This window comes from Delphinus delphis, chromosome 6, assembly GCF_949987515.2.
Source record: "Delphinus delphis chromosome 6, mDelDel1.2, whole genome shotgun sequence".
In the NCBI taxonomy this organism is placed as follows: Eukaryota; Metazoa; Chordata; class Mammalia; order Artiodactyla; family Delphinidae; genus Delphinus; species Delphinus delphis.
In genome coordinates, this window is record NC_082688.1 from 574794 (window position 1) to 826266 (window position 251473).

Genomic DNA, 251473 nt, shown 5'->3' on the forward strand with positions numbered 1-251473 from the left:
ATCGAGTCATTCAAACTTTTTGCTGCTCTGTTCATGTCCACAGATGACCACGGAAGCGCTACAAGTATTGATTTGGGAATTACAAAACAATTTTGAGGTTAGTAAGCAAAACTGCAAATACAAAATCCACAAATAATGAGACCTGACTGTGTTAACAAACAAAATCCAGTGAGATATAAAGAAAACGATGCACCACAGCCAAGTGAAACTTATCCTGAGAATGCACGGCTGGTGCAGTATTTAGGAAAGTCAGTCAGTGTGTATCACCACACTGAGTGTCCAAAGAAGAAACGTCACCTGAACACATTAAAGGATGAAGACACAGCACGTGACAAAATACAGCGCTCATTCGTGACGAAAACTCTAGCGAACCAGGGGGAACTTCCGCACCCTGACAAAGGGCATCGCATGACACCTACAACTAACACCGTGCTTCGTGGTGGACGACGATTCAGCCTGGGAACAAGGCTGAGGTGTGCAGTCATCACCGTACTTCATGCACCCGGGGGTCTTTGCCAGGGCAGTAGGCGAGAAGGAAGAAGAGCCACACACGAGCGGAGGAGATGCCGCTGTCCTGTTTACAGACCACGCGACTGTCTGCGTCAGAAACTCCAGGGAATCTACAGACTCCTGGGGCTAATAGGTGGGCTTAGCACGGTGGTGGGTACAAGGTCAACCACAGAGACCAATTGCATCTACTCACCACCAATGAACAATTGAAAACTGAGTTTTTAAAAGTACCATAGCTCCCCACAAAAATGAAATACCTAGGTATAAATCTAACAAAACATGTACTGGGTCATGGTTCTGAACACTAGAAAAATGCTGACGAAAAGAATTTTAAGACCTAAACACTAACTAGAGAGAAGAGAAATTGTGTTCAGGGATTGGAAGCCTCAAAACTGTAAAGATATCAATTCTCCACAAACTGATTATATAACGCCAATAAAAGTTTCAGGAGAATTTTTTTGTACATAAAGAGGGGCTGACTATAAAATCTATATGGAAGGGCACAGGAACTAGAATAGCTAAAACAATTTTGAAAAAGAAGATTGAAGTTGGAGGACTCGTACTGCACAATATTAAGGGCTACTCTGTGGGGACTTCCTTGGCGGTGCAGTGGTTAGGAATCCGCCTGCCAATGTAGGAGACACGGGTTTGAGCCCTGGTCCGGGAAGATCCCACATGCCGCGGAGCAACTAAGCCCGTGCACCACAACTACTGAGCCTGCGCTCTAGAGCCCGTGCTCGGCAACAAGAGAAGCCACTGCAAAGAGAAGCCGGCGCACCACAATGAAGAGTGGCCCCCGCTCGCCGCAACTAGAGAAAGTCCGTGCGCAGCAATGAAGACCCAACACAGCCAAAAATGAATAAGTAAATAAATAAATTTATTAAAAAAACCCCACATCTTTAAAAAAAAAAAGACTTACTATGTGGCTGCATAATCAAGACAGAATTGGGGACAGAATTCCAATAGAATGTCCAGAAATGAGCCCTCACAAACATGGCGCATCGTACAGAGGTGCAGAGGGTTCCACAGAGGAAGGATGGTCCTTTCTCTTTTTAAAATTTAATTATTTTTTTGACTGCATTGGGTCTTCATTGCTGCGTACAGGCTTTTCTCTAGTTGTGGTGAGCAGGGGCTACTCTTTGTTGCAGTGTGTGGGCTTCTCATTGCGGTGGCTTCTCTTGCTGTGGAGCATAGGCTCTAGGCGCGTGGGCTTCAGTAGCTGTGGCACGTGGGCTCAGTAGCTGTGGCTCGCGGACTTAGTTGCTCCGAGGCATGTGGGATCCTCCCGGACCAGGGCTCGAACCCGTGTCCCCTGCGTTGGCAGGCAGATTCTTAACCACTGGGCCACCAGGGAAGCCCCCATCCTTTTTTTTTTTTAATTTTGTTGAAGTATAGTTGATTTACAATGTTGTGTTAATTTCTCCTGCACAGCAAAGTGACTCAGTTATTTATACACACACACACACACACACATATATATTCTCTTTCATATTCTTTTCCATTATGGTTTATCACAGGATACTGAATATAGTTCCTTGTGTTATGCAGTAGGACCTTGTTGTTTATCCATCTTGTATATAATAGTTTGCATCTGCTAACCCCAAACTCCCATTCCTTCCCTTCCCTACTCCCCCTTCCCCTTGGCAACCGCAAGTCTGTTCTCTATGTCTGTGAGTCAGTTTCTGTTTCATAGATAGGTTGGTTTGTGTCATATTTTAGATTCCACATGTAAGTGAGATCATACGGTATTTGTCTTTCTCTTTCTGACTTACTTCGCTCAGTATGATAATCTCTGGGTCCATCCATGTTGCTGCCAAGGGCATTGTTTCCTTCTTTCTTGATAGCTGAGTCATAGTCCATTGTATATATGTACCACATCTTCTTTAGAAAGGATGGTCTTTTCAACACCCAGTGCCGGTGCCTTGGCCGTCCACATGCAGAGGAGGTGGACTTGACCAAGACACACATCTTACAAAGAATAATTCAAAATGGTTCATAGATCAAGTTACATCATGAAACTAAGAGACTTGAGGAGAAAGAATTCTTCATGACCAGGGGTTAGGCAAAAAGTTCTTAGTAACAACACAAAAAGACCATCCACAGAAAACCACACGGATAAATTTGGCTTCATCAAGAATTTTAAAATTTGCTCTGTGAAATACACTGTTCAGATAAGATACGGACTGAGAGAAAATACTTGCAAACCTCATCCAGGAGGAGGGGCTGCACCTAGAATATATAAAGAATTCTCCAAACTCAGCAGGAATAAGTCAAACAATCCAACCAAAAGATGTGCCACGTGACCAGAGAGGACACACGAGTGCAAAAAGCGCGTGGGGAGGCTCTCGGCATCCTCAGCCCTTAGTGCAAACTGAAGCCACAGTGAGGCTGGACCGGCATCGGCCAGACCGGCTGAAATGGAAAGTTGTGACGCGGACGCTGGAAGGACGCAGAGAGACCGGCTGTCTCACGCTAGAGAACGCCTGCGCAGTTTTGCATCGAGTTAAACCCAGCAGTCTGTCTCCGGGGTGGGAGCGAAAGCACAGGTCCGGCGAAGCCTCGTGCATGAATGTCCACGGCAGCTTTTCACAGTCGGAGAGCGGGAACCCCGATGCCTCCAGCACCGGGGGTTCAGCAAACGGTTCATCAGAGCAGCTGGTCTCCACGTGGGCATGGGGGAGATGCTGGGCCTCAGGTCTCAAGCTGAGGCGAAGAAGCCAGGCTCAATTCATCTCTGAGACCCCCTCCCGAGGACAAAACCTCAGCGAGGAGAGCCAGTGGGGTGGGGGGGCCGGGGCTGGGCTGGGCGGATCTGGTTGCGGTGGCCGGGGTCACACAAATAGACCTGTGTGCGCAAAAAGGGGCAATTTCACCGCACGCCTGCAAACCACCAAACCACTCGACTGGGGCTGACTCTCGCCCTCCTCATGGGACCACAGCTGGTCCTGACTCCGGGCCTTTGCTCTGGCCGAGCCCTCGGCCTTGGGCCCTTTCCAGTCACCTGACTCCGCTGACCTGCCCCTCGCCTGAGCACTGGCACCGTCCTCCCACTGGGGAAGGGCGGGGTCGGAGGGCAAAGTCTGAGCAGCCTCGGAGGGGACCACCCTGGCCGGGGGTGGTGACCCCAGGTGGGGGCAGGCAGCAGCGGCTCGTCACCTGCCTGACAGCGGACCCGGGCTCAGGGGAGCGGTGACCAGCGTCGGGTGGCGGGCAGAGGCGGGACGGCACCTGGCAGGTGCCTGAGAGGCGACAGACGGGCCAGCTTCCACGCTGCTGCCACTGCTTACCCACCAGCCCAGGTGAGGGGCCGTCTTGGACTGGGGGTGCTGACCGGTCCTGAGGGCGTGCTCTGTGTGGAGTCTACCCAGCCTCTCTGCCCACCCACTGGGGGCTCAGGCTGGGGGCTCAGGGTGCTACACGCCCTGGAGGGGGGTGTGAGGGGGGTACCGGTGTCCCTGGCCCTGCCTGTAACTGGTCTGTCTCTGTGAGTGGCCTGTGGCCAGCGTGCTTTTGGGGACACAGGCTGGGTCCCGTCCGGCCTGGCCTGGCGGCGGCTCGAGCAGATCACCCGTCCTCTCTGAGCCTCGCTCTTCCCTTCTTAAAATGGGATCATGACGCAGACGGGCCGCCTGGAGCCCAGGGCCCTGCATTCGCCCTGAGAGGCGGACGCCCCCTGGGAACAGCCGCATTCCTGCGGGGATACTGATGCCGCACAAAGTCCATGAGCCTCAAAGCTCTGCAGACCTCAGACCATTTCCTTTGGACAGTGGTGGCAACTGGCCCGAGGCCCCTGGTGACCTCGTGTGCGTGGGTCTCCGCTCAGGGACGTTTGGGGGCTGGAGAGGGCCCTGCAGAGGCCTCAGCCACTGAGCTGGTGCCGTGGCCCCGTGCAAACCACATTCCTGGGTCAGCCTGGGCCGGCTGCGAGGGATCGTCATGGGGCCAAGTGAAAAGGTTCAGATCCGAGAAGCCCGAGGTTGGGTTTTTAAACAGAAACCAGATGAATCTGTTCAGAACCCCTCAGCCTTCAGGTCCTTCAGTAGAGAAACCGTGCTTCCCGGGACCCGCTGACCTGCTTGGCAACAATTAGACATCCAGGCAGTCGGTCAGCTGTCCCCACCGAGTTCAGGCCTGACCCCAGGACTCTTGGAAAACTGTCCTGGGAGAGGCCTGGGGTGAGGGCTGCAGGGAGGAGCCAGGTAGGTGGGAGAGGTGGGGCCCTGGGTTCCCGGAGTTCACTGTGGATCTGGGGCTCCTTATCCTGTGGGGGACGGGAGGGGAGCTGGGGTCCTGGGAGGGTGCGGGCAGTGGGGCTGGCAGATCACACGGGGGTGGCTCCGCTGGGCCCCGGCGTGGCACTAGAAAGGGGGTCTCCGGGACCTCCTCATTGCTGTGTGTTGCAGCCTAGCCTGTCGCCAGACAGGGCGTCCCGGTGCCCGGCCCCTGCCGGCCCCTGTGACGCTGTGACACCATGCGCAGCCTGGCTCTCCGGCGTGGTCTTTAGTCCTGCCCATCGACCCAGCCGGGGTGGGCTGTCTGAGCCCCGGGGAGGACCGAGGGGCTCTCCAGGGCAGCGGCATCTGCAGGCAGCAGAGTCTGGGTGCTCACTGCTGCCAACCCCACAGGTGCCAGTCCCACCCCCATGGGGCTGACATGGAAGGAACGGGCCTTCACAGCCCTGCTGGGGGCTGCAGCGGTCTCAGGCCTCACCACGCTCATTCTCTTCCTGGTGGAGGCCACCAACGTCCTCCTGCCTGCAGACACCAAGGTGTGCCCCCAGACCCCACCCAGGGGAGGCTGGGCTGGGCCGTGACGGCCCCTACGCCCTCCTGACCCTGGTGTCACTCCCAGTTCGGGATCGTGTTCGACGCTGGGTCCTCCCACACATCACTCTTTGTGTATCAGTGGCTGGCAAACAAGGAGAATGACACAGGTGTGGTCAGCCAGGCCCTGGCCTGCCGGGCGAAAGGTCAGTGGGCAGTTCCGTCGGCGGTGGACAGGTGCTGGGAGCTGCCAGCCGCTGCCCGGCTGGGGTTCCCAGCTGGGTGGAGGTTTGGGAAGTGCCACAGGCTGGAGCTGGGCAGTAGCAAATCAGCCTAAAGAAAAGGGGCTCAGAGAGGTTCAGTGAGTTGCCCCAGGGTGCCCAGCCGGTCAGTGGGAGCCGGGCCAGGGCTCTGGATCTGTCCTGCCTGAGCCCGCAGAGACCCGAAACAAACCCTTCCAGCTCCTGGGGCTCCAGACGTGGCATCCCTCCAACCTCTCCCTCGGACTTCACGTGGCCTCTCCCGTGTGTCTCAAATCTCCCTCTTCTGTCTCTTGTGAGGAGGCCAGTCGGTTTCAGGGCCCACCTGGGGAATCCAGGGTGATCTCATCTTAAGATCCCTAACTTAAGGACATCTGCAAAGACCCTTTTTCCAGATACGGTCCCGTCCGCAGGCTCCGAGGGGCATGATGCATCTTCGGGGGCTGCTTTTCAGCTCAGCTTCCTTCGGGGCCTGGAGCCTTGTCCTGTGGTGGTGTGTTTCAGGGCCTGGCATCTCTTCCTACGCCTCTGACCCTGCACAGGCTGGCGAGAGCCTGCAGGGCTGCCTGGAGGAGGCGCTGGCACTGATCCCAAAGGCCAAGCGTCAGCAAACGCCCATGTTCCTGGGGGCCACAGGCGGCATGAGGCTGCTCAGGTGTGGGGGCTGGCGCGGGCCCGCACGCGTCCCTGGGGTGCAGCGTGAGAGCTGTGGTCCTGCTCAGGCGGGATGGGGGAGGGGTGGCTTCTGCCAGCTCCAGCGGCCTGTCCTCTCCGCGCAGCCAGAAGAACAGCTCTCAGGTGGAGGACGTCTTCGCAGCGGTCAGCCAGGCCCTGAGCCGGTCTCCCGTGGCCTTCTGGGGCGCTGAGCTCCTGGCTGGGCAGGACGAAGGGGCCTTAGGTTGGGTCACCATCAACTACGTCCTGGGCCTGCTGGTGCAGGTGCCACAGACGGCCCCCGGGTGGGAGGGGCGCCCGGGGGGGTCATCGTGGCCGGCCCCAGGGTGGGAGGGGCACTCGGGGGGGTCATCGCGGCCCCAGGACTCAGTGCCCCCTGTCTGTGGTCAGTACTCCTTCTCCGGAGAATGGATCCAGCCTCTGGAGGGGACGTTGGTGGGCGCCCTGGACATGGGTGGGGCCTCCGCCCAGATCACCTTTGTGCCTGGGGGCCCCATCCTGGACACCACCACCCAGGCCACCCTCCGCCTCTATGGCACAGAACACAGCGTCTACACCCACAGCTACCTCTGCTTCGGGCGCGACCAGATGCTGAACCGGCTCCTGGCCGGGCTGGTGCAGGTGGGCTGCTCTGCGGGAGGGGGCGGGGCACCCTGCCAGGCGGGTGCTCAGAGGTGCCCCCACCCTCCCCGCAGAGCAGCCCGAGCCTCCTGGTGCGTCACCCCTGCTACCACAGCGGCTACCGGGGCACGCTGGCCCTGGCCCCCCTGTACGGGTCGCCCTGCGTCCAGGCCGCAGCCCCCCGAGACCTCGGCCAGAACCTCACTGTGGAGGGGACGGGGAACCCCGGGGCCTGTGTCGCCGCCATCCGGGGTCTCTTCAACTTCTCCAGCTGCGACGGCCGAGGAGACTGCGCCTTCGACAGCGTCTACCAGCCCCCCGTGCGGGGACAGTTCTACGTGAGCCCCTGCGGCCTGCCCTCGGGGCCAAGCTTCCCCTCGGGGCCCCAGGGCCCGACCCCAGGGGGCCCTTGGGGAGCCTGGGACCCCAGGTGGGGTGGGGCGGGGTGGGGCGGGGCGGAACCTGGCTCATCCTGGGCCCCCGCCTTGCGCCCTGCCGGGCACTTCACCCCCTCCCCCAGGCCTTCTCCAACTTCTACCACACCTTCCACTTCCTGAACCTCACCTCCAGGCCGCCGCTGGCCACGGCCAATGCCACCATCTGGGAGTTCTGCCAGAGGCCCTGGAAGCTGGTGGGTGGATGCGGGCCGCCCGCCCCCCACCTGGGCCCCAGCTCCCTGGGCTGCAGACCCCACCGAGCGGGGACCCCGTCCCAGGCAGTGTGGCCGGGGGGCTGGGGGGCTCCAGGCAGGAGACTCAGGGGCACGCCTCCGAGGGGCGCCAGCCTTGGGGGCCCAGGAGGTGAGGCCTCATGGGGCTCCTGGCCTCCCGGGCCCCCAGGTGGAGGCGAGCTCGCCCGGGCAGGACGGCCAGCTGCGCGACTACTGTGCCTCGGGCCTGTACATCCTCACACTCCTGCTCGAGGGCTACGGGTTCAGCCAGGAGACCTGGGGCGGCATCGAGTTCCGCGAGCAGGTGACGGCTCAGGGCGAGAGGGGGTTGGGGCTTCGGGCCGCTGCCTGCAGCCTGACCGGCCGTGTGGCCCGCAGGCCGGTGGCACCGACATCGGCTGGACGCTGGGCTACATGCTGAACCTGACCAGCCTGATCCCAGCCGAGGCACCCGCCCAGTGGCGGGCACAGAGCTATGGCGTCTGGGTGGCCGGAGTCGTCTTTTTGGTGCTGACCCTCACGGCCATTCTCGGGGCCACTGTGGTGCAGCTCTGGCTCCGGGACTAGGCTGGCTGCCACCTGGTGCTGGAAGGCAGAGGCCTGAGCTGGCCGGAGCCTTCCTGAGCCCCGACCCCCAAGGCTCGCCCTGTGGGCTCTGGCCCCGTGGTCACATGGCCCCCTTTTGCCATTGGGGTCATTCTGGCCACAGAGGCTGTACCGTGGCCCCGACCATGGCCTTCAGGTGCCGGCGCCCCAGCAGGTTTCCCATGTTGCACGAGGGCTGGGCCATCGCGACCCCTGCAGCCCTCAGGGCTGTGTGACTGCAGACCTACGGGTTCAGGGCCAGGCCAAGCCTGGGGGTAGGGGTGACTGCTGGAGGTAGAGGGGGCCGGCTCTTTGGGAGGGGCCGGCAGCGGGCCCTGGCCTCTCCAGGAGCTGACAGAGCCAGTGTTCAGGCTCTGTGGGCTTTTCCCGGAGTGGCCACCCCACACCCTCGGAAGCCTCAGTCAGGTCCCCTCAGTGGCCAAGCCCAGAAGACGGACCACACCTTGGGGGGAAGATCGCCTTTATTAAACCCTCCTTGCCACAGACTCCTTAGCGCCAAGCTCCTCATGTGCGCCGGCCGGCCGGGACCACGAAGCACTTGGGGAAAATCCCGACGCGGCCGTCACAGTGGCCCTCCAGCCACGCCTGGTCCACTGCAGGGGGCGTCAGGGCATCACCACATCTGCTCGCAGACACCGCGTCTGCCCCGGGGCCCCGGCAGGGCGATGGGGGGCGGGGGCAGTGCCAGCTCTACCTTCGCACAAGACGTCCACCGTGTCTCCGGGCTGCAGGGCCAGGTCCTCGGGCCCCTGGGCAGAGTAGCCGTGCCGGGCCACCACCTGGTAGAGGACAGGCCGGCCGCCCACTCCCTGTGGCAGCGGGGAGGGCTGTAGGGTAAGCTCGGCACGGAGAGAAGGGCTGGACATCCCCGCCCCAGGCCGCCTCCCGCCCCGGCTCACCTGGCACCGTAGCCGCAGCTCCCCAGAGCCGGCAGCCGCGCCCCGCCAGGCCCTCTGCAGTGCCTCCTCCCCGGTGAGGGGCACCCAGCCCCTGCTGTCACTAGGGTCTCGGTAACTGCAAAGAGATGCCTCAGAGTGGGCAGCGCGGGCAGGGGCTTTAGGGAGGGTGCTGACCTCTGACCTCAAAAGCCTCTCCCAGGGCCGGGACTAATAGGTGCCCAGCTTGGAGCCCTCCCACCCGGCTTTCCAGCTCACCTGAGCTGCCCACTCTGGGCCTGGAGAGGGAGGGCCTGGCTCATCAGGGCCCGCAGGCTGGACAGGTCAGCTCCTCTCGGGGCCCTCAGGGCCAGGGTGAAGGTGCACTGCACTGTGAAGGTCACCAAGGACTCGGGGCCCCCTGCAGCCACACCCTGGGTCCAAGGCCCCAGATCTGTGTGCCCAGGACTGCCAGGGTGGGCTTCAGGCCAGGGGGCAGGGCAGGGACCGGGAGGGTGGGAGGGGCTGGGGCTCTGGACTCGTGAGGCTTCTTTAGCTGGGGTCCCTAGAGGCATTCGGAGGATGGGGTCTGGCCTTGGAGCCCCTCATCCCTTATGAGAGCCAGTGCCTCTTACCCCAGCGCCTGCAGGATCCTCAGAGGAGCCAGGGCCCAGCCCCCCAGCCACCAGCAGCCCTGCGGAGCGGGGAGGAGTCAGGGACTCCGGTGGCTACCGACCCCCAGAGTAGAACGTGTCGGAGTAGAGGAGATGCTGACACCACCGGGAGCCCCAAGCCCACCAGCTTCCTCCCTGGAGGACAAAGAGGCTGCTCCCAGCCCCGCCCAGATACCTGCCTGGGGCTCCCTCCACAAAGTGCCCTCCCACTACCAGCTGCTCAGGGCGCCTCACCTGGAGGGACCCACTGGCCAACTTGCTCCACGTGAGGCTTCTGCAAGGGAAGCCGCAGGCTGGGGCTCTGCCGGGCCGGGGTGGGGTTGAGGCCGGGGTGGGGCCCTGAGGGTGGAGGTAGCTTTCCCTGGGCCTGGAGCTCGTCAGGGGCGGTGCCCAGACACTGTCCAAGCAGAGCCAGTGGTGAGGGGCATGGCCTGCAAGACAGCCTGGCCAGGCAGGAGGCCACAAATCTAACGGCGTTGGAGGTGAATCCGGGGCATGAACCAGGTCCCTATAGGCCTGGAGACTACAGACAGGCCACCGTGCACTGTGGGCACCAATCCGTCTTCCCCTGGCCCACCAGGAGGCGGCAGCTCCAGCTGGGTTCCCGGTGACCCTGGGGGCTGGGGACCGAAGCCAGGGACCCGCTGGACTTCACCCTTGTTGGGACCCTAAGCAGTGGGTGTGCTGAGGGGCGGCAGAAACCCCAGAGGGCCCCAGTCCTGGCCACACCGACCAGCTGACTCAGATGCTGATTTCAGGTGGGATCTGAAAGTTGGACTAAGTTTGTAAACGGAGTGTTTAGATTCTTATCAGACTTGTCAGCTGTTTAAATAATTAGGAAGCTGTTGCCCACCGTCAGGAGGGTCAAGTGCTCGAACGCCCAGTATGTGAACTCAGGGCCACGGGGTTTCGTCAAGCCCAGCTGTGATGGATGGCTTTCAAGGGCACCAACTGTCCACCGAGTTAGCTGGACATCAGTGAAAGAGGAAGTGAAGTGACCGTCTCGTTTTAAACTGAGTCCTTTGATAAACTGAATGTGAAATGTAACCACCTTCTCCGTGCTCCCGGCACACCTGCCCAGGAGAACCCTGTGCCCCTCCCTTCCTCGGCCTCTCCCAGTGCCTGGGGCATCTCGGGGAGTCCCATGTCCAAGAAGGAAGGCCGGGGGCCCCAGCTGAGGGGTGGGAGCCTCATGGCTATGACGCACGGGCTGCAGGCCTCTGCCGGGCCCAGGGTGGGGAGCAGACACCCAGGCTCCTGTCTGTGCACACGTGAGCAGCAGTGTGTCCCTGACCTATGGCGTCCGGTCACTGTGGCTGGCTCCCGCCAAGGCCCTGGACTGCCTGAGGAAGCCAAATCTCTATCCCCCAGCCGGTGATGAGGCCACCTGCCCTGCCCTGAGACCCTTGCAGGGCCCAGCTGTGGCTGGTCCCGAAGCTCAGCCTGGGGCGGGGGTCCTCCAAATACTACGGCCCCTGCCTGCCCTGCCCGGGCTCACCCACCTGCTCATCATTGGTGACCAGTGTGCCGTGGTCAGCCCGCCCAGCCTGGCCAGAGCTGACCTCCGTCTCCGCATCAAGGGGCGTCCTGGGGCCACAGCGGGTACCAGGTCTGGAGGGGCCTGTGTCACGGGCCCTGGAGGGAAGGGGGAGGGGTCCTCGTTCTCAGGCCTCACCCAGCCAGCACAGAGGTCGAGGTCCTCCATGAAAGGTGGGCCTAGGAGAGCCCTGAGCTGGAAACAAACAGCACCCCAGTCGGACCACCACCTGTGAGGCTGCATCTGGCGGGGCCGGCAGGGCTGCTCCCGTCGGCCTGCAGCCCAGCCTGCACCCCACCCCGGTGCCTCTGGTGCCCACCGCCAGGCCTGAGCAGAGCTTCAGTGAGGGGCAGGCAGGCTCTTTCCCCAGGAGCAGAACAGGCTCAGGACAAACGGGGGCACAGGGAGGGCTGAGCAAGGCGGGACCCCTCGCCCTGCACCGGGGCTCCAGCCGGTCCAGAAAGGGGACACAGCCACCTGGCCCCTGGCCCGGAGTGGCCACACTGGGCCTGCAAAGGGGCTCTGCCGACAGGGGAAGAAGAGTGGGGGGCCACGGCCCCTTCCTACCGTTCGGCAGCCCCAGGCCTGGCTTCACCACGTGCGTAGAGACCCTGTGGGCACACAGTGACCCCCCTCCTCAGGATGCAGACCCCACGGAGCGTCAGGGGCTGGGGGGCAAGGCTGCACAGTTTTCACTGGCTCTCTCCCGGGATGGGACGCCCCCCACGTTTAGATCAGAAAGACGTTGAGAAGCCCGCGGGGAGGGTTTAAGGCATCCTTAAGTGTAATGGTCTGGAAGGCCCCACCTGCAAAACGTCAGAGGAGAAGTCAGGTGGCCGGAAGGCTGCCCACCCACCTGTGGCTGCTGAGGCCGGGCGTCCTCGTGCGGGCCGTCAGGGATGGCGGAGGCCACCACCTGCGGAGGGACAGCAAGGGGCCGGCCGAGTCAGGGGTGCCCAGCCCTCGCTGCCCATTCTGAACCCCGAAGTCTCCCATCTGCCCAGGGGATGCTGCCCAAGCCTGGCCCAAAGACGTTGGACCACGTGGTGGGGGCAGGGAGGTGGGAAAAATATGTTTGAAGAAGGAAAACATCTGTGCTGATCATTTTAACTTATTTTTCGTACAACCTTTAAAATATTCTTGTTTCTTAGAAGCAGTCATCTCCTGTGATAACAGGACTCCAAGTTGATGGATTAATGCAGCTCAGAGCCCCCTCGTCCACGCAGCCCTCCGGCAAAGACGCACGACACCTAGCCCTCGGGTGACCGGGGGCGTGTCAGGCCTGGCTGAGGGCCACCAGCTGGAAAGCAGAGTGCATCTTCCTTTGTGCACAGGGAACCTCCTTTCCCGCCTTTGGGGCGAGCTGCTCCCCATCATCCTGTGACTTTGCTGCCCTGCCCTGACCCAGGGTGGGCAGAGGTGGCCCAGGCCAGCCTGCCTCGGGCCTCCCCAGGGTCTTGCTCTCTGAGGCAGAGATGCAGGGAGGACACAGAAACACAAAACCCAGGAGATGCTGAGGCCAGAAGAGCGAGTCGAAGGCGGAGGTAGGCAGGTTCGGCACCACCTTGGGGGTCCTCAGCAGCTTCTGGTGGGCTTCACCGCCAGGTTCCAAGACCCAGATCTGTGAGCCCCATTTGGAAACACTGCTGCCCGCCCCAGGAGCCTTGTGTCCTCTGTCCACCCACCAAGGCCTTGATGACCCTGTGAACTCAGCCTGCGGGTGTCCCTGTGAACTCAGCCTGGAAGCTCGGGACACGGTGTGAGCTCAGCAGGGGCCTGGCTGCCCGCCGCTCTGCGGCCTGCTGGGTGCTGCTGGCCCCTGAGCCCCTGGGGCCTGAGAAGCGAGAAGCTACCCCTCCCTTACCTTGGCCTTGCCCAAGAAATCCACGGGCTCCAGGTGCTCCAGGTGCCGCCTGTGCGGCCGGAAGACCTCACCCCTGGGGACCTGCCGAGGCTGCAGGGGGGCCTGTTTCTGGAGGGGGGTCCAGACAATGCAGACCTGAGCACTGGGCCAGGCCTGAGGCTGCAGGAGCCTCAAAGCAGAAGGGACGGCTTGGCCCTGTCACCTACTTCCCATAGCCCATGGGAAGTCCAGCCCACACCTGGGCACATAGGCTGCCTCCCTCCAGAAGTTTCTTCAGCTCATATAGTCAGTCTTGGGGGCCGGACAGATGTGAGCCCCAAACTGCAGGCTATGGGCTGGGCAAGCTACCTGAGTCAGCTTAGGAGTCTGGCTCTGCTCACCTGCCCCCCACCTTCCCCCTCACCTGCCCTCACCTTCCCCCCACTTGCCACTCACCTGCCCCTTCACCTCCCCTCACCTGCCCCCACCTTCCCCCTTACCTCCCCTCACCTGCCCCCTCACCTCCCCTCACCTGCCTACCTGCCCCCCACCTGCCCCTCACCTGCCCCCTCACCTGCCCCCCGCCTGCCCCCTCACCTCCCCTCATCTGCCCCCCACCTGCCCCTTCACCTCCCCTCACCTGCCCCTCCCCTGCCCCCCACCTGCCCCTCACCTGCCCCCTCACCTCCCCTCACCTGCCCCCTCACCTCTCACCTGCCCCCACCTGCTCCCTCACCTCTCACCTGCCCCCCACCTGCCCCCTCACCTCTCACCTGCCCCCCACCTGCCCCCTCACCTCTCCTCACCTCCCCTCACCTGCCCCCTCACCTGCCCCTCACCTGCCCCCTCACCTCCCCCCACCTGCCCCTCACCTGCCTCCCACCTGCCCCTCACCTGCCCCCTCACCTCCCCTCACCAGCCCTCACCTGCCCCCACCTTCCCCCTCACCTTCCCCCTCACCTGCCCTCACCTGCCCCCTCACCTGCCCCTCACCTGCCCCCTCACCTACCTCCCACCTGCCCCTCACCTGCCCCCTCACCTGCCCCTCACCTGCACTTGGCCCAGGGCGATGTCCAGGTCATCGCGGGCCCCTTCCGGCCCCTTGGAGATGGCTTCCTCTAGGCTGTGGGTGGCCTCCGCCCAGAGCCCCAGCTGGCTCTGCACTGCAGCCACGCTGAAGAGCACCTGAGAGTGAGGTGGGGGTGACGGCAGGCCCAGGACGCCCCCCAGCCCCACCCCCACCAGCTCTGCCCCCAGCCCCACCGCCTGGTCCCACACCTGGCTCTGCCCCGGGGCCGGCTCTGCCCCGCAGGCCTCACTCCCCAGACCCCCAGGCGGAGCGGATCAGCCCTCCCTGCTTCTCTGCTCTGAATGTCAGGCGGACCTCCCATCTCTGGACGCAGCCTCTCGGCCTTCGCAGCCCCATCCTGCATTTGGCCTGACCCCCTCCTCCCCGTGCTGCCCTGCTTACTGAGCCCCCAGGAGTCTGGGGTGCTGTCTGAGGAAGGCCTCTCTCCGCCCGCCCCTCCCCCCGTGTGGAAGGACGTTTTGGGCTGGATGTGCGAAGCAGCAGCAAGTGGCCACGCTCCCGGGAGCCGAGGGCGGAGGGTGCGGACCGCTCACCCGCGGCAGTCTCTGTCCCGCTCCCAGAGCTGCTGTCACATGGCCTGCTGGGGTCACGGCCGGCCGACTCCCACAGCCCGCCTTGCACACAGTGCCCTGGGCCGGGGCCACCCCGGCGGGACGTCCCCCGCGGCTGGCTTACTGGGACACAGCTGGTTCCCAGGGGCTCCGAGGCAGCACGTTTCTGGGAGTGCATGGGCGCTCCTCCTAAGCCACTCCATCAGTGCCCACCCCGCCCCAGGAGGCCAGGAACGGCGCCAAGCGAGAACCCCAGGGCGGGGATGCCAGGGGCCCACAGTCAGGCCTGCTTCGGCCCAGCCCCCGCCCAGCCTGTCACCTCTCGTTGACCTCTGACTCTCCCCTGCACCCCCCGGTGGGATTTGGGGGCCCCTCTGGCCAGAGGGAGCACCTGAGTCAACACGGCCCCAGCTGTGACAGTGACAAGACAGCGGGACCCGGAGGATGGGGTCTTCAGGACGAGCGGCCTGGAAGGAACACCTGGGCCGCCTGCCCACAGACAGCACCCCCAGTGCCCAGCCGCGTCTCGCTCCCCGCACGCCCACCTCCCAGGCCTGCAGCTTGAACCGCAGGCCCAGCTGGGTGTAGTCGATGGCGGCGTTGCCCCTCAGCTGTACCAGGGTCCGCTGGAAGTCGGACAGGGCCTCCCGGAACCTGTGGGCGGCAGGGGAGCCTGGCGTGGAGGCCCTCAGCTGCCAGAGGGCAGGGGGCGGAGCTTCGCCCAGCCCCACGCTGCCCCAGCTCCTGCTGCAGTGGTGGAGGCCCTGGTGGTCACCCAGGTCTCAACACAGGGGGTCCACACACAGACGGGCTGAGCAGCACGTGGGGCTCCAGCTCTGTCCTCTGGGCGCCTCGCTCCCCTGCCCGTACCCCAGACCCTCTCCCAAACCTCGGTATGCAGAGTGCCCTGGGCGTGTCCTGCCTGCTTCTCGGGCCCCACCCCACGGGCCTCCCCATGCAGAGCCCCGCTGGAAGCTCCCCAGCCCCCACCAGAATCCCCATCGCCCCCAGGAAGGCTCCTTGGTCGATGAGAAGAAGAGGTCTCCCCCAGAGCCCACCTGCCCCCAAGGGGACCTTCTGTGGGGGCTGGGCCTGTCCTGCAGCCCGGATCTCTTCTCTGGGAAGGGCCGGGCGCCGAGGGCCGGGTGGCTAGGGAGGACCCCCATCACTTCCATGTCCTGGGACGCACCACTCCTCCAGCCCTGCCCTCGGTTTCCACGTGGGCAGAACGGGTATAATCGCGCTGTCCCGGCTACAGCAGGGATGTAGGAGCAAAGGAGGGGAAGCCGGCGCAAGCACTCTGTGGTCCCTTGAACCCCGTGAAGAGCCATGGGTCAAGGTGTGGCCCTACGCTGCTTCTGCCACCACACGACCACAGCATCCTGTTCCTGGCCTCCCCTGGGGCCGCCCAGGAGGGGTGAGTAAGAGGAGATGACCCGTGGGCAGAGAGGAACACAGGAAAGGGCTCTGCAGAGCCAAAGGGCCATCAGAGAAATAACAGGGCACTTCTGTGCTCACCTCCCCAGCTGGAAGTTGGCCACTCCTCGCTGGAAGAAGCCGACAGCCATGCAGGCATCCTTGGTCACTGCCTGGTCAAATGCCTGGGGACAAAAATGCCCATGGAACACCCAGGTCTGTAACCCCGTCACTCCTGTGTCACAGATGCGGTCCAGGCGGATGCCCAGCAATGGATCAAGGAATCGTGTTGGCCCCCATCATGGCCACCTGCAGGAGAAGGTCTCCCGCGCCCACCCAGGGGGCCTCTGGGTCTGAGGCTGGGCGCATGCATCACGGCCACAACCCAAAGCCGCCTGGGCTCCCAAGGTGCCCTGCGATGCACTCAGGGGCAGTTCGGTGGCAGCACAAACCAACCTGTTTACCATGAGGACAAGGAAACACTCCATCGCGTTAATAATAGTTACCTTTGGGGGGGGGGAGTTATGCAAGGTTTTTGTCTTTTTTAAATCCTAGTTTTGGTAGTTTGTACAAATTGACGCACTTCTCATCTATTAGAATCAGAAAGAGCAAAAACGCTAAAGTCTTAACGTGTGTAAAACACAGCTCTTCCTGAAACTAGACTCAGAGATGACATCATCTGTTCCTAAGGAGGACAGCAGCCACCAGTTAAACACAAGCAAGAGGGGGGCATACAGCAGCTATCAAGTTAAATCCAGGCAACTGGATCGGTGTCATGGCCAAGTGGGGGGCTTGTTGAAGTGAGTTTGACCCGAGGTTGAGGGTCCGCACACAGTACTGACGTGGCCACTCAGCTCTAGGGAAACCCGTCTGTTGTCCTGCCACACAGAGCAGCGAAATCGAAGCTTCCGTAGGGCAACAGATTGCATTCCCAGCTACACCCTTCTCACCCTGTCCAGGTCCTCGGAGACAACCAGTTTTATTAATTGTAGCCGTTCCATCTGCTTTTTAAAAAATTTCCAAAAAACATGCCTCTGCTACTCCGTCTGCGGTTAGGGTGCAGGCGAATTTAACACTCACACCCCTCTGCGCAGAACTTCTGTCCCCTCCCTCTGGTTAAATCACGGTTTAGAGGAAGTGGTGACTGGATTGGCCTCACACTGCTGATTCCATGGTGTCCAGTGATCGCACCCCCCTTGTTGGATAACATTTTAACACTGACATTGCTGCTGAGATAACTGTAGATTCATACACAGATGTGAAGAATGACAGGGTAGGTCCCTTGAACACGTTTTCGGCAGCTGTCACTGATGGCCTGAACAACGCGGGAGCCCGGCTCTTTCCGAGGGGGATTCGGTGTGCTGCTGGCTTTCTGTTGTCACCCGTGAAGCGCGCACCACCGTAATAAACCTGGGGGCTTGAAGGGCGGAGAGTGGCCTTGCCGGCCCCTCGGCGGAGGCACGTGTGTGTGCGCCCATGTGTACCCCAGCTCTTGGTTCTGCTTTGGGGAGTGGGTGGGAGACAGGTGAGCGCTCAGATCTGGGGTTTGGGCAGCAACCAGAAGCCTTACCTCCTGGCCATCACCACAGGTGTCTGCAGAAGGCCCAGCCCAAACCCTACACCCTGGGTGCCCCTTCCCAGCCCCATCCAGCTTCGAGCCCGTTTGCGGGTATGTTAGCACCTCGGCCAAGAGCACCTGAGCCAGTGTTCATCCCGGCCATTCCCCAAAACTGCAGAGCCTGGCACATGGTCACCACACAGTGGAGGCAGTGCCAGAGCCCTGCACCCCCATCCCGGCCCAGACTCAGCTCCGCTGGGGTCCCCTGCCCACACAGGCCTCCCCTGCTTAGGTGTTCACGGAGGCGGACCTGGGGAGACATCCTCAGGTGGCCATCAGGGAGGAAGGGCAGGGGTCCTGGGCTCACCCCTGCAGCTGGGACTCTATCCCACCCCTCATCGATCCTCCCAGGGCCAGAGGGCAGCGTCCCCCAGGGGTGGGGTCTCTGCGACCAACCCCGGGGGCGCAGGCTGTCGGGCCCCTGGCTCACCCGCAGCGCGGCTTCCGGGTCCCCGGCTAGCAGGTGCACGCAGCCCACGTTGAAGCTCATCCTGGCGGGCGGCTCCGGGACGCTCGAGAAGAGGCGCAGGGCGTAGTCCCAGTCCCCACGCGCCACGGCCTGCGCGCCCCGGTGCCAGTCGCGCACCAGGTCCCCGAGCGAGGGCATGGCGACGTGAACACCAGCCCGGCCCCACGGCGGAAGTCGGAGATTCCTGGCCGGAGCGCGGCGGGCGCGGCCGGCGGCGTTGGGGGTCCCGTCACGGGTCCGGTGGGGTGGCTGGGGGCCGAGGACCGCGGAGCAGGGGCCCCGGGATCCGGAGACCGGCGTGGGGCTGCGGGGGCCCGCTGAGGAGGACGGGAGGGTCGGGGACCGACACGGGCGCCAGGTACTCGGTGAGGGGCGGGGCGGGCCGGGGAGCGCCAGGTGGGCCAGGCCTCCTGAGGCCCACGGCGCCCCCTGGCGGCAGAGCGGCCCCACCCCCGTCAGCCCCGCCCCCGGACTGACCACGCCCCCAAACGGCGGCCTGGAGGCTCTCCCAAGCCGGCCCCGCCCCACCGGCCTGACCAAGACCCTAGCCTGCCTCCCGGCTCCTCCCCGGACCCAGCCCCGCCCCTCCGGACTAACCGCGCCCCCAAACAGAGGCCCGGCTCCTCCCCCCGAGTCAACCCCGCCCCTCTGGACTTCCGCCTGGAGGTCCTCCTGCTCGCGCTTCCCGGCCCGCCGCGCACAGCTCGCCAGGCCTCGTCGGCCTTGGTGCGCTGGGGAAAGCCGTCCGGGCCCGCTGCTGACGCCGTGGCCGCGGCCGGGCCAAGGTTCCGGGAGGACCCCGCTGACTCAGGTAAGCGACCCCGGGGCGCGGGCCGAGCGTGCGAGGGGCGGGGGCTGTGGAGCACGTCCTGGGCCGTGCACTGGCCACAATTGGTGCCCCTGGGGCCTCCCGCGCCCGCGGCCGGTGCTGGGCGTGGGCACAGCTGGGAGGGCTCCGGGGGTGGGTCACCCTGGCTGGGCATAGCCAGTCTAGGACCCTGGGTCGGAGCCGGAGGGTAGGCCCGAGGCTCACGTGAGGAAGCAAGTCGTGGTCCTCCCCAGCGACCCTCTGGGGACGTCCGTCAGGGCGTCCTTCCGCCCAGGGAGACCCTTCCACTCTCCGTCGTTCCCTCAGCCGGCAGGACTGGTCCAGCCCCCACCTCCCGTGGCTGGCGCTGCCCCTGTGTGGGCAGGTGGGCCCCACGTGGTGCGGCCCGGGAGACCCTGGACGCCAAGCATAGAGCCCCTGTGTACCCCGCCCCCCCAAGTCTCTGGTTGACATTAAAGATAAAACAGCCAGTTATTTTATCAGCAAAATGGGTTTATTCAGGAACAGCAGAGAATTGCAACTCAGGACAAGAGGGCTACAGCGAAAACTATAGGCAAGACCAGCTAATAAAGGAGAGGAATGTTACTTGACAGAGAAAAAGGAGGAAGTTGGGAGGGGCCGCTTGCAAGGAGAGCCCATTGGAGGAAACGGGGTTCAGGGTGGCGACGCTTCCCATTGGCTGGGCTGCTGCCGGCGGGGAGAAAACCTCCTCTTTCCTCTGGGTCCATGTGAGGTACATGTCTGCCTGTTTGGGGTCTGCAGACACGATGAGTGGTGGTGTGTGAGAGCTCCCCCTTCCAGCCTTCCCGACTCCATTTTAATGAGGAGTCCCTTCATTCAGTTTCACACCGTGAACACCAGAAGGTCCCCCTTCCTCCTTCACGGAGAAAGAAGAAGCCTCTAGAGACGGTGCCCCTGCAGGTGGAGCGAGGTGGTGCCTGCCCACAGGGTCCTGGGGCTCCATCCCCAGGAGAGGCCGGGAGCCGCTCCTTAAAGTCGGGGGACCCCTACAGGTGCCTGGACCTCTCCCTTCTCAGCACACGCCCCACGGACACCCCTATTTATGTCTTATTTGCTGCCATGATCTTAGCACCTTGTGTTAGGTTTTTTCAGAGAGAGTGATTGTTTTTTAAGGAATTAGGTCACGCACTTGTGGGAGCTGGCAAGTCCAGAATTCTCAGCCCGGGGGTGGGCGCGGGCGGTGACAGGCTGGAGACCCAGGGAGGAGTCTAGAGGCAGACATCCCTGTTCCTCAGGGGACCTCAGTCTTTTCTCTTAAGGCCGTCAACTGATTGGACAAGGCCCACCCACATCATGGAGAGTCTCTGCTTTACCAGTGTTGTTTTGTCTACTGACTTCAAGGTTAATTTCATCTGAAAAATACTTTCACAGCAACATGTGACTGTACTTGACCAAATATCTGGGCACCATGGCCTTGTCGCGTTGACACATAAAATTAACCGTCACAGCACCCAACCCTAGAAACACTCCCGTAGATGGGCTCTGCCCTTTTCCGTACTCAGGAGAGCACCCTCCAGGGTTCAGGGGAGGCTTGTGTCTCGGGAGATGTCAGAGCCCGGAGCCCAGCAGTAACACAGAGACCCAACTGCCTCTGACGCTGGACTCCTCCTTCCTCAGTTGGGCCTGTGACTCTGCTCAGTTATGGCTGTGTGAGTCTCCTCCCTGTGTGGCCCTGGGCCAGCTCCCTGTGCCTTACCTGTGCAGGCTTCCTTACCTGAGGACCAGGGACGATGAGGACGACCCAGCAGGGCTGCTGTGAGAAGGGCCTGCCATGATGCTTGAGAAGTGCTCAAAAGGTGTCCTGGGCCGCTGTGCCCCCGAGGACCCTGCTTCCTCACCAGTGTGGGCTCTGAGGTTCCCAAACTGCTGGCCTGGAGGTGGGCGGGGCCCGCACCACACACATGCTCCCTCCTCCCCGAATTCCCGTGTGGACGCTCCCTTCCTCTGACCAGACCTCCCACCCCCCAGCCTCCCCGCAGCCCTGCCCGGTCCAGCCTCAGGATTCCCGCCTCCCTCGCAGCCCCAGAGGGTCCCTGAGCTCAGCTGCCCCCTCCCACCGGCCCACCTGGGGCTCGCCGTCGCTGCAGCCCTCACCCCCACCCGGTCCGTCCTTGCAGCTCACGCCCTCCCCCTGACGAGCCCCACCCACCGGGGGCCTCTGGGCCCCGGTCCCTTTGTCGGGGCTGGAGGAGCTTGGCCTCCGACTGGTCTCTGTCCCCCTTGACCGTGAGCCTCAGGGGGGGTCACGCGGGCCCCGTGCGGGCACTTGCTCCTCCCCCGGCCCAGCTCCTTCCTCATCCTCTCCTCACCTCTGCCCCATCCTGCCTCCCAGCCCAGGACCCCCCTGGCTCCTGGAGGAAAAGCGGCAGCTGGAAGTGGGTCCCCGCCTCCTCCCTGGGAACGCGCCCGCTCCCGCGGGGCCCACCTGGGCCTGGCGCTGCCCCCTCCTCATCCCCACGTATCTTCCTGGGGTGCTCCCTCTAGGTATCATTTCCCCCCTCGAAACAGATGTTTGTCTTTGCATCTCGAACAAAACACTCCCCTCCTGCGCCCACACCATTTCTTTGTTCCCCTTTGCAGCAAGACTCCTTGAAAGGATTGCCAGTACTCAGCGTCTCTGTTACCTTTGCTGGGTGCTTTTTAGAAACTTCGGTATGATTCACATATCATAAAGTTCATTTTTAAAGTGTACGGTTCAGTGTTTTTGTCACACTGACAGAGTTGTGCGGCCATCACCACTAGCTCGTCCCCACTGCAGTCACTCCCTGTCACGCCTCCCCCAGCCCCGGGCAACCGGTGGTCCAGTCTGTGGATTTGCCCCTTTTGGACAGTTCATATCAGTGGAGTCATAAAGCGTTTGATCCGTGTCTGGCTTCTCTCCCTCGGCAGCACGGTTTGGAGGATCGTTCACGTTGTAGCGTGTGGCAGTCCTTCAGTCCTTTTAAGGCAGAATCACATGCTGTTGTGTGGATGGACCGATTCTGTTGGTCCACTGGTGGGCATTAGGGTTTTGCTTCCAGTGTTTGGCTCTTGTGAATCACACTTGTGTGCACGTGTTTGTGTGGCCGTGTGTTTTCCATTCTCTTGGGAGCCGGGTCGGGTGGTCACCGTGTGTAGCTTTTTGACTGTTTTCCCATCGTGCTTTTTACTCTGAATCCTGCTCCAGGCGCCTTCCCACCAGGGTTCCACCCAAGCACTTGTCAGGGTTTCTGGTGGCTTCCTTGTGGCTCGTCCGCCTGTCGGTGCCTGGCTGGCCCTGCCTCTGTGCACTCACCACCCGGGGTCCCGTTGTTTGAATTACTCTCTGGGTGTTCTGTGTGCCCACTACTCTTCAGCTTTTCTATTTCCATAATAAAAAGATGAAAAAAGTACCATCCCTGTGCCCACCAGTGTACACGGATTACTATTGCGGCTCTGCTCCTAATAGCCCAAAACTGGAAACAGCCTAGATGCCCTTCAGGGGGCGCTGGTCAAACAGACTGCGTCCACACCGAGGGAGCCCCCTCAGCAACAAGGGTGAGCCCTGGGCACACACAGCAACTTGTGTGCATCTCAGGGAGTGTGCCGAGTGAACACAGACCTGGGAAGGCCAGACTGTGTGGCTCCATCTCTGCAACTTTCTTGAAATGACAAATGATGTGAATGGAGATCAGATCAGCGACTTGGGGCAGCTGTGAAAGGGCAACAGGAGGGCTCCATGGGGCTGGAGCGTTCTGGTTTTCCACTGAAGCAACACAAGGTCCTGGTTGTGATTTGGGGTATATGTGTATGGGTATATGGGACATCTATTATTATTTCTTACAAGTATATGTATATCTACAGTTATCTCAAAATAAAATGTTTAGTTTTTAAAAATCCTTAAGAAGATTTCAATTACAAGTTTTTCTATTTTACAGATAGCCTGAAAATTGGAGTGATTAAATGGCCTCTAAGATTCTTCCAGGTCTAAAATTCAATACTTTAGAGGTTGTTTAGAAAAACTTCCTTGTATCTGAGCTAAAATCTATTCCCCAGGGGACTTCCCCGGTGGTCCAGTGGTAAAGAATCCGCCTTCCAATACAGGGGACACAGGTTCGAGCCCTGGTGGGGGAACTAAGAGCCCACGTTCTGTGGAGCAACTAAGCCCGTGCGCCACAACTACTGAGCCCGTGCACCACAACTACTGAGCTTGTACGGCCACAACTACAGAGTCCACAGACCACAACCAGAGAGAGAAAACCCACACGCCACAACTAGAGAGAAGCCTGCGTGCCACAAGGAAGACCCCACGTGGCCAAAAATATAAATAAATAAACTCTATTCCCCAGTAGCTGTGGAGGTGCCTGGGGCGGCTGTGGCCCAGAGAGCCCCAAGCCAGCCTTGGTCAGGACACTGGCCGCTGCCGCAGGTGAGAACTTCCCAGGATCCTCCTCCGTGGGGGTGGGGCTGCTGAGATTGGTAGGATCCCGTCATTCGTAAATCAGTAGAGGCCGGCACAGGGGCGTGTCCTGAGTGAGGACAAGCCTCAGTGGCCAGAAGAGTTCAGTAACTGGTTGGTTCTGGGGCACAGATGTCAATCAGATGGGCGGGAGCTGGGTACTTGGGAACTGGTTTCCGCCCAGTACAGAGTTTTTGCCTTCTTTTTAAACAACGGGCACTTCCAAGAAAAAACAAAGCGCCACGTGAGATTTTCCCTCAGGAAATAGAGACAGGCTCAGATGCGACAGGGGCGCCTGGTGTCGAGGCCAGCCGTGTGGGTCTGGGTCCCCCCGGGCTGTGTCCATCGCACAAGGCCGCGGAGAGCCTCCCAGCTCAGAGCTCGGTGATCACGCTTCTCCCCGGGGCTCAGCCGGGGCACTGGGTGGGTCATCAGACCCGCCGCTTCAGGTGTTTACAGGCTGCCAACGTGAACACATTTGCCGAGGACCCTGCCCCCGCCCCCGCCAAGAGGGCTTAAAGAAGAAAAGTGCGAATGACAAGGAAGGGCGGCCCCTCCAGCCAGGGCAGCCCACACTCCAGGGAAGCCACGCACACAGCAACTGGCTCCAGGTGAATCTCCCTGGAGGGTCAGAGTTGAAAGGAGAATGTAAATAAAACAGGAGACTTTCAGTTCTGTCTGTAGGGGCCCGTGGGGAAGGGCTGCATCCTACGGGGGGCTGGCTGTCTGGGTGCATCGGACCTGGAAGCACCTGGGCACCCGTCTCTGCTTTCGCGGACGGGGACCCCCTGCGCTTTCAGACCAGAGACTGTGCTGCTGGTCCCTGAGCTAATGTCCACTCGCAGCCCCCCGCACGGCCCACGGCGTCCTGCCCCGGGCCGGCTACCCTGCAGGCCGGGGCCTGTCCCTGAGCAAGGGGAAGCCAGACGCTAGAAACTTCGAGCAGACCGGCAGCAACAAGCCGGTAATACAGAACCAGAGCTTGTGAAGGAGAGCTCATCGCGTGGAGTAATCGCCGGAGCCAGCGAGCGCTGCGGCTCCCAAACCCCAGGGGTGAGGGCCAGTCCGGGGGCTTCCACCTCCCAAGGAAGGAGGGCCGGCCGGAGGGAAGAGGGACGTCTGGGCTATCACGACAAAAGGCAGGTCCAAGAAGCCTGCGTTTAACCAGAAGGCATTCGTCTGCAGTGGGGAAGGAAACCGTGCCCCCGAAGTCAAAACCAAGAAACAAAAGGCAGTAGAGGGAGTTAATAAAGAGAAAAGCTTGGAAGGAAATCATGCCATTTGCAGCAACATGGATGGACCTAGAGATGATCACGCAAAGTGAAGTAAGTCAGGCAGAAAGGCAAGTATCATGTGGTCTCACTTATATGTGGAATCTGAAGGATGCAAATGAACTTACAAAACAGAAACAGACTCACAGACACAGAAAACAAGCTTGTGTTTACCAAAGGGGGAAGGTGGGGGGAGGGATAAATTAGGGGTTTCGGATTAACATACACACGCTACTGTATTTAAGATAGATAACCAACAAGGCCCTACTGTATAGCACAGGGAACTATAGTCAATCTCTTACGATAACCTGTAATAGAAAAGAATCTGAAAAAATATGTATATAACTCAAAAAAAAGGAGAAAGCTTAATTAAATAATTAAATCAGGAGGCACAAAACCAAAAACCAGTTGTTTGTGTTTTTGTTTTCGTTTTGTTTTGTTCTGGCCACACCGAGCGGCTTGTGGGATCTTAGTTCCCTGACCAAGGATCCATCCCAGGCCCTCGGCAGTGAAAGCAACGAGTCCTAACCACTGGACCGCCAGGGAATTCCCCAAAATCTAGTTCTTTGAAAAGACCAATGAACTAAACTTTTGATAAAACTAATTAAGGGAAAACAAAAGAGAAGTAAAAACTTGCTGAACGTTCACGAAAGGTGAGAAGCACACACGTAAACAAGATTTACACCGAACGCCCTGATGTTATGGTAATAAATGTGAAAACCTCCTCAAGAAATCAAGGCCTCCTATCAGAACGGGCCTGGGGGAAGCAGGAGACTGGAGCAGGCGATGAGCAGAGAGCAGATGGGCTCAGAAGTTCCCGCCGTCTGGGACGTGGGCCCCCGGGCTTCCCACCAGTCCTGGCTGCAGCCCCAGGACCCTGAGTCAGGACCACTGGCCGCCGCCTGAGACAGCACGTGTGTCTGGTGGTCACGGACAGCCAGCGACACAGCGGCCGGCTCTGCAGCTCAGACCCCCGGGCATCCGGGTGGGCGGGTGGCTGGCATCCCCTGTAACTTAAGATTCCATATAGTTTATTTTAACTTTTAAGAATAACATCTGTGGTTTGATTTCTTTTTTCATGAATACAAAGCGGAGTGTGTTCATTGTATAATACTTAGAAAACGCAAAAAGTCAAAGAGAAAACCCAGAGGACTGGCAGGTGCCCCCCGGGGCCGAGTGGGTTGAGGCCCACGGGCCTTTGTCCCGACGTGGCCGCTTTGGTGACACACAGCTTCGTGACACACTGGAAGGATTTGTCCCCGTGACATTGAATATTTAATGTAAAATGTGGTTTTTAAGTAGCCATTCGTCATTCCTCCGATTTCTGCCTCGTTTTTGGTCGTCAGGAGGCCCTCAGTCAGAGCAGGCAGGGAGCAGGAAAGCCCACCCGAATGGCGGTGACCCCTGACCTCTACCCCCGGCCCCCACTGCAGTCTGGCACCCGGTGAGAACGGGGCCCGAAGAGCCTTCTGGCCAAGACTCCCAGGGCTGGTTCCTTTGTGCTGCAGGAGTGACTCGACTCAGTTTGACACCATCGCAGTGACCCTTGGTGTTTAAAGTTGGCAACCTTAATTTTTAAAGAAAGGAACAATCGTTAAGCCAAATCAGGAAGTTAAAAATCACACCTCTGGCATGGAGGGACTAAGAGATCGACCAGTGTTGGCAAGAACTCGGGGGGGTGGGGGGTAGCGTCCTGAGGCAGCTACCCTGGAAGAGTCCGCGGGTTCCGCGAGAGTTATACACCAGCCACGTCTGGCCCGGCGCTCCCTGCCCACAGGCGTGCCCGCGGCCGGGTCCACACCGTGGCACGTTACCCAGCTGAGATGCCGCAGTGTGGATGAACCTTGAAAATGTCGTGCTTAGTGGAAGGAGCCAGACAGGAAAGGACGTGCATTACGGCTCCGTGTGCACGAAGCGTCCTGAACAGGCAAAGCCACAGGGACAGGAGCAGGGTCATGGGTGCAGGAGGGCGGGGGGCCAGGGTGGGTGGCTGCTGGCGGGGATAGGCGATCTTTCGGGGTGATGACAGGCTCTGGATTAGGGGTGATGGTTACACATGCCTGAATATACTAGAAACACTGAATTGTATACTTTAAAAGGTTCAATTCCATGGTATGTGAATTACACCTCAATAAAGCTTTAAAAAAATCACTGAGATGATCGCACAAAAGTTTAATTCAGTTTGAATGGCTTTCAAGTTAGCGCTGTCATTTAACTGAAGCGGCCTGAGTGGCCACATCTGCAGGGCCCAGGCTTTGCACCCCCATGTCTCTGGGGATCCTGGGTGTCTCTGCATTTGGGACCGGGGGCAGCAGGGTACGTCTCCCCGTAGCTGTTGTGGGGAGTGGCAGCTGGGGGTCCGGTGTCCCCTCGTCCTGCCCCGAGGGCCCGGGATTGCAGTGGAGAGGCGTCCGGCCGCCTGCAGGGCCGCTCTCCTATGTGGTCAGCTGCTTTTCTCAGTCAAGACCAGTGTGTCCAGCAGAAATACGTGAGCCACACGTGTGGTTTTAAATTTTCTATAAAAAGAAAGGCGAAATTAACTTTAGTGGTATATTTTATTTAACCCTGGCATACGCAACATGTTACTATTGCGACACGTACTGGATACACGGAAGTCAGTACTGAGGCCCTTTCTGCTGTCACCCCGTGTGCGTTCTGCGCTTACAGCACGTGGGGAAATGGGCCCGGGAGGCCGCCCTTATCACCCTCCACCACCCCATCTGCCCCACGATGGAGGGCAGAGGGCATACCTGGGGGGACACGCAGCCAGCGCTCCCATAGTTGTGGAAAACGACACAGAAAAATGACACAGGAAGCATGATCTGGCGCCCAAACCAGAATGCTGTGCTGACCTCTCTAAAGGCCGCGCCGTCACTCCCCGTGGTGCTGAGAGAATGCATCGTGTTCTGTGCTCTCCTGGGCCAGGTGGGCAGATGGACAGATGGACGGGAGGCACGGGCCTGGGCCAGCAATGTGATTCTTTGTGGGGTCCTTCAGCTCTCCTTTCTGGGCCGTTTGAAGGGCAGCTTCGGGTCAGGAACAGTGAATCGTCCACTCCTCGCTGCCCTTCCCACGTCCTCTGGGCTCCCGCGGGGTCTCAGGCTTTGCCGCCCCCGCCCCGCCCGCTCACAACGCTGCTTTGAGAAGGGGCGACCGGCCTGAAGAACGTGCCCCCAGCCCAGCTCATGACCAAGCTGGGCTCCTGCCCGGCTTGGCCTCCTTTGGACCTGAGGGGTCTCTGGGCACAGTCGGGCCGGGTGGGGGGACGTGCCCACGAGCACCCACTCTGTACTCCCCTTCTGCTTCTCGGTGGGGCTGGGCTGTGGTGGACGTGGGGGCACTCTGTCTGGAGGCGGCAGCATCCCTGGGAGGGTGGCCCTGCTGAGGTGTCCTCTTTCCCCTACTGGGCCTGCTGGATCCCCTTGGGCCTGGCTGAGGGGTGGCATCCAGGAGGCATCTGCGTTGGGCCAGGTTGGTCAGTGTGCCAAGCAGGAGGCAGGTGGACATGGGGCAGGCACGTCTGGGGACGCTGATCACCCCAGAACCTGTAGCAGGCCAGGCCATCTCCCAGGTGGCTCTTAGGTAGGTTGCTAAGTAGCTCTCAGGTAGGGTCCCAGGTAGCTCTCAGGTAGGTTCCCAGGTAGCTCTCAGGTAGACGCCCAGGTAGGTTTACAGGTAGGCTTCTGGTAGACGCCCGGGAGGCTCCCAGGTAGGTCCCAGCTCTCAGGAGGAGGCAGTCCGACCTGCAAGGTGTGTCTCTCTGGGAACTCCCCTGCGCGCTTCCTTGGGTTTGAGTCTGTTTCTAGGTGGGTTTGCTGCTGGGCTGGGGGCTTCCTGCTCAGGTAGGGAGTGGAGCTGGGGAAGCAGGAGCCTCTGGGGTGAGTGGAGATCTGGTCGTGTGCCGGGGCTCCTTGCAGGGATTTGGCTCCGCTTAGCCCCTTTCAGCAAAAGTCACAACGCTAAACAAGTTGTATTTGGTGACTCTGATTTAAGGAAAGTTTGAAAACTGCCAGGTGGCGCTCACCGCGGGGCCTCCGGGAGCTCCTGTCCCTGGGAAGGCCCGTTCTCCTCGGCACGCACCGCAGACCCAGCACCACGATTCCGGCTAAAGACCATTTGGGCTCCAGGCAGACTTTTTCATTTTAAAGTGAGGTCAACTTTTAAAGTCTGCAGTGGGGTGAACTTGAACTTGGTCGTTGTCAGCAGTTTTCAATCTCAGAAGCACATTGGGCTTAGTTGCTGTGGCTGGTTGTAGATTGATTTCAGATTCCAGGGCTCAGGGACAGACCAGAGCCGAGTTTCGATGGCCTCAGTCCTTTCCCAAGGAGGGTCTGGCTCTGTCCACCTGACCTGGGGCCGGCCTGAGGCCCCAGCCAATCAGCTGCCTCCGAGTGGCCAGGCGCTGGCCACTGTGCCCCTGAGAGAAAGGGGGAGAGTGGTGCCAACAGGGAGGTGGAAGCCCGCCTGCAGCAGGGACTCCCCTAACGGAGAGGGTTAGGGAAAAGCACCCTCCCGTGAAAGAGCCACTGGCCATTTGCCCCCTTCCTGGGCTGACCAGCAAAGTGGACGGCTGCAGCGGGAAGGAGGCCATCAGGGCGGTGAGCTCAGGGACAGCAACCCGAGCGGCTCGGGTGGAAAGAGCGTGACCGCCAGGGAGTGGGCGCACTGCTGGGCTGGGGCTCCTCCTGCGGGGGCCTGACGCAGCGGGGTGGGCAGGACGTTCACCCCGCAGAAATAAAGCCTCCGCCTTCTCAAGGAGGAATGTCCCTCGGGCCGCCCCGTGCTGGGAGGAACGAGGAGGGCAGGAGACCCTTTCAGAAGCCCCCGGCGCCCTTTGGGGTTTATTTAAACAACCCAATTGCTCTTAACCCCTCGCGTGGGAGGTGGGTGCTTGGCCCCGTGTTCTCGGGTGGGAGACGGGAAAGGGTGCCGAGCCAGAACGCTGCACCCGGGAGAGCCCCGGCCCCTACCCTGGCCTCGCGTAGGGATGCAGGCCCCAGCCCCGCCGGGAGCTCGCTGGCCCGGGGTTTGCCGCTTGCTTGGCGGGCTGGCTGGTGGTTGGATGGATCTGGACACAGCTGTGTGCCGCGAATGGCCAGGGGCTCCAGAGGCGGCCAGCAACGGTGTTGACCCCGTGGAGCCAGCCCAGCTGGACGAGCGCTCAGCCTTGCTGAGGCCTCAGTGATGCTGTGAGCTGACCCCACGGGGACTGGGCCTGGGTGAGGCCTGACTGTTGGGCTGAAGCACAGGAAGACAGGGGAAGAAACAGGCCGGGCTCCCGGCACCTCCCCGGGGAGGGGCCCACGGGGCCTGGGCCATTTGCAGCTCCCCCTGTTGGGAACCCTCCGCCGGCCCAAGGGTCACCCCCTGCCCCGGCCAGATGGGCCCCGGAGAGGCGGGGTGTGGTCACGGAGGCCCGTCAGCGGGCCGTGGAGTTGGACCACCCCTCAGCGCCCACTGCTGCTCTGGGACCCCCAGCAAAGGGCCTGCAGAAGAGGGACAGACATTGGACCCGTCAGAGACTGTGACCGGGCGGGCTTCGCGGGACAGCGGCCGTGAGGGGCGTGAGTGGCACCTCTGCTTCGTGCGGGACAAGCACGCAGGGACAGTGCTCCTCCCTGCGGAGTGCCCTGGCTGGGGCCTCGGTGTGGACGGGACAGCTGCGGTCACGCGCCCTGGGACAGCACCGCCAGCAGAAGGGCCCAGAGACCAGCTCGGGGTGCTGCACTCCCTTCCCTGGCGGGAACTCGGCAGCTGGGAGGGTGGTGCGCCCCCCCCCGGCCACCCAAAGAGGGTGTGCGGTGGGGATGGGTCTCTGTTTAGAGACACAGCCTCCTGGAGTGGCAGGCCCCCCGGGGTTGGGTCAGATTTGGGGTGGGAGGTGGGAAGGACCATCTGGGGTTAGGTCCCGGCAAGGGGCGGGGTGCCTGTGCACAGGGGCCGGATTACCTGCCCCACTCGAGGTCCATTAAAATGACAGTAAAGACATTAGGAAAACCAAAAGTGCTTGAAGGCAGAGAGGAGGGAAGAGGGGTCTTGCAGGCTGGGAAAGCAGAGCCCACGGCTGAGGGCTGGCAGAGCCTGGCTGCAGAGCCGGGGAGGCTCCAGGCTGGAAACAGGGCCTTGGGGAGGTCTGCGTGGGTGGGGACTGAGACCCTAGGTGGGGAAGGGAGGATTCCTTCCCTACAGACAGACAGACTGGTCTTCCAGGCCCGTTACCCACAGTGACGTCCAGGAGGACGTTTCCCAGGACTGAAGGACATGAGCACGCCTAGGGGGTCCTGCCCCATCCGTCTGTCCTGCTGACACCTGGATGCTGTCAGGGGAAGGTCCCCCAGGAGGAGAAGAGCAGTGTCCTACCTACGGTCGGGCGTCAGGTGGTTCAGAGCTCTCAGCACCAACGTCAGCAGCTGGAAGGACCGTCACCATCACATACCTGGGGACGGCCTCTCACCTGCCGCCCGTGCACAGCCAGCCTTCCAGCCGAGGCTTAGTGCCCAGCGAAGACATTTCCAGACAAACAAAGACCGGTCAAATGCCCCTCCCTTGAGTTCTTCTCACGAAACTCGTGGAGAATGTGTTCCTCTAGCACCAGGAGGAAAACTGAGAAACATGAAGGCTTACAAATCAGGAAATGCCGGATGCACCAGGAGAGAAGATGGGGAGGGAGTCCTAGCGCAGCAGCTGTGCCGCCGGGCTAGAGAGCAGCCATCCGGATTGAGGCGGGCGGGCAGAGGCTCGAGAAGGGGTGTCTCTGGGAGCAAGGGCAGACTTCCAGGCTTGTCTGAACATCCTGGGGAGGTGTTAGGGTGCTGTCAGAGTCCTGTTAACGATGGCCTTGCAGGAAATCCAGCAGGGAAGAGGTCGCGTTACTTTTTCTTTAATCTTTCCCCCCGTTCTGTAGATAGGATAATTTCCGTTGATCTGTCTTCAGACTCACTGACTCTGTAATCTGCCGTCTCCAGTCTGCGGCCAAGCCCAATCAGTGGGTTTTGCGTTTCAGTGATTATACTTTTTATTGGAGAACTGCCATTTAGTTCTTTTATGTAGTTTCATGTAATTTCCGTTTGTACCTCTCTGTTTACTCATTTAAGACCATATTTCCCTTTAACTTTTTGAACATGTTTTTCACTCATTCTTTGCACAGTTACAATAGTTGTGTTAAAGTCTTTGCTAAATTCAACCTGTGAGCTGCCTTGGAGTTGCTTTCCGTCATGTGCTGTCCTGGATTTCTCTCCCCTTGAGCGTGGGTCATATTTTCCTCCTATTTGCAGGTCTTGTGACTTTTATATTATGTGCTGAGCATTGTAAACGTTACACTGTGGAGACTGGATTGTTACCTTCCGCTGAAGCATGTTGGCCTTTGTTCTAGCGAACAGTTCATTTCTAGCCGATTACCTTGAACTGGGGGGCACGGCTTGACATTTCGTTAGGGTGGATCTTTATCTTGGTGGGACTCAACATGCAGAGTGTTCCGTGGATTTTTTTATTTCTTTTTTTTTACTGGCTGCATTGGGTCTTCGTTGCTGCGCGGGAGCTTTCTCTAGTTGCGGCGAGCGGGGGCTACCCTTCCTTGCAGTGCGCGGGCTTCTCATCGCGGTGGCTTCTCTTGTTGCGGAGCACGGGCTTTAGGCGCGCAGGTTTCAGTAGTTATGGCACGTGGGCTCAGTAGTTGTGGCGCGCAGGCTCAGTAGTTGTGGCACACGAGCTTAGTTGGCTCCGTGGCATGTGGGATCTTCCCGGAGCAGGGCTCGAACCCGTGCTCCCTGCATCGGCAGGCAGATTCTTAACCACTGTGCCACCAGGGAAGCCCTGTTCCACGGATTTTATTGGGGCTTGGTTTTAGATTTTGGCAGAGTTGGTCTGGGGCAGGGCTAACTCGCCACCGTCGCTGGGCTGGAGCCCAGAGTGTGCAGCATTGCTTGACTGTTAGTGCCCCTGTCGAGCTCTCGGCCTGGGGGCAGCTGCCTCTGGGAGCCCTGGGGATCCTGCATTGCTCACCTGCACTTCTGGCCCTGAATGACCCCTCCAGCTGGTGCCCTGGCTCGCGGGTGCGCGGCCTCCTCCTCCACCGGAGGGATGCTCTGCTCACCAGGTTCCGGGTCATGATCTTGGCTGGGAGGTCGCCCCCAGCTGGGAGCCGGCCCATCCCTGGGCCCCCCAGCCTGGGCATCACCCGTCGTGCACAGCCTATTGTCCAGAAGTCGGCCGCCTAAAACGTGTCTGGTGGACGTTGTCTGCAGTGGGAGGGCCGGCCCGACACCAGTCAGTCTGCATGGCCAGAGCACAAGTTTGGAGCAAACTGAACAAGGCAGGAAAGTATCCGGAGTTCACCCAGCTCAGCCCTGCTCTGCTCCTGTCTCCTGCAGATAGCGTGTCAGCAGAAGACGCTCGGAGAGCTGTTTCAGGGGCTGTCGGGGTTTGGGGGGCTGGGGCGTGACAGTGAATTCTCACCTTGAGCTTGGTCAGTCAGGTGTAAGACGGGACGCTCAGGAAGCAACCGTATCGGCGTGCTAGCGAGAAGCGTGGCTCTAAATGTCCTCAAGCATAGCCAAAAGCGTGTGGAGCTGGGGGGGGAGCCCCGAGGGCCCTGCCCTCCAGGCCCGTGCCGGGACTCGCGTTTACACAGGCGGCGCCGTGTGCCGCCGTGACAGAAGTCCCACCGCAAATGAGGAAAAACGAGACCAGCTCCGTAAATGGAAAAGCGTCTTGTATAAGATACACGTTGGCAGGACCCTGTTGGCCGCCTGGGAGTGGCACCACTTTGTGGCCAGCCTGGAGGATTTGGAGCTGGGCGTGCCCGTGTGGGCTGGCTCAGGGGTCCTCATGGTGGGTCCCCCCCTGAGGTTAGTGCTGAGTGTCCTGGCTCCAGCCGGGGAAGCCGAGGCCACCTGAGCCCCCACGCCCACCCCAAGCACAGAAGTGGGCCCTGCGTGGCTGCCTGTCAGGGCCCGTTCCCTTCTGTGTGGAACCTGCAGCCTAACTGTCCCTCTCCACTGGTCCCTTGAGCAGCTCCCTGCCTTCCCCTGAGGATGGACGCCGGAGACCCTGCCGGAGATGCCGCCGGAGAGCCTGCTGCTGGTGACACTGCTGGTGACCCAGCTGGTGGTGAGTGTGTCCCCATGGGTGAGTCTGCACCCCGCACGGCCCAGGTCCAGCCTGGCTGCACTTGTCAGGGCTGGGCGTGGGGTGGGTGTGGGGGGGGTCTGTGTACAGGTGCATGCGTGTGCACCGGGCGGGGACCCCAGGTGGGAGGCGTCCAGGCGATGTGGCTTTCTAAGGGCCTGGGACGTGTGGAGCGGCCTCAGGTGTGGACGGGAGCAGGCAGGTGGCTGCTGCCACGTCCTTCCTGTCCTGAGGGCCGCGGGCGGGCACCTCCCTTTGCCCTGGGAAATGTGGCCTCGTGGTCCTGCAGTGGACCGCCTCCTGGCCACTTGCTTCATGTCTGACACCGAGGGTTGGCCATGACTGGACGGACACTTCAGGGAGCCCACACTGAAGTGTGGGTGAAGCTGGGTGCAGGGGGCTGGTGGGCACGGCGGGGTTCTCTCTGGAGCCTGGCTCTGTGCCCCACACCAAGTGCGGACACAAGGCATCTTATCAGTCCTGCCAAGAGGGAGAGAGGACGGGGGGGCTGGGAGGTGTCTGAAGAGTGAGGGCCCCAGACTGGCGCTTCCAGCTTGGGAGCCCCGGGATCCCACATGGTCCCTGGCCCCAAGAGAGCGGAGGCTCTGCCTTCCGTTTCTCCTCCGGGAGCCCCGAACTCCTCGCGGTGGTGTCTGTGGGCTCCGGGAGGCTTTCTTTCTGAGTGTCTCCTGCGTTTGGTGAGTGTTGTGGGCAGGGCAGACGCGGGGCCACGTGAAGCCTGATCTCACCCCACCAAGGACAGGTGGTGACGTGGAAGAGGAGACCAAGGCTGGAGAAGGAGGGGCTCCTCCCAGGCTGGGATCGGGTGTCCGGTTGGAGAGTGGGGCGCCCCTCCCTGATGGCCCCTGGCGTCCTGGGGGGCCGTCCCTGTACCGGGCTGGGGACCTCTGGTGGGCACAGGGGTGGGAGGGAGAGCCCCCAGTAAGTAAGCAAAGTGCTGCCCCTTCTTGCAGGTGGTGGGGAACCTGGGGCCTCTTCCCAGCCTCTGCTCACCCACCCCAGGGTCCTGAGAGGCTGTGGAGTCGGCCCCCCGTCTCCTGTGGGGTCCTCCGCAGGTGCACACAGCCTGCTCCAAGCAGAGTCTCCGGGGGGCTGCCCAGGCACCCTCAGCCGCCCACAATGGGCTCGTTTTCTGCTCAAGATTCCCCAGACCTTCAGACCGTGCTTTTCCCCACCTGTCCCCGGTGTGCAGAGTCTTCAGGACCTGACACCACCCTGTTGGGACTGGGGATCAGACACAGCCCCTGGCCTGCTGTGAGTGACCGCAGGCCAGGGAAGCCCTCTTCAGTGGGCATCTCTCCACCAGGATCTGGGTACCTCCCCCAGGATGCTTCTGGCGCCTCTGCTGGTTTTGCCAAGAGCAGGACCCTCCTCACCTGTGGCCCCCGGACTCTGACACCCGAGGCCCCAGGGCCTCGACTTGTCCTGGACCATCTGGATGCCACCCTCCCCCGCCTGTCCTGATGCTGGGGGCAAGAGGGGAAGGGACAGGCCGGGGAAGACCTGTGGCCCTTCCCTCCCGTCCTCCCCTCTCCTGGGAACAAGAAAACATTCCCCAACTGAGAAGTCAGCTGGGCTCAAAAATTGGTTTTCTCCTGAAATCGTGGCCTTTGGATGAGCAAGTGTACCTGAATCAGAAAAGCTGCGGGCTGAAGTCCAGCAGGCCCCAGGGTCTCGGGCAGCAGTGGATCCCCCTTCCTTGGGAAATTCGAAAGTCAGGCAGACAGAGCTGAATCACTTCTCAGCATGGAGGGAGGGGCAGGCGCGACCCTCCAGGAAGCCCCGTCCCCGCCCCGCCACCCCTCACAGGCTCGTGCAGTACCCGGAACCTCCAGGCCTGGCCCTCCCTGTGTCAGGGCTGGGGTGGGGGGCCCCCCAGCCCCTGGGGCTGTGGAACCACCCTTGGGCTGTGACCTGAGGGAGGCTGTGAAAACAGGCGACACAGCACCCACCTTCCTGACTGTGTGACCTTTCTGTTTCCTTACCTGAGAAAAATAGTTGTTGCCCTATGCTTAGCTCCATCTGTGAATGAAAGACTGCCTGCGTGTGGGCTGTGGAGGCGTTAGCTGTGATCCTCGTTAGTCTTTGACCCGGTGGAATTTATTTTGCTGGGAGAGGTGAGGAATGGGTCCAGTCCGTCCTGGAGGACCACTGGGACACGCAGCAACACTGAGCTCCCCACGGGTGGAGTCTCCCCGGCTTTCTGCTCTGTTCACCTGCTGCATCACGCTATCTGGTGGCGGTGGTTTTATGACCTGCTGCATCCGGCAGGACTAAACCTCTCGTTGCTTCTCTCTCGTTTCTTGTTTATTTTCCATGTAGACGTCAGGATATCTTGCTTGCTTCTGCAGAAATCCGTTGCTGTTTTTACTGGATTTCATGACATTTATGGTTGGCCAAAGAGGCATCTGACGCCATCTCATCCCAGTGTCAGGCAGGACTGGGGGCTCACAACGCCTTCCCACAAGGTGGGGTCTGCTTCTGCCCTTGAGTGGTGCTTCCCGAGGCCTTGCCCTGGGAGCCGGGCTCGGGTGTGTGCCTGAGGCCCTGGGGAGGAGCCCGTCTAAATTCCTGACCCACAGAATCTGGGATCCTGAGAGATGAACCACTTGTTTGGGGCCCGTTGCCTTTCTCTCTATTCTTCTGTCTTCAGCAGTGCTTTTTTTTTTTTTTTTAATTTATTTGTGTATCTTTGGCTGCGCTGGGTCTTCATTGCTGCGTGCGGGCTTTCTCTAGTTGCGGCGAGCGGGGGTTGCTCTTCTCTGTGGTGCACAGGCTTCTCATTGTGGTGGCTTCTCTTGTTGCGGAGCACGGGCTCCAGGCGCACAGGCTTCAGTAGGAGCAGCACGCGGGCTCCGTAGTTGTGGCTCGCGGGCTCTAGAGCGCAGGCTCAGTCGTTGTGGCGCCCGGGCTCAGCTGCTCCGCGGCATGTGGGATCTTCCCGGACCGGGGCTCGAACCCGCGTCCCCGGCACTGGGATTGGATTCTTAACCCCTGCGCCACCGGGGAGGCCCCGAAGTTTGATTCTTGAGCTTGAGCTTCAGTGTCCTCTGGACACACTGCTGCCCGCCCGCCCTCACCCACGTGCTCCTGGGGCGGTGTCAGGGGGCAGGTACCAGGCCAGAGGCCACCTGCCCTGCCGCCCCTGACCTGCCGTCTGGCCACCCCTGGCCAGCGGGTCCAGGATATCAGGGTGGCCCAGTCCCGGGCCCAGGCTGGGGAGGTGGCAGCGGTGGCCAGGCTGCAGCCACGGCTGATGTCCACGCTGTGTACGGAAGGCCCCCGTGCCCGCCCTCCTAGCTCAGCCCGGCCTCCTGTGGTGCATCCCTGTGTCGAGGGAGCGGGACTGGCCCACTCTCGGCTGGCAGGGTGGCCCCGGGCCGGGCACCCCGTGCTCGATGAGTCCTCCTTGTGCCGGCCTTTGGTGCCTGCTGCACTCAGGCCCGGGCCCACGTTCACACCGGCCCCGGGGCCCCTCCAGCTCCAACTTGGGCTTCCCGGGTGTCTGCCCATGGCCACGGAAGCTGGTGACCTTGTCTGCGTGTGCAAGTCTGGCCTTGGCACGTCCAGCAGTCACTATAGAGTGTCCCTCAAGGCCTGGGCCACGGCCTTGAACAGGGCCAACATGGTCACCGCCGGGAGCTGGCAGCATCGGGAGGGGACAGACAGCAAACCCACATCCCACGTGCAGTGTCAGGTGAGGGGGCCAGGCCGGCGGGTCAGCGGCGCTTGGGCAGCGGCTTGAAGGCCGAGGGTGTGAGTGACCGAGGGTGCAGCCTGGCCTGTGGCTTGGACCCAAAAGGGCACTGGGCCTGGGGGAGCCGTGAACAGAGAGCAGCCTGGCCCAGCCTGACCGTGTCAGACTTTCCTTGCACTGGGCGTGGTCTGCAGAGCCCAGTGGGGAAGAGGGAGACCTCTGGCTGGCGCCTGCTAGGCCCTTTCTTTTGGTAGGAATTCTTGACTTAACCGTGTCCCGAGGTCATCGAGGTATTGTGCAGGTGCCCTGCGGAGGCTCTGTTGATCTGTCTTCACGGTGAGACCTACAGCCCCTGGTGGGTTTTCTGTAGGTGTGAGATGGGGGTGACATCCCAGTGTTTTCAATAAGGTTATGCCGTTTCCCACCCTGGCCGCACACCCTGGCCCATGCAGGCCCAGTTCCGGCTCCAAGTCCCCCCTCCCTGGGCCACACGCTCAGCCTTAACCCCTGTGGCTCTGGCCTGGGTGGGGCGGTCCTGTGGTTTCCCTGTGGTTGTTAAGATAGTCCCCCCGCACCCACTCACACTGCTACTGTTTGGGTTAGAGTGTGGGTTCTGCTGATTAATTTGGGGAGAATTGACAACTTTGCATATTACTGATTATACGGTATAGCCCGTCCTGAATCAGGCCTTTTAATTTTGTTCTCAGTGACGTTTTTTTTAAAATTTATTTATTTTTGGCTGTGTTGGGTCTTCGTCGCTGCACACGGGCTTTCTCTAGTTGCGGCGAGCAGGGGCTCCTCTTCGTTGCGGTGTGCGGGCTTCTCATTGCGGTGGCTTCTCTTGTTACGGAGCACGGGCTCTAGGCGCGCGGGCTTCAGTAGTTGTGGCTTGTGGGCTCAGTACTTGTGGCTTGTGGGCTCAGTAGTTGTGGCATACGAGCTCAGCAGTTGTGGCTCGCAGGTTCTAGAGCACAGGCTCAGTAGTTTAGGCGCACGGGCTTAGTTGCTCCGCAGCATGTGGGATCTTCCCAGACCAGGGCTCGAACCCGTGTCCCCTGCACTGGCAGGCAGGTTCTTAACCACTGAGCCACCAGGGAAGCCCCTCTCAGTGACATTTTATATTTTTTGCATGAACTTCTTTTGTTACATTTATCCCAAGGAATTTGAAATTTCTTATGTTACTGTACCTGATATTTTTTAAATGTTCATTTCTGTCTGTCGCTAGTATGGAGGGAACAGTGGACTTCTTTTTTTTTTTTTTTTGGCCGCACCAAAGTGGCTTGAGGGATCCTAGTTCCCCAACCAGGGATTGAACCCGGGCCCCCTGCAATGGAAGTGCAGAGCCCTAACCAGTGGACCACCAGGGAAGCCCCAACAATGGATTTCTTAATACTGTCCTTGTGTTCACCATCCATGCTGAAATAAGTCCATTGAGTAATTCTAATACTTGTCTTTAGATTCTTCATTGCTTTCTAAAAAATGAATCATTTGTTCAGTGCGTAACGACGTTTTGGGGTATTGTTTTTATTTTTAAAGACTATTTTTTAGAGCAGTTTTCGGTTCACAGCAAAATGGAGAAGAACGTGGAGATGTCCCATCTACCCCTGCCCCTCCCACATGCACCACCTCCCCCGTTATCACCATCCCTACCAGATGGGACACTTGTGACGAGTGAGGGACCTGCCTGGACACGCCATCATCACCCAAAGTCCGTAGTCTACCTTGGGGCTCACTCTTGGCGTTGTACGTTCTGTGGGTTTGGACGATGCAGAGTGACATGTTACCTACTACTGAAGGTTCACGGAGTAGTTTCACTGCCCTGAACCCCCCATGCTCTCCTGTTCATCCTCCCTCCCCCAAGCCCCCGGCAACTCCTCATCTTCATACTGACCCCATAGTTCTGCCTTTTCCAGAGCGTCATAGAGTTGGAATCATACTACGAACGTAGTCTGCAGCCTTTTCCGATTGGCTTCTCTCACTTAGTAGTTGGCATTTAAGTTTCCTCCCTGTCTTTTCATGGCTTGATGGCTCATGTCTTTTTAGTGCTGAATAATATTCCATCGTCTGGAGGGACCAGAGTTTATTGGTCAGAGTGCTGATGCTTTTATTTTTTCCTTTCTAAGTTCTGTGGCCTTAATGTTTCCTTCTTGCCGCTCTGCACTGGCGTCGAATGCAGTGGGCGTCCTGGTGTTTGCGTCTTAGGGGAAAGCTCTCAGCATTGAGTTCTGTGTTCGCTGAGGGTTTTTTATAAGCGCCTTTTGTCTGGCTAAGGAAGTCCCTTCTCTTCTAGTTTGCTGAGTTATTTCTTAAATTATAACTAGAACTCTCCCTTAAGAGGTGCTTGTTCTGCATCTATTGAGAGCATCATGTGACTTCCGTCCTTTATTTCACTAGCGAACCAGGCTGATGGACCTTCAGTTGTCCAGCCAGCCTTGCTTTCTGGGACGGACCCTCCTGTGGTGTACACGGGCGTCTCTCCCGGGTCCCTGAGCCCGTGTGCTCGGGGGCTGTCCCCCAGGGTGTGGCTCAGGTCCCCAGCCTTTCCCTCCGTCCCGCCTCCTGCATGGAGCCAGCAGGTTGCCGTCGTCCCCCTGATTCTTGGGTAGGTTCGCAGGTGAAGCCACCTGGGCTCCTGATCCCCCAGATTTGGCCGGGAGAGTCTGTTAGTGGCCTCCCCTGCCCCAGTGTGTGCACTGATGATCAGGTCCTGACTCTGACGCCTGACCCCGACCCACACCATGTGAGGGCATGGCTGGGGTCCTGACCCCTGACCCTGACCCCCACCATGTGCGAGGTGTGGCCGAGGTCCTGGCTAAGTGCCAGGGGCTTCTCCCACTCCCTGGGCTGGGGTCGGGGACACGCTGGGAGCCCAGACCCCCCGTGGCTGCTTTCCTTCCGGTCCTCCCTGGGCTCTGGGCCTTGGCGCCTGCCGGTTCTGAACAAAAGGACCAGAAGGCTAAGACTCCGCGCTCCCAATGCAGGGGGCCCGGGTTCGATCCCTGGTCAGGGAGCTAGATCCCGCATGCATGCCGCAACCAAGACCCGGCGCAGCCAGATAGATAAATACATACAGTGCGGTCATTCAGCTTAAAAAAAAAAGAACCGGAAGGTTTGTCTGTGATTTCTCAGCGGGGCTGGAAAGGTTACAGCGCCTGGGCCTTTGAAGCAGAACTCGCAAGGCAAGGAGGGGCTGGGCCTCAAGGCTCGGGCTGCCAGGGAGTGGGGGTGGGGGAGTGGGTTAGGCCGGGGAGGTGCTGCTGAGGCTGGCAGGGCTGCGGTGAGGCGCTGGGGAGGAGGGAGCCCCGCCTGGAGTGCAGGGAGCCGGAGGCCCAGGGGCGGGCCCGCAGCCAGGGGGCGCTGGTGGCCATGGGCACCTCGGAGCTGGGTCCCTGGTCCCCTGGCCTCGGAAACAGCTTTCTTTCGCAAGCCAAGAGCTGGCAGCAGCGACCTTTCCAGGCCAGCGAGCTCTCCTTGGCACTGGCCTTGGATCTCGCCTGAGGGCGCCGACCCTTTTCCAGCAGGAGGGTGACCCCGACCTCCCCTGTCCCGGCCAGCACCGGGCTGAGTGGCACCTGTGTCATGACTCCACGCCCCGTTCTGCAGCAGGGACAGCGGCTTCAGGGAGCAGCGGCCATGGGGGTGGGGAAGCTTTGGGGAGTGGCCAGCCTGCATGGGGCTTACCCGGGGCCGGGACAGGGCAGAGGGGAGACGGGGGAGACAGAGGCTGGAACCACCTCGGGGCCTCGGCAGGGGCCAGAGGCCAGACATGGTGGGTGGTGGATGGGTTTGTGGGCGGCGTACCCCGCTGGGCGGGCCTTGCCCGTGGGGGGCCAGGTCAGTGCTGCTGACTTAGCCCCGGCGGCCGACGCCCCTTCCCCACTCACACGGCCACTCGGAACCCACCGCGGCTTAAATCTGAGGCCAGGCTCCCTGAGCTGTCAGGGGAAGCCCACCCCGGTGGGCACTGCGGGAAGCAGCCCTGCTGGGTGGCGGGGCCACGGTCCTGGGGAAGGGGCAGAGAGGGCACAAGGGGCCGTGAGCGCTGGGCAGCGTCTGCGGGAGCCCCCAGGCCTCGGCCCCCGCCTGCCCCTCAGCCCCTCCTCGGCCCTGTCTTGTCCCCTCAGGCCGGGACCCGCTGCTGCTCCTGCAGACCCTGCAGACGCTGTGGTCCACTCGGGAGCTGGGCCAGGTGAGCCCTCGGGGTGTGGGCACCTGGCCGCCAGCCTCGGCAGGCTGCCGTGTCGGAATGTTCTGGGGGGTGCATGGGATTGGAGCCGTGGGACGAGGCCTGCTGGACGCTCAGAGCAGGCAGGGAGGGCCTGTGCCCACCACCAGCTCTCCCAGAGGGGCAGCAGGACAGCCCGCCTGGACAGCGGGGGGGATGCGTGTGGTCCGGCGGGAGGAGCTCTGGCGGGGAGGCTGCCAGGGTCTTCCACGGCCACTTGGGGGTCCTGCAGTGGCAGCTGCCACTGCCCAGACCGTGTCCCGCCGTGACCTGTGCCAGGAGGACAGCTCTGCCTCGCGGCCCCCGGGGTGGTGCAGTTACTGGCCCTCGGCCGCTCCTTCCCTGCACTTTGCTCCCTTGAGGCATGGAAAGGGCGAGGGAGGCTGCCCTGGCTCTGGGGAGGACGGGCCCACGCGTGGCTGGAGGGAGAGGGCCACATCCTCTCGTGCCAGCCTGGCCTCCAGCTGCCCGCCGAGGGTGGGCAGGGCACCCAGACCTGGGGCAGGCTGGTCGGGCAGGCGTCCGGAGCAGGTAAACTCCAGGCTTCCACAGCGCTGCGTGGTGGAGGAGGGCCGGCAGCCGGCCTCCTCTCTGGACAGGCCTGGGCTCCCCGCCCGGCTGAGCTGCGGGGCCTTGGGCAGATAGCGGCCCATCCACTGCCTGCGCTCAGGCCTGAGAGCAGCCGTCTCTAGCCATCAGCTGGAGAATCCAGAGTTTTTGCAAAAGCCAAACGTTTTTTGATTTTCCAGTTTCGTGCCGTGTGGCTTGAGGGTGAGACTCAGGCAACGGGGCTGTGGCGCTCTTCAGCCCTCCAGTTGGGAGCGGGCTCGTTGCGAGGTGGCATCCTCTGCCCTGGTGTCACGGTGAGCCGGCTTGGGAGCTCGGCTCGACCCTCCATCCCTGTTCACTGAAGGCAGGAGCCAGAGGCCCGCAGAGCCTGAGGACGAGCCGGGCGCTGCCCCGGGGGCGGCGGGGCACGGGTGGGGGGCCTGCAAATGAAGCCTGGGGGCGGTCTCCCTAATGGTTGTTCCTGGGCAGAGTGTCTGTCTCTGGATTTATTTCTCTGGGAAGCGTCCGCTTCCTCCACGTCACCACGGTTTCGGCCGGAGGTCCCTCCCGGTTCCTGACCCCCGCGTCTCCCGGCAGCGCTGCCCCTCCCCCGGCCTTGTGCCTCTTTCCCGGGGCTGATCTCAGCCTTCAGGTAGCCGGACGCCCAAGGCATCGGTTTCCAGGAGTCTTGGTTTCCGATGCTGCATTTAACGCCGCACCTTCCCCCCGAGTTCTGTTCGTCACCGGTTTGATGTGTAGGGGTCCATCGTCCTTCCTGTTTTCTGATTTTCGCCGTGTCTCCTTCAACATTTCCAGAGAAACACAGGGCTGTGTCTTGATGTCGCTTAGCTGTTTGTTTCTGGCTGTGAAGGAGCCCGGTCCATCTGTTTTGGTTTTTGCACAGGACAGGCTTGTTTTGTGGTTAGTTATATAAACACTCCGAGTTCCCTACTTGGCGAAAGCTCCCGCCTGGAGGGGACACACGTTTGCTCACCAGGGCTCGTCCTGGGTTCCTGTGAGCAGCCGGCACCACGCTGTGCAGTCCAAGCTCAGACGTGTGTGATAACCGAGGGGCCAGCAGCTGGAGATGCGGTGGCTCGAGCCCTGAGGACGAGGGTGCAGGTGAGCCAGAGTGTCCTGGGGGCCACGGGAGCAGCAGAGGGACCCAGGGGGCGGCCGCATGAGAGCAGCTGGAGCCCAGCAGAGCACGTGGAGTTTTCAGGGACCGGACAGGACGGGGAATCTGGAGACGAAGGGGAGGCCAGAGGGCAGGAGGGAAGGAGAGAGGAGGTCAGCCAGGGTCTCAGAGCCAGGGGTCCGGAGGATCGTCGACATGGACGCTGAGCCCACCACGCCAAGGGCAGGGGTAGCACGGGAGGGCGACACGGGGCCAGACGTAAACCCCTGGGGCCCAAACCTGGTGCGTGAGTTCCACCCCAGGGCTGCAGCTACCGCTCAGGGCCACTTGCGTCTTATTCTTTACTTAGTTTTGATTTATTTTCTTGTATAATTCTAGACATATTTATATTCTATTTTCATCCCCAAACCGGTACCTTACTGTTCTTTACTCTTAGAGCTTTGATCACCCTGCTTGCGGTCACCATCATGGTGAATTGCTCCTTGTGTGTCCTGTTGTTTTTCATTGTGAGCTCCCCTTAGTGCAGCTTTTTCCCTCTGGTGGCTGAGGGCCAGGTCCCCAGGGCCGTCCCCAGGACCACCCTCCTGAGCACACGTGGAAATCCAAATCCAAAGGCCAGAGCTGGGTCCTTCTAGACCTTTCCTTTTCCCAAGCAAGGGGTGTGGTGCTGATGGAGACCCCGCCCCCTCCTCGGGCAATGCTGGACGGTGGCCCCCAGGCTCTGTGGGAACCGCAGCCCCCTGCTGGTGCCCTTCAGACCCCTGAGAGGTGTGTGTGGCCTTGCCTATCCATCCTGGAGGGTGACAGCTGTCCTCAGGGTCTGTTTGAGGCCATCTCAGGTGAGTTCCAACAGCCACAGCGAGGGCAGCCCCTTCCAGAGAGCCCTTGGGTGCGAGGGCTTCGGCCCCCTGAGCTCACACTTGACGCCTGCAGGTCCACCCTGGGCCGGACCCCAGCAGGTCCTCGGTCAAGGGAGCCACAGTGACCTGAACCACTGGAGCGGGCAGGGCGTGGCGGGCTGGCCGTGCACAGGGCCCTGCTGGTCACGCAGAGGACGCCCGGCTGCTCTAGAGACGGTGGTGAGATGCATGTTGTCCCCCTGGACGTGGGTGTTGGGGACACACCTGTTCTTGTCTCTGTCTTGCAGCTCTTACGTGTCCCCCAGAGCTTCCCAGCACAGGAGGTAGAAAAGTAAACAAAAGGCATTTTTCAGTTGGGGTTTTTTCCTTTTTTCCGTCTCCTGTTGCTTGCTGGACCCTGCTGACCTGTCACCGTCTCTGAAGGGCCAGCGCCATGTCCCATGCGTGCCACGCGGGTGGTCAGGGCACAGAGGAGCTCCGCCCAGGGTCTGGCCTGGGGAGCAAGCCCCAGCCTTTGCAGGACCATTGGCCTGGACGGTCCCTGTGCCCGGCCTGGGTGCAGCGGACCAGGAAGGTGTGGGCGGCTCCGTGCGGGTGGGGGAGGCCGGCAGGAGGACTCAACACAGCGAGGCCTTGTGTCTCCACAGCTCCGGGAGGAAGCCCAGAGGGGATTCGCCGCCCTGGAGGACCCGCTCGCCGCCCTCCTGGACATGCTGGACAGCAGCCGGGGCTGGCGGGGGAAGGGCCCCTCCCTGGAGGCCTGGGTCACCCGTGAGCTGAAGCGCTGCTTGCAGGCACAGCTGTGCCCGGGGCCGGCCCGGGTGAGCCCTGCCCGCGGCCCACAGCCTGCCCCTTCCCAGCCCGTCCCGGCCTCGGCACGGGCTTCCCACGCGCACCTGGCCGGGCCCCTGAGGCCTGTGGAGGTCGCCCACGGTGGTCGGGGGCTCTCGGCCTCCCGAGAGCCACACGCCGGGCCGACCTCGGCTCCCTTGCCTGTGCCCCTGCCAGCCAGCCCCTGCTCACCCACAGCGTCCACCCACTGGCTCTGGGCTGCCGGGTGCTGGCCGCACTGGGCCTGCCCAAGCACCAACCCCCCACCCGCATCAGGCCCCGCGACTCCGGTTGCCGCCTCCACTGAAGCTGGGTCTGGGGCCTCCAGGGCAGCCCAGGGCTGAAGCAGCTGCAGGCCCGTGCGGTCAAGCTTCTCGCCGAGAGCCCCCCCGGCCTCATAGAGCCACTGGTCAGCATCTTCCAGCTGCAGGACGCAGACCGGAGCCCCCTGCTGGCTCAAGTCCACCGGCTGCACCAGGAGGGCAAGTTCAAAGAAGTGAGTGAGACCCTCCCTGTGGCTCTGGGCCTCTCGTCCACGGGCTGGGCCTCCACGTGGGTCAGCGGGGTGGGCAGGAGCCAGGCTGGGGCTCGAGGCGCCGAGCCCAGAAGTGTCCCCTCTGCCCTCCAGCGTGGGGGGCCTTGCAGGGGGCCTCATGTCTGGTGTGCAGGCTTTTGGGGACCAGCTGCTCTGGGGACCATGTCAGGTTCGTGCCTGGTGTGGCGGCCCTGGGAGCCCCTCGCGCTGACCGACTGAGAAAGAGGCTGGGTACAGCCCCCCACACCCTGCCTGGTCTGCACCACGCTCAGGGCCCTTCCTCCCCAGGTGCCCGCCGGCCTCTCCCCCTTGGTCAGCAGCGTGGGGACGCCCAGCTCTGGCCCAGAAGCCCGCGTGGCTGCGGCCCAGCTCCCTTTGTTAACTCCCAGAATTGCTCTCCGGGGGGCTGAGAAGTGCGGGTGTGGGAGAAGCTAGCCGCAGTCTCTGTGCCCCGGGCCCAGATCAGACCCGGGGCCCGCTTCTGTCTTCTCCTGCCCCTGCCCAGACTCACCCAAAGGTCACTTGGTCCTGTGCTGGCCTGGGGGCAGGGGAGCCGAGGCCCCTTGGGGCCCAGCTGCTGCTCCATGAGGACAGACCCTCCCTGCGTGGGGGGCCCTGAAGCCACGACCACGCCAGGCCGGGGGACTGGCCACTGTGCTCTAGTCCTGGTCGGTAACAGAGCACGTGGCCGGGCATCTGTAGGCTGCGCTCGGCCTCCCGGACCTGTCGTGCGGCCCTGCCCCAGAGCCGGGGGCCACGCTCTGGGTGGTGCCCACCCCTGCCTGTTTGCTGGGTCCCTCGGACTGGGTCGGGCCAGTGGTGGTGACCCTGTGAGGGTCTGCGTCCCGAGGGCCCTGCTGGCTCCCACCCCAGGGACCGGCCCCGGCACACCTGTGGTTTTCAGAAGATCGGTTGTGGGGCATCGTGCCGGCTTGGGGCGCAGATTCTCAGCCACGTCAGTCAGGGTCCCCAGCGTGTGCGACGCATGTGGGTTGGGGGCCGCCCGAGGGGGAGGGCGTTTTGCTCCCTTGTCGTGGGCAGGGCTGGGCCAGGAGCGCAAACGTGGGGCTTAGTGGCTGCAGGTCTCTGGGTGGGAACTGGGGGCTTTTGGAAGCTCGGTGGGTTTGCTGAGTGTCCTTCGTGAGCAGCAGCGGTCCTCGTTGAAGCCCGGAAGGTTCTGAGATGCAGCGGGAGCTCTGGGGTCCTGGCCCAGTGTTCACCGCGGATGACCCGTCTGCGGCTGAGGTCGGGAGCGGCGGGGCCCACGGGTGAGCAGCAAGGGGGCGCTGTCAGCGAAGCTCTGAGCTGTGCTGCAGGCGCAGGGGGCCCTGGGCTCCGCGCACCCCGAGATGCGAGACACGCGATGCCCTTGCAGGGCAGGGGAGGTGGGGCAGCCCCGGGCGCCCGGCTCAAAGGTGCCCTCTCCCTGGGTGGTGAGTCCAGCACCCAGGGCCCAGAGGCTCCCTCCGGGCTCACCTCCCCCGCTGCCTCGTGGGGCCCAAAGTTTCTGGCGCCAGGGTGCCAACAGGCGTGGGGTGCGGCCGGCACCCAGGCGGGTCCCAGGCCCACCCCACACGGGGCCCTCTTCCCGGTGAGGAGGCCCGTCGGAACGGAGGTGTGCGGCCCAGGCCCAGGTGGAGGATGTGCTGCGCGGCCACGATGGCGGCGCAGGGGCCGGGCGCCCGGCTGCTCGGGGCTCGGCCGGGGCTGAACGGGCGCCGAGGCAGAAGGCGGGCTGGTGTGTTGCGTCTCCTGTTACGCTCAGGCCTTTCAAAGAGCGTCTGGGCGGCCGAATGCGCCTCCCTTGCGCTCTGAGGCAAGACTTGCACACAAAGGGGGCTCTTGTCCCGCACAGGCCCCTCGTGCGAAGAAAGGCCATTGTCCCCGAGCGGGGCGGCCCGGCAGGCAGTGCACGCTCCAGTGCCCACCGCCGCGCCGCCGAGGGGCCGCCTTCAGGCCTGTCCGCTCGGATTAGCGGGGACTCACGACTTAATGCGCTGCGATATTTCATGTCGAGGGCGGCGGCCGGCCCCAGCCGCGTGAATGCCTGCTTTTGTCTGCTGCATTATTTTATTTACATTTTTTAAACAGCTTATCAAGGTAAAAAGATAGCTTTGCTTTAAAAAAAAAAAAAGCCCCTTGGCTCCAGGCCCGCGCTGAGCCGCCGAGGACGGAAGGCCCGTCCCGGGGCCCGGCCGCCGGGTCTGGGCACCTGCCCAGCCCCCCTGTTGGCCGAGCGGGCAGTCGGGCGTCCGTGCAGGGCTCTTCCCGCTGTCACCGCCCCAGCCCCTCTGGTCTTCTTGGTTACTTTCCCCCAAAGCGGCAGCTCTGGGGTCCGTCTGGTCAGAGGTCCCTGCAGCCCCACCCTGACCCGGCTGCAGGGCAGCCCGCTTCTCGGTGGCTGGCTCTCAGCCTCCTGGGCGGAGGTCAGGGAGGCCCGCAAGGTGCCAGGTGGGCCCAGCCCTGGGCAGTGTCCATCTGCAGGTCCCGGCCACTGCCCTCCTCCCATTGGGCCTGCTCCCCGGCCTGGGTCTGGAGCCAGTTGCAGGCACCTGGGCCAGCAGGCGATCTTCCTGCATCCGCGGGGCCCCCCACGTGGCCACGTGACTGGGGGTAAGCCGTGGGCAGCCTGGCCTGCTGGCCCCTCAGCAGAAGCTCAGACTGAGAAGTGACCAGAATCCAGTTCTCAGCCAGGCCCAATAGATCCAAGGTGGAGTCCAGGCCGGGGGCTTCCTAGAGGAGGTTCTGCTGCCAGGTAACCGTGGCCGCCCCCGATGGAGTTAGGGCGCCCTCCCGTGGCCGGGTGAGGCCAAACGGTCCCCCTCCTCGTCTTGTGCCCCCCAGCCTCCAGGCTACGGAGCTCCCCAGGGCTGCGGGGGCAGGACAAGGGCACTTCCCAGACTGTCCCTGGGGGTGTCCATGGCCTTCCAGCCCTGGATGCTCTGGCCACACCCCTCAGTGTCCACGCAGGCTGCCTGGCCAAAAGAGGGCAGCCTGGGTGCACAGAGGCTCCAGCCTGGCCTGGATAGAGGCTGGCTGCCCTGGAGGAAGCAGGCAGAGAGAAGGGGACCCAAACCCTCTGACAGTGTCGTCCTGTGGCCAGGGCTGTGCACCCCTCACGGGGAGGGGGACGGGGGGGGCCTGTTGAGGAGCTGGATCCTCAGACGATGGAGGCCGACAGCCCAGCAGAGTGGTGAGAAGCAAGGGGCTCACCTCGCTGCCCCCTCCCCTCCCCACTCCCAGGTCACTGCCCAGGGCCTGATCTGGGGGGTAGGAGGGTCCCAGGCCCCCAGTCGTCCCTCCCACGGCCCCTTCTGCAACCGTGGCATGGCCCGACCAAGCCCAGGTCCAGATGTTGGCCCTTCAGTAGCCTGGAAGCCAGGCAAGGGTCCAGCAGATGCAGGACACTGGGGACGGGGTTCTGACCACCCCAGGTTCTGAATAAAGTGTGTGAGGCCGCCAGTGTGGGCACTCTGGCCTTCTTGGATGAGGGTCCGGATCTCCCTCAACTTCTCGGGGGTTTCCCGTCCAGAAGAGGTCGGTGCCATCCTGTGAGGCTGGAGTGGTGCCCAGGAAGGCCCCCACGTGGTGGCACCTGCGCCCTGCCCGCAGCCCTGGGCCCCTCCCCCAAGCCCTGCACCCTCTCCTCAACCCTGGCTCCTTCCCTGGCCCCGCCCCAGCCCCTCCCCCATTTCTGCTTTATCCCCCTCGCCCAAGCCCTGCACCCCCCTTCCCCTGGCCCTGGGCCCCCTGGGGCCTGGCCGAGGCTGAGCTCCTGGACACCGGCCAGGCCGCGGGGCGCCGGGTCAGTGCCGCGCAGGGAGAGGCCCCCCAGCCCCGCGCCCCCGCCGCGCGGTCCAGGCCTCCACCGGAGCAGCCTTTCCCAGGCCGCTATTTTGGGCCTTCTGTGAGCTGCAGGGGGCGGGGCCGGGCTGCCCGGCTAGTTATTTTTGCTCATAATGGGAGCACGACGTATGGAAATTATTAATAGCAGAGCGGCCTGTGCTACGTGCGGGCGCCCAGGGCCGCGCCGTTTCCTCTGCTGAGTCGGGGGAGGGTCATGCGCCCCGTGTAGGGCAGGCCGCCCAGCGTGCTCACTGCCCCATATGAGGGGCTGCCTGGGGGTGGGGGGATTCAGAGCCTCTTGCTCTGTGGCTCCTGGGGCAGCTCTCTGCATGCCCCCAATGCACGACCGCGCCGGTCCCGCTGCCATGGACCTGGAGCGAGCCTGCCCCATCCAACGACTCCTAGTCACTGGGGCACGTGGTGTGGCTTGTGGAAAGGGTTCAGAGGCCTGAAGGAGCCCCGCGTGTCAGGGCCGCCGCAGTCCCTCGGGCCTCCCGGGCGCACAGAGTGCCCTCGCTGTGGGCACTGTGAATGGTGGGAGGGGATGCTCCCGGGAGGAGTGGGGCAGCAAGAGCAGACGTGGGGAGAGCGGTGTGCACCGTGTCCAGGCCCCATGGCTAGGTGATGGGGGCTTCTGTCCCTCCCTCTGCGTCCTCCACCCTCTCGTCAGCAAGCCAGGACCCAGGCCACCTGGCTCAGCTCGCACTTTGCGGCCCCGACCAGGCCGCACCCCAGTCTGGAGGGCACAGGGGTCGTTCCACCCACCCCACCGCGTGCGGGGCCTGGCTCAGCACAGGGGGGCTTGTAGGCTGGAGCACTGCCTGGTTTCCGGCCCCGTGGCTGTGCCTGCAGCGACTGGGCGGTGACGGGGTGGGAGTGGGGGCTGCAGAAGGGCGGGAGCCCCCACCTGTGGCACCGCCTGTCCCCCAGGCCCAGTGTCATCCGGTCCCTCTGTTTCCCAGGCCATCGTGCTGGGCGCAAAGCTGCGGCTGCAGGCAGATCTTGATGTTGAGAAGGTAAGGGTCATTCTCATGCAAACCGCGTAGCTTCCAGCTCCAGGGCTCCAGAAATGTGGTGTAGGGAGGGTCCCTCCCACTGAGCCCTGAGCCTTGCTCCCCACACGGCTGGGGCCAGGGCGCTGGAGGGCAGGGGTCACATGTGACTACCTGCTCATGTGAGGAGGGTCCAGGACTAGGGGAAGGGAGGGGCCAGCAAGGGCCTGTGTGTGGTCAGCAGGCGTTGGTGTAACGTGCTCAGAAGGTGGCCGATCGCCAGGAGTTCACCAGGCATCCCTTCTCTGCTCTGGGGTGGCTGGAAGGGTTCTCAAGAATGGGGGCTCCCACAAGGACCGCCCACCTGGAGCCCTGGTTTGGCAGATGGGCCTCTGTCCAATCTGGGCTCCAGACAGCCTGCCCTATGTGACCACCTGGGGGAGGGGAAGGCAGGTGAGGAGGGGTCTTCCACAGGGGCCACTGGGAGGGGGCTTTGTCGAGAGCTGGTTCTTTCAAGGGGAGTGGCCCGTATGTCCCAGTGCCCAACACCACGGCCAGGGGCTCCCTCGGGGCCTCCCTGAGGGCTCAGGCAGCTTGGGGGTCTTGTGAGCTTGCGCCAGGCCACGTGCTGGTGCCGTCTTGCCCGTGATGGGCATTTCTGGGCCAGCAGGGCCATGGCCGGTAGTTGATCTCCATCCTGCCCACCCCACCCTGCTCGGTGAAGACAAGGGGACAATGGGGCCCCTCCAGGAGCCCCCTTGTGTCTTGGAGCCTCTCATCCTTCCCGATGGAGATGGGGTGACCACAGAGCCCCCCAGGGACGGGGCCCAGGGAGCGGCGGGGCTTGTGTGTGTGTGCAGGGGCAGAGCATGGGGCGCAGGCCGTGAGCCGGGCGTGGGGCTTCGCGAGGTCCTCAGACACTCGGTTGGGCCCCCAGGCTCCCCGGGGAGGCAGGTTGCATGGACCAGCCTCCAGGCCGCTTGGTTCTGACGCTCTGGCCACTCCCTGCACTGGGCTGGAAGTGAGTCCGCGGTCTCGGGTGCAGTGGGGCTGCGGCCTGAAGGTGTGTCTCCCCGTAGATGTGCCTCCCCCTGCTCCTCCAGGACAAGGCAGACCTCGTGGAACGCTACGTGGATGGCTTTCCCGACCTCCAGCGGAGGCTGCTGGCCCTCATGGACTCCTGGTGCCAGCCCGGCTTTGACATCAGAGTCGTCGCCAGGTGAGCCCCACGGGGGCCCGGGGTGGGGTGGGGGCAGGGACTTGGCAGGGGCAGTAGGCACGTGGGAAAGTCACCCCATACCCCACACCACCTCTCCAGGTGAGCCCCGGCCAGGTGGGCAAGGGACCGGCTTCGGGAGCCAAGAGGTCGGGCTGGCAGCCGCCGGGTGAGAGAGTTTAATGCTCTGAGATGAGCACAAATAATTCTCCACAGGGACTCCTTCCTTACGCAGTCCTGCAAGTCATATCTCCTATCCATTCACTGGTTCCTTCGTTTCTTCCTTCACGTAATAAATGTTTGTGGAGCGCCTGCCGTGAACCCTGTCCCAGCAGTTACAGAGAAGAGGCAGCATGCCAACAGGGAGCCCACGTGTGTGCGTGTGCGTGTGACCCCAGGGCGTCCCCTGAGCATGGGCATCTGGAAGGAGAAGGGCTTCCTCCCACCTCCCTGGGGTGGCTGAGGGGAAGTGCACTGGGACTGCCAAGGCTCCTTGGCCACCTGTCCCTCAGCAGGCAGCGGGGCTGGGCGCCCTGTCCGTGTGCCCTGCAGCCCGGACCCTCTCACTTGAGAGTCAGGCCTTGGGCTCTGGCGGCAGGCCTCTCTGGACCCTCCCTCCCCTGGAGCTGGGTGTTTTCCTCGTCCCTAAAATGGGACTAATTCTGTCTCAAAGGGCTGTCGTGACTTCACACCCTACGAAGTGAACAAAGCAGCAGGCCAGGCACATGTGTTGCTGCCATTGCTTTTATTATGCATTAAAAAGGAGAGAGAAATATAGGTGGAGCAGTACGGACGGGGAAGAGGGGAGACACACGGGTGGAGAGTGGGGGGGGGGCCCGTGAGTTAGATTTAACGTGGATATTTCATGATTCTTTTAAATGTCCTCGTGCTATGCTCTGAAAGGGCTCAGAAGCGATGACATCCCCTAGCAGTGAGCACACCTAGCAACCAGATCTTGGTTTCTAGATACCATTCTCCACTAAAAGGAACAAAGGCTCCTTGGGGAGTAGGCTGAGAATGAAAACAATAACAGAACATAAAAGCATGGTAATAGAGCATAATACCTTGGATTTTTAAAAATGCATGAGTTGGGGCTTCCCTGGTGGCGCAGTGGTTGAGAATCCGCCTGCTAATGCAGGGGACACGGGTTCAAGCCCTGGTCTGGGGGAATCCCACATGCCGCGGAGCAACTGGGCCCGTGAGCCACAACTACTGAGCCTGCGCGTCTGGAGCCTGCGCTCCGCAATGGGAGGCCGCGACAGTGAGAGGCCCGCGCACCACGATGAAGAGCGGCCCCCGCTCGCCGCAACTGGAGAAAGCCCTCGCACAGAAACGAAGACCCAACACAGTCAAAAATAAATAAATTTATAAAAATGCATGAGTCTGTGGGACTTCCCTGGTGGCGCAGTGGTTAAGAATCCACCTGCCAATGCAGGGGACACGGGTTTGAGCCCTGGTCAGAGAAGATCCCACATGCCGCGGAGCAACTCAGCCCGTGCGCCACAACTACTGAGCCTGTGCTCCAGAGCCTGCGAGCCACAACTACTGAGCCCGTGTGCCACAACTACTGAAGCCCACATGCCTAGAGCTCCGTGCTGTGCAACAAGAGAAGCCCGTGCACCATAACGAAGAGTAGCCCCTGCTCACTGCAACTAAAGAAAGCCTGTGTGCAGCAACGAAGACCCAACGCAGCCATAAATAAATAAATAAATATTTTTAAAAATGCATGAGTCTGGAGTGATGCTCAAAGGCAGGGAGGAAAACTCTTTTACGGGGTATGTCAGCTAATAAATAGAAAGGAATGATAAAGTTAGAAATCACCATTTTGTAACTTCCAATAAAATAATTGATTTAGGCACAGATCATAAAGAGATGCTAAGAAAGAAAGAGATACATACAAATTACCCATATCAGGAATGAAAAGTAGAACGTCACTACAGACCTTACAGACTTTAAAATGGTAATAAATGTTGTTTACAACTTCATGCAAATACATATAACAGTTTAGATGTAACAGACCAAATTCTTGCAAAACACAACTTACAAAACTGAAAAAAATAGAAAATTTGGATAGTCCTATATCTATTAAATAAATTGCATCTGTAGTTTAAAACTTTACCACAAAGAAAACTATGGATTTAGATGGCTTCACTAGTGAATTCCTTCAAGTGTTTAAGGAAGAGATTGTACCAATCTTACACAAATTCTTCCAGAGAATGTAAAAAGAAAGAGCACATCCCAACTTTTTTTTCTTTTTTTTGGCTGCGTTGGGTCTTCGTTGCTGCGCGGGGGCTTTCTCTAGTTGCAGTGAGTGGGGGGGCTACTCTTCATTGCAGTGTGCAGGCTTCTCATTGCGGTGGCTTCTCTTATTGCAGAGCACAGGCTCTAGGCATGCGGGCTTCAGTAGTTGAGGCGCGTGGGCTCAGTGGTTGTGGCACATGGGCTCTAGGTGCGCAGGCTTCAGTGGTTGCGGCACGTGGGCTCAGTAGTTGCGGCTTGCGGGCTCTAGGGCGCAGGCTCAGTAGTTGTGGCACGCGGGCTTAGTTGCCCCGAGGCCTGTGGGATCTTCCCGGACCAGGGATGGAACACATGTCCCCTTCACTGGCAGGTGGATTCGTAACCGCTGGACCACCAGGGAAGTCCCCAACTTGTTTTATTCAGCTAGTTTAAGGCTTGATACCAAAACTCGAAAAAGACATTAGGAGAAAGGAAAATTAAAGTGCAGTGTATCTCATGAACATAGATGCAAAAATACTAAACAAAATATTAGCAATCAAATCAACTAATATATTAAAGAGTTAAGGAAATGAGAAGACAAGCTCCAAGTGCGAGAAAATATTAGCAAAGACACATCTGATAAAGGACTGTTATCCAAAACATAGAAAGTTACCTTAAAACTCAGCAGTAGGAAAACAAACAACCATGGGCTGCCCTGGTGGCGCAGTGGTTAAGAATCCGCCTGCCAATGCAAGGGACACAGGTTTGAGCCCTGGTCCGGGAAGATCCCACGTGCTGCGGAGCAACTAAGCCCATGCACCACAACCACTGAGCCTGCGCTCTAGAGCCCGCGAGCCACAACTACTGAGCCCGTGAGCCACAACTACTGAAGTTGCACACGTAGAGCTTGCGCTCCACAACAAGAGAAACCACCCCAGTGAGCAGCCCGCGCACCGCAACAAAGAGTAGCCCCCATTCCCGGCAACTGGAGAAAGCCCGTGCGCAGTAACGAAGACCCAACGCAGACAAAAATAAATAAATTAAATAAATAAATTTTTTTAGAAAAGAAAGAAAACCAACAACCTGATTTTAAAAACGGACCAAAGATCCAGATACCTCAGCAGAGAAGATACACGAATGACAGATAAGCACATGAAAGGATGCTCTGCATCGTATGTCCTCGGGGAAATGCAAACTAAAACAACGAGCTATCATGACACCCCTATTAGAATGGAGAGAATCCAGAACACTGACATCGCCAAATACTGGCGAGGATGTGAAGCAACAAGAACTCTCATCACTGCTGGTGGGAATACAAAGTGCTGCAGCCACTTTGAAGGACAGTCTAGTGCTTTCTTACAAAACTAAACACGTTCTTGCCATATGACCAAGCCATCGCGCCACTTGGTATTTACCCAAAGACATTGAAAACCTCTGTCCACACAAAAACCTGCACTTGAGTGTTTATAGCAGCTCTATTTATAGTTGCCGAAACTTGGAAGGAACCAAGATGTCCTCCAGTAGTTGGATGGATAAGTAAACTGTGGTCCATCCAGACAATGGAATATTATTCAGAGCTAGAAAGACATGAGCCATCAAGCCGTGAAAAGACAGGGAGGAAACTTAGATGCAAATTACAAAGTGAGAGAAGCCAATCTGAAAAGGCTGCTGCTGTGAGATTCCAGCTATATGACATTCTGGAAAAGGCCAAGCTATAGAGACAATAAAAGGATCAGGGATTATGGGGAGGGAGGAACGAATAGGAGAGCACCGAGGATTCTTAGGGCAATGAAACTACTCTGTATGTCACTGTAATCGTGGGTACCTAGGCATTTGTCAAAGCGCATAGAATGTGCGACACCAAGAGTGACCCCAAGGTAAACCATGGACTGTGTGTGGGTGAGGATGACGTGTCCAGGTGGGTTGATCACCGTGACAAGTGGACCATCTGGTGGGGATGCTGACAGTGTGTGTCACGGTCTGCTCAGCTTTGCTGTGAACCTAAAACTGCCCTAAAAAAAGTAAAATCGATGTTTTCAAAAGTTTATACACCATGATCTAGTGGGATTTATTTAAGGAACGTGAGGTTGGTAAAACATTTAAAAATCCATCGGCATTCACCCTGTCAACAGATTAGATAACAAAACTATGTAAGCATCTCAACGTATATAAAAATTATAAAATTCAAACCTTATTTATGATAAAAACTCTCAGCAAACTACAGATATAAGGAAACTTCCTTTATCGGATAAAGGATAGTACTGAAAATAAAAAGAAAACTACAGCAAGCATCATTTTTCTGAGTTTTCTTCAAGTATGATTACTATATAATGAACTCTGTTCGGAGTGTGTAAGTTTGCAACTTTTGATGTATGTACGTGTCCACGAAACCATCACCACAGTCCAGGTGCTGAGCACACCCCCCCACCCCCCGCCACCCCCTGAGGACCGCTGATCTGCTCTGTGTTACTGTAGATTCCTTTTCATTTTCTAGTACCTTGTGCAAGCGGAGTTGCGTCGTCTGGCTTCTGTCCCCAGCGCCATCATTCTGAGATTCCTCCGCGTTATTTCATTTCTTGGCGCCGAGTGGTGTTGCCGCGTGTAGCTGCGCCGCTTTGCTTGTCCATTCACTCATCGATGCGTGTCTGGGTGTTCCCAGGTTTGGTCTGTTACACACACCGCTGCTGCGAACGTTCGTGCCCAAGGCTTTGCGTGGACGTGTGTCTTCATTTCTCTTGGGTGAACACCCTGGAGTGTGATGCCTGGGCCATGTGATGCGTGTGGATTAATTTTTTGAGAAACCGTCAAACTGTTTTCCAGGGCGGCTGCACGTTTCCCATTCCCTCCAGCAGCAGGCGAGAATCGCCAGCCCCACATCCTCGCTGGCCCACGGCCTGGTCAGCCTGTAACGTCCGCGGTTCTAATGGGCGTGGAGTGGTATCTTTTTGTGCTTTTGATCTGCAGTCCCTAATGACTAAGGATGTAAAGTGTATTTTCATTTGCTTATTTGCCATCTGTGTGTCTTCTTTGGTGAATTAGCTGCTCTGTCTTTTACACTTTATTAAAAAAAAAATTTTTATTTATTTAATTTGGTTGCACCGGTCTTATTTGTGGCAGGCGGGCTCCTTAGTTGTGGCATGCAAACTCTTAGTTGCGGCATGCATGTGGGATCTAGTTCCCTGACCAGGAATCGAACCCAGGCCCCCTGCATTGGGAGCTCGCAGTTTAACCACTGCACCACCAGGGAAGTCCCTACACACTTTTTAATTAGGTTGACTGTTTTCATTACTGAGTTTTGAGAGATTTAGAAATATAATCTGGGCTAAAGGCCCTTAACAGACATATTATTTGCAGACGTTTCACCCTGTGGTGCATCTTCTCATTCTTTTAATGATCTTTCAAAGAACAAAAGTTCTTAGTTTGTTGAAGTCCAGTTTATAAATTAAAAACATTTTTGCATCATGCTTTTGGTATCATGGCTAAGAAATCTTTGCCTAACTCTAGGGCACAAACATTTTCTCCTGTTTACTTCTAGAAGTTTTATAATTTTAGGTTTTACGTTTCAGTCTATGGCCCATTTTTGGAGAATTTTCATATGGGGTGCTAGGTGTGGATTGAAGTTCTTTTTTTTTTTTAACAGCTGATGTCTAATTGTTCCAGCAGCATTTGTTGGAAAAGACTGTCCTTTCCCACAGAGTTGACTTTGTGCCTCTGTCAGGTGTCCATATATGTGTGGGTCTCTCTGTCCTCTTCTGCTCTGTCTGTGGCACGTGTTCTGACCGCCGTAGCCTCACAGCAAGTCCTGAGTCAGACAGGGTTAGCCCTCCAATGCTGTTCTTCTATGTCAAAGTTGTTTTTAATTATTCTGGGCCCTTTGCACTTGTATACGAATTTTAGAATCAGTTTGACGATTTCTATCCCCCAGAAAAGCCCCCTGAGCAGGGGAACACAGCCAGGGCTCTGAGACCTCTGGCCAGCCTCTCTGGAGCTTAGAGGAAGCAGAAAATCACTTAAAAACAAACACGAAAGCTGTAGGCCTTTAGAGAGTTTCTGTGTCTGAAATAAACACCAGAGCTATACAGAGGGCGCCTTTGGAATACAGAACAGACTTGTCAGTTAAAAACGTGATGGCAGAATGAAAGTCTCAATAAAAGGTTTGGAAGATAAACTTGAAGATATCTTCCCAACGTCATAAAAAATAAATGAACAAAGGAGGAAAAGCAGAGGAAAGGTTTTTTTTTTTTTTAAATGGCAGATTCTGTCAAGAAGACCCGACATCCAAATAATGGGAATTCCAGAAAGAAAGAAGGGAAAACATGGAGGAGTTCACTCCAGACCCAGTCCTGGGTGGATGGAGAGAGGCCCACACTGAGGACCAGGACCCTAAACCCTCAGAAAGAGCAGGAGTCAGACCGGTTCCAGGAGCAGTGCCGGCGCAGGCTTCAGCCCAGCCAGACGCAGTCCAGTGTGAGGCCTAGGGCACCGTCTCCAGGTCCACGCCTCGCCCCTGGGAGGCGCCTGCAGAGCCGCTTTGCCCTGGCCTAGGGACAGGAGAGGTGCAGGGCCACCAGGACGGTGATGGACGGGGCCTGGGAGCAGCCAGTGGCGGGGAGAGGGGCGCAGGGTGATGTGGGCTCTGTCCACAGGACAGGAGGCTAAGGAAGCAATCAGACCAGCAAGGATTAACCCGCAGAGAAGAGGAGGCTGTGGCTTAGCCGCCAGTCATATTTGCACCATCGTGATATGGTAGAAGCTGCTTGTGCCCAATTAACTGGAACCGTGGGTGCTGTTGTTTGGGGAGAGGAGCCTTCTGTGGTGAGACATCGTACAAAACACCTAAAACTGAATCATCGAGAGGCCACAATACAAAGTGGTTCTTGGAAACATGGGGCGAATGTAGACCACCTCAAAACTGTCGTGCGGGTGACTGGCGGCAGGAGGGCCGTGCTGACGTGCTGCCTTTCTCTGAGCCTTGGAAGAAGACTTGGCTTTTGAACTGTGCACGTGTATGACATTGATGAAAGGTAGAATCTTGAGATGCGTTAATCGAGAGAAAGCGTTGCTGGGCACGAGCCGTGTCTCTCTCCTGCAGAAGGTACCCGCAGACGACCTTGAGGCTGGAGAGGCTGAGCCCCAGAGCGCTGGGTCGGCAGGTCCTGCGGCTGCTGGAGCAGCATGGCCTGGACCCTGGTGAGTGGGGCCCCCACGGCCTGCGCTGGGGCGGGTGCCAGGCTGGTGCCGCCAGGGGTTCAGGCGGACCGGGGTCTACCGACCCCCAGCTCCCTTCCCGTCTCCTCCCTGCTTCCCCTCAGCATCTGCCCACCTGGGGTGCCCCTGGGAGTCTGGGCCCCGTGGGTGAGGACCACCGAGGCCGCACCTACACCGTGCCCCCTGCCCCCTCCCCCTTGGTGCTCACGGGCACCCTCTCAGAGGAGCAGTCTTACTGACAGCGTTTTATAGCTTCACTGTGTGAGACTGTGGAAATCCTTCTCACTTCCTGGCCCGTGAGAGTGTTGATCGGGAACGGATGTGGAATTCTAACACATACTCTTCGTGCACCTGTTGGGCTGATGCTATGCTTTTCCCCTTTGGTCTGTCTGTGGGGTGGATTAGGTTGACTGACTATATAACGTTAAATGAATCTTGGATCCCTGCCATGGCCCCGTCTCTGCCGGGTTGTGTTGCCACTTACGTAGACTGCTAGGTCTCGTTTGCCAACTGAAGCTGGATTCAGACTTCGCCTTCCTGAAATGTCTGTTTCTGGCTTTGTGTACGAGGTTAAGCTGGCCTCTGAACACGCAGTGGATGATGGCCTGTCCTTTCTTTTCACTGAGGGTGTTTGTCTAAGATTGGAATTCTTTCTCCCTGAGAAGTTGAGGGGAAATGGCCTGTGAACCTGGATTGCTTTTCATTGTGGAAACATGACTATTGATTCGTCACTGTGGGTTTTTTTTTCAGGGAGTTTGTCGATTTCACTTACGGTTCCAAAGGTACTGCCATAAGGTATTCCTAAGACTCCTTCTTTTTTATGGCTGAGTAATGTTCCATTTTATATTTACACCTCAGCTTCTCTGTCCACTCATCTGTCGATGACACTCATGTGGTTTCTGTGTCCAGGCTGTTGTGGATAATGCTGCAGTGAATGTAGGGGTGCAGGTATCTCTTTGAGAGCGTGATTTCATAGACTCTGAATACCTACACAGAAGTGGAATTGCTGGATCGTACGGTAGTTCCAGTTTTAATTTTTTGAGGAACCTCTACAGTGTTTTCCAGAGTGGCTGCAATGATTTACGTTCCCACCAACAATGTCCTAAGGTTCCCTTTTCTCCACATCCTCGCCAGCATTTGTTATTTGTTGGTTTTTGGATGACGGCCATTCTGACAGGTGTGAGGTGATGTCTCATTGTGGTTTTGATTTGCATTTCCCTGATTAGTGATGTTGAGCATCTTTTCATGTGCCTGTTGGCCATCTGTGTGTCTTCTTTGGGAAAACATCTCTTCAGTTCCCCTGCCTATTTTTTTTTTTTTTTTGCGGTACGCGGGCCTCTTACTGTTGTGACCTCTCCCGTTGCGGAGCACAGGCTCCGGACGCGCAGGCTCAGCGGCCATGGCTCACGGGCCCAGCCGCTCCGCGGCATGTGGGATCCTCCCAGACCGGGGCACGAACCTGTGTCCCCTGCATCGGCAGGCGGACTCTCAACCACTGCCACCAGGGAAGCCCTCCCCTGCCTACTTTTTAATTCAGATTATTTGGGGGTGTTTGCTACTAAGTTTTATGAGTTATTTATATATTTTGGATATTAACCCCTTATCTGTGCGTGGTTTGGAAACATCTTCTCCCACTCCGAAGGTTGCCCTTTCATTTTGTTGATTGTTCCCTTGCTGTGCAGGTTTTGTTTGATGTCGCACATATGTTGATTTTTGCTTTCATTGCCCTGCTTTTGGTTTTTTGATCCTGTCTGTTGTATGCCCTGCTCATCCCACTAAACTGAATCTTTCCCTTCTTTCTTCTTGAATATATTCCCCAAGTTTCAATATGTATTATTTTTATTATTGTCCAGCTCAAGACACTTTAAATTTCTATTATAATTTTTTTTTTTTTTTTACCCATGAACTAACTAGAAGTATGTTTCATTGCTTCTTTTGTTTGTTTTCTTGGTTGTGCTGGCTCCTTAGTTGCTGCATATGGGCTCCTTAGTTGAGGCTCGAGAGCTCCTTAGTTGCGGCATGGCAGACTCCTTAGTTGTGGCATGCAAACTCTTAGTTGTGGCGGGCATGTGGGATCTAGTTCCCTGACCAGAGATCGAACCCAGGCCCCCTGCATTGGGGGTGAGGAGTCTTAACCACTGCACCACCGGGGAAGTCCCTAGAAGTGTGTTTTTAATTTCCAAGCTATGACATTTTTGGTTATCTTTCTGGTATGGTCTGTTAATCTCATTGTGATCAGGGACCATGCTTGGTATGATGTCAGTCCTTTGACTGGGTTGAAATGTGTTGTTGGGAAGAGATCTAACTTCTCCCCTCTGAAAGTAATGTCTCTTTTTCTCTGGATACCTTTAGACCCTTCTCTTTGTCTTTGGTGTTCTGCAGTTTCACTGTGAGGAGCCTAGTTACAGATTTCTTTTTATTTGTCTTGCTTGGGATTTATTGGGCTTTTGAATCTGTGGATCGGTGTCTTCAATCTGCTCTGGAATCTTTTCGGTCATTACCTCTTTCGGATATTGTCTCCTTCCCCTGTCTTCCCTCTGTTCTCTTCCTGGGACTCTGAATGTATATTGAGTCCCCATATCTTCCATGTATTTTACCTTTCTTACATACTTTTCATCCCTTTTCTTCCGTGTTGTCTAATCCTGGTAACTGCTTCTGCTGTCTTTTTCACTTTGCTAGTTCTCTCGTCATCTGTATCCAACGTACTATGAAATCCATCCACTATTTCTATTTCGATTGTTATGTTTTCAGCCCTAGAATTTATAGTTTGGTTCTTTTTCAGATCTGCTGTTTCCCTTTGTATGCCTTCCCATTGCCTGAAGACATTTCTGATTTTGTTTCTTCTGTCTCTGAGTACCGTGCTCCTGGCTGTGTTATGGTCTGTATCTAAACTTCAGCACTGTCTCTGGTCCTGGTCTGGTTTGTCTGCCTTGCTTACTTGCAGGCTAACTTTGCCCCTGCCAACCATGAGAAATCATCTGATGAAGCTGCCTGCCTCCAGAAAGGAATTTATATATTTATTTATTTTTGGCTGCGTTGGGTCTTCGTTGTTGCGCGCAGACTTTCTCTAGTTGCAGCGAGCCGGGGCTACTCTTCATTGCAGTGCGTGGGCTTCTTGTGGTGGCTTCTCTTGTTGCAGAGCACGGGGCTCTAGGTGCACGGGCTTCAGTAGTTGTGGTGCGCGGGCTGCGGTAGTTGTGGCACACAGGCTCTAGAGCGCAGGCTCAGTAGTTGTGGCACATGGGCTCAGTAGTTGTGGTGCGCAGACTCAGTAGTTGTGGCACACGGGCTTAGTTGCTCTGCAGCATGTGGGATCTTCCCGGATCAGGGCTTGAACCCGCGTCCCCTGCATCGGCAGGCGGATTCTTAACCACTGCGCCACCAGGGACATCCCCACTGACAGGTTTTGATTCAGCCCCTCTGGAGGCACCACGTGCACAGAAGGGAGAAGCAGGAGGGGTGGGACCACCCAGGCCAGCGGTGCAGGTGCATCAGGGCCCTGGGAGCCAGGGCCACGGGCTGCACTGGCGGTGGGGGCGGGGGGTTGGCACTGCACCCGAGACACAGGAGCCCACCTCAGAGGCCTGGCTGGGCAGGAAGGAGCCAGCCCCCCTCAGGCTGCTGATTAAAACCCAGAGGGTGAGTTCTAGACTCAGGAGCTCTGAGGAAGGTCCCAGCGACGCAGACCGCTGGGGGGTGCTGGGCTCTGAGGGGCCTGGAAGACTGGACTGCGTCCACCACCCTGCAGTTGGGGACCTGGCCCTGAGCTGAAGCCAAGCGAGTGGGCTGGAGGGACCCCTGACCCAGGCACAGGGGCCTCCAGGCTCACCTGCACACCTGCCCTGGGCACCAGTCAGGGAGCTCTGGGAGCGTTGCCCCGTGGGAACACGAGGTGGGGACATCCAGGCCCCGGCTGCCAGGGCCTCCCGCAAGGCTGGTGGTGGTTGGTTGAGGCAGGGCCCCGCCCACCCAGGACCAGGACCAGTACCAGTACCAGAGCCTCGAGGGCCGGGGAGGGAGGTGGGCAGGAGGCCCACAGAGCCAGGCATGATGGGAGGGCTGTGGCGGGGGCAACTCACCATCCGGCAGCCCTGGCACACCTTCCTTTGACTTCAGGGGCCACGTCATGGCCGTGGTGGGCCAGGCCTGGCGCCAGAGCCGCCTTTGGCGGCCTCAGGCTGGCCTTAGCTGCGTGCTTCCCAGGACAGGGCGTGCCCGCCTGGGGAGGGTCCATCCCACCCGACAGGTCTCAGCCGGCCCGAGGCTGGAGCAGTTGAGTGCCCGGAGCCCGCGGGACAGGTGGGGCCTTCCCTGCTGATCGTGCGGAGGGCCAGGAGTGCGGACAGGAGGGCAGCGGCAGGTTCTTTCCGTGGGGCCTCGGCCGGCAGCCCTGCTGGGGAGATAGGTTCCACCAGGCCCCCTCCCGGGTATATGCGTTGCAAGGCCCCTTCTGTAGCCCCCCAGCTGGCTCCGGGGTCTGTCCCAGCCAGGAGGCCTCACGGTGGCAGGGCTGCCTCTTCTCAGTAGACCTGGCAGTTTCTAATTTCAGACAACACAGGCCAGAGTTTCCAACGTCCTAAAAACTGCCCCCCCAGAGGGAGGGGCACCAACGCCCCCCATGGTCCTCGCTGGGCATCCGCCATTGCAGCGTGGGCCTCCACGTGGACTGACCCCATGCCCTCCTTGGGAGGACAGAGTCAGACACGATGCAGGGTAGGGCCCGCTCACCCCTCAGCCCTGAGCTCCCCCAGCCCGCCCTCCCCAGGCCTGGGTCCCGGTGGAGGCCCCGGTGTCTGGGCAGAGTCAGCAGGGCACGTTTGGGTTGCGTTTCCAGTTGGCAGCGTCTGGCAGGTGGCTGGGCCTGACCCATCTGCACCACCTTTTCCTTTATGTTTGGGTTTGGATGAACCATCAGCGCAGACTGCGGCCTGAGTGCCTTCTGTCGATGCGATACTGTACCCATAGGATTTTGACAAAGTATCTCATTGGCAAAATGATGCACAGCATTGTAGAAATGTCAGGAAAGCTGGTGTCTGTCTGTCTCCATCCGAGCGAGACTTGCTTCTGCAGCAGCTTCGACACCTTTGTCTCTGTCCTGAGCGTCGCCTCCTGCCCTGAGTAACTTGTTCATCCGTCCCTCCCTCCCTGCTGCAGTCTCGTCCAGGCTCCCGAGCGGCCTGTGGGGCACGTCCGTGGATCTGGAGCCCTCTGGTCTTGCGTCCCTGCCTCGGCAGGAAGCGGGAGGGAAGGCTGAGGGGCAGCTGGCAGGACCCGGCCTCTGGGCAGCCCCGACCTCTGTGTGCTCGGACAGCGTCCTTGTAGCCAGGGTGCTCCCTGTGCTGGCTGTGCGGTCCTGGCTGGGGCGGCCGCGCCCCTCGAGAGCATGGGGTCCTGGCCAGGGTCCGGGGAAGGCCGGGCCCCCACTGGGAGGTGCGGGTGGGCAGGCTCTGTGGTCAGCATCCCCCCCGGACCACCAGGCTGCAAGGACAGCTGGCCCCAGGAGGGAGGAACAGCAGCGGGTGGTGGACAGAGGGTGGTGGACAGCGGGTGAGTGGACAGTGGATGGTGGACAGCGGGTGAGTGGACAGTGGATGGTGGACAGCGGGTGAGTGGACAGCGGGTGCCCTTCCCAGGCCCCCCTGGGCTCTGAACAGAATATGAAGGTGAGGCCAACAGGTGAGCATAGTTTGTGAACACATGAGCAAGACCACCCCTTCCTTGAGAAACTCACGTTCTGGGGGGGCCAGGAAGCAAAGGCACCAGCTGCCTGGAGACAAGGCAGGAAGACCCTGAGAGGTGGGCGTCCAGGAGACCCAAAGGGAGGATGGGCCCGGCAGGTGCGGGCGGAGGGCGCAAGGAGGGCTCTGGGGTGCTGCATGGGGGCGGGGCACCCTCCTTCAGGGCTGGGAGGGCCGCTCTGATGCAGGTGGAATGGAGGCTGCCCGTGGGGTGGGGCGGGGGGGTGGGCAGAGGGGAGGGGGAAGACAGGCAGAGCCGCACAAGCCCCGACCCCTGCCCCATCCCGTACTCACTCCGTCCCAGCCCTGCCCAGAGCCCGCCCTCTCTTTCAGACCTGTGTCCCAACGTCATCACCCAGCAGCGCCTGGCCGCCCTGCGGTATCTGTGCTACAAGAGGCTGGTAGAGGTGTGTGGACTGGGGCCCGGGGTGGAGAGGGGCTCCAAGCGAGGCCCGCTGCTGTGCTCCTGGGGCTGCCGCTAGAAAGGCTTGCGCTGGTGTCCACTTTTGCAGAGAAGCGTATCTCGGGAGAGCTGGGCCGAGCATGTGCAGGTGAGTTCAGAGGGTCCCAGTGTGCAAGGACCGCCCCCCCACCGTGGGGCAGGGTCGGAGCGGCCGGGGGTCCAGGATCCTCCTTCACCACCTGTGAACAGAGCTCTCAGGCGCTGGATGAGGAGAGGTTCACCGAGAGGAAATTCTAGGCCATCCTCAGGCGCCCTGCTTGCCATGGCGCTGGGCCCCGAGGCCTGGTGAGACTGAAGACCCCGAGAAAGAGGCAGGCGCCCCTTGGGGTGATGTGGGGACACGGAGGGCCGGACTGCGACCCCATGACAGTGTCGTCCTGCAGCCTCTGTCCTCAGGCCAGAGCTGGAGTGGGGGTCATCGCAGGTATAGAGCTATCCCCAGCCCCAGGTGAATCGGCCTGGGAGAAGGGTGGGCTCTTGGGGGTCCCGGGTGCCGTGTGCACAGGAGCTCTGCAGTGGTCAGTGGAATGGGGGGGCCCTCCCTCCTGAGCGCACGTGCAGGGCCTGGTGCCTGCGTGGCATCCGGTGGAGGGCAGTGCGGAGCCGCCCCCGGAGTGACCGGGCAGGGGTGGTGAGTCACCGGAGAGGAACGCGGACCCCCAGGCAAGGCCCGGAAGGCCGGTCCCTCCTGGGTGCCAAGGCCGAGCCGTCCGGAAGGGCAGCGGACATCCTGAAGAATGTGAGGGGCTTCCACGTATTGTCCACGTGGGAACCCGCGGCCTGCGGGAAACGGACGGCCTGAGGCTGCTGGGGACAGAGCCGTGTGGGGAGGTGGCCCCGCCTGCCGGCCAGCAGGGACTCCTCAGGAGGGTGGGGCCCACAGCGACCTGTGGCCTCGCAGACACGGACACCCCACCCCCGTCGGGACCCTGTGGGCCACGTGGGCCTCTTGCGCCCACACCGGGCCTTGCCTCCCTGAGGGCACAGTGGGTGCAGGGTTGTTCCGTGGCCTCACCCTCCCCGGCACCGCGGCCGCCCAGGGGCAGGGGTGAGGAGGTGCAGAGGGGAGATGCTGGTGGTGAGGGCCGGGGCAGACCGTGCTCAGGGAGGCGGTGCGGGTCCCAGGCCCGGGAGCAGGCCGTTGAGCAGAGCCGCGGTGTTGGGCGGGGGCTCGTGCGTGCAGAGAAAGGCCGAGGCGGAGTGGGTAGCAAGACGGGCCGTGGGCTCAGGATGGCGACCCTTCCCTCTGACACGTCCAGGCCCCTCAGCACCTTGGCTCAAGCCAGCTCGGTCACCGTGGAGCCTCGGTCATGGGAACTGCTGGTCTTCAGAGGACAGCCACCTGCTTATGAAGGGCTCAGGGCGGGTCTGAGGAGGGGAGGTCAGGACGAGGTCTGAGTCGGGGTCAGGGCCGGGTCCGAGGGGTGGAGAGATCAGGGCTGGGTCTGGCGGGGCGGAGGGGTGTCCGAGGGGGGGATGCAGGGCCAGTCTGATGGGGGAGGTCAGGACGAAGGTCTGAGTCGGGGTCAGGGCCAGGTCTTAGGGGGAAGTTCAGGGCCGGGTCTGGCGGGGGTTGGGGTCTGAGGGGGGGATGCAGGGCCAGTCTGAGGGGCAGACCTGGGTCTGGGGGCTGCCTGGATGGGCCCGACCCCTTGGGGCAGACCAGGCGAGCAGCCCAAATCCCGTCCCCCAGGGCCTGGTCGGGCAGGACCAGTGGCTACAGGAGCAGCTGCTGCAGCTGCTGACATCTCACGACAACACGGCCCTGGTCGCCCAGTGTGCCCTGGACCTCTTGCTGCCCGAGGAGCGACTCCCGGCCTCGGTGGCCGCAGAGCTCCGCCAACTCAGGATCCAGGAGAGGTGAGCGTCCCCAGGCTCAGAGGCCCACAAGGAGGACGCCCTTGGGCCCCCGCCCTCGAAAGTGGCCATAAGTCATACGTGCTGGTGGTTTGGGAATTAGAAGCGCGGGAGAGCCGAGCAGGGGCGCAGGCAGAATGCAGACACACAGCAGGAGGCAGGCGGATCAGCCCCTTGGGTGCTAGCGAGACCCCATGGCCAGATCCCTCAGCCGGCCAGATACTCCCAGGGGCCTGAGGACCCGGCCGCCTGCAGTCTGCGAGGGCAGAGGCGTGGGGGGCAGACCGCGTAGACCCCAGCCCACGCGCGGGCCCTGAGCACTCCGCTGCCCCAGGGTCCAGGCCGGGCTGTGCTGTGGGGTGCCCTGGTGGGGGCGGTGCTGCAGCTCTGCTCCTCCCCAGGACGGCTGAGGCCCCTCTGGAGGACGGGAAGGACGATCACTACCAGCTGCCCATCCCCAGGGAGCACCTCCACTTCCTGGCCTCGTGGGAGGACCTGGCCAGGCACCAGGAGGAGCTCCTGCAGGTGGGTGCCTGACTCCCGCAGGCAGCGGCTTGGGGGGCTGCTCACCAAGGCCCCCTGGGGCTCTGTCCACACCGGGCGCTCTGGCTTAAGGACTCCGGGCCTGAGTCCTGAGCCCGGTGTGGACCTGAGCATCGGTGTGGCGCTCGACTCCTTGTGTGGGCACTCGCAGGGCCGGTCCAGCTCTCCCCACAGAGGCCGCCTCCCCTGGACATCAGCCCTCAGGCGGCCAGGCAGGTGGGCGTGTCCTCCTCCCGGTCTTCGGCTGTGCCGTTCACGCCAGCCCCTCTGTCTGCAGCCCGGCCAGGTGGTCGGCATGGACCTGGAGTGGAGGCCCTCGTTCGGAGCCGGGGGCCGGCCCCGGGCGTCGCTCATGCAGGTGGCCGTGGAGGGCCGCGTGTTCCTGCTGGACCTGCCCCGGCTCTCAAGTCCAGCAGGAGGGCAGGCGCCCCAGGCCTTCTTCCGGCTGGTGTCCCGGCTGCTCGCGGACCCCTCCATCACCAAGCTGGGTGAGCGCAGCCCCCGGCCCCGCGCCGCAGCCCTGCCTGCCCAGGGGAGGGTGTCAGGGTGAGGCCAGGGCCCCTTCCTTGGGTGCCCATCACAGCGACGGCCCCCGCCCACAGGTTATGGGTTGGCGGGGGACCTGCGGAGCTTGGGTGCCTCCTGCCCGGCCCTGGCCCAGGCCGAGAAGCAGCTGCGGGGCAGCGTGGACCTGCTGCAGGTGCACAGGCAGGTCAGCGCTGGGGGGATGCTGGGGGTGGGGGGCTCCCTGCTGTGCTGAGCCGCCTGCACAGCGATACCGGGGCAGGGGTCTCACCTCAGGCTGGCGGGGTGTCTGCGGGCCGGGACTCGGCCTCGGGCTCTCTATGCCTTCTGGGCTGGCCCCGGCCCTGCTCCCTGGCCAAGGTCACCAGGGACCCGGGACACAGGGTCCCCCAGGGAGGCCGTGTCACCACACGTCCCCACGCTTCCCCAGAACCAGCCCGGCTCTGCCTACCACCCCCCACCCCAGGAGCTCTCAGCACACACCCTTGGGGCTTAAGGCGTTGGCCCCAGAGCTGACCAGTGGGCGGGTAACCACGGCCCCGAGACCTTGACACAGCCTGCCTTGGCCACCAGCGCTCTTCTCCTGCGGCCCTGTCCTCCATGGAGGACACAGGGCCTGCCCCAGGGCTCCTCGTGGGGCAGCCAAGGCACGTGCGGTGGCCGTCCTCCCTCTGCGGCGGGCCCCTCACCCACAAGGGGTGCTGTCTTGCAGATGCGGGCAGCAGACAGGCCAGCCCCAGGTGTGGATGGGGCCGCAGGGCCACGGGGCCTCAGCCTCCTGGTGCAGCAGGTGCTGGGCAAGCCCCTGGACAAAGTGCAGCAGCTTTCCAACTGGGACCGGCGGCCGCTGTGCGAGGGGCAGCTGGTCTACGCAGGTGGGCGCCCCCCGCACCCCTGCCCCGCACCCCCGATTGTCCCCACGCTGGAGGCTGAGGCTGACCTTGCCTGTCCCAGCCGCTGATGCCTACTGCCTGCTGGAGGTGTACTGGGCTCTGTGCAGAGAGCCTGCGCGCTTCCACCTGTCGGGGGACCTGGCCAGGAGCCTGAGGCGCGGTGAGAGAGCAGGGCCTGGGGAGCTGCCGCCCCTTCAGAAGGCCTCGACCTCACCCCAGCAGGTAGGCGAAGCCCGCCAGGACTCCTTTATCACAGTTCCTACGGGGAGATCCCTGTCCTTAGAACTGGGACCTTACAGGGTTGGAGACCGGTGTGGGTGTGGGGGGTCGGGGAGAGCCGTCCAGAGGGCTTGTGTCCCGCACGCTGGACCCTCTGCCGGGAAGGAAGGAGAGCAAAGCCGCGGGTTAGCTTCCTAAAGGAGGAGGGGTCTCAACGGTCTCCTGACACCAGGTCTGGCGTGCCCCCTGCCAAGGTCTAGGGCAGCCTCTGGCCGTGTCCCCGTGTGCCCCAGGGACCCAGGCCCTGCTCCAGCGTGCACACGACCACCCCCCCAGGAGAGGTGTGCCGGCTCCCCTCGGGGCCCAGCTTCTCTGCTGTTTTCTGCACTGAGTACATGTTGCTCAGGACGAGCTGACCTCACGGCCCTTGGGACCCTCGCTCCCCACCGGGTCCAGGGTGGGCCAGACGGGCCACGGCTGCTGAGCGGGGGCTGTGTTGCAGGTGCCCGCGGGTGAGGACGCGGCCCCCGAGGTCCCGGCCAGGGCCTTCCGCGTGGTGTGTGACAGCATGCTGCAGGGGCTGGCGCGGAGACTCCGCTGTCTGGGCATCGACGTGCTGGTGCTGGCCACGGGCGAGGACCACCGCAGGGCCGCCGAGGTGAGCAGGCCTCCCGCGTCCGCTGGCAGAGGGGGCGGTGTCTGGGGTGGCCGCAGGGCCCCAGCTGCATGGACCCCCGCGCCACTAGGGCAGAGGGCGGGGCCCCCTGGATGCCGGGGTGGAGACATTTATGGCTCCGGCACCTGTGGTCTGCAGGCCTGGAGCCCTTGAGGATCCTTTGGGGGGTGGCCTGACACAGGCAGACTCAGGGTAGTCCTGGCCCCCTCGCTGTCTTTTGGCCCCTGGAAACGCTGTGTGCCCGTGAGGCCCTCCCCTCCTCCGAGAAGCAGGTGCTCACAGCACCGCTGGAGGCACGAACCCCCCAGGGCCCTGCAGAAACCCCAGCAGGGCTGTCAGAATGCAGGGGTTAGAACATGGCTGGTAAGCGTTTTCTACCAGGTTTCCTGAGATGTGACTTGCGCAGCGCACGTTTACAGCGTGCACTTGTACGTTCCCAGAGTTGTGCAGCCATCGCCACAGTCGATCTTAAACCACTTTCTTCACCCGTGAAGTTGTCCCCCGCGCCCCCTCCCCGGCGCCTGGCAGCCTGGCTTCGGTCTCCGGGGAGCCGCCTGTTGCGGACACTGCATGTCAGTGGACTCGCGCACGCGGCCTTTCAGGCCTGGCTTCTTTCACAAGCGTGCTGTTTTCCGGGCTCAGCTATGTTGTAGCGTCTGTCAGCGCTTCACTCCTTTTTACCACCAAATAACGTTCCATCGGGTGGACCGCAGCGGATCCACCCACCCGGCCGCTGACAGACGCTCGGGCTGTTTCCACTCTCGTCTGCTGTGACTCGTGCAGCCGTGAAAGAGCGTAGAGGAGGCCGGGTCACAACGTGGGCTTTTAATATGTGGTTTCTTTTATGAATTTGAACACATTCTTCTGGAAGGGGTCCCCAGGCTCACCAGGTGGGTGGCCGGAGCACAGAGCTGGCCAAGGACCCTGGGACTGCAGAGCTGTGGGGCGTCGTCAGCAGTGGCCCTTCCCTCCACACTCCGCACCGCCAGCCGGGTCCTCCCAGCAGCCCCCACCCCCAGTAATGAGGAAGCTGGGGCCGGAAGAGCAGAGGGGATCTGCCCGGGGCTGCAGGGGGAAGCCGGGAGCCTCCCGTGCCAGCCCCACGTCTGTGCGAGGATGTCCACTCTCCCCAGCCCTGGCCCCTCACAGCCGTCTCTTCCGGTCGCTTGGTCCTGGTGCCCAGGGGAGGAGGATGTGGTCGTGCCTAGGGTGGCTCTGGATGCCGTCCTTGTCGGAAACCCCTCTGTCCCCAACCAGGGTTGTTTCTAGCTTATGGGGGCAAGACTAGGACGGCCAGCCTGGCATCTCGAGGACCGCAGACCAGGCGTCAGCGGTCACGGGACCCAGGGAGGAGGGGCCTTCCCAACTGGCCCCGAGAGTACCCCGGTCTCAGCAGACGGAAGGCAGGGTTTGGCCCCTAGTCTGCACCCGCACTCCCACGTTACCCTCTGAAGTTTTACATGATGCGGCCCAAGGGAGTTGCAGGTGTGATTTACTTGTCAGCTGACCTCAAAGGGGCCGCCCCGGAGGGAGGACCTTGGATTATATGGGTGGAGCTAGTGTCATCACGTGAGCCCTTGACAGCAGAAACGGAAGGCAATCATCAGACTCAAAGCACAGGAAGGATTCAGTGTGGGCCGCAGGGCGAGGAGACGGACCTCCATCCAGCAGCCCCCGGGACTGGATCCTGTGGCACCGAAGGAGCCTGGAAGTGGGTTCGTCACCAGAGCCGGGCCGCCGGCACCGGAGCACCGGAGCACCGGGGGTCCTGTGCGTGAGCCCCTGGGGCCCGCCCGCTCCCACCCCACAGAGCTGAGTGTGAGTTCATGCTCCAGTGGCTGTGGCCACGTTAGAAAATCAGTATATCTGGGAGCCAGGGGTGCAGCGCTGCTGTGATGATGCCTCAGACGCGGGAGATGGAGCAGCCGGAGAGGCTGGGGAAGTGCTGGGGTCGCGACGGCCCAGACGGAGCAGAGGGGGCAGCAGAGCAGGGGGTGGACTGGAGCCGGGGGTTCAGACCTCGGCACCTGGAACATCGCAGCCCGTGGGGCCACGGGCCCAGGGCCCTCCCAAGGGGTGTGAGAGGGGGACCGAGGTGCTTATTCCTGGGGTTGGAGCTGCAGCTCGAGCCCCTGCGTTACAGACGGACTTTACCCACGTCTCCCGTGAGGCTTTTAACTTGTCCCCTCAGCCTTGTGGTCGGAGGTCCCAGGGCCTCGTCCTCAGTGCCCACCCTGCGGGGGTGGGACGGTTTACTGCCACCCGCGAGCGGTGCCGGGGGCAGCATTCTGGGCCGGGGGGCGACTGCGCACTTCTCACACCTGTGATGGTCTTGGGTGCGGCCAGAGCCCTGAGGGCATCTTCCGGAGAGGACGCCTCTAGCCGTGGGAGCTGCTGTGTCCCTTTGGCCGTTTACATTTTCTCTTCCATGGATCTTTCCCAATCACGCGTTTCCCGTCCAGACCCCCTGAGTGGATGAACTGGCTGTTCGGTATAGAAGGGCTGTACTGTGGGTTTTGACTCCTATGATGAGCGCTGGTAACACTCAAACATTTTTTAAAGAAAGGCAGCACTGCTGGTGAGGGAAGGGAGGAGGGTCCTGCCACGCGGGGCAGAGGCCCGGGCGCTGTATCCACGCTTGCGGGCAGTAGACCTTTCAAGGATGAGCCGGGGCGCCAGCCAAGCCGCACTGAGGTGCACCCTGGGCCTCCTGCTGCTTGGGCTCAAGTGTGAGAGGACGGAGTCTGCTGAGCGAAGAGCCGTCGGCAAAGAAGAGCTGGGGCGTGATGTCTGGGGAGGTTCTCAGCCCGTCTGGATGGAGGAAGATGCCAGCATTCAGTGGTGGCTTCCCCGGGCGTGGCCTGAGCAAAGCTGGGGGGCACATGGCCAGGCCGGGCAGCCACCCTGGCAGGAGCCAGACTGAGGAGCAAGTGCACGCACGGACAGTGGCGCAGAGTCTGCCCCGACGGAGCCCCCGCCGCCACCTGCGTCCTCGGCTGGCTCCTTGCAGCAGGTCTCTGTGTGCCTCCAGGCGGTCCTGCTGCTCTGGGGACCCCGACGGATAGACGTGGGGAGATAAGCGCGTCCAGAAGAGTCTCCAGGAAGTGATTTCTGAGCGGTTCTGGGGTCTCTGGGTCTGATCTGCTAATCTGGTAGACTTAGGGCACTGAGGACCGGTCTGCAGGGGTAAAGAGGCCACTGGTGGGCCATGCTGTGATGTGGCCAAGCTCCTCGGAACATGGCTGGGGTTCCCCGTGGAGGCCCTGCAGAAGGAGAGCCCAAGGGGCTGGCCAGTGGCCGGGAGGGCCCAGGAGGAAGCCCCTCAGTCCTGGGGCGGCGGTGCTGAGGCAGCTCAGAACCACACTCGGGGCTCCATCCCGTGAGCCGCTGGGTGACAACACACAGGTCACACTCGCGGTCGCTGCTTCACCGTCCATTCTGCCAGTCTCGTCGGCAGGAAGTCACATCTCGCTGCACTTTCGCTCGCCTTCCTCCGAATATCAGTGAAGCTGAGCATCCTTCCACACGCTCGTTCGCTGCTTGTGCCCCTGTCCTGTGGGGTGCCCCGGGCAGAAAGTAGCAGGCCTGACCCTGGGCTGGGAAGGCCCGCTGGCACAGATGGTCGGGCCGGTAAACAGCTGATGGAAAACTTGCCCCGAATGGTGGGAGGGGCTCATTGTGCCCCAGCTGTCCAGACAGTGTGGTCTGCCTAGACGCCTGCTTCCCTTCCGGGTTGCAGAGGGTGCCTGGGTGACTGAACCGCGGCGCACACCACGGGTGCTGAGTCACTAATGCATCTGCCCGGTGACGCGTGTTGCGGTGGCCGGCGCAGGGGGGACTCAGCACAGGCCGACTCCACCAGGCAGGCTCCGGGGCTTGAGTGGTTTCCTCTGTGCTTTGCCCAGGTGCTTTCCGTAAGCTGGTTCTGCTTTCTGTCCTTCCCTGATGGTGTGCTGAGTCCTTCCAGCGAATCCCCGGACCTGGGGATGGTGTGGGGACCCTGCTGCCGCTCCGTCCTCCTCCCTGTGGCCTCAGTTCATCTTGGCATCTGCAGGGGGAGCCCCACCTCGCTCTCCCTCCGCCTCCACCTTCCCGTGGTGGTCTGGAAACAGCCCCTCCGTGGGCCTTGCTTGGATCTCGTTGACACTGTGAGCCAGGGTGGGGACAGTGACGTGTCATCACGTCGAGTCCTCTGTGCGTGAGTGTTGGTCTCGCTCTTCTGCGAGGGTCCCACGCACGTTTTGTAAGCTCTCCACGAAGCCCTGCCACGTCTGTGAGGCTGCACCCCAGGAACCTTCTGCTTTGTTGCCACGACGCGCGGTGCTGCTCGCTTTCCTGCGGATACACAGAACTGCGGTGGACCTTTAGTTCTTAGCTGGCCGAGCGTTGATCTTACATCTGGACACCTTGCAAAAGTCTCCTAAATTCTACTGAATCGACTCAGTTCTTGGGGTTCTCTTTGTGGACATATCTTCTGCAAACAGGTTGGTTTCATTCCTTCCTCTCCAGTCTGTATGGGTCTTCTTTCTTTCCCTTATCCTGTCCCAGTGGTCGAGGCCTCCAAGGTGGGGTTGACTAGGTGGTGACCGTGGCCGTCTGTCTCAGTTCTGACTTGACAGGGAATGTTTCTCCGTGAACCACGGTGGTTGCCAGGCCCCCACACCAGGCTGGGGAGGCTCCCCGGGTGCCATATCCGCTGCACCTTTCATCATGAAAGAAGCTGAATCCTACCTGATGCTTCCTCTGCAGCCGTTGAGAGCATCCCTGTGACCTGTGCACGTGACGAACCTTTTCAGTCTGGACCCAGCCTAGCCAGCATGTCACGTGGCTGGGTCTGCCTCCAGGACCGTGTCTGACACAGAACTTGTCTTCCTCACCATCTTCTCTTCCACCTCATAAACAAGCTGGGAGTTTTTCCTCCTCTCTGCTTTCTGCTGCTTTGAGTAACATTTAGATTATCCTCTCAAACATTGGCCGACTTCCCGCAAGGCCTCCTCAGCCTGGTGTTTCGGGGGGAGGCGTTTCCAGGAGTCTCTGATTCTTTCTTATTTAATAGTTTTAGGGCTGCTTAGCTGTCTGCATCTTCTTGAGTCACTTGGTAGCCGTACCTCTTTCTGGATGTGCCCATTTCGCAGAGTGTTTCACGTACGTGCTGGTGTCCGGCTCCGCTGTGAAAGCTCCGCGGTACCTGCAGGTGGTCAGCTTCATTCTGATTGCTGCTCACTCGTGCTCCCCCTCTTTCCTGATCGCACAGAGGTTTGTCAATTTACTAAGTCTTTTCAAATAACTAGCATTTGGCTTTGTTGATCCTTTCTATTTCATTCTTGTGTTTTTTGTCTCATTAATTTCTCTTCTTATCTTTACAGTTTCCTTCCTTTTGCTTGCTTGGGGTTATTTCCAAGTGGAGTGTTTAGCTCTTTAATTTTCAGCCTTTAAAATTTTATGATGTAAACATTCAAGGCAATAAATTTTTCTTGAAGTCCGTTTTCGCTGCATTCCATCCGTTTTGATATGTAGTATTTTCATTACTTTTTCGTTCTAATAATTTTTGAGCGTCTGTTATAATTGCTTATTTGACTTGAGTTCTTTGAAAGGCTGTTTTTCACTTTCAGAAAGCTTGGGGTTTGGGAGCTTTTTAGTTATCTTTTAAAAATCCATTTCTCACCTATCTGAATTGTAGCCTGTATACTGCTGATTTAGATATCTGTGAAGACTTGCTTCGTAGTCAAGCAGATGATCCTTTTTACAAATGTTCCACGTGGACTTTAAAAGGCCACAGTCTCCTCCAGCCATGTTCATTTCCCTCTCTTGCTCTCACACGCTCAGTAGGTCAAGCTTACTTAATGTTTGCTCAAGTCTTGCGTATCTTGTTTGGTTGTTTTTCTGCCTGCTTCTATCGAAGACCTCGACAGTGGGTTCACCAAGTTCTCCTTGTAGTCATGTCAGTATCTGCTTAATATGTTTTAAAGTTGTTATTAGGTGCACGTGCATACAACTTTTAGAATTCTTATATCTTCCTGTTGAGTGAAATCTTTTACAATTATGAGGTGAACCTCTTTGGCTCTAGTACTGCTCTTTGCAGTAAAGTCTATTTGAACTAATGTTAATACCATTTCTCCAGCATTCTTTGGTTAGTATTTGTATATCCTTTTCTCACCCTTTTGCTTTCAACCTTTCTTTGCTCTTATTAGGTGTATTACTGTACTTACAAACTGCTTCTAGATGGACTTTTAAAAATCTAGTCTGACAGTCTTTGCTTTTCAACCAATTTAATCCAAACCAAGTTTAATCCATTTACATTTATTGTAATTACTGATATAATTTGTGTTTAGTTGTACTATATAACTTGTGCTTTCTATTTCTCCTACTTCTTCTGATCTTTTTTCCCTTTATTTCTTATATTTTTTTGTCTTTTTCATCCTTGTTTCTATTTTTTTCCTCTATTAGTTTGAAAGTTATAAATTCTATTTCTGTTCTTTTAGTGATTGGCCTAGAAATTTTAACATTTATTTGTGAGTTGACAATGTCTAAAGTTAAAGTTAATTCAGGGATTTTAGGTCAATTTAGCTTTCTTGCCTGCTTTCCGTTTTACCTGCTATTATTTTCCAGTATTTTTAACACATTGTGGTTTTTCTTAGTTCTAAAAATTAGATATCATTAAATCTGTTTTATGTATTCTGTCCCTTTTCGAGTTTATGATGTATGGACATGCACATGCACTCCAAGAAAAAGCAGGCTCTTTTTCACTAAAAGAACTTCCTTTGCTATGACCTTTCATTGGGGCCATTTTTCCCTGAAAACTCTGTTTCCTCTGTCTTCTGAAAAAGAATGTTGCAGGGTTTATAGCTATAGCTTGACAGAACTCCGATAAGAGTCCACTGTCTCTTGCACCTGTCATTGCTGTTGGGACGTCTGCCTTCCGTTCTTGTCGCTCCTGGTTTTACTCTCGGCTGCCCTTTTGTTTGGGTCTTTCCTCATATTTACTTCAGTTGTGTGTGTGTGTTTTTAATTTTGCTTTTTTATTAATCACATAGATATATATTTGTTACCACTACGAAGTAACCACTTGCTTATTGCTTTTTTTTAATTGTGGTAAAACATACATAACATAAAATTGATCATTTTAACCGTATTTAAGTGCACAATTCAGTGGCGTGAAGTGCATTCACAATGTGTGCAGCCGTCACCACTGTCTATATCCAGAGCTTTTTCATCGTCTCAAACAAAAACTCTATATGCATTAAGCAATCATTCTCCTCTTCCCCCTCCCACAGCCCCTGGTAACTACTGTTTCACTTTCTGTCTCTGTGAATTTGACTCCTCTAGGGACCTCATGTAAGTGGAATCACATAATGTTTGTCCTTTTGTGTCTGGCTTATTTCAGTGAGCATAATGTCCTCAAAGTCCATCCATGCTGTAGCACATGTCAGCATGTGCTTCCTTTTTGACGCTGAATAAATTCCATTGTACATTGTGTGTGTGCGTGTGTGTGTGTGTGTATTTGTTTTTGTCATCTGATGGTGGACACTTGGGTTGTTTCCACCTTTTTGGCTATTGTGAATAGTGCTACTACTATGTACCTTGATGTACAAGCATCTGTTCAGGTTTCTGCTTTCAGTGCTTTTGGATCTATACCCAGAAGTGGAATTGCTGGATCATATGGTAATTCTGTGTTTAAGTTTTTGAGAAACTGCAACACTGTTTCACACAGCAGCCACGCCATTTTGCATTCCCACTGGCATCTCATGAGGGCTCCCAATCGCTGTACATCCTCATCAACACTTATTTTCCTTTATAAAAATAAAATAAAAGCGATCCTGATGGGTGTGAAGTGGTGTCTCCTTGTGGTTTGACTCGCGTTTCCCGGATGACATGATGTTGAGCATCTTTACATGTGCATATTGGCCATTTGTGTGTCTTTGGAGAAACGTCTTTTCAGGTCCCTTCCTTGCCCTTTTTTTTTTTTTTTTTTTTTTTGCGGTACGCGGGCCTCTCACTGTCGTGGCCTCTCCCGTTGCGGAGCACAGACTCCGGACGCGCAGGCTCAGCGGCCGTGGCTCACGGGCCCAGCCGCTCCGCGGCATGTGGGATCCTCCCGGACCGGGGCACGAACCCGCGTCCCCTGCATCGGCAGGCGGACTCTCTACCACTGCGCCACCAGGGAAGCCCACCCATCTGTTTTATGTTACAATTCACACACAGATATTTCAGAATAACAATGTTGATATTATCATCACCAACAATAGTATTACTGCCAGGTATTTTTCATTTTGGGTCTGTAGCCCTAGAGATACATGGTCGATTCACTGTGGCTTCGTGTCATCTGGAATGTTTCTGTCTTTGTAGTTCACTTGTTTCATCTTTGGGTTTTTAGAAATTGCTTTTTAAATTTAATTTTGTTTGCAATTCTGTGAAGCGTCTGCACGATTCTGAGACCAAATCTATAACAGGAGGGGATGCCCCGCCTCAGCCTGCGGGAATCTGGTGGCCACTCAGGTGCCAGGCGGAGACAGCTCTGGGGCATGGGGTGGGGGGCGGGGGCTGGCGAAAGGGGGGCAAAAGAAGCCCCAGCCCCAGGAGCTGGCCTGACACCCTCACCTGCCAGTTTTTCCTCCCGCCCAGGTTGCCAGGCAGGAGGGGAGGGTCATCCTGACCTCAGGGCTGCCGTACCACAAGGTGAGGACCCCACAGATGACTCACATCTGAGCCTCGACTTCCTGAGCCGCCCACACCTCAGGGTCTGCTTGTCGTGGGGCCAAGGGGAGGGGGGCTGAGCGGAGGCTCTCGGCCTGGAGCTGGGAAGGCGGGGCCTGGGTGGGCTCTGGGCTCTGGCCCACCGCTCGACGGCTGCATGTGTCCACAGCTCCGGGCCCAGGTTGGGGCTGGGCGCTGCCTCTCGGTGGACTGCTCCCTCAAGGCCCGGCAGCAAGCCACAGCCGTGATCAGGCATTTCAACGTGCGTGTCACCCACTCGGACATCTTCAGCCGCTGCCAGGTGGGTGCTGCGTGCCCCTTGCTGGCCCTGGGCCGGTGTGGAAGCCCCAGGCTCTGACAGGTGAGGCCCGCGAGGCCCTGGCGGTGGCGGGATGGCCTTGGTGTTTCTGCCCATGTGAGCAGTCGCCACTGCCTGGTCTGTGCGTTTTCTCCTCTCCGCCACCCCCAGACGCCCATGCCCAAGGCACGGGGGAGCTTGGCGGGGGTGGGGTGGGGGAGGGGCGGTCACTGTAGTCTGTGGCCAAGAGGTGGCAGAGCGTCGGGGCCCGCATGGCCAAGGTGGGCAGCTGAGAGTGAAAGGGCAGCTCAGGGTGAGTGTCCAAGCTCAGGGTTGGGAATGTCCTCCTGGCCCAGGGCTGGCCTCCCACTGGGCTTCTGGAGGGAATACAGGGAACCCACCAAAGTGCATCTGTCTGGGGCGGATCCCATTTTCCGAGGGCAAGGTCCAGAGCCATGGATTGCTGCTGGGTCCACCCTGACGGCTAGAAAGGTCTGGCTGAGGAAATCCCCAGGTCGGGGCAGCCGTACCCAAGGTTAAGATCCGTGAGGAGTCTGGGGACTGGGCGCCAGGGAGGGGGCACCCCTCCCCTCCCCTGCTGGCCTGGGTGCCCTGTCGTGAGCTGTGCAGCTGAGGGGAGGCAATGCGGCCTTTGGGCCCGGCCCTGCCGGGCTGGGGTATGGCTGCCCTCGGCGTTGGGGTCTGCACGGGTGTGGCAGGCAGGGAGGGCCGGGGCCGGTCCCCGTGCAGGGTGCTGGCTCTTCCCAGAATGTTCTGGAGTTCAGGCCATGACGATGTTGCATTGGGAGCGGCTCCCGAAGCCCAGCTGTTTGGTGGCAGCTCAGCCTGGCTTCCCCCATCCGGGTACACGTGGAGGCCGGCGGGGCCCCGCACTTCTGCACGGTCCCCCAGGCCGGCGCCCAGCAGGTGGGAGGGAGGGAGGAGGGAGGGAAGCCCCTGTTTTCAGGTCCTTGGACCCCCACCGCCTGGCCTGGGGTGCAGTCTGTGCAGAAGCTGGGCCCCTGCCCTGCCAGGACGGACGGTGGCCAAGCCGGGCGGCGGGAAGTGCCTTCCCTTGGGCTGGAGCTCGGGAGGACGGGACCGGGTCCCTGCTCAAGGCTGCAAGTGTTGTAAAGACCCCAGGACGTCAGGCGAGGCCTGCGGGGGGGCATTTTCCTGAGCTTTTCAGAGCCTCTGCTGGTGTCTTCTTGAGAAAACGGAAATTGGGTAGCCAGGAGGAAAACGCCACTCGCGCCGCAGGCCACTGGCTGGGGGGTGCCTGAGCCTTCGGACCTGCGAGGGCCAGGCGCAGAGGGTGGCCGCTGCCCTTCGCGGGAAGAGCACCCAGGGCCCCGCTGCCCTCACCCCACGTGTGCCCTGCCTCTTGGCCCCGCCGCTGCCCTGCCCCGGCGTGGGCCCCGTAGGGGGGCGTGGAGCTGGTGCAAAGGCAAGAGACAGAGCCGCACTCTGGCGGGGCCAGCCAGTGCCCCCGGGAGACAGGAGACAGTCCCGAGGGGGCAGCGGGGCCCAGGGAGGCCGCAGCAGGTGGGACAGATTTGCAGCATTCTAACCGCAGGGCGGGGAGGCAGGAGACCTGGAGCAGGTGGTGCACCTGCCCATGTAAGGTGGGGGGGGGGGCGGGGGGCGCGCAAAGGCGAGGCACAGAAGATCCAGGATACGATTCACGGGCGCGGCTGGATCCTAGGTTTTAGGCTGAGCCCCTGGCCGGCGGCCCGGCAGGTGCTGGGTCTGGGCTCTCGGGAATCTGGTCTGGAGGGCGCGCCGGGGTACACCAAGCTCTTGGGGCGGGGGGAAGGGGCTTACTGCCCAGCTGGGGCCCTGCCCAGCGCTGTCCTTCTGTGGTAGATGTGCACACATTACACACGTGCCCAGCTGGTGAGGAGGACAGAGACAGGGTCCACGGCTCAGGGCCCAGAAGCAGAAGGTGGCCACACCAGTGGCCACACGGGGCTGCCGGGAGTGGGGCGGGGCGCCAGGCAGAGACCTGTGTGTGCGGCCACACGGGTGGCAGGTGGGAGCCCGGGTGTGAGACTGGGCAGCAGCGCCCAGTGGGCCTTAGTCGGGAAGGGGGTCCCAGGGCCGGGGAGCCTCTGAGGCCCGTGGCTGTCCGGCAGCCTCCAGCGGGGCTCAGCTCCAGAGCGAGGCAGGTTGGGTGTGCCCCAGGGCAGGACCCTCCCTGGGTGGCAGACAGCTGTTTGGGGACATCTACATCTGTGCACAAGGACCCCAAAAGGCCGGCATGGCAGGGCCAGGCGGGCAGAGAAGGGGGTCCCTGAGAAGCTCGGATTTCTGCATTTGAGCCCAGCCTCGCTCACCACAGAAGCATCCGGGGCAGGGTGGGAGGACCCAGCTGGCTCTGGGTTAGTGGACTGGTTCCCACCGTGGTCTTCAGGCCGTGGAGCTGGTCACGATGAGCAGAGGAGTCTCACTGCCGACTTGCAGCAGTGTCTGCACCCGGGCTGGGCACCTCGGGCCATGCTCCCCCCCGCCTGCCCCCAGAGCCCCTCGGCCACGGTACTCGCGGCCTCCCCTCAGGAGCTCAGCCTGAGCAGCGGCCGGGAACGGCTGCCCGCCCAGCGCCAGAGCGATGCTGTCCTCGGGGCCGGCCCAGGGGAACCAGTGGCCCTCTCGCAGGTGGACCCCAAGAAGCCCAGAAAAGGGGCTGCACAGATGCCCCGAGGTGATGGCCTGAGGCCCAGTGACCAGGAGCTCCTTGCGGCTGCAGACCCTGCTCTGCACTGAGAGGCCACGGTCAGGGCCAGGGTGGCTCCTAAGCTCATCTGGACATCAAAGGGCACTGGCCGCCGGCCAGCAGGGAGCAGCACGCTTAGGACTGACCCAGAGAGCGCCTCCGTGCTGTGCTCAGCCGGCAGGGTCCCGTCCTGCGCCCCCGAGGGCCCGAGCACCCTGGACGCTGGCTCAGAGCCTCTGCTGCCCCTGCCCAGGCCAGAGCTGGTCGCCTCCCTGGAGAGCTCCCGCCGCCAGGCTGAGTTTCCATTTTCTTTTCCTTCCTTCTGCTATTTTGGTGCTGTTCCCAGAGGGAAAACCCACTTGACACACGAAGCGTTCCCAGAGCCTGCCCGGCCACTCTCGGGGCTGCTCGTCGGGGTGCGAGGCCAGGGCAAGTGAGGCTGGAGGGACTGTGTGCCCGGCCACGTGGGGGAGGCCCCTGTCACAGGGAGGTGGCCCGCCCGCCCACCCCGGGGCCCAGTGGGCTAGGGGCAGTGGGTCTCTCGTAGAGGGCAGGGTCCTGGCCCACGAAGTTGGCGACTTGGGCCTGGGACTGTCCATCGGGAACGTCCGCCAAGAGGACATTCCCAGTGCTGTCCACCATGGGAAAGGATCTTATCAAAGAAATTTGAGTTTAAAAAAACCCTAAGCAGGAGCCCAGGCGTGGCCGGGCATAACGTCTATTTTTCTGTTCCTCCGGCCCCCTCTGCTGTGGTGCGGATTGGGCCGTGGCCCCAGTGACGTCAGCCCTTAGAAGTGGGCCCCAGGAGGGGAGAGGCCACTGCAGGATGACAGTCACCCCACCTCAGGGAGCTCTCAGCAGAGCCAGCTCAGGGGTCTCCAGGAAGGGGAGGGTGATGGGCGGGGAGCCTGCAGTTACGGGAGGCTGGGCCTCGGGGACAGGCTCACAGACCCCCCCCGGGAGACCCCAGGTCTGGGCAGGGGCCCTGAGAGGGTGGAGGAGGCCGCCCAGGCTGATCTCTGGCACGGGAACGGGTGTGGGCAGAGGGCTCTTGGGGCCTGGGCATGCGAGGGGAACCCCGGGCCAGTGGCCCCCCCAGCGCACACACCCACAACTTGGGGGCCTGCAGTGGTGGGGGCCCCGGAGCCCTCCCAGACCCAGGGGCCAGCCGGGGCGCCCATGCCCAGCCTGTCCCCGAGCACGGAGACCCTCCCTATACCCTGATGGCCAACTGCAGATGCAGGAACAGACAGGAAGAGGCGCAGCGGCCACTGACCCCGCCCCTCCCCGGCCTTTGTGCTACGTGGCCCCCAGCCCCGTTCCCACACTCGGTGCCCCCAGGGTCACACAGGCACAGAGGCTGCAGAAGGAGCGGCCCCTACCCTGCACAGGCAGAGACCCCGGGCGGCTGGCTCCTGTCACAGGCCTCGGGGGTGGCGGGAGCTACCAGACAGGTTTCATCAGGGGTTGGGGCCCAGCACGCCCCAAGACGCAGGATGCCAGCCGGGTGTTGGCCCCGTCGGCAAGCTCAGCGTAGCCCCCCGGAGGTGACAGCAGGGTGGGCCCAGCTGATGGCCCCAGGAGGCCCTCCCCCCAGCCTGCAGGGCCTTCCTCTCGGTCCCACCCCTCCCCTCTGGGTCTCGTCCAGAGCCCAGCCTTGGTTCCCACCAGATGGCTCTTGGGGGAACTGAGGACCTGGATCGCACGGGCCTGGGGACCCCTGCTCCCGGTGGCCCACTTCTTTAGGAAGGATCCTGGGCTGGCGTGAACTGAGGACCTGGATCGCACGGACGCAGGGCTGCCTGGTCAGCAGCCGTCTGGTAGTCTGCCACCATGCCTGCCCCACGTGGGACTCTCATCCCCCCGCAGGGCTACCAGGGGCCCCCATGCGGTCCGAGATGTGTGCTGAGGCCCTGGGAACAGCCTGGGCCAGGGGACCTGCTGGTCAGCGCCCGGGGAGGTCGGGTATGCGAGTCCCCAGCCCAGCTCCCGCCAGGCGCCCATCCAGGCACCCGGCTCCTTGCTCCTTTTGTGTCTGTCTGCGGGGAAGGTGCCCCGGGGCCCGGCGGTCAGGGCCACTCCCCTCTGGACCCTGGTCCTCACCGTGTGCTTCTAAGAGGTGCTCCCACGTGCAGTCTGGGGCCCCCCCCAGGATGTACCTCCTGGATGTTGACGGATGTTCACTTTTTAAAAGGGCCGAGATGCTTCAAGTCAGAACGCAGAGGACGCAGACTCGCCTGACAGAGGACAGGCGTGTAGCCCAGACAGGTCACCGTGCAGGGTGGGACGGCGGGCACACTGGTGCACAGACACACAGGATGGAGGGACGAGTCCACAGCCACGGCCAAGACGCTGGCCCCAAGACAGGCTGGTGTGACATGGCCTCAGGGGGAGCTAGTGCAGGCCAGAGAGGACAGGCCTCTTGGAGCTGGAGGGAGGGGCAGAGACCATGTGGGCACCCTCGGCTCTGTGCTCTCAGGCCCAAGGTCAGTAAGACACCTTGGGCCGCAAGAGGACACCCAAAACACAAAGTCTGGGGTCTCCCATCCTGCTGCTCTGTGCCCTCGTGGCCCACGTCAGTGCCACTCTCTGAGCCCCAGCCACGGAGCCAGCAGGAGCCACTGGCCAGAGGTGTCAGTCCAGCTCTAAACCCGCCGCTCAGTGGGCTCGAAAGAAAGGGGAGGGAGGGCGGGGCGCAGATGACCTGCCTTCTGAGCGAGGGGCAGGCGATGCCAGCCAGGCCCGTGGGGTGGGTGGGGGAGGGCACCCATCTCAGTCCGAGGGTCCTGCGGCCGGGGCTGGGGCTGGCGGAAGGGCAGAAGGCGCACCCTCCCCAGATGTCTGACATCACAGCCCACGAGCTAAATCACATGAAATGCGGACTTCAGGGTCCGTAGATAAGGTTTTGTTGGCAGCAGCCCCGCCTGTGTGTTCGTTCACACACTGCCCACAGCTGCTTTCGCAGAAACCAAGCAGCCCTTCCAGGAAAGCCCCCGCCCCCCACCCCGCTGCTGGGGTCGGTGGCAGGGATGACCGGGCCCAGGGGCCAGGCTGGCATCCAGCAGGGAAGGTGGTCTCTTCTTCCTTTTGAGTACTGCCAGCTCCAAAGACAGGGGGCCTGGCCCAGGACAGCGGGCCTAGCTTCTGCAGACCCTCTGTCCCCTGAGCCCCGGATGCAGCAGGCAAGACAGGCTCACCAGCCTTGGGGTCAGGGGCCAGAGGCAGCCAGCCCCTCAGGGCTGCAGATGGAGGAGGCCCCAGGGAGCTGTGGATTGGGTCTGGGGAGGGTCCTCAGGGTGACAGAGTAGGGCCTGCCAGGCAGTGACTACTCCATCTGTGTCCGAACAGAGCAGGGGCCTTTGGGTCGATGGGCAGTGCAGTGGGTGCCCTGTGGGTGGGCAAGCAGCAGGAGCAGGCATGTGTCACCCCCACTCCCACCCGGCCACCTGCCCCTCCCCATCCACACGGGTCAGACCGGCTGGGGTGTGGGGGCACCCCCTTCCCAGCCCCTCCCAGGCAGCCCCACTCTCCGCCCACCCACCACCCTGAGCGGGGCCACTGTGGGTGGAGCTTTGCTGAGAGCCCATCATCGGGTACATCTGGGACCAGCACAGACCCTGAAGGTCTCCACAGGGATACGGGGTCTCCACAGGGGAGCAGCGTGGCAGGTGGATACCTGGGCAGGTGGGGGTCTAGGTGTGCCCCCAGCCAGCCAGGGGTAGGGCAGGGCCTCGGGAGAAGGAACGGTGCTCTCCTCCTTGGAGCTGGGGGAGTGGCGGGGGAGAGTGCAGTGAGGGGGGGCCCCCGGGAAGTGGGGGTCTGAGCTGGGTAGGGACTGCTTCTTCCTCCCCCCATCTCGTCAGACGCACTGCACCAGGCGCAGGTGGCAGTAGAAGAGGGGGCCCTCTCCTGCTTGGCCTGACTCAGTGGCCCTGGAAGGTGCAGGAAGGGGGAAGGGCCGGGGGACGCCTGCCCTTGGGCTCAGCCCCACGCCCACCCCTCCACACTGCCAGCGCCCTGACTCGTTCCAGCCTGCTGTCCACACCGGTCCCTCCTGACCGCACTGGACCCCACATCACACCCCAGCTCCTGCAGCACCTGAGCACCCACTCTCTCCACCAGGCCTGCCAAGCCCCAGTTTATATGTCACCTCCTCCAGGAAGCTCTCCAGGCCCCCAGCCCAATCCTGGGAATACCACCACCCTTTGGAGCCCCCCTCTCCTTGGGCTGAGAGCACGGGGGCCGGACTGTCCCCTGGCCCCCTGTGCAGGCCTGATGTGAGTGGGTGACAGACTCCAGGCTGCAGGGCTGCCACCTGCTGTCTGAGGGCCCAGCTCCACTTGTCGGTGGGAGGAGGACAACCAGGGCTGCCCCCAACCCGTACCGCATCGGCCCCTCCCCGACTTCCCCAGCCTGCCACCCCTCTCTCCGCCGGCTGGCGCCCGCCCCCTCCCACACGGCCCTGGGCAGCCGAGGTCCTCCGCCCCCGCCCCCGCCGGCGCGGGAAGGCTGGCGGGCGGGCGGCCGTTTGCTTTTGAATCTGGGCCGGGCGCCCTGAGTGGCCCTTTCAAAGGCCGGCGGGGGCGGGGGCCGTTCCCAGGCGCGCCCCGCCCTCCGCGCCGCCCCTCCTCCCGCTTTCCCACGCGCCCGCCGCCGGCGGTTCTCACGGCCCGCGCCCCTCCCCCGTCTGGGAACGGCTCGCGCCTGCCGCGCTGGGGGTGCCCGGGAGCCCCGGGAAGGGGGCGCCTCCCGGGCTCATCGGGGACGGTGGAGGGGTATGGCCACCTGGGGGGGGCTTCGGGACCACTGGGAGGGGGCTGTGTGCCGCCTGGGGGTGTGCTCGAGGGAGGGGTGCTATGTGCTCGCAGTGGGGTGCTCAGGGGCCACAGGGGAGGTGTACGTGCCGCCTAGGAGGGTGCTGGGGCTGTGGCGGTGTGGACGGTGGGGGGAGGGGGAAAACCAGCTAGTGGGGATAACTGGGGGCCACGGAGTGGGGGTGTGTGCTGCCCAGCGTCTTGCCAGGGATGGGCGTCAAGGGGGATGTGCTGCCTAGGGGGAGGTGCTGAGGGGCCAAAGGGGATGGGGAGCCACCCCAGGGCCTGGGTCCAGAGGGCATCCTCTGGCCCAGATTCTGTTTGATGTAACCCAGGGCACGTGGCTACCCACCCACCCTCACCTCACAGAGAGAGCTAGGGGGTCCTGGCCATGCCTGCCTGGGGACAGTGTGCACTGCTCCTCGTTGGGGTCTCCCTGCCGTGGGAGCACGTCCGGGGCCTCCCGTGCAGCTCTCTCACTTTCTCTGTTCCTTCTATGAGCCTGGGAGAGCTGGGTGCCGGACTTGGGAAATGCAAGGACAGACCCTGATAAGCGCGAACTTCAGAGCAGAATCCCATGTTTCATCTGAAATTCACATAGTGGTCCGCGTTCTCCCTGGCCCCCCTGGAGGGGGGGGGGGCTGTGACTGTCTTGTGTCAGAGTCCAGGATGCAACGAGAAGGGGGGGACTTGGCCACCTGTCCAGGCCCAGTGGCTCACACCCCTCTGTCTGCCTCCGTGGACACTGGCCCGACCCATCCAAGTGAGCTGGACGTGGGGTCTCATTCTGACTGGCTTTAGATGGCCTAAGCTGGGCTGTCAGTCCGGCTGTCGCCATGCAGCGGGGTCTGCACGTCCAGGTCCTAAGTGGGCCCTGGGCCGGGGCTGGCACAGTTGGAAGGAGAAGGGGGTGAAGGCTTGAGAGGACCAAGGTACACAGGGCGGGGGTGACCAATTCCCGGGCCATAGGCCTGCCGGCCCCAGAGAGCCTGAGGGAGGAGCTCAGACCCTCCTGTGTGTCCCTAACCGGGGTGGCCCTAACCGGGCAGTGCCCCTCAGTCAGGCCTTGTGTCGTCCAGACTGTGTCCTGGACACCATGCTTATCTTTCTGCCCGGGGCACGTGGCTTTCCTCCCATTGTCCCAGATGCCACTGTCCCCTCCCCATCTGCTGGGAAAGGCGGACTCTCCCGGTCAGGACTCCTCCCACCCCAGGAACACACCTCCGGACCTCCACCCCCACCCCCACCGCCGTGCGGGGCACTGCAGGCTGCTGGGCGAGCACTCAAAGGCACATCCACTCACGCAGGCCCCTTGTCCTCACGTGACATGCCGGGTCACACAGGCTCCGTGTTCACATGCCTGACTCACGCCCACACGTGGACACACTCAGCTGCTCCAAAGCTGGTGCCCTTGCACCCCGAGGACCTGGGTGCTTCTGAGACACACGCCTGCGGAGTGCCAGTGCACACGCGTGTGCCCAGACCTGGCGCTGTCAGGGTCTGTCACAGACCGCAGGCCCCGGCACCTGTGGCCCCTGACCCCCCAGGGTGCCGACAGCGCCAGAGGCCCATCCCCCGCTCTGTCTGCGGAGACATTGTCCCGGCCCCACAAAGGGGATGGACCGTGGCCTGGTGGGGGAGGGGCCGGGCCTGTGGGAACTGACCTTCCTGGGCCTGGGGGCAGGGCGGGTACACAGCGGGGCCCCTGCAGGGCTGCCATCCTAGGTCTCCAGCAGTGGGGATAGAGGGCCGCAAGCCTGCTTCACAGGTCAGAAAAGCACTGGCTGGGATTTTAAACCTTCCCAGGCAGGCCCCATCTCAACCACACACCTGCCCGGGGGCCTGGGGCCTGGTCCTGCTGCCCCAGCTTGTGCCCCTGGCTGGCAGGTGGGGGGTTGAACCCTGCAAGTGCCTGGGGTCTCGGCTGTGGCGGGAGGGGCCCCAGTTCTCCCAGACCCCGACCCAGTGCCAGGGCCAGCAGGGCCCTCCTGGGCCAGGCCAGCCTGTCTTGAAGGGGGCTCGGGGGGCAGCTGACCCAGGACCCCTCGAAGTGCTGCCGGACAGCGTGGGAGAGTGAGGTGCGGAGCAGACCCAGGGCGGCGCCTAAGTGCCCGTCCACGAGGTGTCAGGCCCGCCCCCAGGCCGGGGGTCTTTCATACCAGCCCTTTGTCCCTGGCCCTGCACCATTTGTTGGGGGCAGCTCTGGGGGGTCATGGTGCACAAGGCAGCCCTGGGAGGCCTCTGGACCCACCGCTCTCAGGACCTCAGGCAAGGTGGGGCAGGGGGTGGCGCTTGGCAGGGACCAAATGGGCCATAGGGCCCTGGGAACTGACACCGGTGCCCTGCAGCCCCTCTGGCACGAGTAGGAGACACTTGCCGAGTGTAGGTGTGTACGGGGAGGTGCCAGAGACCCCGCCACCCCACGCTGACTTTTCTCGCCCAGTGCCCGCGCGGGGATGATGTTTATTTTCTTCTGCTCTTCTGTGCTTTGCTGTAAATTTGCTCTAAGTGAGCGAGAAATGGGCCACTACTCTAGAGCGTGTCACAGCTCCTCAGCCCAAGCCCCCTTCCGCCCTGCCCGTGGGGCCTCCTGGGGCCTGGGTACCAGACTGACCGTACCTCACATCCCACTGGGTGGTGGGCCTGGCCTGCCAGGGAGCATGGTCAGGCCGGCTGCTGGCTGGGCGGGGAGCCTTGCCCAGGTCCTGCTCAGAACTGGGTCCCTCCACTAGGCTCCCAGCCTGGAAAGGCCACTTCCTGCCGCCCTGTCCCCTAGGGACCGCTGGTCCTCTCTCACGCCCTGTGCCCTGGCAGCCCCTGGTGAGGCCCATCTCCCACCGCGCCCCCCTCAGCACCCCACTCGGGGAGGCCCGGGGCTGATGGGGCTTCAAGGGTGTTTATAAGCAGTTCGCACGGCGCTGCTCTCAGCCCTGGCAGGGGCTGGTGGGCTCTGGGCAGGAGTGTGTGCGAGGCCCCTCCCACCGCACTCTGTGGCCCAGTCCGGCCTGCCAGGGACAGCCCTCTCCCCACTCCCGGCACCGGTGCACCAGCCGTCCACTACCTGGTGGCACAGCAGACACCACGGACCACGGCAAGTGTGCGTCCACGGCTGGTGGGAGCAGACGTGCCTGGGGACACACAGTTCAGGACAGACCCCGTGACCTCGCCCCTGCTCAGCTCTGGCTGCGCTGGTGGCAGTCGCTCCCCGGGGAGAGTGATGGGTGGGGGTGGGATTCCTGGGCTCAGAGCTGAGAGCTGGCCTGCTCATGGGCATGGCTCCCAGCACCTGGGAACCGACCCCTCAGCCCTCCAGCTTCCCCCTCCCCAAGTCCCAGTCTTAGAGGAACGGAGGGCGCCAGCTCGCACACCCGCCAAGCCCAGCGAAGGACTGGGGGCGCCTCCCAGGAAAGTGGCCTTTCCTGCCCTCCTTGGGCCTGGGGGGAGGGAACAGGCCGTAGAGGGTGGACCACCAGACCTGGCCTGCCTGGCTTTGGGTCCCGGACCACCACCAGTTCCCTGGGCCAGTCCCGGCTGGCAGCCCACCCCGGAGAGGCAGCCTCATGCCCTGGGGTTGGGCGTCACGGTGGACGTTGGCCCCAAGCACCCTCGGAAGCTGTGGCAAGCAGGCATGCAGGTGGACCCCTGGGACAGGGGAGCCAGGAACCTTCCCAGCCCCTCCTGCCCGACTCACCTGGCCCCTCCCACCCAGCCAGGCTCTGGGGGTGGAGGCCCGCCCTGCCCCCAGGCTCCCAGGCTGGATGGGGGCAAGGAGACGGGGCGGGACCAACAAGACCACACTGTCCACCCGTCCAGGGCGCCCATGGCCCCCCACTGGCGTCTGCCCAGACCTGCTGGCAGCCGAGGCTGGGGTCTGCACACGCCCTGCAGGAAGTGGACCTGGCTCAGACACCACCTGCACGCACTCCCTTGTCTGGGGGCTGGCGGGGTAAGGACCCTGCCAGGTCAGCCAAAGTGTGACCGTGAGCAAGCTACTCAGCCCCTCGGAGGCCCCTTCTCCACAACGGGAGGTCAGGGGCTCCGTCCCCCTTTGCGTGGGGAGGGTGATGGCTGTGCGCTCAGCTCCGAGCCCCACAAGGGTAGGGCCGCGGCCACCCACAGCAGGTGGTGAGGCAAGCGTTGCTGGCCGTGAGGTGGACAGGATATGGACAGGGAAGCCCTGGGTGCCAGGCCCTCCTACAGATGGGGACCACAGGACTGGGGGTGGGCAGGTGGCCCAGAACCGGCTTTTCCAGCCGGGAGTGGGGGTGGGGGCCAGGGTGGCAGCAAGACCCGACAGTGGGCAGCGGCCGTGGGAAAACTAGCACCGGTGCTTCCCGAGGGTGGGGCCGGCCCTCACGGACAACAGCACCGGGCGTTTGTCTGCGCAGTGACTCAGCGTGAGCTGGCGGCCCCGCCCAGGCATACACACCACCAGGCCTGGGAAGGCTGGCGGACCCCTTGCGGAGGACCCCACCCCACCCTCCTCCCGCTAGCCGTCCCTCCCACACCTGCTGGTGCTGTCCCCTCGGGTGGCCTGGACAGGGAGAGCCTGGGCCTCTGTGGCAGGCAGCCCAGGGCAGCGGCCGGAGGCTAGACGGCCCGCCTTTTCTCAGCTTCTTCCCCAGCTGGGCCTGGAGTGACCACGGGCCTGACCTGCAGCCTGGGCTCTGCCCTCACTCCTGCCCCAAGAGCCCCTGGACCTGCAACCAGGAGGGCAAAGCCCACAGCGGTCTCCCTGTGCTGGAGGCCAGCCCAGAGTCTGGCCGCGGTCGGTGGGGGGAGGCCCCCAGAGAGGCCCAGGGGAGGGTCCTGCGTGAGGATCAGCCCCGCCCCCCCAGCCCCCCAGCAGAGGCGGCCCCGCCCTCTGGCGCCTGCCCACCCCCCGCCACCCCGGGCTGTGATGCTGGAGGCCAAGCAGTGAGGCCACAGGTAAAGCAGGCTCCGTGATGAAAGGCCGTGGGAAGAGGGTGGGGGGGTGGCAGGGCAGGAGCCCTCTCCCCGCCCCAAGCCCGTGGCTCCAGGAGCCCGTGGCCACCGCCTACCACCCACCCCAGGCGCTCTGTCGTCCAGGGCACTGACAGGGCTCACCAAGTGAGGAGGGGGCCCGGAACCGTCACTTGAGCACCCATCGCGGCCCCTCCTCCCCGTGGACAGGCTCACCCCCCCTCCCGTGACAGGATACCTGCATGTACCCGCCTGGGAGCTGGGTTTCAGCGGGCGCCCGGGCCCCCCACCCCATCTTCTTGCCTCGCTCTGGGAATCCTATGTCCAGACCTGACACCCCGCCAGGCAGCGGTTGTCATGGAGCAGCCCCAGGGTGGCCAATTGCGAGGGCAGGATGGGCCCCACAAGCCCCACCCCACCCTCGGGGACAGTAAGGTCGGTGCGGCTGAGCCCGCTACGTGTCCTCGACCCGGACTCTGCGTGGAAGCGAAAATGGCTTTGCTCCTCTGCCCCTCACACACTCGGTGCCCAGGAGCCGCCAGACCATGCCAGCCCCTGGCACAGGGCAGGCAGCAGGAGTCATCAAGAAGCGTGGACGGGCTTCCTTGGTGGCGCAGTGATTGAGAGTCCGCCTGCCGATGCAGGGGGACACGGGTTTGTGCCCCGGTCCGGGAAGATCCCACATGCTGCGGAGCGGCTGGGCCCGTGAGCCATGGCCGCTGAGCCTGCGCGTCCAGAGCCTGTGCTCCGCAACAGGAGAGGCCACAACAGTGAGAGGCCTGCATACCACAAAAAAAAAAAAAAAAAGGCATGGACACTGACATGGCCCCAGCATGCCCCAAAATGGGCTGAGGGGGTCAGAGCAACTCTAGGGCCGCCCACCCTGACCCTTTGATGCTGGGCCTGCGTCCCCCACCAATGTTGAACCATCCCAGGGGGCCCAGGTTTGGCTCTGGATTTAGGGAGGACAGCTGGGTGACGGCAGAGGCCTCTAGCATCTTAGGACTTAGAAGAGCCTGCCCAGGGCCCACTTGGAGCCCACGTAGTCAGGGAGGGCTCCCAGGAGGTGGTGCGCCCCATGGTCTTGCAAGAAGAGGAAGGGAGGTGTCGTGCGTCTCTGTGAAACCCCCTGGGCAGACCCAGAGCTGCAAGGAACACAGGGCTGGGGCTGGAGGGACGGAGAGCATCTCCACAGACTCAGCACCTCCTCCGTCCCTAGGCTTGCAACTGTCACCAGTACCTGAAGGTCTCCAAGGATGTAATGAAGCAGCTTGTGTGGCTCAGCGGCCACCCAGAAGGCCCTAGCGGTACAGGTGAGTGTGCCTCGCTCAGGAGAGGGCTCCGTGGAGTCTGTGGGCAGTGGCCCAGCTGCTGCATGCTCCCAGGGCTAACCTCCGGGGACGGCCAGGGAGGTGCCGGTGCCAGGGTGGGGGTGTGGGGGTGGACAGTGCCCAGGGCTGGGACGAGGGCCACGGCCTCTGCTCCCCTCTGTGTGGTGTGCAGGCCACTGGTCCAGGAGACCGGGAAGCTCCAGCACTCAGGGCCCCCAGGATAGTGTCCCCCACTTTCTCTGCCGTGGGCCCTGCTCAGTCACCCTGCCCCACACGTGGAGCGCACCTGCACACGGACGCATATGTGTATCTTGCACATGAAGACACACGCTCACTGGCACATGCGCTCTCACACGTGTGCCCGTGCACACTCGGTCACGTGCGCACAGATGAACGCACGCGGGCAGAGCGCACACGTTCACCTGTGTACACTTGCATCGCTGGCCTTGCCCAGTAGCGGTCTGAACGCAGGTGAGCCTGGGTGCACAGGAAGGAGGGCGAGCCCCGCTGTCCGCCCCCACCAGGGCAGGTCCTATTCAGGGGCCCGGCCTCAGTTTCCTTCCGTGGAGGGCGGGATGGGGTGGCTACAGAGGGCATCTTGGGGCAGCCGAAGGGGTGAGCTTGAGACCGGGGTGCCTCCGGGCCCCTCTGCACAGCTGGTGTTCCTCCAGCTGTTCTCACTGTCCTTCCCGCCTCCCTCGGAGATCTGGGGCCACCCACGTAGTGGTTGCGCTGTCACGACGGCCTGTGTCCGGCCCTGTGCAGCTCTCAGCTCTCCACAGCATGGCCAGGGCGTGCTGGAGGCTGGGGGGAGGGGCAGGGCACAAGCAGCGCCCCCCACAGGGCCCCCCCCGGCTCCAGCCCCGCCGAGCCCCCGACACCCCACCCAGAGGCTCACACTTGTCCTGGGCAGCACCCTCACGAGCTGGCAGGTAAGGGCTGGGGCCAGACAGGCTGTGGCGGAGCAAGGAGGCCAGACGGAGGTCATGACCTCGCTGGGCTCCACGGGGGCGACAGGGCTGGTTTGGGCGCCTCGTCCATTCAGATCTGGCTGCAGTTAATCTGGAACCATCTGCAAAGAAATGTTTGCCAAGCAAATTACGAGGGTCAACGGGCCTGGGGGACGCTTCTCCCACCTGCTGGCCAGGGCTCCTCGGCCGTCGCCGCCTCCATCCCGCACTGGCCCCTGGCTGCTGCCGGCCTGGCCGTCACACCGTGCCCTGGGTGCGGGTGGGGCCCTCCCGCAGGGTCAGGAGGAGGCCGCCTCCCAGGGTCTCTCCCACACCCTGAGCTCCAGCGGTCCCTTGGGCCCCTGCCCGCCCACCGACCTGGTGCTGGCTGGTTGCGAAACTCCCTCCTTGGCAGTGGGCTTATCTGCTCATCGCCACCGACGGGCCGCCCCCACCCCCCCTGCCCGCCGGTTCTCAGGCCCCCAAGTTCCCTAATCGGCCGATCTTACGCCCAGAACATGGTTCCCAGGGACCTTTGAGCCCCAAGAACCTCCCAAGGTGTGAGTTCCCATGGGCTGGCGCCAAAGCTTCTTGGTCCCCTGCCCTTTGCCCTCTCTGCTGGGGGTGGGGGAAAGGCTGGGCACTTCAAGGTGCCCTGTGGGCGCTGGGGCTGCCAGTCTATCCTTAGAACAGACCCTGACATCCTTGATTGACAGGTGACGAGGCCGCCCAAATCGAGGATGAACGGGAGACAGGTGAGCCCTGGGAGCACCCACCAAGGACACAAGGGGCCCCGGCATCTGGACCCCCCCCAGGATGGGGCAGAGGGGACCACTCTGAGGGGCTGGTCCCTGTGCCCTGGGGGATTGGGGGGCAGTGTCAGGGAGGGCTGGGAAGAGAGAGGGGTCAGTCACCTGTGATCCAGAGGTCCCTGGGTAGGGGAGGCAGGGTGGGGGGGTGGCTAGGGAAATGGAAGGAGGGGCCCCTGGAGAGAGTGGGGTGGGAGCCGCATGCCTAAGGGCGGGGGCTCAGGGTGGCTGCTCCGCCTGTCCAGGCTCAGCCCCAGAGGAGGCCCCTGGGGGCTGCACCTACGAGCCCTCTTGCCGCTGGCTGGAGGAGGAGGACCTGCAGAGCCGCGTGCCGGCCACACTGGGCAACGGCACCCGACTGCAGCTGTCGGGGGTCCCGGCAGGCGTGCTGCGGAGGCCGGGGCTGCGGCATTTCTACTGCTGCACGGGCTGCGGCAAAGTCTTCTGGGAGGGCTCCCACCTGGGCCGAGTCGCCGAGAACTTCCGAGAGGTTCTGGAAGGTGTCCCCGGCTCCCGCGAGCCGAGCAGAGCCCCCAGCCCAGCCAGCAGCCCCTCCTGAGGACTGGGCCCACGGCCCTGTGGCCTGCCTCACCCCTGGGGGCCCAGGCAGCCGGCAATAAAGTGGAAAAGCTGCACGGGTGGTGGCCGTGGACTCCCGCTGCTGGGTACCGTCTCACCCCATAGCCCCGAGCGCGCTCAGTCCCTCGCAGCCGTCCCGGGAAGACGGAGCTTTCCTCGCGGGCAGGAGGCTTGGACCCTGAGCCAAGAACTGCCCGGCGCTCAGCAAGGAGGCATTCGGGAGGCATGCCTGCAGGAGGAAACGGCCTGGGCAGAGGCGGGAGGGCCGCACCGGGGGGGGGCTCCCCAAGTCTGCTGGTGCTCAGCGGGGCTGGAGGGGTGCAGGACGGGTGGCTGGGCCCCATGTACTGCGTGGTCCACCCACCTTGCTGTGGCGGTACGTGCCGGCCCCTGCACCACTCACTCCCCGCAGTGGGCCCGGGGCCCAGCCGGGCTGCCCTCGAGACCCTCCTGGCGCTTCAGACTCCAGTGAGCGCGGATGGGGGTCCTTCCTAGGCAACAGGCCCTGGCTGGGCCATGTTCCTACAGGGCCTCTTTCCTTCACGCAGGCTCAGGGCTGGGTGGCCTCCTCGCATGAGCGAGACCAGCAGTCAGCACCGTGTTGGAGGGCCCTGAGCACATGTGCGTTTGAGCCTCCATCCTCCCAACAGCAGGAAGTAGCTGCTGCCGCCCCCACTCCCAAGGGAAACTAAGGCTCAGAGCCAGTGCCAACACCCAGAGGGCCCACAGGGCCGGGCGGTGGAGCCGGGTCGGGGCTCCTGCGAGCAGAGGGCCTGGGCACAGACCCGTCTTGCCCTCGCCTGCCTCCTCCTGGCTCACCCCCAGGAATGCACACCCACCCCGGCTCACATCCCTTTCCTGTCCTTCCTGCCCCGGGGCGGAAACCAGCTCAGATTTGCTGAGGAGCCAGGCGGAAGCCTCCGAGTGGCGGGGCCTGGGGGCGGGGGAGGGTGCCGCCTCTCCCCAGGGCGGGGCACACCTGCAGGCCCGCGGGGCACGGACGGTGCCATGCCGGCCTCTGCCCCGTCCCTCTGTTCCTGACCACACAAGGGTGGCCAATGCCTCTGAGCCCCCCAGGGTGTAGCCCCCTGCTGGGTGCCCGGCACTGACCCACTCAGCTCCCCAGCAACCCAGGGGCCTGCTGGGCCAGGGCGTCGCCCCACAGATGGAGAGAGGAAGGCCATCCCAGGGACGTGGGCTGCGTGCGAGGGCCAGCTCTGCCACCGAGCCAAAGGGGTGGGCAGGGGTGCCAGGGTGAGTGGGCGCCCACCAGGGCGGGGACCCTCTGCGCTGGGGTGCTGCTTCCAAGAGCAGGACCTCCAGCCGCACGTCCTGTCCTGGGACGGCAGCCCCGTCCACACTCCTCCCCCCTGTAGGGTTAAGAGGAAGCAGCCGGGGGTGCCGGCCCCGCTCCCCAGCCCAGCTGCATCCTGGAGACTCTTCTGTGACCCGAGGCCCTGGTGTCGCAGCCGGCCCTGGACAGACAGAGGCCGGAGCCAGGGAGAGGCCAGGACCACAGGCTCAGGGAGACGAGGCCCGTGTCCTTCCAGGCCCGCCAGGCAGGTCAGGCCCCAGCTCCGCTCTGCCCTTCCCCCTGCGCAGCCCTCTAGGGAGAGGAGAGGACAGCTGACTGGGACCTGGTCCTCACGCCACGCCCGCCCCATCCAGCTGGGCTTCCCGCCTCCCCACCCCTCTGCTGCCCAGACTGGCTGCGTCTGTCCGGGGACCCTCCGGGCTCACTCGCTCCCTGCCAGCCCATCCTAGGCCCCAGCCCCCACCCTGGTCCTCGCCCATCGGGAAGTGCCTTCCGTGCCCCGTGACCGCTTCAGGCCCCTTTCTGGGCTAGGGGTCAGACGCCAGGCCGACAGGGTGGGCTGTGGCCCCGGTGCCAGGCCTGCCGCTGCAGCGATTGTCTGCTGCAGTTCCTGCCCCGGGCGTCCTTCCTCCGCTCAGGCCGCCGCTGGCCCGGGGCTGAGTGTTTGTTATTTGATCTCTATCCTCTCGGCCCTTCTACCAGGTGTCTGGGCTGCTGGGAAGAAACACTCTCCTCTTTCCCACGCTCCCCGACACATTTTAATGAATTAGCTGGAAGCCCCGCCCCCACTGCCCGCCTGTGCGCTCACCCTCCCACCCCTGCCGAGCGCTTTAAGGTGGCCACGGGCCTTGGCCCAGCTCTGGCCATCGCCCCTTCCACACTGTCCTATCCCGGCCGCCCCTCCCAGACCTTCCCAGCCTTGGGGAAGGTCCCCAGAAGGAGGTGCGAGCCCTCTCCAGCCCTGGACTCCATCCCACCATGGCCTTCCAGGGTGTCACCCCTGGGCCAGCTCCCAGGAGGACAGGGGTCCAGGCTTGCAGTCAGGGTTGGGTCTGTCCCCCCAGATCCAGGTTGAGGGCTTCTCCCTCAGAGCCAGTGAGCCCCCTGCCTGTTTGTGGAAGTGACCACACCACCAAGGAATGCCACGCACATGGGAGGGGCTTCTCTGAGCCCCAGGACTGGGTCTGCAGGGATGAGCCTCCTCCCCCCGCAAGGCATTTGGAACAAACATCCTCCTTTCGGACATGTCCTTCAGCAAACATGGGCAAGTGCTTCCTGGAGCCCGTGCCCCACATGTCCCTCTCCCTGTCCTGTCCTTGAACAGGGCAGCTCCTGGCACATGGGGCGTGGACCCGAGCGACCCCGAGAAAAATTACCCTCAGCCGCGGTGGAGCAGAAGCCACGGGCCTTCCATCGGCTCCCCGTGGACAGGTGGACAGGGTGGCCATCACCCCAGCCCCACAAACGAGCAGCACGTTGAGGGGGAGGCCCAGGTGGTAGCCGGAGCTACACCTGTCTGACCCATGCTGCGAAGCAAGGGTGGGGCGGGCAGCGACCTCAGGCTACGCTCCTGTGGCCACTCCAGCCGCACCGTCCCTGCCAGGGGCACCGAGCTGACGATTTCATGGCTCGAGGTGGCGGCCGCGCGTTCCCACACTGAGCTCACAGGGGCCCTTTGTCTGACGCCCGCCAGGGGTGTCAATGGGACTTTTCTCCCAGGCTCTGCTCTCGGACCCAGCGGGGTCTCCAGATGCTCTTCTCCAGGCCAGGGGGCCTCAGCCCACCTGGGCTGGGGCTTCTCTGTGAACCTACCACCTTCTGGGGACGGCCCTGGGCACAGCCAGGCCCTGGCGGATACACAAAAACCACAGATGTGACTGGAAGGAGGTCCTGCCCTAGACATGTCCTCAGAGATCCCTCCCCTCCATGCTTTTCCAGGGAGCGGCAGGCAGGGGCGGGTTGCCCAACAGGTCATGGCCTTGCACAGGGTCACACCTCCCCACTCCAAGGGTCCCTGCCCAGAGGTGAACGTGGGTCTGGGTGCACAGAGCCCAGGACAGCCTCAGCTGGGCCTCCCTCCGAGCCATGCCTTGACTCTGGTGCTGGGGAGGTGGTCAGTTCAGCAGCCACTAATCCAGGCCCCCTTACTGCGCCCATGGACACGTCCCCACAGGATGAGTGGGGCAAAGGAGGGGCTCCCAATAGGGGCACCCACGGCCAGGCCAAGCACAGCCCCGGGCTTACCCACCTGCATAGTGGAGAGCTCCTGGGGGTAGGGGGGTGGTTAGGTCTGAACAGAGCAGCTGGACCACCAGCCTCAGGAAGAGAAGAGCTAAGCAAGGGGCTCTGGCGGCCCTCCCCAGCCACTGGAAGGACCCCGAGGGAGTCAGCCAGGGTCAGGCCTGAGGTCTTGCCCAGTGTTTCCTTCGGTTTGGCTGCAACTCTTCCCAGGTCACGGAGCAAGGTGAGGGCTCACCCTGAGTCTCGAGGCCTGGGGGGCATGGGGCAGACACCCACCGAGCTCATCCCCAGACAAGGCCTAACAGGGTGGTCTTCCCTGCCGAGGCCCTGAGCTGCCTCCCCGGGAATTCCCAGCAGCCTCTGAAACAATCCCAGTCCCTGCCCCAGGCCTACTGCTCCGAGATTCATTCCTCCTTAATTTCCAACGACCACGGCAGAGCTCTGGACTGTTCAATCCTATCGAGGAAATGGGGCTGCAGTGTTCGAGTGTCAATAGAAGATGCGTTTACTGTTTGGAAATGAGTCATTTCAGAGTTCTCTTTCAGAGCAGCATTGGCACCTTCCCTGGGGCTGCTCACCTGGCCAGGCCTTACCGGTCCCGTTCGTGCTGATGGGGGTGGCCCAGGAGAGCGCGGCAGGCCCCCACTGAGGAGCCCCACTGCCAAACCGCCCCCAGCCCTGGGCCTCCGCACCTACAGACCTGCTGCTTCTCCGGGCAGGGCGGAAGCCTCAGGGCCTGGCCCCTCGTGCCCCTCAAGTTAGGGAGCAAACTCGGGGTGACCCGGGCCGCCAGGGGAGCCGTCCTCGAGCGGGAGGGCCCCGCGTGGCTGAGGTCACACGCCCGCGCTCTTCATGGGGGTGTCAGCCTCGTGGAAATGCGTCCCGCGGGCCGGGCTTGGCGGGTCTCGTCACCGCGAGCGCCCGGGGTGCTGGGAACGCTGAGGGTCCGTGGCCAGCGCTCCAGGAGAGCAGAGTGAGACCCGGGATCTCCACCCAGGCCCCCCGAGTCTGAAATGCCCGCGAAGACCCACCCAGGGGAGGTCGCCCTCGGGTCCCCTCGGGGTCGCGCTCGGCCCTGGCCTGATCTGTCCTCACAGGGAGCTTGGAATTCCCCGGGTGGCCGGAGGGAGAGTGGGCGGGACGACGGTAGAGACGCGGACTCCCCCCCCCAACACACACACACACACACACACACACACACACACACACACACACACACACACACACACACACACACACACACACACACACACACACACACACACACACACACACACACACACACACACACACACACACACACACACACACACACACACACACACACACACACACACACACACACACACACACACACACACGGCCACCTGGCTCCCGGCCCCGTGCGGCCGGCGACCAGCGCCCCCTGCCGCGCTGCACAACCCCCCGACACGCCCCCGACACGCCCCGCCCCGGCACCGCCCCCACGCGGGCGCCGCCCAATCGGCGGGCCGCCGGCGCGCGCGTCACGGGCGCCCTATTGTTATGCAAATATAAAGGAGGTAAAAGTCGCCCAGGCGCGGCGGGCGGGTGGGCGAGTGCAGCGGCGCGTGGGGAGGCGCGTGGGGGCCGCGTGGGAGCCGCAGCCGGAGCGAGCAAGGACCGGGAGCGCGCGGCGCCGCCGCCCCGGCCCGGCCGGCCCCGCGAGCGCAGCGCCCGCCCCGGTCGCCCGCCCGCCGGGCGCGGCTGGATGTGGCGGGGGTCCCGCGGCGGCGGCCCCTGGCCCCCATTGCCCGGAGCGCCTAGCGGCGGCGTGCGGGGCCCAGGGGCGCCGCGCCCTCCATGCGCCGCGGCGCGCCCCGAGGCAGCCGGGGGCCCGCGCCGAAGCCGCCGCCCGCGCTGAGCCCCGGCCCGGCCTGCGGCCAGCGCCCGGCGGCAGCATGAGCCAGGCCGAGCTGTCCACCTGCTCGGCGCCGCAGACGCAGCGCATCTTCCAGGAGGCCGTGCGCAAGGGCAACACGCAGGAACTGCAGTCGCTGCTGCAGAACATGACCAACTGCGAGTTCAACGTGAACTCGTTCGGGCCCGAGGGCCAGACGGCGCTGCACCAGTCGGTCATCGACGGCAACCTGGAGCTCGTGAAGCTGCTGGTCAAGTTCGGCGCCGACATCCGCCTGGCCAACCGCGACGGCTGGAGCGCGCTGCACATCGCCGCGTTCGGCGGCCACCAGGACATCGTGCTCTATCTCATCACCAAGGCCAAGTACGCGGGCAGCGGCCGGTGATGCCGGCCCGGACCCCGACCCGCGCGCGGACCCCGCGCGTGTCCTCCCTGCTGTACCTTCCCTCCAACTACCTCGGTGTGCGCCCGGCCCTCGGCGCCCGCGGCCACCACAAGTCCGGCGCGCAAGTCGGTGCCCACAGGAGCCGCGCCCGCCCACCCGCGGCCCGGGGTCGGCGCCCCCCGCGGCCGCCGGGGACCGGCCGGAGCGCTTCCCACGGCCCCGCCCGCCGCCGCGCGGGTGGGGGCAGGGCGCGGGCTCCAGCCCCTTTGAAATTTGAGTCTCGCTACCAGCAAGTTCGGAATCCCGAGACACCGGATCCTCCGCTCAAAATGTTCTCCTGAAGGTGGAAGGACCCGTGGCCGACGCGCGACGGAGACGACGCTCTGCTCTTCCCGGGCTTCTAAACTATTTATCACGTGTGTGCATATTTGTGGGTTTTGTTTGTGCGCCTGAGTTTTCTGTTTGGAAAATATTTCGCGTGGTCAATGTGGTTATGGGGGGGAAGATGCATTTTTTTTTTCTAGTCTTAAAACTAAAAACTTGAGTCTGTCATTTCTTGGTTGCACTGAAATACCGCCCAGCCTGCTGGTTTCCCCGTGCTGCTCCGTCTCCCTCCGGCTTCTCTCCCTCACCTCTCTCCCCTCCTCCCCGCCCTCCCTTTCCTCCTCTCTCTCACACTCACACACACAATTCCGCGTGAGTTTTGGAAGCCCCCGGCCTCCCTCCGCCTTGTCCGGTGAGAGGCCACCATCCCCCAAGCCTGCCGGTTTGCAAAGCTTCCGCGGGAGCCTGGGTGCTCGGGTGTGGCGGTGATGGGGGGGTGGGGGTGGGGATCAAGCCTTTTCTAGTGAGTTCTATTATAGTTAACAGTCGATTGCACACTTTTTTTAAAAAAGTAAATGGATTTGCCACGATTAAATGTCATAACATTTATGACAGAATATAAAATATTAACATATTTTAAGCCAAGTTTTAGGTGTATTTTTTGAATCTTGGTTATAGACCCAATTTTAAAGGGCGTTGTATCCAGCGTTGTGAGGGCAACTGTACCCATATTTATATTTTTATAAAATGCCTATAAGACTGTGAATCTCTTGTGCTAATTGCTGAGTGAGCTGAAGGGCCGCTTTGCCCCTCTTCAGCCTCCCGGAGCTTCAAGGACCCGATTCGAATCCGAAAATCCTGCCACGGGGGAGGGGCCGCCGGGAGGGGCCGCGCGAGGACCTAGGACGAAGGCGGTGCTTCTGCGTCACTTTCTGTCCCGAAAGGCGCCCTTCCTGGTTTCAGAGGTTCCAATTTTCTATGCAACCCCACACCCCTTGTTGTTTTGATCCTGAGAAATAAAAGGGAGGCTGAATTATTCAAATTTAAATGAGGCTTCCCCTGGGTAGAAGTGCTGCTGACCCTTCGTGCAAAAATGGGGAGCACTTGAGGACACAGGTGGGTGGAGGCCCTTTGTGCGTGGCTGGTCAGATTTGGGCAGTCATCTGTGGCTTTTTATAAAACTTTGTGTGAGAAGAATATATTGATAATGTCAGTGAAACAAGCAGACATTGAAACTGAGGCACAGATTACTCCAAAAGGAGTTTTTCTGTATATTTTTTCTAGATGCAAATACCTTTTTTAATTATGTTAATTAATGTTAAGACTTTCTAGGCTTACATGGAAGCTGTGTATGGGTCCCGGTGTGATCACTTTTAACTGGATGAAGTCTGCAGCACATTCCTGAGTGTACGATATAGACTTGTAGCCCAGCGTGAAAAATTTATAAATAAATTTTTCATTGATCTTTTTATATTAAAAAAAAGTTTGTTGGTTCTTCTTGGGCTTGGCACCGGGACGAGGGTCAGGCGGCAACATGCTGTTTGCGGGTGACGGCTGTGCAGCGCTTGGCTTGTTTCCACCTGAAGACAGAGCCTGGTAAGCTGCCTCTTGGCTCAGCTCAAAGGCACCGCAGTGGCCACGCACAGGACTTGTGAGGGCCCGCCTGCCTGCTTCCAGCCATGGGAGTGGGGCACCTGAGGGCGCCCACAACCACTTCCTCTGCTCCCTGGCAAAGGCCTCCACGTGGAAAGTTCTACTTGAAGCTCTTCCCGCCCTTCCCCTTCCCAAAGCCAGCCTGAGATGCCAAGGGTCTTAGGAGGGATCAGGCCCCCCTTAGCAGGGATCAGGCCCCTCTAGCTCCCTGCTACTGTGGGTTTCTGCTGGACCACCTGCTGCACAGAAAGGGTATCTTTTAAATTTTGGGGAACTTCTGATGAGTAAGAGACCCCTTCCTCTGCTCCGGTCCCTGGTGGTGCCTGGGAGATGAGGCAGCCACTCCCCCAGGGCACAGACCCCGAGTTCAACTCTGGGTCCACCCTGGAAGCTTGCATGGGAGAGGGTGCAGGGGAGGACATCCCCCAGGGGCAAGAGTAGCCCGCCCAGAGGAGACGGAAGGAAGAAAGACGGGGGTCTTAGGAGGGATCAGGCCCCCCTTAGGAGACGGAAGGAAGTTCTAACTTTACTGGGACTCGAGAGTTACAAGATAACTTTCTCCTGTAAAGCTCCCAGAGCCCCTGTGAGAAGCCTGAGGGTGGCAGCTTCCCCTCAGGGGGGCGCAGCTACATTTTGTCCCAAGACAGACGCATTGCCCTTACCCTGTTCCTACTTTGCATCTCCAACTCTGTTCTGCCCTGAGGATTTTCCGAGTGAATTTTCAGTTGGTTACACAAGCATTTACTGACCCCCAGCTGGCCCACTAGGTGGACCAGCTCCCTCGTTAGACGGCACAGAGGTGAGTGGAATATTTGATGCAAATGAGGCCCCAGGGCAAGGCCTGACCTGAGCCTTCAGGGGGAGTGGTTGAGGGTGCTGGGGGTGCCTGGCCCCAAAGGAGGAGGTGTTAGAACTTGGACGCTGTTGGGGTATAAGGCCTGGGCACTACCTGGACCCCAGGTGGGCCGGACCTCGTCTCCACTTCCCACCCCAGGCACTCGCGCAGGAGAGGGGGTCAAAGCTATAAACAGATGAGCAGAGGGTGCAGGCTCCCACTCTGGGACCCCTGTCACCTGGGAGTCCCCCCCACCCCGCCTCAGGCAGGTCTTCAGGGGTGGGAACAGCTCTTCGAGCCTTTTTGTGGCCAGGGAGAGAAAGAAGGCGCAGCTGACCCTCCCCGGGGCTGGGCCTCTGGGACCCCTGGAGTGGCTGCCATGGAGAAAGCAGACAGACCAAATGGGCAAGGGCAGGGCCCGCCCCACTCCCCCCCACCTCCCACCACCCCCCCCACCCCCCCGGCCAGGAGTGTTGGCAGCTCCTGTCCAACTGTCCATCTCTCTGACCTGACCCTGGCCGGACGCAGGAAGTGTTTACTGTTGGAAGGGATGCCAGAGGGAGACCAGGAAATGCAGGAAAATGGTCAGCCAGAAAGAGTGATGTCCAAAGCCAGCAGGCGTGGGAGCCAGGACACAGCCGGCCAGAGCGAAGGGCCAAAGCGACGGGTTCGGAGGAGGAGAGGGAAGGGGCTGCCTTCCGGGCTCTGTCCCTCAAAGGCCCTGGCTCAGCGCAGGGAGGCACAGCCCCGGTCGCACACAGGCACAGGGACGCGGCCCTGCAGTTCTGACCTTCGGAAGGCCAAGTACCTCCTGACGTCGCAGTGGAGCCTGCGGAGAGGAGGCCGGCGTCCACCCGGGCCTTGAGGACAGGAAAGGAGGCGCTGCGTGCAACTGGGAAACAAAGCCTGAGGCCGCGGAGCCTGCGGGTGCAGGCCCTGGGAAGTCTGGGAATCACCGACGGCTCCTCTCCTCCCGAGGCCTCCAGCGCAGCCCCTCCCGGGGCTCCGGGGTCTCGGGGAGGCCGCCCTCCCCCACCACTCCGCCTCGGCAGGCCTGGGCTCCCCGCTCGCCGCCAACACGCCCCTCCCTCTGCCCGGCGCATTCTTCTGCTTGGCTGTACGTCGGACTGTCCCTCGGCGCGTCCGTCTGTCGGTCTTTCTTCTCTCGCCCCCTCCAAAGCCGCGGGCCCCATTCATCCTCGAGGCCTCTGCCCTTTCCTGCGAGCGGGTTCCGCTCGGCGAGCAGCTGCTATGCTAATGAGAAGGGGGTGGGGGGCGGCGGGGGATCGGCGGGGGAGGGGGGACGAGGTGGGGGCACCCGCAGGGGGAAACCAGCGTCGGGAGGCCGGGGGCTCGGCAGTGGGGGCCCGACCGAGAGAGGGGAGGGACGGGCGCTCACAGAGGCCCGATCTCTGCATTCAGAACCGGCGGGGGCCACTCGCGGGCTCTGGGAAAGGGCGCCGCCCCCGCCACCCCCGCCCCGCGCACCCACTCGCCGAGCCAGGGGTGCGAGGAGTAGAGACCAGCTGTCATCTCTGTTCTGGGGTCGCGGCCTGGAGGGCGGCTCGTTCCGGAGGCCGCCCACCCCCTCCCCGCCCACCAGACGCCGCTGCGCGTGGGGCTTGGGTGCGCCCCGCGCGGGCTGGGGGTCTGAGCCGGAGACGGAGGGCCGGATACCCCCGCAGCCCCCCGGCCTGGGTGATTGGACGCTGGGGCGGGCGCGTGCTGCCCCCCTCCCGGGGGCGGCGCCCGAGGACCCCGGGCCTCGGCGAGACGGGGGAGGGGCGGAGGCGGCCCGAGCTGAACACGGGGACCCTGACCGCCGCCCACCCGGCGTCCTAGGGGCGACGAGGGATGAGGACGAGGGCCCCCGAAACATGGCTCTCGGAGCCCGGGACGCCCCCCGCCTTGGGCGGGACTCCCACGAACGAGCACGGCGAGCAGCGCCCGATGGCAGGGTTCGGACCCGGCCGAGGACGCCAGCCCAGCACCGCGCGGTGCGGGCTGTGCTGCCACCCTGCGGATGCAGCGAGCACTGCGCCCTGGGGCCCGGGGGCCCGGGCGGCGAGACCCCCGCCCGCCCTTCGCTGAGCGCAGGCGCCCGCACCCCCCACCCCCGCCGCCGCCGCCGCCTGCTGCGGACCCGGGCCTACTGGTGGCGCCGCCCCGCACCAGCCTCGCGTGCCTGGAGCCCGCGACCTCGTCTCCTGAAAGGTGGCCGGGGCCCTTGGGGGGTCGGCCGCGGGGCGCCGGGGCCGCGGCGCGAGGGGTTGGGGGTAGGGAGCCGAAGGCCTTTCGGCTGGGGGCGCTCGGGCCCAGCTCGGGCCGAGAAACTGGGTCCGCTTCACGCGGTGGCCGTCCCGTGCGAGGCGGGGCGAAGGTGCGCGCTGCGCAGAGGAAAGCGCCGGAAAGGCTGAGAGCAAGTCAGGTGGGCCCAGGTCTCGCTCGGGCGACCACGGGAGAGAACGTCCAGCAGAGCCTGGTCGGTCTAGGCTACAGTGACAACACCGGCAATCTGTGGGGCTTGGGGGAGGGGGCAGGGCCAGAACTGGGGTCACCTTGCAGAAGGGCGGCCACAGAGGCCCGCTGCCCAGCAGGAGGGCCCTGGAGAGGGTGGGCGTGTCCCTGGAAGGGGCAGCTGTGTTGAACCTGTTGACTGGCATTAAACATGCACAACGTAGGAGCCGTGAGCTGAGTTTTCTTCCGGATCTTACCGAGGACTGTAGCCTGGGAGACAGCTTCTCAGTAGCTCTGCGGGGCTGCTCTGAAGAGGTGGGGGAGCGGCCAGGATCTGTGTGGTCTGGGCCAGGGGGTGTGTGCAGCCAAGCACGCATCTCGGTAGAAGGTAACTGCTAGTCACGGGGAAGGGGTATTTCCATTAATGATTTTAGCCTTTTTTTCTGTGTATGGAAAGAGGCAGGAATCCGGTTCACTAAACTTTTTCCTGAAATCTATCTAACTCTCTAAGGGGCCTGTTTTCCCAAATCACAGAGTGCCTCGTCCCGTCTTCCCCCCGAACCCCTTTCAGGGTGCACTGTAGGTCGGCGACGGCAGTGGCCGATGACTTAAGATCTTTGTAGAGCTGGCCAGTGGGCCACATTCTTGGTTTTACAACCCATAGTGGCTCCTGGCTTCTGCAGGCCCCGGAAGTAGAACCAAACCAGGGCCTGGGGAAGTGACCCCGTCACGGTCCTCGTGGAGCGATTGGCCGTGGTGCAGTATTCTCCCATTTGGTCAAAAGGGGAAGGGAGGACATTTCAGGGCCCCGGAGTCACAAAGAGTGGATGGTCAGCAGGACACAGGATGTGTCACAGCCCTGTGGACATGGCCACCATGTGAGTCACTTCAAGACACAGACCACGTCCGTCAGAACCATCAGGGCCAGCAGTGGGGTGCTTCCAGAGCACCCCACAGAGCCTGGAGCCTCAGCAGAGGGTGGCGGGCAAGGCTTTGATGGTCAGGTGAGGCTGGCATTGGAATTGCAGAGTCTGCCAGCGGTCTCCCCACCCCATCCCCCATTCCACAGGAAGTGTCTGTGTTGGGCATAAGCAAGGAAAGGACTTCTCTCTCTGTCTGAACCCTTGGCCGGCTCAGAGGTGGGGCCTGGAGACCAGGTTTACCCCCAGTACGTGTCCCGCCGGTGGATAAAATCCACCTCTGCCTCCTCGTTGGTACCCTATGGACAAGAACCCCCAAGGGAGCCCAACCCAAATTGTCCCATAAACTTTCCAGAGACATATGACAATATACAGAACAGTAGCCTGTAAGCAAGATGGAATGTATTTCTCATCACTGAAGTTAGAACAGGTGGTCCGGGGCTGGTGTGTGGCATTAGGATACAGGCTGTTATTCTGCTGGGTGGACCTTTCATTCACATGGCTCAAAATGGCAGCCCATGTCCAGCCATCAAGTCTACATTCCAGCCAACAGTGAGGAGGAAGAGGTGAACTAGGGCCTGGGCCCCCTCCCTCCAGGACACTTCCTAGAAGTCTGTTTTTGCCAAATCTACTCACATCCCATTGGCTAAAGCATAGCCACATGCCCAACCTCATTGCAAGGGAGGCTGGGAAATGTAGTCTTTATTCAGTGATATGCCCAGCTTAAAATGGGGCCATAGACGAAGAAGAGCTGCAGATTTGGGAGTGGTCTGTCCCTGCCCAGGTGACAGCAGCATCCAGGCCGCGTGGTCAGGCAGAGTTGTCTGTGTCTTACGCTCTGCCTTGTTTTCCCTGACGGGAATACACTCTACACTCTAACGTTAGAGGTTTGTGCTGAAGAACTTTCTAAGGATTAAAACTGTCCAGCAATGGACTGAAAAGAATGAAAAGCGGAAGCACACCTGGGTGCTTGTTTGCGCTGAGATTTACACCTCCCAGGCCTGACCGATTATACGTGCACAGCCCCACGAGAAACACGACGGGGGGAGCACAGCCCGTCTGTGTAGTGATGGGTCCAGCAGACATGCTGCTGTGCCCTAGGAGCCCCAGAGCCATTCTCCACGGGAAACGATGCTGCAGGTTAGGTGAACAAGGCCCTGCCGTGTGGCCGTCAGGAAACGGAGGGCCCAGGAAGACCTTGGGACACCCCTGCTCCCTGCACGAGGCGAGAGCAGGACTCGGTACAGAGGAGAGCCAGCCTTTGCCCCTCTGCTCCCCGTTCCCTGTTCTCCAACCTCCCTCTCCCTTATCTCGGAGCAAAGTAATAAGTAACCCAGGACTTGGAATTCTCAAGGTTATTTTGTCAATAAAGTTCTCCTTCTCGAGTGTCCCAAGATGTCTTTTGGGGCATGGCTTCTTTTCGTTTTAATCAAGGTCGAAAGAAAATGATTAGGTTTATCATTCATATTCCTAAAAATCAAACTTTACTGCAGTATAATTTATATACAATAAAATGCAGCCACTTAGAGTGTGATGAGTATGGACTGGTGTGTATGCCCACAGAACCCACACCATAACCAAAGCATACAACATTTCCATCAGCCCCCAAAGTTCTTCCACACCGCGACTCAGCTGGCTCCTCTCGCCCCCCAGTCCCGGGGCACCGCCGACCGCTCTATCACCACAGGTCATAGGATTATCTATAAAAGGACTGGTGTGGTTTGCACTTCCTGGCTTCTGGCCCTCAGTGCCAGACTCACCCATGTGGTTGCAGTAACTTTGTGGGGGAGGGGGAGGTCTTTTTTTTTCTGGTTTTTTTTTTTCCCCACTAGAAAAATCTGGCTGGTACCACACAAAACACAGGATAGTTTCCACTGGTAGTTTTTCAGTCGACAGAATTATCCTCAGTAAGTGTGCTGGCAGCGCACGGTACCTCAGAGAGCCCAGGGGAAGGGGAGCACAGGCCCGCCCCTTACCTTTCCAAAACACGCCATTCCCTTCTCCTGGGCACTGATCCTTAAGGACTGGGACTCTGACCCCAGAGTGTCTTTAGAAAATCATCTTATCAAATTAACGTTTAGAAAATGAAACTTTAGGGACTTCCCTGGTGGTGCAGTGGTTAAGAATCTGCCTGCCAATGCACGGGACACGGGTTCGAGCCCTGGTCCGGGAAGATCCCACATGCCGCGGAGCAACTAAGCCCATGCGCCACAACTACTGAGCCTGCGCTCTAGAGCCCGCAAGCCACAACTACTGATCCTGCGTGCCACAACTACTGAAGCCCGTGCACCACAACTACTGAAGCCCGTGTGCCTAGAGCCTGTGCTCCGCAACAAGAGAAGCCACTGCAGTGAGAAGCCCGCACACCACAACGAAGACTAGCCCCTGCTCGCCGCAACTAGAGGAAGCCCATGTGCAGCAATGAAGACCCAACGCAGCCAAAAATAAATAAATAAATAAATAAATTTATAGGAAAAGAAAAAATAGAGTTTCCACATAACGTAGCATATGTATTACTCTTTTCCAAGCTTAGGTGTACACCCAAGAGATATTAAAACATACATCCAGGGACTTCCCTGGTGGTCCAGTGCAAGGGGCCTGGGTTCTATCCCTGGTCAGGGAACTAGATCCCACATGCAGGCCGCTACTAAGAGCCTGCATACCGCAACTAAAGATTCCTCATGCCACAACTTAACATGCTGCAACGAAGATCCCACGTGCTGCAACTAAGACCCAGCACAGCCAAACTAAATAGATATTTAAAAAAAAATACATCCACACAAAAAAATGCATGCAGGGACTTCCCTGGCAGTCCAGCGGTTAAGACTTCACCTTCCACTGGAGGGGGCATGGGGTCCATCCCTGGTCAGGGAACTAAGATCCTGCATGCTGCACAGTGCGGCCAAAAAACAAAAAAGTTGCTTCCAAATTTCATAGCAACATTATTCATAATAGCCAGAAAGTAGTAACAACTCGAATGTCCATCAGCTGATGGAGATACAAACAAAATATGGGATATATATGCAATGGAATATTATTCAGCCATAAAAAGGAATGAAATACTGATATTACTTGAAAATTAACCTTGAAAACATTATGTTAAGTAAAAGCTGCCAGACACAAAGGGACAAATATTGTACATGACCCAGTTATGAGCTGCCTAGGGCGGGGGGCGGGGTTGGTAAGAATAATGGGGAAGCACAGGGTTTCTTTCTGATGTGACAAAAGTGTTCTAAAATTAGATTATAGAGATGGTTGCACAACTTTGTGAATGTACTAAAAACCACTGAATTGTGCGCACTGTATGGTATGTGAATTATATCTCAATTTTTGAAAGCTCTTTAAAATAAAAATAGCTTTTTATAACTGTGTAGTTATAATCTGCAATTTGTAATGCAGATTTTAACAAGTACAGAGAAGAGCTAAAAAGGGCACTTGAGGCTTCCCTGGTGGCGCAGTGGTTGAGAGTCCGCCTGCCGATGCAGGGGACACGGGTTCGTGCCCCGGTCCGGGAAGATCCCACATGCCGTGGAGCGGCTGGGCCCGTGAGCCATGGCCGCTGAGCCTGCGCGTCCGGAGCCTGTGCTCTGCAACGGGAGAGGCCACAACAGTGAGAGGCCCGCGTACCGCAAAAAAAAGAAAAAAAAAAAAAAAGGCACTTGGTCCCTTCCTGCCATGGGTCTGGGACTCAGAATGTCAACTTGGAACTAAAAGCTACAGCACACAGTGGACATCAGGACACGGAGCATATGGCGTTTCCACAGTCTGGACATCGTGTGGAGTGATGCATGTACCCCAGTGATGCAAAACTCTTCCACCTGGAACCACCTTTGAGACACACTGGAACGGTAGTCCCATAACTTTACAACTTGAAATGCCCGAATGTGTCATCAGACTCGTCCTGAGTGACTTTGGATTGTTTCAAAACCTGCAAAACTTCTTCACAGGATGATGACTTCTGACCATGAAGGATATTCAAAAGAATGGGCCACTGGTTCTGAGGTTAATTCCGAAAAAAGTTCCAAGCATTTTGTACATTCCTGGGAAAAGTGTTCCTACAACGTTCTGTCAGCTACAAATTGGCACTCGCCATTGTCACTTGCCAGCTGCCTCTACAAGGCGTAAATCATGTGCTGCTGCGGCTGCTGCCTTGCAACAGCCCCTGAAACGCTGAACGGAGGCGCTCTGGGCTCTGGGTGACACTGGCAGAACAGGTCTTCCGATAGATGGATATTTTCAGGAGACAATTTTATGAGCCCAGTTCTTGTATCTCCTCGTATCTAGACAAGCACTCAAATCCTTCACGGCGACGTCTGCTCCTCATGACTGGCAGTGACATGCACGAGACGAGCAGAAACCTTCTACAAAAAATATGTGCTCGACTGCATGCACTCCCCCTTCACCCAGACCACATCTATACTGGCCTTCCTCCCTGCCTCTGTGGAGCCGTTTCTCAGAGCGATCTGGGATGCTGTCTCCCGGGTTGCAGCCCTCATTTTGCCCCAAATAAAACTCAAATCGCAACTCTCACGTTGTGCATTTTTTTAAGTCGACAGTTCCCATCACTTCTAGAAAAAACTTAAGGAACCCTATAGCCACCCGGTCACCTCCAAAGGCGAGAGGGTGGAGAATACCAGCTCAGACGCCAGGCAGTCCCCAGGCGCTGGGAAGTCTGCCATTCCTCTCCTCTTGAGCATCTTGTGGCAGGAAAGCTGCAGAAGGTGACTGACAAGACCCAGAGCAACATGTGGTGGGCGGGGCTTGCAGCTGAAGCTCCGGAAGTTTGAAGCCGGCGAGGGATCTGGCTGTTGGTGGCGTCTCTTCCCAAACTGTACTGACCCCTACTGGAAGCACTGAGAACTTTTGCCCATGAAGGCCTGAAGCTGCCCCACTGATAATTGCAGTTCTTCTATAACCATTGCCATACAATCTAAGACCTTCCTCTGGTTCTCTAATCTTTTATGGTAGTCAGGATTTGTGTGAAGAGCTTCACACTGGGAAGATCGAGATATGTCATAGGTTCCACTTCAATCTCCGTCATTTTGGCTTCGATTGATTCTTGTATCGTGTGATAAGATGCATCCGTTCTCACAGTGCAGCAAGAGCTGGCCCGAGGTCTGGCATTCTACGGAAAACTTTGCTGTGCAGTCCTTCATCTCAGCCGCTGGTGTTTCCAGAGGCAAGTCTGAGGCTTCTCCTTTGGCTCTTCAGAATATTTTTGTAGACTTCCATCACTTTCTACTGGCTGCAAACATTTCAACTCTTCAGAAAGAGAAGGTGCTTAGGTTCTAAAACTTTCAAGACTGAAAATAATGGGGTTTTGTAATAAAGAATTGCAAGACAAAAAATAACCAAATGGAAAAACCTGGAGTTAAAAAGCACAACAGGGCTTCCCTGGTGGTGCAGGTGTTAAGAATCCGCCCACCAATTCAGGGGACACAGGTTCAATCCCTGGTCCGGGAAGATCCCACATGCCACGGAGCAACTAAGCCTGCGCGCCTCAACTATTGAGCCTGCGCTCAGAGCCTGCGAGCCACAACTACTGAAGCCTGCGCACCTAGAGCCTGTGCTCCGCAACAAGAGAAGCCACCGTGATGAGATGCCCGTGCACCGCAATGTAGTCGCCCCTGCTGGCCGCAACTAGAGAAAGCCCGCGCGCAGCAACGAAGACCCAACGCAGCCAAAAATAAAATAAATAAATAAATTTATATTTTAAAAAAGCTCAACAAATGAAATAAAAAATCCACAAGGTTCTGGTCGTAGAGCAACTGGACATCCACATGCAAAAAAATTAATCTGGGGGAGTGGGATGAATTGGGAGATTGTGACTGACATATATACGCTACTATGTATAAAATAGAGAACTAATGAGAACCTGCTGTATAGCACAGGGAAGTCTACTCAATGCTCTGTGGTGACCTAAATGGGAAGGAAATCCAAAAATCTAAAAAAGAGGGGATACATTCATACGTATGACTGATTCGCTTTGTTGTACAGCAAGAAACTAACACAGCATTATAAAGCAACTATACACCGTGCCCCGGTCTGGGAAGATCCCACATGCCGCGGAGCCTAGTTAGCCCCTACAGTCTTGTAAACTGATTCTAGAAACAATTTCCTTATACTATATCTCCCACTGATTTTTTTCCTCTGGTCGAACCCTAACTGACACAGGGATCAAAGCAAAAGTCAATGAGGAAACGATAGTCTTTTCAAAACATGCTGCTGGGACACTTGGATATTGGCGTGTAAAAAGATTAATTTAGACCCTCATGTCACAGCATGTACAAAAATTAGTACAAAAATGGTTCATAGACCTGAATGTAAGAGCTAAAAACATAAAACCATTTAGAATAACACATAGACTAGGACTTCCCTGGTGGTGCAGTGCTTAAGAATCTGCCTGCCAATGCCACGGATACAGGTTCGAGCCCTGGTCTGGGAAGGTCCCACATGCCGCGGAGCAATTAAGCCCGTGTGCCACAACTACTGAGCTCGTGCTCTGGAGCCTGCAAGCCACAACTACTGAGCCTGGGCACCACAACTACTGAGATCTCGCTCTAGAGCCTGCGAGCCACACTACTGAGCCGGGCACCTAGAGCCCATGCTCCACAACAAGAGAAGCCACCGCAATGAGAAGCCTGTGCACCGCAACGAAGAGTAGCCCCCGCTCACCGCAACTAGAGAAAGCCCACGCGCAGCAACGAAGACCCAATGCAGCCAAAAATAAATAAATAAATAAATTTATTTTTAAAAAAACTTAGAAAAACCTTTACGACCCTGGATTAAGCAGAGTTCTTAGATACAACATCAAAGGCATGATCCATTCCAGAAAAAAGAAATTTGACTTCATAAAAATTAAAAACTAAAACAAAAAAACCAACATTTTGCACTTCAAAAGACTTTTTTTTTTTTTCCGGTACGCGGGCCTCTCACTGTTGTGGCCTCTCCCGTTGCGGAGCACAGGCTCCGGACGCGCAGGCTCAGCGGCCATGGCTCACGGACCCAGCCACTCCGCGGTACGTGGGATCCTCCCGGACCGGGGCACGAACCCGTGTCCCCTGCATCGGCAGGCGGACTCTCTACTACTGCACCACCAGGGAAGCCCCAAAAGACATTTTTAAGGGAACTATACTCACTATCTTATAATCACCCATAATGGAAGAGAATGTAAAAAAAGAATATATACACACACACACACACACACACATATATATAATTGAATCACTTTTTTGTACATCTGAAACTAATGTAACAGTGTAAATCAACTATATTTCAATAAAAATATTTGAAAAAATACATTTTTAAATTATGAACATTAAAAACAACCTACAGACTGGGAGAAATACATATTTGCATATCATATATCTGATAAAACACTTACAGCCCAAATATATAAAGATCAACTCAATAATAAGACAAGCAACCCGAATAATAGAAATGGCTGATAAGCACATGGAAAAATGCCCAGCACCGTTAGTTATTAGGGAAATGCAAAGTAAAACCGCACATCAGTATCGCTGTAATAAAACGACTGTTAGTAACAGGTTTGGGCAGGGATGTGCAGAAGCTGCGACCCTCATACACTGCTGGTGGAATGAAGAATGGTGCTGCCACTTTGGAAAGCAGTTCGGCAGATTCTTTAAAAATTAAACAAAAAAAAATCTTTTTATATGACTCAACAATTCCACTCCTTGTTATTGATTCAGGATAAATAAAAACACATGTCCATACAAAGAAATTTTTGGCAAATGTTCCTTGCACCATTTATGCATAAGAGCAAAAAAAAAAGGAAACAATCCAAATGTCCATTAACTGGTGAATGAGTAAACGAAATGTCTTTGATCCATTTAATGGAATACTATTTAGCAATAGAAAGAAGGGCACCAACTGCCGATATGTCCTCGGGCAAGGCACGGGTGCGCCTCAAAAACGTGCTGAGTGAAAGAAGTCAGAGGCGAAAAGCTGCAAAAGATTCCATTTGTATGAAATGCTTTTTTTTTTTAAGTTATTTTTTTTGATGTGGACCATTTTTAAAGTCTTTATTGAATTTGTTACAATATTGCTTCTGTTTTATGGGTTTTTTTGGATTTTTGGCTGCGAGGCATGTGGGTTCTTAGCTCCCCAACCAGGGATCAAACCCTCAATCCTTGCACTGGAAGGCGAAGTCTTGATCTCTGGACCTCCAGGGAAGTCCCCTGAAATGCTTTTTTAAAAAGGCAAACCTATAGAGGCAGGAAGAGGATTAGTGGTTGTCTGAGAAACGGGTAGGAACAGGGATTCATGGAAAACGAGCAGGATGGATCTTTCTGGATGATGGAAATATTCTAAACCTGAATTGTGGTGATATTTGCACCGTTCTGCAAATTTACTAAAAATCAATAAATTAGCGGGACTTCCCTGGTGGTACAGTGGTTAAGAATCAGCCTGCCAATGCAGGGGACACGGGTTTGAGCCCTGGTCCAGGAAGATCCCACATGCCGCGGAGCAACTAAGCCCGTGCACCACAACTACTGAAGCCCTCCGGCCTAGAGCCCGTGCTCTGCAACAAGAGAAAGCCACTGCAACGAGAAGCCTGCGCACCGCAAGGACGAGTAGTCCCCGTTCAAGGCAAATAGAGAAAGCCCGTGCACAGCAATGAAGACCCAACCCAGCCAAAAATAAATAAATAAATAAAAATTAAAAAAAAATAAAAAATAGAAATAAATTGTCCACTTAAAACGAGTATATTTTGTGGTATGGAAGTGATACCTCAATCAAGCTGTTTTTTTAAAAAATAAACAAGAAAGCTCCAACATAAAAAACAAACTAAACCAGACTGGTTAGGGTTATAAATTTAGGTGGTTGAAGTATGAAGAATACAAGGTGGTAGGGACTTCCCTGGTGGTCCACTGGTTAAGACTCCGTGCTCCCAATGCAGGGGGACTGGGTTCGATCCCCGCTCAGGGAACTAGATCCCACATGTCGCAACTAAAGATCCCGCATGCCACAACTAAGACCCAGTGCAACCAAACAAATAAATACTAAAAACAAAAAACACCAAGGTGGTAATTACCTTAAAATTGGGGTGGTTATCGCGTGGGGCAGGGGAGAGGCACCAGGGAGGGTTGGGGTGGGAGCCAGTGAGTAGAGGGGAGGCTAGGGGGCTCCTAGGAGACTGACCACGTCCTGTTTCTTGACCTGGATGGTGAGCACATGAGTGCTTGCTTTACAGTAAAACGTTTTTATTTCTGTATTTATTTATATATTATATATATATATAATATATATATAATATATATAATATATATATTATATATATATTTTTTTTATTTATATATATTTTTGCCACACCACATGGCTTGCAGGATCTTAGTTCCCCTACCAGGGATTGAACCTGGGCCACAGCAGTGAAAACACCAAGTCCACTGGACTGCCAGGGAATTCCCATAAAACTTTAAATATATATTTTGTTTTATAGATGTTTCTTGACATATGTTATATTACACAATAGTAACCCTTTACAATACCAACCAAAAAATGTATTGTTTCTGGGAACAAATCTAACAAAAACGAGGAAGACGTGTCTACAGCAAATTACAAACTTCACTGCAAAGCAGTAAATCAGCCCTGAATAAGTGTACGGCAGGGCAAAGGGATCATTATTCCCCAAATTGACTTGTAGAGTCAATGCAACTCTGATCAAATCCTCAAAGGTTTTTCAAAGAATTTAACAAAATCAAATTAAAAACAAGCCCAAGAAGAGCCACGTGACTCTTCAAGAATAATGATATCCCGCTAGCTGTTATGGCTTCTGCAGACTTATAAAGCCGTAACTATCAGGACAGCATGATCTCGGCCCAGGGAAAACAAACTGATCCACAAAAGGCAATAGAGAGCCCAGAACAGTCCACAGGCACATACACAACCTGGAACACTGATTATAGAGCATCTGAAGGAACTAGTTCATAAATAAATCAATAAAATAAAATAGCAAAATCAATATAAATGAAATACAATAATAATATCTCATATGCAGGGTTGAAACAAAGGGACAGAGTTAAAATACTTGGACAAGAATCGTCCTTAGGTTGGAGAGGGCTAAATGGGAGCCCATGTGATGGAAAGTCCCTTCACTGCTCCAGTGAGGATATAAGACGTGTTAGATTAGGTGTTCCTGGTATAACCGCCAACCAATTAAGGAGAAAAATGGAACACTGGGCATTGGAGGGTACCAGTACAAAAAGAAGTGAGAAATAAGAAAAAAGAAGCATAGAAAAAACTGGACAACTAAAAGGCACAAAATAAAGTCAAAAGAAGAAGTTTAAGTTGTGGAATTAATTATAGAACCCTCAGTTAAAGTTGGAGTCAGGACGGGTCTGTAGGGAGCTCTCTCCACGAATATGCACGTCAATTACCCCAAACAGGAAGAGATTTCCGCCTACATCTTGGACAGGAAGGTGCCTCTACTTACCATCAGTCAGGAGGAAGGAAACTTCCCTCCACCCCCGACAGCCCAGCCAATCAGAGACTGCAGGGGCCCAGTCAATGGGAAGACTCCATTGAACCCCAGCTCCTCCAATGGAATCTTTGGTTATCACAGCCCCTCCCTACTCCTCCTTTTCCCTATAAAAGCAAGTTCCCCCTCCTTGTTCTCTGGATTTGGCTTTTTTGTTTGCCATAGTTTCCACATCCCAAATTGCAATTCCTCTGCTATTCCTGAATAAGCTTGCTTTCGCTGGTAAAATAACTGGCTACCATTTACTGAAGTTGATATATTTATATGGTGTCAGAAGTGGGATCTGAAGGCGGCGAACCCCAAGAGATGACAGGCCCTGGAATGGAGCGAGGTACCCACACTGTGAGCCCTTCATGCTCATCACTTCCCTGAGTCTCTTCTTGTATTCCAAACTGCTTCTTTGCGTTTTGAGTTCTCTAGCTTTTTTCGGGATCTGGAAAGGCTTTGTCCTTTCAGGGGAGAGGTTTCATCCTTTCTGGTTCAAGGTTTCGCCCTTGGTGAATACTCAGTTGTCTTCTGGAGTGTGCAAGAGTGGGGGGATCGAGCTAACTGGAATCGAATAATTTGCTTTATTCCTTCTGGAATCTGGGCTAGGACTCCAGCAACTTTCTTGGGTTTCCAGGAGAACTTAAGGAAAAGGGATCCTGGTCATCTATGCGCTCTGAGGGCAGCCCTCCCTCAGGGACTCTGGAAGGTTCATGTTTGAAAGCTATGGACCCTGACATGCTCGTTTCTTTTTCCCCTGACATGCTCATTTTTAACTAAGTGGGCTGAACCAACTAAAAGTAATCCAGAATTATCACGGCCATTACAGGGAACTTTCAATCTTCCCAAACTTGTTTTTCTTAAGATTAAATTGGAGAACTGTGGTTCTAAAATTTTGTTTTATTTAATTTATTATTTTTTAAATTAATTTATTTACTTTTGGCTGTGTTGGGTCTTCGTTGCTGCACGCGGGCTTTCTCTAGTTACGGCGAGGGGGGCTACTCTTCCTTGCGGTGCACGGGCTTCTCATTGCAGTGGCTTCTCTTGTTGCAGAGCATGGGCTCTAGGCGCACGGGCTTCAGCAGTTGTGGCACGCAGGCTCAGTAGTTGTGGCGCGCTGGCTTAGTTGCTCCACGGCATGTGCGATCTTCCCGGACCAGGGATCAAACCCGTGTCCCCTGCATTGGCAGGCGGATTTTTAACCACTGCGCCACCAGGGAAGTCCCATGTGGTTCTAAAATTAAATAAGAAGAATGGGATATTTATTTTCATTGGTACCTGGAAGCTTGCAACTGTGCACCAAAGTCTAAAATTGCCTCTTTGCAAGATGCGATTTCTAAAGTGGCCAAAACAACTAAAAAACTTGAAAAGAGCAGAACAGTTTCTGAAGCCTTGTGCTCCTTGAGTTCCCCTCCCCTAACTTCTTTGTCTCTGGCACCATCTTGTGTGTCTTCTCCGTCCCCTTTGTCTCAGACTCCGCCCCCTTTGTTTCTTCCTTTCCCCTCCCCTGTGAAAACCTGCCCCTTTAAAATCAGACCCTCAGGGGGACTTCTCTGGCGGTCCAGTGGTTGAGGCTTCACCTTCCAATGCAGGGGGTGCAGGTTCAATATGTGGGCAGGTAGCTAAGATCCCACATGCCTCGAGACCAAAAAACCAAAACATAAAACAGAAGCAGTATTGTAACAAATTCAATAAAGACTTCAGAAGTGGTTCACATCAAAAAAAAACTTTAATAAAAATTAAATAAAAATAAAATAAAATTGAACCCTCTTAGGGTCCAAATGCTTAACCTCTAATTATAGTTTTTAAGTTAACTGGAGCAGGACTCCCCTGGTGGCACAGTGGCTAAGAATCCGCCTGTCAATGCAGGGGACACAGGTTTGAGCCCTGGTCCACGAAGATCCCACATGCCACGGAGCAACTAAGCCCGTGCGCCACAACTACTGAAGCCCGTGTGCCTAGAGCCCGTGCTCCGCAACGAGAAGCCACCACAATGAGAAGCCTGTGCACTGCAACGAAGACCCAGTGCATCCAAAAATAAATAAACTGAAATAAATAAATTTATAAAAAAATACTTAGGTAAAACTAAAACAATTTTCTTTCATTTACTAAGAGGACAAGGTTTTCTTGGAATATTGGTTTGCTTCTCGTGGGAGATTATGAATTTTTCTTTACCATTTTTTAAAGTAAACTGCTTAGAAAGCAAAGATTTGTGTTTTAACAAAATTATTTCCTGTGCTTACGTTGTCTTATTCAGGACTTTCATTACTAAAGAAAACTGAGTCTTCTCAATATTTTTTATTTATTTATTTTTGGCTGCATTGGGTCTTTGTTGCTGCACGCGGGCTTTCTCTAGTTGCGGCAAGTGGGGGCTACTCTTCGTTGTGGTGCGCGGGCTTCTCATTGCAGTGGCTTCTCTTGTCGTCGCGGAGCATGGGCTCTAGTAGTTGTGGCTCGCAGGGTCTAGAGCGCAGGCTCAGTGGTTGTGGCTCACGGGCTCTAGAGTGCAGGCTCAGTAGTTATGGTGCACGGGCTTAGTTGCTCTGCGGCATGTGGGATCTTCCTGGACCAGAGCTCAAAGCCGTGTCCCCTGGATTGGCAGGCGTATTCTTAACCACTGCGCCACCAGGGAAGTCCTCTTCTCAATATTAAAAGAGCTAAAAAAATTAAAAATAAATAAAAGAGCTAAGTTTTGCTTACAACTATGTAACCTCTTGTATTTGCCTTTGAAATCTTTTATTGTTACTTTGGTCAGACAGATAATTAAGTATCATTTCATAATGATCTGTGGTCCTGTTTGGTCAAATGTCCAACACCTTTTGTTGCTTTTGACAAACTTACCCCAAATCATGTTATAAATGAAGTCTTGCTGACCTTACACTAACTGGGCTCTTCCAGAGGGCCCCTGGAGAATCTCAAAGGATTTGTCTCTCACCTGGTAAAATGCTGAACTAATCAGGCTTATTTGATGAGCTAGATTACATGGGAAGCTTGTAATAGGCTTCTAAATAAGAAGGAATACAGAACCTTTTAACCTTATAGTTGTATAGGTACATATTAACATGCGCTCAAAATCATATGAAATTGCTAAATTCTGAGATGTCCTGATATAATGTTATTGGTCATGATTTTTGTTTTGTTTCTGTTTTTTGGGTTTTTTTGGTCGTGCTGCATGGCTTGCAGGGTCTTAGTTACCCGGGCCCCAGCAGTGAAAGCGCCAAGCCCTAACCACCGGACCACCAGGGAATTTCCAACCGCTCACCATTTTAAACATATGTCAAAAAGATAAGCTGATCCCCTTGCCACTCCCATTATAATGAATTCTCATCAGATTTTTAATAATGGGCATTTTCAAGTCTTTCTGTCATTATAGTTACTGCGTTACTCTGATGCTTCTCGTAATGTGTTCCTCTTTAAAGAGATTCACGGAAAGGACTCTGACGGGTACTCTGAAACAGTTTTCTTTCTTATAACTCTAAGATCATACGACTGAACTGTGTAAGAATTTCTAAAACTCTAATGGAAAACCAATTGCTTTAATGTTTTGCTTTCCAGACATAACGGATCCCCTTTTCTCCTCTCCTTTAAGCTGTCTATAACTTAAAACAATTTGGTAAAGTGTACATTGGCATCAAAGGTTGAAGCATTTACATTTTCTCCCTACCTGGTCCCTCAAGAGTTCTGAAACTCTTCTTAAGTATTTTTGTTTTTCATGACAGTGGACGTATGTGCACACGTTCAATGGAGTCTGTTGTCCCTGAACAGGACACCCAAAGCACGTGGTTCTTTGATCCGAGCTGAGAAAGGGAGAAATACTTCTGCATTGTAAAGGCCTCATTGCTTCTACTGAAAATAACCAGTTGGGCAATGCCCTGGCGGTCCAGTGGTTAGGACTCCGTGCTCTCACTGCCGAGAGCCCAGGTTCGATCCCTGGTGGGGGAACTAAGATCGTGCAAGCCACATGGTGTGGTCAAAAAAAAAAAAAAGTTTAAGAAAATAGTTAGGATTAACATATACACACTACTATACATAAAACAGATAACCAACTCAATATTTTATAATAACCTATAAGGGAAAAGAATCTGAAAAAGAACATATATGTGTGTGTGTGTAACGAATCACTTTGCTGTCCACCTGAAACTAACGTAACATTGTAAATCAACTATACTTCAATTAAATTTTGAAAAACTAAAAAAGAAAGAAAATCACCAAGCTCTGGCAGAGCACTCCTTTTGCAGCACACTCCTGGAAGACCAAGACCCCGAATGTCACAGCCCACAGCCTGGAGATTCTGGGTGCTGGAAAAGGCACCTCCAAAAGGATCCTCTCCAGGCTCGCCAGCAGGGCCCCATCAAATCCTGTTGACTAACGCTTGTGCCACCAAACTCCAGAGAGGGGACTCCTGGGTTCAGTGTCCCATCTAAAGGAGGCACCAAATCCCAACTGGACCTGTACACTCTCTGGCGACCTGAAGATAATGCCCATTAGGACCCGAAGCAGAGGACATCTGAGGCCAACAGCTTTCCCAAAACGTCTGGACCAGGCCTGTATACCTTTACTTCAATACAGTCCCTCACCCTGTTCCTCCCTCCCTTCTATGGAAGGACAACACCCTCATTCGTATCTCCCAGTCCCTGAAGAAAGGGGGAAACCTCTCCGATTGCTCGATTTGCCATTGGAATCCTCAGCTGGCCCAGCATAGCAACGGCCTCTTGGTTCAGCCTATAAGTAATTTCACTGGGGTTCCAGATGCTGCTGTCTGTCCAAATTGTCCTGCAGGCCCATTTTATAGAGTTAGGGAGCTAAGCCCACCTAAATGTATTTCTTGCTTCAATTTGACCCACCCCTGGCATAGGAAAACAAGATCCTTTGAATATCTGCATGAAAGTTCAACGGAGCTGGCAATGCAAGTTGAGTCATCTGTAAACTCGCTGACATATCCGTACATCCAGGTAACTTCCTGTCGTGGAACAACAAAATTTCCGAGCCTTGGCTAAGCAATGCCAGTGCCTCTGCACCAATGAAGGAACCCAGAGATTCCATCACTCGTGTGGAGGCTTCATGAGCGCCCCCTGGTTTCACCTCCATATGTGGAAGTTTGGGGGATGGCCTTTATGCTTGGGCAGCCCATTGTCTTGATGGCTGGAGAACACAGGACGGTGTGCCCTGCTGTATTCACTGTCCTGTTCTCCTGACATAACTGAACAGAAGCCTCACGTTGATCCGTCCCATTAAACCTCTATAACTGCCTTAAGCAAGAAATTCCAGCAGGCGTAAGAGATTCTGCCTTTACCTCTGTAGGGAGAGCTTTCCTCCCACGGATGGACATATGATGAGGAATCTCTCCCTGACACTAGGAGAGTTAGCCACTCCGGAGCCAAAGCAGTTTCAGCTCAGTGATGGTCACTTAACTCACCAGCCAAGGTGGTTTCAGGTAACCACGAGCCTGCAATTACCTACCTGCTGAGCAAGGAGGTGTCTGCAGCAGCAAACCCCTCTTGCTGCAAGTGGTTAAATGCCCCTGGGGAAGCACAGACCCAATGACATAAGGCTAAAGAGCAAGGACGTTGGCTAGAGCGACGTCACCGGACAACCCGCTGTCTCTCAGGTGTATTCAGCTGGATACCTGCAGGTCTGGCTCCTGCTTTAGAAGCGTCGTGCAAACTGGCCATCCCTCGCAGCCCCCAGGGAGCCCGGGAGCTGGGAGGAATCCAGCCTTTCCCGGCAGGACGTGCCCCCTCCCCACCCTTCCCGTCGGGGCCCAGGGGCTGCGTGCCAGCTTGGCAGGTCAGCCGCTTCCCTGTGCCGGAACAGGCTCCTCTCCCTGACAAACCTCAGCGCATCCAGGTCTGCAGCCGACCACCATGACCACCACGAAGAGGATGGATGGCGGCGAGGCGGCTGTGACCATGCGGGACCCCCAGGGATGGGGCGTCTGACAGGGTCTCTAGAGACCAGCCCCCGTGGTCCTTGAGGTTCTGGGAGGGCAGGGGTCGGGCTGAGCTCGGCGGTGCGGGACTGGAGCTCCTGGCACGGTCCACGCTGGCGGCGCCTCCACCCTGACCAGCCCTCCCCTCGGCCCCTAGCTGTGCTCCCGTCCCGCCCACCTCCCAGGCCGCGCCCTCCTCCCGGGTGGGTGGGGCCGTGCTGACCCGCGTGCCCACCACGAGACAGCACTGAAACTGCCTCGCCCCCCTTGGGAGCCCAGCCCAGGAGGGGCCTCAAGGCTCACCCACCCCAGCCAGCCGGCGCGGTTCCTGCAGTCCCGCTCGGGGAGACACGAGCCTGCGGAGCCAGGGCTGTGGAGAAGCCAGGATGGCAAGCGTGAGGCCCCAGTCCAGGCCTGGGAAGCAGTGGACCTCTGAGGTCTGAGGGATCCCTACTCGAGGCCTCCCCCGAGTTCAGCACCCTGGAGCAGGTTGGTGGGCAGCGCAGGGGGATCCAGGAAGTCAGGGCCCCCGACTTGGACCCACCTCCTGCTGCTGTCACCCTGAGAGAGCCCCCCTTCTGGACCACTTAGGGAATATTCCACTGGACCAGTTCATTGGGTGGAGCCCCCACCCATCCCTTTGCCTGCCGGGGAGCTCCTGGGCCCAAGAGGCCATGAGAAGTCCAGGCAGACCCACGGGATTCTTGCAGTGGTGAAGCATCCGGAATTTTAGGCCCCCGGGGTGAGCAGGTGTGTGTGGGGGAGTGTGTGTTCGGCTGCTGCGGGCACCCGAAAGACTCGTGGTCACATGCGACTCTGCAGGGGACCAGCTGTGTGTCCCTGGGGTCTGCTCACGCTGTCTGCCGTCATCTATCCTGTCCCACAGAGACAGACCTACCCACTCCCGGGGAGCCAGCCCTGTGGGACATACTGGCGCTGAAGAATGCAGGCTGGATTAAGGACCCAGCAGGTGGCAGGCTGGGGCTCTGAGGGAGGTTGGAATTGGCAGAGGAGCTCAGAGCTGCCCCAGCCCCACCGGTCCCCCCAGGTCCCAGTGTGAACCAGCGGAGGGCCATGGACAGATTTATTCGAGGCGTAGAGGCCTGGGGCAAATCCACAGGGTCCCCTCCCTCCAAATGCCCCTGTCAAACCAACGTCCCGTCGTGCCAGTGGGCGTCCACTGCGTCCGGTGGCACCTGCGCTACAAGAGGTTCACCGTGGCCACCACCTGCTTGCAGCCAGTGACGGCGAACTCCCGGCCAGCCACGCGGTAGTAACTGAGCTGCGCGGCCAGGAGCTCGGCGCGGGCCTGCTCTGGGAAGAAGCCCTCCCCGGCCATCTCGTCCCGGAAGCAGTTGACCACGTCCCCCTTGTCCAGCAGCAGGAAGGGCACGATAGTCGCGACCTCCCACAGCGGGTGCTCGCGGACCAGGAGCGCCCTCAGGCTGGCGCGCAGCTCCTCCTCAGCCTGTGCCGCCACCGCCGCGGCCCCGGCCCCGTGGGCGCCGTCTGCGCGCAGGGCCAGCGCGCGGGACGCGTTCTGCAGCACGAAGCGCGTGACCTCCGCGCCGCCATTGCCGCTGAGGAGCACGTAGATGGCATTGTGGAAGTGGTGCGAGCGCTGCGGCTGCAGGAAGCCGTGCAGCTCGTCCAGCAGCGCCGGCGGCAGGAGCTCCACGTCGTCCAGAAGCAGGAGCGGGGTCTTCTCCTCCGCCTCGGCCCGCGCCACGACGTCGGCCACGCGCCGCGCCAGCTCCTGGCGACAGTCCTCCGCGGCGCGCGGCTCGGGGCAGTGGTGCCGCGCGTGGTACTGCAGCACGAGCGCGCCGTCCTCGAGCACCGCGCGGAAGTGGCGCGCCAGCAGGCGGCCCACATGGCTCTTGCCCACGCCGCTGGGCCCGTGCAGCGCCAGGAGCAGCGGGCGGCTGTGCACGTGCGTGGCCAGGTAGTCCCGCAGCAGCGCCACGATGCGCTCCACGGCCGCCGGCTGGCCGAACACGGCACGCTGCAGCGCCTTCTCCAGCCCGTCAAGGTCATAGCGCTGCGCGTTATCGTCCAGGTTCTCGATGGCGTTGAGCACCTGGAAGCCCACGATGGCCACGAGCAACAACAGGCAACGCTGCGCGCGGCTCCGGCGCTCCACGCGCGGCCGGTACTTGCGCGACGTCTCGGGGTAGAGCACCAAGCGGCTGCGCCGGCGCTTCTTTCGCGGCGGCCTCGAGGACAGCTCCGCCGGGCCGTCGAAGGTGAAGAACTGAGGCTGGTCCGGGTCCGCGCGCGGCGCCCGGGGCTCGGAGTCCGGCCTCACGGCCGTAGGCGAGAAGCACCGCTTGCGCAGGAGGCGCACGCGACGGCGCAGGCGGACCACGGCGCGCACGGGCGCGATCACGCTCGGGCCGGGGGCGACGTGGTCCGCTGCCGCGGGCTCCGGACTGGGCTGGCCGCGGTCCATGGCGCAGGGGCGGCGCTTGGCATGCAGGTCACCCTCCCTGCAACAGGAAGACGGAGAGGGTCTCCAGACTTCCGCCCGGCCGACTGGGACCCTCCCCCGAGATCTCAGCCCCACCCACCCCCGCGAGGCCCCCCGGAGTGCGGCCCGCTGCCCCGAGGGCAGGGCCTGGCACGGGCCTCGCCCCTCTGACCAGGAAGCGGCTCCCGGCCGGGCCCCAATGCAAATCTCTCGGATCCTCGCATAAACAGCCTCCGGCCTTGAGGAAGTGGCTGCGGGGGGGGTGGGGGGCGGGGGCGCATTTTATCAGGCGGCCGCCGCCCGGGCTTCCTGGAGGAGGAGTCGGAGTCGGTGCCAACCTGCCGCCAATTAGGGGTGGAGCAGGGTCAAGGCCGGACCCCGCCCCTGACGCAGCTCGACTGCCGGGCGCCGGGGGCCCTCCGGTCCCTAGAGGGGGGCGTGGGAAGCAGACGCCCAAGCATCCCCAGAGTTCAGAGATGCCCCTCCCCCACGAACACTTGGTGGTGGTGGTGGTGGGGCGGTCTGGCCGTTACTTCTGCTTTCCAGAATGGGCCCCTGTCCCCAAGCTGAGCCCAGGCCTCCCAGCATTGCTCTAGTGGGCACACTAATGGAGTTGGGGGCAGGGAGCCCCCTAGAGGCGGGTGGGGGTGGGGTGAAAAGAAGAACAGAAAGACAAGACCCGGAGAAGGAGAGATGAAGCCACTGAGACAGCTGGAGAAAGGTGGGGTGGATGCCCCCGGCCCTCCCCAGTACCTGCAGCTGCGTCAGCTCAGGCTCTCGCTGGCCCGCCCTCAGCCCCCCAGGGCGGGCCCCCAGCCCACGCCAGAGGCTGGGGCCTGCGACGCAGGAAGCTGAATGTGCTGGCTTCCTGGCGGGGGTCGGGGTGGGGTCAGGGGCCTCACTGGGTCAGCTCAGGCTCAGAGGGGCAGCGACACCTCCTCCGGAGCGGAGGAAGCTCTGGGGAGGTTTCCGCTTCTTTGCAAAGGAAGTGAGTCAGGGGTGTGGCGCGGGCGGGACTCAGGCTGGACGGAGGCACCAGAGGGGGAGGCCTGGCTGACTCGCCCAGGTACCCCGGCCGGTTGGTCACCTACCTTAAAGCCCTCCCAGCCCTCCTGACTCAGCCCAGGCCCAGGACACCCGGTGAGGCCGAGGGCAATGCCTCCCCTGGGGTCCCACGTGCCTTTGCTCCTCAGCCTGCCCTCCACAGGACCCCCACCTCCCCAGGGACATCTGCGCCTGACCACCCCCCGCCCCCCGCAGGACCCACAGCGAGGGGGATAGGCATGTCCAGGCTGCCGATTAGCAGAGGCGGAGCGGGCGGGCAGGGTCGTCCCCCAGCTGGGGTCCTCCAACCCTCTCCCCTCTTCACCCTGCCCAAGCCCAATCCGGGTGCTCACAGAGTAGGGCTCGTTTCCTTTTCCTCCCCCTCTTCTACCAGGTCCCGGGCTCCACGGCGCTCCCCCCCCCCCGGCCTCCCCCTTTGTCTTCCCCTGTACCTCGGCCTAGAGCACCCCCCCAGGACAGGGCAGGAAGTTCTAGAATGGGGGGAAAAAACCCACACATGACTCAGGGCCCTGGTCGGAAGGCAAATTTAGAAAGAACTTGGGCCCGGAGTTGGCAGATGGAGGCTCTGGGCCCCTCCCCGCCACCAGCTTCAAGTGGCCCTGCCCCCACCCCCGTTCCCATCTCTGTGGAGACTGGCCTATCTGGATGACCCTCCCCTCTGGAGCGGGTCTACTAACCAGTAATGCCCCCAAACCAGTCCTGGCCCCGAGCTCAACTGTGTCCCGCGGGCGCTGGCAGTCCTGAGCCCCCCATCCTCCAGCCTCCCTGTCCCTCATCCTCCACACTTCTGCCCACACGGGGTCCCTCTGCCGAGCGTGCCATCCCTCCCCACTTCCTAGCTTCCCTCCACCTCCCTGTCCAACCTGCATCAGGGAGAAGCCACTCATGGGCTTGGGGGTTCCCGTCCTCCCCAGAATATGGGGCTCCTGCCTGTCCACGTGTGTCCGATGCCCTCTGGCAGGATCACTGAGAAACCACTGCTTCTCCGCTTCCTCCTCTCCAGCTGCGGGCCTGGCTCCCCGAGACCCGCTGCCCCTCTCTGTGCTGGGCCAGGTGCTTAGGGACCCCTCGGGCCTCACGCACCATGTGGCCCCTGCCCAGGCCTTCCTGGAACCAGGACGGAAGGACATCTGTCCAGGCCTCTGCTGGTGCCCCACGGCCCTGGGATGAGGGTGGGGTCCTTCGGCGTCTTCAGGCTTTCTACAGTCTCCCAGCTGCTTCTGACACAGAGAACCCCAGGGGGCCCTGACAGGCAGACGCAGGAAAAGGTGCCCAGGGGTGGGGGCGGGGCGCTGGCTGGCGGCTGCTTCCGCCAGATGCTGGTCCCAAACCTGCTGGGGTCCAGAGCCCCAGCACTGGGTGAGGTGGGGGCCTGGACGTGGGGTGTGGCAGGAGTCAAGAAAGTCATGCCTCAGAGGGCCTGCCCCCAGCGGGGTCAAGGGTGAGCCTGAGCCCTGCACTGAGGCCCGCCTCCTCTGTACTTTCTCCCCCATCTCCAGGGGTGAAGGGGGCCCCACCTGTCCCTACCCTTCAGGACCGAGCCCACCACACCCGTAGGATGCCCTCCCACCCCTCCCTCCAGCCCGCGCCCTGTCCAGCCCTGTCCCCAGCCCCGAATTCAGGTCCACAACTTCAGCCTGGTCTCTGCAGACCCCTCACCTCGCTGCCCACCCACGACCCCTCCACCAGCCCAGTGTGGGCTCAGGTTCCCAAACTGCTGGCCTGGAGGTGGGCAGGGCCCGCACCACACACATGCTCCCTCCTCCCCGAATTCCCGTGTGGACGCTCCCTTCCTCTGACCAGACCTCCCACCCCCCAGCCTCCCCGCAGCCCTGCCCGGTCCAGCCTCAGGATTCCCGCCTCCCTCGCAGCCCCAGAGGGTCCCTGAGCTCAGCTGCCCCCTCCCACCGGCCCACCTGGGGCTCGCCGTCGCTGCAGCCCTCACCCCCACCCCGTCCGTCCTTGCAGCTCACGCCCTCCCCCTGACGAGCCCCGCTCACTGGGGGGCCTCTGGGCCCCGGTCCCTTTGTCGGGGCTGGAGGAGCTTGGCCTCCGACCGGTCTCTGTCCCCCTTGACCGTGAGCCTCACGGGGGGTCATGCGGCCCCGTGCGGGCACTTGCTCCTCCCCCGGCCCAGCTCCTTCCTCATCCTCTCCTCACCTCTGCCCCATCCTGCCTCCCAGCCCAGGACCCCCTGGCTCCCGGAGGAAAAGCGGCAGCTGGAAGTGGGTCCCCGCCTCCTCCCTGGGAACGTGCCTGCTCCCGCGGGGCCCACCTGGGCCTGGCGCTGCCCCCTCCCCCACTCAGTGACACCCCAGCCGTCCCCCAAAGCCCCATCCACTTTTCATTCCTTGTCACTCCCATCAGCGCACGAACACCGGGCTCCTCCCGACTGCTGACGCCCACACCCCCGGGTCTTTGCTTTCCTCAGTCACCATCTCTACCAGTGCCTCCCGACACCTGCAGAGCCGCACCTGTCAAGGTCACAGTGACCTCCACACAGCCTGCCCCTCGGCAACATGTCAGCACTGGTGATGGGCACTGAGGCCCACCCAGGGCTGACCGTGTCGAGTCTTTTGGCCCCGAGCGCAGCCAGGCCCAGGCCTCACATCCACAGCTGCTGTCTCGGACGGGGCTGGGCATCCAGGCTGTGCCCACGGGGAAAGGCGCCAGGAAAGTGCTCGCCAGCCTGCACTGCAACCAGCCCTGGGCGCGCACAGAACAGCTCCTCTGCTGGATCTACCAAAACGCCTTTTATTTACAAAAGTGAAAGTCTCACTATGAGCAGCAGCAGACCCTCCCCTGGCCGAGGACGCTGCTCGGAGGGTAAATCGAGGCAGCAGGGGACCCTGGGCTTTCCTCCCCCATGTGCTACTCGGGACTGTCAACAGGGGAGGAGCTCCTTGGAGAGCTGGGCTCCACCTGCAGACCCCCGCCCCCAGCAAACTCCGCGGTTCTGCCAATCGGGCGCCAACCCTGCCGGCCCGCCCTCTTCCCCTCAGGCCTCGGACCCTGCCCCACCCCCCACCCCCCACCCCTTGGAAAACGGGTGTCCTTTTCCTAATGCCAACTACTGCCTGTCTGCCTGACAGCAGTGGAAACCCACACGCGAGGAGGAACAAGCAAGCAGCTTTCCACGGCGTGGGAGTGCGAGGGGCCAGGCGGGGGGCAGCAGGCCTGTGCTCCAGGGAGCCGGCCGGGTCCCGTTCACGCAGGAGGCACACACCTCCCAGGACCAAGTTCCAGGGGAGGCTGAGGTGCAGAGCACCGGTGCCCTGCCCACAGGACGGTCCCCGGGGTCTCCGCTCAGCCCACCCCCAGTCCCAGAACAGTCACTCCACCTTCAGGAGAGACGCCTCTTCCCCTGGCTGACCAGGGCCACGACCCCACCGGGGGCCCTGCCCACCCCTGAGCAGCCCCAGGCGGAGCCTCAGAGTACAGCTGGGGCGGGCACGCTGGGGAGGGGCAGCTCCAGGGCTGGGGTCTCTGTGGCCTGGGCCGGGCTGGGCTTCCTCCGGTCCAGCTGCTCCAGCTTCTCACCAAGCTGGGAATACAGCTCCTTCACCGCCTCTCCACTCTGTGGGGGGAAGCGCGTGGCTTCGGGGCAGGCCCAGAGCGTGTGCACACAGATCTCTCTCCTCTCTCCCTCTCCCTCTCCCTTTCTGTCTCTCTCTCTCTCACACACGCACGCACATGCACGCCAGCCAGCCTGGGGCGGGGCGGGGCAGGGGAGGGCACCCACCTGGCCCGTGGGCTCCAGCGCCTTCTGCAGGGCCTCCAGCTTGGATGGGGCCACCCGGTGGTGCAGGTGGAGGAGGAGCCGCAGCACGTGCCGCTGCACATTCTCCTTCCTGGAAGAGGCCGCGCTGGGCTGCAGGCGGCTGCAGAGCCGCCCTCCCACCCCCTCCCCAGCTGTGCCCGGCGCCCCCGACCGAGATGTGGACCGAGAGGACGGGCACCTCGGGGAGGCGGTGAGGAGAAAGCCGTCGAAGAGGCTGCTGCAGAAGTCCTCCAGGGCAAACTCGTCCGCCAACAGCGCCAGGTTGCCCGTGAGCAGGTGCAGGAAGATGTCCCCGAACGCCAGATCGCTGAAGGTCTCCACTGCAAGCACAGCAGGCGTCGCACAGCTCGCCCAACACCCACCTCCCCGACCCGGGCCTGAGGGCCAGAACCTGGGCCTGGACAGGGGAAGCAGACGGTGGGGGTGGGGCTCCAGAGCAGGGGTGGGGAGGGACGAGAGCCCGTCACGGGTGGCTCTGCCCAGCGGCCAAGGGGCTTAGGATGAAGGGGACTCCAGCAGAGGGAAAGCTGAATGGGCCGGTAGCGAGAGAACACACAGAAGTGCCGAGGGCTGGCCCGGCAGGCCTGCCGGACCACGGGCTCTAGAGGAGAGAGAACGGAGCAAACGAGCCTTCTTTTTTTGAAGCCACGGCCATCAAACCTCAGAAGAGAGAGATGGCAAGAGTAACTATCAACCGATCGCAGCGATCACCGGCAACACCACCGAGTGCACGCGGGCAGGCACAGCAGCTGAGACAGAAACGCCGACGCAACCCCAGCCACCGAGCCCCTAACGCGGCGGGAGACACGACCCCACCAGACGCGCCCGGGGTGCACTCCTGCTGCACAGCTGACCGAGGACTCGGCTGGCCTCGTGGCCGGTTACAGGACACTCGAGTGAGCACACGGTCACTGCACCAAGGGACGCTGCCAGCAGAGTCCCGACCGGGGAACAAACGCCCTGGTTCCCCCAGCAAACCCCACGTAGCCCTACAGACCACAAGACCTGAGAGTCAGCCGGAGAAGCCAGGTGAAGGGAAGCCCTTGTTTGACTCCTGACTTGCACAGACCATCCGCACAAAAGTGTTATATGACAACTGGGGCAACGCGGCCACCGTCAGGACCTGGACCCCAGCCAACCACGTGCCAAGGTCGTGGTTTTTAAGAGTCTGTCTTCTGTAGAGACACCTGCTGCACCGTGCCAAGCCAGTCTGCCGGGTTTACGTACAGACCGCTGAGCGGACGGGACGGCAGCCACACGCGGACCCCAGTGCAGGTGGGCGACGGGCACTGGCCTGCACAATCCTGTGCTCTTTACTTGGGTTTCATCAAAAACTCCCACCAAAAAAAAGTTTAAAAATAAAGAATTTTAAAAACCAACATTCTTTCTTACCAGAACCTATCAGTTACAGCAAAGAACGAGATCGCTCTCCCTGAACGTGATTGAAGACCTGCACCCCAGCCCCCCAGGCGGCAGCTCGTGGCTGGGAGACACTGATGCTCCCACCTCACAGGACATCCTGTGTCTACAGACACGATTAAACAAGAAAGATACAGAAGTTCAAAAGTGAGTAGAAAGAATGAGGCAAATCCAAGTTCCTTATGACTGTGCTCCTGGAAGCCCCCGAAACAGACAAGCTGTCGCCCCTGAGATCGCCACATGCTGACCCAGAAGCCTGTGAACGCGCCACCTGAGGGGCACCGGGCCCCGAGACGGAAGATGGTCCTGCACGCCCCGGGTGGGCCCACGGTGATCGCAGGTCCTTGGAAGAGGAAGGCGGGAGTCAAAGCCAGAGACAGGAGGACGGGAGAAGCTGGACAGATGAACTGAAGGGGCCAGGAGCCAAGGACGCGGCTCCCGGAAGCTGGAGGAGACAAGAAGGGGCTTCTCCCTGGAGCCCCAGGAGAAGCCAGCCCTGCCCACACCTGACTCCAGCCCTGGGAGACTCACTGCAGACTTCTGACCCCCAGAACCGTAAGAATAAGTTCCTGTTGATCAGCTGGGTGGTGGCTGGGTAGAAACTAATACCCACGATGGGCCGCTTCCCCCACGTGGAAAAGTCGGGAAACAGCACGCACCACTGTCAGACAGTGAAGCGTGAGATCCTCCCCGGGAAGCCGCAACGCCTCAGACGGGACCAGGACCGGGCCAGCAGAGGCCCCGGGCCTGTCGTGCGCGGCGGGCCGGCTGGGCGCTCCCTTACCCTTGAAGGGGTCCACTCAGATCCCTCCCTCGTCTTCCTGCCTTGCACCCCGCACCCCAGGCAGAGCAAGGCTCCCGGGGGAAGCGGCCTCTTCACCACCGCGGAGCGGGGGCTCTCTCAATGGTCTGAGGACTTGAGGGGCTCCACGCCTCTCGCCCCTCAGGAAAAGATTAAGGTGGCTCTTCGCAAACGCGGGCTGCGGCGAGAGCCGAGGGCGTCTGTGAGAGGACACGGCTGGGCCCCGCGGCCCACGTGACTCACCGAGACCCGGGAGCAGGCGCAGGAGCGCGTTCTTGTTCCTCTGCTTGGTGATGTGCAGCACGTAGTACAGCCCCACCTCGCAGGCCACGCGCTGCTCCTGCAGGAACCTGCGCCCGAGCACCGTCAGCCCCGAGGGAGCCCAAGGGGAAGGCCCTCCCGCCCAGTGCCCGCAGCCCGTACTTGGTGAAAGTCTCTGGCAGCGCGCTCGGGTACGAGACCGGGGCCTTCTCCTCGGCCGGGAGCTTCTGATCCACGTTGAAGGCGTGGTCGTCCACCACAAAGGACATGAGCGTGGGCAGGAACCTGGTGACCAGCTCCACCTCCTGGGGCAGAGGCCCGAGAGCTGTCCTGCATCGTCCCTGCCCCTCGGCCCCCTTCCTCTGTTCATCCTCCCGGACGTGGGCCTGGGGCCCGTCCTCCTCCCCAAACCCCACCCCACAGTCCCTTGAGAAGGCAGTGGGAAGGAGCCCGCCTGACCCTGTTACCATCTTGGGTTCCTTGAAGACCTGGCTGTCGATCATGTCCCATGCCCCCTGGCCCAGCGCCAGCAGCCGGAGCAGCAGGAGGAGATCCGGGCTGTCCTGCAGGGAGACGCAGGCCTTGGCCGTGCTCACCTGAGCTCCCCGCCCGGACCGCACTCAGCCAGGGGCTCTGGCTGCACATGCCCTCCACCTGGCTGGTGTGTGTGCTCTCCCCACACCCACATGTCCCCCAGAAAGCAGCATATGGCCAGCCGGGTGCGCTCACCCTGGGCAGCAGCTCCTGGCCCACCAGCTCCTGCAGGTGCCTGACCGTGCTCAGCGACAAGGTGTTGATGGCGAAGGGATCACACAGGATCATGGACAGGTCCCTGTGAGGACGTGCCCGCGGCATCAGTGAGGGGCGCTCCCGGCCCACCAAGCCACTGACCCGAGGAGACGGCCCTTCGGCATGGACAACGGCCACGCCGCCCAGGACCGCCTTCCACAAGCTTGTGGTTCGTGACTTGCCCTTAACTTACTTAACAACCTGAAGCATCAAGTGGTTTTTAAAGAATTAAGGTCCAGTCCTGGTCTAGAACCCGACCCGGGCTCCATAAATTCAATCAGGTTCCCACAGAGACAATTCCAGGAGCGAGGAGCTGAGACAGGAGACCAGGCGGAGCCCACCCAGAGAGGGCCCTGCCGGGAGCCAGACCCCCCCACCTCCGGGTGCGGCGGGCCTCTCAGCTCACAGGCAGGCCCCACGTGGCTGCAGACACCAGAGCCCCAGCCCGGGCGCCCAGCTCGCCTGGGACAGCAACGGCCTCACCCCAGCAGCCGAGCCTCTCAGCCGTGGGCACGGGCGCCAACCAGTCCTCCTAAAATGTACTGGAAAAAACAGCCGCTCCCGACTGCGGCCACAGCACGCTCGTCCGGACGCCCGTGGACAGGACCCGGCACAAGGCCGACCCTCACCCCAGGACCTGCTCCTGCCCCTTCTTCACTCCGTCAAGGAAGCCCTGCAGCTCCCGGGCCCTCTTGCTGTCCACGAAGCGCTCTCGGATGCAAGCGTCCAGGCACCATGTGAACTGCGGGGAGGAGGCGTGGTCAGGACTCAGCCAGAGACCGCAGCCTCCAGGCAGCACTCACCGCTGCCTGAGCTTTCTTGAGCCTTTGGCGAACATCGGGACCCCCACCTCGAGTCGCCGAGGCATGGCTTGCCCCCAGGAATGGGACAGCACAAAGGAAGCAGGCCCAAGTGCCCACACCCCCACAGGCCAGGTGCTGCAAGAAACAGCAAAATGGGCGTTTTGTTCTGAAATGGGCCCCTCCAGGGCCCCCACTGTGCGGGGGTGGGTGCAGTGCCGGCTCAGAGCGTGACGCTGCGAAGCCCGTGGGAAGGGATGCCGTCTGGGGCCGCACAGGCCCCTCCAGGGCCCCCACTGTGCAGGGGGCAGTGCCGGCTCAGAGCGTGACGCTGCGAAGCCCCTGGGAAGGGACGCCGTCTGGGGCCGCACGGCACCTATGCCAGGACAAGGGCAGTGCAGAAAGCCCTGTTCCTAAACACAGAGCTCGCCAGTGAGCAGCCCCCGAGGGCTCTGGGGCAGGGGAGGGCCAGAGGCCCCGGAAAGACCGGAGGGGGCGGGGCGCAGCTGGCTCTGGCTCAGACGTCCAGGGGACATCACGGTCCCCCAGCCGGGTGGGCAGAGGTGGCACAGGGGCTAGGGCGGAGCCCACGTGCCTGGACCGCCACATCCAAGGGGAGGGGAAAGAGAAGCCGAGGGGGAGAGCAGCAACGGCGGGGCGGGTGCCCACCTTGTGGCAGGGGTCCACGGAGCAGATGTCGCCGACGTCCAGGTCATGCAGGGACATGAGCAGCTCGGCGCGCAGCGTGCAGTAGTGCACATTGCGGGTGCGCAAGAAGAGCGTGCGCAGGAACTGCAGGACCATGTCGTACAGCTTCACGTTGCGGCCCACCATCCGGGTCAGCCTCTGCACCACCTGCCGGGACACCGGGCAGGCCTCGCACACGCCACGGCCCTGTGGCGCTAAGCTTCCTCTCTCACAAAACATCAACTTGTGCTGGGTGGCGACGTTTCTTGTCTTTAAGGAAGCGAACCCATCACGCCCTGCGGCTCCTCTGAGAGGCCGTCAGCCCGGGTCCCAGACTCCACCAGAGTCGGTGGGCGGGGCAGCCGGTGGTGGCGTGGGGGACTCGGGCCCAGATGAGGATGGGCGGCACCGCCACGCTCAGCGTCTGCTTAAGGCCCTGCCGCAGCCACCCCACTCCCGCCTTCTCCCGGCGGCCGCCGCCGCCCCCCTCCGCCCCCTGCCCCTATTTGGGAGGCTCCTGCCAAGGCGGCAGCCAACAGGAGGGGGCCCCACTTGGGGCCTTAAGGATGCACAGGGCCACCTGGTGTGAGACACCAAGGCAGCCGAACAGGCTGCATGCAGCGAGTGGGGAGGTCAGCAGGGACGGCAGCCCACCGTAGGGCCCCTGCCGAGGACCACCAGCAGGCCTTGGCACCCCGACAAGCGGGGCAGGCATAGAGCATCACCCGCGTCTCAGCGCCGACGTACCGGCACCTCTAACGCGGAGACAGGCGCGCACTCCAGCCTGACCACGGCCTGGCCTGCTGGGCACAGAACCACAGCCCCAAGGCCTAACCCACCCGAGGACGGTGGGGCAACGTGTCACCTGCCACCGCGCTCTCCCTTTACCCTGGCAGGACTCCAAGGCGGACCCTTGGCCTGGAGGGGAGAGTGAAGAAGGGGCAGGAGCACGGCCCAAGGCCAGGCTCCCCCAAACGAAAGGGGACCCAATGCAGGCAGGGCTCTGACACACTCAGCGGCCTGTCCAGGAAGTGGTGCTGCGAGCACCGGCCCAACATCTGAGAGAAAACATTAGGTGAGGCCCTACCTCAGGCCACACACACAAAACCCCAGGTGAGAAGGCTGGCGGTGAACGAACACGGCGAAACATCGAACGCTCCTTGGCCAACGTTTGGCCTCGTACCATCACCTCCCTCCCAGGTTGAGGGGTCCTCCTGGAACCGGGCCAGGGACCCCAACCTCACCAGGAAAGGTCAAAGTGTCCACAGTGGCCTCCAGACAACAACCCCCCCCCCCACCCCCGTCTCCACAGCCTTCCTCTACCCCTGGAGCTCTCAGGGACCGAAATATGACACCTACTGCATAGGGTCCGCCCCACACGAGCCTGCAGTACCCCCAGGCAGGTGCCCCAGTACCCCAGGGGTCACTGAAGGGCCCAGGGGCCAGGGCAGTGAGTCAGCACCCTAAAAGCATTTGTTGGGCTTCCCTGGTGGCGCAGCAGTTAATAATCCGCCTGCCAACGCAGGAGACCCGGGTTTGAGCCCTGGTCCAGGAAGATCCCACATGCCGCAGAGCAACTAAGCCCGTGCGCCACAACTACTGAGCTTACGCTCCTAGAGCCCACGAGCCACAACTACGGAGCCCGTGTACCACAAATACTGAAGCCTGTGCGCCTATAGCCCGTGCTCCGCAACAATAGAAGCCACGACAATGAGAAGCCTGCGCACAGCGACGAAAAGTAGCCCCCGCACATCACAACTAGAGAAAGCCTGCGCACAGCAACGAAAACCTAACGGAGCCATAAATAAATAAATACATTTATTTAAAGAAAAAAAAAAAAGCATTTGTTGAAACAAGGAATGAATCAAACACAGAAACAGAGAAAAGCTCCCAAAGCTGAAAGAAGACACAGAGAGTTTAGCTGAAGAGGCCGGCTAAGCTGCCGAGCTCCAAGTACGCAGGAAAGACCAGAGACCCACACCCAGGTGCAGTGCTGCAACGCCCCTTGCCAGCCCCACATCTGAGCCCAGCCTTCTGGAAGCAGACAAGCCGGGCTTCACGGGGGAGGCCCTGCACACATCCCTGCCCCGCCTCACCTCGCCCTGGCGTCTGGTCTTGGGGGAAGGGCTGAAGAAGTTGTGCAGGACGGAGAGCTCCGTGCTGAAGAGCGCGCTCTCCTTTTCCACGATGTACTGTTTCAGCAGCGGGGAGACCTCGTCGCCAAAGAGCGCCTGGTTGTCCTGCCAGATCTGCCGCTTCACCTCCACGGCGCAGGCCCGGTACAGCTCCTTGTCGGCCATCACCAGCTTCAGTTTCTTCTCAGGAACCTACGTGACCCCGGAGCCCACCTGTGAGCAGCACCTGTGCCCCAGGGGTCTCCCTCAAGACAAGCCGGCAGGCCTCAGCCCCCCACAGCGGAGGCCACAGCCAGCCCAGCCCCAACTGACAGCGGCACCCGTGACTGGCCCCCCAGGCTCTGACGGGGCAGGAGCTGTGCTGCCCACAAACAGCTTTTTCCCAGAAAGGGCGCCACGCTCCAGAGCTTGTGCCAAGGTTCAGTCGATGCGCGGCTCGGCTCAGGGAGAAGCCAGCGAGGGGAACGTGCTCCGGAGCTGCTATTCCTGAGGCAGGCAGCTCGGGAAACCTCCCCAGGGCAAGCTGGTCCTGCGGCTGTTACCTTGGGCAAGTGTTTCATGACGCACATCACCACTGGCTGCAGAGATGGCATCTTCACCAGAGAAAAGCTCTTCTCCAGAAGGTCCTCGAGTTTCTTGTACCTGGAAGGACTCTCAGCACTGAGGGAGCAGCCCAGGACCAAGTCGGAAGCAGCTCCCTGCCTGTCCCCAGACCGGTGGGTGATGTGCACAGGCGGCCCCTTTTTCAGTAGGGATGTGTAGCCACCGGGGCACATTCAGTGCCCGAGCTGGGGAGGGGGCTGCCCATCTCACCGCCCACTTACCTCTCCTCGGCCTTCCCCTCTGTGGCAATGGCTGACACGCGCTCCAGCAGCTTGTCCCGAAGCTCATCAAACACTGACTGGTGGAATTCCAGTCGGGGCGTCCCATGCAGGTCCAAGAAGGGCAAGGCCGACTGCAGGGAAGGCAGCAGCACGCCATTTTCTGTCTAAAGAAGCGGAGCTCGATTTGACTCTTCGGGCGACAAGAGAAACCTCAGCCACAGCCCCGTCTGGCCAGGCACTCCGGATGCCCTGAGTACACACGGAGGCAGGGACAAGGATGTTCCCAGCCGCGCTGGCTGTAACTGCAAAAATTGGAAACCACTCAGATGTCCGTCGACGTAGTCTCAACTCAGGACACTTGGTTCCTCCAGCCCGGGGAAAAGACGCAGCGATCGGGAGGGAGAGAAATCTGCCCGCTTTCCCACGCGACCTCGCCCCACGCCGGACTCACACCCAGACGCTCGGCCTCTCCACCCGGCCCCTCCACCCGGCTCCACCTGGAACTGCTCGATGGCTTTGAGCGGCTCGGTGCAGTTGGTCAGCGTCTCCTTCAGGTCCTCGCCGTTGGCCACGCCCAGGTCCTGCAGCCCCGCGAACATGGCCGACGCCCCGGCCCCAATCCGGCTCGGCGCCCCATCTCCTCCGCGCTCCCCGGGCACCGCCGCGCTCGCCGCAGGCCCCGCAGCTGTCCGCTCGCCCGGGCCTCGGGGGCCGCCCGAGCTCCGCTCCCCGGCGCCCTCCAGCTCGGCCAGATTCCGCCCGCAGCGCGGATCCCCTCGGACCGCAGCCGCCCACTTCCGCCCCGCACAGGAGCCGGGTCCGCCCGCCAACCGGCTCCCCGGAAACGCCGCCGCCGCCCCGGAGAGGTTCCCGGCAACTGCGCCGCGGCCCTCGCCTGGCGGAGACGGAGCGCGAAGGCGGTGCCAGGACGACGCACAGGGCGTCGAGAAAACCCCGCCCCGCCCACCCGGGCCCCGCCCCGCCCACCCGGGCCCCGCCCTCCTGCGCGACCCCGCCCAGCCTCGCGGCGCTTGCAGCCGTTTACCGGCAAAGGAGAACAGGGTTGGCGCGGAGGGAGGGCGGAGTGCTGCGGGGCGCCTGGGGGAGGGGGCACCGGAGGAGGGGGATGGAGCACAGGGGGCGGGGTGCCGCGGCCTGCTTCAGGAGATTCATAGCTGCTATTTTAGCCAAGAGCGTTTTAGTAATCATGAAAAATATTGTTGCTGACCTCACAGCGCCCACCAGGTGCACGACCCTCTCTCATCCTGGAACTTGGTTTCTTCCTTGTCCAACCCGGCGAAGCTCACACGGCGAAGCTCACACCGTAGTGTTATCACAAAGACCAAAATCTAAGTGTGGGAACTTCCTTGGTGGCGCAGCGGTTAAGAATCCGCCTACCAATGCAGGGGACACGGGTTCAAGCCCTGGTCCGGGTAGATCCCACATGCTTGCGGAGCAACGAAGCCCATGCGCCATAACTACTGAGCCCTCGGTGCCACAACTACTGAAGCCCGCACGCCTAGAGCCCGTGCTCTGCAACAAGAGAAGCCACGGCAATGAGAAGCCTGCGCACCGCAACAAAGAGAAGCCGCCCCCCTCCGACCCGCTCACCGCAACTAGAGAAAGCCCGTGCGCAGCAACGAAGACCCAATGCAACCAAAAGTAAATAAATAAATTTATTTAAAACAAAAACAGTTTGCCTCAAATAGGGAGTGCCTAGCAGAGACCTGGACACGCAGTGACAGGGTGACAAAGGATGGCTGTCCTCTTGTCACCTTGAGCATCTATCCCCCTTGCTAACCAAAAGTGTTAGGCCCTCAGGCTGAGGTCCAGCCCAACTCGCTGCACATGTGAGCCCTGGATTCCATGGGGTCCCTCATCTCTTGCAGTGCAAGATGCCCATACAGTGCCTGCAGCAGTCACTGCCTGCCCTGCACCCTCCGTGGGCTCCCCATTGCCAAGCATGCAAGCCCCCGGACCCAGCATGCAGCCCTCTGCAGCTTTTCCATCCCTCCAGCTCACCTCCTTCTGTCCCACCAGCTCGGGGTCTTCCCAAGCTTGGCCACACCAAACATCACACCCTCTCCCTTTTCATGTGCCTTGGCTCCTGAGGTTTGCTCTGCCATGAATTCCCTTCCTGCTGCCCAGCAAACTCATCCTTGAAAGCCCCCTCCGGAAAACCCTCCCTCCTCAGCCCAGCTCGAGGGATTGCTGCAACCTTCCTGCTGGTCCCACTCCTGGCTTTGAGACCTAGGGATTGCTTGTGGTGCAGCTGAGAGGAGGGCTCCTGGTCCTCCCACGCTGGGCCAGACTCCCAAGGCCAGAGTGCCCCAGGTCTATCTCTGCTGCCCGCTGCCTGAGCTGGTCAGCCCAGGGCTCAGTGCCAACAGTCTGCAGTCCCACTGCTCTGATTCCCGAGGGTGCTGGGGCTTGACCCCCAGCTGGTTCAGCCCTGGAGGAGGTCACAGGTGCGCGACGCTCAGACTCACTTGTCCTTGGCTTCCCTGCGGAAAGGGATGATGCCAACACCATGGGAGCAGCTCTTGTGCAGTGACTGTTTGAAGGGGTTGAGCTTAGAGGAGACAGAGAAGGGGGCCTGGCCCAGGGCTTGGGTGACACAGGGAGGACCCCTGGGGAAATTGGTGCAGAGACAGGAGCCACCACAAGCTGCAGGTGAGGCCCCTGCAGGGAGGCAGCCTTGGGGCCGACCCCTGGGTAGGAGGGCGGGTCCATGGTGACGAGGAGTCCAGTGGCCTGGCTGCTGCTGTGGGCAGGGGCCGGGCCGCACAGTGAAGCCTGGGGAGTCTATCGGCTACAGCTTGACCTGCACGGCCCCGTGTGAGTTCACAGGGTCTTTGGGCAGGTGCGGGAAGAAGGGGGGCCGGGCCCTAACGACCTGGTCCTCTGGGCCCTACCTGGTGGCCGGGCAGTCTGACCTTACCTCAAGACTGCCCCCCGCCTCCACTGCAACGGTCAGTTCCTCGGCTCGGCAAGCAGCCTGATCCTTGGGTAGACTGGCAGCCGGACCCTCTCCGGGATGGCACGGCTAGATGGGGGTGTCCCACACTGCCCACAGGGCTCCCTCCCACCCTGTCCCAGGCCACCCCACCCTAGAGGAGAAACACTGAAGGGGAAGTGAAGGGGGATCCCTGGCCAGAGAAAGCCGGACATGACAGGTTAGCTGCAGGCCACATCTGCAGCACAGCTCACCAGGCAAGACCACCAAGCACAGCACAGAATTCGGGAGAACCAACAGCATCTCTATATAACAAGGGGGGTGGGCAGGTGGGGCTCCGGGCTAGGGCTCCAGGCTGGGCTCCAGGCTGGGTCCACCGGTCAGAGGGGTCGGCCGCCCCGGAGGGTGGATCACGGGTGCCCAGAGGGTCAGAAGGCCAGGCTGGGGGCACTGAGTTCCAGAGGGAGGCCCGGGAAGGCCCCCAGGCCTGGAAGGCCAGGGTTTCATGTGCTAACTGGGTGGGCCAGCTGTACCCACTGGGCTCGAGAGCGCGCAGAAGGGGCCAGTGTCGTGGCACTTGGGTCTCTGCAAGCCTTGGATGACCACCCCCATGTGCGGAGGGGAAGTGCGAGTTGTAGCAGTCCTCCACGCCATAGGCAGCCGGGCCCAGGGTGCAGGCTGCAGAGGGAAGGTGGGTGCAGTTACCGTGCCCGCCCCCTCTGCCCGGTGCCCACCTCCCCCCCGCCCCCGCCCACCTCCTTACAGGAGCCCACCCAGGAGGCCAGCAGGGGCGAGCAGCTCATGCAGAAAGCGGGCGGGCAGGGGCCCGGCAGGCGGCACCCGGGAAGGATGTTGTAGGCGATGGAGCTAACCCCGTCGGCAGAGGCACCTGCAGGAGGGGCTGGGCCCGCGGCCCTGCACCCCAGGCCTGCAGCATCCCCAAGTGGGCTCGGGCCTCGGTGGGGGAGGCTGGAGTAAGGCGACCCCCGAAGCTGAAGGCCGGGGAGGCGGGCGGGCTGGGCGGCTGGTAGTCGGCGGGCGAGGGCCACTGCAGGTCAAAGTCGCCGCAGGCTCCTCCCTCGGGGGACACGCCCCTGCCCCCACCCCAGGACCCGCCGGGCAAACCTGCTCCCAGTTGAAGTCGTTCTGGGTGACAGGGCTTTCCCTCGGGAACCACACGGTCTGCCACGCTCTGCAGCCGCCACCCTCTGCGGTGGGGGCAACGTCATGGGGGCGCTGGTGGCCGGGGTCCCACTCCGGGGGTGAGGGCGGACAGTGGGGGCTTTCGGGGAGGGCGCACGTCACGGGTGGGGTGCATGCGAGCCGATGGTGAAGAGTGGGGCAGTGGGGAGCACTCTCGCACCGAAGCATCTGGCACCCGGTACCTGGTGGGGCCCGGGACGCCCAGATTGGTAACGACGGGAGGGCGTCGCTCCAGCCCTGGCGGGAAGCAAGCTCTGGGCCTGGGTCCTCCAGGCGGGCCTCCACCAACCGGCCTGCCTCCCCAGACCGGCCCAGGGCTGGGGGTCCAGAGCCCTCACTCACACAGTTTCCTCAGGTTGTGGGCGCAGGTGGGCGGGCTTCCTGGAGGGGCCCGTTAGCATCCTGAGGCCCGCCTGGAGCTCTTGCACCCCTGGGGGCCACCATGCCCCCAGCCAATAGCCACCCTACGCCAGCTGCCCGCCCCCCAGCCCGCCCAGTGCCCTGGGAAGTTACTGGGAAGTCACAAGTGGCTTCTGTTTCAGGGGGCCATGGGTCCAGTGTTCGCCTCCATCGATGTGAAAATTTGCCAGGAATTTCACCGCCTTTTGGTCAAAATTCATTGTCAGGGTCTCTGGCTCCCTCCCCCAGGGACATCTCAGGGCTCTGTGACCTCGCTGGCTGGTCATGCCCCCCACCCCCACCCCGTTGCCGGGAACTCCCTGGGGAAGCAGCCCTGGAGGTGCCCTTCCCCTGACCTGCCAGGTGGGTTGCCCTGGGATCAGCCATGGCCAGGAGGCCCTCAGCCGCCCCACGCCCGTGACTCCTGGCTCGGCCACCTTTCCTCCCTCCCCCACTTTCTTGCCCCAACCCTTCCGCTCTCCTGGACTTTGGGGTCTCTTGGGGGGCTGGGGTCCACTCTAGTAGGGCTTTGGGGAGGACTGAGGCCCTGGCAGAGGGTGGAGAAGGGGGCAGGGGCCAGGGGGCACCTAGCTGTGCAGGGCCAGCCGAAGGAGGCGTGGGGGTAGGGTGTACGGTCCAGGGAGACTCCCTAGCGCAGGAGGAGCCCCTGCGGAAAACCCGGCCCTCGGAAAAGTGGAGCAACAGTGGTTGGCTCTGCGTGGACCGTGCCCACCCCAGAGGCAGGCCTGGCGGCCCAGGTGGGGCTGAGGTGGGGAGGCCTGTCTTGGGGCACAGAGGCTGGAGGGTATCACAAACAGCTGGGGCTGCTGAGGCTGAAACGCAAAAATGACGATGACGAGGCCGACTGAGCGAGAGTCCATCTGCACCCCGGGCCCTGCGGCGCGCTCCAGAGCTGACCGGCCAACCAGCTCAGCCCTGGCCTTGGCCTCATCCAGGCGGGGCCCGGCCAAGAATGTCTCCTCCTCCGCACCCCCGTCTCTTCCTCTCCAGAGCCCTCCCATCTGACGCGGACCCTGCCTGGCCTCGGGAGGTGCTCCAGATGGACAGGCAGACAGATGAAGACTTCCTTGAGGAAACACACCTTTGATCAGGGCGGGGGGCTCCCAGTCTGTGCTCCAGGGCCCTTCCCGTGGTGCATGGTGTTCTCTGAGGGCATAATCACCCACAGATGCAGGTATAGCTTGTCAGAGCCCTTGTCACTGGGCGTGAGCAGCTGGGAGTTCTCCCTGTGACAAATACTGCCATCGCCTTGGTGGATGACGTGCACGCCTGTCTTCAGCTAAACATGGATCATTTCCTCAGGGTAGACGCACCGAGTGGAAGCGGTGGGGCAAAGCCTGTGCAGCCTTTGTGCTCCCAAATTAGAGGCGGTCCTCATGCTGGCAAAGGAGCGTCAGAAAGTGCAGCATCAGCGTTTCATCAGCATTCGTTTGACAGAGGCGCTGCCCTCGTTGACTATAGGCACATTTCACGTGTATTTTTCTGGTGGGGTGTTCATTTTTCATAGGTTTGTTTTGTGAGGTTGCTTCCACTGATATCACGTCTGCACATAACACTTGCTGCAAACTTTTTCCCCAGTTGCTCATCTGCCTTTTAGTATTGTTTATACTGTTTTTTGACACGTATTTGAACCCGCTAATCGTTGCCTTTATGATATTTTTCTTCGTTTTTACGGTTAGAAAGTCCTCCCTACACACACACACACACACACACACACACACACATCAGGATTTCTTTAAAATGGAAAATAGTGCCCAGCTCCAGGGGAAAGACCCTCCAGGACAGAGTCCCAGCAGCTCCCCGGCTCGGGAACCTTGTGGCAGTGCCTCCAAAGCGTCCAGGGCCTTGCACCTGAGGAGGGGCTTGGGGTGGGGCTCCCTTAGCCTCACCCTGGGAGGCTGCCCTTCAGTTGGGTACTGGCCCCCTGCGGGTAGCAAGCGTTCAAACCCAACTCTGCCTCTCACTACCTAGCAGGACCGACTGGGCTGCAATTACAGTCCCCGTTTCCCAAGCTCTAGGTCTGTCCTCAGTGAGACGCCTCCCCGGGCCTCCCGTAAAACGGGAGTGCTCACAGGGTATGGGAAGGGGCCCGGCCCAGGTGCTGCCCAACAATGCCGGGCCTCTTCACAATGGTTGCCAGGCAACAAGGACTCCTCTCTGGAAGGAGCCAGGTGCAGGCACGAGAGGGGCTGAAGGCAGCCCAGGCAGAGCTGAGGCGCGATGACAGCTACTCAGAAGCACAACCTCTTCCCGCCGGAACCTCACTACATCCCTGGGTAAGCGCCGGAGCCCTGCGGGGAGGCTGGGGTCCCCGAGGATGGGGGAGCAAGGCCGGGGCCTAAGGGCTGAAGGTTGCTCAGCTGTGAGGGGGGCCCCAGAGCTGGGTCTCCAGGAAGCTGAGGCCAGAGGGTGAGGCCCTTGAGCAGGAACCTGGGGACCCGGAAGGCCAGGGAAATGGGGGTGAGGCCGAGGGCTGGAGGGGCCAGGAGGGAGGGCTGGGGCGGGCTCGAGAGGGCCCGGCCGACCTGCCCTGCTGGAGCAGCCGTCTCAGGTGGCCAGCACGTCTGTCGAGAGCAGAAACTGGGGACAGCGCGACAGCTGGGGAGGCTGGCTTCTCCTTCCATAGAGCACTCCGCGCTTTAAAGAGGAGATGAACTGGGGATTCCCTGGCGGTCCAGTGGTTAGGACTCTGCACTTCCACCGCAGGGGGCACGGGTTCGATTCCTGGTTGGGGAACTAAGTTCCTGCATGCCGCGCGGCCAAAAAAAATAAATAAAAACATAAAGAGAAGAGGAGCATGTGGAGTAAAGTGATGGACACCGATGCCAGGCCACCTTGCTAGGTGTCCCGCATGCCAACAACAGAAACGAGGGACTTCCCTGGCCGTCCAGCGTTTAAGACTCTGAGCTTCCACTGCAAGGGCCACGGGTGGGATCCTGGTCAGGGAACTAAGATCCAGTGTGCTGTGCGGCACAACCTAATAAATAAGAATAGAAACAGGCCTCCAGAGTGTGTGTACACACCAACACACACTCAGACCACATACAAGGAAAAGGCTGGGAAGAACCCGACCCAACTCTGGTGACACTGCAGAGGCTCTCACCTTCAGCCCCAGCCGCGCGCAGCTGACTGACAAACTTGCATTCTCTTGAGCAGATCTTAAGAGGAAAGCGACGCACCCCCCTTGGACGTTACACAGGCCCCGGGCAGCAGTGGACGCCCTCAGGGCTTAGCCATGGCGCCCACACCACTTCCCCACGGGCCTCAATGACGCTCAGCTCCAGTGCCACCTCCCGCCAGCCTCCCGGGTGGCCGCCATCTGGGCCCAATGCCCACCATACCTTCCTGGCGGGACCGACTCGTGTACAATGGGCTGCCCTGTGTCTCAGGCCACCCCTGCAATGCTTTCGGGGGGGCAGAGCTCCCCGTTGCCTCATCTTTAAGACCCTTGTTGTTGGAAGATGGCTGGGTGGATGGGACCCCGATGGTGGTGATGACAGAGCTCCCCTCCCGTGGGCCAGCCCCGTTCTCAGTGCTTGGCCTGTGTGCCCATTCAAGCCCCAAGAGCCCCGGACGGCAGGTGCTGCCGTGACCCCATTCTGTAGGCGGGTCGCGGATCTTGCCTGTGGCCAGTAGGCTGGGCCCACACCGGCTCCTCTCTCCTCCACAGCTATGCCGGCTTCTACCCGCAGCTGCGCTACCAGGTGGGGAACACCTATGGGCGCACCACGGCGCAGCTGCTCGCGGACGCCAGCGTGCCGAAGAGCCCGTGCTCCGTGCTGTCCCCCATAGCCAAGCCCAAGTCCATCGAGGACTTCAGCAAGTCCCAGCCACCTTTTACGCCCTGCCGTGAACTGACAGAGCCCTACGTCTGCCAGTACACCAGTTAAGCCGCTGCCCGCCCACCGGCCCTGCAGCCCCGGGGACGCCCCCATGCCCGCTGTGGCTCAAGGCTGCCCTGTCCATACAGGTCTGAAGCCCTACAAGAACTGTGAGATCCTGGGCCGGTTCCCACCCCAGGAGGTGGATGCCCAGGGGCCGCCGGGAGGAGAGAATGTATCCAGGGAAGTCCCACTGCCTGCAGGCTTCGTGCCCTACCCCCTCTACCCTCCCTGCCCACCGAGCAGGAAGGGGGACTCCAGGGACCTTGGACACCCGGGCCTGCGGTTGGCATTAGGGGAAGAGGCCTGGATGAGCGCCACCTCTGCCCGTGAGGCCCCCACGCAGTACCAGGTAACTGAGAGACACACTGGGAGCACTGGGATCAAGCCTCGCCACAGCCAGAGCCCGGTGGGGGCTGGGGCGCTGACTTGCCCCTCCCCATTCCAGCTGTGCCCCTGCATGAGGGAAGACTGCCTGGCCCCAGCCCACCAGCGGGAGACACTACGTGTGGGCTGCTTCCACAGGCCGCCCCAGATGGACCACCCCGACCTGATCCAGCGCAAGGCCATCTCAGGTGGGTGCCTGGGGCCTGGGCACGACACGCACCCGCAAGGCTCCAAGGGCCCAGGCAAGACCTGGGGAGAGCAAGTGAGGCTGCCCAAGGGCCCTCCCCGAGACTGGGAGCTCCTGCTGACCCATTCCTGTCTGTTTAGGGGGAGAGAGGAGCCCAGACAGACTTCCCTAACCCCCCGGGAGCAGGTGCGAATGCCCGGGCGGGGGAAGATGGGCATGATTGGGAACGGGGCCCTGGCTCCTCCTTCCCCAGGTTATGCTGGCTTTGTCCCTCGCTTTGCCTGGGTGATAGGGATGAATTTTCGCGATGGGGTCGCACAGGCCACAGATGAGTTTGACAAGAGCCAGGTATGTGGACACCATTCCTGGGCGAGCACAGAGGTCTCCACGCTCTGGCTTCCCTGGAGGGAGGGGGCTCTGCCTGGCCCAAAGAGGCTGCTCCCCTCCGCCCGCCCCTGCCCCCCAAACGTCTTTCTGACTAGGTCTTGGCTCTCTGCCTTGGAGTGTTGAAGACAGATGGGAAAAGACCCTGAGCCACTCATTCCCAGGAGAATGTCAGCCTTGCACCCACCGGGACATTCTGCTCACTGGTTACCAGTTGGGGGCGGCAGCACATGCCAACGCCTGCCTGTTTCCGCAGTTCCTGCTCAGAAATCCCTTCCGTGCCCCGGGCAAGAGGCTGCCCAGAACGCAGTGGCCTAACACCACCATCTACAGAAGCCAAGGTCTGATACCTTTCTACATGGGGTTCATACCAGGTGAGTGCAGTAGGCTCCCCGCCCCCATCCCAGACAAGGTCACGGTGACAGGTCACTGTGGGGAGGCGTCCGGGGCTGGGCTCCCTTACCCGTGCTGAACCTCAGGCAGAAGGCCAGCTGTGTGACCACACGATTTCCTTGGGGCAGGACTACCCAACGTCCCCTCTTCCCCAGTGTAGAAGGGTTTCACAGCCCTGACACTAGAAGTCAGACAGAGGCCAGCTGCCTGCAGACCATGCTGGCCTTCTAGAGGTTTCCTGTGCACAGGCCAGACCTGCCTTCAGGAGGCAGGGGCCCAGGGCAGCCCCAAGCTCCCAGGAGTCGGCGTGTGCGCAGGCCGAGCCGACCCCTCCAGCAGCCACTCGCGTGCTCGCCCTGCGCACGCGGCGAGCGCGCTCAGCTGCAGTGGTGCCCCTCGCAGCCATGCAGGACAACTACGCACTGACGTTTGGCAACAGCACCCGCAAGGCCTGCCAGAAGGAACTGGAGAGGCGCAGCCAGACACTATGAAAACGCTTTAATGGTGGTACCTGTACAGCATGTGATGTCGAGACAAGAAGAACAAATACACACACAGAAAGACAGGGCTATCAGAGAACAGGCTGAGTGAATAAAGAGTTCCCACGGCTCCCATGCCTCACCCGGTACCGCAGCCCTAGGCCACCTCCTCCTCGGCCTCCTCCTCAAACTCCCCCTCCTCCTCGGCCGTGGCGTCCTGGTACTGCTGGTACTCGGACACCAGGTCGTTCATGTTGCTCTCGGCCTCGGTGAACTCCATCTCGTCCATGCCCTCGCCCGTGTACCAGTGCAGGAAGGCCTTGCGGCGGAACATGGCCGTGAACTGCTCTGAGATGCGCTTGAACAGCTCCTGGATGGCTGTGCTGTTGCCGATGAAGGTGGCAGACATTTTCAGCCCGCGGGGCGGGATGTCACAAACAGCTGTTTTCACGTTGTTGGGGATCCACTCGACGAAGTAGCTGCTGTTCTTGTTTTGGACGTTAAGCATCTGCTCGTCCACCTCCTTCATGGACATGCGGCCCCGGAACACGGCGGCCACGGTCAGGTAGCGGCCATGGCGGGGGTCACAGGCCGCCATCATGTTCTTGGCATCAAACATCTGCTGGGTGAGCTCGGGCACCGTCAGCGCGCGGTACTGCTGGCTGCCCCGGCTGGTCAGTGGGGCGAAGCCGGGCATGAAGAAGTGCAGACGGGGGAAGGGGACCATATTGACAGCCAGCTTTCGCAGGTCAGCATTGAGCTGGCCCGGGAAGCGCAGGCAGGTGGTGACCCCACTCATGGTGGCCGACACCAGGTGGTTGAGGTCACCGTAGGTGGGCGTGGTCAGCTTCAGGGTGCGGAAGCAGATGTCGTACAGCGCCTCGTTGTCGATGCAGTAGGTCTCATCCGTGTTCTCCACCAGCTGGTGCACGGACAGCGTGGCGTTGTAGGGCTCCACCACCGTGTCCGACACCTTGGGCGAGGGCACCACGCTGAAGGTGTTCATGATGCGGTCGGGGTACTCCTCGCGGATCTTGCTGATGAGAAGGGTGCCCATCCCGGACCCGGTGCCGCCCCCCAGCGAGTGGGTCAGCTGGAAGCCCTGCAGGCAGTCGCAGCTCTCCGCCTCCTTCCTCACAACATCCAGCACCGAGTCCACCAGCTCCGCACCTTCTGTGTAGTGCCCCTTGGCCCAGTTGTTCCCAGCACCACTCTGACCTGCAAAGGAGAGCAGCCAGTCGCTCTTCGGCCAGGCACGTGGTCACCACTGGTCACCCGTGCCAAAAGGCCAGATGACACGGCGTGAGGCCACACACAACCCCCCCACCGCAGGTACAGCAGGTGGACCCCCAGACGGATAACGTAATGACGTACCCGATTAGAAATAAAGAGTTCAAGCTAAAGTAGTTGAACGACAAGCCAGCTGCTCCCACGGGCAGCCTCCGCCAATTCCCAAGGGCAGAGGAACCGCCACCGCCTCTGACTCAGCCTGCACGGCTGGCAGATTACATCTGCCTGCTCCTTCCGTGCGTGCGGACAGCTGGGCCTTCCCCCCAAAGCCGCTTTAGGAGCGGGGATTGAGTGACTCGAGAAAGAAGGAGAGTGTCCTTGAACCCCGCTTCTACGGGGAGTGCAGAGTGAATCAGGACCTCGGCTCTGCGGTCCTAAAACTGACGACCTTGGGCACCCCTTGACCTATAAGGCGCCCTGGCTATCAAGCCACCCCCCAGCCCGACCTGCAGCTCACCGAAGACGAAGTTGTCCGGCCTGAATATCTGCCCGAAGGGCCCCGAGCGCACGGAGTCCATGGTGCCCGGCTCCAGATCCACGAGCACGGCGCGGGGCACGTACTTGCCACCTGGGGGGCGGGAGGGCGTCAGCGACGGGAGGGCCGCGGGGCGGCAGGGGGGTGGGGAAAGGGCGCGGGGGTCTCACCCGTGGCCTCGTTGTAGTACACGTTGATCCGCTCCAGCTGCAGGTCGCTGTCCCCGTGGTAGGTGCCGGTAGGGTCGATGCCATGCTCATCGCTGATCACCTCCCAAAACTGCGGGAGACGCGAGCGGGCCGGGCTGGGGCTGAGTCACGCCTGAGGTGCCCGGAGCCGGCCCCGCCCCGGACGGCGCGGCCCTCCCCTCCCCCGCCGCCGCCGCCGGGCCGTCCCCAAGGGCCCTCGCTGCCGCCCCCGCCCCGACTCCGGTTCGGGCGCCGCGCGGGGCCGCAATGCGGAGCCGCCGCCGCCCGCCCGCTGCCGCCATTTTTCCCGCCGCCCGCTCGCCCCGCCCGGAAGACCTGCGCCGGCCCCGACGCCCCCGCTCACCTTTGCGCCGATTTGGTTGCCGCACTGGCCGGCCTGCAGGTGCACTATCTCCCTCATGGCGTCGGCGGCGGCGGCGGCGGCGGCGGCGGCGGCGGCAGCAGTGATAGATGAGCAGCGAGAGCCGAAGAGCTGGCGCGCAGAGTGCTACAACTGACTCGCCGCCGGTGCTTATATAGCCGCCGCGCCCGCCCCCGCCAGCCTCGTATTGAGTTTCCAGAGCGAGGCTAGCAAGCGTCCTCATTTGATTGGCTGCAGCTCCGTCAATCTTTCCGCCTAACGCCCGCCTTCCCAACGCCTTTGGCCCTTTATTGGTCCGCCGCGGCCTCTGCTCTCCCTATCAAAATACCCCCCTTCGCTCTGCGGTGCTCTGTCCATTGGGTGTTTCAAATGATTGATTTGTTCTTTCATTGGTTGGCTCCGGAGAGCACGCCGACAGGCCGGCGCTATTGGCTACGCTGGGCCAGCGTCCTGGTAACCGCCGCAGTGCCGCGGGGACCCACGCGGGCGGGGGCGCGGGCTCGGGAGGGGCCAAGCGGGGAGGGCGGGGGAGGGCCGGCCCGAGGCCCGGGGAAGGTAGGCGGGGCGCGCCCCGTGGGCGAGCGCTTAAGCCCCGGCCCGCCTTGCGCCCTGTGGAGGGCGGCCGAGCGCGGGTTGCTGGGTCTCCGAGCCGAGGAGGGGCGCGGAGCCGTTCATAGCAGAGACATACGGGGCTCAGGAGCCAAGGGGCGGCGGGGCGGGTGTGTCGGTGGAGTCGGGCCCTCCCCCCAGAGCGGCGGAGACCTTGTGGCTCCCTGCTCCCCTCCTTGGTCCGCACCCGTCGCGGGCAGGTGGGGGAGCACGTGGGCCCGCTGTGCCGGGCCCGTGGAGAGGGGGCAGAGGAGGGGAGAAGTGGGCCCGGTGGGGCGGGGAGGGGAGAGGAGGGCAGGGCAGGGCGGCAAGGGGCCCTGCCTAGCAGCGGCTTGTTGTGGAGACCGCGCTGGCCCTGCGCCCGTTGCCTTGAGACTTTGGCCCCAGGAGAGAACAGAACTGCGTGGAGACGAGGGCAGCGCCCAGGCCTCTGGGCAACCACGGACCAGTACACCTGGGTGGACAAATGTTTTTACTCGTCCTTGATTTTTGTTTGGGGGGAAAAAAAATTTATGAAGGAAAAACAGTTAAATTACACGTGGTCACACCTTTAATCACTCCTTTTACAAACAGTACACTTGCAGTATATTTGCATAACATTTAAGAAACCAGGAATTACGACCTTGGGTCTGCCCTGGACAGCCTCCATTGCCGTGGCCACTGGGTCCTCTGTAGATTCTGGTTTTCTCAGTGCGGTTCTTACCCTCCTTTGCTCCCCAACCCAAGGGTGTTGGGGGCAATACCTGTTTATTTCTACCTAAAGAGAATGCGCTTTTCTCTTCACCGTGTAATACATGACACTACGGTATCATGGTATACTGCAGCGTTAGGACATGTTATTCTATACTTAATTTGTGGATGGAATTGTTGGGGCAAGCAGCATGCCGGCATAGAGATTAGCCTTTGCATCCCCTGAGAGTGGTCTGCAGCTGCAGTCCTGACCTGGAGGGTGAGTCAGCATGTCAAAGTGCTGGTCAGTCCCCCCTCCATGCCAGTCCAGGAAGGTGGGCCCGGCTTCTGCTGGCCACAGGCAGTGGCATGTGGGGTGTGCAGGGTCACTGCCTGGCATCCGGGGTTCTCACGGTGCCCTGCAAAGTGGTTTAGCTGCCCAAGCAGCAGTCTGCATGGCCCTGGCCCTGCAGCAGGGAGGCTCTGGGGCCTGGTAGCATTGAGTTGTCCCAAACCCACAAACTGGTGAGCAAGAGAGCAGCTCAGATTTTCCTCCAAGCGAGAAAGTGAGCAGTGCTCTTTGAGATGTTTGTCAAAGCCTTCTCTCCTTGCCCCCCACACTTGCCTGAGATCCCCACTGGCAAAGATCCCTGTTTCCTGTGACCAGTGCACACAGGGCTGGGAGTTCGGCATGGCCCCCCTACTTTACAGGTAACAAAATAGAGATTGTGTCTCCCACCCAGGTGTGAGCCCCAGAGCCCCCCGTGGCACCAGGTTGTCCACCTTGCCCTCCCAAAGTGAACACTGGGAACAAGACAGCAGGAAGCTCCCCGTGTCCCTCGGCCAAGGACCACAGTTGCCACTGCTGCCCAGGGCCGGCGGGGGTAAGCCCTGCAGGTCCCCACCCTTAGCCAAGGGTGTTCCTGCTGCAGGGTGGAGAGGTTGGGCTGGGGGGCCGGTCTGGGCCCAGTGCGGCTCTGTGGCCCAGCGGGACGCAGGGCAGAGTGGGCAGGGGCTGTGGGAGTGCTAGGCGCCTGGCCCTCCTGCCCCAGCCTGCAGCTGTCGGAGGCATCCACAACGACGGCTCTGTTTACCGGTGGCCATGGTCCCAGCGGGAGGGTGCGTTACCGCCAGGCAGGAGCAGCAGGCAGACAGTCGTTCACGGCCTCAAAGGACCCAGCAGTCAGCCTTTGTGGGCGGCCTCACCCGCCCCCGGAAGGAGAGGTGCATGGGGTACTTTCTTCCCCTCTCACTGCCTTCCCACCATGGGGAGGGGGACCTGCCCCCTCCATGTCCCCAGGGAAGCAGCCAGGCCCAGTCCCTCCTCAGGGGACTTCCATGGGAGTGAGGTTGATGTCAGAACCACAAGTGTGTCCTGAGGTTACAAAAGTGGGGGGAAGCCAAAAGGGGGTAATGAGCCTGCCCCAGGGGTCTTGTTCCCATGAGGCCCCTGTGGCTCTCAGAACGTGTGACTAGCTCCTTCCGAGGCCAGGGTGAGCCCCAGGCTCAGGAGACCCAGGAGCGTGTTGGGGGGGACAGGAGACCTGGAGGGGCTGAGAGGGACTAGGGGACACGGAGTGGGGCGGAGAGACCTGAGAAGTGAAAGGACATGATCCTGGACAATAATTGGTTCTGGGGTCCCCTGGTCTCATCTTCCTGACGATTCACACCTGTCCCCCCGGGTTTGGTTAGGCAAACGTGGGGGCCAGGGAAGGAAGGTGCTCCCATCAGGGTAGCATCCACGGACCGGGAGGCGGTGACTGGCCGCAGCAGCTAACGGGGCAAACCAGACCCCGAGCGGCCCGCAGGTCTGCGCGTGCGCGCCCCTCTCCGTGCGCGACTTGTGCCGGGACACGTGATCCGCCAATGCCCTCCTCTCAGGGCGGAGGCGTGAGGTCGGGCTGGGGTTGTGGGCAGCCCCGGGCTGGAGGGGTGTCCGGTTACCGCCCGGCCGCCAGACAAAAGCGGTCCTGTGTGGAAACCCGCTGCGCTGCGGGGAGGAGCAGGGGGCGGGCGGGGGCGGCCCCCTCCCGCACGCTCCACCCCCAGGTGGGCACCTGGCCCGGAGGCCTTCGACCGCCTCGCGGCCGAGGTGTTTCGCGTAGGTGGGGGCCTCCAGATGCGAGCGGCGCCGGGCGTCGCGGGCAGGACCCACTTCCTGGGGTGGGGGGCACTGAGCACCCCCTTTGCCCAGGCCGGCAGGGTGGCGCCCCTGGCGGCCGGCCAACTGTAGGCTGGCGGACCCGGGAAACTGCGCACTGGCTCGCCTGCCCCCGCGCTCCGCCCCCCCCCCAGCCGCAGCCCGCAGCCCCGCGCCCGCCCACTCCCCTCCCCGCAGGGCCTCCCCCCCGCCCCTCCCCGCTCCGGCCACGCGCCACCCCGCAGCGCCGTGCTCTGCAGCGCCTGCGCCACGCTCTGCGGAAAAAGAGATAGAGGCAGAACGGGGACGGAAAGGAGTAGGGCGCCTTGGGGCCACCCGGTTCTGCTTGTGCCCTCCCCACTCCCCGACGCACCTGCGGAACTCGGGGCCCTGACGCGGCCACGTGACGTCCTCCAGCCCGACCGCCGACAGGGGGCTGGACGGCGCAGGAGCTGCCCGCGCGCGTCCTCCGCGGCGGCGGTGCGTGGGAGCCGGTCGCCCTTTCCCTCCTGTACCCACAGGGAAGGCCCCGGCCGCTTCCAGGCTCCCTGGACCCTGAGCTTCTTGCTGCGGGAAGTCTCTACGCTCTGGATTGGCCACTACTTAGGGCCTTCTGTCCCCAGTGGCCGCGGAGAGAAACAGAGTCACAGCTTGGGCCTCGGGGATCAGCTGTGTAGCCGCACCTCCGGGGAAGGCCAGCTCCCACGAGGGCTCAGTGCGGGCCCCGGGTGTCCGCTGGGGGCAGCAACGGCGCTGCCCCACTCCCAGCTCCCTATGGAGGCAGGTGGGGCCCTGCCCACGCAGCCTGGGGTTGGGGAGAGAAGACCACCCACACCTGGGTACAGGCTTGTTTATTTGCAAAGAAGGTGATGCAGGTGATGCAGATGTCCGCAGCCACTAGGATCCCTCAGGGCACCCAGAGGTCAACGGGGGTGGGGGCGCCCGCTCTTCACAACTGCTGGGAGGCCAGGACCTCGGGGTTCTCATAGCAGTGGGCCTCCTTGGCCGCAGCCTGAGGGGGGCTGCAGGCCTTGCAGGGGCAGCAGCGGCTCACCAGGCGGTCCCAGGGCTCCAGAGAACGGAGCCACAGGGGCAGCCAGGCCCAGGAGCGCAGGCGGCGGGGCAGCCAGGCTGGCCGGTGCCGCTGCAGGATGGCGACCAGGATGATGAGGAGTACCAGCACAAGCAGGGGCCCCCCAACTGCAGCCAGCACTGTACTCCCCGCCAGGGAGAGCCCGCAGGCGGCCAGCGGCAGCAGCAAGAAGCTGAGCAGCAGGTAGGCGACGGCCACCCAGCGGTAGCGGGCAGTCAGGTCCCCAAAGCGCTTGGCCAGTGGGATGGGCAGCCGGAGGACGGGCACCACGTACCACAACAGGATGCCAGCCAGGTTGAAGAAGAAGTGGATGAGGGCGACCTGGAGGGAGGGAGGGCAGGCAGGGTTCAGGAGCCTGGGCTCTGTGGTACGGGGTCCCCTGGGCTCCCCGGGACGCCTGCCCCTCCTTTTCTTGGCAGAAAGGGCACTAAGCCCAAAGGCAGTTTGCGGTCCCGCTCGTTAGCCGAGACGGCAGCCTGGGAGGGCAAATTCTGGCCAGCTGTGTTGGGCCCGCTCTTCCTGCACCCCCCAACACTTTGAGGGTCGGGGCCCTAGTACGGCATCCCCGTGTGGTAACTGCATCTGTGATGACCCCGTGGATTCGACCTTCCCCTGAGCTGGCTTAGCTTGCCAAAGCGTCGTTCATGGTGACCCCGCTCATGCCATCCCTGAGCGGGTTTGGCCACCCAGCCCTGGGCTCTGGCCTGGCTCCTGTGAGGAGGAGTTGCAGGGCCACACGTGGAGAGAACACAACTCCCTCCAGGGGTTGCTGAAGAAGTCGAGGAGTCGGTGTGGTGGGTGCAGTCCGGAGGGCTTCCTGGAGGGGGTGGATCAGGGCCCTGCACTGGGAGGTTCCAAATGGACAAAGAGCCAAGGCAAGAGAGCAGGTGGGAGTCGGGGGGGGCTGGGGTTCATCTCTTCTTGTGGGCAGCAGCCCAGCAAGATCCAGGCTTTCAGGAGCTGCACCTGTTAGGGTGCTGGGACAGAAGCAGTGGAGCACGGGATGATCTGGAGAGAATCCGCAGGATTGAATGGGACTGGGCGTGGGGTGCGCAGCTGGGGGAGGCATCCCGGAGGCAGAATTGTGACCGGCCAAGGGTGCACGGAGGAGGACGGTGAGTCGTCCACGTAGGGGCCTGTGGGGTTTAGGTGCCTGGGGGTGGGGGACATCCTAGAGGTGTTGGCATAGAGGGGCTTGAGGCCCCCGAGGGCCGGGAGGCCTCAAAGGGACACAGCCAGCAGTATGCAGTGGTCCCTCAGGAGAGGTTGGGGGGAGCTGCCAGCTGGAAAGGAGGAGAAGGTACCCTGGGACTACAGGATCCTAGAAATGATAAGGTTGCAGGGGAAGAGAAGAAGGCCTGGGATCCTGAGAAATGCCCACAGGGCCCCTGGGGTCCCGGAAGATGAGGAGGCCGCAGGTTTGAGCAGGCAGCCAGAGGTGGGGCCCAGGAGAGCTCGAGCCTGAGGCCCCAGGGCAGGCCTGCCGCCTCCAGCCCAGAGGGCTGGACAGGAGGGGGCTGAGCCTGAGCGCAAGCCCCAGGCCTGTGTTGGGAGTGGGAGGGGCTTGGGGGCAGGGGAGGGGTGCGGGAGGGTGGTACCTGGACGGCGCTGATCAGCATATCCGAAGGGCTGGCCAGGGCAGCCAGCAGGGCCGTGGTGGTGGTGCCGATGTTGGAGCCCAGGAAGAGGGGGTACGCCCGCTCCAGGCTGATCACCCGGACCCCTGGGGGAGCCAGGGGTCGTCACGGGCCCCTCACCCCCTGCCCCCTCGGCCAGGTACCACCTGTCGTGCTCACCCATGAGCGGCACGACGGCTGCAGTGAAGACGCTGCTGCTCTGGAGCGCGAAGGTCAGGCCGGCCCCCACGAGGATGGCCAGATAGCCGCTGAGCCAGCCGAATGGGGAGGGGAAGTCTGCGGAGGGGGAGCCGGTCACCCGCAGTCGGGCCTCCTCGCCGCCACCCTCACCGCCTCCCCAAGGCCCACCAGCGTTGACGACGGTGCTCACGGCCTGGCCCACGCGGCCCCGCAGAGTGGAGCTGAGCAGCTTGACGATGAGGGCGAGGCAGGCACAGAGCACGAGCAGGGAGGCAGCCAGCAGGATGAAGCCCACGGCCAGGTCCGCGAGCGCTGTGCCCTCGAACAGGTGGCGGCCTGGTGGCGGGGCAGGGGTGGGTGAGCTGCGGCCAGCGCGCGGGGTGGGCGGGGCAGGGGTGGGTGAGCTGCGGCCAGCGCGCGGGGTGGGCGGGGCAGGGGTGGGTGAGCTGCGGCCCGCGCGCGGGGTGGGCGGGGCAGGGGTGGGTGAGCTGCGGCCCGCGCGCGGGGTGGGCGGGGCTGGGGCGGGTGAGCTGCGGCCCGCGCGCGGGGTGGGCGGGGCTGGGGCGGGCGCCGGGCCTCACAGGGAAGCTGCGCAGGGCAGGGGCCCCCAGTGGCCGCCGCACAGGTGCTGCTGTTCCCTGCAGTCTGGGGAGGCAAGGCGGGTTGGGCTCAGGACAGGCTCAGAGTAGCCAGCACCGGCTAATTCAGTGGGTCGGAGTTCAGGGGTCCAAGGCACCTCACCGTCTGCACCTCGGTGCCACACCATCGCTTAATGAGGCTACTGTTGGTAGCGTTGCCTGTGCCGCGGCCCGTAATGACATCAGCGTCCAGCTGGGGGACAGAGGAGTCTGGGTCTGGTGTTGGACTCCCCGGGGGCTCAGAGGACCACAGCCCGGCCCAGTGTGCTCTCTCTTCCCCAGCCGATGACGCCCTGCCCACATCTGCCTCGACTGTCTGTCGCCACCTCCCCAAGAAACCCCTCCCCGCCACGCCTGGCGTGTGGGTCCTGCCGGAAGCAGCGGCTGGCCTCACCTGCACGATGAGGCGTGTGAGCGGCCGTGTCAGCACCTTGAGGATGTCAGGCGCGCGCCCCCCGGGCTGCAGGCTGGCAGCGCCCAGGGCCAGTGCGCTGAGCCTCTCCAGGGGGGCCGCAGCGCTCTCCAGCGGCAGCAGGGTCAGCGCCGTGAGCCAGTTGAAGACGCCGTGCACGGCTGAGCCGCCAAAGGCCCTGAGGCCACACGGAGTTGGGTGGTCGGAAGCCCCAGCCGCAGCCCCTGCCCTCCCCCGCACCTCACTCACCTCCGAAACGCGTCCCGGTCCCCCGACTGTGCCATCGAGACCAGGGTGCTGGTGACGGATGTGCCCACGTTGACGCCCATGATGACGGGCACAGATGCCCGCACGGTCAGCACTGTAGGGGCACTGCATCAGCCTCTCGGCCCTCACCCCGCCACCACCATCCTGGGGGAGGGGAGGGGGGCACTCACGCTTGGAGGCCACCATGCTGACCACGATGGAGGAGGACGTGCTGGAGCTCTGCACGAGGACCGTGCCCAGCACGCCGATGACCAGTCCAGCCACAGGGTTGGACAGCACCACGTTGTCCTTGAAGATGTCTCCAGCTACCTTGCCTACGCCCGGGAGATGGTGCCCTGAGGCTGGGGACGGTTGGCTGGCTGCCCCACCCCCAGCCACCTAGCCAGTCACTCACTGCCTAGCAGCTGGAAGGCAGAGCTGAGGATGTCCAGGGAGCAGATGAAGAGGTAGAGGCTGCCCAGGAGCCCACAGGCCTTGAGGAAGCCAGCAGCCCCCTGGAGCACCCTGCCGGCCATGCTGAGCTCTGAGGACAGAGGGCAGGGCTGTCCTCAGCCAGTCCCCACCCTGCCCCCGCCCCGGCTCCCCTTCCAGGCCCCTTCCTCTTCTCCCCTCTCCCAGCACAGGGCCAGGGTCCCTCTCCTCTGTTCCTTTGCAGAGTGGCCAAGCAGACAGCCCCTTAGGGCCTCCGGGGAGCCTCACTGCCCACAGGAGGGAGGAGGGAGGGCAGGTGGGCAGGCAGGCCGTTGAGCTGAGGGACCAGGGTGCCCTGGTGGTGGTCTGCGTGGCGGGTTTCCATGGGGCCCGTTGAGGCAAACCCCCTCCTTGCTCTCTCTCCCCAAGAACCCTCTCACGCTCACACCCTGACAAGTCCGAGCCTCGTTTGTCCGGTTACCCAGCATCTCCAGACCTACCTTTCCAGGACTGGCCAGTGTCCTTTAGCTGAGGGAGGGCCCAGGGGTCCACATCCCCGTCTTCCAAGATGGGGGCAGAACCGGAGGTCCCTGCAGGGATCAGGGTCAGGTAGGGCCAGGAACCTAGCTGTTTCCTGGACACCTTTAGGTGGCGCCCAAAGGGGTTGGGGGGACTGTGGCACAGGGGCTTGGGGTGAGGGACAAGAGTGGGAAGGAGGGGGGCCCCTAACTGTTCCGGCCCCTGGGCTCTCCTGGGGACGGATGGGCTGGAGCCCCTTTCCCAGCTTCCCCAGAGCAATGGGTCAGGGGCCAGGTGGGTGGGCAGGGAGGCAGGCCGAGGCTCCGGGACCCTGGGGCTGCTGGTACCTGCATTTCCCAGCCTCTGGTCCACCAGGCCAACTGTGTCCAGAGTGGCAGGAGGGTCCTGGGCGCAGGTGAGGGAACTCGGCATGGATTTTGGGCAGGGACAGGCCCAGGCCCAAATCTAGATCTGCTGGGGCGAAGGGCAGTTCAGACACAGCTCCTACCCCTGCCCGCCAGGTCTTGGGGTCCCCTGGCCTGAGACCTCACCGCTGTCCTCCCTTCCCACCCGCCGTTGGCCTTGGTGACTGTCCCCTTCCCTGTCTGCAGGGAGATGGCTATAGTGACCTCAAGTGGCTGTCAGGTGAGCCCAGTCCAGTTTGGGGGGACCGAGTTGAGAGAACCCTGGCTCCATTGCTGGTCCTGGCTGGAAGAAGGCCTGGTGGGTGGCCTAGGGTGCTGGGGTGTGGCCGGAAGTGGTCGGGAGCCGGGGACTCGGGGACCTCTCCTATCAGGTGTCACAGAGACCACTGCAGCCGGTCGCGGCTTAGACTCTGGTATTTGGTACCAAACGGCAACATCTCCGCTTGATAAGGGCCCCACCTCCAGTGATGGGGGGCAGGACAGGGGGCTTGGTCGCCCCCACCCCACCTCAAGGCTCCCTCCTCAGCCTGCTGGGTCTGGAGCTCCCATCGAGCCGCCTACCTCAGCTCCCAGTGCCCAAGGCCCGGGAGCTGGGGAGCCTGCTGCCCCCAAGCTGCTCTCTCTCCCTCAGCTCCTAGAGAGTGGGGGGGGCGCCTAAGCCCTGGAGGTCACCCAGCCCTGACCCCAGTGTCCTGGGTCCCCACCTGGTCCTAGAAGCTCCTACCTGTGTGGGTAGTGAGGGGCACCTTCGGGGAGGAGACACAGGCCAGGAGCAGCTGCAGGTCAAAGATCTGCTGGGCGCGCACATGACCTGCCGTGCGCTGAGCCCCATTAATGTTTACCCAGGAGCCGAGGCCCCTGAGGGGTGCCGCTGCAGCCCCGGTGCCCGCCTCGTCCAGGCCCCACTGTCACTCAGGGCTGTTGCGGGGCTGGGCAGGGGGTCCTGAGTGCTGGACTTCCACGAATGGATGACTCGGTGACACGCCAGGTGTGCCTGCTGCCTGCCCAAGGCAGGGCAGGGTGCTGGGGCTCTGACTGGCCAGCCTGGGGACCCCTCGGGAAGCTCTACGGACCTCACTGTGGTTTTCCTGCCCAGGTCCGATAGCCAGAGGGAAGCCCTTTGCACCAGGTAGGCGGGGAGGGCAACAGCCCCTGAGGTCATCCAGTTCAGGTCTGGGCTTGGGGCAGGGCTGGGCCTGGCAGAGCTCCCTGCGGGCTCAGCCCCAGTGCTGGGCAGCAATGGTCACGGTCACGGGTGTCATGCCGTCATCTGCAAGGGGGAGGGCGGGCCAGGCCCCTCCCCCAGGCCACGTTGCTGCCCAGCCCACTGCCCAAGCTCACCTGGACCAGGAGACTCGGCCCATCCTGTTCTCTCTCCAGCTGAGCCCTGAGCGGCCCCCTTGCTCGTGGAGTGCCTCTTGTTGGGGTCAGTCCCCTTCCTGCTCCTGGGATGTGGGGAGGAAGAGCTGTCCGGCTGGGGCCGGCCCCTCCCTGTCAGGCCTGGTCTTCCTGCCCCCTGCTTGCTGCCCACCGGTCACTGGTGCAGGGGGACTTTGTCCCCAGGAGGGCGGAGGTTTCTGAGTGTCCTCTCAGCACATTCTCTTGTCCGTCCCTGCCACCCGCTGCCCGGCGCGGGCCCCGTGGGCCCTCCCAGGGCCTCCTTCCTGTGCGGGGGTGGGGATGCTGCAGCCCAATTGGTGGGGTCTGCGTCCACTGTCTCCAGCACATGCTCTGGTCCCTCTGAAGGGCCTGTCTGGTGGCCACGGGGAGGCAGAAGGAAGCTGAGGGCCTGGCATGGGAGCGGCTGTCCTGAGCAGCCCTTCAGGCAGGTCCCCCCACCCTGGGCCTGGACCTCCTTGGACACCTGTGGCAGCAGTGACTGGGCCTGCGGGGGACCCTCCCCAAACAGCTCCCGACACAGCGGGAGCTCAGTGAGCAGACAAACATCGCAGGGCTGCCTCACGGGCCAGGGGTGAAGGGAGAGGCCCTCCCTCCTTCCGGGCTCACGCCTCTGGGCCGTTCTGTAGAGGAGGGGAGACCTGCTCCAGCAGGACCGGGAACAGCCTCTGCCGGGCCCTGCCGCTCCGGCCTGCAGCCCAGACCCTTTCAGGAGCCACCCTGTGAGCTGGGTCTGGACCCGGGCTGGCCTTGCAGGCGACTCTGACAGCAGCACCGCTCCCCTGCACACAGACCAGCGCGGGGCCTGGGAATCCTGGCTGGGATTCCAGCTCCTGCAGGGGCTTACGGTACTGTGGGCACAGCTCCCGACCTTAGGTTGTGGCCCCGGGGTGAACACGCAGAGTGGCACCCGGGACACTCTGCCGCCAGGCTGTTCTGGGCAGACGTGCCAGAGGTTCTGGGCAGGCGTGCTGCAGACCGGCCGGAGCTCAGGCCTCGGGGCTGCCTGGGGGGTCCCAGCAGAGGCCGCTGCAGCCCCAGAAGCAGCATCTGGGCTGGGGGAAGTGGGGCTGGGGGCCCAAGGCAGGCCAAAGCCTGGCCGGCTGCTGAGTGATGGCGGTGCTGCCTTTGAGGGGCGTGGGGGGCTGGGGTTCTGTGCGAGGCGGCTCCCGCTCGGCCCTGACGGCCAGGAAGGCAGCCAGGTCGAGGTCCAGCATGGCCACCCCTCCACGGGGCGTGGGTGTGCTCTGGCGGCACTGCGGGCAGGGGATCCAGCGCTGCTCGTGGGCTGGCGTGTCCAGCCGCCGCACGCACGCCTGGCAGAAGGTGTGACCGCAGTAGAGGCGGCGGGGTAGGTGTCCAGTGAGGTCATAGGCTGAGTAGCAGATGACGCAGTCACCTCGCTGGGGCCCAGCGGCTGTGCCCTCTTCGGAGGCCCGGGGACCCTCTGGCGGCAGCATCCTGGGGGAGGCATGCAGGGGGGTTGCAGCCTACCCGTCCCAGGCTGCCCATGCTTGTCCTGCGTGGTTGGGGCCTCAGCACCAGAAGCCCCACCGGAGGACAGGAGCCCAGGCCTCTGCGGACACGGGAGGGTGGGTGGTGGCCAGTGGGCCTGGTGGACACCAGGCTCTGGGCACAGCCTGGGTCCCTGTGACAGCTGCTGGGCAGCACCCTGCCCTGCTGTCTGGTCTCCCTCTGTGGCTCTCGTGCGCCATCCCAGGCCCGAACCCACCCCAGCCTGCCTGAGCCGCAGGCGTCTCTTACCTGCATCCACTCTGCTGGGTGGCTATGTCCAGCCAGAGGGTGGCTGGGCGTAGGGGGGACCCAGGGCGCCCTGCGGCTCCCTCCTTGGGGCTCGCGTTACTGGCCTACCACGGACCAGTCAGCAGGGAGGCAGGTGGTGGCTGTGGGCAGGCGTGGGCTCCCCTTTCAGCCACAAAGAGCTTGCAACTGGATCCACCGGCACCACCAACTCATCAGGAGATAAGGGCCCCCCCCACTCTGCCTGCCCCGCCCCCTTCATGCGCAGACCCAGCTCCACTAACCCCTCACCCAGGCCTGGCTTTGCCACTCAACTTTGCCCATCTTCCCGCTTCGTCCACCCAGACCTGTGCCCACCCCACCCGCACTCATACTCCACCCCCACCTCACGATGGGAAAGCTTTTTGGCTTTGACCTGGGTGATGCCTGTTCTTCAGTTCTTAGTTCAAGCGTCACCTCCTCCAGGAAGCCTGCCAGGACCCCCACCAGCTCAGAGCTCTGAGGAGTCCTTCTGCTCTGTGGCTCAAGCACAGTCACGGTGTGTGTGTCCATGTTGATTTGTCCCATTGCCTTTGTCCCTGTCTGGGCTAGGCCTGTCATGTTCCCATCACAAGCCAGCCCCGTAAGGCTGCAAGGAGGCCCTCCAGCACAGGAGTGGAGATCCCCACTCATACAGAGACCACCCAGAAACTCTCTGAGGTGCAGGGCACCGCGGGCAGCTCCGGATGCCCTCCTCAGAGGTCACCTCCCCCTGGCCTCTGCCTGGTCAAAGCTCTGGGGCCAGCCCAGTGACATAGCAGAATGGGGTGTGTTGGGAAGGGTGGGTTGAGGTCAGGACCCCAGAACCCTCTCTGTCCCGCTAGAGGAAGCCAGGCCCAGAGGGTCCCCTCCTTACTCCTGCCATCCCGGCAGGCCCCCGCCTCCTGGGCTGGTCAGATGGGTTTTTGGTGACTGGCCCAGGTGGGGTCATCTTCCTGTGCGGGCCAGTCATGGGGCAGGGCCGGGAGCCTGAGCCCCGTGGAGTCAGGCCAGTGACACGCCTGCCCACGCCCAGGGACCAGTCCTGCCGTGTGGCCAGTCACCAGGGGTCGGGGGAAGGCTGGCACCAGGACACGTCCATCCTGCGGGGCCAGCTTGGCCTCCTCCGGCTCTCTCTGCCTGGTCCCGGAAACATCAGTGTGCCCGGTACCGGCCTCGCTGCTCAGTCTTCACACCGGCATCCCGGCCTCACCCCCGTGCCAAACGGCTCAGCTCCCCACATGCCCCTGACGCAGGTGCGCTGTGCTGCTTGGACAGGTGGGGGATGGGTCTGGCCCAGCGCCTTCTCTGCCCACCTCCACAAAGCCCAGGCCCCAGAGGCAGGACAGCAGGGAGAAGCACACGGCAGATGTTCAGGAATTGGATGTTCTGTGGGAAACCAGGAAAACACCCCGGCCGAGGCAGGGCAGTGAGTCTCGGGTGGGCAGGCTCGCTGCTGGCCACCTGGGCTCCACTCCTGGAAACCTGCCCGCGCTGGTGCCGCCCACCACTGGGCTGCCAGCACAGCCCTCCTCCTGGAGGCGTCTCTCGGGCTCTACTCCTGGTTCCAGGCCCAGCATGCTCCTGCCGTGTGAGCCGCAGACTCTCTTGTCTCCCATGCTCACCCTCGGCCCCAGGGAATGCAGGGCAGCTCAAACCCAGGCCCGACCAGCCTTCCTGTCCAGCCTCTGGGCCAACCTGAGAGTGCAGAGCAGGTTAGGTTGTCATGAGGCTGCCCCACCCCGGAATGTCCCATAGCGGCTGGCAGCCTGTGGTGGCCTCCAGCCTGGGACCCTCCCAAAGCGGGTAGCAGCAAGGAAGAGGGGCCGGGACGAAGCTCGCCCTGCTTTATTGCCTGGCCCTGGGCCTTGAAGAGGTGGTCAAGGGTGTCCCCGGGGCTGCCATTATGGCTAACGCCCAGGGCTCTGTTTCAGGGGCGGGGGCTGAGCTGTCAGCCTTCTCGGTGGGTAGGTGCCGCTGTCCAGGGTGGGGAGCAGCCAACGCCCATGACAACAGGCCAGTGGCTGTTCCAACTGTCCAGGCACTGCTGTGGCCACCTGAGCAGAGACCCGGCTTGCCGTGTGGCGGCGCCGCGCAGCAGGCCCTGCGGCCCAGGGGCCAGGCTAGGAAATGACACAGCACCAGCAGTGGTGGGCAGTGTTGCCGCCACACCCCATCGGCGGCAGGCCAGCGTAGGTCAGTCCTGCCTGGCCCTGCCCACTGCCATAGGGGGTGCAGGGCTGCTGCCAGGCCTGCTGGCCTTGGATGGAGGCAGGCCCCTTGGCACCCTTGGGCCCTGGGGCCTCCTCGGTAGGCTCCAGGGTGCAGGACCCCACGGGCAGAGGCTGAGACTCCAAGGAGGATGGAGCCGCGTCCAGCTGCTGCCCCAGCTCGGGCCGCAGGTGAGCCCTCGGGATGCTGACATGGGCATACGGGTCCTTGACGAGCATCTCAGGGGGGTCCATGGCTTGCCCTGGCAGGGGTGGGCAGAGGAGACAAAATCAGCTCAGTGGAGGGGAACCCAAGAAGAGCCAGGCTGTGGAAGCGCCTGAGTGTGTGTGTGAGGCCTATGTGTCAGTGCGTGTGCAAGGCAGCGGAGAGTAAGGAGAGTGAGGGCCAGCGTCTCCTAGCTGCCCCCAGGTGTCCCCTGCCCTCCCTGAGAGACAGGACCCTATGACGGAGCTGGGAGTGGGGTGGGGGCTGGGATATGCAGCTAAGCTGGTCCTACAGGGGGTGTGGAAGCCCCTCAGCCCAGGACCCACCTGAAGTGGTGGCGGCAGCAAGCTGTCTTGTTCTCTGGGCCGGTGCCCGTGAGCTCTCTGGGCCGGGCCCCGGCGCCTGTGAGCTGAGCGACTGGCAGCTGCCCTTTCCCTCCTGGGGAGGGGCGGGGCTGTGGGCGGGGCTCAAAGATGGGGTTCCCAGGATCCCAGGAGGCCCCGGCTCCTGGAGCACAGCGGCCACCCACCGTTCCTTTTTTGGATGGGCGTTGACTGCAGCCTGGCCTCCCCGGGACATTGCCAGCCTGGGTGATTCAGCCTCAACGCATCTGGGGCATGTCCTGGCCCTCCAGGGACCTGCAGCTCACCAGAAGGCAGGACAGGAGGCGAGTCTGGGGTCAGGCCTGCAGGTGGTCTGGGGGCCCAGCCATTACTCACACGTCTCAGAGCCTCTGCTCCGAAGCAGAGAGCAGAGGTCCTCACTGTGACCCAGCCTCTACCCCGCAGGCAGAGACCAAGATGTTTGCGAACACACGGCTTGGAGGTTTGCTGGTTTTTTTAACCGATAAGAAATGCTCGGTTTACACACCTTTGCCGATAAAACTTACTTATCTTACAATTGGCGACATGGGCTTCATACACAAGTGACGTTTCTAGCTCATTTCTGAAACTAGTTTCCCTCTGGTTGGTGGCCTCGTGGGCCACAAGCCCCCGATCCCTCAGCGTCCCCATCCTTGGCCCTTGCATCCCCTCCATCTGTGAGGGGGCACACAGCACCTGCCATACAGGGTCGCTGTCTGTGGGGGGGTGGATGTGAGCACTGGGGTCTTGGGTTTGGGCCTGGCACGGTGAGCTCCGCTTGGGGCAACCGGGACAGTAGGGTGCGGCCTGGACACGCACCCCTAGTCCTTGGCGCTCGGGGGGCACCCCCAGGAAGGGCGGGATCAAATCAGACATGGCCCAGAGGCCAGCTGACCAGAGTGGCTTGCATGGGGCCGGTCAGACCGGTCCGGACATGAGTAGTACCGATGCGGCACCAGACGTAGGGGCAATTAGGCCCAAAGACCGGGAAGTTCGGAGGCGGACAACAGAGGTCCAGTGCGCAGGCGCCAGAAGCCCCGCCCACAGCCCCTACAGATTCTGCCCCTTGCTGAGAGGAGGCTGGCGCATGCGCAAAACAGGACTGACAGGGTTGGGGTGGAGGTGCGACCGGTGGGAACTATATTCCCCAGAAGCCTCTGCGCTCAAGGGTTTTCCTAAACACCAGGTTCGGGGTCAGCTGGCCTCATCTGTCCAGGACCCGGCTTGGGCTGCACCATCTCTGAGCCGCCCGGCTCGGGAGGCGTGGGTTTGGGCGGGCTCTGGGCGGGAGCCTTGCACTGGGTGGACTTTATCTCCGGGGGCGGGGCCTCGGGTAAGGGGTGGGGCCTAGTGGCCGGTACCACCTTGGGTGCGCGCCTAGGGAGTTGGTGGGGAGATGAGCAAAGCCCTTGCCTAGACTGGACCCCCAGTCCTCCCCTGGTCGGGGCTGCCGCAGGTTCTCTGCCTTCGCGCCAGGGCCCCATAAGCACCCCGCTGCCCCTCCCACGGGGCACCTGCACACTAGCACACATGCTCTCGCTGAATGGGGGAGGGCACAGAGGCGCAGGCACTAGCCTGAGATGGCAAAGAGCGGCAAAGTCAAGGCCTATGGGCCAGGGGTGCCTCTGCAGCCTGTTTTGCCCGCGTGGGGCCCTTTAATAGGAGCGCCGACCTTTCCGGGCTCTTTTGCCTGCAGGACTTGGGGCTAGGTGTATAGCCAGTCTGGCCTGTACAGAGCAGAGGAGCTGTGGCCAGAAGGGGCTGGGACTGTCCAGGGTTAGTTAGGTGCATGGCCCAGTGCTGATCAAAGGAGTGCCAGCATGCCATGTGGTGGCCCTGGCAGGTTAGGGAAAGGCTCTCTGGAGGCCCATGCAGCCCTGGTCCCTTGCCCTGTATTTGTCAGCGTGTCCTCTGTCTTCCCTCTCACCTGAGAGCTCCTCACAGGCAGAGGGCGTATCCCGGGGGGTGAGGGGGTGGGCAAGGAAGCCTGGCCTGAGGAAGAAGCAGAAAGGAATGGAGCCTCTGTGCTGGGTGCGGTCAGGTTAGCACACAACTCTGTGACAACGGGACACGTGCTGACCTGCTGGGATGCTGGAAAGGGCCACCCCACCCTGTGTAGGTGCGTGTCCTCCCTGAGCTGCCCCATGGCAGCCTGTCCAGCTGTCTGTTTGACCTTGCACCTACCCCTCACACCACCCATTTGTCCAACTGTCCTGTCCCTGGAGCATTCTCCCAACTGCCGTTCCTCCCTCCATTCACTCCTCTGATGTGGCTTGCCCGCCCCTGATCACCCTCTTCTGTCACAACGCGGTCTTTGAAACAGCCTGCTGCACCTGTGAGCCAGAAAACCCTGGAGGCATCCCCACTGGGGGCCGAGTGGAAGGGCAAGCAGAGACCCTGACTCTGGCGGGGACACAAGGCAGTCCCATGGTGGGGTCCTGGGAACCAGCTTTCATGGGACCACCCCTGGGCTCTCTCCTCCCCTTCCTCCCTCTGGCATTGTGAGAGCTCAAAGCAGGCTTTCCCTTCCAGAATTGAGGCGGGGGGCTTGACTAGGACCCAGGCTCAGCCAGGCGGGGACGGGGGAAGGGGAGGCAGGAGGGGGGACGCCGCGGAGATCCTGACCCCCACGCGGCCCGCGCTGGGAGGAGGAGGGCGACCCCGAGAGCGGGCGCCAGGCCCGCGGCGGATCGAGGGGCGGCAGAGAGACTGGCCCCGCCCCGCGGACCCCGCGCGGGTCCCCAGACGGGGGGGGGGGGTGGCGCTGCGGGCGCGGGCGGGCGCCGCGCGCACTGCGGTCCCCGCGCCTCCGCCGCAGAGCGCGCCACGCTCGGCACGCACCTGCCGCCGCCGCCGCCGCCGCCGCCGCCGCGCCGAGCCGAGCCCCGCGCCCCACGCCCCCGGGAGCCGCCGCGGCCCGGCCATCGCCCGAGGTCGCCGCCAGAGCCGCCGGAGCCACCGGGCCAAGGCGCGGGCGCCGCATCCAGGCCTGCCTTTGAGACAACCTCTGCGGCGGCGGCGCGCGGCCCGGCCGGGGACGCCAGGCTGGGGCAGGTGAGCGCGGGCGGGGCGGGACAGCGCGGGGTCGCCGCTGGCCGGCCTCCACTCCTAGGCAGAGGTCGGGCCTCGGGAACGGGGACAGGGGAGGGGGCTGGGTTCCGAGTCTGGCGAGGGTAAGGGTCAGAGGTCGGGCACCCTTTTGTGCAGGGTGAGGTTGAGGGTGAGGGTGAGGGTGAGGGTGAGGGTGAGGGTGGGCCCGGGCGCTGCCCTCACGCTGTCTCTCACCTGCAGCTCGGGCCCGGTGAAGGCCTCTCCTCTGCTCCCGCCGCGGCCGCCGCCGCCGCCGCCGAGCTTGCAGCCCGGGTCCTTCCGCAGCCAGGGCTCAGGCTAGCTGCCTTCCCTGGGCGCCCTGTCCTGGAGCCATGGGGCCCACCTAGCCCCTGCCTGCCCGGATGTCCCGGCCCCGGGACGGCTGATCTCGGCTGCAGGGGGACACCCCCCAACGCCCCCTCGCCAGCCTCAGCAGCCAGAGACCCTGGGTGAGCCCCTGGGCCCGACCTCCAGCCCAGGGCAGTCTCCCACACCCCCCTGCCCCTGTTCCTCTCCTCCTCCCCCGCTCCTTCCTCCTCCTCCTCGGACTGGACCTGAGAAGCCACTGTGGCCACTGGGGGGGGCCCTTCCCCCCAAGCTCTTGCCAGCCTCCCCCAGGAGTCCACAGGGCGTCCAGGGTCCCCACCAGGCCTGGCGGGACCAGGATGCTGCCCCCTCTCCTCCCCCCCGGCCGCACCCAACTCCCCCACCCACCCGAACACCCAGTCTGACTGGAGACAGCCGGATGCCGGCTGACCCTGGGCCCGAGGCGGGCAGTGGCTGGCCGAGCTTCCTCATGTCCTGCCTGAAGGGCCCCCATGTCATCCTCAAGATGGAGGCCATGAAGATGGTCCACCCTGAGAAGTTCCCCGAGCTGCAGGCGGCCGCCCCCTGCTTCCCACCTGCACCCCGGCCCACCCCTGCTCTGGCACCCAAGAGAGCCTGGCCCTCAGACACAGAGATCATCGTCAACCAGGCCTGTGGGGGGGACATGCCTGCCTTGGAAGGGGCGCCCTGCACCCCGCCACTGCCACGTCGGCCCCGCAAGGGCAGCGCGGAGCTGGGCTTCCCCCGAGTGGCGCCGGCGGACGAGGTCATCGTGAATCAGTACGTGATTCGGCCTGGCCCTGCGGCCTCAGGGGCCTCCGCGGCAGCGGCAGCGGCTGCAGGAGAGCCTCTGGAGTGCCCCACCTGCGGGCACACGTACAACGTCACGCAGCGGCGGCCCCGCGTGCTGTCCTGCCTGCACTCTGTGTGTGAGCAGTGCTTGCAGATTCTCTACGAGTCCTGCCCCAAGTACAAGTTCATCTCCTGTCCCACCTGCCGCCGCGAGACTGTGCTCTTCACTGACTACGGCCTGGCTGCGCTGGCCGTCAACACGTCCATCTTGAGCCGCCTGCCACCCGAGGCACTGACCGCTCCGTCCGGTGGCCAGTGGGGGGGCGAGCCTGAGGGCAGCTGCTACCAGACCTTCCGGCAGTACTGCGGGGCCGCGTGCACCTGCCACGTGCGGAACCCGCTGTCTGCCTGCTCCATCATGTAGCGCCCGCCCGCCCGCCCGCCCGCCACCGCCCACCGGTCCTCGCTCGCTGCTTCTTCAGGGATCTGGCCCTGCCCTGTTGCCCACTGACCCCTTGCCCACCACAGCTTCTGGTCCCCACCCGCGTGGCACTGTCGCTGCAGCCAACCTTGCCATTAAAACTCTGCCAAAGTTTGCACCTCGTTCCCTGGACTGAAGCCTAGGCCTGCGCACAGGCCTGGGCCAGGGTGGGCACGCAGGGCTGCAGCCCTGACAGGGTCCAGGCTGGAGCAGCCAGAGGAAGGCCCAGTGCTGTTTGGGGTCAACCTGGTCTGCTCGCTGGGGGCCAGTCTGGTCCAGGCACGCTGCCCAGGAGGGCCGGGCCTGACACTCGTGTGTGTGTGTGTGTGTGTGTGTGTATGTGTGTGTGTGTGTGTGAGAGAGAACGCCCCACACCTCTATGCGGAGCCAGCCTCCTGTATGTGCCAGGCGGGACTGTGGGGGCAGGTGTGCAAAGCAGGCCCAGCTGGGCAAAGGGAGGACGCTTCCTCTGCACTGGCCGCTGGATGTGAGTGCAGCCAACGGGGGAACAAGTCAGTCCAGCTGGCCCCTGGTGCCTGCCTGATCCTCTGAGGTTATGTGAGAATGGCCTGGGGGCCAGCCTGGGCTGGGGTTGGGACAAAGGCTGGCCGCAGTCACGATCAGGTATGAGGACCGGAGGAGGGTCTCCTGTCTGGCACCAGAACGACCTGCATTTGGAGAAGAAACTTTGTCGCCTGGTTGGTGAAGGCAGGGTAAAGATGACGGCGACGCAGCCACAACAGTGGCAGTAGCAGCTACCGTTTATTACCGAGGGCCATCTCGCGCGCTGGGCACAGGGCTCAGCATGTCACCAACGAGCCCAGGAGGTGGCGCTGTGACGGCGCCTGTCCTTCAGATGAAGGCCCCGGCTCCCCGAAGGGAGGCCACAGAGGAGGCAGGGGCAGAACTGGGGCCCAGCTTGGTGCTCTGCGTCTCCAGGGCCTGGCTGGGCCCACGTCCCTTGAAGCTGAGGGGCGTGTGCTGACCCTCCGGCTGTTCAGGGTCGCCACTTGGATCCTGACTGGCCAGGTGAGCAGGCCCTCTGTGGGCTGGGCCTGTGCGGCAGGAGCCCTCCCCTCGGCTACACTGACCTTCAGGGAACACACGCTGGCCCTTATCTGGAACGTGGGCAGGTGGGGGTCCTGCAGCCCCGGCCCAGGGCTCCACCCACTCCAAGGACTCGACTCCCTGCCATTGCACCCGTCCCGTCCCGCTCCTGCAGGCAGGCCAGGTGGGAGGGCGGCGACAGCCTGGCAGCAGTGTGGGGCCTGTCCATCGAGGGGCACTTGGGGCCCGTGTCACAGAGCTCCTCCAGTGCTGTCCTGGGCGTCAGTGGCATGTCCGGGCAGCAGGGCAGTCTGGAGTCCCTGGCTGGGTCAGATGCTGAACACAGGCTCCTGGGTGGCCCTGCCCGGGTGCTGGGCCTTGGTTGAAGGCTAGTGCCCCGGTCACCCTTGGGTCCTTCAGCCTGGTCATCGGGCCTCAGGGCACCAAGGCTCGGGCCAGCCTGGGCCTCCTGTCCGCTGGCGGCCATGGCTGTCCCAGACCCAGGCCGTGCTGGTGGCGGCCGTGACGGGCTCTGCTTAGCGGCGGGAGCTGTCCAGCAGCACGAAGAGCAGCCCCAGCAGCGCGAGTGGGGCGAAGATGAGCAGCAGCCCCAGCAGCTCGAGGGCCAGCAGCCCCAGCAGCGCCAGGCGGCGGGCGCAGGGCCCCCGTTCCCGCAGGGCCCAGAGCCGGGAGCCCAGGCAGGGCGGGCAGGGCAGAAAGGGCAGGCAGCCTCGGCTGCCCACAGGCCCCGGCAGGAAGCGCAGCTGGTAGCGGTGCTCTAGGGAGGCCCAGGGCCCGGGGCCCCGGCGGGGCGGCACGGGGAGGGCGTTGGGCGCAGGGCGCTGGGGCCCATCGGCTTGGAGCAGCTCCTCCTGCAGCCGGCAGATCGCCCACTCGAGCGTGGGTGTTTTCTGGCGACACAGCGGGCAGCACACCCGGCCCAGGTCAGCACTGGGGGCTGCACCCAGCAGCCGGTGCAGGCAGCCCACGCATAGGCCGTGGCCGCAGTTCAGCAGGGTGAGGCGGTGCTCCCCGGGCCCGTAGGCCTCAGTGCAGATGGGGCACTCCTCGTCCTCGTCCTCGTCCTCGTTCTCTGTGGGCCGGGCCCAGGGGCGGGCCGAGGCTGCAGCCCCCAGCAGGGGCTCACTGTCTGGAGTCCTGGCACCCTGGGGGCTCCCAAGGGCCCCGCTGTCTGACCCATTATCTACCAGCACTTGGCGCAGAGGGTCCAGGTGCTCAGGGCCCAGGGAGGCCAAAGGCAGACTGGTGAGCCCAGAGCTGAGGTCAGCAGGGCCATGAGTGGGGGCCCCAGGGCACAGTTCAGGGGCGGTGCCTCCAGGGCAGGGGTCGGGATGGGTGGGTGGGGACCCCAGGGCGGCGACGGGGCAGGCCGGGGCTGTGAAGGTCAGTGTGGCCCTCCGGGGCTGGGGCATGGCCTGGCACTGACCTTGCAGCGACTGCCTCCTCCTCCTGGCTCCAGGCCCCACTCAGAATGAACTTCACTCGGGCCCCAACAGCCGTGCCAGCTGCGGGCGGCTCCTGGGCCCAGCGTGCCGTCCCGTCCCCAAGAGGCTCTGCCAGGCCCAGCCGCAGCGATCCCTGTGTCAGCCAGCTGTATTCTAGGCGGCGGCGCTGTGGGCAGGCCAGCCTAACTCCTCCAGCAGGAATTCCACTCCCGGGGTGGGGACACCGCGCACACGTCTCTCCCCCACCAGCCTGGGCCCCGCCCCTCCCCTCCCACCCGAGGCCCCGCCCCCTCCCTCCCAGGGCCCTGGGCTGCTCTGCCCTGGGCTGGGAGGGGACGGTCGACGCCAGCCTTGCCTGGTGCCTCTCCAGGCCTCCCCCTACTGGGCCGTCAGGGCCAGGGCAGAGCTTGTACAAGGAGGGCAAACAGCTGGCACCCACCGCGTGAGAATCGGGCACCGAGGTGTGGGGCTGAGCAACGGTGCCCTCGCGCCCAGCAGGGCGGGTGAGCTGTGGGCCCACCCACCACCTGAGAAGCACTATGGCACAAGGAAGAGCAGGTAAGAAGCGGCCGCCCAGAGCCCATCCTTTATTGCTCAGGCTGTACGGTGTGGGCTGCCTGGGGGTCTCCTCCCGCTGCTCGGGGTCTGTGCAGGAAGGAGAGCTGACTGTCCTCCCAGCTGGGACTGGACAGGGAGAGAGGTAACAATGGTCTCCAGAGAGCAGAAGTCAGAGTGGCCGTGGCCAACAGCAGGACGGCTCCTCAGGCCCACGTCTCGGTCTGGAAACGCAGGGTCCGCTGGAGCCTGGCGAGGTAGGCGGCCGCGGCGGGGCCGGAGAGCCCGCCCTCCTCCTGGAAGATGGACGTCAGGGCGTCCGACACATCAGCTGGCATGTACTTGGCGTTGCTGGAGGGAAAGGCAGGCTAGGGCTCAGCACGGTCGGAGTCCCCAGGGGACTGGTCCCCCGCCACGACCTGCGCCCGGGCTCACCCCGCCAGGTAGAAGTGAGCGCCCCGGAGATCCAGCAGCCCCCACACCAGCGGCCCGAGCTCCCGGAGCCGGTGCTGCACGTACACCTTCTGCTCCTGCAGGGCGGGGGGACGGGGTGAGTCTGCGCCCCCCAGCGTCCCTCCCCGCCCCCCACACACCCACCTGCTCCCGGGAGAAGGCCGTGACGAGAGTCAGGCAGCCCCGCGTCTGCAGCTCCTTCCACTCGGCCTCCCAGTAGAAGTCCTGGTCCCGCTGGCGGCAGCCGAAGAACAAGACGTTTCCTGGGGAAGCGCGGGGGCCTTGAGCCAGGACTTGGGCCCTCGAGGTTCAGCCCGGCCACCACCCCACCTGAGACTCTGTGCTCACCGGTCTCACCCTGGGCCACTCGCTCCTGGATGGCCGCTCGGAAGGGGGCCACGCCAGTGCCTGGCCCCACCATGATCACAGGCGTGTCTGGTGTCTTTGGGAACGTCAGGCCCCCGGACCGCACCCACAGGGGCACCCGAACAGGTCCTATCGCGGGAGGGAGGCGGCGTGAAGAAGCTCGGAGGCCCAGGGCCCTAGCCCGGGACTGGCTGTGGTGCACGCGGGGGAACGGGGCCTGCGCACGGCCCCCCGCCCCAGAGAGCCAGGGTCACCTTGCCCAGGGTCCAGAGACGCCAGCCAGTTGGAACAGAGGCCCCGGCGGGGCTCCTTGAGGCGCGTCTGGTACTGCACCACTGCCACGAGAATCTGCAGCCTCGAGGGGTGGGCCTGGGGGAGGGGACAGTGGGTACCCTGCCCTGCTTCAGGCTCCAGCCCCTTCACCCGGCTGGGTCCCAGTGGCTGCTGAGGGTTGGGGAAGGCCCGAAGCCCTCACGCAGGGCCCCGCTGCCCACCCTGGTGGCCCCGGCCCTGGCTGCCCCGAGGCCGGCCCCTCACCAGCAGAGAAGAGGCGATGGAGAAGGCCCGCGGCCGGATCAGGGGGATAAGGTCCAACAGGTAGTCCGGGGGGATGGCGCCAGCCGTGTGTGGGAAGTCGCACAGCACCTGGCGGAGACAGCCTCAGGAGGGCTGCGGCTGGAACGGCCACACACGCCCGCCCGCCCGCCCGCCCCTGCCCGCACCTCCAGGACCGTCCTGCGGGGCCAGGTGCAGTACTCGCATAGCTCCTCCTGGCCCTGGGCCGAGCTGAGCTCCAGCAGCTTCTCCCGCTCGAGCTCATGGCAGGAGAGGCAGGCCAAGAGCTCAAAGAAGGAGCGGCGGGGGACGCTGGCGATGTCCAGGTACTGGGACACGAGGCGCTGAATGGAGCAGGGCTGGGGCAGCCGCGCGGGGCAGGGGACACCTGCAGTGGGGAATGGGAGGCTGTGGGGGGCTGGGGACGCGGGTGGGGGCAGCCCGGGGGCGGGGGACACAGAAGAGGGCGCAGCGCACGGTGGCAGCAGCGGCGGCTGGGGCTCACCCGGCTCCCGGGGCTGCAGCGTGAAGTGCTGGTCAGGGTCCAGGCCCAGTGCCTGACAGAACTGCTGGACGTGGCTGGCCGTGTTCTCGGGCTGTATCAGCACCACGTCGCCAGCCACAAAGCTGTGGGGGACACCCAGGGCTCTGGGGGACTTCAGAGGAAGGAAACAAGCGGCCAGGGAGGCCGGGGGCGGTCCTTGGTCCCCCCTCCCTGGCCGCCGTCTCTCTTCTCTTCCCCGCTGAGTGCCCGCTTTGGAAGAGGACCTGCTGAACCCCAGACCACGGTCCCCCCTGCTGCGGCCATGCCCCCCACGGGTCCCCAGGACCAGCCCTCACCTGACCCCAGAGCCCGTGATGTCGAACTCAATCAGCCGAACATCCTGGAAGTGTGAGGGGCCGGTGACCCTCTGATTGGTGACCATGGCTGCCAGGAAGGGCTGTAACTCTGAAGGGGGTCCCTGAGGGTCTGTCCCGGCCACACACAGCTCCTCAGAGCATGTGCTGGGGACCTCCTGGAGGAACTTCAGGGTGAACTTGGAGGGCCAGCTGTGAAGGGGGAAGACACTTGTCGGACCACTGGCCAGCCTGGACGAGCGGCCTGCTGCGCCTGCAGGCGCCGCCCCAAGGCCACACTTACGGGATTCCGGGCGGGCTCAGGCCAAGGTCAAGGGGCAAAGGGTGCGGCCCCAGCACCTTCTCCCACAGGTCGTGCAGCCAGGGGTCGATGGTGGCGTCGGGCCTGCAGAGAGCACGTGCACCCTGGTCTGGGGACCCCGCTCCCGGCTGGGCCTGCAGAAGGGTGCTCCGCCCCCCACTCACCCCAGCTCGTGCTGGTCATCGCCCAGGCACACGGGCAGGAGGGCGCTGCCCCCGAGCTGCAGCAGCCGTCGGTGCAGCTTCTTGGCCACAAAGTTGAACCTACGGAGAGACAGAGGCTGGCGCTGACCCGGGCCCCAGGCAGGGGCAGGAGGGAAGCACCCAGCTGGCTGCGCAGGGTGGAGGGTCCCAAGTCTGCCTGGGGTCACTTCGCTGCTCCCTGAAGGGCAGCTCCTCGCAGAGCCACTGTCAACGGAAGGGTCTCTCACCCCTCCTGTGGGCGCGCCCACCAGCAGGAATGGATGTCTACGTTACGCACTGAACAGAACCCCTCGGCCCCCGTAGGCAAGGATAACTATGCCACCCATTTTCTGTCCTTTTCACCTGGACGACTGCAGGCCTCGTGCTGCGTCCGGCTCTGGAAGTGTCTGTACCCAGCGACCCCTCCCTCAGCTCCCGTGCTGCACAGTTGCGGTTTTAATATCTTGGGAACCTAACGCCATGCATACCCTTGAACACAAAGCCCTCTGTACTTCCCCAAGAAATAACGCAGAGCGATAGCATTCTCTACTTAGGACATGGCTACATTGTGAAAACGTTGAAAGAAAAAAAGCCGGGGCAGGCAGTCCCATGGCCACGTCCAGGGAAGTGCTGGCTTCAGGGCGGCTCCCAGGGGCTGGGGTCTTCTGTGCCTGCCGCCTGTTCGCAGCTCACTGTTCTATGTGCTCTTCGCAAGCCCAAATGTCTCATGAAAGGCTTTTATAAAAGTGGGGGAAGAGCAGGTAGGCCTTTGCTGCCCTACGTCACACGGTGACAGGTGACGCTGGCTCAGACCTCGGACGTCCGGCTCCAAACATCACCTCCTGCCCTGGAAGGTGCCTTGGGCGTGGCCCCAGCCTGGCGCCCACCTTGCCGCCCTGCCCACTTCCTGCATGGATCTGGCCTGCCCTCCGAGCCCTGGGGCCTCTGGCCATGGAGGAGGTGCCCGCCAGAGAGTATCTGTGGGACGAGAACGCATGGCCAGGGCCACATCCCGAAGTGGGAGCCCTGGGGGCTGGGCCACCCAGCCCTCTGCCGGGACACCTTGTGCTTGACCCCAAAGACAGTCTCTGCAGGCCAGCAGCCTGCCCACCCTTACTCACTTGGCGTAAGATGAGTCCCCAAGGCCCAGGACGGCAAAGTCCATCTGACAGAGGGAGGTCGATGGCAGGTTCCTCCGGAAGATGAACCTCCAGAAGCTCTACAGCAGGAGAGACCGAGCCCGAGTCCCTCTCCTTCCAACTGCAGGGCCGCCCGCTGGGCAGCCCGTGCAGCAGCACACCCGTTCCACTCCCTGCCCTGGCCTCCCTGCAGGCCGACAGAGGTGCTTTAAACAAAGCTCCCCTTCACCTTTGGCCACTGGTGACCTGAGCCCTGAGACACTGCCCTCTGGGTACGGTCCAGGTTTCGCCTCACAGCCCACCTCCCTTCTGCTTTGTACCTGGCCAGACAGAGGCCCCCTGGGGTGGAGGGGTCCTGGGCCTGTCGGGGCACAATTCTGCCTACTGGCCCTGGACTGCTCCCTGGAGTTCTCAAGACTTTCCTGCATGGGCCACCGCTGGGGACCACGCCTGCTCTGCCTCCTGAGACCCCCTGCTCATTCCTGCTTAGACCTTGTCTCAGGCAGGCTGTGGAGCCCCCCAGGGTGCTTCCTGAGAAAGGGTCCAGAGAAGATGCAATTCCCATGGCTTATGTCTGAAAACGCCTGGCCTCCCCTCACACTGCCTGGTAGACAGCAGGGCACACTTTACATGAAATCGTCTTCCCCGAGAGCCTGAAGCTTTGCTCTGAGCTGGTCCAACCGCGTGATCGCTGCCGAGAAGCCAGCGTCGCTCTGTGCCCTGCTCTGTCCCTCACTAGACACCTGGGCACTCTCTGCGCCCAGCAGCTGAAACCCACATGAGACGTGTGTCAGCGGGAGCCCTGTTCACACCCCACGGGCCCTTCCTGGGCACATGGTGGGCTCGCGGGCTGGAGACTCGTCCTTCAGTCTTGTTGCTTCCCTCGGTAATTCCCTCACCACTCTTCCCGTTTCGAGGCTACTGGAATAATCTCGGAATTCTGATATTATCTTTCGTTTCCTATCTCGTTATATTCTCTCGGAGGATTTCTCAATGTTATCTTCTGATCTGGTATCATTTTAAGCAGTGTTTCCTCATCCGTAGCTCTGCCCAGGTTTTGCGTTTCTGTCCCAAGGGTGCCAAGCTCTCCCTTCTCGCAGATGGAACCCTGGCTGCTCTGCCCCCGCTCCGCCGGGTTCCGCTTGTGCTTCTCCTGGTCACTGTTCTTCACGGGGGTCTTTCCTTGAGAGCGTGGTCATTCTTTCTGCTCTATGTGTACTTAAGAATCTGATAGAGGGGGATTCTCTGGTGGCGCAATGGCTAAGAATCCACCTGCCAGGGCTTCCCTGGTGGCGCAGTGGTTGAGAATCCGCCTGCCAATGCAGGGGACACGGGTCAAGCCCTGGTCCGGGAAGATCCCACATGCCGCAGAGCGATGAAGCCCGTGCGCCACAACTACTGAGCCTGTGCTCTAGAGCCCGCGTGCCACAACTACTGAGCCCACGTGCCTAGAGCCCATGCTCCGCAACAAGAGAAGCCACCGCGACGAGTAGCCCCCGCTCGACACAACTAGAGAAAGCCCGCACGCAGCCACGGAGACCCAATGCGGCCAAAAAATAAATAAATAAATTTATTAAAAAAAAAAAAGCACTGATAGAAAACCCCACGTTCGCGCCTGTCACCAGTGGGGCAAGGCCCTGGCTGCCTGGGAGGGCACACCTGGCCAGCGTCCTCAGAGGACCGTGACGAGGAGGCTGGGCTCTCCCTGTTCAGTGTGCAGCCGCTCCGGGGCCCCTGGTCTGAGCCTCTCAAAGGAGCCTCCAGTCCGTGCTATGTTGGGAGGGCCCCATCCTGACCACTTCCGTAGGGTGTCCATCCCGGCACTCTGCCCTCCTTTATCCACCCTCGTCCCAGTGTCACTGTCACCACCTTCATGCTGTTGGATTCCGACGTGAAGTCTGTACCTCTGCCAGCTGACCTGACGGAGGTCTTCATCGCCTCCCTCGCCCCACCCTGCGTCTCTGGCATCCACCATCCTCCTGCCTTTGGTCTTCCAGACTTGCCTCCTCTCCTGTGCGTGCTCCTGTGTGGGCTCTCCCACAGCATCCCACTCCAACCCAGTTCTTCAACCTTCTGCCTCCTTTCCCCCACCAACTTTCCCCCACCAACATTTAAACAGGCCTGCGTTTCTCCGTCTCACGAGTATCCTCTTTTTAACCCCTTAGCCCCACTCAGAGCAATAAGCCTTTTCGAATTGTTTCGTGTACAGACGTTCCTCAAGGCTTCTCTCCCCGAGATCACCAGCAGTCCCTTTGCTGATAAAGCCCAGCAATGCCTCTCGGGCCTCTCCCTGCAGCTCTGAGTGCCGGAGACCATCCTCTGGAAACAGCCAGCTCTCTGCCCTTGACCTTGGAGATGGTGTGCTCCCTCTTCTTGCCCATGGGGCCGCTTTCCCGCCCCTCACAGGCTTTTCTCCACCTTCCACGCCCTTCGTGCTTAGGGCAGCTGCCCTGGGGGAGGGAGGCGCCCCCTTTCTCTCGCCTCCACATTCTGGTCACTGTGACATCCACCTCCACCCCGGATCCTCGGATCCTCACCGGGGCTCCAGACCAGCTGCGCGTCTCCACCCGGGTGATGTCCAGGCACCTCACCCTCCCTATTCTCTTGCTTCTGTGCCTGGAACCACCATCCATCCTACTACCTGAGCCCAATTTCCTGTCTTGATTCCACCTTCTTTCTCATCTTTGAGATATGATTACACATTCGATCCACTCTACCTTAACATCTCTGGAGTGGGTCCACGTTCCTCTACTCTGCCACCATCCTGGCTCAAGCCACCAGGCTCTTGGCTGCGCTGTGCACCCCCCCCCCCCGCATTGTCCCTGCTCTCCTGCAGCCTGTTCCCCCTGCAGACAAGTGCTAGTTTTGCTAGAATACGAACGTGACCACGTCATCCCATGGGTTCCCTGGCCCTTTGTTTCAAGTCCATCTGCCTCCCTGTGACTGCTGGGCTTCTTAGGATCTGACCTGGCTGCCTGGCCCCTTCTCCTCTCCAACCCTGACCATCCTGAACTGCTTTCTGCTCATCCCAGAGGCTGGGCTGTTTTTCTCCTCTGCAGAGGCTGCTCCCTCTTTCCTGGTGCCTGGCTAGCCCCCACTTATCCTTCAGGACTTAGCCTATACACCTTTCTTCTAGAAAGCTCTCCCTGAACTCCCAGAATGAGCTAGATAGCCCTTGTTAATGCTCCCATAACATCTGGCATTTTCCCTGGAAGCATGCACTTCCTGGCATAGTAACTACCCATTCAACTCTTTCACTTTTGCTGTATTTTGAGCTCCGAAAGGGTAGAAACGTGACTACTGGGTTCATAGCCAGATTCCCAGCACTAGATTATGCTCGGAATACGGTGTGTGCTCAAAAGACGGTCAAAGAATCGAAGAATGTTCCCTGAAGGTCAGTTTTGAAATACACACAAGACCCATAACAGATTTATATATAGTCCTGGAAAAACAGGAAAAGCTAAAGTGGTAGCCTGTGAAGAGTTTATTAAGATGGACAACCAGAGCCCCCAGCTCCACCGAAAGCTCTCCTCCCAAATCCATGGCTGACGTGCAGCAGATATAGTAGGGCAACTATTTATTGTGCTTCTCAAGACTTTCCAGGCAATGAAAATGGGGTGAGGGCCGAAGGCAGGGATCTGAGCTCCTAGGCACAGTAAGCCACTTCAGGTCAGCCTTACCTTCATGTTGTCCGGGGGCTCTCCTTGGCCTGTAGTTGCACAAACAAATATCACCAGGGGCTCGTTTATCAGATTCACCTCAACAAAAAGACACATATGTAAGGCCTCGGGCTGTAATGACCCGGCATCCTCCCCGCAGCCTGGCTCCGTCTCCTTCACTCAGAGAGATGGGGTAAATGTACTTAACACCCGCGAACGGCTGGCCTGCCTTCTCTCTTTCAGGGTCCACCCTCCTACCTCACCCCCTCCTCCATGTGCTAAGCTGGCCGCTGTTCCCAAGCTTTCTCGGCCCCTAAATCTGCCGTAACGGAAGGGCCCGCTCTCAGACAAAACGCGGCGCCCTAGGGTCAAGGGCTCTGGGGGCCGGAACCCCAAGCCTGCTGGGTCTCCCCGCCGAGGCCCAGGGAGCCCTCACCACGGGGTAGGAGTCCAGGGCCTGCACCCGGCAGCCAAGCTCCCTGCGCCGGGCCTCGCGCCTCAGCCTCTCCGACACATCTTCGGCTGTGCCTGTCTGGCTGCCGAAGAGCACCAGAAGCCGCGTGTTCGGCATCGGGGTGCGCCCCGGGGTCCCCTGCATTCAGAAACTGGACCGGCAGGCAGCTCCCGCTGGCCCGGGCGGCCGGGATCGGCTCGGACTTCCGACTTCCGGCGTCGGCCGGAAGTGACGCCATTGGGCCGCGCCCGGCGGGGCATGGCGTCCGAACAAGGCGGTCGTCGGCTGGCGGCCAGTGCTGGGTCCCGGGCGGGGGCCGGGGGATTGGCTGCATACCGGGGCCGAGGGCCGGGGCAGGCGGGGTCGCTTTCTGCCTCTCGCTGGCCGCGGCGGCGACGGCGGCAGGCGCCAGCGAGGCCCGTGGGGAGTGGCGGCGCAGCCTGGCGGGTGGCACCATCGGCCGGGCCCTGGCCCGCGCTCAACCGGCGCGATGCTTTTCTCGCTCCGGGAGCTGGTGCAGTGGCTGGGCTTCGCTACTTTCGAGATCTTCGTGCACCTGTTGGCCCTGCTGGTGTTCTCCGTGCTGCTGGCCCTGCGTGTGGACGGCCTGGCTCCCGGCCTCTCCTGGTGGAACGTGTTCGTGCCCTTCTTCGCCGCTGACGGGCTCAGCACCTACTTCACCACTATCGTCTCCGTGCGCCTCTTCCAGGATGGAGAGAAGCGGCTGGCTGTGCTCCGCCTTTTCTGGGTCCTCACGGTTCTTGGCCTGAAGTTCGTCTTCGAGATGTTGTTGTGCCAGAAGCTGGTGGAGCAGACTCGGGAGCTCTGGTTTGGCCTGATCACGTCTCCGGTCTTCATTCTCCTGCAGCTGCTCATGATCCGTGCCTGCCGGGTCAACTAGCCTCGCAGAAGATAAGCTAGAATGCGGGACCCCAGGCTGAGGTCCCACTTCCGCCGCACCGGAGGAGAAGTCTGGGTCTGAAAGCCAGCTTGTGCCCTGCTGGGTGCCCAGCTTTCTATCAGTCATCTCTGAAATGGTTCCCTCAGCAGGGCTAAAAAGAGCAGCCTTGATTCTTAAAACGTATTCCCTCTTATTTCATCCTTTGAATAGCTAATCTTGAATTGAGATCCTGAGAAGGATCCTGAGAAGGCCAGACAGTCCTGAACTCCTCTGACAGTTGGAAACGGCATATAAGTAAAATGTCCTGATGGGCTCTGAGTATTTTCATGGCTCCTGGGAAAGTACCCACTGTGCAAAGGCTGCAAAGCTGGACTCGGATCTCCCCTGGCCAGCAGTGCTGACCTGAGAGCTTACTGCCCCATCTGCCCAGACAAGATTTCCTTAGATGCTTGAGCTCTAAAAAGTGTAAACCAGCTTGTGTCTTCTCCCCAGTTGCGCTGGGGAGGATGGCTCTTTCTTCATTCCAGCCCAGGCAGACAGGAGTATGTTGAATAAGCATGATCGGGACCCTATCTGGATATCTGTCGCCTGAGAAAAGAACTTGCTTTCAACGCGCTGCTTGTCTACCTATCCCAGCAGATTGCAGTGTCACGACTTTTCCACCACCTCACGGCCGGCACTGTTAGTGCACCTGAGACCTTTAGGCCGCCCTAAGGGACCAGAGAGAGGAACAGGTGCTCTGACGCGCATAGCCATTGAGACCTACACGTGGGAAGTTTGCAGATGGTCTCAGGCCACGCCTGTTGGCCTAAGGGCTTTGGTTTGATGCCAGTCAGGTGCCAAATGAGAACATTTGCTGAGATAAAAATAAAATAAGAGAATGTTTTGCCGAAATGCACAGTGGTTGCCTGACCTTTTGAGGGTGAAATGAGATGAATGCTGAGACGCTCCCTGCTGTGTGGTGTAGCTGGTTACAGGGCTGAGGTTGTGAGGGGGGGTGCTGGAACTTGGCTAGAGCATACTGGGTGGATGGGGGCCAGTTCCCTTGGAGAATCCCTGCTTCCTGCCTAGGGAGCCAGGGTGAAGACAACCCAGGTGGACCAGTGTTGAGGACCTACCAAGCAGTTTGTGTGACATCAGAGTCTTTGTGGGCCTTGCTGATCTGCAGAGCAGAGGTCAGCAGTCTGTGGCCTGGGGTCTGTTCCTGTGCTGCCCATCAGCTAAGAATAACTTTTCCATTTTCAAAGGGTTGTAAAAACAAAGAAGAATGTGACAGAAAGCGAATGTGGCCTGCAGTGTACAGGGTCTCTCAGTCTTGGCACAGTTGGCCTTTTGGGTCGGATCACTGCTGTGTGTGCAGAGGGAGAAGCCGTTCTGAGCATTGTAGAGTGTTTAGCGGCATCCCTGGCCTCCACTCACTAGATGCCAATAGCACCCCTCACTTGTGACAACCACAAGTGTCTCCTGGAGGACAAAACTGTCCCTGGTAAGAACCACTGGGCTAAAATATTCACTGTATGGCCCTTTACAGAACATGTCTTTGGAGCCTTGTTCTAGTGGAGCAGCTTCATGACTCCTGTCCTGGGATGGATGCTGCATGGCCTGAACCATTGATATGCTTGAGTTGGAGGCTGGTGTAGTTTGTGCCACAGCTACAAAACTGTCTCCTACCCAGGATTGGCATAACTTGTGTCAAAGCCAGGTACAAGCTGACCGTTGGGAGCGGGTTTCCTTTTCATGTTATTCTTAGTTTGTGTGTTTTGTTGCTCCCCTGTTGTGTTCTGGTAGTTCAGGATTAGGTAATCCTGTCGGCATAGATGTGATGGGCATAAGAAGGCTTAGCTTCCTTCGGAAAGGTGATTTGAGCAGAGTCCTGAAGGAACACTTGACCTCTGGAAGGCCGTAATCCAGTTTCTTTTCTCCAGCTGAATAAACAGGGCTGTTAAAGTACCGTTAACGTAGTGGTAGCTGCAGACTGCCATGGGATCCAGAAGCTGCGAAGGGCCCTGGGTTGAAACCTGCCCCTGGTCTCTGCAGAGCCCCGGGCGCTCTTGGAGCCTGGTCCCTGGCAGGTTAGTGGTGTGGGACTCAGTAGTGTCATTTTTGAACATCTGCTGACTGTAGGGCAGGTGATGGAAAGGCAGGTAACATTTGTCCTTGCCTGTGCCCACCAATTTCCCCTTCTCTCCTTGGCTCCCACAGGCCTGAAAGATTGTGGTGGGCACTGTGCAGCCCTCCACGGAGAGTGAACTTCCTCACGGCAAGTAGGCAGAGAAGCTGTGCCCGCAGGGTTAGCCTTGGGATGGGGCCGGTTCAGCGGCTGAATGGAATACACGCCCTGGCTTTTGTGGCTCAGCGTTGGAGAGTTGTGGGCCTGCTTGTGTGCGAGGAGAGTCCCCTGCCTCTGTGCCTGCTCACAGCTTACGCACTCCCGTCCGTGTTTGCTGGGCCCTGGATGACAAAGTGCGGGTAGAGAGTTTCCACCACCTGTCTGAGCCACAGAGTGGATTCTGGGGGCCGGCAAAAGCTAGGGATTTCTGAGAAACCGGTTCCTCAGCACTGGTTGGGGCTCCAGCATTGGCATCTCCGTTAAGGCCTGTAGGGGACCGAGGACCGCAGGTGGGCAGTCCCTGGACCCGGAGGGTCCTGGACCGGGAGGCAAGAGGCTGGCGTGCAGCCGGCACACCGCCCACGGGAGCGGGACAGTCTTCCGGTCCCGGGTTGGCCCTTCCTCCACCGTGCTTTCCGCGGGGGTAACAGGCGGGCAGGGTGCTGGCACGACGAGGAAGGACCAAACCCGGCCAAGGTCATACGCGACCTGGGGCCCAGGGGTCCGACCCGCCCACCGGCCAGGATCCACTCCCTCCGGGCTCCGCCCCGCGGGCGCGGCGGGCCAAGGGAGCAGAGGCGGAAGTGGGGGCCTCCACGGAGCGGCGTGAGGCGTCGCGGGCGTGTCCAAGGGGGCCTCCCCAATGGGGCCGGCTCCAGCGATGGGCGCTGCTCCACTGAGGCCCGCGGGAAGGCGGGGTCGGGGAGAGCGTTCTCCAATCAGCACGGCTGGCCATCCTCCCTCCCATAGGTGAGGCTGCCGGGCGCGGGGCGGGTCTGAACAGGCCTCCCCCAATGGGCGGCGGTCAGGGGGGCGTGGCCGCGGCGCGAAGGCCGGCGGCGGGCGGCGGCCGCAGTTCCCGGCGCGCGCTGGCTCCGGCGGCCGCTCCGCAGCATGGCAGGCCTGGGGCGGCCGAGCCCGGCGCCCCGCGCCACGATGCCCGCCTGGAAGCGAGAGATCCTGGAGCGGAAGCGGGCCAAGCTGGCGGCCTTGGGCGGGGGCGCGGCGCCGGGCGCTGGGGCGGGCGCGGAGGAACCCGCGGGGCCGGCGGCCGAGCCGCTGGTGCTGGCCGAGAGCCTGGGCCCGCTGCGCGAGAACCCGTTCATGCGGCTCGAGTCGGAGCGGCGGCACGGGGCGCGGCGCGGCGGGGCCTCCGGCGCGGCGGGGCCGGGGACGCGGCCCGCGCAACATCTGCTGGAGCTGTACCGCTGCGTGCCCGGCGTGCGCACCATCCGCGCCGACAACATCCTCATTATCGAGTCGGCGCCCGGCTTCCCTCCCTCTCCCGTCCCCGGCCCTGGGCCGGGCCCGGCTGCCCGCATCCGCGCCGCCGAGGTGCTCGTGTACGAGGCGCCGCCGCCTCCCGGCCGCGTTAGCCGCCTGCTCCAGAAGTTCGACCCGCCGGCCGCGCCGCGCCGCCGTGGGAGCCCGGAACGCGGCCGCCCCGTGCCGCCGCCCTCCCCGGGTCCGGCCCTGGTCCCGCGCGTGGGCGAGCGCGCCGCCTGCTTCCAGCCCGAGCCCGAGCGCTGCGGCGCAGGCCCCGGCCCCGGGCCCCGGCGCAGCGACTTCCTGCACAAGACCGGCAGCAACTCCTTCACTGTACATCCACGGGGCCTGCGCCGCAGCGCGGGCACTCGCCCACTCCCCAACGGGCCCGCGGCCCCCGAGCGCCGGGCCGGCGCTGCCAACGGCCTCACGGGCTCCGCGCCTGGGCCGGGCGAGTGGAAGCCAAAGGTGGAGTTGGGGGAGGCCCCCGCCCACCCTCTCCCCAGCCCCGGAACCCCCAGTGCCACTCTAGCCGCGCCCCCGGCATTGCCCACGCTCAGCCCTGCTAGTGCCACTCCCAACCAGCGCCAGTGGGTCTCCGCGGCCACCAGCGCCAACGACTCCTTCGAGATACTGCCGGCCTCCAAGCCAGACATGGACACGATCCCTGCCGGGGACCTCCAGGCCCGGGCTCTGGCCAGCCTTCGCATGAACTCTCGAAACTCTTTCGTGTTCATCCCCAAGCGCAAGACCTCCGGGGCCCCTCCTGCGGAAGGGAGGCAGTCCGTGGGGCCTCCAGAGGGAGAAGTTGGCTGGGCCTCCCAGCACCAGGAGCGTGAAGCCCAGCAGGTGCCTGGAGCAGATGGTGTGTTTGCCGGTGGGAGGAGCCCCTCGGGGGTCGAGGAGGGAGGCTGCCCCGTGCCAGGCACTACTCTCGTGGACTGGACCGTTAGGTGGCAGAGGCTGTCTTCACCACCCCCGTCCCCACTGGTCGCCACTGAAGCTGAGCCTGCCCAGGGCTTTGGGGTTCCTGGCTTGACCAAGAATGGCAGGGAGCCTGGGAGGCCAGGGCTGCCCGTCACCTTCATTGATGAGGTGGACTCTGAGGACGAGGTTCCCCAAGAAGCCAAACTGCCCTGCCCCGGGGCTGGTGTGCCTCCCCAGTACCACCCACATCCCACCGGGCCTGGGCACCTGTCAGAGCTTCAGCACCGAGGTGGCAACACCTTCACGGTGGTGCCCAAGAGGAAGCCAGGGGCCCTGCAGGCCAACGGGGAGGCTAGGCCGAGGGAAGCTGAGGAAGAGGGGCCGGGCAGCCTTTCGGAGCCCCCTGCTGCCTTGGGGACCTCAGTGAAGAAGCGCTACCCCACTGTGCATGAGATTGAGGTGATTGGCGGCTACCTGGCCCTGCAGAAGTCCTGTCTCATCAAGGCCGGCTCTTCAAGAAAGAAGGTCAGTGGTGGCGAGTCACAGAGCTGTGGGTATAGCATGTGCCTTGTTCCCAGGACACCTCCTGGCCTGGGTGTGGGATGGCTTCTACGTGGACCAGAGGAGAGCTGGAGCTGGGTGGCCGTGTAAGCTCCAGGAGAGGTCAAGCTGTGGGGGAATCCCTGGCCTGGGTTCCAGCGGAACCCTAGTGACCCTGGGGCTGCGGGGACGGCTTGCCTGCTCTGTGCCTTGAAAGGCTGGTGGGGAGGGTCAGTTCAGCCAGGGCTTCGTCTGCTTGTTGGTTCTCGGGGCCCTGTCTGGAATTGGCTGGGCAGGACTGTCCCTTCGTAGGTCCCGCTGTTGGCTCCACCCCGGCCTGGCTTTGAAGGGTGGCCTGGCATGTTTTTCTGGAGTCTATGCACGTAGGAGGTGCCAGGATGGAAGTGGAAAGGGACAGGAGACCTTTGATTTGGGTGGAGTCGGACACCTACTGTCAGCTCTCTAGAAGGCATTCTGGCCTGGAGCTTAGCAGGACTTGGCTTCGTGCGAGTGTCTCTTGAGCTCCTAGTGTGTGGCAGGCCTGGTCTGAGCCTGGGGTGTGACGCTGGGGAGCGATGAAGACGCTCCCCTCACTGGGGAGGAGAGACTGAGGATGGAGAGAGACCCAGGTGCAGGGCCAGGAGCCTCTTGGAGCCTCACTCTCCTGGCAGGGCTGCTTGGTGGCCTGGAACCCTCTGGGCCCAAGGAGACGTTCCTCAGATTCTTCCTGGTCATTCTAGCACCTAGCACCTGTGTCAGGCCCTGGGGCAAAGTCCAAGGCCATCCCCACATGACTCCAATCAGCAGGCTCGCTGGGCGGATGCACCCTCCCCCGGAACTGCTTCTCTTCTGGCTGCTGGTGTCTCGGCTCCTCCCTGAGGCCACCTCTGCCCCAGCCTCAGTTTCCTGGGGGCCCTGGGGGACGGTGATGTGCCGTGCGTCACTGGAGCCCCCTTACCCACTGTCCCGCTGGCGCTGTCTAACTAGATGCGGCGTCTCCTCTCTGTTGGCTTCCTTTGATTTCCTGCCTCGGGGTTGGCCTTGGCACTGCCCTTCCTCCCTGCATCATCCTCTCCTTCTCCAGTGAGGGCATCGGCCCTCCTGCCAGCTCCATCTGCCGGGCCAGGCATCCACACCCGTCCCCCGCAGCGCTTCTGGTGCGCCCCGAACCCCCGCCTGTCCTGCTCGTCTGACCTTGCCTCACCCTCTGCTCGGTGCTGCGGTCATCCGGTAGCCGTGGTCACCAGCCCAACCCCCATGCTTGCCCTCCCCACCTTGTCTGCTCCTCCTCCTGCTTCCTGACCCTTGATCCCAGCTGCTCTGGGAGGCATCCTTTCCCATGCTAGCCTGGGGCGGTGGAGGTGACAGAAGCCTCCTGCTTTGTAGACCGAGGATACTGAGGCCGGTGGAGATTGGGGAGCTCGTGGGGTGGGACCCAAGTGTGAGCCCCTGTCCTAACCCGGCTGCCCTTATACTGGGAGCCTGGCCGCAGCCCGGAGCCTGGTCATTCTGTCCCCAGCTGGGGGCAGAGCCGTGGGCGTCACTTGGGGCTTGGTTGGAGTGAGAAGGGCACGGTGGGGGCCTGAGGGCCTCTCGAGGCAGGAACAAGTGATGGGAGGGAAGCAGGCCCCGGTCCAGCCTGGCGCTCGGGCCAGCGTGGCCCCCGTCTCTGTGCCAGCCTCAGGGGTTGGGGGTCCAGATGGATGGTTCCTGGCATAGCCGCGTGGCCTGGCTGGGGCCGTGCCGGAGCAGCACGACCTGCTGGGGGGATCTTCTGCCTGAGCATGCAGTAGCTGCCCTGTCCAGGAAGAGCCAGGACGCCTACGGGTGGGTCGGAGGCATGGGGCTGCCCAGCCCTTCAGAATGACCTTGGGCTACCCCTGGCTTTATCCACCCCTCGTCCCACTTGCCTGCTGCCCCTGGGCCTTGTCCTTGCCCAGCCCACTCCAGCCGGCCTGTGGTTTCTATCACTGTCCTGCTCCGCCCCGCCCCCCCCCCCCGCCTTCCAGGGACGTGGTGGCCTGGAGGCCAGCAGGACCTTGGCGACCTCCCAGGGCAGGGGTCCTGGTCCCTTTTCCAGGGGGCAGGTGAGGTGCAGCTCTTGATGGCGTGGAGCCTGCCCCCCGGGTTGCCACCTCTCCGGTGCAGGGTGTTGTGCTCTCACCTGGCCTTGGAGGGCGGCAGCCCTGCCCTGAGTAGTGGGCGCGCAGCCGGCTGGGCACGCGTCCCCACTTAGTTACCTCTTGGTGGAATCACAGATGCCCTCTCTCTCCGTCCCTTGCTGGCCCAGCCGACCGCTGCAGGCCGTCGCGGCCACACCCCCTCTCGCCCCCGCCCCCAGGCTGTCCCGGTGGGTGGGGCCGGCCTGCAGCTCCGCACACCTGCCTCCCAGGGGGTCGGCGCTGTGGGCCTCTCCCCTTTGTGAGGTGCCAGCTGGCTGGGCTCCTGCCTGTCTGGCAGCTCCTTCCCCTCCCCTTTGCCCTCCTCACTTTCTAACCCGCTGATCCCCTGCCCAGCCTGAGCGTGCCACGTCCCCACGCCCTCACCCTCGCCTGCGGTGTAGCAGTCACCCTCACCCCGACCGCTCGGGTCCTCAGATCCGAGGCGCCGCTGCCCTGGGGGCTTCTCCACCCGCTCCTCCGCTGGCGGGCGCGGCCTCTCCTTTCATCCGCTCTCCCCGCAGGCACCTCCCCCAGTGGTCTTTTTGGACCCCGGGGACCACTGGAACAGGCCTGGACCCTCCTCCACTCAGCTTCCCCACTGGTGGGGGCGGGGGAAGGCTGCCCTTGATGCCCAGCAGGCGTCCCACCTGGGCTGCTGTGGGAACTTCTGGGGGGCCGTGTGTGGCCCCCGGAGCTCGGGCTGAGTGGGGGATGGCACGTGCTGGGGAGTGTGGCGTGGGGCGGGTGCTCACCCCAGACCGGGGCGGCTGGAGCCCAGCTCCCAGCCCAGACTGCAGGGTGGACACCCTTCAGTAATCCGAGCTGGGCGTGCCGGGCAGGGTGGGGTGAGGGGAACAAAGGGCTCTCTCCCCGTGAGCAGCGGGAAGTGGGCCGAGCCAGGACCCACCTGCTGGCTGCACAGTGCAGCGGGCAAAGTCCCTGAGCCCGGTGAGCAGGTGTGTGCTCGTGCCAGCCCCTGGCTGTGCCCCCCGCCGGTTCCGTCTGCCCGGGGTCTGGAGGCTGCCCCCGCCGCCCGGGCATTAGGAGTCATGTGGGGTCCTGTGACCCACAGACCCGCACTCACGAGGAGCCTGGAGACTGAAGGCGAGGTGGGACGTGACCGGAGCCTCGGGCCCCAGCTGGGCGCCGACAGGCCTGTGAGCCCCGCCCCTGCCTGGCCCGGCTGTGCCAGGCTCCGGGCCTGCTTGCACCCAGCCCCCTCGGTCTCCCTGCTCAGAGCTGGTCATGCGGACTAATGAGGGCGTGCTGATCGGCTGGGCCCTGGCAACTGGCCCTTCCCTGTCTTCAGTGGTGGGGGATGGGCCCAGAGGGCTCAGGGTCATCAGGGACAATGCCACGTACCCAGGAGCACTGTTCGCTGCGGGGCCCAGCATTGGGCCCCGGTGCTGGCAGCCCCATTCTGCCTTGGGCTCCTCCTGGGGTCTCTGTCCCCAGGTCTCAGGGAGCCAGTCTTGGGGGGCCCAGGTGACTCCATCCCCATAGGGGCCACAGGATCACCCCACACAGCTGCCCAGGTGGGACGCGCTGAGTCAAGGGCAGCCGCCAGCCCAGGGCAGGCCCCCTGTCAGTGGGGAAGCTGAGTGGAGGAGGGTCCAGGCCTGCTCCAGTGGTCCCTGGGCAGTGGGCGGGCATCTGTGGGCTCTGGTGATTACCCCGTGCCAGCCCTCTGCTCTGTTTGGCCTCGGGGCGGGGGGGGAGGCGGGGGCAGCTGGAGGTCCGGGTGGGGCCCATGCGGGGACAGTCACGAACATCTCCATCCTGGTTTGATCCATCTTTGGTGGCCGTCTGCCCGTCTGCTTGCGTCCCTGACTGCTTGTCTGTGTGGACGACCGGGGCGAGGGCAGCAGCGACAGGGCTCGCGACCTGCCCAGCAAGTGCCTGTGTGGGCCGTGCTGAGACGCGCAAGTCCAGAAGCTCGGGGGGCGGGCGGGGATGCCCACGGCTGTGCGGGGCTGTGTGTGCCCGTGGGGTGGTGGGAGGAGCGCATTGCGCTCCTCTCTGGACACTGGCTCGGCAGGGCAATGCCTTCTACTCCTGGCCGGCCCTGCACATGTTACCCTGAGGCTGGGGTCCCTCTGCTGCCCAGGGCTGCAAGCCCGGCCCTTCTGCGAGGCCCCTCCCCGTCCTGCTGTCCCCAGGCCCCAAGGTTCCCTGCCTGGGGGCCCGACTCCCGCCCCTGGCTCTTTCCAGGGGAAGAGGAGGAACTTGAGCTGGCTGCGGTGTCCTGTGCCCTGGAGTTTAATATTTCGAGCTCCAGCAGGGCTGCTCCCATCTGCTGCAGGCGGGCAGCTCTCGTATTCATTACCGCCCTGCCAGGCCCGGCCGAGCCCTGCCGAGCAGGCCTTGGGGGACGTGCGACTCTTGTGGGGAGCCTAGTCCCGGGTCTCGGAGGGTGAGGATCCTGACCCCCAGTGCCCAAGTCCTTCTACCAGTGCCTGTCCCCATAGCCCCTCAGAACCGGCAGCCTAGTCTGGCCTCTGAGGCCTTTGGGAAAGATTTGCCGCGCATGGGATTCTGGAGCCTGCAGAGGGGGCAGGGTGGACGTGGGCCATGTGGGCAGTCGCTGACCCCCACGCGGTGCAGCCTCGGGCTACCTACCTCTGACTCAGTCTGCAAAGTGGGTGATAGCACTTGGGGCCACTTTCCCGGGGCTGGCACGTGGCAGCCGCCCGGCTTCCATGCGGGACCTTGGGGGCCTGGCTTTGGGTGTGCCGGGCCCTTGCCCAACAGTGGTGGTCCGTGCCGAGCTGGGCGGGCAGGAGCATCCGGGTGCCTGGCGAGCTGGGACGTGAACTCAGCCCTGGAGAGAGGCACCGGCCAACGGGAGGGGCTGCTGGAGGTGTAGATGTGAGCTCCCCAAGTGCAGCCTCACCTGGACCTTGCTCCTGCCGGGGAGCCTCTGGCTGGGAGATGTGGCTGGTGGTGCCCTGCCCCCCCGAGAAGGCAGACCTGCAACCCTGGGAACGCCTTAGAGGCTTCTGGAGACCCTGAGGCTTTGGGCTCCTGGGGCTGGCTGGGGTCTGGCCCTTGGGAGGGGTGGGTCACTTGGGATGCGGTGATCCTGGGGTGGGGAGGGGATGGGTGAGGCCTGGGCTGCAGGTGTTTGGACATCCTGAGCCTGCAGGGTCCAGGTGGAGGGGACTTCTCTGATGAGGGGCAGCCCCCCACTTCTCAGAACCTTTGAAGGGCCAACGGAGTGTTCGGCTCTTGCGCTGGTCTGACACCCGCGCTGTACCCGCTCGGTCCCGCCGGAGGAGCCCTGTGGCTGGGCACAGCACTTTCACTGGCGTGCCTCCTGCCCTAGATGAAGATCTCCTTCAACGACAAGAGTCTGCAGACTACGTTTGAGTACCCCCCGGAGAGCTCCCTGCAGGAGGAAGAGGCAGAGGCCGAGAAGGGGAGAGACGAAGAGGAGGAGAGCGAGGAGGGGGAGGGGGAGGGGGAGCCGTCCGGCTCAGACCCGGCAGCGGCTGCGGCGGCGAAGCCCTTCGCGCTCTTCCTGCCCCGAGCCACGTTCGTGAACAGCGTGGGCCCCGAGAGCCCTCGGCTGCCGGACGGCAGCTCCGGTGAGTGCCTGCCTGTGGGGATGGGCAGCCCGGGGGGTGGCCCGGGCCACACGATCATGCAGCCGCACGTCCACCGGTGTGCCTGTCGGCCCGCAGGCCTGTCCAGCTACACTCCGAAGCACTCCGTGGCCTTCAGCAAGTGGCAGGAGCGGGCGCTGGAGCGTGTGCCGAGCACGGAGGAGCCCCCGTCCAAGGAGGTCATGGTGAGCAGGGTGGGGCAGGAGGGCGGACGCCCAGGGAAGCGGGGCGTGGCGGGGGTGTGGGCGTGGTGCTCCAACGCCTGGACAAGCCCCATCGACCGCCTCTGTGTCCCTCTCTCAGCTCACCCCTGCCGGTCAGAATGACCTCGCGGACTTCCGAAGCGAGCCAGCCCTCTACTTCTGAGCCCCGCCCTACCAGGATGACGAAGGCTGAGCCCCAGGTGCCCGGGAGCTGCACCCCTTCTGCCCCACCAGGCCTGCCCTCCTACATCCCGCTCTCCCTCCCCGGGGCCTCCCAAGTAGGCCGGTACTCGAGGCCTGAGCCTGGGGCACCCGGGACTCACTCGACCCCGGCTCGGGGGCACTGCCTGTGGGGGAGGGATGGTGTCCTGCTGTACGCCATGCCCAGCGGCTGTCGGGTGCGTCTGGGGTGGGGGCTGACGGGACCCTGACACCACCCCCAGCCCACACCCCACGTCAGCCACTCCGTTTCTGATGAACGGCAAGTCTTTTCCCGCCTCTGATGACAGACCCAATAAACAGCCCTGGATGAGGCCGCCTCTACCTTCCTTGCGTGGTCCTCGGCTGGGAAAAGGGGGAGCGGGGCTCAGGTCTGCAGGGCTATGCTGAGGCACTGGCAGCTGGGAGGCAGCCACCCGCGCAGGGTGTGATGCAGGCCCAGCTTGGGTTTCTGTGCCCGGGGGAGGCAGTCCCGGGTGACACCCCACACTGCACAGCCCTGGTGCCCCAGGCTCTTTCCCCACCCCTGTGGCCCTAGTTGCCCTGCTTCTCCTCCCAGCCATCCCCTTGGCTGGGAGAGGGACTTCCCTGTGCCTACCCTGTGAGCACCCCCAGTCTCTGGGGCTCCCCTTGCCTCCCAGAAGCGGCTCAGTGGGAGCTATGGTGGGAGGTGGGACGCCAGGTAAGCCCTCTGGGGTCTGGAACTCTCTGTGGGCCCGGGTGGTTGCTGCAGCTGTCGGGTCCGAAGTGGTTTCCCTGAAGGGCCAGAGCCTGGGGGTGGACGAAGTGCAGGGCAGGTGGTGGGCAGAGCCTCAGGGATCTTGCCTCCTGTTTGGATTGGAAGGTTCCCTGACCCACAAGGGCCTGCAGGAATGCTGTGGCAGGCAGACCACTCCCCTGGGGTAACGTCAGCAGGGAGGTCTGATAGATCTGGAAAAGTGACAGAAGACAGAGCTGCCCACTAGGGAGCGGCTCCCGGCTGGGCTGACTGGCTGTGCCGAGACCGGCCGTTCACAGTCCTGGCATCAGACGCAAGTCTTTTCCTCTTGGAGCACCAAGCCCACGGGAAATGCCACCTGGCCAGCCTTGGGAGGGAGGAAGGCGTTTTCTTGGGAATGGTGGGCCCAAGTTTCTGCAGACCTTCTCAACCAACACATGCTTCCCAACCCCCCGATCCCCCACGGACAGCAACTGCAGGGACCCCATGGGGGCTGACAGGCCAAGGCAGGTGGACCCATGGAGGACTCGGGATGGAAGGCAGGGCCCTGGGCTGCATGGGAGACTGGCCTGTGACCAGAGAGTGGGAGCAGGGGTGCTGCTGTCCGGCAGAATCTGGAATTACTGAGCTGGGGTGCAGCCACTCCCAGGGGACCTGAGCGCAGGAAGAGCGTCTCCTTGGGCCAGGCCTTATGCTAGAAACCAGGACCAGCGGCCCTGATGGGAGAGGTGGGTGACGGGGGTCACATGAAACGCTTAGGGGCACCCTTAGCTCTGAACGCAAGGCCGGTCACAGAGGAAGCCATCCCTTCACGGAGGAGCCGTATTACAACTGGACAAGGATTCGTATTTTGACTCTAGGGGGGCCCGGCAGCCCCACACTCCTGACACAGGCAGCAGGCTGTCGTGGATCTCTACAAAGACAATCTTTACTGACAGTCACAGGCCCCAGGCAAGCTCTGAGGTGAAGGAGGGCCCCAGCCCCTCCCACACTTGCCTGGGCACCTGCGGGCCGAGGGAGGGGTGACAGGACTCCCAAGGTGCTGAGACCGGAACCGGGCCTTCCCCGCGGCCCCAGGCTGGTGTGGAGGCCTCAGTGGGACCCTGAGTAGAGCTGCCCTCCCCAGCGCCTGTGTGAGCTCAGAGCCAGGATCCCCACCTGGTGGGCTGTGCTCAGGTCTTTCCTGTCACCCAGAGCCGGTGAAGGTTGGCAGTTGCTTCTTGGCACCCCAGACACCAAGAGGAAAACGCTGCTGCCGTGAAGGACAAAGATGCTTTGAAGACAGACTTGCCGGGGGCTGAGTCGTAGAGGGGGCGCAGTGGAGGCAGGCCCTCCGCCTCTGGCCTCATCAGCTGTCCTTGCCTCCGCTGCTCCTCTGCTCGGGGGCTGCGGCCTTGGTCAGGTTCCCCGCTTCCCTCTTCAGGACACTAAGCAGAGTCTGCGAGCTCTCCAGGATCTGCGAACAGAGACACCAGCCGGTTAGCACTGCTCCTCCTGTTGGAAAGCTCCTGCGGCCCGGCCCCCCTCCTGGGCCAGGGCCTGTCTCCCCTCTGAGTCTGGCCCAAAGCCCCTTCCTCACACCCTGGGAAGCCAGGCTGAGGTCATGGCTCCTGCTGCTGCTCTGCGGCTCACAGTCCGGAACCCGCTACGCGGTGATGAGTATGGTGCCGACAACAAGACCCAGGTCACTCTGAGCGCGGTATTGTCACCACGGGGGGCCTACAGCCTGCCTAGGCACCCCTGGGCCAGAAACCCTTGACGGGCTCGGTCCAGCACGCGAGCCCGCGAGGCCCACCTTGAGGTAGGCAGCCTCCGTCTCCGCGATGGTCCGATCGAACTCATTCCGAGAGGCTATCTTGCGAGCCAGGTTCTCGTTGACTCGGGCCAGCTTCTCCGTCAGCTGCCTCACCTCATTCTGCAGCCGCTGCTTCTCCTCCTCTTCCTGCTGGATCTGCCGGCACAACTCCTCCCGCTTCTGACACAGCTCTTCGATGCCTAGGGTGGGCCGAGAGAGACAGGCGCGGTGGGCCCAGAGCAGAATGGAGAGCACCGCCCCTCCAGCTCTGGAGCCCCCTGCTCTGGAGAAGAGAAGGCTAGTGGATAGTGGAGGACCCGGGTGCCGGATGGGCCACCTTTCGCCCGAGCCAGGCCAATGTCCTGCGTCCGAGGAGTCTCAGAGTTAAGGAAAGCACCGCGCGAGGCTCGAGGCGCGAGGCCGGGAGGCCGTGCGTACTCAAGCCCATCGTCCTCTGCTCACTCCACAGATACCTAGCCCTGGGGGCGGGCCACAACGCGGCTGTGCGCTGGGCAGGTCCGCACGGCGTCCGCGCCGCCCCGGCCCGCAAAGCCGCGCACGGACCGTACAACACGCTCGGCCGCGCGCTGCGGGCCAGCTACTGCCCGGGACCGCAGGCCGGCGAGCCCCACGCCCTCCCAGCCTGCCCGGCGGGCCCCACCGCTCGGCCGCTCACACTTGACCAGCTCGTTGTTGTAGTTCTGCAGCGCCGCGCCCTGCTGGGTCATGGTCGCCACCCGGGGTCCCGGCCGCTCCAACCGCCGTTACCGCATCCGGGTCCGCGCCTGCGCACTGCCTACAGACGGCGAGTCCACGGTACACGTCACTGCCGCGCGCCTCTCGTTTGCGTCATCGCCGCGCGCCGCGCCGGCGGCTCTAGGAGCTGGTGGGAGCAGATGGCGGCGGCGGAAGCGGCGGCGCACGATGACCCCGGACCTGCCCAAGAGCTGCTGGTGGCCTGGAATACCGTGAGCACCGGACTGGTGCCGCCGGCCGCTCTGGGACTGGTGAGGCCCGAGAAGAGGGCGGCGGGCCCGTGCGGGGTTCCCGGGACCCTGTGCGTCCACTCTCGGGTTCATTCGGATCCCTCCGCCCGCTTCTGTCCAGCTTGTTTCCCCCAGAGTCCTTTATTGTTCCACAGCCTGTCCCTAAGCGTGGGCCCTGCATCCGTGCGACGAAGGGCAGCGGGGTTTCCGTAGACTCCCCTGTGCTTTGTCCCTTTCCTATCTATCTTTATCTGTCACTGCTTTCTCCAGCTCTGCGCTGTGTTCTCTTCTTACAGTTTTCTGTACTCCAGGCATCCTCCCGGACCAGCGGTGCGGTCCCTCCAAAGGAGGAGGAGCTCCGGGCGGCGGTGGAGGTTCTCAGGGGCCACGGTCTGCACTCGGTCCTGGAGGAGTGGTTCGCAGAGGTGCTGCAGAACGACCTGCAGGCTAACATATCTCTCGAGTTCTGGAATGCCATCTCCCAACGTGAGAACTGTGCAGACGAGCCCCAGTGTCTTCTGCTGCTCCTCGATGCTTTTGGGCTCCTGGAGAGCCGCTTGGATCCCTACCTGCGTAGTCTAGAGCTCCTGGAGAAATGGACTCGCCTGGGCTTGCTTATGGGCACCGGTGCTCAGGGGCTTCGGGAAAAGGTTCATACCACGTTGCGGGGCGTCTTGTTCTTTTCCACTCCCAGAACTTTTCAGGAGATGATCCAGCGTCTCTATGGCCGCTTCTTGAGAGTTTACATGCAGAGTAAGAGAAGAGGAGAAGGAGGAACCGACCCCGAACTGGAGGGGGAATTGGACAGCAGATACGCCCGCCGCCGGTACTACCGCCTTCTGCAGAGCCCACTCTGTGCGGGATGTGGCAGTGACAAGCAGCAGTGCTGGTGCCGCCAGGCGCTGGAGCAGTTCCACCAGCTCAGCCAAGTCCTGTGAGTACTTGTGCCTGCGTGGCCGTGCCCCGTTCCTCCTGGCTCCTGCTTGCCCCTCTGGGTCCAGCTGGCCCCTGCAGAGAGCTGCTGGCAGAGGTCTCTGCCACCTGTCCTGGTAGCCAAAGAGAGGGTCCCCAGGATCCGTGTGTTGTGAGTTTTTACCTTTCACCCTGGACACAGGTGCACCTGTCACTCGCCCTAGCTCAGGGTTTCACACTTTGCTTATGCTAAGATTCCACGTGATTCCGAATTTCCTGGGCTGTGCAGAGTTTTGCTGTGCTGTTTGTAGCCTCTCAGAGGAGGAATGATGTTTATCCTATGGTTGCAAAAGGTGTGACTGTTGTTTTTTCTCTCTAGAACAAGTCAGAGATTAAACCAATGTGCTGGGCAAACTGATTGCTCTTCTGGCCTCTGGAGGAGGGAAAGATTTTGTTGTCAGAGCCAGGTCCTGTCATGTGGTTCTTCCATTCTCTGTGGTCACTTATGATGATTTTGTCACTTTGAGTGAAGTGGCAGCAGTGCAGCTGTTAGAGAGTCTCTTGGCTGGACCGAGGGTGTGATCGGATCCACAGAAGCTTTGTTCTCTCAGGAGCCTTTGTCCTCACAGATCGGCATCTGCACCAGAGGGCACAGACAGCTGCACCTGTGTCTGTGGGGCTGGGTAGTGACGTATTTAGCTGTTGTCTCAGGGCTGTCTCTGGGAGGTGAGCCTTGGCCCCAGTAGCCAGACGTGCTGACCACGTGGGGAAGGCTAGTGTCCCGGCCTGAGCAGGGAGGCCGGCTTGGGGGGGGCGGGCGGTCGCTGCCAGTGCTTGTCTTCACAGCAGCTTTTCCTCGAAGCCTCTGGTGCAGCTGTGCCCCCGACGGGAGAGCTGTGGGCGGTACGTGCTGGGGTGGGGTTGGGCGCGTGTGCGTGTGCTCTGCGTTCTTCATGGGCAGCGCTCTTCTCCAGACACAGGCTTAGTCTGCTGGAGCGGGTCAGTGCCGAGGCCGTGACTACCACCCTGCACCAAGTGACCCGAGAGAGGATGGAGGACCGTTGCCGGGGCGAGTATGAGCGCTCCTTCCTGCGTGAGTTCCACAAGGTGAGGACCCCCACGGGCTGTGTCCTTGTGGATTAGAGGTTTCTGGCAAAACTGACACCTCAGTTTTAGAAACGGCCAGAGCGTGGAGAGCCGGGTGCGTCAGGACGTTGCTGGTGCTGGAAGTCGTCTTGGTGCTGGGTGGAGGCCAGTCATTCTGGGCCCGTCCTGGTGGAAGGAAGAGCCTGTGACGTGCTTAGTGAGGTCTTCGCGGAGCCACGTGGCTGGAGGCCGTGCCAAGGTCTGGGGTATCCCAGTGGGGGGCCTCGGGGGCATCCACGCTGTTGGGACATGGTCTGGGATCTGCTCTGGGCTGCACAGAGTTGAGGAAGAGCTGCACCCAACCACGGCGGGGGGGGCTCAGCCCGCTCCCACTTCCCAGCTGCTCCCCTCCCCTGCTCTTGCTATCTGTTTCCTGAGGATGCAGGTGAGCTGTGGGGATGCGGGGTGGTGTTCAAAGCAAGTGTCTCTGCCACGGGGTGGGGGGGCGGTGTGTGAAGCTGGAGGTCTGGCGGGTAGCTGTGCCGTCCCGAGGCGGCACATCGTCCGGGTGCTCTTTCCGGTGGCTGGGCGGCCGTGGGAAGACATGGACACGCTCGGGTCCGTGTGGTAGGGTGTCCTGTAGATTTCATGTGCACGGGCTCAGAAGTGTTCCCGCTAGATGCTGTGGGTTGTGCGTGGGGGGGTCTCGTTGTGCATGGGACCCCCAGGGTGTGTCCGTCCGCTCAGATGTAGCGCCCTGTGTCAGAGCCGCTGTTGCTGGGGATGAGCACGGGTGCTGGTGTGTGTGGAAGGGGCCTGGGTGTGTGTTGGTGGAGGCCCTGGGAGGCCTCCTTTGGGCCCCTTGTCCTGCTGATTTTAACGTGCTCCTGGTCTTCAGAGTAGGTGGCCTTGGGGGCTCCCAGGGCCCAGCCAGAGGCGCGGGTACCTGTGTGGCTTCTCCTCGTCTCTGTTCTGGGCTTGGCCCCCAGAGTCCCACACTTGTGTTCTCCCGACAGTGGATTGAGAGGGTGGTCGGCTGGCTGGGCAAGGTGTTCCTGCAGGACGGCCCCAGCAGGCCTGCGTCCCCGGAGGCTGGGAGCTCCCTGCGCCGCTGGCGCTGCCACGTGCAGAGGTTCTTCTATCGCATCTACGCCAGCCTGCGCATCGAGGAGCTCTTCAGCATCATCCGAGGTCGGCCCCGCCTGCCAGGGAGCCGCCTTCCCGTGCCTCTGCCCTTCAGCTCGTTGAGGGTGGGGCGGCGGGCACATCTGGGCCCTTCGCGCGCAGTGCGTGCTCGCCACATGTGCACGTGCCAGGACCAGCCTCTCCCCGCAGACTTCCCGGACTCCCGGCCGGCCGTGGAAGACCTCAAGTACTGCCTGGAGAGGACCGACCAGAGGCCGCAGCTTCTTGTGTCCCTCAAGGCTGCCCTGGAGACGCGACTCCTCCACCCAGGTGCCGCCAGGGCGAGGCCCACCCGCCATTCACCCTCAGGGCCCGGATCTGGAAGCCCAGGCCTGGGGCCTGTGGAGGGAGTGGGTTTAGAGGCAGTTTTGTGTGGTCCTTCGGGGGCAGGGGCAGTGCCCGGTCCCTTCAGAACAGACCCCACTTTGTAAGGGGAGAAAGCAAGTGAGTGCAGGGGGAGCGGCGGGGACAGCTCCCTGCAGATCACGCGGGTCTCCGGGGGGTGAGGTGGGACTTGCAGGTCACCTGGCCAGGGTGGCTGCCTCTGTGTCCCTGTGTTGCCTGGGCCCTTCTGTGACGGAGCTCTCCCGTCCCGGCCGCAGGCGTGAATACGTGTGACATCATCACCCTGTACATCTCCGCCATCAAGGCGCTGCGCGTGCTGGATCCCTCCATGGTTGTCCTGGAGGTGGCCTGTGAGCCCATTCGCCGCTACCTGAGGTGAGCTCCAGGGCCCCACTCGTGCAGCTGCACTCCCCGTGGGTCTTGCTGCAGCCAGAGGGGTGTGGTCCTTGGGGAGCCAGGGACGCTCCATGTCCCCTCCTGGGCCGGGCAGCTCAGGCTGGGCTCCTTCCTCCTGCCAGTGCTGGTTCCCACGCCTGTGGCCCAGGGTCACCAGGCCCGTGTGCAGGTCGCGGGGCCCACACCAGCACAGACAGGTGGCCCTGCTTGCTTTGCCTCGCGCCAGCTTGGCCCCAGGGCTGACGGGAAGGGTGGGGCCTTGCGTTGCTGGCCTTCTACCAAGAGGAGCAGAGCCTCTCGGGCTGTCTGCCGGGGGATGTGTTGGAGCAGGGGCCACGCACAGCCACCCAGAAACCCCTAAGCCCACAGTGGAGTCTCGGGGATGGGGCCGGGCAGCGTCTGGAGCTGCTCTGACTCAGGCCTGCTGCCTCCTGGCCGGGCATGGCCTGGCCTTGTGTCTGTCTTGTCGTCTCAGCTCCTTCTCCTAGAAATTGATTTAGCTTTAGGGGTGGCGGGGCGGGGGAGGGAGTCTCACGGGCTTACCTTTAGCACGTGACTGACGGCCCTGGCTGCAGGGGTCAGGCGGGGTCCCGTGTTCAGGTGGGACAGGCGGTGAGGGGCTCGTGCCTGACAGGACGCGGGAGGACACGGTGCGGCAGATCGTGGCAGGGCTGACCGGGGACTCGGATGGGACGGGGGACTTGGCTGTTGAGCTGTCCAAGACGGACCCGGCCAGCCTGGAGACCGGCCAGGACAGCGAGGATGACTCCGGCGAGCCAGAGGACTGGGTTCCCGACCCTGTGGACGCGGATCCAGGTCAGCGCCTGCCGGCCCTGCTGCCAGGCTCTGGATTTTGGGGGGTGGTCCAGTCGGGCAGGCGCTCTGGTCTCCAGTTTGTTGCCACGTGGGCTCTGGAGCTCCAGGGGATCCATGGTCAGAGTGTAACCCCGCCTGGTTCCCCAGGGTTCTTCACCTGGCTTGGGTGGTGTCCCCGCCCAGGCCCGTTGGGGGGGTGCCCTGCCTGCCTCACCTGCTTCTGCCGCTTCAGCCGGAGAAGGAGTGGGTTTTCGGCATCCCCACCTCATGGGCTTGGCCGGGCACGAGCTGCCTGGCGCCATCTGTGCCGCCTCCGTGTCTGAGAGGCGCCGGTGGTGCCCGTGCCGTGCAGGGAAGTCCAGCTCTAAGCGGCGCTCCTCGGACATCATCAGCCTGCTGGTCAGCATCTACGGCAGCAAGGACCTCTTCATCAATGAGTACCGCTCGCTGCTGGCCGACCGCCTGCTGCACCAGTTCAGTTTCAGCCCCGAGCGGTGAGGCCTGTGAGGTGCCACTCCAGGTCCCCAGGGAGGGGCGGCCTTCACTCGCAGTGGCTGCTCTCTGTGAGCCCTGGTGCGCATCGGGGATGCGCTGGGTCCCCGAGGCTGGGCGGGGACTGACCTGTGCTTGGCCTCTGCCCCCCGGGGTTGGGGGGCCTGGGGGCAGCCAAGGAGCCTGGGGCGGTAGGTCCCAGGGCTTCCGGCCCTCCTGGGGTGGAGTGGGCACAGGGCTCCCGCCTCTCCTCCTGGGCTGGGGGGATGGGGGGCAGTGTCGCTCTGTAGGTGCCAGTTGGGGTGGGGGCACACCGCAGCCCTCAGAGTTGCGTCCTTCCAGGGAGATCCGCAACGTGGAGCTGCTGAAGCTGCGCTTTGGCGAGGCCCCAATGCATTTCTGCGAGGTCATGCTCAAGGTAGGTGCCTCGGGCTCCCCGCCACCGCCTGGCCCCTGTCGGTCCCGGGCCTTCAAGGCCCCGCCTCCCCCCCAGGACATGGCAGACTCGCGCCGCATCAACGCCAACATCCGTGAGGAGGATGAGAAGCGGCCCGCAGAGGAGCAGCCGCCGTTCGGGGTCTACGCCGTCATCCTCTCCAGCGAGTTCTGGCCGCCCTTCAAGGATGAGAAGCTGGAGGTTCCCGAGGACATCAGGGAGGCCCTGGAGGTCTATTGCAGGAAGTACGAGAAGCTGAAGGTATGGCCGCGCCGCTGGGGCGCCGGCACCTCGGACGAGTCCCTCCGCGTCTGCGCCCTGCGCTCGGCACCCTCCCCTCCCCTCCTGGGAGCCTGTCTGTGCAGGTGTGCACACTCTCTGCACGCCCTCCTGTGCCCCCAAGGCGCTGGGAGTGGGCGTGTCCCTGGGCCGCCTCTTCCACCGTCCACCCTCTTGGCCTGCAGGGATCGCCCCAGGGGGAGTCGGGGGCTCTGTCTGTCCCATGGGCGTCTCCAGGGAGTCTCCAGGTTGCTTTTGAGGTGTTTGACCTCTGCCCCTCCACCTTCCTGCCCCTCCTGCCCTTCCCTGGCAGCTGCTTCCTGGAGTGCCAGGGCGCTTGGGCACCCAGACCGTGCTGTCTGCTGTTAGGTCCCTGGGGCCACAGGGCTCGGCAAGGAGAAGGGGGTGTGTGGGCTGGTCAGGAGGCCGGGGGCCAGGAGTGGCCGATTGGCAGAGTTTATCGCTCGTCCCCTCCAGTCCTGGCGTTGGGAGTCCAGGTGAGAGGTGTGGACAGGTGGATCCTGGTGTGGGCAAGGGTCCGTGGCATGGAGGACCCTTCTTCCAGGTGATGGTTCAGAGGAGCCGTATTGGGAGAGAGGAGGGAGTTTGGGACCCCTGTCCCAGGTTTCAGGGGACAGGTGAAGTGGGTTCTGGGGCGTTCAGTTTGATGAGTGGGGTGTGGGGCCCTGAGAGGCCACCGGCCGGAGGAGACGCCAGGCACCCAAGCAGAGGACAGGGCCGCAGGTGTCCAGGGTGCAGACCCTGAGCCCTCGGGGGACCTGGGACACCCCTGGAGGTGGGAGCCCTCAGGACAGAGCCCCAGGAGGGCGGCAGGTGGGGCTGGGCCGGGACCCTTCCTGCCCCTGCGTGGGGGGTGGTGCTTGCTCTGTGGGGCCTCGGCGCTGCCCCGCCCCCGCCCCCACACCCCAGTCGAGGACGTCCACGTGGCCCGCCCGTGTGCTCGGCACCCTCCCCCGCTGCTCTGGCTGCCCTGCTGGGCTCTGCGCCGCAGCTCGCCTGCCTGGAGAGGCCCCGCCGGCTTCCTCCGCAGTTCCCCCTGGGGCCTGGGGGTGGCTCAGGCGTGCCCTCCATCTCAGGCCGTGGACCCGGCATGCCAGCGCCGGAGCGGCCGGCAGGCCCCCGCTCTGTGCCAGAGGCCAAGCCTGTGGCCACGGTGCCTCTGCTTCCCGCCAGCCGGGCTCCGGGTCCGAGGACTGCGCTGGACACGTGCGGGTGGCCGTGCCTGTGCCGTCTGCCGCTGGGCCTCGCGTGTGCCCGCTGCAGGCCGGAGTGGTTGTAAAGGTCATGGCCTTGGAGCCAGAGGGCGTGGTTACGAGCTTGGCCAGCTGCCAGCTGTAGAGAGGTTAGCTGTCGCCCCCCTTCAGAGCTGGGGGCGTGAAGAAGGGCTCAGAGCAGCCAGTGTCCCCCAGGCCGGCCCTGACGAAGTGCCCCAGACAGGCGCCGTCGGTGCCCCGGGAATTTATTGTTCCGGTTCTGGCAGCCAGCAGTTCACAGCCAAGGTGTGGGCAGGGCCGCGCCCCCTCCAAGGGCTCCGGGGAGGGTCCTCTTGCCGCTTTCAGCTGCTGGGGCTCCAGGCATCGTCGGCTTGTAGAGGCGTCACTCACCCCTGCATCGTGCCCCACGGCCTCTCCTGGTGTCTCTGTGTCCACGTTCTCCTCCTCTTTTGGGGACGCCAGTCGTACTGGATTAAGGGCCCCGCACGCCAGTGTGGCCTCCCCTTAACTAGCTGCATCTGTAGTGACCCGACTGGCAAATAGGGTTACGTTCTGAGGCACTGGGGGTGAGGACTTGAACATCATTTGTGGAGCTCACAGTTCAGCCTGTGAGAGTCTACTCTCTGGCCCCCCAAATTCACGTTCTTCTCACGTGCAAGTTACATTTAGCCACGCCCAGCGTCCCCAGATTTTAACCATGCTGGCACCAGCTCAAAGTCCCAGATCTCTAAGTCAGGTCAGGGTGAGAGCTGGGGCACGATTCTCCTTCAGTTGTAAACCTATGAATAAATCTTTCTCTGCTTCCGAGGTCCAGTGGTGGGACAGGTGTTGGGCAGACACCTGCCCTCCAAAAGGGAGATACTGGAAGGAAGGGAGGGTTCCCAGGCCCTAAGCAAGTCTGAATTCCACTGGAGGAAATTCCACTCCATCTGGCTGGGTGCCAGTCTTCTCTGCCCTCGGGGGCAGCCCCACCCTGCCAGGCCAGGCCTCTGTAGCACGGCCCTGCCCTCGGAGTCATGCTCTCCCTCTGGCCGTCCCTCCCTTTCCACCCAGGCTGGCATCGTTTCCACTGGTATTAAATTCTCAGGAGCCTTGCTGGCCTCCGTGCAGTTCTCGGCGTCCAGTCCGTGGGCCTGGGGGCTCTCACACCTCTACTGGCCCCTCTGTCCTGGCTCCTGGGCACTGCTGGTTGGTGCCACCTTGACACAGGTCACCTCTAGGGCCATAGAGGCTCTGTCTGCAGAGCACACGGCAAGATGTGCAAACCACCCAGTGGTCCTGGCTCCTTTCTGCTCACCACGTTCTCCCTCGGTTTTCTCTCTCAATTCACTACAAGCGGTGAGGAGAAGGCAGGCTGCACCTTCCATACTTTGCTTGGAAATCTCAGCCCAACGTCCAGGTTCCTCCCTCGCGAGTTCTGCTTTCCACCCAGCAGAGCACGTTTCTGCCGCCGCGTGACGGGTCGCCTTTCCTCCCATCTCCGGTGATGTGCTCCTTGCTTCAACAGGCCTCACTGGAATGGCCTTTCCTGTCTGTGTTTCTACCAGTAGCCTCTCCAGGGCAACCCAGGATTTTATGAGCCTGCAGCTCAGAACTTTCCCAGCCCTCCCCATCCCCCAACACCGCAGCCACGTCCACGCGTTCCAAAAAGGTGTTTGCTACAGCAGCACCTTCCCCTCCGGCGGAAGTCTGTACCGCTGTCCTGTGGTGGCCGTGACAAAGTACCGCACACCAGGTGCTAAAACAGGAACTTCTCTCGGCTCTGGAGGCCGGGGTGTGAGATGGAGGTGAGGGCCTTCTGGAGGCTGCGGGCGAGTCCTCCCTGCCTCTTCCGGCCTCCAGGGGCGCCTGTGTCGCTCCAGCCTCGCACGCCGTCTGCCCTCCCGCGAGGACACTTACCGAGTTAGATTAGGGTTCGCGGTACGCCAGCACGACCTCTTCTTCCCTACCGACATCTGCAAAGGCCTAGTGTCCAAGTCAGGCCACTTTCTGGGGTCCTGGGGCCAGGACGTGGACGTTTGTCTCAGAGGTGCAGGGGCCCTCGCTGTTAGGGGGTGCCGGGGGAGGGGGAGGGGACTGGAGTCCCGCCGTGTGCTGGTCCCGTCGCTGCCCGCCAGGGTGGGGGCAGGTCAGGGAGCCCTTCCTCACCCGGTCCCAGGTAGCAAAGCCTTGTCCAGCTGGACCCGCTGGGCGGCCCGTGCTGACCCCAGCCCTCCCCAGGCCATGCGGACGCTCAGCTGGAAGCACACCTTGGGCCTAGTGACCATGGATGTGGAGCTGGCTGACCGTACCCTGTCCGTGGCGGTGACCCCTGTGCAGGCAGTGGTCCTGCTGTACTTCCAGGACCAAGGTGAGCCCCCAACCGCCCTGCTCTGGCCGCGCCTCCCGGGAGGGCACCGTTCCGTGTCCGGTGGAGGGTGGGTGGGACCCAGGCGGCTGAGCCACGCGGGGCCTGGCTGTGCCCTGAGGGTCCTGTCGGCCCCGCCCCGCCCACAGCCAGCTGGACGCTGGAGGAGCTGAGCAAGGTGGTGAAGATGCCCGTGGCGCTGCTGCGGCGGCGCGTGTCGGTGTGGCTGCAGCAGGGCGTGCTGCGAGAGGAGCCGGCCGGCACCTTCTCGGTGGTGGAGGAGGAGCGGCCCCAGGACCGGGACAGCATGGTGCTCGTCGACAGCGACGACGAGAGCGACTCGGGCATGGCCTCGCAGGCCGACCAGAGGGAGGAGGAGCTGCTGGTGCGCGCGGGGCCCGGGCCGGGCGGGGGCGGGGGGGGGCGCCGCCCAGCTCGGCCTGACCGCCGGCCCCGGCCGCCGTGCCCGCAGCTCTTCTGGACGTACATCCAGGCCATGCTGACCAACCTGGAGAGCCTGTCGCTGGAGCGCATCTACAGCATGCTGCGCATGTTCGTGGTCACCGGCCCCGCGCTGGCCGAGATCGACCTGCAGGAGCTCCAGGGCTTCCTGCAGAGGAAGGTGCGCGACCAGCAGCTCGTCTACTCCGCCGGCGTCTACCGCCTGCCCAAGAGCTGCGGCTGAGCCGTCGCCCGTCCCCGCCCAGCCCCCAGAATGAGAGTAAAGCAGACGGTTCTTCCTCCCTCCCTGTCCTGCTGGCTCTGTGGGCTTCGTGGGCATGCGGTCAGGTTCTCCCTCCAGACCAGCCTCTGGCAGAGCCTGCCAGAGCCCGGGCCCCAGGAGTCGGTGGGGAGCTGCACACCTGTGTTTGGGCTCCAGGCCGGGAGTCCTGGCACGTGGTATCTCTGGACCACCGTGGCTGACAGGGGCCCCCGTCACTCTCATGGCTTGGGCAGGAGCTCACGGGGGGTGGGCTGTCTGGGAGATGGGCCCTCCTGGGCCACCCTCCTGAGGGACATCCAGCTCCAGCCTCACCCCTCTGGCCTTTGAAAGAAGCCCTCGGGTCCCCCTCTCTCTGCCTGGCACGAGAGTCTGGCGCCCAAGTGCTGGGCTGAGAGCCCCAGGGCTGCTGCTGCGGCCCGGGGTGGGGGGCTCCATCAGAATGCATGAGGTGGGCGGGTGGCCAGGCAGCCCGTGTGAAGCCAAGAACTTCTTGCGTCTCCAGCATGACGTGCTGCCTGGGATACGCCTAGGCTTGGGCAGCTGCAGTGCTGGGGGCTTCCAAGGAAGAGTGCTTTCAGAAAGGCCAGTTCTTTCTGTGCCCGGAGGCGTGTGGTCAGGAGCGCCTGGGGGCCTCGATGTTCCTAGCACGAGATGCCGGGCCCAGTGAGTCCAGCCATCCCCAGAGCTGCAGCACAGGGCTGTTGTGTCCGGAGCACAGGGTCCTGTCCAAGGCCGGCACTGGGGGCCCCGCACTGCCCTTGCTCCCAGGTCCCAGGAGGCGGGGAGGCTGTGAGCTCTGCCAGCCCAAGGCCTTCAAAGCCGTGCTCGGTGCCACGGCCTCCGCGGCCCAGACCTTCACTTGTCCAGCGGGAACTGCTCGAGCCCAGTGGCGCTGTCCCCATGGCAACAAAGGCCCTTTGGAATGAATGTCTCCACTGCCCTGCTCCTCCCTGCGGTGCATTCCCAGGCCTGGAGCCATGCCCGCTGCCCCCCAGACACGCTGCGGCTCCCCACCAGTCTGTGCCCCGGTGCCCCCACTCCGCTCTTTGGCCTGTTCTGCTCGAGGGCCCTAGTGTCAGTCCTGCTCTGGGGCTTTTCTTTCTTCTGCTTCTTGGCTGTGCCGTGCAGTTTCTGGGACCTCGGTTCCCCACCCAGGGATTGAAGCCAGGCCACAGTAGTGGAAGCCCGCAATCCGAACCCCTAAACTGCCAGGGAGCTCCCTCTAGGGCTTTTCCTTCTTGCTCCACAGGGTGGTGTTTGCTGTGGGATTTGGAGAGATTAGCTGCATAGCCTTAGCAGTTTGAGGACTCTGACAGGCCAGTGGGTCCCTGCCTTGGGCTCTACCTGCTTGGCCCCTCCAAGGTGGGCTGCACTGTGGTCACAAGAGGGGCTTGGGACTTCCCTGGTGGCGCAGTGGTTAGGAATCCGCCTGCCAATGCAGGGGACATGGGTTTGAGCCCTGGTCCGGGAAGATCCCACATGCCGTGAAGCATCTGGGCCTGCGTGCCGCAACTACTGAGTCTGCGCTCTAGAGCCCACGAGCCACAACTACTGAGCCCGAGTGCCACAACTACTGAAGCCTGTGCACCACAACTACTGAGCCTGCGCTCTAGAGCCTGCGAGCCACAACTGCTGAGGCCCTCGCGCCTGGAGCCTGTGTTCCTCAACAGGAGAAGCCGCTGCAATGAGAAGGCCCCGCACCGCGACGAAGAGTGGCCTCGGCTCACCGGAACTAGAGAAAGCCTGCGCGCAGTGGCGAAGACCCGACGCAGCCGAAAATAAATAAAAAAGTAATAAAGACACTTAAAGAAAAAAAGAAGAGGGACTTCCTGCCTGGCACTGGGCTGGGCATGCCTTCGTCATCCTAACCAGGATGCAGACCTGCTGGACTGGCCTGGCAGGGTGGCAGTGCCAGCCGCTGGGCCGGGACACACCTGCCCTGAGTCCCTTTGGACTCGGTTTGTGGATGAGTGTGGTGAAACCCAGCGTCTCAGGTCATAGGATCACTCAACAGGTGTGGAGGTGTGCCAGGAGCTGCCACCAGGAGGGGCACCTGTGTGAGGGTCAGGGAGGCCCCCAGTGACCAGGGGTTGGCTGCGGCCCAGCGGGGCACCCCCCACCCCCAAGTGCCCTGTGGGGTTAGCCGTGGGGGAGGGGGCAGGTATTTGCTTCTGCTGCCTGGGTTTGCTCGGCAGGTCCTTAGGGGAGGAGGCTGAGGTTAACCCCAGCCGTGCCAGCCTCCTGTGGACAGCGCTTGCCTGGTCTGCGAGAGGCTGCACAGGGGACAGACTGCAGCGGTGGTCGTGAGCTCTAACTGTAATGACACACTGAAGCCAGAGCCCCAGCCACCTGCTCCTTGAGGGTGTTCTGCGAAACACTGCTGGGGCCCGTATGGGGCGGTGGGTGCATGTCCACCCCCCGGGCCTCACTTGGTCCCTGCTTGTTCCAGTCTTGGGGGGAGGGTGGTGACATCAGTCAGCTGGATCCCAGGCCCCACCTAAGCTGCCGCAGCCCTTATCCTGACAGGGAAACTGAGGCCCAGGCTTGCCCACTGTGGACCTCTCTGGGTTTCCAGGCCGCTGCCTCTGCGACCCCAGGGTCCCAAGTGCAGCCGCTGCCCCTTTGCCGTGAAGCGCTCTCCTTCCAAGACCACGGCAGCCCCACCACTGCCCCTGCCTCAGATCTGGCCAGGGCACTCCGGAGTGACTCCCAGGCCCCGGCCGCCCTACCTACCCTACCCTGGGGCTGCCTGCCCAGGGCTTCTCGGAGCCCAGCACCCGAGGGCGGTGCCCAAGGCGAGGCCCTGCCCCCACCTTCCCTGCCTCACAGCTCCATTGTGAGGTCAGCGCCTTCCGATGAGTTCTGTCCAGAGGTGTGGAGATGGCCCCCTGTCTCCAGCCTGACTCCTGCCTGGTTGGCCGCCCCCTCGGCCTGATATGTTTGTCCCTTTTGCTCATCCCTGCTGCAGGTGTCTCCTCCTGTTCCCCAACCCTGTCCCCAGCCAGGGCCCCTCCCTGGTTCAGGCAGGCCAGGCGCACCCGTGTCCTTCTGGTGGCTGCCGGGGGTGGGAGGGCAGGCTTGGGGGTGACCCACTGGGAGGTGATAAGAGCCCCTTGTCCCTGTCTCTGCAGCTGGGACCTACTGTGAGTGTAGCCTTGGCCTCAGCCGCAAGGCCCTCATTGCCCTGCTGGTGGTGCTGGCGGGTATCAGCGCCAGCTGCTTCTGCGCTCTCATCATCGTGGCGGTTGGCGTCATTCGAGCCAAGGGGTGCGTGAGCCCCAGGGCCAGGGAGGGCGTGTGAGGGCTGTGGGGCCGGGCCGTCCCCCTGGGCCCTTGGTCTCAATGGGCGAGGTCACCAGGGGCTTGGGAATGGAGTCTCCCAGAATGGGATGGGGAGAGGTGTGGGGAGCACCGCTGGGCTCCTGGAGGCCAACCCCACTGTTCCCAGACTCACGCCTTACCTTTGTTCCCCCCCGCCCCTCAGTGAAAGATGCCCCGGACACATGGAGAGCAGGTGAGTGACCCCGGGGGAGGACCCCCAGGGTGAGCTGTGCCCCTGCTCCCTGACCCCCCACCCCCGGGAGGTGTGGTTCACAGACACGGCAGGAGCCCCGGGTGGTTGAGGCCTCATGAGCCCATGCTGATGGCCGCCTGCAGCTAGCCTGACCTGGACCACGCTGCGCAGGTTGGTGGGGCACTGCGGGGCTCAGGAAGATCACATGGACCTGCACGCGGTGCACATGGGGTCCCACCTCATGGCCCCTGAAATGGAGGTCTCCATGATGCCGCCCCTGGAAGATCACTCCCTCACGACCATCACCGTGGACTCGACCCTAGAGGAGCTGCCCCCACAACCCCTGCCGCCTCAGTAGGGCTTTGGGCAGCTGGGGGAAGGGGAATTAAACAGTAGTTAGCAGGTCTGCGTTGTCCTCCCTGCTGGCCCCCCTCGAGCCCTTCTGCAGATGCTATTGGGGTGGGGGAGGGGTCTGCGTCGCCTCCTGTCTCTTCAGTGGGGTGCCCAGTGCCCATGCTGGGCTCCCGCTGTCCACCCTGCAGGGCAGGGAGCACACCCCTGGGGTTTCCACTTCCTGCCATCGTGGCGTCAGCCCAGCTCCTCCCTGCATCTTCCTGCCGCTTTGTCCCATGAAGCAGACAGCCCCCCCCCGCCCCCCGTGAGCCCCTGCCCATCCCACCCCCACCCCCACCCCCACCCCAGGAAAATGCCGGGACAGGACCTGCAACTCTGGTGAGTCCAGAGGGAGCAGCATGTGGCAGGAGGACTTGGGCTGGTGCCCCTGCTCCACCACACTGCCTCCTCGAAGTTCCGGCAGAGTCCCTGGTGGGCAGGGTGGGGCAGATGTGATGGCCTCGCCTTCCTCAGGCGTGCAGCCCTCCCTCTACCTCACTGCCTGTCCCCTGGGCTCAGGCCCCCATCCTGTGCTTGTGCCCCATGAGGATGGGAGCATCCCTGGGGGGGCTACTGGATATGCGCACTAGAATCCCGGCTGAGAGGAGGCGGCAGAGACTCGGGGGAGGAGCGGGTAGCACTGGGTCCTGTTCCGCGTGTCGCAGCCATGAGTTCAGTGGCGGTGAGGCTGCGGGGGCGGCGGTGTGGTCCAGTTGCCCAGGCCTCAGCCGGGTGCGGGGCGGTGGACCACGCAGGTGAGGAGGGGGTGGCGCCTTGTCAGTGCTGCTGCTGGCGCGGAGCCAAGAGGAGCTCAGAGCTTCAGGACAGGTGGCTGGCAGTGCCGGGCGCTGGCTATGTGCCCAGCCTCCGCCCTAGGCACGGGACCAGCCGTGGGACGGACGGGCTCCCGGGACGCCTGGGCAGCTGGCCTCCTACCGTTGCCCCCATGCGGAGCCCCTCCTTTCTCTCGCGACGGCCGCCGCCGCTGTTCCTACTGCTGCTGTCGCCGTGGCCAGTCTGGATCCAGGCGCCCCCCGCAGCCGCCCCCGCGGCAACCCCGGGCGCCCCGGACTGCCCCGAGGCGTGCGCGTGCGCGCCAGAGGGCCAGGCCAACTGCTCCGGGCGCGCGCTGCCCGCCGTGCCAGGGGGCCTGAGCCAGCGCGTGCGCGCGCTGCTGCTGGACCACAACCGCGTGCGTGCGCTGCCGCCCGGCGCCTTCGTGGGCGCTGGCGCGCTGCTACACCTGGATCTGCGCGAGAACGGACTGCGCTGGGTGCACGCGCGAGCCTTCTGGGGCTTGGGCGCGCTGAAGCAGCTCGACCTCAGCGCCAACCAGCTGGAGGCGCTGGTGCCCGGCACCTTCGCTCCGCTGCGCGCGCTTTGCGTCCTCTCTCTGGCCGGGAACCGGCTGGCGCGTCTAGAGCCCGCGGCGCTGGGCACGCTCCCGCTGCTGAGCACGCTCAGCCTGCAGGACAACGAGCTGCCTGCCCTCGCGCCCGCGCTCCTGGCGGGCCTGCCCGCTCTCAGCACGCTGCGACTGCGCGGCAACCCCTGGGCCTGCGGCTGCGCGCTGCGCCCACTCTGCACCTGGCTGCGCAGGCACCCGCTGCCCGCGCCAGGTGAGCCCTCGGGGGCGCGGGCGGGGCGGGCCACTGCCGCCGCCGTCGCCTGACGCCGCTCCCGTGTCCCGCAGAGGCCGAGACGCTGATCTGCGTGTCGCCGGGACGCCTGACGGTCAGCCCCTTGACCGCCTTCCCCGACGCCGCCTTCAACCACTGCGCGCGGCCCCTTGCCGCGCGGGAACTGGCCGTGGTCTACGCGCTCGGGCCCGTCTCCTTCCTCGCTAGCCTGGCCGCCTGCCTGGCGCTGGGCTCCATGCTTACCGCCTGCCGCGCGCGCCGCCGCCGCGCCGCCGCCCGCCGCCCGCCGAGGAGTCTGCCGGATCCCGGTGCCGGCATGGCCTCGCCTGCGGCAGTCGCCGCCGCCGAAGCCTGAGCGGGCCGCGGCCGCCCTCGAACCTTCGCCCTATCCCCTGCCCTCCTTCGCACTCCCTGCAGGCGTCAACAAGCGACACAGATAGAAGTTTTCTTGACATTCCTTTCGGCATCACCACTACACACACCGGGTGGGGGGGGGGGGTGGGAGGCGGTGCACGCCGGGCCCCTGGGGCGGAGGGGCAGTGCGCGGCGGCGCTCGGACCGCAACGGGGGAAGGCACACGCCTGGACGCGGGAAGGGCTGGGCCTGTACAAGGTGGCGCGCGGGGCTGAAGACAGTCCCGAGCCGGCGTCCGGGGAAGCGCATCCTGGGCTGCGGGCCAGAGGAGGCGAAGAGAAGGCTCAGCCCTCACGGAGTCCGGAGAAGGGGGAGGCAGTGGGGAGCCCGAGCGCGCCCCTGGGAGGCGGCTGCCAGCTGGGGGGTCAGGGTCTGCAGTCCGGGAAGGGCAGGGCCAGCTCAGAGGATGGGGTCAAGCGGAGAAGGGGTGTGGGCAAGAAGGGAGAGGTGGGGACAAGGCTGTGGGGTGCCGGCGCTGCGGGAGCGGGGGACCCAGCCAGCCGGGGCCAAGGGCCCCCATGGTGGCTCTGGTGGTGGCTGGGGAAGGATGGGGCTTCAGTCTCTGCTCCAAGGCCCTCTGCCCGGGGCCAAGTCAGCCCCTCTCCCCACTGCTCAGAGACCCCAGGGCCCTGCCTCTGCCGGAGCGCCCTGCGGCCCTGCCCAGCCAGCTCAGCTCTGACCCGTCCTCAGCAGCTCTGGCCCGAGCCTCAGTCCAGCAGGGGCTGCCCGCCAGGCAGCAGGGCAGACGGACGGACGGGAGGCCCAGGGTGGGCAGTCTCTGGCAGGTGGGCTTCCCTCAGGCCTTCCCGAGCAGCAGGGCTAACTGGGCAGGTGGGCGCCTCCGGGGGCCTCACACCACGGTGCTGACCGAGGGATCTGAGAGGTTGAGCGGGCCCGTGATATCAGTGGGATGGTACTGCTGCAAAATAGAAATACACAGACAAGGCGCCCGTTAGCCCGACGCTCAGGGGGCATGCGCGGGGCCGGGACGGGTGGACCGGCCAGCCGGCCGACCGGCAGGCAGGCGGGCGCGGCCTGGGGGAGGCTGGGGGGTGCTCCTCCCCCTGACCCCGTCGTGCTCCGGGACTCTGCGTGGGCCGGGCCGCTGTCCCGTCCGTCTGTCTGTCTGTCTGCGGGGGAGGGGGGCAGAGGAGGGCGGGCAGGGCGTCTCAGCTCTCCCTATGACGGGCACACATCTGCAGCTGGCCCTCCTCCCTCTCAATAGCGCGTCGCGGCAGCACTGTGTCTTTTTGGTTTTGCAAAGCGCCGCGTCCACCCCCGGTGCTCTATAAATAAGAACCAACAATCAATACCCGCTGGCCCCGCCGGCCGCCAGGGACCCCAGCCCTGAGCGCCCAGTGCCGCCCTGGCCCAGACCAGCCACGGGACAGGGGCAGAGGATCTCAGCAGCCGGACTGACCCCACCCCTCCCGACAGAGCCCCCCACCCAGGCCTCCCTCCGAGCAGGCGCCCAGCCTGAAATGGTGGGAGCTAGGCTGCCCTCCCCCGCCCAGCCCCCAGCTTGCAGTGTCCCCAGTCACCCCTGCAGGGCAGGCCAGCCCCAGATGCCACGTGGCACCAAAGCTGGCCTGGAGGATGGCCCCTGGGGAGGCTCGGGCAAGGAGTCTGCTGGGAGCGTGTCCCTGGAAAGGCACCATGAGGGTCTCTGAGCTGCACCTGGCCCAGCTAAGGGGCCTGCATTTCTGCTCCAGGGCGGAATGCGGGGTAAGGACTCAGTGATGCCCTCAGAAAATGGCCCACTGCCTGCGAGACTCTGCGGGCCCCCAAAGCGCTGTCTGCTGGGTACCTTCTCGCCCCTCCCCCCGACTGCCCCTCCCCTGCTCCTGTCGGATCCTCCTCTTCCTGCACCCCCTGCTGGGTCCCCTGGCTCAGGCTCCACCCACTTCCCGGGCCTGGACAGCCCCAGGCCTGTGCTCCCCGCCCCACAGATCCTCCCTGTCCCCCCACCCTGTCTGTGCTGAGCTCTGGGAAGTGGAGCCCCCAGGCCTTACAGGCCCCTCATGGGGCGCGCTGGTGGCTTCCCCTGGGACTCAGATGGCTCTGTGCTGAGCCCTGTCTGTGTCCTGTGTCTGCCCCTCTTCCCATGCACTGGGGGTGGCGGCTGCAAATCCTGCCTCCTTCCACCTTGGAGCAGATGGGTGACGCTGCCCACGAATGTGGGGCTTCCTGCGGACTGGAGGCCAGACCACCCCTGACTGCAGGGAGGCCGCTGGACTGAGGGCTGTGCTGGCTCTGGGCGGCCGCCTCCCCACCTGGGGATGCTCCTAGCAAGGCTGGGCCAGTCTGGGGGGCCTTTGGTTCGAGCGCGCACATCTGGGCCAGTGACAGGCTGCCCAAGGCAGAGAGGCAGGGAATTCTTGGCTCAGGTGGAAGGCCTGGCTCTGGAGGGGCGGGGGGCCAGGCGCTGAGGCACTGATCTCCGTAGAGGCCGCCCCTTCCCGAGCCTCTGTCTAGGAGCCTCAGTGCCCACGGCTTGGAGGCCACGGCTTTCAGGCCCACCTCCATCCGTTCTCAGATCCCTGGGTGCTGCCGGCACGCCTCCTGCAGGGCCCCTGCTCGGCCTGGGGTGGGAGCCGCCTCCTTTGGTCCCACCCATTCCCCACCTGACGTCCCCTGTGGCCAGGGGCCTGTACCAACTCCAGGCCCCAGCCGTCCACCCAGATGGAGCCAGGCCCGGCCCCCAGCCCCGGCCCACACAGAGACCACATGGAGGGAATGCAACAGGCATGGCTCTGGTGAGACACGTGAGACAGGTGTCTGGGTGGCAGGGCTGGCGGCCAGACAGATGGGCGGATGGGACATCACAGCCGTCCCTCCGTGGACGTCGCAGGGAGGGAGGGAGGGCGGTGGGCCTCTCTGGGAGAGGCTGGAGAAGCGGACGTAACAGAGAGGTGGTGCGGCCTCCTGACAGGTGAGGAGCCTGGGACAGGGTGGTCCAGGCTCCCGGGGCCCCGGGCACAGCCCCGACGCGGTGAGGCCGGCTGGCTGACCAACAACATGACACGGCTTCAAGATGGCGCATGGCGTCATGGCATGGGTGGGGGGCAGACTAACGCAGAGACACACGGGGAAGAGGACCCGGTGAGGGCCAGCGGGAGAAAGGACCACGAGAGAAAGATCTAGAGAGTCAGAGAGAGAAGACCTAGTGTGCTGGGCGAGTAGAGGTGAGGGCAGAAAGGCCACGGCAGTCAGAGGTGGGAGCGGGTGGGATGGCGAGGGAGGGGCCTGATGCACGGGACACAGACACGGAGGGGCGAGATCAGAGTCGGAGACGTGGAACTGGGCGCTCTTCCCCTTACCGTGTCTTTGGAGGACCTACGTCTCTTGAAGCTGGAAGCCAGGGTGGAGGTGATAGCCCTAAATGTGGCTTTCTTTTTAGGGTCAGGCTCTGCTCTACCACTCTTTCTATCCTAAAATGAATATGTATAAGTGATTAGATGGCTAAGGGTGGCGGCCACACCTGCCCTCGCCTGCTCCTTGGGGGCTGCTGCCCGGCCTGGCTGGCCACTCGGGCCCTCACTCCGGCCTGCCTCCCTGTGCTGGATGGACCGACCGATGGTCGGACACTCGCAGGCGGCCTCTGCTCCTGCCCGGCTCTCGGGCCTGACCTCGCTCATGCTGGGGCTGGGCTCGGGGGGTCCCATCTGGCTCTCTTCCTGGGAGGTCCGCCTGGCTCCCTGGCTCCGAGGTGCCCCTGGTTTAGGGGCGTCCCGAGGAGGAGGAGCCCTCCGAGCACGGGAGGAGTTGCCCCACCGGCCCCACCGGCCACTCTGACCCCCGAGGAGGCGCACCAAGATTCAGGAAGGGGCTGAGGGGCCGAAGGCAGGTGGCGAGATGCGCTGGAGTGACAGAGAGACGGAGGCAGCTCCTGGGACCCTGGCCTCGGGTCTGATGGTCAGGACGGGCCCTGTGCCCGCCAGTGAGAGCAGCGGCCAGGTCCCAAGAGCAAGAGAGGGCAGATGAGAGGCGTGGGCTTCCAGCAGCCCCGTCGCCCCGGCCCTCCCTCCCTGCAGCACCAGCTTCCTCCCAGGGCACAGGCTCCGGGGAGGTACCCAGAGAAAGAGAAGAGATGGGGCAGACTGGGGCTGGACTATGGGGCACGAGCCCGTCCCAGGTGGGCTGCGGCCACCCCACGTGCAGCCTGTCCTCTGCTGGCGGCAACTTCCCACAGACACAGCCTGGGGTCGCAGGCAGGAGCGGCCGGCCAGTTAAGACTGGAGTTATATGGAGCACAGGACACACCAGGGCCGCGGGGAAGGGGGTCCCCAGAGGGTGCCAAGGAGGGGCGCGGGGCGGCGAGGGCAGAGTGCGTCTTGGACTCACATGCTACACCCAGGTGGGTCCCTGTCTTACCCTGCCTCAGTTTGCCTTCCTATGGAATGGGCGCCGGTGGGCGACTCTGGAGACAGAGGGGCCAGGCGGACGCTTGAAGCCCGGCTTTGCGGAGGCGGCCACCTGCGGGCGGCCCCCAGCAGCGCGGCCTTGGCCGCGGCTCCCAGCTCCAGTCCTCGCCACAGGGGCTCCCGGGAGCCAGAGCCACGCTTCGGCCTGCGGGGATGGAGGAGGGCCGGGGCCAGGCCGAGCCGTGGGCACCAGGCCTCGGAGGGTGGCCTGCCCTACCTGCAGGTTCTTTCTCCACACGTTCACTGCTGCAAAGGCCAGCTGCATCTGCTTCCGGCGAGCATCCTTGTGCCGCTTGTAGGCGATCTCGATGAAGATCAGGAAGATCCCGGCCACGATGCCCCCGGCCACCAGCATGAAGACCCCTGCGGGCCAAGACCCAGCGCCTCAGCTGCGGGCGGGCCAGGCAGCCGGCCCCCGGGGAGTCCACCCGGCGTCAGCACTGGTGTCGGGGGCGTGGGGGGCCCACCTGCCATGTTCTCGAACGTGAGGGTAGCAGGGGCGTTGCTACGCGAATCACACTCCTGGTACCGCACCCACGTCTTGTCCAGGTCTTCCATGAAGCCGTTCTCGTGGGACCTGGGCGGGCGGGGCATGTGAGCCGAGGAGGAGGCTGGGCCGGCACTGGCGGGGCGGGGCGGGGCGGGGCAGATGGCGTGCATCTGGGGGCTACGTTGGTGGGGGAGGCGGTGTGCCTTGGGTGGGGCTCTTGGAGGGGGGCGGCGTGGGGCCGACTCACTTGAGGATGGACAGGGAGACGTTCTGCTTCCAAGGACTGTCTTTGCGCATGCCGATGCCAAAGCCTGAGCGGAAGAACAGCTCGCCGGTGGTCACCAGGTCGCACTTCTGCGAGGCCTCGAACTCCAGCACCGCCGAGTCCCAGATGAAGGCATGCAGCTTGCTGTGGGCAGGGGCAGGGTCACAGGGGCGGGGGCACAGGGGCAGGGTCACAGGGGCGGGGGCACAGGGGCAGGGGCACAGGGGCGGGGGCACAGGGGCGGGGGCACAGGGGCGGGGGCACAGGGGCGGGTCACAGGGGCAGGGGCACAGGGGCAGGGTCACAGGGGCAGGGGCACAGGGGCAGGGGCACAGGGGCAGGGTCACAGGGGCAGGGGCACAGGGGCGGGGTCACAGGGGTGGGGTCACAGGGGCAGGGGCACAGGGGCAGGGTCACAGGGGCAGGGGCACAGGGGCGGGGTCACATGGGTGGGGTCACAGGGGCAGGGGCACAGGGGCAGGGTCACAGGGGCAGGGGCACAGGGGCGGGGTCACAGGGGTGGGGTCACAGGGGCGGGTCACAGGGGCGGGGCACAGGGGCAGGGGCACAGGGGCAGGGTCACAGGGGCGGGGGCACAGGGGCAGGGGCACAGGGGCGGGGCACAGGGGCAGGGGCACAGGGGCGGGTCACAGGGGCAGGGGCACAGGGGCGGGGGCACAGGGGCAGGGGCACAGGGGCGGGTCACAGGGGCAGGGGCACAGGGGCGGGGTCACAGGGGCAGGGGCACAGGGGCGGGTCACAGGGGCAGGGTCACAGGGGCAGGGTCACGGGGCAGGGTCACGGGGCAGGGTCACAGGGCCCACACGTTCGGGCCGCCCTGGCGCCCTTGCAGTCCCGCCCGCCAGCCTTGAAACCCCCTGTCTATCCCCTTCCCGTGGTTCGCGTCCAGCCTGGACGCTCTGACTTTGGCTGGAAAGAGGGGCGCCCCGCCCGCCCCCTCACTTGTCCCGCACGGCCTGGAAAGAGGGGCGCCCGCACCGCGCCCGCCCCCTCACTTGTCCCGCACGGCCTGGATGGCCTCGGCCGCGCTCTCGTAGTTGTGCTTCTCCATGTGCCGGTACATGGTGCTCAGCTCCACCTGCCGCCGGAAGTAGATGTCCACGGAGCTCTGCTTCACCGTCGCGTAGATGAACTTGTCCGAAGGATTCCTCAGCTGCGGGGTCAGAGGGTCGGAGGGCCCGGCTCGCGGCTGCTCTCCGGCCCCACCCCAGGCAGCCGCTGACCTCACGCCCCGCTCCCCTCGCCGGGCCAGGCCTCACCCGGGGATCGTTGATGCCGGTGATGCGCTCCTCGGGCCGGTCCAGCACCAGGAAGGCCGCCAGGTTGGCAGTGTAGGAGGCCACGATGATCATGGCGAAGCCGGCCCACACCATGCCCAGGATGCGCGCCGAGAAGCTTCTGGGGGCGCCTGCGGGCAGAGGACGGTCAGCTCCCGGCTTGGGGCGTGAGGGTTGCGGAGCAGCGTGGGGCCCGGGCCGGGCGTGGCCTCACCTTCCCCGATGCCCGAGTTGAGCAGGACGCCCCAGGAGAACCACATGGCCGAGGACAGGGTCAGCGCATCCTCCTCCTCCTCCTCGCTGTTCACTTTGAACCGGCCAAAGGGGCTGCGGGGGCGCAGAGGGCGGGCGGGAGAGGGCGGGAGAGGCAGCCCTGCCCCGCCCCCTCGCCCGCCCCGTCCCGCCGCGCCCGCCCCGCCCGCCCCGCAGGGGGAGGAGTCCGGCCCCCGGGCCGCGCTCACCTGAAGCGGTCCAGCAGGTACAGCATCACGGCCACCACATGCACTGACAGCCCCACCAGCAGCCAGAGCGTACTCTGGAAGGGCTGCATGAACGAGTCCAGCGTGCTCCGGGGGATCTCCTGTGGGAGGCCGGGCCGTCAGCGCCGCCAAGGCCCTCCCAGGACCCCACCCCGCCCTGCTGGGCCCCTGCCCACCTTCTTGACCAGAATGGTCAGGCCCTGGTACTTGAAGGGCTTGGAGAACTCGATGTACTGTGCGCGCTCGTTGTTGATGGTCAGCGGCGCCACGATCATGTCTGCCTGCCCGCTGAGCAACTCGCCCATCATCCCGTTCCACTCCTTCTTGTTGCTGTTGTTCACCTGTGGGGAGACACAGCCGGTGGTGACACGGCCATCGCGGGCGGGCCTTGCTCCCCGGACCGGACAGTCTCCCTCCCTGACCCATCTCGGGATCTCCCACTCCAGACCCCGCCTGGCTCGAAGGCCCCGCCCACCCAGGCTCCACCCAGCCTGCAGACCCCGCCCACCCGAGACCCTGACCCTAGCCGGACAGGGTCCACCTGGACTGGGTCCCGCGCCGGCTTCCAGAGACCCACGCGTACCCGCTCCTGCGTGCCGAACTTGCCGTCCGCCACTAGGTGCACCTCATAAGTGAAGTTCATGGTCCGCGCCAGTTTGATGAGTAGGTCGATGCAGAAGCCGTAGCAGCACTGAGGCACGGTGTGGCGTGCTGGGCGGAGGGGAGGGGCGCTGAGTGAGGGGCTCGCAGGTGCGCCGTCCCGCCCGCTCCGCGGCCCACGCCCCAGCCCCGCACTCACGGCTGCCCGGCGACGTGTCGTTGGGCCCGGTGCAGATCACCTTCTTCACCGGATCCCCGTTCACGGTGAACTCCTCCTTGCACGTGCCGTCGCTCAGCGTGGGCTTGACATACACGAAGGGCTCCTGGTGGATCGTCACGATCTGGAGGGGAGGGGGACACCCAGCCTGGACCACCAGCCCTGGGCTGCCCTGGGGTGCTGTCCTCTTCTCAGCATGCAGACTCCCCTGGACCGCCCCCCCGCCCCGCCCCCTGCAAATGCCCCACACTGCCCCCTCTGGAGCTTCAGGAAGTTGGTCGGCCTGCTGCCTGCAGGAGGGGCCCCAGACTCCCCCGTCGTGCCCAGGCCACCTCAGCATTCAGAAGGCGCCCGGCCTCCTGAAACACCGCGCCTGCTCTTGGCCACTTTCCTTTGGGTCTTGGCTTGCACATCACTAAAGTCGGCCCTGGGCCCCTTCTCTGACGTCTCAGGGCTGAGAAACCACCTGTCCCAGCCCAGAGCCTGCCCCCTGCCCCCACCCCTGCCATGAGGACAGAGGCATGTGCACTCAGAGCCTGCACAGGTCCGGGGACCCGCAGGGATTGCCCTTGTCTGGTGCTCCGGCCTCTCCTGACCTCAGCCTCCCCTGCAGCGGGTCTTTGTCTGCTCATCTATCCTTCCTCCCTTCCTCTTCCCCGCTGATGCCGCCCTCTCTGCCGAGGCCTCCTCAATCCAGGGGCTCCTTGGGGCTCACGCTGGCGAGCTCTCTCCTCCCTGTCCTTCAGGGGCCTGAAGCCTGGGGGTGCGGAGGACAGATACAGGCAAAGGGGGCTGAACCGAGCACGGCATGTGAGGAGGGGTCCCAGGGGACGTGGGGTCGGAGTGAGAGGCCCCTTCTCCTCCAGGGCGGGTAGCCCTCGGCCTCAGCCTGCAGGGCAGGAGATGGGGAGCCCCTGAAGGAGCTTATTTGTCCTTAAAACTTTCCTCATCGTTTTCTATTGTGCGAGTAACATGCTCGTGCTTTTAAAAAATCAGTGAGGGGACTTCCCTGGTGGTCCAGTGGCTAAGAGTCCACACTCCCAATGCAGGGGGCCCGGGTTCGATCCCTGGTCAGGGAACTAGATCCCACATGCTGCAACTAAGAGTTCGCATGCCACAACTAAAGATCCCGCACACCACAACGAAGATCCTGCATGCTGCAACTAAAAAAAAAAAAAAATCCCACATGCTGCAACTAAAGATTCCGCATGCTGCAACTAGAAGATCCCACATGCTGCAGTGAAGATCCCTCGTGCCGCAACTAAGACCCAGTGCAGCCAAATAAATAAATAAATATTTTTTAAAAATTCAGTGAGATGGGAGGATAAATCGGGAGACTGGGATTGACATATACACACTACTCTATATAAAATAGATAACTAATAAGAACCTACTGTATAGCACAGGGAAATCTACTCAATAACCTGTAGTGACCTGTATATGGGAATAGAATCTAAAAAAGAGTGGATATATGTGTATGTATAACTGATTCACTTTGCTGTACAGAAGAAACTAACACAACATTGTAAATCAACTATCCTCCAATATAAATTAATTAAAAAGTAAACAATTTAGTGTCAAAAAAATCAGTGAGACAGGGCTTCCCTGGTGGCGCAGTGGTTGGGAGTCCGCCTGCCGATGCAGGGGACGCAGGTTCGTGCCCCGGTCCGGGAAGATCCCACATGCCGCTGAGCGGCTGGGCCCGTGAGCCATGGCCGCTGAACCTGCGCGTCCGGAGCCTGTGCTCCGCAACGGGAGAGGCCACAGCAGTGAGAGGCCCGCGTACCGAAAAAAAAAAAAAAAAATCAGTGAGACAAAAAAAAGTTGTAAAAAGCCATCTGGCTCTCGAAGCCTGCGTGGGACCATCGGGCTGACTGTCGTCTGTTTTACACTCGGACTTTTCAATACCAGGTGTCTTTCCTGAGCGTTGGCTTTGGGAAAGTCCACTCTGCCCCTTGAGAGGGGTGGTGACCTGTGGGCAGGTGCTGGCAAAGGGCTCCAGGTGAGAGGCCAAGGGGGAGCTAGCTCAGAAAGCAGACAAGGCTGAGAGACATTTGAGGACCTGGGGGCGGGGACACTGGGAGAAGCACAGTGCTTGAGGGTCCTTGCCTTTTGTGAGCTCAGGTACCAGCCCGGTGCTGGTGTGGGTCAGTGTGGGAGGGACGCTGGGGAGGGCACCCTGGGATGAGTCCAGAGGAGGATGGAAGAGTCAGGCCGAGGAAGAGAAGCTGTGAGGGATGAGGCCAACCGGGGAAGGGAGCTCCCAGAGGCCCAGGGAATCATGGAGGGGATGGCCAGCCATAGGGAATGCTGTAGGGAGACCGGGCTCAGAGGGCAGTGAGACCGAGTCACGGCAGGAGGCCAGGAAGGCTAAACATGGGGGGTTGGCTAGGACCACTTGGAGGTGTGATGAAGAGCATGGGGGCATCGTCTCCAGGACTCAGGGCAGAGAGCACTGAAGCTGAAGTACGCCCATCTGCTCCCCTGTCCCCGATCGGCTCATCCCCAGGGGAGTCCTGGCCCACGTGACTTCCCCAGATTTAAGTGGAGTTGGGTCAGAGCCCATGAAACGGGGGGCCGGCGGCTTCCTCTCCTCCCTCCACCCGCTCTCCCTGCTGCCTCTGCAGTGCCAGGTGTGTGCAATGGCAGCGGGCGCTGGCCCCGCCCCCACTTCCTTTAGTCACTTTCGTTGACCTCACTGTCCCCTCCTCTGCACCCGAGGGGCGGGATGGAGTATACTGGGTGTGGAGGCTAGGGCAGGGTGGCGGGTCCCCCACCTTCAGCCTGGTGGACATCTGGTAACCTCGGGGCTTCTCTGTCTCTCCGCCTGGCCAGATGATTTTCCTGTCGTTGGGAATAACCTGGGGGTGGGAGTATGAGATGGAGGGTGGCCACGCAGGGGTCTTGGCCCCAGGACCCTAAGGCCCCAGCCCCCACCCCCTCATGACCCCCACCTACATGGGTGCCGTTGTAGATGCCCACTTGTACCAGCTTGCGGTTCTGCAGGTTCATGATGCTGTAGTTGGCAAACTTCCGGTCCCCATCCTCGTTGAATTCCACGCGGCCGGTCACGCCGTCTGCGTACTTGGAAGACATGAGCACTCTGGAGGGGGGCAGTGTGGGTTAGAATGATCAGGGATGCAGTGAGCCCCGCCCACTGTGAGTCAGGTGCACAGCGCAGCTATGGCAGCCGGGCAACTGCCGGCCTCTAGACCCTGTTTTGAGGGCTTTCTGTGGGTTGGGATATTCGATTCTCATGGCAGCTGTCCTAGCTTCACAGATGAGGAGGCGGAAGCCCAGGCAGGAGCAGCGGGCTGCTCACCAGCCAGTGGGGAGGAAAGGCTGGGGTCTCGTCGTCCTGAGTGTGCACGCCTGTGTGTGTGTGGGGGGGGCCATATATGTGTGCACACAGGATCCTTGCGTGGGGTGCAGCCCTGTGCCTGTACTTGTGCCACATGTGTGATGTGCCTCTCAGCCTGTCTGTGCACACACGCATGTGCACGTGTGCACATATGCTGCCTGTATCTGCAGTTGTGCGTGTGCTCCTGTCGTGGGCCCCATGGACCATGGGTCTGCACGTGCCACTTGGGGCTGGCGGTGTTGGTGTTGGGCTGGGCCTCCCCACACTAGTGCCGTGGTGTCCAGGGTTCTCTGAGTTAACTCCTGCCCTGCTGTGGCCATCCGCTTGGGTCTCTGGCCAACCCTGGCTCTCTACAGGCTTGGATGCCATACCTGGATTCCTTGTCTGACCTCCTGGGCCCGTGGGCTCTCCCAGTCCCGGCCGGAAGCAAGACCCTCCTCCCCAGGGCTGTTAGCCGCCCTGGGGAGTGGGGTGGGGCCTCAGGGTGGGCAGCAGTGGGAAAAGGTGGGGGCAGGAGAAACGGAAGCAGCTGTGATTTCAGTGACATCCGAGTGTTGGAAATGGGGCAGGTGATTATCGTGGTGGAGATGGAGGTGAGGGTGGAGCGCGGGGGGGGATAGAGGAGAAAACTGGGGAAGGTGGCGGTATCTATAGGATACAGCAGGCTGGGCTGGACCGCCCTGGGAAGAGCGACTGTTCCCAGCGCCGGAACGGTGGCCCGCCCACTTTAGGAGATCAGCCCGCCCACCTCAGACGAGCGGCCCCGCCCACCTCTTGAAGAGCGGCCCGGTCTTCCAGATGTTGGTGTTGCCCACGCAGCCCCGCGGCGGATCGGTGATGTTCTCCTTCTCGAGAAGCTCGTGCACGGCCTGGGCCACCACCCCCACGGCATCGCTGATGTGGGCCGACTCGTTCTTGCCGTTGATGAGCTGCAGCCCGATGATGCCTGGGGCAAGCGTTGGCTTAGAGCCCGTGGGGGACCCCTGCCCACCGGGACCCTGGAGCCCAGCACTCACCGTCCGGGGCGTAGCGCAGGGCGTTCCCCGAGATCTCGCGCTCCCCCACCAGCCACACGTACCCCGAGCCGGTCATGTTCAGCATCGCGGCTGCGCGGTACACGGTGGCAGCGTCGTCCTCGCTGTGGGGCAGAGCGGGTGAGGGGCCGGGATTCCAGCCCTTCCCACCCGGGGCCGGGGGCGGCCGCTCCACATTCCCAGGGTCTCCTCCGCAGCGTGGCCTACCCACGTGGCCTCTTCCCCAACCCTGCCCCCCACAAGGGAGGTCTGGAGACACTGCAGAGATGGGGTGCGGCCGCCACCCCAAGCCTACACCGCACCTGGGCCAGGAGACCCCCACAGAAGCGAGCGGGTGGGCCCAGACCCCCTGAGCTTCCCAGACATCTCTTGCTGGCCCGCTGCCCTCGGTGGGCAGGGTTTGGGTGACATGGGATGGCGATGGCTCCTTACTGGTTGATAACTCGCTCACCGGGTACCAGACAGTATTCTGAATGCTTTTCATGGACCATCTTATTTAATTCTCACAACCTCCCTGTGAGACAGACGGGCAGAAGTACTACCCCTGTGTCAGGAGGGGAAACTGTGGCACCCAGGGCACACAAGTGGTAAGCGACAGAGTCGGGTCTGTGCCTGGACTGTCCACCCCTGAGCCCGTGCTCCTGCAGCTTCCTGGACAAGCCATACCCCTCTGGTGCTGCACGCCTCAACTTGTGAACTGAGGGGCTGGGGGCTTTCTGGTTGGTCAGATGCTTCTGGGACCGAGAGCCAGGGAGCTGCCCTGAGCATCACAGCGGAAGCCACCGGAGAGAGATGAGGGTACCTGCTCTCCCTTTTGGAGTCTGCCCAAGCAGCTGTGTTCTCTCTGCCATCCAGGGCTGGGGCCACTGGTAGGACACAGCACAGGCCTCGCCTTGCAGGCACACGTGGTCCTGAGTTTTTGGCGTGTCCTTACAAGTGAGCCTCTGTGGACCTGGTCTCCTAGGGCTGGGCTCTCTCTGGTCAGGGCAAGGACCCTGGGCCTGGTGGGGCTCCCACCTTCTGTCCCCTATTGGGCCGAATTGGGTCCCAGATGGGCCTGGACCACAACAGGCACTTTGCTTCTCCAATGCATGGGCATCGGGGTACAAAGAGGCTGGGGAGATTGTCCAAGTGTTGGGTTATTTTCCCAATGGCTGAGCCTGGAAGCTAAGATGGCCCTAGGTTCCCTAAGGGGTCTGCCCCCAATTTTCTCAAGGAAGAAATGCAAATCTTCAGTGTTTGCTCTAAATGAGAACGCTACTGTTGGCTGAAAGCAACACAAAAGAGCGGCGCTCCAGGCAACATCCAGCCCGAATCGCTGGCAGCACCCATTCGTGCATGTCAGGGCACGGTGTGCCCCTGTCAGCGGCGCCCACAAAGCCTGGCGGAGAGGCCTGTCTGCTGGACACCATCCAGGCCTGTGACGTTGGACTTGGTGGGGTGAGCACACACCTGTGCTTGTGTCCGTGTAAACTGATATCTTCAGTAAAGCAGACAAAAGCCTGATCGACCCGCCAAACTGTTTTATGGAAATAACTGATCCCAGTAACGATAACTTCAGGAGGATTATTTAAAAAACGAAAGTTTTGGAAATCAATTAGAAACTCTGAAGCACTCTGTAGAAAACTGGTCAAAAGTTAAGATTGGCTTAATGGGGTCTCTCCGCAAAACGCTCTCAACAGCCCTCGTGAGGGGAGCCAGAATGTGTCAGGCTGGGGCGCCAGGGCGAAGAAGACCTGCGTCTGCCCTGCCCAGGGGACCACCGGCTTCCCCGGGCTCTGGGAGCTGGGCGCGCTGGGCAGGCGGGTCCCCGTCTGTGGTGGGACTCTGGCCTCTCTTGTCCGAGGAGCCCCGGCTGTGAGGGGAGGGGTCTCTTCCCGCCTGACAATACACAGGCCTTGCGTGGATTCAAGAGGTGGGCATGTGGTTGCCAAGTGCTGTGCCTTTGTGAACAGCAAGTATCGCCACATGTGTGGGGTTCGTGCATGTACGTAGCACGCGGTGTGTCTGTGGCGTGTGCACCTGTGCACGAGAGCACCGTGCCCTGTGTGTGTCGGCGCGGAGCGTGTACGTGTGTGGTGTGTCTGCACATGTATCTAGGTGAGAATATGCCTGCGTGTGTTACATGTAGCAGCGTGCCCGTGTGCGCATAGGTGTGTCTTGTGTGCACGTGTGTGCGGTGTGTATACGGCACATGCACGTGTACAGGAGGGCGTGGAAGCATGTTGTGTGCACGTGTGTGTGTACGGCATGTGCACGTGTAAACAGTATGCGGGTGATGCGTGTTCGTGTGTATGCGTGTGAGTGCCTGTGCTGGTGTGCGTGAGCGGAGGGCGGTGGGCGTTAGTGCCCGCTAACTGCCTTCCAGCCCGAGGAGCCCCTGCTGGTCCCATCCTGCCCTCTGCCCAAGGACGGGGTGCACCTGGCTCTGTGCCAAAGGTTTGTGGCCTGAACGTGCAAACGGACACCTGCCCCGCTACTCAGGGCACTGCAGGCTCCCGCTGGCCGCCTGCAGGGCGACCCCTGCTGTCTTTCCCCACTCTGCTGGAGCCTACAGAGCTTCTGGGACAGGCAGACAGTGGGCCGGGTCTCCCCAGGCTCTCCCACGTATGTCCCATGAGGCAGGGCTCTTCCTTTTCCTATTGCTGGTGGCCTTGCCTTTCCCTCCCCAGGAGGACACAGCCATTTGCAAAAAGGGAGATTTTTACTGGGGGCTCAGCTGCAAGGTTACGGTGGGGACCAGGCCCGTCCAGCAGAGCCTGGCTTTGGGTTCCCCCTACGCGGTTCCCCTCTCACGCTGCCTAGTCCGACTGCCCCACCCCTTCAGCCCTGTCCCTGCTGTGGGCCTCCCCCCGCAGGCTCACATGCAGACCCCACGTCACTGCCCCAGGCCCCCTCCCTGACCCAGCTCCCAGAGCCCCGTGTCCCCCCGTCTATCACCTGGGCCGCGTTTGCCTTCCTAAGGGCAGGGCCTTATCCCACCCCCATCCCCGAGGCCCAGGGTACACGTGCAAGGGGACCGTCCTTGGCAAGGACGCCAAAGCCTGAGTCCAGCCTGGCCGCACCTGGCGGAGAGGACGATGACCCGAGCCTCCAGCTCCCGCGCCTCCATCAGCAGGGCCGTCACGTTCTTGGTCCCCGGGTCGAACTGCAGCACCTTCTCAGCCTGCGGTGTGAGCGGGTGCGTTAGCAGGTGGCCGGGGTGGGGGATGCAGCGCCTCAGGGGCCAGAGTCGAGCCGCAGCCGCTAGGAACCCCGAGGCAGCTCCGCTAGGGCCGCCTCGGCCTGCGCCGGCCACCTGCACTGCCACCTGCCTTCCAGGCTCCTCGGCCGGCCGGCCGGGCTGGCCTCGCTCGTCCTTTCTTCAGCCTGCTGGCTCTCCTGTCCTCGCTCTCTGCTCTGCGCGTCTCTCTCCACCTCTCACTCCTGGCCTCACTTTTGCACTGAGCATGCAAGCTGAAGTGGACCGAGACTCAGAAAGAGGCGTGCAGCGGACGGAAACAGAAAAGAGTTTTGGAATGCAATCGGGAGCGGAGACTAGGCCGCCTTTTCCAAAACCACGGGAGGTCGTCTGGGGCCTGGTCCACAGGCCCCGCAGGAGCAGCCCAGACCGCAGGCAGGTCAGGCGGACAGGCGGGCTCCCTCCTGGGCTCCACGAGGAAACCCTGGGGTGCCTGGAGATTCGCATGCACTTCCCAGAGAGCAGCTCCTCCTGCGGCCGTGCCTGCCCCTTGGCCCGGCCGGCGGGCTGCGGGGCCCTGGGCGGCCAGCACCTGCCCTCTCCTGCCTACGCTGCCTGCTCTCGACCTCGCTCTCTCCTCATTGCTCGGGCCTGCGGCGCGGCTGGGCCCACGGTAGCCCTAGCGGCCGAGGCGCCGGAGGCCGGGGCTCCCTAGTCGGTGGGTGGCGTGCACGTCCATGCATATATACCTTGGGTCCGCGCTTGTTGTCATAGGACAGTTGGTCGAGGTTTTCATAGTTCCTTTTTTTACTCTGATGAATAATGTGCACAGAGAAAATATGCAGACACAGAAGAAGATTATAAACGGTTGAAAATGACGGCGCTAAAGCAATCACACCACCTCCTCGGCACGTCTGCAGAGGGGCACGTACCTGGAGCTCGCAAACACCTAGGCCCGGGGTGGGGCTGGGGGCCAGGGAGGTGCTGGGGAATGGGGGGGCGTGGGGGCCACCGAGGCTCCCTGCCACGGAGCTGCGCTCTTGGAAACGCTCACGTTCAGGAGAAAGGGAGGCCCTGTCTGCGCCCAAGCCAAACGCCTCCCTTTGGGGTCCCATCCGCCCGCCCCCCGCCAGGCACCTGCTATGTGATGCCAGCAGCGCCCACCCCAGCCCCGTCAGTCCTGAATGGGCGATGTCCCCTCCCCCAGCCCCGGCCCCTATTCCCCACCCCTCCCAGCACCCCCTTCTGCCTCTCTTAGAGGTCCAGCTGCTCTGCCCTCACTGACTGGTGTGTGATGGGCGCGCCTGTCAGCCCACGTGTGCGCTGGAGAGCAGCTGTGACAGGAGTTCGTGAGCACGTGTGCATCTGTGGGCGTCTGCGTGGCAGCATCAGCCTACGTTAGTCTGTGGTGGGTGGAAGTGAGGGCCAGTGCCGTCTGAGCATACGTGTGTGCGCGTGTGCGTGTGCGAGCCCCCGGGCCGTGGAGGTGTGGAGGGCGCCTGCGAGCCTGTGGCAGGCGTAGTAGAGTGTGAGTGGATTGTCTCGGGAAAGGCCGCGTGTGCCTGTGAGAGGGAACACGTGTGGCTGGGCGTGCGGGGGGTGCGTGAGTGCGCACTGGGCCTGCGTGCAGCCACAGGTGGGCACGCCAGGAGCTGACCTGCTTGCCTGGTGCTGGGTGCTGTCTCAGGGGGGTGGGGCCTGCAGTCCTGGTAACCAGCCCTCCCTCCCAGACTCAGCCAGTCCCCCCCAGCAGGACCCCAGGACCCTCTGGGTCTGCCCTCTGGTTCACCCCCAGCTGGTGCCCTCTCTTCCCTTCGGGGCCTACGGCACCCTGGGGGACCCGGGTTGGCACTCAGCTTACTGAAGCCAACTCTGACTTCGCAGACAGCACATGCTCCCCGCCGCCCTTGGTCTTGCCTCCCGGGGCCCTCCCCAGCCTGGGCGTCCCTCCCTCTCTGCCCAGCTTGGCCTCCACCCAACCCCGGGGGGCCTTGGCCCAGGTGCTGAGCGCCCAGGGCTCCAGGCTGGGTGAAGGCGGGACCCCGGGCCTCCTCTGGTGAGCACCAGCTTCTCCTCAGTCTGGCAGTGGGGATGGGTGGGGTGGGGGTCGCCTGGACCCCCAGAAACGCCACTCCGGTCTCTCCACAGCCCACACGTGGGCGCCGGGCTGGGGTAGAACGGGCAGGTGGAGCCAGGTGTCTACCGGATTCCCAGGAGTCCAGAGCCCCAGTCCCCACGGTGGGGAGGTGAGGAGAGGAAGGGCGCGGGGTTCCGTGGGGAGAGCGGGGGCGGGGGACGAAGTGGGGCAGGGCCCAGGCCGGGCTTGGGGGTGGCAGATGTCCGTGGGTGGGGCTTTGGGGAGGGTGATGGGCAGCTGTGAGGTGAGGGGCTGCGGCGGGGGTGAGGCCGGCGCGAGGACAGGGCACGGGTCACAGCAGAGAAGGAACCGGGTCCTTTGTGGAGGGGGCACGGTGAGCGGTGCCACCACACTGAGGGGGCTCCCGAGGGGAGGCCGCTGGGAGGGAGCGGTGTGGGGGGCAGAGGCGGCGCCCCTAGGGAATTTTGAGCCTAGGGCCTGTGTGGGCTGGGAAGCGCGCTGCGGGGAGGTGGGGGAGGGGACGGGGGAGGGGAGCGGGGCGGGGCGGGGTGTTTGCGGAGCTCCAGGTGGTCCTGCCCTCGCCCCGCAGGGACTGACACGAAGGAGATTTCGACTAATGGCAAAAGCGAGTGAAATGAGCCGAGGACAGGCTGGGGCGGGCGCTCGCCAGACGCAGTGGTGCTGACCATGCACGATGGAAAGAGAAGGGTGTTCACACGGGCCACAGACACAGCGGCGGCTCGCCGGCTCCGACTCCTGCTCGGGACACCCCGCCCGGGCCTCACCTTGGACTCGCGCTCCTCCAGCAGGGTCTCCAGGCGCTTCTGCGCCGCCCGGCCCTCGTGGTCGTCGCTGACCAGGAGGATGATGTGGTTCCAGCTGTAGACGCGCATCATCTCGAACCAGACGCTCGACTGGTGGGAGTAGGGCGGCACGGTGCGCAGGAAGCTAAGGTGGATGCTCTGCGGGACACGGGGCGGCTGAGGACGCGGGCCAGGCGCGCACGCGTGCGCGCGCGGGCCAGACGCTCCCCCTCGCTGCTTCCAGACCCCGGGGACCCTGCTTCCCTCACTCCTCCCTTCCCACCGCTGGCTTCTCTCCCCACCCCACATCATCTAATCTGAGAACCGGAGGCTCAGTTTGCCCAGCAGCACCCTGACTGAGACGGGTAGAGGGGGCGGTCTGTGGAATTGTTCCTGGGGTCGTTCCCCTCCTCCCCTGCAGCCACCCGCTGCTGAGCTACTTGAGATCAGAAACTTCTTGCTGGCGTGCAGCATCTCAAAGATCCCCCCTGGGTCCTTCCCAAATTCACGTAACTGGTATTTAGAGCAAGTCTTCACTCTTGGGGCGAAATACTTCACCCCTTCACCGAGCCCAGGGGTTGCTGCCTGCTGACCCCGCCTTGCTTCTCTGAGTGCACTGGCTGCCAGGGAGGGGACGGAGCAGGATCCTCCCGCCTCAGCACAGGACCTTTGAGTCTGCCCAGGGAGCAGTGTTCCTGGGGACCCACACTGATCCTGGGGCCCTCTGAGCCCTCCAGATCCTTCTTCCACCTGTGCCCTCTTTGTGCCTTGGAATCAGGGTGCAAGAATGCCCTTTTGCCTCTGTCTGTCATCCAGCAGGTGACATGGCTGCAAGGGGGCTGTGGGTGGGGTCCTGGACTGGCTCTGACCCAGGCCCTTCTGGTCCACGTGTTGGGCACAGATGGTCTGTGGGTTGTACCAGGAGTGGAGTCAAGGTGGAGCGCTAAGATTTGGTCGCAGGTTTGCCCTCATGCTGGGCCTCAGTCTGGATCTGGGGCGGGGGCACGTGGTGGGCTGGTGTCCTGTTCTGGGACAGGGCTCCCCCCACCCCAGCCTCTCCAGTGCCCCACCGCCTGCTCTCCTCTGTAGAGCCATTGTTCTCCCATTTGCATGTGAGGGGCCTGGTGCCCAGAGAGGTGAAGGAGGCTGGAAGGCCTAGGGGGAGCCTCCACTTCTCACAGTTGAGGGTTAAGTGCCTCTGAGCAGCTTGGGTGCCTCTGCTGTGTGCTGGGGTTTCCAGAGCCTCAGGAATGGGTGGTTGTCCTGGCCTCCACTGGCCTCCTCCCTTGTGGGCCATCCCAGAGGACCCCTCACTCTGGCCTCGCTTTCCTATCGCCCCCAGGAGGACCCCTCCCTGACCTCCCCAGACACCCTGGGCCCGGCTGAGATGACCTCCGTGCCTTAGGCAGCGTTATCCAGGACGCTGGGCTCCCGGCAGGATGGATTTGGAGAAGATGGGGAGAGCGGGGAAGCGCCCAGCAGCCCAGCCCTCTGGCCCCTCAGCTAAGACACCAAGCTGGAGTCCCCTGTCGAGCAGCCCCTCCGGGCCTGTCTGCAGGTGACACCAGGTCTGGAGGGAGATGTGGAGGAGGCTGCCCCCCCCAGCCTCTCAGTGGCCAGTTTGCCTCCCCAGCTGACCAGTCCTCCCAGAGCCGTGGGCAGACACTGCGGGAGGGCTGGGCAAACTAATGCAAGGTGCCGGCAGCTATGGGGGTGAGTTTCCTGCCAAACCGACTTGGTGACCTCTAGACTCTCCCAGCTGCTGCTCCACGACTGGGCGACTCCAGCCAGACCCCCAACCCATGGGCCACGATACAGCCCCGAGGCCCGAAACCCCCAGGCCAGCGCCCCCAGCCACGAGCTGCCTCCTCTGTTCACCTGGAATCCTCTTCCAGCTGTGCCCTCTAGTGGGAGGTGCCGGTAACTACACCCTCACTGCCACCTGGTGTCCCAGCCACTTCTAGGCTTTTCCTCCTCCTGGCGCCCCTTCCTCCAAAGTGCCCCGTCCCGCTGTCCAGGAAGCTGCCCTGTCTGTCCCTTCTTCTGGCCCACGACGGCCTCTGCTGCTTCCCAGGGCTTGCTATTGGCGCCTGTCACCTGTCAGTGGGCCGTGTGCCCGAGTGTGGGTGGGCATGTGTGTCAGCGTGTGAGTGTGGGCCTGTCTGAGTGTATGATGGAGCGTGAGTGTGGGGGAGTGAACACGTTAGTTATGGGAGTGTGCACATGAGCATGAATGTTTGAGTGGGTGATGGTGTGAGTATGCGTGTGAACGTCAGCGTGTGCGTAAGAGCACGTGAGTGTCCCTGTGAATGTGTGTGGCTGTGTGTGTGCAGGCGTGAGTGTATGGATTTGTTAGTATCTGGGAGTCTGTGTGACTGTGAGTTTGTGTGCTGTGAGTGTGTACTGGTGTGCCTGTGTGTGGGTGAGTTTGCGTGTCTCCGTGAGACCGTGAGTGTGAGTTGTGAGCGTGCCTCAGTGTATCACCCTGTTGCACCTGGAGCCCAGAGCCCATGGTTTGAGCCCCTCTGCCTGTGCCCCCCATCCTGGCAAAGCACCTGCCCCCCACTCTCTCCCCCAGCAGCTGCTGGCGGCTCCGGGCTGCAGGAGCGAGCCGCCGGGTCTGAACACGGGAGCAGAGCGGGCTGGGTCCCCGTGCAGCGGTCAGGCTCACCTTGTCTGAGTAGATGGACATGCGGGTGGTCAGCCCCAGGACGGGGATGCGGTAGAAGCCGGCTGTGTAGGAGACGGGGGTGGGAGTGAAGTGGTCGTTGGGGGTAGGCGGGTGGCTAACTAGGATGGCGTAGACCTGTGGACACAGGGCACAGGGTCAGCTCTAGTGGGGAGCGGGGGCCACTGCCCTGGAGCTGGCTGTCCAGCAACAGCAGAGGCTGAACACGAAGCGGGGCGTGGGTGGTGGCGGGGGGACACCACCTGTGCTCACACAGCCCCAGGAGTGCAGGCCACCCAGCAGGGGACCAGACCCCAGTCCCACCTTCTGCGTGGAAGTGAATCATGGGGGTGAGGCAGAGGCAGACAAGACTCCTGGGACCAAGAAGACACACAGGGAGCTGACAGGCCCCTCCCCCACCCCTGTCCAGGGCCTCCCCTCTCGCCCCTCGCCCTGGGGGGCTGCCCTGAGCTGTGTGGTGAGACCCTGAGAGGGAGGACGAAGGCCAGTCCTTGGCATGTCCTGGGGCCGCACCTGCCGCCCCAGCGTGGGCTGGGAGAACCACACCAAGCCCCACGCTGACCCTCATCCTGGGTCAGAGGTGGACGGAGGCCAGCACTCCAGAGATGGAGGGCAGCTCCGGAAGGTGCGTCGAACATCGCAGACTATTCGCGGGAGAAGCTGGGCAAGGAGCCGCCTAGAGGCCCGGGCCCCCCTGCTGGTGTCTTCCAGGGGCAGGCTGAGACCCGCTCGGTTTGAACAAGACCCAGTGCTGACTTGGGCACTGACCACATCCTCAAGGAAACCTGGCCTTCCTGCCTGGACCAGTGGCTCAGCCCCCGAGGCAGGGAGATGGGGCAGATGGCTTGGCAGTTCCGTGCTGCCTTCACATTAGAAGGACAGTCCCAGTCCTTCTAATGTCAGTCCCAGTTCTGCCTTCCCATCTCTGAGCTGCAGGACCACCTGCTTTTGCAAACGGGGCGGGGGGTGCGCTGGCCCACGTGGTGGGGGCGATGGCTACCGAGCCGGCACCTGGCTCACAGCGTGTGACAGTGAGTGACAGCTGCTGCTGTCACCTTTGCTCCTAGCACTGGCTATTCCCTGGGAGAACAGTGCCCACAGACAGCAAAGCTAAGTTGGAGGAGGGATTCCCAGAAAGGGCCACACTTGTTCTCCCTCCTTTGCCCCGCACAGTCTGCACCCAGAGGGGCCTGGCCAGTGTTGGCCTGAGCGTGTGTGTGCATGCGTGTGACCACGCAGGTGCTCACAAGTGTGTGCTGGGTATGTGTGTGGATACCGCATGCCCCAACATGTGTGCATGTGCGTGTGTGATTGAGCTTGTGTGAGCACGCGTGTTTGCGTGTGTGGCACGGGAATGTGTGTGCTCATGGATATGCGTGGGGGGTCGGTCTGTGTGTGAATAAGCGTGTGCAATTCTGATGTGCACGAAGCGGTGCTGGTTTAAGTCTGCGCAGCTCTGTGCACAAACGTGATGAATGTGCGTGCGCATGTGAGCGTGTGTGTCCATGGATGCGGCGTGCCTGTCCGGTGAGTGTGTAAGCAGCACTTGGACCGGTGTCGGTCCCGCCTGTTACATAAAAGGCTGCATTGCAGTGATCCCGAGGCCTCATCGGGATTCAGCAGGCAGCGCAGCCCGGGGGCGGACAGCTCTGACAGGCAAAATCCTTGAGTCGCGTCCTCCCCCGCAGCGCTGGCTGCCAGTGGCTGCCACGCTCTGCCCTGATACCTCTCCCCGTTCCCACCCTGGAGAACACCCGGCTTCAACACCTGGGCCATTTCCCATCTCAGGCAGACCTGTGGATGGGGGAAGGGGAGGAGGAAGGGAAGGAGATCTCCAAGCAGGAACAAAGATGATGGCCCCAGACCCCATCCAGTTTAAAGCCCTGCAGTCCTGCCTGTGGCTGGGACAGGCACCTCTCGGGCAGGCCCGGAATGCCCGCCCCGACCCTGACACACAGTGACCAAGCAAACGGCCACACGTCTGCACACACCAGTCTGGACCTCGACACCTGGAAACCCTGTGAGGACAAGCCCCGCTGGCCGGTGACTGATCTGGGGCTAAGATGGGGAACCGGCCAACACTGTTGTTTAGCTGCTAGTGAGACCAGCCCCCGGGTCCTCTCTCAAGGGGAGGGAGGGGGCTAGGAAAGGATGGAATGAAACTGGGACAGGGGGAGGGATGGCGGGTGAAGGAGGGAGGATGGTGGCGAGGCGGTGGGGGAGGGGCAGGAGCTGGCACAGCGTGAGCCCCGGGGGTGCTGGCACCTGGCTGGAGATGAGGTCTTCGCACACCGACAAGGCCATCTGGATGGCGTTGGGCTTGTGGGTGACGGAGGTGGCGTTGAGCTGGATCTTCCAGGAGCCGTGCCGCTTGTTGGCCTGGTTCACAGCCTCGCGGAACATCTGCTCGTGCTTCCGCGTGCTCAGTACCGCGCCGATGTTGACGATCTTGGGGTCGCAGGCGGCACGGGCGAAGGAGCAGGAGAAAAGCAGGGCGAGTGTCAGCAGGCGCATGGTGCTCATGGGCTCCGGGCGGCGCCCTGGCTCTGGGCAGCGCGAACGCGGGGCCCTCGGCGCATCCCCAGAGGGACGCCCCGGCCGTCCTGCGCGCGCCCGATCCCGCGGGCTGAGGGCGCCACGTCTTCCCCGGGAGCCTTAGTCCTGGGACGTCTGCACCGAGCAGGTGGCACCGAGCCTTCGGCCGGCCGGGCGGACCCGGGTGCGCGTGGGTTCCGGGCGCTCTGTTCCAGGCGGCTGGCGCTGTCCGCGGTGCTGAAGCGGGTCTCGGCGCCGCTCCGGGTGCCCCGCGCCGAAAGGACCCGGCGGCGGCAGCTCCTCTGCGGGCTTCGCTTGTCCCGGTCCCGACGCTGCGGCGGTTGCGGCGACTGCGGAGCGCCGAGCGGGACCAACGTCTCCTACCCCTCCCGCCGCCCCCGCTTCCCAACACGGAGCCGGAGCGGGGGCGCCTCCCGCGCCAGAGTGTGCGCCTGCGTTCGTGCCAGCATTTTTCAGAGCGCGCGCGAGCGGGGGACGCCTGTGTGCGCGTGTGTGCGGGCGTGTGTGCGTGCGTGTGTGCAGGGTTCGCTGAGACAGTGACCTGGGCTGTCTCGAGCCTGCAAGGAGCCGAGTTTGGAGAGGTTGGAGGGGTTCGCGTCACTGCGTGCAGCCTTGCGTGTCCTTTAACATGACTGAATGTGTCGTGCCAGTTTGTGTGTGTGCGCACACGCGCGTGCACGAGTCCTCACCCACAGTCAGTGATACTTCGGGGCCTGACTCTGCTGGCTGGAAACCAAGGCGTGTGGAGAGGCCCTAAACCGTGCCTCTGGGAGAGGGACGGCGGCGACCTCTTCTCCAGAAGGCTCAAAAATGGGGGAGAGACCTCATCTGCCTGGCCATGTGACTTGGACTCCCCCCAGAGGGTTAAAAAGAATAGAAGGGGTGACAGTGGCCGCCCCTTGTTGAGCTGGATCTTCCAGGAGAGTCTGAGGGTCTGAACCAAACCAACTGTGGAGAGACCACGGCCAGAGGGAGTCGTCTCTGCAGCAGATGGGACTAAGGTTAGACATCAGGAAGCACTTGCTGATGCGGGGATAGACATCCCATACATATCCCCCCTTTCCACGCTCCTCCCCTTGGCAGCCCCTCTCCTAACTCACTCCCAGCACCCCCTCCTGCCCCTTTCCAGAAGCTCCCTGTCCTCTGGTGCTTGTGATCCCAATTCTTTGTCCTCACCGTTCCCCCCACCCAGTGTGCTTCCTTCTCCCTAATTCAAAGGATGGCTGAAGCTCCGCCTGCTGCCAGTGACATCACCGTTTCCAATAGCAACTGAGGATTCTGCAGACCCAACAGCAAAAGCCCCCAATGGGGACAAAGCAGGGTCGCCTCCACACCTAAGTGATGTCCGAAGCAGTGGAGAGGGGAGGAGCCATGTCCCTCCCAACAGGGTCACACCCCCTGCAGCTCTCACCACTAGGCTTATCTCCCCACACCCAGCCCAAAGCAGACCCCGCGGGACTCCCTGGCTCTGAGGCAGGGACTGCAGTGCTTGGCCTGCTCCCTTTCTTGTCCCCTTCTCTCCTGATGCAAGAAAATCATTGCTTGGAGGCGAGTCTCCCTGCCTCCGGCTGCAGCCCCACAATTCTCTCTGTTGTGGGATTGAGGTCTGTAGTGGAAGCAACACCAGCCCTGGGGACACAACTCCTCCTGTGGAGTCTCAGGAGAGCATATGGGGTGTGCTCAGGGGCCCAGAGTGGGCCCTATCTCCACAGGGTCTGCCGCCTCTGGTAGCTCAGAGCTTGGAAGCTGCCTGCGTGCCTGGGAATGGGCAGCCGCCAGCTGCTGGCTCTGGTGTGGCCCAGACAGCTCCAGCACATTGCGGGGAGGGAGGGATTCAGCAGGGGGCTGCCGCCAGAGGTTCAGGCCCCTTCCACCCACCCCAATCCCCCAGTCGGGGGTGCTGGAGAAGCTCCTACTGGTCCTGGAAAAAGAACTTCGAAATAGCCAGAAACCTGAGGGCTGGCTGTTCCACAGCTGGGAGCTTGATCTCGGTCACGGTCGGGGTGCTTAGGCCGCGGAAATTGCGAAGCCCTGCGAATCAGGCCTCGTTTCTCCCTTTAGAAGCCAGTTCACCAGCACACCACCGCCTCCCCCAGGCTGGCGGTGCTCAAGCTTCTGTCCTGAGGCCCTTGCGTGTCCCAGGCCTCAGCCCCTCCCGTGCTTGAATCTCCTGGGCCCTGCACTCCCTTTCACCTTGTAGGCTTCCTCCACGCCCCCAGCCAGGGGGGTGCGGTTGCAGAAGGCCTCGACCTTGCTTTGTCTTGCTGTGGGTCGCGGCTGCCTGAGGCTCTGGTCCTGCGCTGAGATTCTTGAAACCTTATTAAGAACGTTTGGATCCCCGTGGAGCCCTAAGCCTTGAATACCAGGAGATTTGGGTAGGAACGGGGGTGATGGGCTTCATCGTTTATAAAATCAGGCGTGCCGGTCAAAGAAGTAAAGCCTTGAAAGCTTCCAGTCCTGCACCTTCTCATGGTCTTCATTAACCAGATGGGACGTCCGTCTGGCTGTGTTGTGGGAACGTGGGACATCGTGTTGACTTGCAGCAGTGAATAAATGCATGCATGAATAAACGTACCTGTGAGACACACACACACACACAAAGATATCACCGGGACTTGGACCCCTCTGAATCCTGGTGTATCACACTCCTTGGTGAGGACCAAGGAGACCTGGGCTGCTGCGTCTGGCCTCGGTGGGAGCGAGGCCCTGTCTGCCCCATGGGGAGGGGGCTGCTTCAGTGCTCACTCGTTCTTCCCAACCCGTTCCTTCCTCTGGGAACTGCAGCCCCATGTGGAGCGAACGGCTTCACCTCCTCCCCGACTCCAACCCAGGGGCTCTAGCAAGGGCTGTCAATCATAGATACAGTCCCTCCTTGGCCTTGGTCTATTGGCCGAGAGGTAGTCACGTGACCCAAGCAGACCACTCAGGGTTTTTCCCTAAGATTTTGGCTAGATCAGAAACTGTGACAAGAACCCATCTCTGCATCTTCTCTGGAGGTGAATCTCTGAGAACTGAGCCACCTGTGGACACATTTCTCTCAGGAGGAAGCTGACAGGCAGGGAGGAGCCATTATGCAAGCTCTCTGTGCAGACATCTTGCCTGTGGCCGGCCAAGTGGGCAGAGGATGGGCCTTGGCCTGGTGTCCACCCACTGCAAGGACCCACCTCCAGACCAGGACTGGGGAGATGGGGCTGGCTGTCAGCAGGCCTGGCCACCAGGACTCTATCCTTGATCTGGGGGAGCCCAAGGGCCCTCACAGACCACAGCCGCAGACACCTGTGGTGCCGTCTTGCTTGCCCTCAGGTTGACTTGCACTCGCACACCTTCATCCACATGGTTCTACTACCTGCCTCTCCACACGATCCCTCCTCTCCCTGGCCCCACAGTCTCTGACTTTCCAAATCCCACCTTTCCTGGAAGCCCATCTTCCCAACATCACAAACTCCCCACAGACCCCACCATATGCAAGGCTGGACTTCGACATTTAATTCACTCATAGACAGTGGCAGGCACTCCTCTAAACTATTGGGGTACAGCAGTGGAAAAGGCAGATCGCTGACTGAACATGTGGAAGACAGATAAGCACCTTAGACCGTCCCATGCCGCGCTATGTACCCCAAGGGAAAGGAAAGCAGAATACAGGGATGGAGCTCGATGGGGCCGTGTGGTAGCTTCAACCCGTCTGCACGCTCTTTGACGCGCATCCCTTCAAAGGGGAGCCCAGTTCCTCTCTCCTCGAATGTGGATGGACCGAATGACTCTCCTACTGGGTGGAACGTGGCGGAAGTGGCAGTGTGACTTCTGAGGTGAGGTCTAGAAGGAACGGCTTCCCTCTGGCACTGTCCTTCCTGAGTCACCTGCTCTGGGGGAGGCCAGTGTGGACACGAACTCTCTGTCAATGGCCCCCTGCCGGTGGCCAGCATCAACTTGCCAGCTATGGGAGTGAACCACCTTGGAGACTCCAGGGGCCCTCCGGCCCCCTTCGAGCCTTCAAGGGATGACAGTCCTGGCTGATGTCCTGACTGTCACCTCATGAGAGACCCAAGCCTAAGCCACCCTGTCAAGCTGTGAGAGATAATGAATGTCTACGGCTGTGGGAATCAATAGATGACTAAGTAATCAATTCAGGTTGCTTTTTTTCTGAATGAAATGAGAGAGCAAGCCCTGCACATATCTGAGGAAAGGGTGTTCCAGGGAGGGGGGTGCAAGGGCATGGAGCAGAGGGAGGGGGAGACAGGAAGGAGGCCAGAGGGGCCGTGGACCAGGTCCTGTGGGATGGGGCTGGCTGTGTAGAGGGCCCCAGCTTTATTCTAATCAGATTGGAGGGATGAGACCAGGAGAGTGACACTGTTCAATTGACCTTTTAGAAAGGACCACCCAACTGCTATGTGGGTAACAAGGGAGGAGCGGTGTGACCAGCCAGGAGGTTACTGGGATAATTCGTGTGCCAGGCAGGAGGTGTAGAGGTGACAAGACGTGGGACGAGAAAGTGAGGGGTCACGAATAACCCCAGAGCAACTGAGAGAATGGTAGTACTACCACTGAGAATGGAAAGGAGGGGTCCAGGAGGAGTCAAGGAATCAAAACTTTTATTTTCTTATAAAGTTCCCACTAAGCTTTTAATCCTGCAAATTTTGATACGTTGTGTTTTTGTTTTTGTTCAGTTACATATTTTTTCTAATTTTCCTGTAATTTCTTCTCTGATTTATGGGTTATTTAGAAGCCTGTTGTTTAATTTTCAAATATTTGGAGATTTTCTGCGTGTATTTCTGCTATCGATTTTTACTTTAACTTCAATATGGCCGGAGAACATATGTTGTATGATCTTAAATACACTGAGACTTATTTTATGGTCCATAATATGGTTTTTCTTGGTGAATATTCTATGAGCGCTAGAGGAAATTGTGTATTTTTCTGTTTTGGATGTAGTGTTTTAATAAATGTAAATGGTTCTCATTGTGGGTTTTTAAATTAATTAATTATTTTATATATGTTCGGCCGCGTTGGGTCTTCGTTGCTGTGCGCGGGCTTTCTCTAGTTGTGGCGAGCGGGGGCTACTCTTCGTTGTGGTGCACGGGCTTCTCATTGCGGTGGCTTCTCTTGTTGCCAAGCACAGGCTCTAGGTGTGTGGGCTTCGGTAGTTGTGACTCGTGGGCTCTAGAGCGCAGGCTCAGTAGTTGTGGCGCACAGGCTTAGTTGCTTCGCGGTATGTGGGATCTTCCCGGACCAGGGCTGGAAACTGTGTCCCCTGCGGATACTTAACCACTGAGCCACCAGAGAAGCCCCTCTCATTGTGGTTTTAATGAGCATTTCCCTGAACGACTGATTAGGTTTAACATCCTTTCATGTGCTTATTGGCCTTTTGTATACTTTCTTTGGAGAAATGTCTATTCAAATCTGTAACCATATTATCAGATATATGTTTTGTAAATATTTTCTCCAAGTCTGTGACATGTTTTTTCATTTTCTTAATGTTGTCTTTAAAGTGCAAGAGTTTTAAATTTTGATGAAGTCCAATTATCACATTTTTTGTTGTTGATCGTGCTCTGGTATATCTAAAACATCTTTGCCTGACCCAAAGCCGCAAAGATTTTATTTTATGTTTTCTTCAAGAGTTTTGTAGTTTTGGTTCTCGCATTTAGGTCTATGATCCATTTTGAGTTAATTTTTTATATGGTATGAGGCAAGGTGTAAATTCATTCGTTTGTATCTAGGTATCCAATTGACCCAGCACCATTTGTTGAAAAAGAGCTTTCCTTTCCCATTGAATTTTCTTGCTACCTTTGTAGAACATCAGTTGACCAGAAGCGTAAGGGTTTGTTTATAGAATCTGGATTCTGTTCCATTGATCTGTATGTCTGTTGTTATGCCAGGACCACACTGTCCTGGTTACTGTAGCTTTGCGTTAAGTTTTGAAATCAACTAGGGTGACTCCTCCAACTTCGTCCTTTTTCAGTATTGTTTTGGCTCTTCTGGGTCCCTTGTAATTACATATACATTTTAGGATCAACTTGTCAATTTCTGCTAAGATTTGATAGAGATTGCAATGAATTCATAGATCAATTATTAAGACAACTGCAGTCTTGGGACTGTCCTGGTGGCGCAGTGGCTAAGAATCCGCCTGTCAACACAGGGGATGCGGGTTTGATCTCTGGTCCGGGGAGATCCCACATGCCGCAGAGCAACTAAGCCCATGCGCCACAACTACTGAGGCCGCGAGCCACAGCTAATGAGCCCGCGCACCTAGAGCCCGTGCTCTACAACAAGAGAAGCCACCGCAATGAGAAGCCTGCACACCGCAGTGAAGAGTAGCCCTCGCTCACTGCACCTAGAGAAAGCCTGCGCGCAGCAACGACGACCCAACACAGAAAATAAATAAATAAACAAATTTATTTAAAAAACAACAAAAAAACAAAACCTAGTCCTGGCTTTAAAAAAAGAAAAAGACTGTCCCTTGTGAGCAAGACCCCCAGTGTCTGCCCAGGCCTGGCCTGTCTGGTGCTGGGATGGCCCAGGCTGGGCGAGCGTCCTGGACTCTGGCTGCAGACCAGAAACCCAAGGTCCCAGGCCAGGCTAGGGTGGAGTGGGGAAGGCTAACCATTTGGGAAGCCTTCCGGACGCCCTCACACTGTCCCAGGACTGTCACTGTGGCAAGCAGCATAGTAACAATGACTGTCCACCAGGTCACACTACTAGCTTCCAGAGACCCTCACACTGTCCCAGGACTGTCACTGTGGCAATCAGCATAGTAACAATGACTGTCCACCAGGTCACACTACTCCATGGACACTGGTGTGGCTGCCACCAGACGGCAAGGGTTCAGGTCCCCGCTCATCCTGGACGTGGACACGGCCAGGACACTGCAGGCCTGACTCCCTCCTAGACCTGCCGGCCCCGGGGTCCCCAAGGCTGAGGAAGCAGCCCCGGCCTGGGCTCCAAGGAGGAAAGCAGGCTGCTCTGAGTTTCTGACTGAGAACATGGACCACAGAGGGTGGGAACTGTCCCGCCACCCGCTCCCCTGGGCCCAAGTGACCGCAGGCCCGCTGTGGGCCCACTCGGCCTCTCTGGCTTTGCTTCTGCTGTGGGGTCCAGGCCGCAGGCAGAGGGACTCAGGACCTTGCGCAGTGGGGCTCAGAGGAGGCTGATGGGAGCCCGAGGGAGTATAGCCGCTCCGGCCTGAGCTGAGGCCTGACGGGACAGGACGGGGCAGGACGGCATGGTGGCTCCCCGGCCCCAGGCGAAGCCTCACGGTGAGAAGCAGCAACCGCCCCGCGCTTCTCTGCAGAGATGAGGACAGTGTCCTCCCCTCACAGGGCGACAAGTTGGAAGCGGCTGCCCCTCCCTCCCTGGCAGCTGAACCTAGGGGCCGCGGCCCAGCCCCCTTCCCCGCCCGGCTGAGACCGACAGCAGGTCGGGATGGCTATCCGGAAACTTGGCCTGCACGCCTGGCACTGAGTTCTCTCGAGTTCCGCCCGAGGCCTCGGCCCCCAGGAACCAGTGGGACTGATGCCGGTGCCGGGGGCTCCCGTGGTGGCTGATTAGTCTGGAGTTTCACCAGGAGGGGAGCGCCGTCCCCGCTCAGCCTGCTGGCAGCTGCTGACGGATCCCGGGGCTCACACTCCGCCCCTGCTCTCTGGGGCCGTGGCCCCCTTGCTGCACCCCGGCAGCCTGGCCGAGGCAGGGAGAAACCAGCTGGCTCTGGTCTCTTGCCCCTGGCGTGGCTGCTCTGGGTGCCAGTGCCCGATGTCCCATCTGGAGAGCAGCAGGCGGCACCGGCCTCTTCCTGCTGACGTGGAGCGCATCATAAAACGCAGCCTGCCCAGCCGACGCCGGCCGCCCCCTCGCCGCTCCACAGTCCACGCGCAGCAGTGCCTTCCCCCGGGAAGGATGCTGTCCGGCGGTGGGTTCAGAGGCGGTGATCCCTCTAGCGACTTGGAGTGGACGGTGGCTGCGTCCACGCCTCCCGACCTGGGCGTGCCGGCGGGGTCAGGGCCACGCCCAAGGCCCACAGGACGACTTTGCATCCACCCAGGCGCTGCCACGTTTTTCAAGCCTCAGAATCGAACCTTGTGACTTAGTTTCCTTCTCCCCGCCGCTCCACAGGTGAGCAGAGGGCCTGGGGCAGCGGAGGGTCGCCAAGGGGGAGGCCGAGGTTGAGGCTCCCGCCGTGGCCCAGGGGCTCCTGACTGCCACACAGGGGCACCCGGCAACCTTTTTCCTACACAAGTACAGTTAGTGGGGTAAACTGCTGAAGCAGCTCGCTTTTGAAAACGCTTTCTATTTCCACGTGAAGTTTCACACGTAGCACAGAGGGGTCCGGGGTACCCTGCACTGGGTTTCCTGTAATGTTTGCATCTTCCGTGATGCTAGGACACTGTGACCAGGAGACTCTGCTTGTGCTGAGCCCTTTCTCACAGGTGAGGCTCCCCTGTGCCCACCTAGCACTCGGGGGCAGCACGGTCGGTGGGTCCCTTCGCCACAAGGGCCTCCCTCCTGCTCCCTTGAGGGCCACACGCCCCCACCATCTCTAACCCAGACGGCCGCTAGTGAAGCAATTGAGTTGAAAGACGGCAGACCCTCGATTTTCCACAGAATGTGGGGATTCCCAATAAACACGAGGTGCTATGATGCCGCCCGGCCTGCTGACTGCAGTTTCTGACCAACACGTGTGGGAGCAACACCGCGGCTGTTCCCAGGGCCACGTCCATCCAGGGGCTGCAGCCGGCTGGGCCCTGAGGGGACAAGAGCCCACAGGCTGTGCTGACCCCGCTCTGGACCACCCAGGGATCTGCCCCATGCTCCGTCTAGCTCTTTCCCAGGGTCTCAGGGGAGCCCGAGGTGACCTAGTGGGGCTGGCACCCTGGGGACGGGCCCAGAACATGCCCTTTGAACCAGGTGTCGGGGGGGCGGGGGCTCCTGCGCCCTCAGGTTTGACAGCCTGTGACTCGCCCTCCTGCACATGCATCCTCCAGATGCCAGCGTTTCCCTGGTAACTCACTGCAGGGAGGGGTGCGTGAGGACATCGCTGGAACTGCCAGCAAAGCTGTGTGTGGGAGAAGACCTGAGGAGACCCCAGGGACGACCCCTAGAAGGGAAGGGGCAGGAGGGGAGGAAGATCTTTCTGGAACGGGTTCAGACAAGCCTAGCTGCTGAGTAGTAGGTGCACATGCTGGGGAGCCCTCCTGAGGCCCAAAAATGTCAGAGCTGAGAAGGCAGGAAGCAGTGGGCTCCCCACGGAGGGAGTGGGCAGTTGGGGCCTGGAAAGCCCTAGAGAGGGGCCAAGTTTGAGGTTCACCAGCAGAGAACACTGGGTAGGGCCGTGAGCTGAGCAATCCTGGGCAGCACAGAACTGCTTTGCCCTGCTTATTGAGGGGAAACATGCTCGCAGCAAAGTGCAGTGATCTTTATTTTTTTTAAGTCTTTTCTTCTTATTTATTTATTTGGCTGCGCCAGCTCTTAGTTGCTGCACGTGGGATCCTCTTAGCAGCTTGCAGGATCTTTTAGTTGTGGCATGCAGGCTGTTAGTTGCAGCATGCATGGAGGATCTAGTTCCCTGACCAGGGATTGAACCCGGTCCCTTGCGTTGGGAGCGAGGAGTCTTAACCACTGGAGCCCCAGGGAAGTCCCAGTGCAGTGATCTCTAGTACATCCTGAAGACTATCGAGTCTGTTGACCTTAAGAATGAGCAAAAGTGGATTTATTTGGGAACATCAGAGGAATTGCGATTTGGGACAAGCAAGCTACAGCAAAAGCCATAGGTAAGTCCAACAAACAAAGGAGAGGAATGGTTATTTTACAGAGAAAAATGAGGAAGTTGAGCGGTTTGTGTGGGTTTTGCTTTTTGTTGCTGTTGTTGTTTTTTGGTTTGTTTGTTTTTTATGAAAGCCCTTTGGAAAAAAGTGAGAGTTCAGGGTGAGGATGGTTTCTCATTGGCTAAGTTGCTGAGGTAGTTGATTTCTTGTACAAGATGCAATGTACATCTTTTCCTGTTGGGGCCTGTGATAGACGATTCTTCCCTGTTATGATTCTTCTGCTGTAGTTCATAATTGTTGACCTGAAGCAAGATAACAGCCAATTATTTTAGCAGCAACATGGGTTTATTCAGGAACAGTAAAGAATTGGAAAACAGAACAAGCAATCTAAGGTGAAGGGCAGAGAACAAAGGAGTGCAGAGAACAAAGCAGAGGAGACTCTTTTATAGAGGAGAAGTGGGAGTTGCGAGGGGCTGTTCTAATCAAAGAATCCATTGGAAGAAACTGGGAGTTGGAAGTGTGGTGGCTTTTCATTGGCTGCACTGTCATGGTGTCTCATTGGCTGGGCTGTTGCTGGGAGCAAAATCCTCCTTCCTCCTGCTGGGTAGTAAGTAGTAACCTTCCTGTTGGGTCTGCAATTAAGGCTGCGCGGTAGGGTGTGAGAGCTCCCCCTTCTGGCCTCCTGGCTGCAGTTTAGTGAGGGTTCCCTTTATTACTTTTCACAGGTCCAATGGATGAAGACCCCAAGAGCCCGCCTGCCGCTGACCCTACGGCGGGCCCCCCAGGCCCCAGCCCCTCCAGGCCCCCGGGCAGGCCCCTGGGTCGAGACCTGGGGTTCGGGGCACAGGAGCTCCCCGCCGACGTGGCGGAGCGGTGGGACACCTGCTCAGGGTTAGAGCCAACTGAGAAGGCCTGGCCGATCCCCACTGCTTGCTCACAGGCCTTGGGGGAGCCGCACCGGGGCGCAACAGGACGCAAAGCCGCGGATCCCGGCGAGACCTGCTCGGCCGGAAGCCAGCTCCTCCTGTTGCCTTGGCCACCGCCCAGCTAGGAAGCGGTCGGCGCATGCGCAGAATGGCGGCGCCGCCAACCGCTGCAGGTCCCGTTTCTGCGCACGCGCGCTGCGCCGCGAAGGCTGGTCGTTGACGGCCGCGCGAAAGACGCGTGGGGGCGTCAGGCCCGCTGAGCGCTCCGCATCTCCGGGAGCCCGGCCTCCTGACGCCGCCAGCGCCCGCTCGCTTTCACGGGTCCGCGGCCCGCCCCGCCGGGGGCGCCTGGGCGCTGACTCTGAGCCCGGGCCGGAGCCCGGACGGCGGCTGCTGGCGGCACTGCTGGTGCTGGCGGGTGAGCGTCCGGCGGCGCCGGGCCCGAGTCTTGGCGTGGGACAGCCGGGCCGCGACGGCTTCCCCGGGACGGGACGCCCAGCCTCGGACACGGGCATCTGAGACCGTGAGGAGAGACGAGGCGGGGCGCTCCCACTCCCGCTGAGCGCAGGACCCCAGTCAGGCTCGCCGCCACCCTCCGCCGGCGTCTGGTCTAGAGCAAGCCCTCCCCCACCCCCGACCAGAGCTCCGCTCCCCGAACGGTTTCTTCCCGGCATCCTCCTCCCGAGACCCCCCGCCCCCAAGTCCCCGCGGTGCCTGGAGTAAGGACCCCACCTTGCTAACCACAGTTGTCTGTGGTGGGCTTTGGCACAAGGACCCTGGACTGGGACCCTGGGCTCGGTAACGGTGGGCCCATCTGAGGCCCCTGTGCCTCTGTCCGAGGAGCCACCTGTCCTTGAATGGGAAGTAAGTTCACGCTGAACTCTGGTATTTCATTGACACCCTCCGCATTGAGTGTGTGTGTGTGTTTCTGGGAATAACTCCGTCAGTGGGGTTTTGGTTGTCTGATTGGATTTGTATTTTAATTAGTTGGAATTTTGTTTCCTGGCCGCTGACATCTGCTCCCTAGCGCTTTGTCTGCTTTCTCATGTCTTCAATCGTCTGTCCTTCCTCAAGCTGCCCTCTTGAGCTAAGACATTCAGAAGGTTTCTTCTCAAACCCATTTCCTTTGATAAACTGCCCCGTCACCATTTAAAACTTTATAAGGACTTCTTCCTCTGATTCGGGTGTCTGTGTCCCAAATGCTGCTTTTGTCTTACTTCTGCCTAGAATCAGGAGGTTTTTGTCCAGCCACTGATAGGAGACCAAAGGAGGAAAAAACAAAACAAAACAATTAATATGATCTTCCTTACCTTCATTCTGTAATTTCTCTCATGGTCTCATAAAAATTAAGGAAAAACAAAACTCTTATGCGTTTTCCCCAGACAGACCCTGCAAGAGGTCCCTTCTGGTTCTTAAGTTTCTTTCACATCTCTGCTCCCGAACTTAAGTTGTGAACATTGAACTTGACCTCACTTCAATAAATGTGCCTGCTGGGGGTTTCCCTGGTGGCTCAGTGGTTAAGAATCTGCCTGCCACTGCAGGGGACATGGGTTCAAGCCCTGGTCCAGGAAGATCCCACATGCCACAGAGCAACTAAGCCCATGCACCCCAACTACTGAGTCTGTGCTGTAGAGCCTGCGAGCCACAACTACTGAAACCTGTGCGCCTAGAGCCCGTGCTCCACAACAAGAGAAGCCTGCAGACCGCAACGAAGAGTAGCTCCCACTCGCCGCAACTAGAGAAAGCCCACGCACAGCAACAAAGACCCAACACGGCCAAAAATAAATAAATAATTTAAAAAATAAAGTGATGGAAAAATTGTCAACCAAGAATTCTATATCCAGCAAAACTGACCTTCAAAAATGTGGGAGAATTTAAGGCATTCACAGATAAACAATAGCTGAGGGAGTTCATCACCGCCAGACCTGGCCTACGGGAAATGCTCAAGGTAGCCCTTCAGATTTAAATGAAAGGACGTTAGCACCTCAAAGCCATAGGGAGAAATAAAGATCTGTGGTAAAGGCAAAACCATGGGCAAGTATAAGAACCAGTATTACTGTATTTTGGGTTATGACTCCACTTTTTATTTACTACGTGATTTGGAAAACAAATGCATAAACAATTACAAATTCATGTAATTGTGCACACCGTGTACAAACATGTAGTTTGCAATGACAACATAAAGCAGATGGAACTGCTTAGAAGCATAGTTTATGTGATTGAGTGAAGTTGTCCACCTCAAGTACGCTGTTATAAATTTAGGATGTTAAGTGCAGTCTCCCTGGTAAGCAAAGAAAATATCTAGAAGATATACACAAAAAAATCCACAGGAAAGCTACTAGAGATAATAAATGCAGGAAAGTTGCAGGGTACTAGATCAACAAACAAAGTCAGTTATGTTTCTACGCACCTGCAATGAACAATTCAAAAGGAAATTAAGAAAGCAATTCCATTTAAAATAGCATCTAAAAGAATAAAATAATTAGAAATAAATTTAACCAAGGGGGTGATTTAATTGTACACTGAAAACCATAAAACATTGTTGACATAAATTAAAGAAAACCTAAATAATTGGAAAGATGTCCTTTGTTCACGGGTAGAAAGGTTTTTTTTTTTTTTTCTGGCTGCACCACGCGGCTTATACTTAGTTCCCTGACCAGGGGTTGAACTACGGCCCCAGCAGTGAAAGCACCGAGTCCTAACCACTGGACCACCAGAAAAGTCCCAGGAAGACTTAATTCTAAGATGTCAGTACTACCCAAAGTGATGTACAGGTTCAATGCAATCCCTATCAAAATTCCAGCAGTGTTTTTTTTCTTTTTTTTTTTTTTGCAGAAATTTTATGTCAATCCTCAAATTCATATGGAATTGCAAGGGGGGCCCTGAATAGCCAAAATAATCTTGGAAAAGAACAACGTTAGATGACGCACATTTCCCAATTTCAAAACTTCCTACAAACGCACAGTGTTCAAAACAGTGTGGTGTTGTCATAAGCATAGACATAGACCAATGGAACACAAGTAAGCCTCTAGAAATAAACTCATATATCTATGGCCAATCGATTTCTGCAAGGGCAGTAAGTCTATTTAATGCGGGAAATAATTTGTCTTCAGCAAATGATTCTGAGAAAATTAGATTTCCACATGAAGTTGGACCCCTACGTCACACCATATGCAAAAAGTTAACTCAAAGTGAATCAATGACCTAAATATAAGAGCTAAAACCACAAAACCCCTAGAAAAAAACATACAGGTTAATCTTCATAACCTTGGGTTTGACAACGGATTCTTAGATAAAACTCCAAAAGCACAAGCAACAACAGACACATGTTGGACGTCATCGAAGTAAAAATGTTTGTGCAGCAAAGGACACTATCAAGAGTACAAAGGCAGCCCACAGAATGGGAGAAAATATTTTCAAACTACAAATCTGA

General features: G+C 61.7%; 22 protein-coding genes and 1 pseudogene across 50 annotated transcripts; 10 read left to right on the forward strand and 13 right to left on the reverse strand.

The window, feature by feature from the left end:
• Positions 1-3556: 3556 nt before the first annotated feature.
• On the forward strand, positions 3557-8565 carry ENTPD8 (ectonucleoside triphosphate diphosphohydrolase 8). Of its 9 annotated transcripts, none has more exons than XM_060013685.2 (10): positions 3557-3809; positions 5136-5278; positions 5362-5479; positions 6038-6188; positions 6313-6472; positions 6599-6829; positions 6904-7167; positions 7400-7460; positions 7669-7803; positions 7878-8564. In XM_060013685.2, the coding sequence occupies exons 2-10, from the start codon at positions 5153-5155 to the stop codon at positions 8318-8320; spliced, it is 1689 nt and encodes a 562-aa protein (XP_059869668.1). In that variant the 5' UTR covers positions 3557-3809; positions 5136-5152; the 3' UTR covers positions 8321-8564. The 9 variants fall into 9 exon arrangements, with proteins under 9 accessions (XP_059869668.1, XP_059869664.1, XP_059869667.1 ...); XM_060013681.2 differs by having other exon boundaries at positions 6909-7167; positions 7350-7460; positions 7878-8563; XM_060013684.2 differs by having other exon boundaries at positions 6313-6431; positions 7350-7460; positions 7878-8563.
• Positions 8560-18567, reverse strand: NOXA1 (NADPH oxidase activator 1). Its single transcript, XM_060013691.2, has 14 exons — positions 18140-18567; positions 16194-16276; positions 15221-15329; positions 14085-14219; positions 13056-13163; positions 12048-12107; positions 11759-11802; positions 11157-11289; positions 9889-10051; positions 9616-9674; positions 9260-9414; positions 9005-9119; positions 8800-8914; positions 8560-8698 (listed from the first exon to the last, which is right to left on the reverse strand). The coding sequence occupies exons 1-14, from the start codon at positions 18314-18316 to the stop codon at positions 8610-8612; spliced, it is 1545 nt and encodes a 514-aa protein (XP_059869674.1). The 5' UTR covers positions 18317-18567; the 3' UTR covers positions 8560-8609.
• Positions 18568-18852: 285 nt separating this feature from the next.
• On the forward strand, positions 18853-95273 carry EXD3 (exonuclease 3'-5' domain containing 3). Of its 3 annotated transcripts, XM_060013692.1 has the most exons (23): positions 18853-18989; positions 33729-33824; positions 41685-41749; positions 44980-45153; positions 45492-45659; positions 50507-50560; positions 51616-51755; positions 59062-59159; positions 65249-65322; positions 65428-65466; positions 67072-67238; positions 67637-67760; positions 68056-68266; positions 68381-68490; positions 69016-69178; positions 69258-69418; positions 69918-70073; positions 71679-71909; positions 78714-78767; positions 78955-79086; positions 92774-92867; positions 94552-94590; positions 94890-95273. In XM_060013692.1, exons 2-23 carry the CDS (start codon positions 33749-33751, stop codon positions 95201-95203), a joined length of 2844 nt encoding a protein of 947 aa, XP_059869675.1. In that variant the 5' UTR covers positions 18853-18989; positions 33729-33748; the 3' UTR covers positions 95204-95273. The 3 variants fall into 3 exon arrangements, with proteins under 3 accessions (XP_059869675.1, XP_059869677.1, XP_059869676.1); XM_060013694.1 differs by lacking the exon at positions 71679-71909; XM_060013693.1 differs by lacking the exons at positions 18853-18989; positions 33729-33824; positions 41685-41749; positions 71679-71909 and adding exons at positions 44058-44311; positions 44406-44551.
• Positions 95274-100376: 5103 nt separating this feature from the next.
• On the forward strand, positions 100377-102864 carry NRARP (NOTCH regulated ankyrin repeat protein). The gene has a single exon (XM_060013221.1). It carries the CDS (start codon positions 100699-100701, stop codon positions 101041-101043), a length of 345 nt encoding a protein of 114 aa, XP_059869204.1. The 5' UTR covers positions 100377-100698; the 3' UTR covers positions 101044-102864.
• A 9006-nt stretch (positions 102865-111870) lies between these two features.
• LOC132426844 (kinetochore-associated protein DSN1 homolog pseudogene) lies at positions 111871-123626 on the reverse strand (annotated as a pseudogene).
• Positions 123627-124620: 994 nt separating this feature from the next.
• TOR4A (torsin family 4 member A) lies at positions 124621-131268 on the reverse strand. Of its 3 annotated transcripts, XM_069540735.1 has the most exons (3): positions 131139-131268; positions 130922-131030; positions 124621-126133 (listed from the first exon to the last, which is right to left on the reverse strand). In XM_069540735.1, exons 2-3 carry the CDS (start codon positions 131020-131022, stop codon positions 124846-124848), a joined length of 1389 nt encoding a protein of 462 aa, XP_069396836.1. In that variant the 5' UTR covers positions 131023-131030; positions 131139-131268; the 3' UTR covers positions 124621-124845. The 3 variants fall into 3 exon arrangements, with proteins under 3 accessions (XP_069396836.1, XP_069396837.1, XP_059869680.1); XM_069540736.1 differs by having other exon boundaries at positions 130922-131167; XM_060013697.1 differs by lacking the exons at positions 130922-131030; positions 131139-131268 and adding an exon at positions 126868-127057.
• An 18-nt stretch (positions 131269-131286) lies between these two features.
• Positions 131287-141410, reverse strand: NELFB (negative elongation factor complex member B). Its single transcript, XM_069540729.1, has 14 exons — positions 141339-141410; positions 141167-141249; positions 139723-139775; positions 139175-139572; positions 138678-138841; positions 138396-138495; positions 137815-138045; positions 135701-135886; positions 134861-134973; positions 134172-134274; positions 133910-134005; positions 133605-133747; positions 133425-133531; positions 131287-132722 (listed from the first exon to the last, which is right to left on the reverse strand). The coding sequence occupies exons 1-14, from the start codon at positions 141408-141410 to the stop codon at positions 132349-132351; spliced, it is 2223 nt and encodes a 740-aa protein (XP_069396830.1). The 3' UTR covers positions 131287-132348.
• A 79-nt stretch (positions 141411-141489) lies between these two features.
• On the reverse strand, positions 141490-143456 carry STPG3 (sperm-tail PG-rich repeat containing 3). Its single transcript, XM_069540730.1, is given in 8 exon segments — positions 141490-141530; positions 142167-142245; positions 142247-142311; positions 142397-142495; positions 142498-142681; positions 142759-142839; positions 142934-143129; positions 143350-143456. Coding segments are annotated over 8 exon segments (852 nt in total).
• Positions 143457-145382: 1926 nt separating this feature from the next.
• Positions 145383-149117, forward strand: CIMIP2A (ciliary microtubule inner protein 2A). The gene is made up of 7 exons (XM_060013699.1): positions 145383-145532; positions 146927-147141; positions 147227-147489; positions 147586-147712; positions 147965-148059; positions 148352-148469; positions 148891-149117. The coding sequence occupies exons 1-7, from the start codon at positions 145477-145479 to the stop codon at positions 148977-148979; spliced, it is 963 nt and encodes a 320-aa protein (XP_059869682.1). The 5' UTR covers positions 145383-145476; the 3' UTR covers positions 148980-149117.
• Positions 148972-151425, reverse strand: TUBB4B (tubulin beta 4B class IVb). The gene is made up of 4 exons (XM_060013698.1): positions 151285-151425; positions 150903-151011; positions 150715-150825; positions 148972-150185 (listed from the first exon to the last, which is right to left on the reverse strand). Exons 1-4 carry the CDS (start codon positions 151339-151341, stop codon positions 149125-149127), a joined length of 1338 nt encoding a protein of 445 aa, XP_059869681.1. The 5' UTR covers positions 151342-151425; the 3' UTR covers positions 148972-149124.
• A 4125-nt stretch (positions 151426-155550) lies between these two features.
• SLC34A3 (solute carrier family 34 member 3) lies at positions 155551-161687 on the reverse strand. 5 transcript variants are annotated; one of them, XM_060013224.1, is made up of 14 exons: positions 161644-161687; positions 161027-161048; positions 160225-160348; positions 159859-159948; positions 159342-159470; positions 159118-159282; positions 158930-159041; positions 158663-158858; positions 158372-158461; positions 158212-158275; positions 157799-157966; positions 157610-157726; positions 157412-157536; positions 155551-156134 (listed from the first exon to the last, which is right to left on the reverse strand). In XM_060013224.1, exons 3-14 carry the CDS (start codon positions 160307-160309, stop codon positions 155670-155672), a joined length of 1806 nt encoding a protein of 601 aa, XP_059869207.1. In that variant the 5' UTR covers positions 160310-160348; positions 161027-161048; positions 161644-161687; the 3' UTR covers positions 155551-155669. The 5 variants fall into 5 exon arrangements, with proteins under 5 accessions (XP_059869207.1, XP_059869208.1, XP_059869209.1 ...); XM_060013225.1 differs by lacking the exon at positions 161027-161048 and having other exon boundaries at positions 161644-161662; XM_060013226.1 differs by lacking the exon at positions 161644-161687 and having other exon boundaries at positions 159118-159261; positions 161027-161538.
• Positions 161688-162689: 1002 nt separating this feature from the next.
• Positions 162690-164133, reverse strand: RNF224 (ring finger protein 224). Its single transcript, XM_060013228.1, has 2 exons — positions 163847-164133; positions 162690-163161 (listed from the first exon to the last, which is right to left on the reverse strand). The coding sequence occupies exons 1-2, from the start codon at positions 164131-164133 to the stop codon at positions 162690-162692; spliced, it is 759 nt and encodes a 252-aa protein (XP_059869211.1).
• Positions 164134-165200: 1067 nt separating this feature from the next.
• On the reverse strand, positions 165201-166320 carry CYSRT1 (cysteine rich tail 1). The gene is made up of 2 exons (XM_060013229.1): positions 166242-166320; positions 165201-165952 (listed from the first exon to the last, which is right to left on the reverse strand). Exon 2 carries the CDS (start codon positions 165942-165944, stop codon positions 165603-165605), a length of 342 nt encoding a protein of 113 aa, XP_059869212.1. The 5' UTR covers positions 165945-165952; positions 166242-166320; the 3' UTR covers positions 165201-165602.
• Positions 166321-169135: 2815 nt separating this feature from the next.
• RNF208 (ring finger protein 208) lies at positions 169136-171073 on the forward strand. The gene is made up of 2 exons (XM_060013230.1): positions 169136-169331; positions 169569-171073. Exon 2 carries the CDS (start codon positions 170113-170115, stop codon positions 170908-170910), a length of 798 nt encoding a protein of 265 aa, XP_059869213.1. The 5' UTR covers positions 169136-169331; positions 169569-170112; the 3' UTR covers positions 170911-171073.
• A 644-nt stretch (positions 171074-171717) lies between these two features.
• On the reverse strand, positions 171718-173728 carry LOC132426894 (ring finger protein-like). Its single transcript, XM_060013705.1, has one exon. The coding sequence runs from the start codon at positions 173445-173447 to the stop codon at positions 172551-172553; it is 897 nt and encodes a 298-aa protein (XP_059869688.1). The 5' UTR covers positions 173448-173728; the 3' UTR covers positions 171718-172550.
• A 311-nt stretch (positions 173729-174039) lies between these two features.
• NDOR1 (NADPH dependent diflavin oxidoreductase 1) lies at positions 174040-182466 on the reverse strand. 5 transcript variants are annotated; one of them, XM_060013702.1, is made up of 14 exons: positions 181985-182466; positions 181570-181598; positions 177872-177969; positions 176733-176831; positions 176551-176652; positions 176250-176459; positions 175915-176036; positions 175577-175797; positions 175392-175499; positions 175109-175223; positions 174846-174983; positions 174633-174751; positions 174471-174565; positions 174040-174386 (listed from the first exon to the last, which is right to left on the reverse strand). In XM_060013702.1, the coding sequence occupies exons 1-14, from the start codon at positions 182457-182459 to the stop codon at positions 174242-174244; spliced, it is 2076 nt and encodes a 691-aa protein (XP_059869685.1). In that variant the 5' UTR covers positions 182460-182466; the 3' UTR covers positions 174040-174241. The 5 variants fall into 5 exon arrangements, with proteins under 5 accessions (XP_059869685.1, XP_059869683.1, XP_059869684.1 ...); XM_060013700.1 differs by having other exon boundaries at positions 174633-174769; XM_060013701.1 differs by having other exon boundaries at positions 174837-174983.
• On the forward strand, positions 182444-183815 carry TMEM203 (transmembrane protein 203). The gene has a single exon (XM_060013706.1). The coding sequence runs from the start codon at positions 182493-182495 to the stop codon at positions 182901-182903; it is 411 nt and encodes a 136-aa protein (XP_059869689.1). The 5' UTR covers positions 182444-182492; the 3' UTR covers positions 182904-183815.
• A 2286-nt stretch (positions 183816-186101) lies between these two features.
• TPRN (taperin) lies at positions 186102-194467 on the forward strand. The gene is made up of 4 exons (XM_060013707.1): positions 186102-187950; positions 193453-193714; positions 193811-193917; positions 194036-194467. Exons 1-4 carry the CDS (start codon positions 186127-186129, stop codon positions 194096-194098), a joined length of 2256 nt encoding a protein of 751 aa, XP_059869690.1. The 5' UTR covers positions 186102-186126; the 3' UTR covers positions 194099-194467.
• Positions 194468-195780: 1313 nt separating this feature from the next.
• Positions 195781-197479, reverse strand: SSNA1 (SS nuclear autoantigen 1). Its single transcript, XM_060013231.1, has 3 exons — positions 197344-197479; positions 196668-196867; positions 195781-196328 (listed from the first exon to the last, which is right to left on the reverse strand). Exons 1-3 carry the CDS (start codon positions 197393-197395, stop codon positions 196221-196223), a joined length of 360 nt encoding a protein of 119 aa, XP_059869214.1. The 5' UTR covers positions 197396-197479; the 3' UTR covers positions 195781-196220.
• Positions 197480-197520: 41 nt separating this feature from the next.
• Positions 197521-207925, forward strand: ANAPC2 (anaphase promoting complex subunit 2). The gene is made up of 13 exons (XM_060013712.1): positions 197521-197674; positions 197965-198587; positions 199540-199672; positions 200668-200842; positions 200987-201106; positions 201439-201556; positions 202212-202393; positions 202746-202887; positions 203228-203303; positions 203379-203582; positions 207056-207185; positions 207332-207567; positions 207655-207925. The coding sequence occupies exons 1-13, from the start codon at positions 197564-197566 to the stop codon at positions 207865-207867; spliced, it is 2463 nt and encodes an 820-aa protein (XP_059869695.1). The 5' UTR covers positions 197521-197563; the 3' UTR covers positions 207868-207925.
• Positions 207926-210786: 2861 nt separating this feature from the next.
• TMEM210 (transmembrane protein 210) lies at positions 210787-211817 on the forward strand. Its single transcript, XM_060013232.2, has 4 exons — positions 210787-210874; positions 211038-211173; positions 211391-211420; positions 211592-211817. Exons 1-4 carry the CDS (start codon positions 210787-210789, stop codon positions 211776-211778), a joined length of 441 nt encoding a protein of 146 aa, XP_059869215.1. The 3' UTR covers positions 211779-211817.
• Positions 211818-212356: 539 nt separating this feature from the next.
• LRRC26 (leucine rich repeat containing 26) lies at positions 212357-213887 on the forward strand. The gene is given in 3 exon segments (XM_060013723.1): positions 212357-212377; positions 212379-213432; positions 213507-213887. Coding segments are annotated over 3 exon segments (1377 nt in total). The 3' UTR covers positions 213809-213887.
• Positions 213888-213892: 5 nt separating this feature from the next.
• On the reverse strand, positions 213893-237859 carry GRIN1 (glutamate ionotropic receptor NMDA type subunit 1). Of its 9 annotated transcripts, none has more exons than XM_060013715.1 (21): positions 237072-237720; positions 234789-234923; positions 232100-232276; positions 229966-230028; positions 229101-229201; positions 226018-226139; positions 225773-225947; positions 224599-224743; positions 224418-224501; positions 221623-221764; positions 221407-221534; positions 221000-221164; positions 220806-220924; positions 220559-220671; positions 220327-220475; positions 220063-220220; positions 219029-219190; positions 218759-218868; positions 218509-218654; positions 217188-217298; positions 213893-214786 (listed from the first exon to the last, which is right to left on the reverse strand). In XM_060013715.1, the coding sequence occupies exons 1-21, from the start codon at positions 237327-237329 to the stop codon at positions 214718-214720; spliced, it is 2832 nt and encodes a 943-aa protein (XP_059869698.1). In that variant the 5' UTR covers positions 237330-237720; the 3' UTR covers positions 213893-214717. The 9 variants fall into 9 exon arrangements, with proteins under 9 accessions (XP_059869698.1, XP_059869697.1, XP_059869701.1 ...); XM_060013714.1 differs by having other exon boundaries at positions 213893-215153; positions 237072-237718; XM_060013718.1 differs by lacking the exon at positions 217188-217298 and having other exon boundaries at positions 213893-215153; positions 237072-237729.
• Between the last annotated feature and the right edge of the window lie 13614 nt (positions 237860-251473).

Excerpts from the sequence above, each read along its gene's own strand:
- CYSRT1 (XM_060013229.1), bottom strand. The coding sequence starts at position 165,944 with ATGGACCCCCCTGAGATGCTCGTCAAGGACCCGTATGCCCATGTCAGC.
- SLC34A3 (XM_060013224.1), bottom strand. The coding sequence starts at position 160,309 with ATGCCGAGTTCCCTCACCTGCGCCCAGGACCCTCCTGCCACTCTGGAC. Across the intron at positions 159,471-159,858 it reads CACTGGCCAGTCCTGGAAAG|AGCTCAGCATGGCCGGCAGG; the intron begins GTAGGTCTGGAG and ends CTCTGTCCTCAG. Across the intron at positions 157,727-157,798 it reads GAGCACCGTCGTCAACGCTG|ACTTCCCCTCCCCATTCGGC; the intron begins GTGGGCCTTGGG and ends CCCCCTCCGCAG.
- NOXA1 (XM_060013691.2), bottom strand. The coding sequence starts at position 18,316 with ATGCCCTCGCTCGGGGACCTGGTGCGCGACTGGCACCGGGGCGCGCAG. Across the intron at positions 12,108-13,055 it reads ATTTCTTGGGCAAGGCCAAG|GTGGTGGCCTCCGCCATCCC; the intron begins GTAAGGGAGGGG and ends GTCCCTCCGCAG. Across the intron at positions 9,415-9,615 it reads AGGATCCTGCAGGCGCTGGG|GGTGTGGCTGCAGGGGGCCC; the intron begins GTAAGAGGCACT and ends CCTTGGACCCAG.
- TMEM203 (XM_060013706.1), top strand. The coding sequence starts at position 182,493 with ATGCTTTTCTCGCTCCGGGAGCTGGTGCAGTGGCTGGGCTTCGCTACT.
- TMEM210 (XM_060013232.2), top strand. The coding sequence starts at position 210,787 with ATGGCCCCCTGTCTCCAGCCTGACTCCTGCCTGGTTGGCCGCCCCCTC. Across the intron at positions 211,174-211,390 it reads GGCGTCATTCGAGCCAAGGG|TGAAAGATGCCCCGGACACA; the intron begins GTGCGTGAGCCC and ends CCCGCCCCTCAG. Across the intron at positions 211,421-211,591 it reads CCCGGACACATGGAGAGCAG|GTTGGTGGGGCACTGCGGGG; the intron begins GTGAGTGACCCC and ends CACGCTGCGCAG.
- NRARP (XM_060013221.1), top strand. The coding sequence starts at position 100,699 with ATGAGCCAGGCCGAGCTGTCCACCTGCTCGGCGCCGCAGACGCAGCGC.
- ENTPD8 (XM_060013681.2), top strand. The coding sequence starts at position 5,153 with ATGGGGCTGACATGGAAGGAACGGGCCTTCACAGCCCTGCTGGGGGCT. Across the intron at positions 5,279-5,361 it reads TCCTGCCTGCAGACACCAAG|TTCGGGATCGTGTTCGACGC; the intron begins GTGTGCCCCCAG and ends TGTCACTCCCAG. Across the intron at positions 6,473-6,598 it reads TCCTGGGCCTGCTGGTGCAG|TACTCCTTCTCCGGAGAATG; the intron begins GTGCCACAGACG and ends GTCTGTGGTCAG.
- TOR4A (XM_069540735.1), bottom strand. The coding sequence starts at position 131,022 with ATGTGCAGCGGCACGTGCTGCGGCTCCTCCTCCACCTGCACCACCGGG. Across the intron at positions 126,134-130,921 it reads CGCTGGAGCCCACGGGCCAG|GGAGGGTGACCTGCATGCCA; the intron begins GTGGGTGCCCTC and ends TTCCTGTTGCAG.
- CIMIP2A (XM_060013699.1), top strand. The coding sequence starts at position 145,477 with ATGACAGCTACTCAGAAGCACAACCTCTTCCCGCCGGAACCTCACTAC. Across the intron at positions 145,533-146,926 it reads GAACCTCACTACATCCCTGG|CTATGCCGGCTTCTACCCGC; the intron begins GTAAGCGCCGGA and ends TCTCCTCCACAG. Across the intron at positions 147,490-147,585 it reads AGGCCCCCACGCAGTACCAG|CTGTGCCCCTGCATGAGGGA; the intron begins GTAACTGAGAGA and ends TCCCCATTCCAG.
- LOC132426894 (XM_060013705.1), bottom strand. The coding sequence starts at position 173,447 with ATGCCCCAGCCCCGGAGGGCCACACTGACCTTCACAGCCCCGGCCTGC.
- TPRN (XM_060013707.1), top strand. The coding sequence starts at position 186,127 with ATGGCAGGCCTGGGGCGGCCGAGCCCGGCGCCCCGCGCCACGATGCCC. Across the intron at positions 187,951-193,452 it reads CCGGCTCTTCAAGAAAGAAG|ATGAAGATCTCCTTCAACGA; the intron begins GTCAGTGGTGGC and ends CTCCTGCCCTAG. Across the intron at positions 193,715-193,810 it reads GCTGCCGGACGGCAGCTCCG|GCCTGTCCAGCTACACTCCG; the intron begins GTGAGTGCCTGC and ends GTCGGCCCGCAG.
- RNF224 (XM_060013228.1), bottom strand. The coding sequence starts at position 164,133 with ATGAGTGGGGATCTCCACTCCTGTGCTGGAGGGCCTCCTTGCAGCCTT. Across the intron at positions 163,162-163,846 it reads AAAAGCTTTCCCATCGTGAG|GATGCTGCCGCCAGAGGGTC; the intron begins GTGGGGGTGGAG and ends TGCCTCCCCCAG.
- NDOR1 (XM_060013700.1), bottom strand. The coding sequence starts at position 182,459 with ATGGTGCCACCCGCCAGGCTGCGCCGCCACTCCCCACGGGCCTCGCTG. Across the intron at positions 176,460-176,550 it reads CTGAGCCCGCCCGGAATCCC|CTGGCCCTCCAAGTTCACCC; the intron begins GTAAGTGTGGCC and ends CCCCCTTCACAG. Across the intron at positions 174,770-174,845 it reads CCAGGAGCGAGTGGCCCAGG|GCCCCCGCGCTTCCCCAGGA; the intron begins GTGAGACCGGTG and ends TCCTGGCTCAAG.
- TUBB4B (XM_060013698.1), bottom strand. The coding sequence starts at position 151,341 with ATGAGGGAGATAGTGCACCTGCAGGCCGGCCAGTGCGGCAACCAAATC. Across the intron at positions 151,012-151,284 it reads GCAACCAAATCGGCGCAAAG|TTTTGGGAGGTGATCAGCGA; the intron begins GTGAGCGGGGGC and ends CGTCTCCCGCAG. Across the intron at positions 150,186-150,714 it reads GCCGGACAACTTCGTCTTCG|GTCAGAGTGGTGCTGGGAAC; the intron begins GTGAGCTGCAGG and ends TCTCCTTTGCAG.
- EXD3 (XM_060013692.1), top strand. The coding sequence starts at position 33,749 with ATGGACGCCGGAGACCCTGCCGGAGATGCCGCCGGAGAGCCTGCTGCT. Across the intron at positions 45,660-50,506 it reads AGGAGGGCAAGTTCAAAGAA|GCCATCGTGCTGGGCGCAAA; the intron begins GTGAGTGAGACC and ends TCTGTTTCCCAG. Across the intron at positions 65,323-65,427 it reads GCTACAAGAGGCTGGTAGAG|AGAAGCGTATCTCGGGAGAG; the intron begins GTGTGTGGACTG and ends CCACTTTTGCAG.
- SSNA1 (XM_060013231.1), bottom strand. The coding sequence starts at position 197,395 with ATGACCCAGCAGGGCGCGGCGCTGCAGAACTACAACAACGAGCTGGTC. Across the intron at positions 196,868-197,343 it reads CAACAACGAGCTGGTCAAGT|GCATCGAAGAGCTGTGTCAG; the intron begins GTGAGCGGCCGA and ends GGCCCACCCTAG. Across the intron at positions 196,329-196,667 it reads CGGAGGCTGCCTACCTCAAG|ATCCTGGAGAGCTCGCAGAC; the intron begins GTGGGCCTCGCG and ends CTCTGTTCGCAG.
- NELFB (XM_069540729.1), bottom strand. The coding sequence starts at position 141,410 with ATGGACCCGCCCTCCTACCCAGGGGTCGGCCCCAAGGCTGCCTCCCTG. Across the intron at positions 134,275-134,860 it reads GGGCAGGAGCAGGTCCTGGG|GGACCTGTCCATGATCCTGT; the intron begins GTGAGGGTCGGC and ends ACGTCCTCACAG. Across the intron at positions 134,006-134,171 it reads GCCAGGAGCTGCTGCCCAGG|GACAGCCCGGATCTCCTCCT; the intron begins GTGAGCGCACCC and ends GTCTCCCTGCAG.
- ANAPC2 (XM_060013712.1), top strand. The coding sequence starts at position 197,564 with ATGGCGGCGGCGGAAGCGGCGGCGCACGATGACCCCGGACCTGCCCAA. Across the intron at positions 201,107-201,438 it reads GACGCGACTCCTCCACCCAG|GCGTGAATACGTGTGACATC; the intron begins GTGCCGCCAGGG and ends TCCCGGCCGCAG. Across the intron at positions 201,557-202,211 it reads CCCATTCGCCGCTACCTGAG|GACGCGGGAGGACACGGTGC; the intron begins GTGAGCTCCAGG and ends CGTGCCTGACAG.
- RNF208 (XM_060013230.1), top strand. The coding sequence starts at position 170,113 with ATGCCGGCTGACCCTGGGCCCGAGGCGGGCAGTGGCTGGCCGAGCTTC.
- GRIN1 (XM_060013713.1), bottom strand. The coding sequence starts at position 237,329 with ATGAGCACCATGCGCCTGCTGACACTCGCCCTGCTTTTCTCCTGCTCC. Across the intron at positions 229,202-229,965 it reads ACAACAAGCGCGGACCCAAG|GCTGAGAAGGTGCTGCAGTT; the intron begins GTATATATGCAT and ends CTCACACCGCAG. Across the intron at positions 221,765-224,417 it reads AGATGTCCACCAGGCTGAAG|ATCGTGACGATCCACCAGGA; the intron begins GTGGGGGACCCG and ends CCTCCCCTCCAG.